The sequence below is a fragment of the Pithys albifrons genome, chromosome 10 (genome assembly GCF_047495875.1).
Source record: "Pithys albifrons albifrons isolate INPA30051 chromosome 10, PitAlb_v1, whole genome shotgun sequence".
Classification (NCBI taxonomy): domain Eukaryota; kingdom Metazoa; phylum Chordata; class Aves; order Passeriformes; family Thamnophilidae; genus Pithys; species Pithys albifrons.
Window position 1 is genome coordinate 6094653 of NC_092467.1, and position 286460 is coordinate 6381112.

Here is a 286460-nt window from a genome sequence, read left to right on the forward strand (position 1 = left end):
AAAAATTAGTGCCTTTATACTAAGAGACGAGCCCCTGGACACAGCCTGTGCTAAGGGGAATAATCAGGGTGAACCTACCCAGTTTATATGGATCATGAACAGGTATGGACTCAGTCCCAGAAATCACTGGGGTGGAGCCCGAAGCAAGCTGAGCCCCTTGGCCCATCTTCCCTGAAAATTCCAGTCACCATGTCGTGATTTAAAGACATTGTGGGATGCGTGCTTCACTCACAGCTGTTTTGTTACAGATTTTTAAAGAACATGTACCTTAAGCACTGGGGACCTCACCAAAATAAAAAAGGGAAATAGAAAACTATACCGTGGTGTACTCGTGGTGGCTGGTAAAGAGGCATTCAGGGCAAAACAGCCCGCAAAACCCCTAAAACTAATGGATTTATTCAAGCCAGTCGTTCTCCTTTCCCTGCAGCACATCTCCTGATGTACCTGAAAGAAAGACTGTGCCAAGTGCATGAAAGATTTATCAGTCTCGCTCAGACGTGCTCCGCAGCCAGCGCCGACAAAGCCCAGCTCAGTGAATGCACCTCCCTCCCGTTCCCGGGAGTTATCCAGGGAAGGGGCCGTGCCGCCCGCGTGCCCCTGTGCCCCAGCGGCATCATCCCGCTTTGTACTTCTTTGGGATGGCTCTCCCGAGCCGCCACTCCCCTTCCCACCGCTTTCCCGGCCGCGCTGAGCGGAGGCACCGCCCGGGGCCCGTTCTGCGCCCCTTAGGGGTGGCCGGGTCGGGGAGGGCGGGGCAGGGGATTGCACTGACGGGGATCCGGCCCGGCTCACCCTGCCGCCTCCCCGCGCTGGTCGGGGCGGGAATACCGGGGCAGGGATAGCAATGATGGGGATCCGGCTCACCCCGCCACCTCCCCGCGCTGTCCCCGGGGCGGGGATGGCGGAGCAGGGATAGCACTAATGGGGAGCCGGCCCGGCTTAGCCCCGCCGCCTCCCCGCGCTGGTCGGGGCGGGAATAGCAGGGCAGGGATAGCAATGATGGGGATCCGGCTCACCCCACCGCCTCCCCGCGCTGGCCGGGGCGGGGATGGCAGGGCAGGGATAGCACTGATGGGGAGAGGGTCCGTCTCAGCCCCCCCGACTCCCCGCGCTACCCCCTGGGCGGGGATGGAGGAGCAGGGGATAGCGCTGATGGGGATCCGGCTCGGCTCATCCCGCCGCCTCCCCGCGCTGCCCCGGGGCGGGGATGGCGGAGCACGGGATAGCGCTGATGGGGATCCGACTCGGCTCATCCCGCCGCCTCCCCGCGCTGGCCGGGGCAGGAATGGCACTGATGGGTTCCGGCTCAACCCCACCACGTCCCCGCGCTGGCCGGGGCGGGGATGGCAGAGCAGGGCACAGCACTGAAGGGAGCCGGCTCAGCCCCGCCGCCTCCCCGCGCTGGCCGGGGCAGGGATGGCGGAGCAGGGTATAACACTGACGGGAGCCCGCTCAGCCCCACCGCCTCCCCGCGCTGTCCGGGGCGGGGATGGTGGAGCAGGGTATAACACTGACGGGAGTCCGCTCAGCCCCACCGCCTCCCCGCGCTGTCCGGGGCGGGCCGGGCGCGGCTCCGCCCACAGTGACGCGGGGGGCGGGCCGGAGGGATGGAGCCGCACTGAGGCGAAGGCGGCCGCGGCGCAGCGCGGGCGGCGGCTCCTCGTCCCCTCCGCAGCCAGCATGGAGGCGGCCCCGGCAGCGGCGGGCGAGCCGGCGGCGTGGGCGGCTGAGCCCTCGGCGGAGCCCGAGCCCGGCGCGGAGGAGCTGGAGACGGGCGGAGCGCTGGACCGCGTCCTGCGGGAGTCGGTGTGCCAGCAGCAGGGCTGGGTCCGCGTCTACGGTGAGGGGCGCCGGGGCGGGGAGCGGCGGAAAACTTCTCGGCCCCAACTTCTTTCTTCCCTCGTTTGCTCCCTGCTGCCCAAGCTCCCGAGGCTCCCGAGCCTCCCCACCCCGCTCCCGGAGCCCCCGGGCCAGCCCACCCCGCGGGGTGCGGGATGCTCCGCTGTTGGGATCCGCGTCCCAGCCTTTGTGTGCCCGGAGCCCCGCGATGCGGGTGCCGGCGGGGCTGAGCGCTCCCGGCTCTAATTAGTGTTAATGAGGTACGAAAGGCCTGGGAGGTGCTGGTACGGTGGGTCCCGTCGCCCCAGACTTACTGGTCTGTGTTGAATTGGCACGTTTGTTATTCATAAAAAGGATGTTAAAAGCTTTCGCAGTGCAGGACGCGGGGTTGTTTCCCCTTCTTTGTCAAACTCTCCCTGGTATGTAACCTTTTAAAATTAACTTGATTTATGTGGCCTGGCCTCTGGTTTGTTTAGGCTCCCAGCTGAAGTGCAGTGGGACTTAATCTCTCCATCAGCACCTAAATAGTGAAAATTCTGTTTTATCTTTTCCTTGTCTCTCCCTCTTGTTTGTCTTGGTAATTTAACGATAATTACTCCCAGGTTTCAGAGTGAAGAGCTCTGCTGGCACTATCTTGTTTTCCCTCCTGTAACAAATTTGATGGTCGAGCCTTGAAAAGGCACCCGGTGTGTTGAGTGCACGTGTTACCTTTGTCTAATATTAGTGTTGTTGCCCCATCCCTGCAAGTGTCCAAGGCCAGGCTGGACAGGGCTTGGAGCAACCTGGGCTGGTGGAAGGTGTCCCTGCCCATGGCAGGGGGGTTGGAATGAGATGACCTTTAAAGTCCCTTCCAACTCAAACCATTCTGTGTTTCCATGATTATGGAGAACCACTCCATAGAAAAGTGTAAGACTACTTTTTATTGATACTTTTTAACACCCTGTCAGGCTCGTGGTTGTCCCCGTGGTCTTTCTCTTCTGCCCTGAATCCCAGTGAGATTCCCCAGGTTTTCCCTGGCCTGTAAAACTAGAAGCAAATGCTCTCTGTTACCCGTGTCATTGATCTGTTACTGGTTGCATTATTCCTGAAACACAAAGATGACATAAATAAGTTATCTGCAAGAACTCTGCTGTGTTTCTTGCCTGATGACAGGTAATTATTGTGAGTACCACCAGCCTGAGCCTTTGCACTATCAAATGAGGAAGATTAGGCTGCAGGTTTTCTGGAGAGCATGGTCTGTTCAAAGACTATTGTGTTTATTTTGGAAGCTTGAAAAGCTGGTGCAGTGGGGCAGGGTTGTCTGTCTGCTTTCTGTCTGGTGCATCAATGAGCAGAGTTATACTTAGCACAGTTAATTGTGATAGAAGTTTAGGATTTTTAGTAGTTTCCACCGTCTCTAGCTTGCTGCTTCTTGCCTGGCTTGCTTTTGTTAATCCCAGCCTAAAGCTGAGACTATAAAATGCAGCTTTCTACAAATGTACCTCTCTGCTGTTGTCATGGGGAGCTCCAAAGAAAGCAGATCGCCCTCGGGTTGTTTGTTTGTTGAAAACACTTTCTAAAGGTAAAATGAGAGTGTACTTAAGAAGAGGATGTCTGGCACCAGCCTATCTGATTGTTACCCAAGGTTGTATCTTCCATGAGTGGAAGCAGGAATGTGGTTTCTAAATTAGCCACAGCGAGGAACGTTGCTTGTTGATAAAGTCATATGTTGTGATGGGTTTGTAGTCTGACACTAACGTGCAGATAAATGGGAAAAAATGCCCTGTGACAGGGCCCAACTAGCTCACAGGCTATAAAAATCAGGGTAGACTTCAAGCATGTAAAAATACATCTCGTAGCCCAAGGACAGTAACTAGTTATTCCTAGTCTGTGTTTAAAAACAGCTCATTATCCCTCTCCCTCATAAAGAATCCGATGTGGTGGTGTCTTCTCTTCTTCCCTAAGAAATTGCAATAGGATTAGCTACTATTTGTTTGTTTCCTCCTGCTTATTAGCCTTTTTTTCTTGCATGAGCACATCTGGAGAAGTTTGCGGACAATGAATCAAGCTGAAACTGTGCCATGTTTGTGCACAGCTAAATATGGGTTACAAACCCATGAGTGACAAGTGTTATTCATAGGATTAAAAGTAAAGCCTTGCACAGTTGTTTGAGGAACCACAGCAGCATAGCGAAAGAAAACAGGAGCAGAAAGCTTAGCCTTATTGTCTGTATTGTCTGATAAACAATGGGAACACTAACACTAATTATTTCACCATGAATGGCTGGGGGAGGGAAGGAATATCGAGCACATGAAAAGTGGAGGAGCATTTTCTAGCACGGCCAGAAATGAAGCTTTTGGTGTCATCACATTTCTTTTCCACTTGTCTTTATGAACGTGGACCACTGTGTTGGGGAGTTGTTCCAAATGAAAGGTGACCATCTGAAAAGTAGCCCAAGTAGTGAAAACATGTATTTTAAAGAAAAAGAGTTCAACAGCCACTTAAGGACAGACAGCTGTTTATTTCTGTGCATCTCTGCTGGGCAGTGGTGTGCCATCCACTTTGTGTCTGTCCAGGGAGGTAATTACTGGCATGAGGGGAGCTGCTCTGGTTGCAGAGCCTGTAAAACTTCGTCTGTAAGCGCAGAGAAAAGAATTCAGCAGTAAAGTCCTGTCATTACTGGTCTCTGTGGCTTGCCAGCAGTATGACAGTGATGTGAATACAGTAGGACTTTACAATGTCTGGGATGTGATTTCAGCGTGACACTGAGGTCTTGTCTGACTTCACTATGAGATCTAAATCACAGTCTGGCTATTTTTGCATTTCCTGCCTTAGCTGCACTAGTTCCAAGGGTGGCTGTTTCATTCTGCATTCTGGAGGTTCGGCAGCTTCTGCTTTAGTGAATTAGCCACGACATTATCATGGAAATACAGTTTTCTTACTGAAGGACAGAGTTTGAAACACAATTAGTCTCCTCTAACCTGATGTTTGAATAGTGGACAGGAGCAGCAGATTTGCTTGTTGGAGTGATAGGTTTAATTGCTCGTAAAACACAAATCACGTGGGTGCTGTTAGATGATGTTTCCATGAACTGGGTTTGACACACAAGTAATGTTTCTGTAAAATATGTATCGACATGTGTTCTGGGTGACAGCTTCCATTCAGACTCGTGGCATCTGTGTAAGGGGGAGGAGGGAAGAGGTCTCTTGCCTGAATTAACGGTATGAATTTTTTTCCTCTGTACAAGAGACTTTTGAAAGCATCCACTTGTGTTTTAAAGTCTTTTTCTCTGCTCTTTGAAACAGGTTTTGGAAGGAGGAGGCAGAGGAATAACTGAATTCACAGCATTTTCAGGGCTAACTGTGAAAACAGAGTAATTACGTTGCCTGGTGTGGCTGACTGAACATCCATGGATTTTGTAGGAATGAATTCTAAAGCCAGCATCAGAGCATTGGTGTTAAATGTTGCATGTGATGGGGGCAGAATCGGTTTTTGCCTGACTTACAGTCAAACTTCTGCAACAGTGGCTGTCAGATTCGTTCTTAATGTGCCTGTTCTAAGCTCACTACAAACCCTCCTGTGCTAAAATTGTAGAAGAGTTGCTGAAACATCACAGGGAAGGGTCTGTTCTTGAATGCTCATCCTGTGAAGAGACATTATTGCTCTGGGGCTTTATCTGGGCTAGGAAATGTCCTTCTCTTTTAGCAGAGGTGCTAAAAGATGATGGTAGTTGTACAAACTCGGGTGCAGATCAGATATGGACATTTTCATCACCTTGTCCTCTAATCCTGAGGGCAGTCTGGAGACATTCCTCGCTGCCGGAATGAACCTCCTCACCCCCCTTTCTCCTGGCAGAAAGAGAAGGCTCTTCAAACACAGGCTAGAAGGGCTCCATGGCTTTTCATGGATATTGATCTGCAGACAGAGCTTTGCTGGCTCTGACTCCAGAAAAAGCCCTAGACCCCGTGCAACCAGATGGAAACATCTCTTGGCTGCTTCAAACCTCAGTTCCAGGCTTTTAAGTATTGGCACTCAGAAAATACCAGGCTCAGTAATGCATGGAGTGTCATATGGAGACTACAAAACAGCTGTGGCTCAGGGACTGAGCAGAGGCATCTCCTAATCATGTGGAATTCAGTTCAAACCCCCAGTTTCTGTGAGTTAGCCATTCCAGCAAAGCCTTGCTCAACTCTTAGAAATCAATGACTCTGACTGTTCTTGAGGGTTTCTGGTTCTTTACAGCTATGGCTTTGTAGGTAGCTTGATACCTACCTTTTTTTTCTTCTTCTTTTCTTCAATTTCTGGCAGTTGTATCTAAAAGCTCAAAGATTATCCATTTCCAAACAAACCTCTCTTTGGATGAGCACCAACAAGCTTTGGTAACCAGGAGCATCTTGTCGTTGTCAGCACATCCTCTCCTCCCAGCCCTGCTCGTTCTGCTGGCTGGCGTTTTCCGAGAAGTCCATGCGGGAATGTTGAGTGTGGGTCCCCACCCTCCCTCCCAGGGTCCCTCCTGCCCCCCGGCTGCCACCTGAGCCCGTGGAGGTCCCACCAGGTGGCGGCATCTCCATTGCGGTGGTGCCGGACCTGCGGGGACGCTGAGGATGCCCGAAACACTCTGGGATATCGTGTCCTCTCCACTTCCAAACCTTATTGCTCGTCCCCGGGAGCGCAGTCACAAAGTAATCTGTAGGCTGTGTAACAGTGGGGAAGTGGGAACAGTGGATTTAATGTAAAAAAGCCCCTGGTGAGTGAGGTGACCTGACAGGTGAGATGGCTGTTACAGAGGGTTTTCCCCTCCTTGAGGTGTGTGCAGATAGTCAGCTGGGCTGGGGTTTGTGTGCTGCTGCATTTCAAGGTGTGTGGAGCTGCAATTCCTTGCAGGAGAACATGTGCTTTAGGAAAGACTTTGCTGCATCTTTATCAGTTCAGAAAAGATACTGAGGAGCTGGAGCGGGTCCAGAGAAGAGCAGCGAGGCTGGAGAAGGGACTGGAGCACAAGTGCTGTGGGGAGAGGCTGAGGGAGCTGGGGGTGTTTAGCCTGGAGAAGAGGAGGCTCAGAGGTGACCTCAGCACTGTCTAGAACTGCCTGAAGGGAAGTTCTGGCCAGGTGGGGGTTGGTCTCTTCTCCCAGGCACTCAGCAATAGGACAAGGGGGCACGATGGGCTCAAGCTCTGCCAGGGGAAATTGAAGTTGGAGAGCAGAAAACAATTCTTTGCAGAGAGAGTGCTCAGGCATTGGAATGGGGTGCCCAGAGAGGGGGTGGATTCCCCATCCCTGGAGGTTTTTCAACTGAGCTTGGCCGTGGCCCTGAGTGCCATGATCTGGAAAAGGGACTGGAGTTGGACCAAGGGTTGGACTTGATGATCTCGGAGATCTTTTCCAACCCAATCGATTTTATGATCTCCTGTTGAGACCCTTGGAAGGCTGGAGATCTGCACGGCGTGTCTGTGCAGCCAGTTGTGTGTTGGACAGCAGAGAAGGTCAGTGTTCACGAGTGATTCTTTCCCTTCTGATCAATAGGATTATTTTTAACTCGCCCAGAAAGGTGGTGCAATAGCAGGCTTGCAAGACAGACCTTGTTGGGCCAGGAAATGTCATTTCCTGTGTATTTGGACAATGCCTGCTGTGGTGATATCTGACCTTATCGTGGCCTTCAGGTACCGTATTAAGGACAAATGCAAAATACCAAAGGCATAAAGCCATTGTTCATTTTGCTGAGTTGATAAGTAACAATGATTTCTAGTTGGAGCCCCACTGGAAAAGGCAGAGTTTAATCAAAAACAAGGTTTTTAAGTGACTGCAGTTGCTACAGATGAAAAACAGCCCAATGTGCTGTGGGCAGAGATGCTGCTTTCCCTTGCCAGTCAGCAGCAGGGAATATCAAAAGATGTGAATGAAGTTGCTCTTACAGGTGATTTTCTCGTGCCTGCTCTATGACAGCTCCTCTGACAGCCCCTTTGGGCTCCAGGGAATTGTTACAAGCACACAGGGGGTGAGTTATGGGCCCTCTGTGCCAGAGCAGCTATTGAATCTCTGCTCATTTTCTTGTGCACTGGCAGTGGTGATTTGGAGTGCAGCTCAGGGCAAGATATGCCCTGTTTTCTTTTTGATTACTTTGCTTCCAAATTTTACTGCAAAATTAGTGCTCTGATGTTAAAACTATTTGCCCTTCCTTTCTTTAAGGAACGCTGATCTTAATTTATGCACAAATGGACTTGAAAATTTTTTTTAGGAGTTTTAAGCTGGACTCTTTCAGCTGGTTGTGTTGTGGCAAATGTTGCCTAGGTTACTAATTTATTAAGTCACTTAAATATTTGGAGGCATCAACAATAGTAGAGTGTGCTGAGGAAAATGAGGATGACATTATTTTAAAACACAGGTTTCCTGACTCCTGTATTTCAGTCACACGATTTATCTCTGGTTGAATATTTTCATGTGGTGCTGCTTCCTATTTTTAAACAATAGGGGAAAAAAAAAAGGAAGATAAAAAGAGCATAACTGTGACCTGTTGACTTATTGTGAGATCATGAATTCCTTTTAACTGGTATTTATAGATTTTTATAAAAAATAGCTGAGATTTCAGCGTTTTCTGCAGTATGTGCCTTTTTAGCCTCAGGGTCAGAAGTTAAGCTCTCATCTGAATTCTTTCGAAACGCTCTGTGAAGACACGTAGTAATCATGGAAATACAAATTGTATCTGCAGGGAAAGTAACCAAGTGAAAAGAAAAATTACTGCGTTTTGGTTTGTAAACTTCTCACAGAGTCCTTTCTGTGCTTTGACAACCCCCTCTCTCAGAAAGCCTTTATAAAAGTGATCAGGAGGGAATAGTGCTTGTTAATTCTCTTTAACGGGGTTTCAAAAGGTCAGAAAATGTAGAAAGGCTCTTCTCCAAGAATCGGGATTATTTTTAATTATAAAGCAAGTTGGAGCAGTGAGAGTAATGACCTCCAGGAAGTGAAGGGGGGTCTTTGCATTAAATAAATGTAAAAGCAGGTCCCGGTTTTAGATCCTTTATTATCTAAAAGGATTTTTTTTTTGAAGTGGGGGTTTATTTGTCTTTTTTTCTTTGTTTCTTTATTTTGTTTGTTTGGTTTTTTTTGTTTTGTTTTGGTTTGTTTGTTTTTTTTTGGCGGGGGGGTGTTTGTTTGGGGATTTTTTTTGGTTACAGCTGAGGATACCCCATTAGAAATTAGCTCTTACACTGCAAGCACTGGCAGGCACTTAGTTCAACACATTAATTCTGCGAACTGTGGGAAAACGACACCCATTTCAGCAGATGTGCGCTGCGTCTGGTGCAGATTTGCATAAGAATGCATATGCTTCTCTCTGAGTTTCTGCCTTGATTAAAACTTGCAGGCACCTTTTCTCTTCCCCGAGTGCCGCGTCTGCATTCTTGGATATTAATGGTTTAATTGAAAATACCCCCGTTTTCTTCTGGGTTAAGCTAATTCAGTTTATTTACGCAGCGCTGCACTGTAGATGCACTTGGTGTTGTTGCTCTGCTTGTCTTCTGGAATTTGTACCCTGGACTGGAGAAGAAAGGATATAGAAAACATGGGAAATGGCAAATGTGTTTGAAAGGGGATGGGGGATTACACGGTGGAGTATCAGGAGCTGGGAGGGGATTGTGTGTATTCAGTCCTGGCTTCCAAGGAGGTGTGGGAATGGAAATGGGTACAGTGGCAAGAGGCAGGGAAGTGTTGAGGAATCTGTGACTAAAAGTGATCTCAGACTTAATCCCTCTCAATCTTAGGCTTTCATGTAACAGTCTGAAAGATTCTGCAGCAGCTCTTCACCTCGGTACTGTTCCCAATCTGGACGGCATGAAAAAACCATGGAAAAATCTTTTATAGATACTGTAGCATTAGGTCTAAGAGTGCTTTACAAACTCTGGTAACAGGGTGTTGAATCAAGGTACTGGGAGAGAGGATGAGAACTTGGATTTGGATGTGAGGTTTGCTACAACGAGGAAGAAACTTAACATAAAATTTCCAGCAAGGAGAGAGAAACTTAATAGAATTTGGCATTTTGTGTCCATTGTATCAATTGGGTTCCCACCACCACCACCATCTAGGGCATCAAGAGATGTTTTGTGTCAGGTCTGTTTTCAGGGGTTTTTTTGGCCTGAAGGAACCAAAAGCAATGTAGCAATATTCCAGGCAAAGCTTAATGCTGGAGAAATGCAGGGCTGGAGCTCTGCTGCCCTTGTTTCCTCTTGGCCATGGCTTTGCGGTGGCCTAGTGGCCAGCAGGGCACTTTTGGGTTGGCCAGCACCCGAGGGAGCATTGAGTCTTGCCAGATGAGTTAGCAGTGCCTACCTGAAGCACCTGTAGTTTTGTCCTTTTATGAGCTGCAAGGTATTCCATGGTGTGGAATCACAGAATCACAGAATTGATTGGGTTGGAAAAGACCTCCGAGATCATCAAGTCCAACCCTTGGTCCAACTCCAATCCCTTTACCAGATCATGGCACTCAGTGCCACGGCCAAGCTCAGCTTAAAAACCTCCAGGGATGGGGAATCCACTCCCTCTCTGGGCAGCCCATTCCAATGCCTGAGCGCTCTCTCTGCAAAGAAGTTTTTTCTGCTCTCCAACTTCAATTTCCCCTGGCAGAGCTTGAGCCCATCGTGTCCCCTTGTCCTATTGCTGAGTGCCTGGGAGAAGAGACCAACCCCCACCTGGCCAGAACTTCCCTTCAGGCAGTTCCAGACAGTGCTGAGGTCACCTCTGAGCCTCCTCTTCTCCAGGCTAAACACCCCCAGCTCCCTCAGCCTCTCCCCACAGCACTTGTGCTCCAGTCCCTTCTCCAGCCTCGTTGCTCTTCTCTGGCCCCGCTCCAGCCCCTCAATCTCTTTCCTCAACTGAGGGGCCCAGAACTGAACACAACACTCAAGGTGTGACCTCCCCAAGGCAGAGTCCAGGGGAAGGGTCACTGCCCTGGGCCTGCTGGCCACGCTGATTTTGATCCAGGCCAGGATCCCATTGGCCTTCTTGGCCACCTGGGCACCCTGTTGGGCAGTTTCACTCACTCACAATTCAGTGCCTTGCTGTGTGAGTGCATCCAGAGCATTAATGTTTTTAGAAGAGAGGGCTGCTTGGAGCTGGGAAGGTGAGGGAATGAGGCACAAGTAGATCAGATAACTTGTCCAAGGACATACAAGAAACTTGGTAACAGAAGCCAGGTCTCCTGAGACACCTACAGTGCTTTGTTTGCATGCTGTGGGTTGCACTGCTTTGTGTTAGGGGTACCCTTAAGCCTGCTGCTTTGCTTGGATCCTCTGTGACTATTAATAATCCTCTCAAATACCCTATTAGCTGTCAGATCTGTAGGTCAGCAGGGCAAGATGCTCTCAGTGGGGAGACTTTCAGTCAGGTGATTGCATCTTACTCCTCTTTTTCTCCTTTGCCCCTCCACTCCCCCCCTCTCCAAAAAAAAGACAAAACCAGAAACCAACAGCAAAACCCAAAGGTAAAGTTCTACTGACCTTCTAAATGTAATGAATTTGTCTCATTGCAGTGATTGCAGGCTGGACTCCTGGTATGAAGGAGTTTGGGTAGCCAGCACTGATTAACTGCTCTTATTTTGTGAGCAGGGCCAGGTGTTTGCCCAAATAATTATTTTCAAGTAGGTAACTCTTCAGTGTAGACTGGGGGAGGAAAATGTATCACAGATGGAGACTGGAAAACCATGGAGCAATGATTGAAGCACCTCAAGCTCCAGCATCCTTTCCATGGCATTTGAGACCTGGTGCCACTGTGTAACACAGGCTGTCTTGGCTTTGCCAACATTTCACTCATCCATTGTAGTTTTCCATGCTAATTGGGTATTTTATCTTAGGAATACAGTGCAGTGCAGGCACTAGGAAAGAACTGGAGGCAAAAAGCTTCCTGTAAAGATGTTTATTTACATTATGAGGTTATACCTCAGGCTGTACTGACAAGCTGCTGCCTTCCCTGGGTTTCCTACTCTTGAGTATGCTGGAACACGTACATCACGCACCAAAAACACAATGTGCTCACACTTGCTAGGAAATCATTAGACTTCCTCATCAAATAATGTTAAGTATTTCCTTTTTTGAGGGATGTTTCTGTAATTATTTCCCGTCTTTTTTGTTTTTTGTTCGGAGTGGTGGGTATCTGGTAGGTATCTTGGAAAATAAGAAATCAGGATAGAAATCAACATCCTTCTAAACCAGGTTTAGGAAGATTTATCTTCTAGATGGCCTAAGTTTATGGGGTCTCTTTCTGTCTGACAGCACTTGCTGAGGATACCAGTGAGGTGTGGGGTGATTGATTATCCTGCTGAATGGATTTCATGGGGTCCTTCCCTAAGTCCTTCCATTAGCTAAGGCCTTGCTCACTCAGGTTTTCTAACAGCCTCAAACTGCCTGGAGATAATGAGTTTTATATCCCATATAGTGAAGTAGCAAAAGAAGTTTTATGATCTTGCCATAAATATTTATGTCAGTTTTCTTTCACATCCCCTTGGCTGGCAACTCCCCTGCTTGAAGAAGGTGCTGTGGTCATTCATGTCATGTTCTGTCAGCAGTGGCAGAGCAGTGAGAGCCGAGGCTGTTTCTAACTCAGCTATCCTCATTTTGATTCCAGTGGTTGCTAATTTCTCAATTTATAACCATTAAGTCATTATAACCATTAAATCAAATTAAGGAAGAAAGCCCCTTTTTTGTCAGCCTAGACAAGCTTTAGAGACGGAAGTTAAACATTTTCTGCTCTAATTTCTTTTTTTTTTTTTTTTGGACTTACTAATAGGGAAGTCAGGAATGTGAAGTAAACAGCCTCTGTTCACCAAAGTGATGAATGTGTAGGAAAAAGGATGATAAGAAGGAAGCAAATATTGTTTTTAATTCCAGACTGGTGCTGGAAATGGGGAATTTGCATGTTGTAAAAGTCAAAATATGTCTGAAACTTTGCTGGAAAAAAATTGGGGAGGAACGAAGTAATAACATTTTAAAACCTAAGTGGTATGAAAAGGCATTAATCTTCCCAATTCTGGCACAACTTGTTCTACATTTTTTTTTGTCAGAACTCATTGCTTTTTCCATGTTAAAAACCAGAAAAGGGATGAAAATACAGAAGTGTCTGAAAATGCAGCGTGGCTGTCAATGATAAATGCATGTCTGGTGTGAGAGCAGCACTCACCTCAATCACTGTGTCTCAGAGTTCTCTGGATCCTGATTTCATCGAGGTGTTTGGCCAGTTATCTCAAATTGTGCATTTTGGTAATTTGAGTTTAATGGCTCTCTTGGCACCTTTAACCTGATCCTTATATATAATGATAATATAATGATACATTTTCAGTTAAGGTATAATTATTACATGTACCAACCAGTGACTGTGAATTATCCAGAACCAGCAAGAGGTTATCTCCTTAGTCCTATGTTTTGACTTACATGTTTTAAAAAATGTTCAAGCTCTGTATGAATGAAGAATTGGAAGTGCAGTAGCTGCTGCTATCCAGAGCCAGGAACTGTTTTCCTTGCAGTGGTCCAAATCCCTTGTCAGTATGGGTTGGAAACCAGACAGCCTGGGACACAGCAAGTGCTCTGATGGGAGTTAAGGCAGTTTCCCATATGAGCAGGTTCCTGTAAACAGGTGCCAAGAATTAAATTGACCTGCTTCTTCCTTGCTGAGAAACTGCTTGCTATGATTAGCTTTGATGTTTCATTAACATTTGGAGGGAAAAAAGGTGAGAGTGGACTGCTGGGCCCTGGTTTTCCCTCTATTCAGGCTGATGACCTTTCATGGCTGGCTCTGCTGGATTATCAGAAGTATCTGCTGGCCAGGCCATGAGATCTCTTGGCTGAGATATCCATCCAGTTGTAGAACACAACCACCACATCTGTTTGCAGATCATTCTCTACCCAGATGGCTCTAAGATAACTGGGGGATGGATCTCACATTAAAGCTGTGGTGGCAGAGGGTGCTGGGGGTGATACCCAACAACAGAAATCTTGGCTGTCAGGACTGCTGTTGTTGTTGGTGGAATTCAAAAGGGTTATCATGAGTTGTCTAAAAAGCATGCAATTAAGTTTCAGACTTAGAGTAGCTTTGCAGGAGACTTACAAAGGAAAAGCTGTGTATTGCTTAGTGTGCTGAAATTTCATCAGTTTACCAGTCAAAAGGTTCTAGCAGGACTTTTGATTTTCATTTATAATAACCACTCAATTCTATAGCTGACACAGGATCCCTCCCTGTTTTGTTTCCAGACTTCATTGATGTGGCTTCTTGGTGACCTACTTTCATCACTTTAAGGTTGCCCTTTTTCATTCCCTTCCAAAAGGAAGTGTCTTCCATGGGAAATGTTGGACTCTCACTAGCCAGGCTTTAATCCTGGGAGAGGAAAACCTGGACCAGACTGAGTGGCCTTCTGTTTACACCCAGGGAAGATGGCACGACTGACTCTTGGGGACTTTCCTTACTAAGCTCTGTTGTTAACCATTCTGAGCCCCTGGAGGAGGGTGTTTGGAGAATTAGGGAAGGAAATGCCTGTATTTCCTTGGAGCTCATTACTCATGCCTGGAATTGGTTAGCCCTGTGACTCTTAAGGGCATTGCATTGGCCTCTTGCCCTTGCAGGGGCCAGCAGTGTGTCATGTGCTTATTACTTAAGCTCTTGCACAGCTGGAGGGAGGAACATCCCAGTCCTTACTCCTTTTGCTCATTCTGGGTATTCTTCCTTTGCGTTGCTCCTGGTGGTTTTTTTCCTGTAGTTTCCACTGCTGGTGGTGATTCAGTTTGAGGCTTAGCTGTATCTCTCTTCAATTACTGGTGCCTTTGCTTTTTATCTGGGGCAAGAGGCATGTGCTTACTTCTTTGTGGGGACACTTAAAAACCAGCTACTGTGATGCAGATGGGTGGATTTCAGCGGGCAAATAACATTAGGCAGGAGGGCTCTGCAGAGGGATCTGGACAGGCTTGAGAGATGGGCTGATTCCAGTGGGATGAAGTTCAACAAGGCCAAGTGCAGGTCCTGCCCTTTGGCCACCCCAACCCCCTGCAGCGCTCCAGGCTGGGCACAGAGTGGCTGGAGAGCAGCCAGGCAGAGGGACCTGGGGGGACTGAGGGACAGGAAGCTCAACAGGAGCCAACAGTGTGCCCAGGTGGCCAAGAAGGCCAATGGGATCCTGGCCTGGATCCAAACTAGCATGACCAGCAGGCCCAGGGCAAGGACCCTTCCCCTGGACTCTGCCTTGGGGAGGCCACACCTTGAGTGTTGTGTTCAGTTCTGGGCCCCTCAGCTGAGGAAAGAGATTGAGGGGCTGGAGCGGGGCCAGAGAAGAGCAACGAGGCTGGAGAAGGGACTGGAGCACAAGTGCTGTGGGGAGAGGCTGAGGGAGCTGGGGGTGTTTAGCCTGGAGAAGAGGAGGCTCAGAGGTGACCTCAGCACTGTCTGGAACTGCCTGAAGGGAAGTTCTGGCCAGGTGGGGGTTGGTCTCTTCTCCCAGGCACTCAGCAATAGGACAAGGGGGCACGATGGGCTCAAGCTCTGCCAGGGCAAATTGAAGTTGGAGAGCAGAAAAAACTTCTTTGCAGAGAGAGCGCTCAGGCATTGGAATGGGCTGCCCAGAGAGGGGGTGGATTCCCCATCCCTGGAGGTTTTTCAACTGAGATTGGCCATGGCCCTGAGTGCCATGATCTGGAAAAGGGACTGGAGTTGGACCAAGGGTTGGACTTGATGATCTTGGAGGTCTTTTCCAACCCAATCGATTCTATGATAATATGAAATGCTGGGTTGGCAGCTGCAATGTGGTGCCAGGCTGAGTTACCCAGTGGTTTGCTGGATACACCAGCTATTTCTCCACCTTTCTTGCCAGCAGGATGCTGGGTGAAAGAGGAGTGGTGCTGTTTTTGTTGGAAGCAAGCTCGGTACAAGAGGCCATGCTAGTCCAGAGGCACAGCATGTGAAAGCTGTTAGTGGTTTGCAGTGTTTTTAGCATGTTCTTTTTCTCTGGTTGAAATCCCCAGCAATGCCAGTGAAACATTGGTGTCTGTGAGGGAATAGGTACTGAGTTTTATACCTTTTTTTTTTTTTAATCTTGCCCTTCATCAGCAGATAGGAAACAATGAATGCAAATCTATTCCCCAACACGTGCAAATGCATTTTGTTGCTTGGAAGCTGAGCGGGAGCTCTGGTGAATTATCAGCATCTGATTCCAGAGCTTTGACAATCTGCAATCTCCTTAATATTCTGACAAGCCACCGTGGGTATTATTCCTCTGTGTTTTTTCCCCTTTTGTATTCTTGAAACACATATTGCAATCTGAGTGCTGTTGGTTTAGGATTAAAAGAGATATTGGCTGGGTCTGTGCTTTGCTCAATTTTCCTTTGACACCAGAGGGGGAAGAGTGGATAGGATGATTCTCCTTCCCCCACGCTACAAATGAAGCCTGAATTAGAAGCAACTTTGAAAATTGAAGAGTTATCTCCTGTTCTGTTCATAATTGTGTCTAATATTATGAATACCAAGGCACATAAATTATTCATGCAAGGAAGAAATCCTCAATAAATTTTCTTGAGGAATCATAGCACTTCCAGGGAAAAAAACTTTATGCCTCTAAAGACTTTAAGCAACTCTGCTCTGGATTCTCTGGCCAGGAGTATTATTCCAGTGACAGCTTATCTTTAGAAATAACTGCAGATTAATTTATGTGTGTCCTTTAAAATGTAGCTTGCTTACCCAGATAGCAATTAGATTCAAGCTAATGGCAATGTGGGGTCTGCGTAGCTCTCCAGCCTAAGGGCTGGCCATTGTTACCATCCAGCTGTTTTCCAAATGATTTATTTCATTTTCCTACTTGGTTTCTTTACCTCACCCCTCAGCTTCACCCTTGCTGCTCACAGTGCAGTGTGGGAAGAACAGCTGCACTTAGCAGTTCCAATAAATGACTTTATTAGAATTGTGTCTGCATTACCCTAATGCCAAAGGTCTTAGTTCATCTTGTAGCCTCCAAAGCACAGTGTCATCATTTCCACACTGCCTGCTTACAGTGGGGAAAGACAGCTCTGACTCAGCCCCTGGATAAATGGGGATACAGGCAACTCTGCTGGGAGATTTGTTCAGGCTTTGTCAGCAACCAGAAATGTCTTTTTCCCCATTTATGGTACACTGAGTGTAACATGCAGGAGACAGACCTGCTTTCAAACAGCTCAGGAATAATCACGAACTGCCTTTCTGTCAGAATGGTATAAAAATGTCCTTAAGCTTGAGGATTTAATGTGGAAATTTAGAGGAACAGCCCAAATGTTTTCCTAGGACACAGCAAAACCAGGGCTTCATCTCAAACCTGCAAATTCCTCAGCATTCCTTGCTGAGAGAGAAAATAAAATGAAAAACCTTCCTCTCTTCAGGTGTTCCAGTGAACAAAAGGGAGTTGCCTTTCACTAGTTGTGGAGTAGCTCACATTTTGCCTGGCAAGATGAACATTCCTTGCTGCTTTTCCCACTTCTTTGAACTTTACAGCAATGGGAGTGACTGCCAAAGGCAATGGTGTTATGTGGAATCTCAGGGGAGAGCAGAGCAGAGCAAGTCTTGGAGGTCAAACTCAACTCCAGGCTCCACCTGGTTACTGCAAGGTCTGCATGAAAAGTCTGGAAGGGGAGGTGGTGCTTTGTGGTGCCTGGGGAGGCTTTGCCTGGGAGGAGGATTCCATTGGAAGTGCTGCCTTTGGGCTTCACTTTGAGGCTTCCCATCCTTTCCTATCTGCTGGGTCAGTGTCAGCTGCTCCTTGCATCTGTCTGGCCTTTGGATGGAGCTTTGGAGGATCACCCCTGGAGCAGCACAGTGCCCAAGTGATGGGACTTCCAAGGGCAGCAGGAAAAAACATTTGCTCATTTTCTCATTTCTTCTATTTTATCTGTAGCTTGTTCTTTTTCCAAATGAGTCGCTGTCTGTGCTACACCCACCAGGGCTCCTAAACACAATTTTATCCCTTTGGGAAGTACAGCCCAAACAGCTTATTAACATCATTCTCCTTTAGTTTGTGAAGAAAGGCTTATAAAGGGAACAATTTGTGTTAGTTGCCTTGTCAACCTCTTTTAACATCAGTGTTTAAAGTATTTTGCTGGAACATCTCCACCTTTTTTGTTAGGAAGTGAATGTTTTTGTTGCTGGTAGGCACAAGGTATGAGCTTCCATGTACCCTTCTCTGTCATGGCTTTTTTTTTCCCTCACTCAAAATCAGTTGTTCCTTTTGAGTAACTTGTATAGTGGCAGAGAAGGTAGAAAAAATGGGGTTTGATTTTATCTTTCCTAAGGTGTACCTTTGTCTTGAAGAAAAGAGAGACTGGTATTTTAAAGCCAAATAATGTATTTTCAAATAGTGTGGTTTAAAGTTTTGGTTGTTTTTTTTTAACTGTTCTACTTTTAACTGGAATTCTGTGGGTGAAGTGCTAGAATAAAACCCAGCAGCAGCTTGATTCTGTGCACCCACTCTGATGGGAAAGCAAAAGGAAAAATACCAAGGAAGCTGGGGGGAAATGGGCAGCAGCCTTAAAGATCCAAAATCTTCCTAATCCCTCCCTAATTCCATCATGTTACTGCACTCTCAGGAGTTCATAGGCAGCCTGAAAGCAGAGGCTGAAGTTCTTCAAGGGAGATTTGACAAATCCACCTGTCAGTGTCCCCAGACAACTGATTTATCATCTCTGACAACTAGAAAATTGCTTTGACTTGTCTGCAGGACAAGTAAAATTTAGTAACAGTGATGGGTTATTTTAAAAATTGTCATGATCATGTAAATCCTGTTATCTCTGTAACCCAACACTAGCAAGGTCTGATCTGTAAAATGACATTAACTTGCTAGGAAAAAAAAAATCTAAGAAAGGCCTTGTATTAACAGATAACTGGACCATCTTCCCCCTCAGTTCATTTTTAAATCCTGTTGCCTTTCAAAGGCTGACACTTCTGTCTCTCAGCCCTATTTCTCTTGTAACAGAATATTGAAGGAGATGTCTTTTAAAGAGAAAAACCAGCATGTAGCTACATCACACCATAAAATACAAAGGGAGAAACTCTGCTTAATCTGACAAAGCATCAGTGTTTAGGCTATAAGCTCATTATGAGGCTTGTGTAGTGGGAGCTGATTTTTTCAAATTAATTTCTATGATTACCATAATAAACATTTAATAATATCTTTCCCTTCCCTCATATCCTCAGCAGCTGAATATTTCAGTAGGTTATCTGGTCGTTCACAGCAGCTTTTATCCCCATCAGCTGTGCATGATCTGTTTACAAGAGTGCTTATAGGTATTTCCAGTTTAATTTCATTTTCCAGGTTGTGCTGCTTCAGCAGTTTGTCTCAGTGCATTTGAGATGTTCCCAGAGAACACCTGGGGAGTATTGAGCCCTTTGAATTTCTAATTTTATTTGGTAGTCAATGCAAAGAAGTTGCATCTTGTCGTATTTAAATCTTTCAAGTGTCTGGAGAATGATTTGCTGGAGCAAACATTCAACACCTCAAACAACAAGGCAGGTGCACTTTGTTTGGTGTGGGTTGTTTGCTGACAATAATAAGTGAAGCCTCGTGTTGTGCTGGTGCTGTGACTGAAAGGTTGGGGGAATCCACAAGTTGGAGTAGGATTTGTTGGGATTAGGGATCTCTGCAGAGCTGCCTCCAGCTCTGGGGTCCCCAGCACAGGAAGGATGTGGAGCTGTTGGAGAGGGATCAGAGCAGGCACCAAGATGATACCAGAAAAAAATTCCTTCCAGAGGGAGTAATCAGGCATTGGAATGGGCTGCCCAGAAGGGGGTGGATTCCCCATCCCTGGAGGTTTTTCAACTGAGACTGGCCGTGGCACTGAGTGCCATGATCTGGTAAAGGGATTGGAGTTGGACCAAGGGTTGGACTTGATGATCTTGGAGGTCTTTTCCAACCCAATCCATTCTATGATTCAGAGGGCTGGAGCAGCTCTGCTGGGAGAAAAGGATGGGAGAGTTGGGATTGTTCAGTGTGGAGAAGAGAAGCTTTGGGGTGACCCAACTGTGGCCTTCCAGTACCTAAAGGGAACTTACAGACAAGATGAGAAGATTGGATATTGGGAAAAAATCCTTCCCTGTGAGGGTGGGCAGGCCCTGACACAGGTGCCCAGAGAAGCTGTGGCTGCCCCATCCCTGGGAGTGTTCAAGGCCAGGTTGGATGGGGCTTGGAGGAACTTGGGACAGTGGAAGGTGTCCCTGCCCATGGCAGGGGTTGGAATGAGATGAGCTTTAAGATCCTTTCCAACCCAAAGCTACTGTTGGTTTCTTGAAGCTGGTGAGGTTTCAGGTTGTCTCACCACGTAGGTTTAGTCTTGCAGCTCAGCATTCTGCTATTGCTTTTCTTCATTCACAGTTCCTGAGAACACTAAAAATGTCAAAAAATACCATACTGATCTAGGCATGGTCATGACATACTTGTACTGGGATCACTGCTTGCATCCCAAACCTTCCTTCCTTACTGGCTCAGTTTTCCCAAACAGTCTCATGTTCAGAGTGTTGTCTGTGATTCCTCCAATGCTTCTGCTTCCTGAGTTCCTTTCCCATCAGTAGCTTTGAATATTTGTCCTCTTGCTCAAGTGTCATTTTGCCTCACTCTCCCCAGCTCTTTGGCAATGAGTAGATCTGAAAGCTGTGTATGGGAAGCCCAGATGGGCATTTGAAATCAAAGTAAAATCTCCCATCAAAATCCTGTCTTAATCATCAGTGCTAGGATGTAAACCTGGTTTTTGTCACCTGTCTCTTCCACCCACAGTTCCCTCTCACCTCCCATCCTTTGCTTGGCCCTGCTTTTTGGGACACCTCTTTTCAAAGCAAGATGGATCAAGTGCAGGAACTAAATTTCCTGACCTAAGAAAACTGCAGAAGGATAATTTAATAGTTGGCAAAACCTCTGGAACACAAAGATAAAATGTATGACATTTCTGCAGTGATTACATCCACTAGCACTGAGGAGAGACAGCCAAGTCTAGATATGCTTTGATTTTTTTTTTTCCTTTTTTGAAGCTACCTGATTGCTGGTAAGTGACAGTAATGTTGCTATTGTGGGGCTTTCTCAGTGACAGCTTGTCAAGAAATTACATACTCCCAGAACTGCACAGTTTTAAAAATGGGGGGGTGGAGGATTCTGTGCAAATGAGGGAGTAAACAAAGGCTTTGGAATTTCAGTCTGATGCAAAGGAACATTTTTATTGAATCATAGAATAGAATCATAGAATGGATTGAGTTGGAAAAGACCTCCGAGATCATCAAGTCCAACCCTTGGTCCAACTCCAGTCCCTTTACCAGATCATGGCACTCAGGGCCACGGCCAAGCTCAGTTGAAAAACCTCCAGGGATGGGGAATCCACCCCCTCTCTGGGCAGCCCATTCCAATGCCTGAGCACTCTCTCTGCAAAGAAGTTTTTTCTGCTCTCCAACTTCAATTTCCCCTGGCAGAGCTTGAGCCCATTGTGCCCCCTTGTCCTATTGCTGAGTGCCTGGGAGAAGAGACCAACCCCCACCTGGCCAGAACTTCCCTTCAGGCAGTTCCAGACAGTGCTGAGGTCACCTCTGAGCCTCCTCTTCTCCAGGCTAAACACCCCCAGCTCCCTCAGCCTCTCCCCACAGCACTTGTGCTCCAGTCCCTTCTCCAGCCTCGTTGCTCTTCTCTGGCCCCGCTCCAGCCCCTCAATCTCTTGCCTCAGCTGAGGGGCCCAGGAAGAATTTTTTTCTGAGAAACTTTTGAAAAAAATGTAGGAATAAACCAGCAGTGCTTAAGCCTGTGAGCTGCTACACACTTTGAGAGTGTTTCAACATCAAGGTGCTACAAGCAGCAAAGATGGGAGATAGGAGGTAAGAGCTCCTCTAATGAAAACACTGATAGGACCAGAAGAAACAGGTTTTGCTGTAAAGATGAAATGCTTCTTGCACTTGCATTTTAAGCAACGTTTTGCTTTTTTCAAAGTGTTTGAGGAAGACAGAGATAAAGCAGGAGACATGCTAATTACACAGAGAAGCTCAGCTCGTTTACTTCTGACATGTCACACCAACCATTGAGTCAGGAGATGTGACGAGAGCAGGTTTAGAAGGTTGTTATGCTAAGCATGAGCTGTTGGTTCGTCTTCCATTTTATTTTAGTTGTAATTTTGAATTGTAAAATCAGTGAAGGCATAAATACATACAAATGTTATGGCCTTTTAAACTTGTCCTGTTGCTAACAGGTGATGTAGGAAGCTGCCACTGCCTATTGACCCTGTCCCCTTAAAATCAATAATAATATGTTTATTTTTCTCCATCTCAAATGTTAAGTTGTTGATTTCAGTGCTTTTGACCTTCATTTCCTGTTGAAATGACATCTCTTTTTTTTTGTCTTCTGCTCGGGTTTGAAGAATTACCATCAGGAAGCAAAATTTTAAGCTGTGCAGCACATATTCATTCCATGCTTTTTCTGTCCTCTGTTTCAACTTGTAATATCTCAGCTTCCTCTTCATTTGCTTCAAATACATCCAAATAAGGGGGTTGTCTCTCCCCTTGCAGGCTCTAAGCCTTTCAAACACTGTATGCTCTTGGTAACACTGATGCTCTTATTCTCAGCAGGCTGAAGTTCCCAGGGTGATGATGCTTAAAGTGAGAAATAGGCAGAGTGTAAAGGAATTACTTTGTTACTGTGCTCAAAGGTTTTTCTCCAGTGGGAAAATAAAACATCCTTTTAGAAGTTCAGCAGGACCTGATCACCAGTGCTGAGGTTTGAAGGTACAGAGTTAGTAAGCAGACTGACAGTGGGAGAGAAGAAAGATGCACAGCATCTGCTATGCCTGAAATTGTACAGATTCCATTCAGCAAGCCTGGTGACTTAGGTTAAATTTTACCATAGTTTTGCATGTTCATTTAAACATTTTAAGTAACTTTTGGCAGCTGCTTTAGTTCATATCCATGTGATTGGTTTCTTCACGTTTTCTTTTTTGCCCTGCAGCCTTGCTGAAATCTGATCCTTTTATTCAGACAGCATCATCAAAATATGCAGGCTCATTAGAAAAATGCCAGGGTTTTAATATCATATTAATATAACTGGTGTGCATCTACTTTTTGTAGCAATGGTATATCCAAGCTTGCCTCTTTGTCTTGTATTTTCTGACGTTTTTCTTTCTCCCAGTGTATTATCAGCTGTGAGAAATGAACCAAGAGCAGGGACCCCTGCACTGTGTTGGAGCTCAAGACTTCAGTGGTGACTTATCTGAAGCCTTGCCTGAGTAATGGCTCTGTCAACATTTGCTGAAGGGGATGAATTTTCCTTCCTTGGTCACAGAGTACGAGGTCCACTTTTCTGTCAACACCTTTGACTCTTTCTTTGCTGGCTCCAAAAAACCCCACCAAGCTTAAGGAACCTTAAGCCAAGTTGGAGTTACAGCACATTTGAATTCTGTCTTAATTTTGACAGTGTTTGGATTATATGAGATGGAAGAGTTTTAGTTGCTCTGTGTCTGCTTGGTATCAGTGGATGACACACACTCTGTATCCCTGTTAATATGCTGAAGAAAAATATTCTTCAAATTAGACTTTGAATGCATTCCCTTCATTTCTTTTTCTTGTGATCTGAGAGATTGGGGTATTTTCTCTCCCACTTTCCTCCTTCTCCCCAAGCTCTTACTGTTTCTAGACAGAGAGAAACAGGATGCATCAAAAGTTTATATTAGTTTTGCATGCAGTGACCTGCCAGACTCTGCATGGTGCTTGGTAGAACAATTCCCTGGAAATTTGGGTGCCCTCTTTTAGGATTGACCCACTACCTCCAAACTGTTCTGGCTCACTGACCTTGAATGGTGTATTTGTACAGCACTTGCTTTTGTGAAGCCAAAGCCAATCTACCAGATCCCCCATTCCCCAGCAAGAGGCTTTCTGTCCCTCTAATTCCCTTATCATAAACACAGCAACTTCAGTTGCCCCTGAATCCCGGCCCATCTGTCTCGGATTTACTAGAGCAGTATCCTGGGTTAAATAACATACCCTTCATTTGGGGAGCAAACATTTATTGTTTTATCTGCAGGAAGAATTGATGAATATTAGTATTTGCAGGGATAGATGGCATTTTATCATGGACTCCAAGCAATAGCCTGTCTGGCTGCACCTGCTGTTTGAGACAAAGTGCAGGGAAAAGTGACTTCCAGGTTGACTTCCAGGCCCAGAGGAGAGCCAGCTCTGCTCTGTCTCTAAAAAGGACATGTTTATAAATTATTTTTTTTCTTAATTTCGAATCATAGAATGGATTGTGTTGGAAAAGACCTCCGAGATCATCAAGTCCAACCCTTGGTCCAACTCCAGTCCCTTTACCAGATCATGGCACTCAGTGCCACGGCCAATCTCAGTTGAAAAACCTCCAGGGATGGGGAATCCACCCCCTCTCTGGGCAGCCCATTCCAATGCCTGAGCACTCTCTCTGGAAAGAATTTTTTTCTGCTCTCCAACTTCATTTTCCCCTGGTAGAGCTTGAGCCCATCGTGCCCCCCTGTCCTATTGCTGAGTGCTGTCTGTTTGAATTTTGAGTCTTATTTTTGTGACTGAATGCCTATCCCAACTCCTTTTCCCATGGGGAATAAGGAACAACCATGTGCTGCAGCTTGGGGACATGGATTTGCTTGGGTGCTGTGCCATTTGATTGGGCATCCTCAGTGATCCAAACCTGCTGCTTTTTAAACCTACCTGGGAGGGAGCTGGACTTCTTTCCAGATTAGAGTCCCTGGTATTTGTGCTGATTTCACAAAGAGTGAAACTTTATTTTCTGCTCTCACTAGCTGATTTTACGAATATTGAGGAGGATATAATTCTCCACAATAATTAGCAGGAATAACCATGAAACCTTTTCTGTAGCTTTCCAGTTCCTTTTCTGCTGGCAGTTTTCCTTGTTGCAGTGCTTTTTGCAATACTTTTATATCCACTTTATTCCTGGCTTGTAGCAACTGCGAGGAATCTTTTAAAGAAGGACAGTTTTAGTGTGTGTGGGTTTGAGAAGTTATGAATTCACAGCCACTTGTACATGCAGGAAAAAATAGCACTTTTTTTCCAGCCTTAATGATTCAATGATTTTTGGGGGAGGGCAGGGAAACATCAGTAATTTCCATGGTCATTTCATGCTGCTGGATCTCTCTGCATCCTCCAGCCTGCACTGGATCCTCTGGTGGGTTTAAGTCTGTAGGTCAGCATTGTAAGTCAGTTTATGCACATGCCCTGGAAAACTTCATTAATAAGAGGCTTCTCATATTTTTCTCTTGATATTTTACTGCTCTCACACTCCCTGGTCCCAGGGGGAGGTGGTTCCCCAAAGATACAGCCAGTCCTGCTAGAAGGGAAGGTACTAACCTGGTTTAGTGCTGGGCAAAGGCTGCTGTGAATTTGTCCCCATTCATTGATTTGCCACTCCCAAAGAAATGAGTAGTCTGTTCTTTGTTGGGTCACCTGTTTAGCAGCCAAAGTGCAGGAATAGAAGGAGAAAGTAGTATGTGTGCTGTCAAAGTAGCTTCTAAACATTTGATTATAGGGTTAGAAAGAAAATCATACAGCAAGAAAACTCAAGTGCAGATTAAACATGAAAATGAGATTCTTCCTCAGCTGCTCTGGCAGCACGTTCTGCTCTCCTTGTGGGGCTTGCTGGCTTTGGGATTTCTTCAGGTTTACAATTCTGTTGCTAAAATTGCAACTAAAAAGTGCAAAATGCAATGGCCTAATACCTGTGCTCTGTCCAGGCTGGGCTTTGAGAGTGTGGTGAGAGTGTTAGGGGCAGGATAGTTCTTTCCTTGTGTTCTCACCTGGAACAAAACCAAGGTGAGAATCTTTGATTTTTCTGCTTAATTTGCACATTACTCATCTATATTGCAGTGTCTGTGGGCCTCAGTCTGGCTGTTTCACAGGGTTTGGGACCTCAGTTGTCCACAGACCTTCCCACCTTCCCTCTCCCTGCCAGTAGGACAAGACCAAGTGTGACAGACACATGACAGCTTTGCTATTCCCTCTTGTGTTTTTTTCCTCCTTTAAACTACCTTCCTTCCTTCCTTTCCCACCACTTCTTTTTAGCATTTTTAGCCACTGTAACGTTCCTGCTATAATTAGCTCTGAGCATGACTGTTGTTATCTTTACAGGGTTTAATTTTTAAAAGACAGACTGGAGGAAGTAATGCTGGTTTGGCTGAAATCCTTTTATTGTTCTGGCTGGTGATCACAACGCAGCAGACTTGTAAAAACTTTATCTGCTTGTCCTCTTCAGGTCCTCAGCCTTGGTTAAGGGTTCTGATGTACCATGTGAGGAGCAATTTAAAATATTATCCACACCCCCTCCCTGCAATGCATGCTCTGGTTTATTTTGATTTAGTCTGGATTTGTATAATTTATCTGGGTCATCAGTGAAAATAAGCTCAGGGTATTATATGCAAAGCAAATCTGATTTTTGACTTGTTCCCTCCTGCAGAAGAGTTCTGTGTTTGTCATTGGGGTTTTTTTCACAGACTGTTCTGAGTTGGAAGGGACCCACAAGGATCATCGAGTCCAACTCTTAAGTCAGTGGCCCACACAGGGGATTGAACCCCTGACCTTGGCATTATTACAACCAGGTTTTAACCAACTGAGCTAAATTTGAAAGATTTGGGCCCAGATGTATGGAGGGAAGGATTTTTTCCTTGCTTTGAAGCATGTGCCAATTAAGGCTGAGCTGGTGAGGTGACTGGGCTGCCACAGCCTGTGCCCTGTTGGCTTGGAGGGCACAGAGATCCCAAGGGATTCTGCTCCATCTCCTTTGCCTGCAGCTGCCCAGGGCTGTTCCTGAACTCTGTCACTGTCACTTTGGGTTTTAATCCATGGCTTCATCAGGGTAACTTTTTACCTCATCCACCCTTTTCCTTTTAGCCTGTGACTGATTTTTTTTCTCCACATTTACTGGTGTGAAATTTAAAAAAATTAAAATTAAACAGGATACAGGAACAGTAACTTTGACTTCACCTTGCACCATCTTGCAAACAAATCAGTGGCTCTGGTCGTGCCCTTCCCAGAACTGGGTGTGGTGGCCGAAATAAAACAGCTCGGGAGTACAAAGAGAACACAGCCCTATTGTTTCGGGCCAGGCAGAAAGATGCCTTCTGAAGGCTAAACTGTGGGCTTAGGTACTTTTTTGGTGCCTTTTTTTCCCTTGTGGGTGTCTTTTTTTCTTTTTTTCCTTTTTTCTTTTTTTCCTTTTTTCTTTTTTCCTTTTTTCTTTTTTCCTTTTTTCTTTTTTCCTTTTTTCCTTTTTTCTTTTTTTCTTTTTTTCTTTTTTCTTTTTTTCTTTTTTTCTTTTTTTCTCTTTTTTTTTCTTTTTTTTCTCTTTTTTCTCTTTTTTCTCTTTTTTCTCTTTTTTCTCTTTTTTCTCTTTTTTCTTTTTTCTTTTTTCTTTTTTCTTTTTTCTTTTTTCTTTTTCTTTTTTATTTTTATTTTTCTTTTTTCTTTTTTTTCTTTTTTCTTTTTTTTCTTTTTTCTTTTTTTTCTTTTTTCTTTTTTCTTTTTTTTTTCTTTTTTCTTTTTTCTTTTTTCTTTTTTTCTTTTTTTCTTTTTCTTTTTTTCTTTTTTCTTTTTTTCCTTTTTCCTTTTTCCTTTTTCCTTTTTCCTTTTTCCTTTTTCCTTTTTCCTTTTTCCTTTTTCCTTTTTCCTTTTTCCTTTTTCCTTTTTCCTTTTTCCTTTTTCCTTTTTCCTTTTTCCTTTTTTTATTTTTCTTTTCCTTTTTTCTTTTTTTATTTTTCTTTTTCTTTTTTCTTTTTTTTTCTTCCTTTTTTTTTTTTTAAAGTAGGGTATCTGTGCTGCTCTTGCCACTTTTTCTCCAGTCTGTATTATTTTATTGATTATCTAAATAAAGTAATTTTACAAGGAGCCTTCAGGGCTGTAATTTGAAGCTCCTTTCGAAGTATCTGCTCCAATTTAATTGAAGAATTTCAGAATTTAGCTTTGAAGTGTTCCTCTGCACTGGGAAGGGATTGCTCTGAAGGAGAACCTCCCTCGACAGTTGCCTCAATATTTTGCCTCAGAGAAATGTTCATATCCCTTTCTCTTCCCCCTCCTCATTGTTTTACACTCATGCTTACAGCTATCTGAAATTTAATTTTTAATTTTTGAGCCAAGATTTTCCTTTTGTGTTTTATGCAGGAGTCAGCCTTGTGCCTTAATTTATGTCTAGATTTAGTGCCTAAGGAGCAAACAGGGCAAGAAGGCTTCCTGCCTAAGTGATGCCATTCTTCTTACTGAATGAACCTGGGTTTATGATCATTTCTTTCCTGGCTGCAGTCCCAGGAGGTTTGTGAGGAGATGCTTGTGCATTCCTGTGTCCTGCTTTGTGGCTTTTACCCATTGATGGGATCTGAAGTGTCTCTGGTGTGAGTGTAGTGGGAACGTTCCTCTTGGAGAAATGCTGAAAGAAGCAGCTGGAGTTGGCCCAAGGATGACTAGTGGAAAGGCTGAGGATTGTGTTCTGCAGGAGGAAAGCCTTAGGGACCGTAGGAGAGTCCCTGGTGGGATCTTGGAGCACTGACCTCCCAAAGAACCCTGGGTGGTGGTGCCAAGAAGGCCAATGGGATCCTGGCCTGGATCCAAACCAGTGTGGCCAGCAGGCCCAGGGCAGTGACCCTTCCCCTGGACTCTGCCTTGGGGAGGCCACACCTTGAGTGTTGTGTTCAGTTCTGGGCCCCTCAGTTGAGGCAAGAGATTGAGGGGCTGGAGCGGGGCCAGAGAAGAGCAACGAGGCTGGAGAAGGGACTGGAGCACAAGTGCTGTGGGGAGAGGCTGAGGGAGCTGGGGGTGTTTAGCCTGGAGAAGAGGAGGCTCAGAGGTGACCTCAGCACTGTCTGGAACTGCCTGAAGGGAAGTTCTGGCCAGGTGGGGGTTGGTCTCTTCTCCCAGGCACTCAGCAATAGGACAAGGGGGCACGATGGGCTCAAGCTCTGCCAGGGACTGAAACTGAAGTTGGAGATCAGAAAAAACTTCTTTGCAGAGAGAGTGCTCAGACATTGGAATGGGCTGCCCAGAGAGGGGGTGGATTCCCCATCCCTGGAGGTTTTTCAGCTGAGCTTGGCCGTGGCACTGAGTGCCATGATCTGGTAAAGGGACTGGAGTTGGACCAAGGGTTGGACTTGATGATCTCGGAGGTCTTTTCCAACCCAATCCATTCTGTGATTCTATGATAAAAGAAAACCCACGCTTAATAAAAGAATAATTTATGATTGTGGCTACTTGTGCCAATATGTGTGGAGATGGTCGTTCTCAGCAACAGAAGGAGTAGTCTTTGTGTTTATGATTTTATTTACTCCAAACACTAATTGACACTTGAGTGTGTTAGAAAGGAAGTGATTTTAGGATGGGTTTTCCCCCTGAAAACACCAGGGAGTGGCGTGTGGGCTCCTTCCTTTGCAAGCACCTGCTGCTCTGTCATTGGGGTCAAGCACAGCCCCAGGTTTGGCATTTCAGCAGTTTTCTGACTGATGTAACTTCACAGAAAGTAACACTTGACAGTGTATGGTAATGTTTTTCTTTAAACTTCTGTTTTTATTTGCAATCAGCATTGCTCACTTAAAAGGTTTCCCTTTAAGATCTGCTGCTACTTCTTTTGTATCCGATCTTTCAAAAGTATTCTCGTGTGGTTTTTCCATCTGCCCCGTGTTTTCCTTTAGAGAAATTCTGATAAAAACAGTTGATTAAAAAAAATTATAATTCAAGTACTCTGCTTTACTGCAAACCTGATGAGAAAAAATTTAGAACATGAACATCTTGTCAGAGCAATCATTTCAGGTTATTGGCTGCAGTGGACTGATGTTTGATCCTTCAGTCTTGTTTGGAAATATAAAACTGGAAATTTTAAAAGCTTCCTCTCTGTTTCAGACTGAAAGCTTAGACTGCATAAAATCCAAGTAGGGTAGAGCAACATGTGCTGGTCAAATGAGAGAAATACTTGACGTCCCTCAGCTCTGGTAACAAAAGGACCATAGTGTGTGGAATCCCTGATGCCAGCTGTGTTGAAAGTTGCTGACTTGGCCTGTGGCTGTTCCCTGCTCAGACAGAATTACACTTTCATAGACACAGGCCAAGCTGTGTGCAGTTTTTTCTTAAAAAAAAAAAGAGAAAAAACAAACATATGCACAAATACAGGCAGAGAAGTATGTCAGAGATGCAAAATAAAAAGCAGGCAGCAGAGCATGTTTGTTTATGAGAGTGTCTTTGTGAGTAATTTTGGTTTTGACTATGGTTTGCCACACCTTCATTTCTTTATCCCTTTTTCCTTTTGCTCATCTTCGCAAGTACTGCAGCTTTCCCTGATTCCTTGAAGAGGAATGTAATAAAATGATACTATTTCTGAGGAATGCAGCATCACATCTCTGACTGTGCAGCCTCCCTTGTGTTTGCTCTTCAAATTCTTGGGCTCTGCTACATGCAAAAAATCCTCCTCTTTAAAGAGCTTTTCCTGTGTGTTGAGTTGCATGTAATGTAGAGCAGCTCCTGCTGGGTGCTTTTTTTCCTTCTCCTTATTATAACAAGGAGAGGTGAGTAATGGAGAAGCATTTCCTTTTTTTTTCTAACCACTGTTAAAACACCAGAACAATCCATAACATGTCCAGGCTGTTATTTGTGAAGATCAGTATGTTGTGCCATAGAGTATTTGTTTAAACAAGGATGAGAGCTTTGCATGGATTTGATGATATCTATAATGGCTACTTGCAAAAGGAGGAGATTGTGATACTCTTTAGTAAAGCTAAATATTTCCCCAAATATTTTCTTTTCTCCAGAATCACGGTCTTTAAGTGTGGGACTGTGATAAAGTGGAATTAACCTGAAGTTGTAGAAAACATTCAGGTATTTTATGTGATTAAGTAAGCTTGACCTGAGACTGTAAATACCTGTTTTACAGTGTCGTTTACACAAGCAACCAGCCAGGAACACATGTTTCTTTGAAAGATGACTCTTTAGGCTACAACAGAATTTTATTAGGGGGCTCTCGGGATCAGTTTGCTCTACAACATGCTTTGTGCTGCAGCAGTAATTCTGCCTTGTGGAGGAGGATGGCTGGTGGGGCTCTGTCAAAGGGCTGGTGGGCTGGGTAATTCCCTGACACATCCTCCTTGCTGCAGGAGAAGCTGCCTTCTGAACTCAGAACCATTTTCACAACAATAAAACTGTTAGAAAGTGCAGGGCTGTGATTTTTGCTTTGCTAATGCAGCTGGGAAACCCTTCGATTTAGAGGCAAGCTGAGAATTTCTATTGCTAATCTGCTGTATAAAGGCAAATTAGAGTTAACTGATGTACTTCTAAATGTGGCCTGTGTGAAATGAAGTTCCTTGTAATGTAATGCTTTTTTTTTTTTTTTAAATAGCACGATTTATTATCCCTTAAGTAGGTAATTCCTCACTACTGAGAACCACATGGCTGCTCTTCCCTTCTGCCATCACCCCTCCCTTGCAGCAGAACGTGCCTTTCAAAATGCCATTGATTGAGTTGGAGCCCCTTGGGGGGCTGTATTTAGACTCACTGTTAATAGATCAGCTCCTTCATGTAATTACCGTGCTCTGACAGAGCAGCTTCTGGAACTCAGTGCACATTATCCCTTTCCATGTGCTGTCTGGGAATCACAGGACAGCCCTTCATGCTTGGTGGGGAGTTTACACCCTTAGAAAATGAAGAAATCGTTTTGTAGCTCCCAACAGACCTTTCAATAAATATTAGCAAGTTTTGTTTGTCCGTGAGATAGAAGGAGAATATTTTCCTGTCTGATTGTGTGTCATGACATCATTGGCTTGATATGACACCTTCTGGAATTGCTGCTCCTGCTGGGATGCACTGGAGTGACAACTCCCATCTGCACTGGGAATGGCCTTCACCAAGCACTGGGAATGGCCTTCACCAAACTTCCTGGCTGAAGGGAAGTTCTGGCCAGGTGGGGGTTGGTCTCTTCTCCCAGGCACTCAGCAATAGGACAAGGGGGTATGATGGGCTCAAGCTCTGCCAGGGGAAATTGAAGTTGGAGATCAGAAAAAACTTCTTTGCAGAGAGAGTGCTCAGGCATTGGAATGGGCTGCCCAGAGAGGGGGTGGATTTCCCATCCCTGGAGGTTTTTCAACTGAGATTGGCCGTGGCACTGAGTGCCATGATCTGGTAAAGGGACTGGAGTTGGACCAAGGGTTGGGCTTGATGATCTTGGAGGTCTTTTCCAACCCAATCCATTCTGTGATTCTATGAAGGATCCTGCAGGAGGCCATACCTGCCTTTGCAGCTGCTCCATTCACATGGCTGGGGACAGGGTTTTTTTCCTGAGGCTCTTTCTATGATTTTAGTTGTGTTCCAGCATTATGGAGCGGGATGAATGAGGCAGTGCAGAGGCAGAGAGAAAGGCTTTGTGGTTTTTATTAGCAACAACTGTGCAAGCAAACTTAATTTGGCATTCTGAAGCCCGCTGGTGGTGTTCCAACTTTACCCCTCAGCTGTTGCTCACTGCATTGCAGAGCACTCTGTAATCTAGCAATTTCTCATTGTCTCCAGCCACTGCCATTTATAAGTGGGACTCAGGTTGCAGAGCAGATTAACTGAGCATTGCCTTTTATTTTTAATTTTAATACAAGCATTTCCTCAAGTCATTGGAAAAATACACCTGGCACTGACTAGGCCTGGAGATATGGGCTTATTAGCTGAGGTGGAAAATACCTATATGGTCTTGTTGCCCTATGATTTTGTAGGAAAGAAACAGTAATATGGACTTGGCTTATGGCACTTCCTATATTTCATCTATTCTCCCACTCCCAATACAACTAGTCTGGTTTTATTCTTTCTTGTCTTCCTCCTCACTCATTTCCTTCTTATGTAGTTCATGGTATTTCTCATCCTGTCTCGTCTGTGTGCTTCCCTTCCTTTTACTGCTCTCCCACTTGCTGATTTTTATATTGAAATTCTTATTCTTTGGGTAGTTGTGTTCTTTAGGATATGTTTTACCTGCACTCTTTTTCAGTCCATGGGAGAATAAGAAAGGTTTGTAGGAGCTGCCACTGAGAGGCCAAGCCTTCTTTTCTCTCTCTGCTAAGGGCAGAATCTCTACTGTGCCCTCACTCAACTTCCAAGTTTGTTCTTTATTTGGGAGGGGAAAAGTGTGGGAGGATTTGTGGGTATCGCTCACCCTACCCCTGCTCCCTAAAACAATCATTTTACATAAAACCACTTTGCACAGATGGTTTTGGCTGGTTATTGACGTGCCAGGGGTTAATTAGCTTTTGAAACCAAGCTTTGGGGGTCCAGAGTTCCTTTTGCCTTGCATGAAAATGGTACCCCAGAGCTATTCTATGCCGGTGGGGGAGGCTTCTCTCTTGGGAACTAAATTTTTGGCTGTGTGTTGCTTCCCCTGGTTGCAGTCCAAGAGCCTGTCAAATGTCTGACTTACCCCCCTCCTAGAAAAACTTGAGCAACTTGGGCATAACATCAGCTGCACCCGGAGGTTTTTCAGCTGAGTGTTGACTCAGTTACACTCGCAGGAAAGCAACAAGTGGTTGGATCAACTCTGCTTCTATAAACAAAGGCAACTGCTGCTCATGCTTCAAGATATTGCTAATTTCTGGTAAAATTAACAGCTCGTAAATGCTGCCCCTGCTCCTTGCTTTTTTCCCTTGCCAGACAAACATTTGAAGATGAGGAAAGAGGGGAAGGTGGTTGGTGGTTCCAGCTTGGTAGCCTCTAATTGCAGTTCAAGCAGAAGCCCAGGTCTACAAGCATGAAGGAGGAGAAAATTCCAAATTTTCATCTGGAATCTGGTGTCAAAATATGATCTGCTTTTTTGGGCTATATATCTCATAGCTTTTTTTTTTTCTGTCACCTACTCTAGAATTACAAGTGTCTGCCCCATGGCTCACCTAAAGATCTCGTTGGGAAAGCTGATGAGGAAGTGTTGTTTGAAACAATTAACAACTGCCCTTCTGTTCTGCTGGAGGGAAAACAATTGCTTCATTAAACTGTGCACTCTGACTTTCACAGAGCCAACGTGTAAATCCATGAGTTTTCAAAGAGGGCAGTTTTGATTCCCATGATGACACGGGACCAAAATGCTCATTTGAGGTTTTACGAGGGAAAACGCTTTCCTTTGCCCATGGATTTCCATGGGCTTTGAGGGTTATTTTGGAGAGCAAATGACAAGTTTCTGGTGTGGTTCTAAAGTCTTGTTTTCCTTACCAATGTGCTCCAGTTTAGGGATTAAGAGGGGGTTTCTAGCAGCTGTCTGCCAGCAGCAAAAGTACCATCTCATTTGCACTCACAGCCATTAAATGTGTCTGGTCTGCGGTGGGGGAAGAGGGAGATCCTGAGAGAGAAAGGCAGGCAGAGACCAGCAGGTTTCAGCTGCTGTTCTCAGGGAGGACCTAAGCAGTCTGGTCTCCCACACTCTAAATTCCTACACTGCAGGTGGAGGGTGGCTCTGCACTGTCCTCTCCTGCACTTTGGCCACCCCAATCCCCTGCAGCGCTCCAGGCTGGGCACAGAGTGGCTGGAGAGCAGCCAGGCAGAGGGACCTGGGGGGAGTGAGGGACAGGAAGCTCAACAGGAGCCAACAGTGTGCCCAGGTGGCCAAGAAGGCCAAGGGGATCCTGGCCTGGATCCAAACCAGCGTGGCCAGCAGGCCCAGGGCAGTGACCCTTCCCTTGGACTCTGCCTTGGGGAGGCCACACCTTGAGTGTTGTGTTCAGTTCTGGGCCCCTCAGTTGAGGAAAGAGATTGAGGGGCTGGAGCGGGGCCAGAGAAGAGCAACGAGGCTGGAGAAGGGACTGGAGCACAAGTGCTGTGGGGAGAGGCTGAGGGAGCTGGGGGTGTTTAGCCTGGAGAAGAGGAGGCTCAGAGGTGACCTCAGCACTGTCTGGAACTGCCTGAAGGGAAGTTCTGTCCAGGTGGGGGTTGGTCTCTTCTCCCAGGCACTCAGCAATAGGACAAGGGGGCACGATGGGCTCAAGCTCTGCCAGGGGAAATTGAAGTTGGAGAGCAGAAAAATATTCTTTGCAGAGAGAGTGCTCAGGGATTGGAATGGGCTGCCCAGAGAGAGGGTGGATTCCCCATCCCTGGAGGTTTTTCAACTGAGATTGGCCGTGGCACTGAGTGCCATGATCTGGTAAAGGGCCTGGAGTTGGACCAAGGGTTGGACTTGATGATCTCGGAGGTCTTTTCCAACCCAACTGATTGTATGATTCTAAGTCCATGGTGCTTTTGGGGGGTTGGTTCTTATTTCCTGCTGGGGCAGTTTTGTAACACACCTAAACCAGTATCACAGCTTGCTGCCACTGGAATTTTTCACCTCTTCTGCTGGTACTGGAGCTCAGTAATCCTGGGATGGAAGGTTAGAGGAATGCTCCAGCACTGAGGAGTGACTTGAATCAGCTGGTGGGATGCACCTTCCTTTTGGAGTGGACAACTGGTGGCCATGAGTGGTCTCAAGGGTGCAGTTCCCTGGAAAGGTGGCAAGCTGGGGAGGCAAAAGGGCTCATACCTCTTGCATTTTCAGTACTTAAGATTTAAGACTTAGGAGAGTGATTTACTATCTTGAGAACTGTTTCCAACAGGTGAGTGGAAGAAAAATTGTCCTGTGTTAAAGAAATGGTTTTTTTATAAAGGCTTGCTTTGGTTGGCTGACCTTTGGTAAAGAAAACCTTTATGTAATAGATTAATATCTGCATCCTCCTCTTGTCATATTGGTACCTGCAATGAACCTATTCTAGACTTCAAGAATTACCAATAGAGCTGCATTGAGTAAATTTGAAATCACCAGGGGGTGACTGAGGGAGAGGGAAATGGATACCTTTGAGTCTCTTCTACCTTGCAGAGCAGCCAAAGGTGCAATTACTGTCAGTTAACTGCACGCTTTGTTATTTATAAAGATAAGGTAGTTCACGAACAGAGGAGTAGCTGTGTTTCATTATTTTACCTTGGCAGTATGCTACAATAAAATAGGAAATTTATTAGCATGCTAATGAATTGTGTACTCTCTCTGCAGTGCACCAGCAAGTGAACTGTGTGAGGAGACACTTGTTCTTTTGTCTTTTTAGCATCTTTTGGCTGGAAATCCCCCTCTAAAACAAGGGGTGCGGGGGAGGCTGAGCTCTGATGTGTTTTCTTTGTACTGGGGCTGACAACAAAATCATTAATCTCCCCTCCCAGCAGAGCCAGTGGCAAGAACTGGGAACAGTCCCGTGGTAACAGCCATCAGAAGTGAGATGGATGTTCTGCAGGTGCAACAGCATTTCCTCCCTTGCTGAACAGAGTTCTAGAAATACACTCCTGTCACTTCTACACACCCCAAGATTATTTTTGTAGAGCGATGCCTTGACCATTTCCAGCTTGTGTAGATCTGTTTACACTGGGCTGGGGACTGCAGAGTCATCTGTAAGAACCATGTGAGGATGTAAAGAGTAACCCAAATGCACATTTCTTGTGTTTTCACCCCATTTAATCTGTTGGAGATACCTCATCGAATTTTAGCTTCCCATCCCCAGTCTCCCTGACTTTCCCCTTCCCTTCTTTCCTCCCTTTCATCTTTGAAACGTGGGGTTTGATTCAGGAGCTGCGATCTCTTAATAGTTCATTTCATTTAGAAGCACCTTAACCTGCAGAATGAGCCACTGGCTGGGGTTCATTTTCCAATGAATTTCCTGTTTGTCTGGGTGCTGGGCTATTCATGAGCAGCAAAGGGAGGCAATTAGGCTGCTGAAAGCTGCTTGTGGCTGAGATGTGCCAGGCTGGCACACAGGGCTGTGTGTCAGCCACAAAGGCTTCCCCCTTTACTGGCAGTGGTGTCGTTTGTGCAGCTCTTTTTCATCTTTCAGTTCAGATTTCCCATCTTCTCAATCTAGTTTCTTGTCCTTTTGTTTTCCTTTTTATTTTTTTTTCATCTGGCTCAAATTGCATCTCAATAGCAATACTTACTATGTCTTTCCTTGCACATTTATGCAGAAAATTGTCTCCCAAGGGAGGGAGGGCAGTGGGAAAAAACAATCTGCAAATTCTTCCTCATCAAAACCTTTTGTTGGCAGAAATTAAAACCACATTCTTTTTTTTTTTTTTTTTGCAGTGCACCTTAAAATACTGGCTAAACTCCATCACAGTTAATTTGTTCATCCAGAATGTTGTATAAGAGGTGAGATACACTTGTCACCATGTAGACTGTATTTTGAGGGGCGCCTTATCCTTGCAGGTGTTGTGTGGAGGTAGAACAGACAATTACAGGCTGTAGCAAACTGCCTGTTTTGTTTTGCCACCACCTGAGCTTCTGATAGGACAAGGGGGGATGGCTTTAGGCTGAAGGAGGGGAGGTTTGGATTGGATATTGGGAAGAAATCCTTCCCTGTGAGGGTGGGCAGGCGCTGGCACAGGTTGCCCAAAGAAGGTGCGCCTGCCCCATCCCTGGAAGTGTCCAAGGTTGGTCAGCGCTTGGAGCAGTCTGGGATAGTGGAAGGTCTTATGGAAGGGTATTGGAACAAGATGAGTGAGCTTTAGGGTCCATTCCAGACTAAACTTTTCTAGGATTCTGTATTGCCCTGCTGGCCCCAACAACTGCTTTGCTAAGGACAGACACGAGATCCCCTCTGCTGACTTGCTCTGTGGAAGGACCTGACTTGTCTTCCCATCCTCTTCCTTTTTCCTTTTCTTTTTTTTTACCACACAGTGTGCAAACACAGGTGAGAGAAGCTGCAGGAAGAAGGGAACTTCTTCCAGAGATCACGTGGGGTGCTCAGGAAGAAAGGGAGACCTAATTTGGGGAAGAATCACAGTATTGATTGGGTTGGAAAAGACCTCCGAGATCATCAAGTCCAACCCTTGGTCCAACTCCAGTCCCTTTACCAGATCATGGCACTCAGTGCCACGGCCAAGCTCACCTTAAAAACCTCCAGGGATGGGGAATCCACCCCCTCTCTGGGCAGCCCATTCCAATGCCTGAGCACTCTCTCTGCAAAGAAGTTTTTTCTGCTCTCCAACTTCAATTTCCCCTGGCAGAGCTTGAGCCCATCGTGCCCCCTTGTCCTATTGCTGAGTGCCTGGGAGAAGAGACCAACCCCCACCTGGCCAGAACTTCCCTTCAGGCAGTTCCAGACAGTGCTGAGGTCACCTCTGAGCCTCCTCTTCTCCAGGCTAAACACCCCCAGCTCCCTCAGCCTCTCCCCACAGCACTTGTGCTCCAGTCCCTTCTCCAGCCTCGTTGCTCTTCCCTGGCCCCGCTCCAGCCCCTCAATCTCTTTCCTGAACTGAGGGACCCAGAACTGAACACAACGCTCAAGGTGTGGCCTCACCAGTGCAGAGTCCAGGGGAAGGGTCAAGAAGCCTGAGGTTTGACAAAGCTGAGATGAAACAGCTCTTGGAAACCTCAGTGAGGACTGTACCACATGTGTGCAGAGCCCACAGCCATGGTGAACTTGACTGTTGAGGGGAGGATGAGCCTCAGCCCTATACTGAGAACTTGGTCAGCTACTGCTGGGAAGTTTAATTTTGTAGGGATCAAAAATCCAGATAAAGTATTGAGCTGTATTTCAGAGAATTCGTGCTGCAGAAAAGTGTGGCTCCGTGTTTGTGACTTGTTTGCAGTGGGTTTTTTTTTGTTCTGTCGAGAGTCATTAGAGACGTTTGGCTTTGATATCTTAGACTGAAGAAGACACTATGTCATTTTATCGGCTCGTTTCTGCAAGTGTATGTGGTTGTCCCCACACACCCCCCTCTTGCCATTAATGTCCTATATCAGTCACTGCAGTGTTAATGCTGCCTGCAGTTAATGATAATTTCCCTGTGTTTTAAGTTTTTCTAAAGCAAAACAAACCAGAGACATGAAACTGCTATTGGCATAAACACAGAAAATAAATATACTCCTGCTCTGAAACAAAGCCTGTCTCTGGAGACAGATTTATAGTGAACTCCTGTGCAGTCCCAGTGCTCTTTTCCTTGGCTATCTTAATTCCTACTTTATGTGCAGAGACATGTGGTACTGAAACGGCTTGAAAAGTTGAATTTTTCATTTGGATGGTTTTTTTCAGATTGGACACAATTTGCAGGAGTGGGAGGTAGGGAATTGGTGATTATCTGTAGAGATGAACTTTAAAGAAATAATATTTTTTTAATAATAGAGTTCTTTGATCTGTGGTGTGTTTGGGGTTTTTTTGTTGGTTAGTTTTTTGTTGTTTTTTTTTCCCAAAGAAAGTCTTTGAATGCAGACTGTGCAAATACTTAGAGAATGATCGCAGCTATTAATGCATCATTGATTCCCTCCATTGACTTGTCCATTAGATCTTTCATCTCTTCTTTTTGACGAGCGTGTATTTCTGTTTCCAGAGCAGCCTCCTGCTGTCCTGGGCCCAGTGGGAAGCCTCTCCTGCTGGCTCTGTCCCTCTGGCAGCCTGGAGACTTGGCATCCAAGGGCACTTCAGCACTGGACTCTTCTTGTCCTCCTGCTGGAGCTGAAGGGCTTGGGGAGCAGATTCCCCATTCCCCATCTGAGCCAGGTCAATCTGTGCTGCCTGAGCAGAGCATGCCCCGATTCCGTGGGGTTGTTGCCAAACCCGTGGCAGGAGCGATGTGAAAGGAATCACAGCGGGGTCCTGGATACTCCCTGCTCTGTGTGCTTTCTTCTGTCCCTCCTTTCCCTTTGCTTAGGCCAGTTGTAATAATGTTTTGTTAGATGGTCACCAGTGATGAGGTTTTTTTGGATAGTAACAGCTGCTCTAAAAAGTTGCTGAATTGCATCTGGTTCAGAGAGTTCTGTGAAACTCTTTTTCTAAGAATACATTTCACTTAATCCCTCCAAAAAACCATAAAAATTAGGAATGATCAGCTGTTCTAGGGTCTGTGTTTCTGAACTTCTGAAACTGCTCTTTGAGCTGAAATGCCTGAGAAACAAAGTGATTTGACTCACTGCTTATATTTAGTATCATTACCTACTGCATTAGGTTCTGTTTTCTCCCCAGCATTAATGTTTTTGCTCAGGAAGGTTAACAGGGAAAACGCCCAGCAGAAGGCATTTTGTGCTTATCAGAGGGCAAATGTGTGGAAAACATCAGGTCACTGTGCTGAGTGTCAGCTTGTTTCTTTTTTTTCTTCTCCTCCTTTTTAAGGGTCCTTAGAAGCAGCTGTATTTAAGGGTGGGGAGAGGATGTCCTTCCTTTTTGGTACAGCCTGTAAAATTAGAGGTGCTACTGGATCCTTAGAACAAATGTGACCTGAAATCACAACACCCTCTTTATGTCTTGGTCCTGAATTGGGTACCATAAATAGGTGAGATCCCAAGCTTAAAATGCATCCTGTGATCCTAACTACCCAAACTACTGGGTTTGAGTACATTTGTAATTGAAACAAAAATTCTAATTGCAGTGTTTATACAGAGCATTGAAAGTATGACTGACCTTACCTGTTTGTTAGGAACAAGCTTTTACTAAGACTTTGCATAAGCAAAGGGGAGGTGCCCAGATTCAAGGAGCTGCTGGTGCAACTTTAGAGTATTAAACCTTGGGAAGAGTGTAAGTTTTAGCTGCAAAGGGAGCCATAAACCTGGAAAATCAGGAAATCACAGGACTCCTTGTGTTTCTGGAGCCGGGTGAGGAGCTGGAATGGGCTTTCACCACAGGAGTGTGTAACAGTGAAAGACTCAAATATTGGAGAAGTGGGGTTGAAAGTGGAAGCAAGTAGAAGAGATTGAGCACAGCTTTGCTGGTCTGCAGCCTGTGTTGCTCTCCCTTCTCCTTATTCCCATCTCTGTGTGTAAGTGTTGGTTTATCCCAGGAAGCCTCTTCAAGGGGTTAACCAACCAGACTTGTCTTTCAACGTGACCTTAAATAGATGCCGTTTTTCTTGCCCTTATGGGGTGTGAGGAGCAGCAGAGCTGCTGTCACATTTTTCCCTTTCTGAAGCACGAGGGGCTGTGATTTCTCATAGCAGCAATGTTCTCTCTCCCTTGCTCCCAAGCAGTCTCATCCTGGGGTTTGTTACTTTTCCTGCATGGAACCCCCTCCCTTCCCAGGCTGAGGAGCCTCTGCTGCCTGAACTAACTGCTCTGTACACTGATAAAAATCTGAGGCGTCTTGCAGTGTCTCCTGAGATTCCCAGTGATAATCCCATCATCCTGCCAAGGAACCCCTGTTAATATTCATGTGGTAATTGTTTCAGTACTTGGCAGAGATGAGGGCGTTAATGTGAAGCCTTCCTTGGCTGATGAGTATTAAAGACGTGATTTATGTTTTGTGCTGTAGCAGCGATTTCATTACACTTGAAGAATTAAATTCTGAATGTCTTTTGGTAAATGTGCACATAGACACTTGGATTGGGCCAGTTGGCTGCTATACTGGACTGCACAAAACTTTCCTCCATAAAACAGACATGGATCTGTTGGTGCAAGTCCAGAGAAGGGCCATGAGGATGATCTGGAGAAGAGACTGGAGCATCTCTCCTGTGAAGAAAGCCTGGCAGAGTTGGGGTTGTTCAGCCTGGAGCAGAGAAGGCTCCGAGGAGACCTTCTAGCACCTCTTGGTACCTAAAGGGGCTACAGAAGAGCTAGGGAGGAATTTTTGCAAGGCCATGGAGTGGTAGGACAAGAGGGAATGGCTTCCAGCTGACAGAGGGCAAGGTTAGATGGGATATTGGGAAGAAATGCTTCCCTGTGAGGTGGGCAGGCCCTGGCACAGGTTCCCAGAGAAACTGTGGCTGCCCCATTTCTGGAAGTGCCCAAGACCAGGTAAGACAAGGCTTGGAGCAATCTGGGATAATGGAAGGTGTCCCTGCCCATGGCAGGGGAGTGGAGCTAAATTATTTTTAAGGTCCCTTCCAACCCAAGCCCAGTCAAGTGAAGGGGAGCAAAGACAGGGGATGGTTCGTCAAACTCTTCTGTGCCAGTAACTTGTTTGTGGTGACATGGAAATGAAGGTTTGGACTGTGTGCAGTTCTTCCATAATGAAGTGTTGCTTTTCAGGCTTGGACAGTGGAACAAGGAGAAGGAGCCCTTTGGCAGAAGGCTGCTGGGCTGGCACACTGTGCTCCCCTGCCTCTCTGCAGCTGGACTTCTCTTATGTGCAGGATTGTTGTGAACCATGTCCAGTGTAGCTGGAAAGATTCCTGTGAACTTTCTCATTCTGAGAGCAGCACTGTTTCTTTTTTGACCCCAACCCCTTGATGTCAGAGCTACCTGAAGGCACAGCAACAGTTTGATTGTACTTTATTTTTGTAAGAATTGGATTTCTTGAAAGACAAGGTGGAAAGAGGAGGGGAGGACTGTGCAATCTGCTGTTGTCTTAGTAGGAGAATAAGAAAAAATGGAGTGTCTTTTAGTAGTCAGCTTTGCAATGTTTGAATAGTTGCAGCACTTTTGGTGCTTCAGTTTAGATGTAATAAAGGTCCTGTATGAGATAAGTGGTCTTGGATAGAAAGATAAATAAAAAGCATGTCTGAAAATGCATAGGATGGCAGCTCTTTCAGAGAGGCATTTCTTACCACCTTGGGGCTAAGGGTTGCCCAGCTGCTGGCTTTCTCCTCCCAGCCTTTACCCCACTGAGCTCGGGCACTGCTTTATTTGTGCTGTAATAGAGATGTCACAGTGCCAGACCAAGAACTGCTCTAGCTCTGGTGTGTTTTCAGAGACAAGCAAGTGTTTCCATTGCTGCAAACCCACCTGCATCTCAGCCTTCCCCAAGTGGCTGGGGAGAAATCCACCTTTGAGCTTGCTTTTTCCAGCTGCTGGACTACTGCAAGCAGATGTGTGTGTGTCCCAGCCAAGGGTGAGAGTGGTCACTGTTTATCTGATCCTTGCAGATGGACCAAAACTTACGTGTCCATCCTTCCTTTTCTTTTCCAAGGGTTCTTGGATGTGGCAGGTCTCCCTGGTAACAGCAGACTTGCCGGCTGGATGGAGCAGATGGGCAGTGTTGGTGTGTGTCTCTCTCCCTTTACACACCAGTGGGACACTCTCCAGAGCCACCCAGCTTGGCACAGTCTGCAGCAGGGCATCTGTGAGTGGGCACAAGTGGCTGCTGCCTTCTCTTTCATGGGCCTTGTTTGCCTTTGTACATCCTGCTTGCCAAGTGCATGGATCTGCTGGGGAGCCAGTGGAGTGGTCAAAGCCATCATCACCTTTCTTTGGCGTGGTCAAAGCCATCATCACCTTTCTTTGGCGTGGTCAAAGCCATCATCACCTTTCTTTGGCGTGGTCAAAGCCATCATCACATTCCCTTGGAGTGTTTTGGGTCAGGGGAGCTTCACCTGCCTGCTCTCTTCTCTGTCAAGAGAGCTTTTCTTGCCAGCAGTGGGGCAAATGGTAGAGCCCTGTGTATGTGTGCAGAAGGGACTGGTGGTGTGTCCTGTGTGCTCAGAGGTGGAGCTGCCCTGAGGTAAATGCCTCAGCATGGTGGGGAAAACCCATTGGAGTGTAAAGGAGCCCAAGGCCAGGTGTGGTGGGGTGGAGATCTCCCAGGACACAAGCAGGCTGTGTGTGAAACACACTTGGGGAGGATGTGTTTGGCTCCTGCTGAATCCCTGCACACAAACACACTCCTGCCAGGCTGAGCTTGTTCCTAGAGATTTCTGAGTTTCACAGAATCACAGGCTATTCTGAATTGCAAGGGACCCACAAGGATCATCGAGTCCAACTCTTAAGTCAGTGGCCCATACAGGGGATCTGGGGACTGGCTTGTGGGGCACCATGTGGCCTGACCCAGCCACAAGCTCAGCATCCCTCTCCTGCTTCTCCATGGCTCCTACCATTGCTCCTTCAAGGTGCAGCAGTTGCAGCTGGTGGTGCCTCTTCTGGGGCTTATTTCTGCATCTGCCTCCCCCTTCTTTGCCTTCTGTCCCTGGAGCGGCTCGAACACTTTTCAAGTCCTTTGCCCGGGCGCTTGGAATGCTTATGGGACACTTCGTCCTGGAAACCCAGAAGACCTCTCCAGAGGAGGAAGCAGCGTCTCCTGTTTGTCTTGAGTTACCCTGTCACAACAATGGCTTCAGAATTTGCCTAATTTAAAAGCTAGTTTTAATCTGATGGGAAGATGCCTGTGTATTTAAAATAGTTATTCCTTGCTGGAGCCACTCCCTTCTTTTGTCCTTCACTGCTGGACTTTTCGGCTTGGCTTAGCTCATGTGCAGGGCTTGTTTACAGCCCAGCTACTGCAGCATGAAGGAGGAAGTCAGTGCCTTTAATCCTGATTGAGTTCCAGGCTTCCTGTGCGTGTGCGATGCACGGTGTGTTCGCTCAGCCTGGTTCCTCCACATGCTCAGCAGCCTCGGCAGCCAAAGCTGCTGGAACTTCAGGGCTGAGATGCAGGCGCCCTCTCTTCTTCCCTCTCCCACCTGCTTTGGGCCTCAGCAGGTTTAGACAACACGGGGAAAAATTCCAGTATGGCAAGCCTGGTGAGGAAGGTGCTGGTGCAGGCAAAGACGTGGAGTGGTGAGTAGGAGAAACGTCTTGCTGATGGGACAGATAACTGCTCCGAGGGGTTGGTTTGGGTGCCTGGGAGGAGAAACATGGGCAGAGAGCTCTTTTCATCTTTCATCTCCAGCCTGCAAATGCCAAAACCTTTGTCCATGGAGAAGATGGTTAACCAAAGGAATGTGTGTTTAGAGTCTGTTCTTTATTCTGCCCTGGGATTTCTGCCTTAGCAGTCTGTCTGAATAGGATCACTCTTAATTTGGGAGGTTTGGGGGGAGTGGGGAGCTTGCAGGAGACAGACACCTCAGGAGGATTTCAACTGTTCTCTCAGTAGTGACAGAGGTTGAGAAGAAAACAATGCTAATGAGCTGTAGGAGAAATTATTTTATTGCCTTTTTCATATTCTTTTGATTCGATGGCAAGGATCTAACTGGATTTCAGCAAGGTTGCGTGGTTACAGAGATTGTCATCAGCTGTGTTGAATATTTTGGATTTTAAAATATTCCAGTAGCAACACCAGCCTTTGCCTGGGGTTTTTGATTTAAATTTATGGTGTTTATCCAGCTCTTAATTGTGCAAATTAGAATAATTATGGAGTGTGATTACATGCATACCGGTGACTGTTTTTAAGAGGCTGTCTCGAATTTCATGGTCTGATTTTATTAGTGTCTTTCTGGTGCAAGTGCCCTTCTTGGTGCTGCTCTTTTGCAGAGCGGACATCACAAACTGCCTCTGCAGGAAACAATTTCTGCAGTGCCATATCTGAGGGAATGAATCTTTAATAGGGCAGAAGGCTCTTCAATGACTTGGGCTAATTAGGAGTGATTAGGTGAGTTATTGGAGACTGAAACCACCTTCCCCAAGCAGGACAACTTCTCTGCTCCAGGCTGTGATAAGGACAGGAGGATACAACCTGAGCCACGTGTGGTAAAGTTTGTGCAAGTGCTAAAATTGTCAATGTATGAACTTTAATGAAAGGTTGTTCTTGGAAATTAAGGCTCTGATGTGAGTTATTGGCTGCTGCCTGTCCCTGCTGAGGCTGCAGCTCTGTCTTTGTGGAGGGGACAGTTCAGGCACAAGCACATCTCTCGGGTAGAAGTTACGGACTGGATGTGCCAGGTATTGCATTGCCTTGGCTGGGAAGATCATCTTGTTGGCAAATTCTAGCCCAGACTTACAGGTCCCTTTTCCCTCACTCAGGACTTCTCAGAAACCATGAATTTCTGCCTCTAGGAAAAACGGAGATATGACTTGAAACAGCGTAATCTCCTTGATCATGTTGTGACAGTTGTGGCATGACAAATGCAGGAAACTGTAGAGGAGATGTCCTTGATCTCTCTGTAAATAGCCTGGGACTTTGGGTAAATTAACCAGTCTTTACAGTAAGAAAGTGAGGGAGATTAAATGTCATGGAATCCCAGAGTGATTTGGGTTGGAAGGGACCTTAAGGATCTGGTTCCAACCCCCTGCCGTGGGCAGGGACACCTTCCACTATCCCATGTTGCTCCAAGTCCTGTCCAACCTGGCCTTGGACACTTCCAGGGATGGGGCAGCTACAGCTTCTCTGGGCAACCTGTGCCAGGGCCTGTCTACCCTCACAGAGAAGAGTTTCTTCCTAATGTCCAATCAAAATACCCTGGGATTAGCTCAGGTGGTTAAAAAACTTGGTTGTAATAATGCCAAGGTCATGGGTTCAATCCCCTGTGTGGGCCATTGACTGAAGAATTGGACTTGATGATCCTTGTGGGTCCCTTCCAACTCAGAATAGTCTGTGATTCTGATTCTAAAAACCTACTCTCTGTCAATCTGAAGCCATTCCCCCTTCTCCTGTCACTCCATTCCCTTATCCAAAGTCTTCTCCAGCTCTCTTGTAGCCCCTTTTACTTCCTTCAGAAATAAGCATTGAATTATTCTAATTGAAATGTTACTTAAAAAAAAAGACAGTTTGAGAATTAACATAGTGAGGTTTTTTATAGGCAAGTCTTAAATTACTAGAGCACACATTTACCTTGCATAGATTTCTTCAGAGAAGTTTTTGCCCATCAATGTTTAAAAGCACAATTCTTTGTTGAGAGGAGCGTGGCCAATAGGGCAAGATGTAAAAAGCCTTGGTTTGATAACTTTCACCATGGTTTCAGAATCCCTGGAGAGCTGTGGTTTGGGCTTTTTTAATTTAAATTTCATTATTTATGCTGTGGGGAGGTGTGTTAAATGTGGGGTTTTTTAATACCTGCAGGATGTTAGGAAGTTGATGGGGGAATGGGATGCAACACAGTTGGTGGGAAGGTGACCCCAGAGCAGGTGAACCCATTGGAAAAAGCACTTGGATAGGGTGTGCTTGAAGCCAGTTGGGTTTCTTCATTTGGGGAATTCTGGTTGAGACCTGGGTTCTGTTATCCCAGCCAGCTGCCCAGGGCTTTGTACTGATCCATGGATAAAAGGACCATTGCAATGAGTGGTCAGGTGGAAAAAGGAATGGCCCAGGAAGGAAAGGTCAGAAAGAAGCATAAAAGACACAGTATTTCTTTTCCAGTGTTTATAGAACAAGGAGCAGCAAGAATACAATTCTACACCTTACTCTGTGTTCTTACATGTAATTTTTGCAGAGAAAATTATGCTGCCAAAGAGGCAAAGAGGCTGCTGAGCATTTTGTGTTTACTGTGTAGAATCTGTGTTTGACTACCACTCTTCTTTATTAACTCTTCTCATGCCATTAAAAAAGAATATTTTCTTTTAATCTTAGTTGCTAAGGAGAGATTTACTTGAAGGAAACCTGAAAGTGATTTCGGGTTTGTGTGGTCCAAATTGATGCATTTGCTCAGCCATGAACAACTCACAGCAGCTTTGGGACATTTCAGGATAAATGAAACAACATCAGTCTTTAGAAGGGACTTCTAAGTGGTGAGATCTGTGTAAGAACAGATGTGGTCAGAGGCTACTTCAGCAGGATTTATATTCCACATACTTCAAGACAGTTGTTTTTTTAATGACCCCTCTATATTGTAATATTTTAATGTAATACTTTTAATGACCCCCCTCCATAATGTCATATTTTAATGTAATACTTTTAATGACCCCTACTAATGTACAGATATGTTTAAGGTTGATTATGGTAGAGAACTTCATCAAGTACTGTTGGAACTGAACATCCTAAGCCTTTGATCTTTATTTAAACTAAAAAAGGTTATAAAATGTCATGGTCAGTCAGCAAATGGCATTTTGCCAGCCTAACAAATGCTGTTGTATTTATCTCTCCTCTCCTGAGATCCCTGTTCCTTTTAAATGCTCTTTAATTGGCCTGTCTCCTGGTGCACAACTGCAGGAGAAAATGCAAAGGGTGTTTTGGAGTTGAGATAAACTGAAACGAGCTTGAGCCGTGCCCTGGATGAAGAGACACATAAACCAACTGAAATTGGTTGTTCTTTCACACCATTGTTTGCCTTAAAAAGTATAAAAATGCCAACTGGGTGGAAAACTCAACGCATTAGAGAACAGCAAAGCAGCAAAATCTGAGAGAGAAGGACTGAGCTCAGCAGTGTGCTTTGTTTTCTAACCCTGTGACACCCATTGTTTGAGCTGCATCACCACAAAATGCTGCATTCCCGTTTACATCAAATAGTGTGGCTCTTAAAGGTGGTACCCCCGAGCTGTCACATCAGAACCCACGGCTGAGGGAGCTTCACTCTTGATTTAATCACCTGAGTGCAGTGACATTTATGCTGCCCGTTCAAGGGAACATGTTTAAAACATATTTACTAACAGAGGCATCTCCTTTAATGACAATCTTGCAGTGGAGGTGGCAGAAATACTCTAAATCTGGTTTGCCTTTAGCAGGGCTACATTCTGCTGTCATGGAGCCATCAGAATTCTTCTCTTTTTTAAAAATTATGTGTCACTGCCTTGTGCATTCATTGTTCTGATGAACCTTCTAGGCAGGCACAGAATGTTGTGTGTTATTTCCTCTGCAGACAGATAATTGCAGGAGGGAGAGGAAATTGAGCTGTGTAAAGTACAAAATCTTAAATAATGTGCATGAGTTCCTTTCTCTGTTTGCTGGGAACTTCATACATCATTTATTTTTTTATTTTCTTCAAATTCTGAAAGCGCTTTAGCCTCTAAAAAGCAAAGTTGGGTTAGTAATTATCACTTTGTCAATAAATCATGTTGTCTCTAAAGATACCTTTTATTAAATGTAACTTTTCTGTTCTTTCCATCTCTGTATCTCCTCTTGATCAAGGGACTGCAAGAGGCCACTTGTTTTGTTCCATCACTTTTCTTTGCGGAGGTAAATCTGCAGTTCACTTTCTGACATGGCAAACCACCAAACAGTGAAAGTTTCTGGGTTCACTTGTCAGTGTATCATGATGCAATTTGTAATCCTGAGGGTTGTTACCCAATAACAGTGAGAGAATTAGTTTTGGAAATGCTGTTTCCAGTCTTAGAGGGGAGACAAAAAATGACATGATAGTTTAGGCAGAAGGAATTTAAACTGAGTTCTGTGAGTACTGAAGGTTAGTTTAGGACTGGAAGTTATAATTAGGCTGGTCAGAAAAAACACAAACATTAATTTCCTGCTTCTGTCTGTAGATTTTAAAGCTTTAAAAGTCCTTGTATGAAACTTTTGTCATCATCAGGTACTTTCTGGGACAATCACAGGCCAGTTCTTCTGTGAGCTAAATTCATCTTTGGCCTGACTAAGTGCTCAAAATAACTATTCTTGTGAAATTGCAGCTTTCTAGCTGTCAGATTTCAGGAGCTCCACATCAGTCCTCACATGTGCATGTTCAGGTAATGGAGCATTAGACCTGTCTGTGTCACAAGAAGCTGCACTGGAATCTCTTTGCTGCTTCTTGACTCCCCCTGCAATCCCTGGAGTTCAGATCTTGAGATAATAAACACGTGTTCCTTCTCTTCCCTTCCCCTTCCTCTCTGTCTGGTTTCCCCTCTTACTCCTGGCTCCACATTTCTGAGCTGGAAATGCACGTTTATTCCTCCTCAGTGAGAAATTGTGTTGTGTGTCACTGCTCTCTTTTGTATTGCTGCAAAAATTCTGCCTCCTTTTCCCTGTAATGTGGTTTGTGGTGATTGGCTTCAGTTCTTTTACTAGGAACCCTTGCATTTAATTGTGTTGCATTTAATAATAGGAAAAGAATGTGAGAGCAGTGATTTCCCTTCCCCCTGGCTTTGGTGGGATTACCCAGAAATTGCCACCTTCTGGTTCATTCAGAAATTCCCTTAATATCTACGTAGTTAAAAATTTAGAGATCTTAATGGTAAAAGAGTTGCAGCTTCTATTTTAATTTTTCCCTTCACTGCCAACTTTAAAAAGAGAAAACATGAATTGGTGTTAGAATAGATATTTTTGGCATTTTTAAATCTATTGAACCGTGATTCGTTTGATAGTCTGGAGTTGTCATTACAAGAAGGACTTTCAAAAATGGATTGAAAGAAGGAGCCCAGGTGGGTGATCTCTTTTGTTCAATTCAGTGATATTCAATCTCTTAAAATACCCATAAATTGAAATGGAATTGAATGGATATGGACTATTCAGCTGTGAAAAGTATGGTGGATACAACAGGAAAGCCTGTGTGATTTAAGCTTGGTAGTTGTTACATGGGAAGAGCAGAGGAGTGGGAAAAGGAACTGAAAAAACCCAGTAGGGCAGAAGAATGAAGGACAAAAATAAAGCCAACTTTTTTCCCCAGTGAATGTGACAAAGATTCTGAATAAGGAATTGATATGCAACCATCTCTATAAATCACTCACTATTTCTGGCAGACTTGCTGTGGACTTGAAATTCCACTGCAGGCTGATTTTATTACCAAAGTCAGTTTAAGAGGCCTCTGTGCCCTCCCACCTTTGCTTTTACAGGTCCCTTGGACAAGCCTCTTGGAACTGAGGAGCTGTAAACCCACAGCCAGCAGAGGGAAAGGTTTTAAACAGCTCAGACCAAAGTGGTCCTCCCACAAGGTCCACTCGTAGCCAGAGATTGCACAGGGTGCCACAGCAGCCTGGTGGGACCTGTGAGTTTGGGATTTATTTGTCTTTGCTTCCACTTCTGTAAATGTTGATTCTTCCTGGGCTTGACAGGCTTGATGATCCTCCTCCTGCCAAACTGACCATTGCAAAGTGCACCTGAATTTCCACCCAAGCCACTAAGACTTGCTAAATTGGGTGTGTGTTCTATGATTCTATGGATATCAGAAAAAAATTCTTTGCAGAGAGAGTGCTCAGGCATTGGAATGGGCTGCCCAGAGAGGGGGTGGATTCCCCATCCCTGGAGGTTTTTCAACTGAGCTTGGCCGTGGCACTGAGTGCCATGATCTGGTAAAGGGACTGGAGTTGGACCAAAGGTTGGACTTGATGATCTCGGAGGTCTTTTCCAACCCAATCCATTCTGTGATTCTGTGATTTGAATGTGGTTTAGTGGTTTGGCAGGAAATGGGAATTTTCATTCACTTGATAATAAAACCAGCCTAGTTTAGGCACACAATGCAAGTTTGCAGAATGGTTTGGGTTTGGGGGGAGAGTGTTGGGAGATCTCGTACCCTGCTCTGTGAGCACACAGTGAATCATGGAATGATTCTGGGAACAGAGCATTCCCCTTCCCAGCTGCTTGGGGAGCATCATCTGTGTGTGGAACAAAGCAAGGAAGAAAACAGAGAGAGAAGAGCTCAGCTCATGCCTTCTGTGCATCAGAAATGCAGCCTGTGATTAACCTTTAGTGACCCAGAAAGGAAAGACTCAAAGTGGAGACTCTCAAGAGAACTTGTTAAAGTAACTCTTTTGCCTAAAGAGTCTATAAGGGTTATTGTGGATATCAACAGTTCAACTTGTAAGTGTAAAAGCAACAGTGTATTTACTGTAGCACAGTAAATAGCATTATTAGCTCTTTTCAAGCACTTTGGTATCAAGAATTTCTTGTTGATCTGTGACAGTCTGAGTCCAGAAGCTGGATGGCAGACGTGCAGCTTCCAAGGGTGATGAGAATGAATGGATCATCCAATCCCAGAATGGTTTGACTTGGAATGGACCCTAAACCTCATCCCATTCCACCCTGGCCATGGTCAGGAACACCTCCCACCAGCCCAGGTTGCTCCAAGCCCTGTCCAACCTGGCCTTGGACACTCCCAGGGATGGGGCAGCCACAGCTTCTCTGGGCACCTGTGCCAGGGCCTGCCCACCCTCGCAGTCAAGAATTTCTTTTTAATATCCAATCCAAACCTACTTTCTATGTGAATATAAATTCAGTGAAGTTACACAAGCTGAGATCTTGCTAGTTTAATAATTAAGTATTCAAAACCTCTGTATTGAAAGTGGTCCCAGACTGTTGCACACTTTCTATTCTGGTTCACTGCATGTGAGAAGTCCCAAAGTAGGTTTGGCAGGTCAGTTAAAACTACTAATAAATGAACTGAAAAATCCCCCAAACCACAACTTATTAAACTCTCAAGGTGATTTGTTAAGGCTTATCTCAAGGATTGTCTTTTTGTATTTAATTGCAGCAAATTATATTCCTTGAGGGGTTTATATTTTAAGAAGGTAAGCCCAGGTTTATCCCTTTTTTCTTTACTCCCCTTTATTCCAGAGTTATAATCAGTTTTCTTCTGTCAGTTTTTCAGACAGTCAGGAAGGTAAAAGAAGGACTTGATATGCTTGACAGCTTTTCAGACAGGAGGAACTTGATTTTGTTTTGATTTCAGTTGTGTGTGTTTATACAAGGAGGTGAGTTTTGGACATCAAGCCAACTGCAAGGTCATAAACCCACAACCACCTCTCCCAGCTCTCAAAATTGTATGTTAATCCTGTGCACCAGCCCCTTTTAGTGTGGAGCTGTTTGTGCCCACTCTACTGTTGGGATGGTGGAGGGCACAGCTGCTCCAAAGCAGGAGCCCCAGGCATGGGTTGGAAAGGGGATTTCTGTGTGTGCTCCACCACCTTTCCTGCTTTTCCACTCCTGAAATGAGCAGGAGCAGCACCAGCTGGATCCCTGTTCCACTCCTTCCCCCTACACCAGGATTGCAGCTGAGGAGAGAGTTGTTCTGGGCTTTGGGATCTTTTCCTTCCATCATTCCTTCCCATTTAACCATCTACTAATGTACAAATATGTTTAAGATTGATTATGGTAGAGAACTTCATCAAGTACTGTTGGAACTGAACATCCGAAGCTTTTGATCTTTATTTAAACCAAAAAGGTTATAAAATGTCATGGTCAGTCAGCAAATGGCTTTTTGCCAGCCTAACAAATGCTGTTGTATTTATCTCTCCTCTCCTGAGATCCCTGCTACTTTTAAATACTCTTTAATTGGCCTGTCTCCTGGTGCACAACTGCAGGAGAAAATGCAAAGGGTGTTTTGGGGTTGAGATAAACTGAAACGAGCTTGAGCCGTGCTTTGGATGGAGAGACACATAAACCAACTGAAATTGGTTGTTCTTTCACACCATTGTTTGCCTTAAAGTATAAAAACTGGATGGAAAACTCAACACATTGAAGAACCTCAAAATTCTCCCAGCTGGTCATGGCAAGGGGACAGCCTATTTTGTGGGAGCCTTGACCAGTTAATCTTTGGCTCTGAGATGAGAAGTGTAGGAGGAGCTTTACTGACCCTAAGACTTGATCTGGGTTTTCATAGTTAAAAACTGGATGCATTAGTGTGGGATAGGAGTAATCAGTATGACCCCAATTTTGGGGGGAGTTTTGCTCTGTCTGTGGCATTCCCATGAGATCTGACATCACATTGTCCTGCTCCATCCTCACTTGGTGTGGAACAGGAAGCCAAGGCCTTGCATGCATCTAATGAGTGCTGTTGGGAATGCTGAATTCTGAGGATTTCCTGGTCTTTTTTTGTTTTTCTGGAAAGAAGAAAACAAAACTTTAATAAGACAAAAACTTAAAATCCTTGTCTGTCTGCCTCTTCCCTTGCCACTCCCCACCACTTCTGCCTCGTGCATGGCCAGCCCGGGGTGGGATGTTTCCAGGCTCCTTTTTGAAGATATTTATAAATAAGTTGAGCTCCATATGTTTGTTTTTCCCCCCTGATTTCTTTACTGTGAGTCATTGTATTTCTGTGTAATTGATCTATGTGTGGCAACTTGCACTGAGGGAGGGAAGTCGCAAATGGGTTTGGCCCGTGCTGTGCAAACATGGAGAAAGGAAATAAAAAAATAGTTTGACAATAACCCTGGTAGTGACAGCTGGGGAGAGAAACTTGTTAAAAAAAATCCAAGTTAGTTTTGACTTGTTTTGGAACAATAAGAATAAATGGGATGCATAACTGTTATGGACTAAAATAGAGCAGGGAATAAGGGGCACAGATTTCTCTCCTCCAGCCTCAGCCTGCCCAGCAAAATTGGGCTTTACTTTTATAAATATCAGCAGATAAGAAGGGTGAAGGCACTTGAAGTCGTGGGTATTTTTAGCAAGGAGGAAAAGCATTTCAGCCGAGTTCCTTCCCATCCGTTACGGTCGTAAATCCGTTACCTTGGTGCTTCAAAACAAATCAGGATTTCAGGTTCAGTGTCCTCAGCACGTAGATTTTTTTTTTTAATTTTTTTTTCCCCCCAACAGAAAAGTGGTGAACTCTCCTTCTTCCTACATGGTTTGGGGAAAAAGGGAATATCTGGCTGGATGTGTGCTGCAGGCCAGGAATATCAGTGGTGGAAAGCAGGGCAGGGGGAGCGAGTAAGGAGATTAGGTTAAGACTGGAGCCTGGACTTAGCAAAAATTAGAAAGGATAATGCTGCATTAACTCACACAGGTCTGGCTTCTGTAGCACAGTGACAGAATAAAATGAGTAATAGTCTAAAAATAAAACCCTGAGTAGAAGAACTTTCTCCTCCTTTTTGCCCTGTGCTTGGGCACCGAGGGTTGGAAACTGTAGAGTGGGGTTTGAATGGCATTTTTCTTCCTCCCCCCCATGCCTTCATTTGAAAAAAAAAATTAAAAATTGTTGAAAAAACGTGTTTGTGTAGCAGTGCCTCAGCCCTGTGGTGCCTGTCTGCCTTGTGTCAGGCTTGGGGCTGTCTGGGGAGCAGAGTGTGCACATACCCAGAGGGTGAGACAAGCTTTGAACTCGCCCCAAGCAGCGAATGTGCCGGATCACGCCGCGATTCCAGCAACAGCCAGAGCGGTCTGGGATCCCACTGGGAAAGTGGTCATGCTGCTCCAAAGGGGGCACAGGCCAAACTGCACATTCATTTGGTTAATTAGGTAAACAATAAATAGGAGAAGGCTGCCTCCTACTCAAACTTCATTGTTTTTTCCTTAAAGTCTGTATTTAGATTTGGCAACCTGATTTATTGCAGTAATTGGTGCATTGTTTAAACAAGGTCACCGATGTGTGTGCCTGTTTATCTCTGCTTAACTGGGTTGCTTATTTGAAGTGGAAATACCTCCAAAAATACTATGCAGAGTTCTTGAAAAGTTGTGTACTCGAGTCCTGAAGCACATGGTCTTTATTAGAAAATAGATGCAATTATTCACATTTGGTTTTGCAGCTTCAAGCCCCGAGGGATTTGTACATAAAACTGGAGATTTGATTACACCCTGATTTTATGTCTCACTGGTATATGAGTGTTTCATATGTGTAAAAACCTTTTTATAAGGCAGAGATTATAACAAGTTTCTAAGTGAAGCCAGACGGGTGCTGTCCTGTCTGTTGGAACTGGAATACACATCCTCATTAATTTAGTCTAACTTTGGTGGTTGCTGGTGTGTTTATAAAACCCCAAGTGCCTTTGTGTTTTATATTTAGAGCAAATACTCGTTGGCAGGTTGGTTTGAGACTGCATGATACAAGTTCAAAGTGGGACTGGATTGTTCACAGCAGTTCTGTGTCGCTCGGTGAGGATGGAGCACAGTTTGCTAACAGTGCTAGTGTGGTCAAGGTAAAAATAGCAAATATCAGCTCATTTTCCTTTTTAATGATGAAGTGAGAAAACAAAAAAAAGGCGTTTCAGAAATGTCAGCTGGAGAGGATTTTGCTCTAAGCAAAACCACGCAGTTCTGGGAAGTTTTGTTTCCTTTTTCTTCCCTGGTTCTGTCAAACCTTTTGGTGAAAGTGTCTTTTTTTTTTTTTTTGGCAAGGAAAGTAATTGAAAATATTTATTTTTTTAAAGAGATTTCTGAACAGTGGCTGGCTGCTGGAAGTGCTGCTTGTGCAGGCTTACAAATGGGATTTTGCATGCTGAGTTTGGGAAGGATTGATCTCAGAAACAGGCAGTTCTGTCATCTGGTAAGGCAGCATTCACACCTAGTGAAACCAAATCAAAGTCAATTTGGAACTTGAAAGAGAAGTGATCTCCAGTACAGTGACACTGAACAAAAAGACACAGAAGGAATGGAGTGCTTGCTGTGGGCATGGCTTGCTGGACGATGGGATTCAGCTGCCACTGCCAGCATTCCTTGGGGTGCCTTTGCTGGCTGGGGACTCTGCCTGGGATGCTTCATGCAGATCCTTTTTCACAATGTCCACTTCTTTCTTTTGCCCTGTATGAGGAACTGTGTGCATGTGTCACAAATTGGTTCCCCAGATGGTCTCTGTAAGAGAAATGATTTTCTTTCCCTCCCTTCCTCTCCATCCAGGCTTGAAGTCATTCTGTGTCTTTCTTTTTTAGGGAGAGACTCTTTTTGTATATATTACCACCAGACATACTTTAATATTAACTTTTGAGGGGTTTAATTCAAAGTCACAGCCCAGGCTTGTGCTAGGATGTACAGTTTCATCTCTGACATCATGTGGTGCATCACAAGCTGTGTCCTACACTGGGCATCTTTAATTATTCTTTAAATTGCAAACACAGGAGGTTTTAGTCAAATGCTCTTTTCTCTCCACAGCCTTGTGCTGTTTTGGTGCCTGCAGGTCCCCTTGTTTCATCTTTTGGCTCTGCACACTGTTAACCAGTTGTGGAAACTCCTCCAGCGCTGGCACAGAGCTCACAGAGGGCTCAGGTTGGCACAAAGAAGGGACATCTTCATTTCAGCACTTGATCACTGTCACTGACATGTGGCTTTTGCACTGAGTCAAGCCTGGTCCTCTCAGACAACCTGTGGAGAGAAAGCTCTCTGGTTAGGAGGTCATTTAAATTTAATAAGTGCTTCTTTTTCCTCCTTTTTTTGTTGATTTTTTTACTGCTTTCCCAATGTGGTGTGCAGTGGTCAGTGCTGGAGTTTTACACAGACCCTCTCTCCAAGCTGGTTCTAAAAATGTTTTGTTTTCAGACTTTGAGATCATGGCATGTTTCATCATTCCTCCGTTTAGATAAGGTTTCATTTTAAACTCCAGATGTCACTGCTTTATTGTCAGTTGGGCTTTAATTTGCTGACATTAACACAACATTCTGGAGGCCTGCAAGGTGGATGTTGGGATAGTTCTCATTTAACTCCAGGAATTTCCCTACCTAAATTCAGAGCCTAAAATAATTCTGGATTTGTAAATTCTTCCTTCTGGTTGGTTGTATGCCCAGGTCCCAGTGCCCATCTCTGCTTTAACACTGACCATGGCTTAGTGGTGCACTTGGCAGTGTTGGGCTTAGGGTGGGATTTGGTCTCAAAGGTCATCACAGCAGAGAGAGTATTTCTGTTACTGGTGGTGTTTCTATGGTAAATGCAAGAATTTAATTATGCACATTACTGAAGCTTGTTCTTTATTTATATACACCATAAGAGTACACTCCCCAGTGATTCTGGAGACTATTTTCAATTAGCTGCTGCTAATTGTTACCTGTTGCTGCTCCTTGGCTTTACAGCAGGATTTCCAGTGTTTGAGAAGCTTGTTTTAAAATACATTTGCAAAGCTAGTATTGTGTGAAGAAGCTGTTGATATAAGGATAGTTTATTCACTCTAAACAAGGACAAAACAAGGCTAACAGAGTTTCTTAATTAAGAAAAATATACAGAATGAAATTATAAACCCAATTCCTGATGTCCTGGATGGAGACAAGAGCTGGTAGGTCTTATTTTTGCAACAGTCTGCACTGAGGATGTGCTCCTTTATAGTTAGATAAAAATAAAGGCTGGAAAGTTCCAATATATACACCTGCTATTGGGGCATAGTTACCAAGACCATTTTTGTGATGTTTATCCATTAAGTTGCTTATAAACTATAACTGTTTTTCCTCTCAGTAGTGTTTGAACTGCAATTGGTTTGATGCACACAGGGCTCACATTGAGCAATAAAACTGTTCTGCTGATACTGCTTTAGATTGCAGCAGTAATGATTTTTTTCCCCCCACTCTCTCCACAAAAATCTCAAATATTTCAATTGGGAGAGGAGTGGGGTGATGGAAAGGTAATTTTGCCTGCTGAAAAACAGTGCTATTAAAAACTGAAATCAGCAGCTTGTGGATGATCCTTCTGAGGGTACCAAGCCCAACCTGTAATCATGAAGAAATGGATATCAGAGTGGGCAAAAGCACTTTTTTATTTTTATAGTTGAAGTTTATATATTTATATAAATATATTGATTTATTTATAGAGTTGCAAAAGTTGTCAAGAGAAGTAGGCCAGTGCAGCTGCCTGTCTGCTGTGGTGAAGTTGGGGATTTCCAGAGGGTTTCCTCCCAGCCTGAGCTCTCAGTGTGTGCCACTGGATCGGTGTTAAGGCCATGAAGGAACCAGACCTGTGGGAGCAGCCATGTCACAGGCCAGGACCAAGGGCTTGCCTTCCTCACAGAATCCCCTAAACCTCTCCAAATTTCTGCGGCAAGTGCCACCACTCAGTCCACATGGATCTCTTTACTGTTATAGAATCATAGAATGGATTGGGTTGGAAAAGACCTCCGAGATCATCAAGTCCAACCCTTGGTCCAACTCCAGGCCCTTTACCAGATCATGGCACTCAGTGCCATGGCCAAGCTCACTTGAAAAACCTCCAGGGATGGGGAATCCACCCCCTCTCTGGGCAGCCCATTCCAATGCCTGAGCACTCTCTCTGCAAAGAAGTTTTTTCTGCTCTCCAACTTCAATTTCCCCTGGCAGAGCTTGAGCCCATCGTGCCCCCTTGTCCTATTGCTGAGTGCCTGGGAGAAGAGACCAACCCCCACCTGGCTACAACATCCTTTCAGGGAGTTGTAGAGAGTGCTGAGGTCACCTCTGAGCCTCCTCTTCTCCAGGCTAAACACCCCCAGCTCCCTCAGCCTCTCCCCACAGCACTTGTGCTCCAGTCCCTTCTCCAGCCTCGTTGCTCTTCTCTGGCCCCGCTCCAGCCCCTCAATCTCTTTCCTCAACTGAGGGGCCCAGAACTGAACACAACACTCAAGGTGTGGCCTCCCCAAGGCAGAGTCCAGGGGAAGGGTCACTGCCCTGGGCCTGCTGGCCACGCTGGTTTTGATCCAGGCCAGGATTCCATTGGCCTTCTTGGCCACCTGGGCACAGTGTTGGCTCCTGTTGAGCTTCCTGTCCCTCAGTCCCCCCAGGTCCCTTTTTGCCTGGCTGCTCTTCAGCCACTTAGGCCTTGCTGTGGTGCAGAGGAGTTGCCAGAGTGTTTACCTTCAGGTCATACATTTATTTATTTGCAGCAGCACATGTTGGTAAAACCCTTGGCTGGTTGGGGTGGCTCGCAGCTGTGTGTGGGCTCCCTCAGCCACTGCCTGAGCTTGGCTGGCTTTTAAATGTATGTTTTTATGACCCTTGAAACTTGGCACGGGCTGTGTTTGGTCGTCAACAACAACAACAAAAGATTGCTCGTGAAATTAAAATCTGGCACCGCCGTTCTGCAGGTTTACCCGCCATGTACTGAAATGGGATTTTCTTGCTAACTTTTCCTGGCGTCCACCCAAAGCCCAGCATCTCATAAATTTATATTATCTCTCTCTGCTCAGTTGATAGGGCTGTAGCAGCTTCTCATGTGGATCATGGAAACAGCATGGAAAAATGAAGCCAGGAGACTTTCACGTGGGGAATTTGTGTCAGCAGAGAAATTGTAGAGGGAATTAAAGAACAGAAATCACAGAATGTGTCAGGTTGGAAGGGCCCACAGTGGCTCACGTGGTCCAACCTCCCTGCTCAAGCAGGGCCATCCATAGCATGTGGCACAGGATTTTGTCCACACAGTTCTGGAATATCTCCAGTGAAGGAGACTCCACACCTCTGTTCCAGTGTGTGGTCACTGCACAGAAAGAAGTTCTTCCTCATGTTCAGGTGGAAATTCCTGTGCATCTGAAAGAGCTTTTCAGTATCTGCCTCAGCAACTGGACCATGGCAAAAGCAGAGCAGTCAGGCTGCATCTCTGCAGCTTTGGCTGTGGTGGAAGGGGAAGGGCTTGGAAACGCAGGGCAGGGATGGTGCAGCAGTTACAGCAGGACTTGGCACTGGAATTCAGAGGAGGAAAATGAGGTGCTCTGTGGCATTTAAATGCACTGGTACCACCATTTAGCTTGTTCACAGAGGCATTTCAGTCTCAGCATAGTGAAAACAGCATATCTTCATTTATCTGGGACAGGTGAGCTTGCAGTGTGCTCACTGGGAGGCTTTCATAGAATCATAGAATGGATTGGGTTGGAAAAGACCTCTGAGATCATCAAGTCCAACCCTTGGTCCAACTCCAGTCCCTTTACCAGATCATGGCACTCAGGGCCACGGCCAAGCTCAGTTGAAAAACCTCCAGGGATGGGGAATCCACCCCCTCTCTGGGCAGCCCATTCCAATGCCTGAGCACTCTCTCTGCAAAGAAGTTTTTTCTGCTCTCCAACTTCAATTTCCCCTGGCAGAGCTTGAGCCCATCGTGCCCCCTTGTCCTATTGCTGAGTGCCTGGGAGAAGAGACCAACCCCCACCTGGCCAGAACTTCCCTTCAGGGAGTTCTAGACACTGATGCCATCTCAAAGCTTGGGACAGGCTCATGTGGCAACTCCGCTCTCTGGAACCTCTATTTGGGCTCAGTAAGTGATCTCTGTGTCCCAGCCATGCCAGTTCCAAGCCACTCTAACCCCAAAGTCACACTTGCTTTTCCAGCCACTTTAAATCCCAAGTGCAACGGTTTAAAAGGTGCTGTTTCACTCATCATCTGCGTAATTTCTTCTAAACATTAATTAACACTAAATATTAAGTGGTCCAGTAAGTCAGGTGCACTGGTCTGCCCTGAGCTGAGGAAAAGTGATATCCACCTGCAGGAAATGTTGCAGGGGGAAACAGATGCATCTTGGTGATAGGAGATGGGAAGGGGATGTTAGGTCATTAATTACTTAGCCTTGCATAAGCAAAACTTAATATTTTGAAAAGTCTCTAATTTAAAGGGAAGGAAAAATCTTTCATGTTCTGTGCTATTTATCTACATGTCAAGTTGGGTCAGTTGTCAAACTTTGGTGGTGATTTTCACTTTACATATTGATTACTCCTCCATGCGCTGTTCCAATGCCCTGAGCACTGGGGGAGTTTTGAATGGGAAAAGAGTTTACGGGGAGCTCGACTGCAAAATCCAGGATCCCTGTTCTCCCTTCTAGTTTCTCAGGGGAGGATGCAGGGTGCAATTTGTTTTGCTTTTCTACAGGTTAAAGCTCTTTTGGTTGCTGGTAGTTGTGGACTTAAGCTGGGACCTTCTCAGAAGTGATGTTTGCAACCTGCTGTCTTTCTGAATTAGAGGAGAGGGCTTGGTTGAAAACCCAAGTGAGGTAGATCATTGTACAGGGTTTATCATGGACTTTTCTGGCTGTGTGGCATTTGGATTTTTTCTTTTTTAACTGTAATCTTTCCCCTTTCTTCCTCGTTGTCAAAATTGAAAAAAAAAAAAAAAGAGAAACTGGGTAAGTTTTTTCTTGGCCTAAAACTAACTTAAAACTCAGCTCAGTCATGGGAGATTGCAGTTGGTATTTTCTTGATGTAAACTATAAACTCAGGTTTTACACATTGTAGTGTCTTTGCTCAAGCACTAGACAGCGTTGAGAGAGTGGCTGAGCATTAAACATTAATTTGTATCATCAGAGACTGCTTGGCAATGATGCGTTTGGGGGTTTTTGTGGTACTGCTTTTTTATATTTTAATTGGCTGGTAGTATTTATTAAACGGCAGATACTCTGAGGAATTGCTGCAGCTCCATGGAGCAGAGCTGGGTAGTTTTTTTGAAAAGCTGAATGGTGGAGAGGGGGCTTCCCTTGCCAAAGATTCATCTTCATGTGCTCTGTGCAAATGTAATGCTGCTTGTGTGCATTTGCTGTGAAATGTTATAAAGTTAACAAAGATTGTTTTCCCAATACAATCCCAGAGCTGAAATACGGCTGCATTCCAACATATCACATCTGCATGTTGTGCATAAATTACTTAAATATCTAGGAGTAGTGAAATATATGCTGTTAAACATGTCAAATGGGATGATTAAGTGACTGGATTGTTAGGAAGAAAATAGTAATTTTCTGAAAAGCTAAATGAATGATTTGGCACAATGAACTGCAAACACTACCAAAAAAAAAACCTTCTGAGGAGAATTTGCTAGCGGAGGATCACATTTTTAGGCAGTTGGTATTAGAAACAGGAGTGAAAATATTCCAGATTTTCTCAAGTTAATTGACAAACTCCTTTCTGCCACTGCCATTATTTTACCTGCTGACAGCTGCGTGGGAGGCTGGTGTGGCTGGGGAGCTCACATCACTAATCCATTGGCAGGCACTGCTGTAAGCTGATTGCTTTGTGATAGTGAGACCATGTAAATGCTTCCCGGGATAAACTGCTGCTCTGGAAAGACTTGGGTTCTCGCCTGAGTGACTGGACTGAGGATCAAGGGGAAAGTTCTGCCACGTGAATTCCTGGCTTGCATGTTCTGTGTACACAAGAAATGCTGGAGCCACTTGAGACCAGTTTTAACTCTGTGGCATTGGATTAGTGTAGACAAAGGGTTTGTTTGGGCATCATCATTGCTACTGATGATGTGTATAAGCAAGAGAGAGACCAGTTTGACTCGAAGCCCAGGCTGAAAGTTTTGAGTTAGCAGTTTAAAAGAATTGTCTTGTTGCTAGACTAAGCAACCTTGTGTGTCAGTGGGTTTATGTTAATAAACATGTAAGCCTTGTAGCCTTTCTAGAAGCACTTTGAGAAAGACCCTTTTGCCCTCTGTGGAGTACACAGGGAAGTCTCAGCTAGGCCAGGCAGCTGGGTAACTTTTCTTTGATCATGAAATGCATTTGTCTGAGCAGTGGTAACATGAAATCAAAAGTGAAATCAGAAGTCAAAAAAGTAAAGAGCCTTCTCACTAATATTCCAACTTAAACTATACTTTGAGTTTGATGTTCCTGAGTCTTTACTTACAGTGTTTATTGAAGCCTTTCTCTGTCTTGTTAGGTCTGTACAGAGCTGTTGTCCAACCCCTGGACACACCAATAAAAATAGTTTTAAGGAGAAGTTAACCCATAACTGGCTTTGCACGTTGCTTTGTGCTGTAACTTGATATGTGGTTAATCTTTCTGTGTGTTCTCTTGCTGAAATGGGTGGTCTGGGGGATTGGTGCAACACCAGCTGCACTAGGAAGGAGATGAAGGCATCTTTCCTTACAGCCAGGCATCCACAGGATGGTGGTGAAAATGGGTGGGAGCAGCCTGGTCACCATCTCTGTCCTAAAGTTCCATTCTGTCCAAAGTGCTTCTGTGCTGAATTCCTGCTCCAGGGTAGTGCTGACACTGCTGGTGTCACATTGTGTGAGTTGAATCACTCCCTGAAGGGAAGTTCTGGCCAGGTGGGGGTTGGTCTCTTCTCCCAGGCACTCAGCAATAGGACAAGGGGGCACGATGGGCTCAAGCTCTGCCAGGGGAAATTGAAGTTGGAGATCAGTAAAAAATTCTTTTCAGGGAGAGTGCTCAGGCATTGGAATGGGCTGCCCAGAGAGGGGATGGATTCCCCATCCCTGGAGGTTTTTAAACTGAGCTTGGCCGTGGCACTGAGTGCCATGATCTGGTAAAGGGCCTGGAGTTGGACCAAGGGTTGGACTTGATGATCTCAGAGGTCTTTTCCAACCCAGTTGATTTTATGATTCCTTGGTCACACCGAGGCCTCTGGTAGGGCAGATAAGTGCTCTCACAATGCTGTTTCACACCATGGTCTGGATGGGTGCTCAGCCTGGCTCTGAAACATCAGCAGGAGTTAGAAATCACCCTGGACATCTCCAGCAAGCAAACCCCAGGAGGATGTCAGCTATGGCACTGCCTGTCTGCCTTTTCTGTTCTCTCCTGCCCTTCTGTGCTCCCAAACCAAAAGTAGATGTTGATGTTGATGTGCTAGTGGAAATTTGTGGAAGCAAAGCTTGCAAAGCTGACCAGAAACCCACCTCACATTCTCAGCTTTCCGTGCTGATTATGGCCTGTGCCATTGGAGTGAACCACATCGTCATCCATCGGATTTATTCATGCTTACCCCTGGAGTTCCATTCAGCCTGCTTTACCAGGCTGCCTAATTCAAAGCATTTGTCCAAAGCCCCACTGCTACAGTAGCAGAAAAAGCTCAACAAGGAAAAGAAGAACTCCTTGCTGGAAGTGGTGGCTGATCCAGTAACAGACCTGGTTACAACTGGGATCCTCAATGCTGCAGTGTTTGCCTCAGTCTTCAGAAATACAGACTCCCAGGCCTCTGTGCTTGGTGAAAGGCATCAAAAAGGAGAAGAGCTCCCAGCAGTGGATAAAGGTCACGTCAGGAGTTACTTTAAAGAACTCAACCCATGTGAGTCCATGGGCCCAGATGGGCTGCACCCAGGGGTGATCAGCAACCCCTGGGATCAAGAAGTAGAAGACAAGAGCCAGCTAACTTTTTCCTGGTGGAGTCTCCGACTCATTTTCACCTTGGGACTACCAGTATCTCTCTGTATTCACTGCCCCTCGTGCTTCCTTGAGAGATCATTGCTCTGGATGGAAATTGCAGCAGTGTTCTGGTTATAGGTACATTTTGTCACTCCAGACTCGTGCTCTGAGCAGCACAACTTCTACAAAGATGAGAGGCAGCATCATTACTTGTTGCAGAATTTGGACTGCAGTGGCTGAGCTGTTCTTGCTCCTGAGGTTATTTGTTGTGACTCCTTAAACATACTCTAGGATTCTATGATATGGTGATTTTAGATAGTTGCTTCTGTTGCTTCTAATTGAAAAGTCTGACTTGCTACCAAATAGAGAAATTATTTTTTGATATGATGGAGGTCTTTGGGTAATGCCATCCCTGTTCTGAGGAGCAGTGATACCATCTTTCAGATACACATTTAAGTAAAGAAGTTTTTGGATCTGCAACTGTCAGGAATGTACTTTGGCTGATGAATGCAGCCAAGCTTAAGGGTGAGATCCCACAGTGGGTCAGTTAAGCTTTTTTGGTCTGCCAGACAAGATTATCATTTTATTTAACCAGAAAAGTAGTTTTCATTGTTACTTTATTGCCAGGGGTCTGTCAGCGTTTCCATTATAAACCCCCTATTTTCAGGGATTTGAGTAGACTCGAGATTTAAGTGTTCTGGTCTAAAACTTGGCAAGGGTGATCTTAATTCACCAGCGGATATTTTCTTTATGAGATTTTAAAACAGTCAGCTGTTTCTTAAATTGTAGCGAAGGCAAGAGGGTTTTTTCCTCTTGGATAAACAGATAGGGCTATTTTTTTCCATCTCATTTATTCCAACTAGATGTATAAAAAATAACTCCCTATTCTGTTGTTTAAAAGAGGAGGGAGGAGGAGGAGAAAAAGGGCTATCTGCCTGCTGCCCTGTTCTGTTTGCTATGCCTCAAAACCTTCCCTCTGGTCTGTGTTTGTGAAGTCCCACCCACCCTCTCAGTCCCTTTTCTCCTCCCCTTTCCTTATTTCCCTTATTTACACTCTCACTGCTTTAAGTTGCGGCGTTTGTTCTCCTTACTCCATTCCTCCCCTGTGCTTTCCTCTCTGGTGCTTCCAGCACTCGATTCTGATGAATCTGCCTGTTTTACCTCTCTCTAAAATGCAACTCTGAGTTATTCTCAAGTGATACAACATACCTGTGGTAAATAGAAGCTTTACTTTATACTTAACTATATATAGTAATGTACTTTGCTACTTAACTGGAGAACATGTGCATGACTCGTAGTTGAGTATTGCAATTTTTTAACCCTTTTCTGAGACTTTGCTGTGTCTCTAGAGCAAAGTACTTTCACATTCCTTTTTTCTTTGTTAACCAGGTCTTTAATGTAGACCGAAAAAAGTGAAGTGTGATTGGTGCAGAACAGCACTGTGGGTTTTCATGGCTGGGCTCTTTTTTTTAGTCATTTCCTGAGAGCTCAGTGCAGAAATGGGACAGTGCAGGAAGCGACAGTGAGCTCAGCAAGGCTTCGTGTGCTGTTAGAAGTCGGTGTGCTATAGGTGAGGGCACATCCTTCTCGTGGAACTGTAGGAATACCTGGTCCTGGGATGGATTCTCAAGGTCTTCAGGAAGAGCCTCTGTCACAGCAGCCAGCGAAGTGTCTGGGGATGTAAAATGGTGAGTGAGGAACTGCAACAAGGAATGTAAGTGAAGTGCTGAAATCCAAGGGGTGCAAAATGAGTGCTTTCAAAAGGCACTATAGTCTCTCTCCTGGGACCTTCAGAAGATCATTGTCAGAACAGGATGCTGGCACAGCTGCCTTGAAGGACTATCACTGGTACCACCAAATGAAGAGTAAGAGGTTGTATAAACAAATGAGCTTTGACTTGGAGAGAGCTGTTGGAGCACACAGGTGGCAGACACATCCTTGGCTTCCCTGGAGGATAAGCAAAAGAGAGGGCTCCTCCAGCCTGAAAGGGCAACGTAACAATCCAAGGCTTGCCCAAAGTTCTGCAGGCGTGGATGCCGCCAGTGCTGATGATCTCCATGAGGACCCGGCGGAGACTCTTCCCCAGGCACAGAGCAGACCATTCCGGGCTCCCTTCAATCGCTCCCTGTCGGAGCCGGTGCCGCACACCGGGAGCAGGAATCCAAGGCCGTTCCTGCCCGCCGTGCGCTCGCTGGATGCGGAGCAGCAGGGATATTCCTTCCGGGGAATCTTCTCCTCTCTCTCAAGTGGCTTTTCAAAGATGATGAGTCGAAAAGGAGAGCCTGGCAGTGAGTCCATGAACGAAGGGAAGACAGAGGATAATCAAGTTGATTTGAGTACAGGTAACAAACTCCTTTTGGTTTTGTTCTGTTTGTGTAACAGGTGAGTGTAGCGAGACGTTGTTGGGACATATGATAGTTGTTTAAACTGTTTTTTAACATGGCTTTATTAACATCCCTGGAGGTTTTTCAACTGAGATTGGCCGTGGCACTGAGTGCCATGATCTGGTAAAGGGACTGGAGTTGGACCAAGGGTTGGACTTGATGGTCTTGGAGGTCTTTTCCAACCCAATTGATTCTGTGATTCTATGATTCTATGACATTGGTGACTCTCTGATGTTCTGTCTTAAGTTAAAAAAAAAAACAACTGAAAAAGGGCCTTTCCTGATAAGGAAGTGGTGTGAGATGTTTTGGTGTGTGCTTAAAAACTTGGAGGTCCCTGAAAACAATCATCACCTGATGGTATAGCAGTAGCATTTCCCCCTTAAGTGCACTCTGTGTGGTGCACACAGTCCTGCAGGCACAGTATCCTCTGTGGTGTTGTGGTGCCCTGATTGAGATATCAAGCCTGTCATTGAAGTGCTAAGGACAGAGAGAAATTAAGCTGTCTTCTAAACAGTGTTCCAAACAGTGGAATGGCTCTAGTTCCTCATACCAGATTCTCCATTTCGTAATCAAGCAGCTGAATCAGTGTCTGCTCTCTGGTGGATGCCAAGGACAGCAGTGTTGCAAAGGTTTAGCCAGCTGGGATTGAGGTCAGCAAGATGCCAGTCTGAGATTTCATTTAAATCTACTCTGCTTATAACAACACTCATAAAGCAGCAGGTAAAAAGGCTGGGGAAAGGGGAGAAATCTGCCTTTTCTTTTCCCAGGCTTTTCTGTAACTTTGTAGTGGGGTGCCCAGCCTGAACCTGGGTAACTGATGGTGCTTGGGAAAAAATCCACAAAGTTTAAATTTGTTATAAAACCAAAAATAAACCTTCCTTCTCCCCAAAACCTCAGCACTTCACAGATTCTTGTATTAAAAGCCTGATAACATCTGGATCCAGTTGAGACTGCTGGACAAGTCATCAGTATTAAAAAAAATTCAGTAATAGTGGTGAAAGAAGAATATACTCTGTCTGCAGGGGTGTTCAGTCTTTCAGTCTCAGTGGAATGTGACTGACAGGCTTGTATTTGCTACTGGAAGCTGTCACGCTGCTTTAAAACAAAAACAAATGGCCCAAAAGAAGAAATAGCTAAGGAGGACTATATCTGTTCAGGCCTAGTTGTGTACAGTCACTGATTTGTTCCTCCAAGACCTTTCCCAACAGGAATTTGGCTTGTTAAATTGTGTGGAACACAAGAAAAAAAAAATTAACAGAACCACTTTTTTTCCTTTTCTGTTGAAGTGTTGGGTTGGGATTTTCTCCTCCTTCTATATTTATTCAGATTAAGAACAAAGGTTTCTATTGCAGGCTCCCATTGCTGTTGAGACCTCCTGGGAAGGTATTCTGTGTGACAGAAGTATTTTGGATCAAAATCTCTTGGTATATGAAGAGCAGAGCACCCTGTAGTTCCTTTTTTTCCTCTGTTCTGGTGCACTTTGATGGTTTTCTCAGTTCCTAAGTATTGCCAGTCACTGGGTTATTGGGATGCTTTGCTTTTAGTAGGGGAAAAAGTAAGCAGAGGAAAAGGATTATTTGTGAGAAGCCACCCCTAGGTAAATACTTCATGTCAGCCATGGCACGATGACTGAGCCTTTTGGCTCTCTCTGACCCTGCCAAAACTGGTTTTGCAAAGAGACTCACAATTCAGGAACTGAGAGAAAGACAATGGGTCTCTAGATTAAAAGTCAAGCTCTCTCGAGGGAGGAAATCATAGCTGGGAAGGTGTTTCGGGAAGTGAAGTCACCCATAAGATCACCTGCAATAGCCAAGTCCTGCTTGAGGTCCTGGGCCAGATCCTGGGCCACTGTCGCAGGAAAACAGAGCTTTTGGTGGGATGGACAGACACCTTCATAGAACCATAGAATTGATTGGGTTGGAAAAGACCTCCAAGATCATCAAGTCCAACCCTTGGTCCAACTCCAGTCCCTTTACCAGATCATGGCACTCAGTGCCATGGCCAATCTCAGCTAAAAAACCTCCAGGGATGGGGAATCCACCCCCTCTCTGGGCAGCCCATTCCAATGCCTGAGCACTCTCTCTGCAAAGAATATTTTTCTGCTCTCCAACTTCAATTTCCCCTGGCAGAGCTTGAGCCCATCGTGCCCCCTTGTCCTATTGCTGAGTGCCTGGGAGAAGAGACCAACCCCCACCTGGCCAGAACTTCCCTTCAGGCAGTTCCAGACAGTGCTGAGGTCACCTCTGAGCCTCCTCTTCTCCAGGCTAAACACCCCCAGCTCCCTCAGCCTCTCCCCACAGCACTTGTGCTCCAGTCCCTTCTCCAGCCTCCTTGCTCTTCTCTGGCCCCGCTCCAGCCCCTCAATCTCTTTCCTCAACTGAGGGGCCCAGAACTGAACACAACACTCAAGGTGTGGCCTCCCCAAGGCAGAGTCCAGGGGAAGGGTCACTGCCCTGGGCCTGCTGGCCATGCTAGTTTGGATCCAGGCCAGGATCCCCTTGGCCTTCTTGGCCACCTGGGCACACTGTTGGCTCTTCGTGGAGTTTCTTTTCAGCCTTTGATGTTTCAAAAGTTCCAGCCTCTAGTTCTTCAAGTAGAGAACAGCCTGTGTTTAAGGGGACTGGTTCACCCTGTGCAGCTTTGTGGGATGTACAACCACAGGACAGCCAAGTGCTTACCACTGGTTTTATTTTTCCTTAAAGAGCTGCCTGGGCCATAATGAGCTGGAGCTGCTGGGCAGAGGCTCCTGCCCCACACAGCACTGTAGGCTGAGACCTGCTAAAACAGTGGTAAAACCTGTGAGCTCTTGGGGTTTAGATCTGAGGTCTGAGGGGGATGGTTTGAAGATAAAAGGGAGGAAAGAAGTGTGCCTTGTCTGTCATGTTCTTCAGCCAGAGTCTAAACACTCAGCAGAGATCAAATCTTGTGTTCTTTCAAATACAATGCAAGTTTAATTCTGGTGGGGGGAGGTCATCAAATTGCCCACTGACTGTTTTGATAGGACTCCTTGGGTAGGCAGAAGGTGTCTTCCCATGCCTACAGTCCTGTTTACTGTTCAAGAAAAAATGCAAGAAAGGGATGTTTTCCATGAAAAGCAGAATTTGGAAATCCTCAGGCAGTGAGGTCTGTGGTAAAAGTGCTCAGGCACTTTACCAGTCACGAGGTGACGTGAGACATGGGGTTCCTCCAAAGTGTGCAAGCAGTTTTACTTGGAAAAGCGTGATTGAGAGTCTCCCAGGAAACATCTGTTGGGGCAGAAATTCTTGTCCCTGTGACCCAAACCCCAGAGGACCTTTCCTGTGTTGTGAAATACACAGTGGGAGAGACGTGCTTTGGAGTTCAACCAAGGGAACCTGGAGGGGAACGTTCTGCCTCCCTTCTGGCCAAGGAGTCAGGTCTTTTACATCCACAAACTCACCTAATTAAAAGTATTTCAGCTTTCCTCTGAAATACCTGGAAATTATCAACTTTTTAAGAGTTTGTCTTCCTTCCAATGCTTGCCTGGCCTCTTTTTTTTTGCTTCATCTCTGCACCAGAATGGCAGAGGAATTCCCTTCTTCAAGAAATGCTCTCTTCACAAAAGAGGGTCTGTTGGTTTTAGGGCAACCTGAAGAGAGAAGTAGGATTTTAAAATTAAAAATAAGATCTGGATAAATATTTTCCAGTCGGTCTCACAGTCTAGGAAGCATGTTCAGACACTGTTTCATTGGTTCTTGGCTCTGGAAATGCCTCCTGGATGGGCTCACTCATCGTCTTAGGCGATGAAAGGATGCTGGACCTCCGGAGAGCTGCCTGCCTGGGCTCTGCCCAGAGCTTGGGATGCAGAGGCTTCCTGGAGCACATGGCAGACTTTCTGCATCCCACTGAGCGTGGGTTTGGGAGGAAAAGGACAGATGGATTGGACAGTCAGCAGGAAGAGCTGAACTGTTTCCCCATGTGCTGTGAGTCTGGGTGGGAATGAAGAGCTTTTGGTGCATTTCTGCTGATTTCTAATCACTCCTAGAGCCAGGAATTGGAACCAGTATTTCCATTGGAATGTGCAAAGCCTGAAGGTAAAAGGTTTTTTACTCACTATTATGTTTTGCAATTTAAGAAACCTCGAAGTGTTTTAATTTCTAGTAAGTGTATCAGGTTGAGGAAGGAGAAGTGTCATTCTGATAAACTTAGTGTGGACGTGCCATGATTTGGGTAGAAACAGAAAAGGAAGGAGCTCTGCAGACAAAGCCTTTGATCCCAGGGTTGTGGGTGAGCAGCTGCACCTGTTCTTATTTCTGAGTATTACAAGATCTTTTAACACTCTGGAGAATGGGTTTGTTAGACAGTTCTCAGATAACATTTATTTCACGGTTGCTTCTTATCTGGACCTCAGGGTGGTGCAAGTTTAATTGTAGATTGATGACAAAATAATCCTTCAGTAGAATCAATTACCTGTATCTTCCCTGGCTATCTCTGGTTTGGTTTGGAGGGGTGAGGGTAAATACTGATTTCTTTTATTTGGTGTGTGTTTGGCTTTCACAATTGCTCCTTGTTCATATTTTTATAAAGACAGTTCTTCAGAATTACTTTCTTCTCTTCATGTGGAATAAAGATACATGTCTTCGGCCTTTTATTTTTGATTTCAAGCTTTCATTCATTTTATGGAGAGTTTTTGTGCCTTGAGTGAGGGAGAATATTTTATATTCTTGCTTTTCCAGATTTGATTTTGGATTTTTTATAATGCACTGAAGTTATTTGAACCCTGTGCTCTTATTAATATCTTTGCACTCTGGGTTTATTAAATTTTATTTCTTCTCTATTTCCATATAAACTTATTTAGAGATTTGTGTTTTCTCATTTATAGCTCAAAGCCAAGGCAGTTCCGTGTTCAGATTCTTTCAACGATTCCCAAAATACAAAGCTGTTTCTTCCTGGCTGAGTAGGAATTCAGTATTTATTATTCATTGGAGCAGCTTTTCTGTATTCATGTTTTTAAAACCACTTTCTCCTTTGAGAAGCCCTTCCACTGACTCATGTTCCTCCACTCCCAAATCTCTTGCGCTCTTAAGTAGTTTATTTTTGGTGGGGTTTTTATTGGTGAACTTTTACACAATTGAGCTTATTCATGTGTTCATTTAAGTGCTGTGTCACAAGGTGTTCAAATTCCTTCGCCTTTAGTGGTCAGAGCAGGTTCAAGATATCTGCCTGTACCTAATCCCTCGTTGCATTAAAATGACAGTAGTTTTTTGTAGTTGTAAGTATGAAAATAATACGTTGCAGTCCAGTATTGCTCTTTATTTTAAACTGTAGTGTGGCTTTGTGGTAGTAAATGCTGCGTACGTGGTATATTGGATATTACAGGGGGTGGGGATGTGCAGGGAACGTTTCTGGCGTTTCACAGCTTGGAGTATCACTTAACCACCCCCCAGTATTTCCCTCGCCTCATTCATCCCAGCCATTGTGATGTTTAATGTGGGCAATAGGCGAATGCTCTTCAGCTGAATGTTTATGAACACAAGATAATGAGCCGTAATATCCGAAGCCAGTAAAATTATGCTTATCTGATTTTAATTACACTTAACAAGTGGTGTCTCTAGGAAGGGAGTTTCAGTTATTTCAGTGGTGAGTGGTGATTTTCATGTGTTTAATCTCCAGAATCCAAAAATTCACATTCAGTGGGATGAATGAGGACATTTATGTTTTTAAGAGCTGTTTTCTGACTCACAGAATCAGAAGTGACTGACAGGGTGTCGTGTTCCAGGTTGCTTTTTGCTGGTTTTGTGGTTGGTATCCGTGGGACCGTCGGGATGTTGTACCTTCTGCTGCTCATGCAGAGGAGTCTGACAGCTGGGGCTTGCAGGAATATTATCTGATTACCTTGATCCTGAGAAATTATTGCACTGGAATTATCTGAGGAGAGGGTAATCATGTCCTAGAGATGACTTGTCCTCCTGTATTTTCTTTGCAGGGGGAGAGGGGTTTGAAGAGATGCAGCTTTCTTAGAGGCAGCCAAGAAGTAAAATACAGAGATTAGGAAAAAAGGCTCCCAGTGAAGTAAAGCTTTGGGGTTTTGGTGGGAGAAGCTTTTCCTTTGATAGCAGGCCAGACAGGGTCAAAAGGAAGTGGCTGGAGGAGGAAAAACAGTCTTTGCTTTCCAAAGGAGAAGCTATGTCTGGAGCAGATGGATTTGGAGTCTTTGGCAAAGCTCTGTATTTCAACTGTTGAGCCTCTGGAGAGAGGACAGGGGCAGGATCTCCGGAGGGCAGCAGGAGATGCTCATGGACCAGGGGTGTTTGTGACATTTTGCACCTGCCCTGCAGCCCAGGAGGGGCCCAGGCTGGTCTTTGGTGCTTCTCTTGAGACTTAGGATGTATGGAAGTAACTGTTAGACTCTTCCCAAAATTCTGTGTTGTTCTTCAAGACAAGGCGTAACCCACAGCTGCCAGAGGGTGCAGAAAGGGGAACTGTACCCAGTGGTTCAGTCAGAATCACAGAGTATTCTGAGTTGGGAGGGACCCACAAGGATCATCGAGTCCAATTCTTCAGTCAATGGCCCACACAGGGGATTGAACCCATGACCTTGGCATTATTACAACCAAGTTTTAACCAACTGAGCTGATCTCAGTTTCCTTGCTAAACATATTTGACACTGGAAATGGGAGCTTTAACTCTTGCAGACATGTACATTTGGGGCCTGTAGTGACAGGGTGAGTTCTGCCGTGGTAAAACTTTCTCCAGGCACAGCTCCCTGGTTTGCATTTCCACAAATTCTGTCCGTAAGGGAACTTGGCCCGAGATGAAAATTGCCTGCATGCTTACAAAACGAGCCCTTCCTGGGCACATTGACCCTTTTTTCCTTAAAATAACAAACCCAGAGGAAAGTATTTGGGTTTTAGGCCTTTGGGTTTTTTCCAAATAACGAATGGTGCTGATTTGTAATGCTAACAGTGTGTGATTTAGGGCTCAAAGCAATGGCATTTGAGAAGTAAACAAGCACGTGCAAGATTATCTCTGTGCCTTTATTTATCCCATTGCTTTGCTATAGAGTTACTTGATGACTTGCTTTAACTAGTTAATTTGTATTATCATTTAGCCTTGTGCTTTCTGTGGTGATACTTTCTCTGTGGTAGTTACTCAAGAGACTCTTTAGAGTCTTCTGATATAAATACTTCATAATCCTGTAAAACATCACTTGTTTAAAGGAAGCTGTTTATGTAAACAATAGGCTAATGCATGAAACTCTTGACATGTTAGCATCGAAACCAACTGTCCCCTGAGTGGTTTTGTTCTTACTCTGAGGAAAGCTGAAGCTCGACATCTGGTCTTCTGTGGGCGAGAGCTTTTTGCAAGTTATGGGGCTGCTTGTTCAAGTGAAGTTAAAAAATATTTCCTGCAGAGAAGGTGACAAAAAAAAATTACTGAAATAGCTCCTTAAAGAAGTTCATGTTTTAGAGAGCAGGCGTTCTCTGTCTTTATTCCTTATGGGGAATAAGCTGGTCATTTTACTGTGTGCATTTGGTGTAGGAGGATCCTTCTCAAAACATGGATATTTGACAGGGGCATGTAGTGATAGGATAAGGTGATATGGCTTTAAAGTGAAAGAAGGCAGGTTTAGTTTCTGTATTCAGAAGAAATTCTTCACTGTGAGGGTGGTGAGGCTCTGGAACAGATCACCCAGAGAAGCTGTGGCTGCCCCATCCCTGGAATTGTCCAAGGCCAGGTTGGACAGGGCTTGGAGCAACCTGGGCTGGTGGAAGGTGTCCCTGCCCGTGGCAGGGTGTTGGAACAAGAAGAGCTTTAAGGTCCACTCCAACTCAAACCATTCTGGGATTCTGTGGTTCTGTGAAAAACCACTTGCCTGAAAACTGCTGCAGAGAGGAGCTGGATGATTGGCAGTGACGTGTGAGAACAGGCAATGAGCAAACCCACTTTGGCAGCTCAAAATGCATCTGTGTCAGCTGTCACCACACATTGCTATTGATGCTGTCTGTAGGCTTGAGATACGGAGATCAGGGCTGTGTGGGGTCTTTTGAATAGTTTCTAGTCTTTGCATGAAGTTTGACTTCTAGTTCTTGAGATTTGTTTATTGTGCAAAGATCCCTGATTCTTTTTGCCTTTCCTTGTCACAGACAAATCGCTCTTTGTAAAAGGTGAAATGCAAGCAAGTACATGGGCAAGCCCAATGGCAAGTTAAAAGCAGACCTGCCTATTAATTTTATGTCTGATTTCAGCTGCTTTTGCATGTTTTATAGGTACTGGAGTGTTTTCCTGCATCCCATACTCTGACCACTCCCGATTAAATCTGAGATTATTGCATACTTCTGTGATGATGGCATGGTCAGTTTTAGCTGCATCTCCCTCATTCCTAAGATGAGATGTTGTAGATTTCCTTCTGCTCATGTCTATGAATTTGCAATCAACTTTCACAGAAAAAATGGCCCTTTTAGCAATTCTCCTCTAACAGTCATTTAGTGACACAGATGCTTTGGCAAAGGGTTTTAACAAATTACTGCAAAATAATCTGCCAAACTTTAAACTCTTGGAGTGTGTCTCCATCTACCTTATCTCTCCCATTAACTCTGGCTGCACTTGTACACGAGAGAGGCTTTGTTGGTGTCAGGGCCCCAGGCAGTGCCACTGACCTGCCTATGAAGGGAAGAAGGTGAACCCTCCAATCCAAACGGCTCCTTTGTAACCGACTGGAGTGTATTGGTGTGTCCTGTATAAACAGCCTCTCTCAGTAACCAGCTCCTCTGCCAGCTTTCTGAAAGAGTGAAGCCTTGCACACCCGATGTACCACCTTGAGTGTTGTGTTCAGTTCTGGGCCCCTCAGTTGAGGAAAGAGATTGAGGGGCTGGAGCGGGGCCAGAGAAGAGCAACGAGGCTGGAGAAGGGACTGGAGCACAAGTGCTGTGGGGAGAGGCTGAGGGAGCTGGGGGTGTTTAGCCTGGAGAAGAGGAGGCTCAGGGAACACCTTACCACTCTCTACAACTCCCTGTAAGGATTTTGTAGCCAGGTGGGGATTGGGTTCTTCTCTCAGTCAACCAACAGTAGGACAAGAGGGCACGGGCTTAAGCTCTGCCAGGGGAGGTTTAGGTTGGATATCAGGAAGAAATTCTTTCCAGAGAGAGTGGTCAGGCATTGGAATGGCCTACTCAAGGAGGCGATGGATTCTCTGACTCCGGAGGTTTTTAAGGTGAGACTGGATGTGGCACTGAGTGCCATTATCTGGTAATCAAAGTGGGGTTGGATTAAGGGTTGACTTGATCTCGGAGGTCTCTTCCAGCCCAACTGATTGTATAATTCTGTGATGCTGCATTTGCAGGCTGTGGTTGTGAGTGTGTGGGGCTCAGCAAGGGGAGGGTTCTGGCTGCAGTGTGGTTAGGGGGAGGTTTCCTGCCACCCAGCCCTCCTGTAGCTTGATAAAATGAGTGTGGTTCAAGCCACTGATGTCTTGAAATGACTGTCCATTCCTTTGCTTAGGTGAGTGATAGTCTTGCAAAAATACGATGATGTTTTGAAAAGGAATGGGAGAGGAAGAGATGAGTGTGCAGTCTGCTGTGACAGAGACAAATCATTGTCTCATTGTTGGCCTTCTTTAACTCCAACTGTGACTTCCACCCCCACTTACATGTGCAAGTGTCATGTGATGATTTGACTCTTCTTTCCAGTGTCTCAGTGTTAGGGGTGACCTCTGTCAGTAAAAGCCTTTTAACCCAGAGGACTTGTCAAGGGCACGGGGCACTTTAGAGGGGTTCAAATACCCTGGCAGTGTGGGAGGTGAGGCCTTTGTGCCTTTGTGGGTTAAGGCATCAAGAGGCTTATATATCTTTTATATTTCTTTTTTATATCTTTTAATACGTAATCTCAAGGAAATGACTGAGATAGTCACCCTGGTTCTTCAGCAAAGTCAGTGTACATAATTAATAATAAGGGAAGAGCAAACCAACATATGTCAGTGAAAGGTGGGGCAAGATTTTCCATCTCCTGGTCCAGCAGAGACAAATCCTGTACATGTCCAAAATCAGTCTGGTGCTCTCCTATAGGCTCATTGGGTGCTGGGGAGCTGAGTCTGCTGTTGGGTCTGCCCAGATCCAGCACAGCACTCTGCTAATGCCTTTTTTCTCCCTCCTAATCCAGATATGGACTGCTGCAGCCACTGTTTTAGCTGTGCTAACAAGGTACTTTTTAGCTGGCATATCCACACCAGCAGGGAGCAGGTTGCCACAAAACCTGCCTGAGGAGCTCATTATAATGACAGTTCATTAGCTCCTGCTTGGATATACTCTATTAGCTGCAAAATGGGATGATTTCTTTCCAGGAAATACATTTTCCTTTCTTTATTGTGGAGTTTCTTCTGAGCTTTCTGTGAATGCTTCATGCTTATAAACAGAAGTGAAGGCCCTTAAATATAATTGTAAAATGCCATTGGGGTTGTCTGGGGGGGGGTTATATGTGTAGAGCAGGAGTTTTGAGTTACTTTGACAGAAGACATGAGTGGCTCAATGTACCAGTTAAGAAATTTGTGTCTGCACAGGAACCAAAACAGTTTCTTGGGTGCATATGTAGCATCTTGTGGAGTCAGGAGCCACCAAAGGCAGGAGTCTAGCTGTGCTGTGCACTGGATGTGTCCAGACTCTGACACCTTCCTACTGTTACTCTGGAAACTATAATTTCCAACATGGCCTTGAAACAGGGTTTTTTTTTGTTTGTCTGCAAAAGGAGACAAAGTCTGCAGATGAGAAAGAAATGCTCCTGTGTGGTATGAACCCAGCTGGGGCACCGACTGTGCTGGATTTTCATGGTTGTGCTTGATGTGGAATCACACGTTCAAATGGATGTTGCTGTATTTATTTTCATTTTAATGGTGGAAATTCCAGGTGGATGTGTTATGTATGTGCTTTGATATATGCACCTAAGGAGACCTATCCTGAGAAATGCAAACTAGAGAATATAAAGGAAGAAAAACAGCCTGAGTCAGACATTTCGAAATTGTCAGGTACAAGAAGGGGAAAAAAGGGACAGCATAGAGGCTCCTCAGACTCCCTCCCTGCCCCCAACAGGCCCAGGCTGAATTAAAACCACATACAGCAATCTCCACTCTAAATAACTTCTGCATGGCTATATAATTTCAAAGAGAAATGCTTTCAGGGTGATGATAGGTTTTGTCTACATCTGTAATGTCTCATTTGTCTTTGGATACCAACCAGCCTTCGCTTTGTTTATTCAGAGCTGAGCAAACATGAAGCTGAATGTACTTTTCAATGATCAATGTAAATCAACGTGAAAAATGGAAATCATTATAAAATATACACACACATATATATTTAGCAAGGCTTGCTAGATTGATTGCTCCTAAACCTGGAGCCTGGCTCCTCTTACGTGCAGAGAATTCACAAAGAGACAGCCATAGCCCAGGGACAGTGAAGTGTGGTCACTGATGGATAAAATAAAATTCAAGCCTGTTTGCATTTTAATGGATTTTAATCACATGGGAGTTTGGGAAAGAAAAAAATGGATTTTTTTTTTTTTTGCTTTTCATCATTGTGTCTGATTGCTTCAGGGCTAACAAAAGTGGTCCCAGGTACTGAGATATCATTTTCAGTTCTTGTGCTGTTGTTGAAAGAGGCTTAGTCAAAGACAAGGGATGTGCACAATCATCATTAGTCATGGAGAGCAGGACAAATAGTGCTGGCCTGTAGATGTGGCAAGGAAAGCAGAGCTTAAAGTTTTTGGCAAACTAAGTAGTAAGGAGGAAATGAACAAGATGCCATGGATGGTTTTTATCACCAGAGATTTACAAAAATAAGTTTGCCATCCGTCAGGGGCCGGGGGTAGGTACCATCCAGCTCTAACCATGTGGAAGCAGCACCATCTGTCTCTAGCAAACTAAAACTCCTGAAAAAAGGGAGTTCCTTAGTCTTTCACTCTTTAGTGCTGCCTCTCATCTGTTTGGCATTCCTGCTGTCTGTGGCATGATGTTCATACGTATTTTAAACCATTTTGCTCTGTGCTGCTGGCAGGGACCAGCCTTGCCTGGTTTACCACCCCTTCCTGCTGTCTCTGCCTCATTCATGCCTTGCTGGCCACTGGTTTCCTCTGACACTCCATTCCCTGTGCCATAATATGGTGAAATGTATCCCTCAACCCCCAGAAATATTTTTTTTTGTTCAGGAACATCATTGCTAAGACAGCTGAACAGGGTATTTGGTGATAATACTGTCACTAAAAAAGGAATAAAAAGAGGTAAGGGGGAAACAGAGCATGTGTAAAACACCAGAGTACTTTATGAAGGGCAGAAAATAGAGAAGCTCAAGCTTTCTGCCCTGTATTTTCTTTTGTTATGTCACTAAGTGGGATGTTTGTGTCTGTTTATACTCTGATTTCGTGTGTGTTTTGAAATCTCATTGTACTCGGTGGTGGAAAATTGGCTGCTTAAGTAAAGGCATGTTAAGGACAGTGCTCTACAGTAGCTGGAAGGAAATGCTTCTCAAATGTATTGTCCAAGTTGGTTCTAGTTTAATAGTCTCTTGGGTATGTGAACTTTCCTTGCCTTCTCCACCCATCTTCTGGCAGCAAACAGAGTTCTCAGCATTTCAGTTTAAAAATAAAATAATTAATAAAAATCTTTCTTGCCCTTCTAAGCTGTTTCCCAATTGGAGTGAAATGTATTTCAGTAATAACTCATAAAATCACTTGTGTTGGTTGATTATTCCCACTGGGGAGGGGAACACCACAAAGCAGCAGCATAAAGCAAATCTCTTCAAAATATTATAATTATTGTATTTATAGAAAGCCTGCCCTCTCCCTTTCCCCCAGTCTGGTTGGATTTACTGTTAGGAGACGTGGTTGCACAGCAGGGCTGCTAATTAGATGTTATCAGGCCTGTTTCTGCAAGGTTGTGACCTATAAATTTCTGGTTAGCGTTGCTGTAGGAAAGACATTTTCTCTCCACTGGTTATTATTTATCCTTGCTGGATTCATTTGTTCTCCTCCTGGGATTTTGGAGAGGAGCACCTGTGGCTTTCTCCTTTGGATAGGAGGGAATTTGGATTCTCTGCGGGAGCTTCATGCTGTCAGTTTGCAGAACACGAGGAACACATGTGGGGACAAGTGCATGTTTGTGCTTAGGCATTAAATGTAAATATAAATTAAAATACAATTTTAAGTATAAATTTACAATATAAAAATTTGACTTGAAAATAGAAATCAGCTAAAAAGCAGCTTAGTGAGTAACAAAAGGTTTGGTCCTCACAAGCTTCATATTTTACAGGTTTTGGGGAGTATTTTGGAGTAACGAGGGAAAAATAAGTAGCTGAGGATTCCATGTTGGGGTGAGCATGTGGAGTTGCCTTTGTTCTTCTCAGCCTGAACTACTGGAAAGAGAAGGAAACATTAAGTAGAGGGAAAACCCAGGTGAAGAGTACCTGAAATACAGCATCCTACCTCCTTATCCTTTTAATTAGCTAGCCCATCCTCAAAGGATGCATTAATCATGCTGTTTGGGGTTTGCAAGAGCATGGGGAACCTGCTGCACCTGCTTTGGTGGAACCTCAGGAGCCTTGATCTCAGCATGGCAAAGATGGCCAGACCAAGCTGGCCTGCAGCAATGTCCTTGTCCTGACAGCACTTGCAATTCTCTGCCCTGGCACTGTTATTTCTTCTCATGTTTCCTCTTTATTTAGAGTCTTTTTAGAATCAGAGGAATTGGAAGGGATTAAAACACTGTGCCCAGGTGGCCAAGAAGGCCAATGGAATCCTGGCCTGGATCCAAACTAGCGTGGCCAGCAGGCCCAGGGCAGTGACCCTTCCCCTGGACTCTGCCTTGGGGAGGCCACACCTTGAGTGTTGTGTTCAGGTCTGGGCCCCTCAGTTCAGGAAAGAGATTGAGGGGCTGGAGTGGGGCCAGAGAAGAGCAACAAGGCTGGAGAAGGGACTGGAGCACAAGTGCTGTGGGGAGAGGCTGAGGGAGCTGGGGGTGTTTAGCCTGGAGAAGAGGAGGCTCAGAGGTGACCTCAGCACTGTCTGGAACTGCCTGAAGGGAAGTTGTGGCCAGGTGGGGGTTGGTCTCTTCTCCCAGGCACTCAGCAATAGGACAAGGGGGCACGATGGGCTCAAGCTCTGCCAGGGGAAATTGAAGTTGGAGAGCAGAAAAAACTTCTTTGCAGAGAGAGTGCTCAGGCATTGGAATGGGCTGCCCAGAGAGGGGGTGGATTCCCCATCCCTGGAGGTTTTTCAAGTGAGCTTGGCCGTGGCACTGAGTGCCATGATCTGGTAAAGGGACTGGAGTTGGACCAAGGGTTGCACTTGATGATCTTGGAGGTCTTTTCCAACCCAATCCATTCTATGATTCTGTAAAACACCATCTTATTCCAACCTCCCTGCCATGGGCTGCAACACCTTCCACTAAACCAGGTTGTTCAGGGCCCCATCCAGACGGGCCTTGGGCACTTCCACACAGCTTTTGTGGGCAGCATCATGCAGAGGAGGGAAGAAAGAAATTATCAACTATATTCTGACATATTGGGACAAAATTTGGCTTGATGTGCTGGTCCTGACATGTGGCAATGAGGAAATCAAAGTGCTCTGAGTCAGGAGGCTCCTGAGCTGTGATCCCAGCCAGCAGCTCAGTGTCCTGCTTTGACCACAGTGCTGGTAACCTCCTTATGCTTAACCCAAGGGGATTGGACTCCCCAAGCCAGCTTTCCCTCCCTAAACCGGGCACAGTAGCTGGGTTAAATCACACAGGGAAACCAACCTCACATAACCTGTAACTGGAGGTTAAAGGGTAGAGCTGATAAAAGAGTATTACAGGTCGTTGCTGTACTGCATTCAATGTGGGGTTCAGATTATTTGCCATAAGACATCTCTTTGCATAAATCTGAATATGGCTCAGGATCCCCATTGCATTTATGTAAGATCCAGTCTCCTTCCTCTAAAGTTTTGTGTCTGAACCATCTTTAAAGGATGAAAAAAGTCCAATAATCCTTTGTATATTAATATTAGTGTTGAATTACTGAGATGCATGAAGACCTTTCAGAAGTGAGGGAGGAAAATGCAATGAGGAACATTCTGGTGCTTTTGTGTAAGGTTTTGTTTTTAAGTAGGTCAAATCAACAAATTGGTGTGTAATAGCTGGTTCCAGGTTCACCTGAAAACATTTTGAAGATGCCAGAAGGAAGCAGAGTGGGTCTGTCTAAATAAGCAGCATGGGGAGTACTGCAGGGCTTCTTTTATATTCTATTTGAATCCCTTGAGGTGGTCCCTTACTAAGTCATTTGTTTTAGGTGGTTAAAATAAGAAAACTAACTTTAGCCTGTAAGCCTGAATGACCTGGTTATTATGCACAAAAATGCACAAGCTTGTCATAGATTTTAGTGTCCTGTGAACTCTCCCTTTGACAAGGGAAGATCAGCTCCCCTCTATGAGACATCAGCAGTGCTCCCAACTCCTATATTCTCTTTTCCCAAAAGTCTCTTGAGACAAATAAACCTCCAAACCTCAAAGAAGCACCTCATTGCCCAATTGTATGTCCAGGTGTGGAGAAACCCTAAAATTGTACAGCAGCAACAGGCCATGCAATGAGCGAGCATTTAGAACATCACAAGAAGGCTTTGTGGGGTTTATTCTTATTATTCTTTATTTTTTCTTTATTCTTTCTCATCATAAACTGTACGACACACAAAGAGAAATGGTTTTGAGATCACCCAGGGTGTGTTTCTGTAGGGTTGGGTTTAAAGGAAGGGGAATTTGGCAATCCTGCCATTGCTGTGAGGAGTTTATGGGCTGAGATCAGTGACAGTGATTGCCTTTCTGGAAGGAAAGCTGCAAAAAATGAAGAAGGAAGAAGGCACAGCCCAGTCTGGACACCTGGTGTTGCAGCAGCTGTGCAAGGGAGATTTAGGGGTTGGTGAGAGCAAGCACTGCACAAAAGACAACAGGGGAAGGGTATAGAGCTGGGTAAGAAAAGGACCATGCATAACTTGAGAAGAAAAACTGCAGATTTTTTTTCCTTCCACAAATAATTAACTTTTCTGCTATTCTCCACTTTCATGAAAGCCTCTCCTTGCTCTGAGGAGAAGTGTCACTTGAGAGACTTCTCAGAACTTGGCAGCTGTGTAATAGGGGCATGTAATCTTTTATAATCCTCTCTACAGGTTTGTAATAACCATTTCTGTTTTGAGATTCCAAAGTGTTTTGTAGGCCAAGTGGGAATTTAACTGCGAGACAAAAATGTGCTTAATATTCAGGAGCAAAGATGAGTGGTCCTGGGCAGGGAACGAGACCTGAATAAGAAGGAAGGGAAACCTGCTTGGCATTGTAGGAAGGGTCACAGCGATGGCTTCGAGCGGCTGCGGGTGATTTGAAATCTTAGGTATCCTGGGAACCAAATTGTTTTCTATCAGGGATAGCAGCTTCTGTTGTGGCGATGTCATGAGGTTGAGGAGGCTGCACAATGAGCCGCTTGTTTGCGGGTGCTCAAGGAGGCTGGGCTGGGCACAGGGCTGGGCACAGAGCACACCTGCGTGTCCTGGGAGGTCCCGCCTTGACTGGGCTGTGATTTCTGATTCCACTCCCTGAGCCACAAGTGATTGAGTGATTGGAAGTTACTGGCCCCCATCCATCTGGGAAAAGGTGCTGCTGTCTCCTGATAGGCACAACCTTCCTGCTGTCTCTCTGAACCTGGCAGGGCACAGACATGAAGACAGCTTGGCTGTAATAATGCCAAGGTCATGGGTTCAATCCCCTGTGTGGGCCATTGACTTAAGAGCTGGACTCGATGATCCTTGTGGGTCCTTCCAACTCAAAATAGTCTGTGATTCTGTGACAGGGACAGAGAGCGAGGCGCAGCTGAGGGAAGTGAGGATCAGTTACCCTTTGGAAGTTTAGCAATCGGCTCTGCAGCACGTAAGAAGCTTAGAGGAGCTCAGCAGTGTTCAAGTTAATTGGTATCGTTAAACTGCTATTAAGAGCTCCCACACCTTTTGCTCAAAGAAGCTGCACAGTGACAGCGAGCTGGTGCAACTTTCCGCTTTCTAATCACAATTACCAGGCCAGTTTGAGCTTTATGCCTACTTTTTGCTTCACCCCTTAGCTCTCATTTTGTAGGACTTTGCAAGAAAGCTGGAGACTGTTGGCACGCTCAGCATCTGCTCGCTAAACTAGTCGTAAGATTTTAAGACTTGTGGTTTCTTTTTTGGAACGACTCCATGGTTTTTCCTTTTGAAAATAGGATCTCGGTGAAACTGCTCACATGGTTGTGGCCTAACTGAATTTGTGCTCTTGAGCTTCTGCAGAGCAGTTGGGTACCGGGGAACAGTGAGCCCTTGTAGCAGATACCAGGGGCTGAGGGTGGCAAACGTGTTAGCACAGGCTTTGGGAAAGGCTGGGGTTGGGAATTGCGTGTGCTACAGGGATGTGAGAGGGGAAATCTTGGCTGATCTCTCCCGTAGTCTCAGCCTTGGTGTGAAAACTCCTGAGCTGTAGATAGGCACAGTGGTGACGCTGCAAGAACAGGGCAGATGTATTGACTCTGCACCAGGGGAAGTTGGCAGAGCTGTGTGGGAGCTCAGCTGGGGCAGCGAGCCTGCTGTACCTCGCTGCTGCCCGCCAGCTCCTGCACAAACAAGTCACATCTCCTAGGGAAGCAACTGAAGGGCTGGGAATGATGTCAGCAAAGAGAGGGGAGGCAGCAAGAGCTCATCCTGCTGGGAGATGCCAGGTTCGTTGAACAGTAGCACTCTGTTTTTTGTCTCCTGCTGGTTGCAAAGGAGACAGCCCTTGGCTGCTGTTAGCTATTCACTCATCTGATGGCTTATTCCTTCCCACATAAAAATTGCTCCTGACATATTTTCTTAATGCAGAAAATCAGTAGGAAATCTAAGAATCTGGCTGGTAGCTCCGGTAGTGGACATTGAGCTTTAAAGGTGCATCTTTATTTCTTGGTGTTGAGGTGGGACTGCTGCACATGAGAAATTGAGAGCAGCGAGGCCACCCTTTTCCCACCCTGTCACAGGCAAAGCTTTCCAGCAGCTGGTGGGGAAAAGCTGTGCCCTTGGCTGTTGGCAGAAGAGAGGTACCATCCTCACTCAGAGGAGGGGGAAATCCTCAAAGCCTTACTCATAAGCATTGAATGGCAGATCCCTTCAGAGTTCCCTTCTCTAAATTTTAAGTAATTCCTTCTTCCAGAGCTGGGCATATGGGAGCACACACACAACAAGCATAAAAATGGCCACAGAGATAATTCTTTGAGGGTACAGGGCATGAAAACTACCTGACTGGACAGTTGTTGCTTTAATCTGTCTGTGGCTCATGAGGTTCTTCACTGGGAGAGCGGAAAACGAGTCCTGAGGCTGTGTCTGATCACTGCCACCCAATAAAAAGCAGTGGAAAGTTAATAAGTTAGATTGGCAAGATTGGCCTGTACTAGAAAAATTAAATATCTTGTGAAGAATGTGTGTTGAAATGCCAAAATATCAGAATCTGAGAAAGTCATGGCACTGGTCATGGCTTCTGCCAGCGTCTAAAATACCATTTTCACCTCCTTAAACCTTTTATGGTTTTATTCTGTGCAGAATGGCTTTTCCAGGTAGCGTTTTGGCTGTAACCGGTTGGCGTGAGAGCTTTGGAGATCTCTGAAACTTGATGGTTTGACTAAGCTTTCTTTACCTCCTACCCATGAGATAGGATTTCCATACAAATATTTGGTTATGGTTGCATGCAGCTGCTGGAGGAGAGAAACTGGATTTAGCTGAACTGAGGGCTGGTCACTGTGTGCGCTGAACTTCGCTGAGTGTGGGTATTAAATGCAACAGGAAGAATTCACACTAGATACTCACCTCTGTAATAACATCCTACATAAATAGCATGCCTCTCATCCCAAAGGATCTGCTCGTGCTCTCTACACTTAAAATACCACCTGCTCCACCACAGAGATCTGTTGCTGACCACAAAAATGTAGGTAACTCTTCACTGAAATTGAGCTGTGCCAGGGAGTGATTTAGAGGGGCAAGTGAGCACTGCCATATCCCACAGCAGCTGGGAGAAGCTTCCTAGAAAACCTGCACTCATTGCCTACTTTGTGGTTTGAAAGAGTGGCAAGATTAATGGTTCTCTTTCTAATGTGTGCTGGTCATATCTCTAAGTGCTTTCTGATTTAGAGAAGAATTAATCAGCCCTGAGAGCATCGTGTTCTCTGTGTCGTGTGAGTCTCTGCATTGCCACACACAGCATGTGCTGAATTTTCCTTATACCATTAGTCATGAGTGTGGTGTATTCTGTGTTGGGGCATTGTGGTGGTTGTCTGGACAAACTTGGAAGAGACACGTCCTTTCTTCTTCCAAGTGAATTTGTGCATCATGATGTTTTTTTCTTTGAACAGTTGTTGTTATAGTGTTTGCCTGCACTGTTCTGATCCTGCTTAGATCAGAGACCTTTGCATATGGCTGGGAGTTGGTTGGAGAAATAAGAAATATAAACAAAAGATATATATATATATATATATATATATATATCAGCATGAGAGAAAGTGGAAGTTGTCTTGATTGTGCTTCCCCAAGCAGACCCTTGGTGGCTGACCTCTGTTCTCATCTGCTCCCTGTAAAAGTTGAGATTGCTCCTCTTTCAGCTGGACCAGGGTTGCTTCAATACCTGTGTCTGTTCCCAGGACAGCAGCACTTGGGTTTTCTTCTCTTCTACATCCTGACCCTGTAGATCTTCATCTGAACATCAGCAGCTGTCTGAAATAGCTGCACATCCACCCACAGCTGTGCCACAGAACTGCTATTGCTGTCTATTTTCACTCACATTAGTGACTTCTTTTGCAGAAATCCTGCCTTGTTGTAAGATGCGGGTTTGAGGGAACAAACGTGTTGAGACTTAATGCATTTCCCTTTCTGCCATGCCCTTCCCTTGAATCCCTTCATGAGCTTTTAGAGATGGTGTAAGTTTAGCAGAAGGACTTGTAATTGCTGTTTGTCTTCGCGGCTACATGTCAATAGTAGGGCTTGTTTCAGCTTCTGCTCAACTGGCTTGATAAAGGTTCAAACTGCTGATGATTCAACCTGGACTGTGTGGTCATGCACAGCTGGATAGGTTGGGGTTCTGACAAGCTCTCAGATGACAGCACTTACCTAAAACACTCCCCTCTGAGTGCTGTCTCTATGGTGAGTACATAAAACACCGTGGAAACACTGACATTGTGCAAGCAGACCTGTTGTCAGAAGGTGTTAGGGCTCCTACTAATCTCTCTTAGGGGGAAAAAAATTCCACCCGGCATACAAACTTGGCCACTGCATTAGTTACTCAGCTGCTTGGCAGCTCCTTGTTGGAAACACTAAGAACAGAATATGGACCCCAATAAAGTCGAGGAAAATTTGGCAAGTACTTCAGTGAGCCCTTGATTTCACCATAGGAAAAGTGGTTAAAAAAAAGCTCAGAGTTGTGCCAGGGGTGCTCTTGTCATCACTGGGATGGAGGGTTATTTCTGTGTTTTTATTGATGGCAAGTAGAGTGCTTTTTGGCAAAGAGACTGAAGGCATGAATTTACTCTAATGTAGTTTTGTTGGCCTGATTTCTGGTAATTCTGTCCTTTTCACCAGCTCTAAGGAGAGAATATGCAGTTCTTCTGGTTGTAGAAGAGCTGTTGGGGACTAAATGACACTGGAACACCCGTCATCTCTTGGAAATCATTTTCTGATTCTACCCATTGTCAGCTTTTTGGAAAGTGTTCTCCGCTCGTGAAAGCATTTGGAATTTTAAGGAAAATAATTGCTGCCTGCTTGCAATGGAAGCTTCAGAAATGTTCCCATCTGATAGCACTGTACTGCTCCCTAAATACTCCTAAACTGCCGTCAGTTCTCATGAAATGTCTTCCCCTGTCTGTGGGGCTCAGCTTGGCACTGGCTCCTGCTTTCCTCGCCCTGCACCACTCAACACTTCTGTTGTTGTGTGGTTATGGCATCACTGTCCCTCTATTTTCCCTTCTTCTCAAAAAATAAGTTCTGTACTTCAAAAATAATAAGGTATAAGTTGTCATCTGGATGGAAGATAGGGAGCTTTGTGGATATTTATAACATGGCTAATGGCATTTCAGAGCCCTGAGGAAAAACAACGTGGTTTCCAGTCTTCAGCGATGTCGGATGTGGCAGCGACGTTCCTCTCAGTTCTGCAGGGATGTACCAAGAAGGGGATTTTTTTCCAAGCTGTTACTTAACAGATATTAGCATTTGAAGGCACATAAGGCCTGACCTTTAATCCTGTGTGTAGACTGGCTGATCTGCTTACTTGAATGCCTCATTGTAATGCTGCAGAATGGAAAGGATTGCATCAGACCCGAGAGAAATCTCCTGTCACCAGAACTTGCCTGTTTAGGTGTGTGGCTGCCTGAGCCCATCTCAGTAACATCTGCAAACTCAGAGCTTGCAGATGCAGCTCCTTGATTTCTCCAGCTCCTCTCTGAAATTGCATTTGTCAGTGAGTGATCACTCATCTCCACAGCTCAAGCCTTGCTGTATGAGCTGATAGAGAGTAGCTCCACATGAAAAAGGACAGTCTTTCCCAATAAGTGCTCCTAGTTACACATAGACTTTTTGCCATTCACTTCCAAAGTGATTCAAACCATGGTGGTTAATTAGTTTTATGGGGCCTTAGTGGAAGAGGTTGGTGGGTTTTATATTACATTCACGTGAAAAGTCGGAGCCAAGAATGTAAAATGAAAACTGAAAATGAAGAGTCCCGGAAAGCAGAACGGGGTTTGTGAAGCGACCAAGTGTAAATGTGATACTGTGCAAAGTCCCAAAGAGTCTCCTGTCTAAACTGGTAACATACTTCAGAATAAATTTTGAAGTCACAGCTGTTGCAAGAGGCTCCAGAGATATCAGCCATGCAGGAGGGCGAGCTGAGAAATAATTTACATAGGTGGGACCGATGCGCCAAAGCTCCACTGCTTTGGTCTTGGCTGCAGTGAGTTTTCTTGGAACACGCATTCAGCATCCATGTGGTCTGCAACATGTGCTTGCAGCATCAGCCTGGGGCAGAGAGAGGGCTGAAGCTGTGGGATCTGACACACCGGAAAACCAGCTTGGGACTGCTCCTCTTTGTTGAAGAGAGCACTTGGTCAGGCTTGTAGGGGTGGTGGGGCTGTGCCCCGACATGTGTTCAAAAGGATACCAATACAAACAGAAAATGTTAATTCTGTGGTGTTCTCTAGTGGTGATTGACAGCTCCAGACACCAGGATGGCATGTCAGTCTGCCAGCAGCCTGTGGAAAGCTGTTCTGACGTAGCCAACCCACTTGGCAACAGAGCCGTGGCTGGCCGGCGCTGCCTGATGACTCAGTTAAGTCCTGGAGTTGTTATTGCAGTGGAAGAAGTCGTTCTGTTCCTTAATTCCTTTGTGCAGCCCTTGGATCAGTTGGATGGTATTATCCTGCCAAGGCCTGTAGTTAGTAGAAATTGTAACACAAAAATCTTTTGGGGCTGGGCAAGTCGTGACTGTAGATTCTGCATTGGAGCTGATGGTCCAGGAGGGTTTTCTTTTGCCATGAGGAAGTCTCCCAGCAGCTCGTAACAGTTTGCTTGGTTATTGCTCAGCACAGCAGCTGGAGGCACTCACTGCCAGCCCACCCCCACGAACAGGACAGGGCATGCACACCTTCAGCCTTTTTTCCCCCTTGGTGATTTATCATGTGCTCAGTTCAGGAAAGATATTGAGGGACTGGAGCGGGGCCAGAGAAGAGTAACAAGGCTGGAGAAGGGACTGGAGCACAAGTGCTGTGGGGAGAGGCTGAGGGAGCTGGGGGTGGTTAGCCTGGAGAAGAGGAGGCTCAGAGGTGACCTCAGCACTGTCTGGAACTACCTGAAGGGAAGTTCTGGCCAGGTGGGGATGGGTCTCTTCTCCCAGGCACTCAGCAATAGGACAAGGGGGCACGATGGGCTCAAGCTCTGCCAGGGGAAATTGAAGTTGGAGAGCAGAAAACAATTCTTTGCAGAGAGAGTGCTCAGGCATTGGAATGGGCTGCCCAGAGAGGGGGTGGATTCCCCATCCCTGGAGGTTTTTCAGCTGAGCTTGGCCGTGGCACTGAGTGCCATGATCTGGTAAAGGGACTGGAGTTGGACCAAGGGTTGGACTTGATGATCTCGGAGGTCTTTTCCAACCCAGTTGATTCTATGATTCAGTACCCAGGAGATGAGATCCCCACAGCTCTGGTGTTCCCATTTCTGTTGCACTCTCGTGCCAGGAGCCCATGGCTTCATCCTTCTCACTCATCTCGCTTCTACAGAGTCAGGGGTAAGGCTCACATGCTGCTCTTTGGGAAACCAAGGTCTGAGTAGCAGCAGTGGTTTTATTTTGCATCTGGTTTGGGTTTTGGTTTGACAACATGATAAATGTGAGTTGCAGTTGTGCCAAAAATCTACCTTGAGGGTTCGTGTCTGTAAAATGGACAAATACATAACTTGTGGGAGAGTTTGTTGTGCTCCAGGAGTTTGCACAAATGCACTTTTGCTTCACAGAGGTTGTGGTGGTTTCCCTTAATCATGTTTACACCTAAACAGAGTTTTGGGCAATTCTGAGAGACACAACGTTGCTCAGCAGTATTGCAAACCGAGTTGTGTTGGACAGGTAACAGTGTGGAGCCTGGTTGTGCATCTCAGTTTCTTTCCTGCAGTGTATTGCACCTGAAATTAAGGGAGCAAAGGTGCACTTCATTATTCAGAGCAGTAGGACCCAAGCAGCCCTCTTCTTCTTCTTGCTTAAAGGTATCAAATTGCTTGTTTCAAGCATTCATGTGATCAAAAAAGTCCTGATGCAACATGAGGGTGATCAAAAGCTATCATCCAAGCTAATCCTCTGGCTCTAAAAGCTGACACATTCCTTTCCACATGGAGACAAAATTGCATGAAAAGAGCACGAAGATTTTGCAGCTCTTATTAATAATGAGGTGGGGTTTGGCACGCACAGGGTCTGCAAGGAGTGAGGTGAGACGGAGAAGTTCCTTCCTCCAAGTTTAATGCTGGAGTTTGGGCTGGCTCTCCCTGGAAGGTGCTGGGTGTTTGAGGATTCGCTGGCCTCTAGTGGTGACGCTGGGGAGAGGATACGAGAAGCAGCGTTTGGCTCTGTGCACGTTGGTATGTGCACTGAAAGGAAAGTCATGTTGCAAAACATTCTGCTTTTGAAGACTCAGTTTGCTCCTGAAATAGTTAAAGGAGGTCCTGTGTTCCTGTGCAGGAGCCCCTTGATTTTTGCAGTGTCTGTTTTAGACCCCTTAGAGGTATTCCAGGGACTTCAGGAATCTACAGGGATTCATGGCTGATCTTGTTATCAACGCAAGCAAAATTGTGTAGAACTGGAGTGCAAGATTAAAATGAAACTGAATCTTACAAAGCAACCAGAACTTAAGCTCAAAGAGATGAATAATAGAAAGGCTTGGGTTGGAAGGGACCTTATAGCTCATCCCAGTCCACCCCCTGCCATGGGCAGGGGCACCTTCCACCATCCCAGGCTGCTCCAAGCCCTGTCCAACCTGACCTTGAACCCTTCAGCGACGGGGCAGCCACAGCTTCTCTGGGCAACCTTTGCCAGGGCCTGCCCACCCTTTGACTTGAAACCAATTGTACAAAATGTCTTGTCATTGTTTTCTAAATTGATATGTTACATACATTGTTTTCTGTCATTAGCATTTCTGTCTCCTGTAAAGACATTTATAAGTTGGCTGCACACCTGATTTCCTAAGGCAGCTTTCTTTGCACCCTGTCCTCTCATAGCACTGGCATTGCACCTTCCTGTTCTGTGGCTTCCTCTGCTTTTGGGCACAGCTGCTTGGCAGTGAAGTCTGTCTGCTGCACTTGTGCCTGTGCTTTCCTTTCCCAGTCTTGGAGAAAACTTAGTAGTGAAAGGCACAGTGTCATATGCAGCTCGAGCCCGAGAGTCTTATGGAAAATTGATTTTAAAACAGATAGTAAGAGATCATCACTGGGATCCAAACAAGTTGGTTTAAGGTTTGGTTTGGTGTCTTGGGGTTTTTAGTTTGGGATTTCTTTTTTTGTTTGAGTTTGTGTCGCTGTATTGGCTGTGGCTAAATGAAAATGCACAATTTCCTTGAGTAGATTCGCCCCCCCCCCCCCCCCCCCAAAAAGATGCTGGTAAGCCCTTCTCAATTAAATGCCAATACCTTTGAATTTTTCCTTCCATTCTTCCAGTCTGCCTTCCTTGATCCCGATCTTCCTTCCCATATCTCTCCATCCTTAGTCTCAAATAATCCTCTTTATTAAGATTTAGAGTACCCCTTTCAACCACAGTTCTGAGAAGGGAGTGGTGGGAAGATTAAGTTTTCATAAGAGCTCTTGGTCTTTTGTTTTCATGATATTTCAGCCTTCAACAAAGACATTTGTATTCATCTCAGATATTGCCATTTTTGTAAGCCATGCTGTGGATAAATAAGTATGCAGAGTGCACCTCAGGTAGTGTTCCACATGGCTGCCTCCCAGGATTCCCATTTTGTCTTTTAAAATGCTGAAACAAGTGCTGGGTGCAGTTTTGGTTCTCAACAGCAAAAGCAGAGAAGCTGATTAATGGCACGTGCTAACGACTCTGGCATTGTGGTTTTCTGTCTGCAGATGTGAAAGGACCACCTACACACAGACTGTCCTGTGGCCAGTCCCCCTACACGGACATGACAACATGGGAGAGGAAATACTGCATCCTGACAGACAGCCAGCTGGTGCTGCTCAACAGGGAGAAGGAGGTGAGAGGGGCTCACACTGCACACTTGAGATTTGCCACTTGGCCTTTGTTGGCACAACGAGAAGGCAGTTTTTTTCATCTCCCTGTTATTTCATTCCTGAATCTATCAAAATATGTGCAAGGGCGGGGAAAAAGGGAATTTAAGAAGAAAATTTTTACTGTGCAGGTGGTAAGGCCCTGGCACAGATTGCCCAGGGAGGTTGTGGGTGCCCCAGCCCTGGCAGTGCTCAAAGCCAGGTGGGATAAAGCCTTGAGCAACCTGGAGGTGTCACTGCCCAAGGCACTGAGGTTGGAAGGGGATGATCTTTCAGGTCCATTCCAGCCCCTCACCATTCCATGATTTCCTGGAAAGGGGAGCTGAGCTATCCTGTGTATGGATGGCAGAGGGCACAGTTATAATCCAGCTGGCCCAGATGCTGGTTGCATGGAAGAGGTGGCAGCAAACTGTGTGCAAACTCCCTCCTGGAGTTTTACAGCCTGTCTGTGAGTCTGCCATTACATCTTCCTGTGTTATTGCTGCTTTTAAAGGTAGTTAAAGGCAGCACAGATCTGTAAACCTGCCTCCTTAATTCAGTGCAGGCATAAAGGTAGGAAAAAATGAAGGCTTTTTTTTTTTTTTGAGTCTAATAACATAGTTTCCTGTGTTTGGAGATGACCTGTATTTTTGTGGGTTCTGTTGGTTCTTTTGAAGCTTCTGTGTATGGATTTTCCAGGCTAAGAGTAGAGACCTATTCCAGGTGTAGCACTAAATATTACTCAGCTGTGCTCAGGTTTATTTACAGTTTATTTTACAATTAAATATTCCCTTGCTTGAGGAGAGTAGGAGGAAATGGTTTAGAGAGGGACTTGAGTTATTAGAAGGGAAACAGCCTCAATGCTAATGCGTGGGAGAGGTGATCAAATGCAGGGAAAATGGAAGGCCCATTTAATGGTATTTGTTTACTGTGTAATTCTTTTTCTGGTCTGACAGGACTGTCACCTAAGTAATTAAAGTATATACTGAAGAAACCTAAGGAGATGTGAGAATCATTCCTAAAACTGTACTGTACCAGCACAGCTGTGCCAAAAGGATGCATCACATTACAGAAATGTAATTGCAAAAAACACTGGCTCATATCACAAGTAATTAACTGAAGGTGGTAATCATGCACTTAGGGGTTCTTAGTTTCTCCTGCCACAGACAAGTGAAAGCATTTTGCTGGAAGTGAGATGAGTCTTTTGCTTACATCCTGAAGGAATAAATGTGGGAAGTCTGAGTATTTAAGGCATTATATACTATGTTTAAATACACTCTGGTTTTCGTCAGAAGCTGGGGTTTAAGTGTAGCAATAACCCCAAGAAATCAAGCAGTAGTGAAAATCTGCAATGTGCTCTCAAAGGAGGCTTCCTGCATGACCACGGTGAGAAACAGCTTGTTTTGGGAAATGCTGAATGCAGATGGGCCAAGCAGACGTGCCTTTGGTGCAGGTGTGACTCCACATGCTGATGATGTGATTTGTTTCAGGTGCTTGTAGCTGGAGTCAGATTTGCCATTCTGATTCTCAGGTAATTTGTGACTACTGTGAAGTGAAAATAAAAAAGGCAACTCCTTGCAGAGTCAGGAGTGCTCTGTAGGAAAATAAAGGGTTGGTTTAGTCTGGCTTCTGAGTCTGTACACAGGGCAGTGTACACACAGTCCCTTACAGGAACACACAGTGGATACAACTGCTAGTTAAGAGAGAGACAAAAACCTGATAGTCTGGATTAACACCTTCTTCTAATTTTTCTGAACTAGAAATATCCCCTTGCAGCTTTCGTGAGAAAAGGAAGGGGAGGCATCACAGTTAAATTTTTCTTGGCAAGTCATTCAGAGTTGAAAGAGGCTCCATGAAATGTGATCTAGAAGTAAGAGTGCACAAAGGCCTAGGGCAGCAGTGGGGAGAGATGCTTGTTAAGAGCATAATGATGGAAAAGTATGTAGGAGGGGAATTATAAAAAGCCCCTGAGTGGGACCACAGGTACAGGGAGCCTCAGCAACAGACCAGCTTAATGAGGAAGAGGGAGCTTACGTAGAGAGGAAAATTGAAGACTGTGTTTGGAGTAGAATTATTGTACAGGTGATGCTGGAGGAGGTGTTTTGTTAAAACAAGGTTATAGGCAAGAGGAGCTGGATGGGTTCTTGCCTACACATGGTAATTGCTGACAGAGTAGGTCAGAATTTCTTTAGACTGCTAAATAGGGTCTTAGAAACAATGTGAGGGACTGAAAGATACCCATTAGTAAATAGGAGAGCATGGAGGGAGAAGGAATTGCTGTTACCAGCAATGGAAGAGGTGACAGCAAACTGTGTGCAAACTCCCTCCTGGAGTTTTACAGCCTGTCTGTGAGTCTGCCATTACATCTTCCTGTGTTCTTGCTGCTTTTAAAGGTAGTTAAAGGCAGCACAGATCTGTAAACCTGCCTCCTGACTTCAGTGCAGGCATAAAGGTGTAGGGAGCCCAGAGGGAGCACTTCCATCATCGCAGGGCTGGCATGAAGGTGAAAGTCTGAAGCATCTCGTTTTATCCTCCCTGCATCTGCTTTGTTACTGCATGGAACAAAAATCCAAGATGATTGGCCAGTGTGAAACTGGAAGGGACAGAAATGTTTGGTTTTATGGTACTTTGTAAAATCACTCTGCAAGTATGTGTCCAAGTCAGAGACACAAACTGCAAACAGACATCTTAATTGTTTCAGGTATAATGCTGTTTGCTTGCTTTCAGTTATGCTGCTAAAATACAGCACTATGAGTGGCACAGATTTTTAAGATGGAACAGTACAGAAATAAAAAGCAAATTAAAAAAAAGTAAAATAAATAAAGTAACAAATAAAAAGTAAAGAAAACTTTTCTCATAGCATCCCATCACTATGGATTTTTTATCAAGGCAGTTTGAATAGAGTATGTGCAGGAGAGTTTTTGTGCTGTTCAAGAACAAGAGTAGGCTGGAAATCAGAGGCATTTTGAAGTACAGCTTGATCCAAAAATATCTGTAATTACTTAGGCAAAAATAGTCTGGCAGTATCTTGTGCAGCGTAGGAAAATATTAATTACTTGACACCTTGTCAACTTTATAAAATGAGAATAGATGAGACTGAAGAATGAACATTTTTAATGAAAGGAAGAGATCAATGCCCAAAAAGTAAGTAGAAAGAAAATGAGTCCCAGCAGAAACATGAGAGACAGTTTAGCAAGTTAGGAGTCCTGAGTGACAGGAGATCTGCACTTACTACAGCATATCCTGGTGTGATAATGTTTAACATCATCTTCCAAGACAAGGAGAACAGGTCTAGGTTGATGCACATAAAGTCAAGTATTTTTAATATGAAGAAGATTTCCCCCTGTCAGGAAGGTGTAGATGTTTCCATCTACTCTGTGAAACATGTTCCGCAGGGAGGGGGCTGTGAGGGTACAGTAGGAGTGTCTGCAAAATCAGTGCTATTTAAACAAGGGTTGGGAATGAGTGTTCTTGAAGGGTGTTTTCTGATAGACACCACCATGCCCAGCACTTGTGTGAGGGATGTGACAAGCAGCTGCATCTGGGTTTCATAGAATCACAGAATGGATTGGGTTGGAAAAGACTTATGAGATCAAGTCCAACTGTTGGTCCAACTCCAGGCCCTTTACCAGATCATGGCACTCAGTGCCACGGCCAATCTCAGTTGAAAAACCTCCAGGGATGGGGAATCCACCCCCTCTCTGGGCAGCCCATTCCAATGCCTGAGCACTCTCTCTGCAAAGAAGTTTTTTCTGCTCTCCAACTTCAATTTCCCCTGGCAGAGCTTGAGCCCATTGTGCCCCCTTGTCCTATTGCTGAGTGCCTGGGAGAAGAGACCAACTCTCACCTGGCCAGAACTTCCCTTCAGGCAGTTCCAGACAGTGCTGAGGTCACCTCTGAGCCTCCTCTTCTCCAGGCTAAACACCCCCAGCTCCCTCAGCCTCTCCCCACAGCACTTGTGCTCCAGTCCCTTCTCCAGCCTTGTTGCTCTTCTCTGGCCCCGCTCCAGCCCCTCAATCTCTTTCCTCAACTGAGGGGCCCAGAACTTGGGCTGCTCTTTGGTTAGTCTTTGTCAGTACCTTGGCTGTGGGCCTGCAGAATGTTTTAGTCTTGTGTTAGTTGGAAATGAAGATGCACAAGTCTTTGCACTGTGTTAGACTCGTCCTTTTTCTTCGCTGCATCCAAACCTCATCTTCCTTCTTGGATTTGGGGGTGGTTTTAATCGAGGGCAAAGGACAGCACAGACCTGCATTGGCTGTGACATGATCTGCTACTCCCTGGTGCTGGTGACAGGGGCCAGCAGCAGGACACCTGGGGTGTGTTTTCCTGCTCTGCCATCTCCTATCACTGACACCAGCAGTGGTACAACAGTGGTGATTCCAAGAGCAAACACTGATGTGTGGAGCCCCAGGGGATGCTCTTCAGAAACACCCACTGCCATTCTCAAAGGACTTGTCACTTTGGGATCTTACAGTAAATACATTTTACCTAAAAATAGTTTCTCAAACCTAAAAGCAGTCATAAGAAGAGATTTGCTTCAGTTCTCAAACAATTTTAATTATATATTTCCCAAAAGCCCATAGAATTGTTTGCTGTCAACATTTTAAAAGTGGATTTCCATGTCAAAATTTTAGCCAACTTCTTTCTGAAGGGAGGTAAAAATTAAACTGCATTATTTAACTGTTTTGCTGACATGATTCTAAACTTTCTATCAGTCCATAAGAGCCTGCAGGTTCTCAAGCTTTTGCCTTGAATCACTCTCTCAAATCTTGAAAAATCTTATCTGCCATGAAAAAACATTTTCCTTGTTTTCTTATACAGAGGCTATCTTAGTTTGCCTTTAAGAGGCATTAAATGCTTGTAAAGCTCTTACTCCTATTTCTTCTGAAATCTCCTCATCATCAAACTTCTAGAAATCCACAATACAGGCTTAAAAAGCATGTTCAGGTGAGGTGGGATGCTGTTCAAGGGCTTAGAGTCCAGCCCTGAATCCATCCTTGTTAAATTGTGAAATTTGTCAGGGGATCATAACCTGTGATGAAAATTGTTAAGATTTGCACCATAATCAGCATTTGCACTGTCCTTTCGTACCTTTTTATCCCAGACTTACACAGCTCAGAGCCCAGCTCTGAACCAGCAGTTTCAGCATGTCAGCTCAGGGTCAGACAATTCCCAGGTTGGTGAAGTCTGAGCAGAGCAAAGAACAGGATAACAAAGCTGGATGGGGCAAAAAATACTGCTGAAAGCCTGAATCACCGTTAGAGTCCTGACTCTGCAAGGCTGTGTCCTTCCCTTCAGTCCTTTGCTGAGCTGCCTGCTGCAAAGTCAGGGGCCAGAGGAGTGTTGGGAAGGTTGCTGATGTCTGCCTTGGTCTTTATGCGGCATTTATTTGTGCACTGCCCTGTGTTTTGGTGCCTCCCAATCCATGGATCCATTTGCCTGACCACAGAGCAGTTTATGCACCTGTTTAACAAGTCCAGCCCCAAAAGATGCAGAGCTGCCAACCAAGCTGATTTTAAATGTTCACAAAGCCGTATTTTTAAGAGCAGGCTGGTTCATGCTAGGTGGTAAATGCTGGTCCTGCAGTCTCTGGAGTTCTTTTTGTCAATACAGACTGACACTATGGGTTTGAAGGAGTTTTACTTTAAAACAACAAAGATTTTAAAGTCAGACTGAAGGGGCTCCACGCCCACCCTCCTGCTCACCCGTGGCACTAAGTCAGCACATCCACAGTGTCCCCATTAGAATCATAGAATCGACTGGGTAGGAAAACACCTCTGAGATCCAACCCTTGGTCCAACTCCAGTCCCTTTACCAGATCATGGCACTCAGTGCCACGGCCAATCTCAGTTGAAAAGCCTCCAGGGATGGGGAATCCACCCCCTCTCTGGGCAGCCCATTCCAATGCCTGAGCACTCTCTCTGCAAAGTTTTTTCTGCTCTCCCACTTAAATTTCCCTTGGCAGAGCTTGAGCCCATCGTGCCCCCTTGTCCTATTGCTGAGTGCTGCTATCAGGGTGGTAGTAGTGCTTTTTTTTGTGTCAGTGGATTAAAAGAACCTTCCTGCCAACCCATGTATGAAAGCACACACAGGTACTGAAGAGATGTGCTTGGAAAAAAAGGGATTGTTCATTCCTCAGAAAAATAATCTAATAGTGGAGAAATCAACCCTGTAGGAACTGTATTGGTCTGGAGCAAGGGGTTAGGTGTAGATGCAACAAGTTCACTGAGAGAGGAGGATCACAGGGTGGTATCTGGATGTTTTTAAGGTGTGCTGAAGCAGGTACTGGTGATAACTGATGTGGAAATGTGGTTTGTAGCATCCCACCAGAAAATGCTCTGAAGGAAATCGGGAGAGGCAGCGGAGCAGAAGAATGTTTAGAAGGCAGCAAGACTAAGTGGAGCCACCAGATAAGAACTGAAAATCTAATATGTGAACTTGATTGAAGGAATGTGGCATAAACTGATAAAATTAGTCTCTGTTTAACTTCCTAATGGGCTTTTGCACAGAGATCGTGCAGCAAAGGAGCTGCTGTAAAAATCTACCAGCAAAGACAATAGTCTGAACAGAATAAGCACTGGGGGTTTGGGAAACTTGTTTTGGAAAATGACAAATAGACCAGTGTAGTAATAAATAGCATTAAAAAAATGACCTTAAGAGAATGCTAAGTGCTTAGAAGTCAGGAAATGCCAGAACTGAGAGCCATTGTAGTGCAGCCCTTTTCTAAAATAGTGCAGTATCTTGTAGATCTTTTACAACCTTCAGTACAAATGAATGATATATTTTTGTTTGCTATTAATACTAATTTTTCAGAGATGATGGAAGATATGAAATGATAAGCAGCACAAGAAATGGGACAGGGGTTTCTACTCCTTTAGCTGCAAGCTGACTGGGACGTATCTATGTGAAAAGAAATTGCCATAGGGCATGTATTGCAGCTGTACTGTTGAAGCCAAAGTCCTCATCAAAAGTGGGCTGAGATGCTTTGGGCCTCCCTTCAGCCCCTGGATGCTGAATCTCCCTCATCTTTGGGTTTCTTCCAGCTGTTGAATAAAAGGGCTTAAGGCAGCCCCACCAGGCTACAGGTTCCAGATTGGTAACAGACCCCAGACTGCTTTAAGGATAAACAGCTCCAAACAACATCGTGGTGACAAATACAGATGAGGAGCACAGTTACCTGAGTGGTTACAGCAGTAACTCAGTGGCACAATTGTCCAGATGGAATCAATTGCAAGTCCAGTAATTCACTATACGGAGCTAAATTATCGTCTGACCATGCAAAGAACCTGCAAAACTGTGGTCAAAACCATGATGATCAGGGGTCTTGGTAGAAAAAGGTTCTTTCCCCAGAGGGTGCTTGGGCACTGGAACAGGCTCCCCAGGGCAGCAGTCACAGCACCAAGGCTGACAGAGCTTGAGGAATGTTTTATGATACTGTCAGGCTCATGGTGTGACTCTTGGGGATGAATCACAGAATCGATTGGGTTGGAAAAGACCTCCGAGATCATCAAGTCCAACCCTTGGTCCAACTCCAGTCCCTTTACCAGATCATGGCACTCAGGGCCACGGACAATCTCAGTTGAAAAACCTCCAGGGATGGGGAATCCACCCCTTCTCTGGGCAGCCCATTCCAATGCCTGAGCACTCTCTCTGCAAAGAAGTTTTTTCTGCTCTCCAACTTCAATTTCCCCTGGCAGAGCTTGAGCCTGTGCCCCCTTGTCCTGTTGCTGAGTGCCTGGGAGAAGAGACCAACCCCCACCTGGCCAGAACTTCCCTTCAGGCAGTTCTAGACAGTGCTGAGGTCACCTCTGAGCCTCCTCTTCTCCAGGCTAAACACCCCCAGCTCCCTCAGCCTCTCCCCACAGCACTTGTGCTCCAGTCCCTTCTCCAGCCTCGTTGCTCTTCTCTGGCCCCGCTCCAGCCCCTCAATCTCTTTCCTGAGCTGAGGGGCCCAGAACTGAACACAACACTCAAGGTGTGGCCTCACCAACGCTGGTGCAGGGCTAAAGGTTGGACTTGATGATCCTTGTGGGTCCCTTGCTGTGATTCTGTGTTTGGAGGATGCTTTCTGCAGCCTGGGGCTGTCTGTGCCACACCAGTAGCCAGCAAGGAGCTGTCGGAAGTTTCATTTTTCCAAAGCTTTGGATGTAGCCATCTGACCTGACTTCCCCACTGTGGGAATGGGCCAGGCTGGGTGTGGCACTGGGGACCCAGGGGCTGCCTCGCTGGTCAAAGGGGTGGGCTGTGTTGGGACTGGATACCCTGGGGCGCAGTTTGCTGCACACCTTGTGCTCCTCCCCCCTGCCCTGCTTTCCCGGGGAGCCTCTGGAATTTCGTGGTAAGGTCAGAAATACCAAACTGCACCCGATGAGTAGAAAATGAAGTTCTCTACCGAGCTGGCAAGCTGACAGCGTGGTCTGGTGGCGAGTTAACAGCTGTTGGCATCGTTTCCCCGCAGGTGCCCACGGAAGGGATGCCGGAGCCGCAGGACCCATCCCGAGGGCGCTGCCTGCGCCGGACGGTCAGTGTGCCCTCCGAGGGCCAGTTCCCCGAGTACCCGGCAGAGGGGGCCGCCCAACTAGGTAAGGACACACACCAGGCACGGGATTAATTGATGGCTGCAAAGTTGTAATCGTGGGGCACGCCGCCCGGGCAGCGCTCTGGAGGGATGGATGGGCACCGCCGCAGGACGGGGAGGTCCTGCAGCTCCTCCAGCCCAGGCTTTGTGTGTAAATGTATGTATGTATGGCCAGACTTCGTGAACAAAGATTTGGGAAGGGCTCTCCCCATGTGCCCTCCCAGCCTGCACAGTGGATTGTGTAGGTGAGGCTCAGCGTGCACAGAACTGGCCCCACCCTTTCAGACCCAAGGTCCATCTGCCATGGCCAAGCAAGCTTGGACAGTGACGGTGAAGTCCTTGGGACTGTCACAGCACCCGGTACTGACCGGGGCTGACCCTGCTGAGCATCCGAGATCTGACAGGATGGGATGGCAGGGAGGCATTTAATGCCAGGGGACGGTCCCACTGAGACTCAAACTCACGACCTGGGGAGTCAGAGTCCAGAGTGCTCTCCTTTATCCCCAGCAAAACGACCTCCAAACATCAGGATTTATCCCACCATCACTGAGATTGTTATGGGATACCAGAGGGGCATGGATGTTGTAGCACACAGAAAGCTTTGTAGCTCTGGTTTTAAACTCACCAGGGGTTTTTAAGTGCTGGATGTGGGTCAGTGCAAAGCAGCTTTTGCAGATGGCTCTAAGTGGTTCCCACTGGTTTGGAACTGGTAGGTGGTTGTGTTTTACCTCACCTCTGGAATTTCCTTTGCTTCGTATTTTCACAACAAGCACCGAGTAACAGGTTTTTCTCTGACTTAGCTCATGCCTGTTCAAGGTGCAGTTCCTAAAAGAACCAACCATCTGCCTGCTGTAGGCTATAATTATCCATGTTGAAATTTAGGGAAAGCTGAAGAACGGGCAGGTACTGAAAATTACAGAAAAAGCTTTATTGCAGTGGTTTCCCAGGTCCAGGTTTGGCCCAGTTCTTTATTCCACCACACCTTTGGTTGCAAAAGGAACATAATTCCAGCTCTTTCCAGAAAAAAAGGAAGAGGCAGCAACCACACACAAGCGAACTCTTCTTTCTCTTCCCAACCTGTGCAAGCAGCTGTCCTTGGCATAGGCTGGTGAGATCTAGGAGCAATTCTTCCTTAATTCAGCTGTGAAAAATGTCATTTCTGGGAGAGAGTGAGCCATGAGGAAAAAAACATGCATCTGTAAACATAAAACAGCCTTGATAACTGCTATCAAAGGTGAAGAACATGTAAGGTATTTTGCATTTCACAGCCTCGGGTGCTTTTTTTCCACAAGAATTTTATTCTGTGAGTGTGTTGCACATTAGTAAGTAAAATCTCACTCTTGTAGATAGATAATTAACACAGTGCAACTGTAGTCCTTACTTATTTGTACTTGCCAATGTCACTATGTAACTTACTTATTTAGGGATGGCATATAGGGCTTTTGGGTTTTGTTGTTTGTTTTTTTTTTTAATTGGATTAGAAGGCTGAAAAGAAACAGGGCAAGTTGAGGATTTAGGAGGGAAAACTGCAAAATCCTTTGGGATGAGTGACATAAATAGACTGGGTGTGTTTGCAGCATTTCAAATGCAGCTCTGAATGGTCACCTTGTTTTGCCATGTGAACAGATATTCCTTCTTGTTTGGTACTAAAATCAGTATTAAACACATTTACACAATGTTACAGGCCAAGTGCTCACTCCAGGTGTGTGGCTAGTCAGGTGAATGAAGAATTGTATTGCAACCAGCCTCCTCTAGGCAATATTATTTGCAGCTCCACAAGCTAGAAGGACCTTTAAAATCTAAGATCTAAATGCTGTCTTCTTCTCTACCATGTGTAAAAACTGTGTAGAAGAATTTCTAGACTTCACTGAGCATCTCAATAGCTGGAAATCCCAGTGTTATGTTTTTAAATGGAACCCTGTAACATTCTTTTTCTTGAATGGCCACAGAGAATGGATGACTCTGCTGTTTGGTATTTGCCTTACTGTATATTTTGCTATGGTTTTAAATGCATGTGGCATCTTGTGGAGTGTTATTTGATGTGTGCCTGACAGGAATATATTAAAAGTACAAGAGTACATGGTCTTCTCCATGTGAGAGCTCCAACTGAAGTGAATACCAGGTGTCACAAAGTGTGTAGCTAAAGCAAGTGAGTCTGCAGTGGGAGGGGGAAAATTGAGCAATGCCCACACTGTGAGGATGGATGAGGGTGAGTGGGAGGGAGGGTTATATATAACCCCTGATTGCAGTGCCCTGGGTAGTTCCCTTGTTTTCACATCCTGGTTAAAAATGGCTCTTGTCACGATTACAGAATTCCTGCTAATGGAGAAAAGTGGGTTGATAGCAAGCAGTGGGAATAGCTTTGTGTCAAGATACTGAGCCAGAGGACACATCAGTGAAGGGAACCATTGAACAGCTTTTTCCAGAGAAAGAAACAGATGGTGGCAGCCAGAATGTATCACAAGCAGTACAGATAACAACTGCACTAAAATAGCTTTGGAATGGACACCCAAAGCTGAAAGGCACAGCAGAGGCAGCTACAATATCAGGCAGAGAAATTGCTTTGGGGAGCTGATAAGAATATCAAGCTCGTCCCAGGGAAGCATGTGGATAACATAAAACTATAGAATCCTGGAATAGATTGGGTTGGAAAAGACCTCCAAGATCATCAAGTCCAACCCTTGGTCCAACTCCAGTCCCTTTACCAGATCATGGCACTCAGTGCCACGGCCAATCTCAGTTGAAAAACCTCCAGGGATGGGGAATCCACCCCCTCTCTGGGCAGCCCATTCCAATGCCTGATTACTGATTACAAACATGGCAATTGCAGGTGTTGCATCTTAGGATGATCCCTGAAATTACTCCTTTCAGGAGAGCTCCTTAGAAATGGCTCTAGTGCAGAGGTGAGGGCATAGCAATGGCATTTGCTTTTTTCTCTAAGTAAGGTTGCCATATCTCTCTTGTGATTAACAGATATATTTATTAAAAATAAATAAAAGGGTGGGAATCAGGGGAAGAGACTCTTTTTCATCTGTAGAAATACAGTTATCACTTGTATGAGAATCTTTTTTTACTGGAGCAACTGGAACAGCACATGTTCTTCAGGGGCTCTGCATACTCAGCAGTAGAACCCATTCTGCAAATTTCTGTGGCATTCTGTAAAGCATTATGCACACATCCTTGTAGCACCATTCCTAGGAAGTGTGTGGGAGAGAAACTACCCACGTTCCAGCTGAGAAATTGAAGGAAAAGACGTGTAACCCTCCAAAGGTCAGCGTGAAGTCAAGTTTGCTTCACCCAAGAGCTGCTGGAGCCGGTCCTGCCGTGTCTCCCATTTTTCACCCTTTGCTGCAGGGTTGGCTCAGCTGTTGGTGAGGCAGCTGCTGAACCACCGTGGTTTACAGTGCTGGGTACTAAGATAGGCACCAATTTCCACATACTTCAGTACAGTAAGCTTTAATTTGTGATGGTTCAGCAGCTGCCGGAAGAGCAGCTGAGCCATCCCTTCTGTGCAGGCAGGAACCACTGTGGTCACCTCGGAGGAGAGCCGGACACAGAGAGGAAACACAGGACAGAAAGGGACTGGTTCAAACACTGCAAACTAATAAGATCATTTTAAGACTAACTCTAGAGGCACTCACCATCTACTACAGGCTTAGGAGCTTGCCCTCTGCTTGCAGGCAGTGGAGAGGTTGTTTGTGATGCTGAAATTCTTAATTCCTGTCTGGAAGGTGCACTGTACACTGAGTTGTGTCAGCAAGCCATCCGTTAAATATATGCCATGAAATTTCCTTGGTACCTAATCCCTCTCATTGTAGTAATACCTCTGTGAGTGAACAGGCACACTCTAAATATGTCATTTACTTGCTAGGATTTCATCTTGGCAGCACTTACTCAGAGGAGCTTCCAAGCTAAAAATGTGGCTGTAATTTCTCCCTAACTCCAGCTTGACAGCCTCTATCCTTCTTCTTTCAAGTGTTATTTTCAATGGGCCAATTCTGTTATGAAGTGTGATGCAGGCCCTGGAGACCAGCACAGAAATGTCAGCAAGAGGAACTCAAGCTGGTCTGTCTCCTTATTGCCTCCATTTCTGCTTCAGATCCTGCTCTTTTTCTAACAGGTGTATTTTTTCCTGGTAGGGAGATTACATCCTTTTAAGGGATCGTTGTTTGTAACAGCATATTGGAATTAACCATTCAGACAGTAAAAGCATGATTCAGATTTCCACCATTCATACTGTTTGACAGGCTAGTAACAGCACTTCCTTTCCCAAAATAACCCTCTTCTCTCTTACTCTGCTTCCTTCTCACCACCTGCTCACAGTAAATGAGAGTTAAGGAGAAGATACACAGCAAAAGTTTGGATTCTGGCAGCTTTGTGGCATTAATAAGACATTTTTTTTGCCTGCATAAGTGAAAATATCAGGAGGGATTTAAAGCAAGGGAACACTTTGGGGTTTGGTCTTTGTTGTTGTTGGGGTTTTTTAATTTTAAACTGTTAGGAAAGAGCATTATCAAGGAGAGAGTTTTTGAGATTGTCTGAGTTTTAGCCAGGCTAGTGTTGATGCTTTTTTTGTATTTTGGTCATGAAGTCATCCAAGAAGAAAACGAAGACTGTTTCACCAGGTGAAACAAGTTAACCCTGTTTTTTCTCAGTCTGAATATGAAGCTCTTGAGAGTGCTGAAAGCAGGTCAGAGGTGAAAATGCTCCTTGCAGATTTTAGTTTTGTCCTCCCCTTGAGTCAGTGGCAGTAAGATTGAAGCACTGATCTGCTTCGATACCAGGCCCAAACTGCATTGCTCCCAGGTGAGCAGTCAGTCAGCTGGGCAGAAATCCTGCCTCCCTATTGTTTGAAAACCCGGAGGCTTGGAAAGGGAATGAGCAACAGAGGATCAGTTAAGCCATGCCTGCTTTCTTTGCTGCCTGGTATGTACCTCTGAGAACAGTTCCTGCAAGCCTCTGCTGAGCCCTCCTGCCTGGGGAGCATTGCTCCAGGAAAACACCCAGCACAGGCTCTTCCTTCAGGTGAAAACTTGGCAGGAGAGAACAGACAGAGGCTGAAAACATTTCTGGGGTGATTTCAGTAAGTGCTGTTTCTAAGACAAAGTTGTTTACAGCTAAAACAATCAAAGCTGAGCCTTGCTTTCTTTGTATTCCAACTGGAATAAGTACTTGTGATGAAAGAATAAATAGATTTACTCCATGTTCACAACATAATTATGATCCTTGTGCACTGAGTTTTAGGATTAATACCTGTAAAGGGTTACTCCTTTTAGAGGAGGGGAGAGGGAAACAGCCATTTGGGAGAAAAAGTGATTGTTTGTGACCTGGTCAATGGAAGAAACTGCAATGCACCAATTTTTACATATTCAGTAAAGATTTGGTTAGAAAATATGCAGGAATTTGACATAATGGAAATCCAGTAACTTCTAACAAAACTATGCTGATGAGAGGTCTGTCCTTCACCTTCCACTGCTCAACTTTGCCTACAAAGAATACCTGTTAGAAAGTAGGGATGAAAAACTGTACTTTACAGCTCCCTGAAATCTCAGCTGTAGGGATGAAGTAATTTTCCCACCAGCACTGTCTGCTTCTTCACTGTGCTGCCATATGCAAAACATCCATCTCCTGTCAACTGTTATCCATGGCAGGGATACAAAACAGGGCTTTGGGTTTAGCCCTCCAATTGTGAGGTGTGTTTAGCAGTATCTCTGGCAGGGAGATGGATTCAGATGTGCTGACTTGCCTTGTTTGCAGCTCCCTGGGTTTGCCCGACCTGGGCTTGCACCAGCGTGTTTGTACGTCCATGTGTTTGTACATCCTCCTCTGTGCAAACCAGGCCTGAAGGATCTGCTGCCTTCATACCTGTTCCCTTCATGGGGTAATTCAGCAACCCCCAGTGAGTGGCTGGGGACTTTTTTTTTCTTTTTGACTTGTGCTTTGTATCAAAAATCTCAATTAAATGTCCCCAGCAGTTGAAAGGTGATACTTTAATGAGGTTGGTACAGAAATCACCGTCCTGCACCTCGTGGTGTTTCCATGGGCTCCAGGGGGTCCTGGACATGTGGAGCCCCATGGCTCCATTCCTGGAGAAGAGGAGGCTCAGAGGTGACCTCAGCACTGTCTAGAACTGCCTGAAGGGAAGTTCTGGCCAGGTGGGGGTTGGTCTCTTCTCCAGGCACTCAGCAATAGGACAAGGGGGCACGATGGGCTCAAGCTCTGCCAGGGAAAATTGAAGTTGGAGAGCAGAAAAAAATTCCTTCCAGAGAGAGTGCTCAGGCATTGGAATGGGCTGCCCAGAGAGGGGGTGGATTCCCCATCCCTGGAGGTTTTTCAAGTGAGATTGGCCGTGGCACTGAGTGCCATGATCTGGTAAAGGGACTGGAGCTGGACCAAGGGTTGGACTTGATGATCTCGGAGGTCTTTTCCAACCCAGTCCATTCTATGATTCTCTGCTTCCCTTCAGCCTGGACCTGGCAGTGCTGCCAAACCCATGTGGGGGAGCCTTTAGTGAGCCAGGATCTGAAGCTTTTGGCTCGTGTAATTACACAAACAAGGGTTTGCTAACGACTCCATCCTTTGCTGCTTCTCTGCCTGGTGCCTTGGGTCACAATCTCCTAGTGCTGTGACTTGGGAATGATTAGTAGGGAGTGTGGTTATGCCAAAATCAATTGACATTCCAAAACTCTTCAGTCTTTAGATGTGTTTTAAAAAACCTCCTGTGAAATGCAGCTGCTCTTGGGCTACTGTGTGGAAAGTGTCCTTCTATCTTCTGCATCCACAAAAGAGGTTAGGAAACTTTGGGAAAAGCCCTGAAGTAATGTGAAATTTGGACAATGTACAGTGCAATTTGCCTGCCTTGGAAGGCTGAAGAGTTTAGGCAACTCTGCTTGAAATTAAAACCAACTCCAGGGAGGTTGGATGTAACAAACAGGATGCCTGGATCTCAGTGACATTCCCCTGGGCAATGGGAGTTATTTGTATACAGAAAATTGCCAAGCTGCTATCTTTCTTCTTCTGTAACACAAGCCAAGCCAAAGGATTTTGTTTGTTCTGAATGCTGCTAAACTTTATTCCCTTGCACACAGATCATCTGTGCTGAGAGCCAAGTTTCATCATGCGGCAAATTTTATCTGTTTAGATCTTAAACCTTTTTAGGGCAGAGATTAACAGGGGTATGAACACATAATCTTAACTTTCTAATATTGACACATAATCCATTAAGGCTTTTTTCCCTTGGAAATGTATTTTACATCCCTGCCCACTACTTGCAGAGCACACAAAAAATCACTTTGGAGATATTAAAATTTTGTGAGATGAGCATCAAGAACACTTTTTAAGGAGAGCATGTTGTGCAATGTAGTGATAATTGCTAAAAACTGGTGGCTCTTGGGCCATCTGGGGCAGCTTGGCTGCCTGTGCTCTAACCAAACCTCAGTTTATTTTGAAGGAAGCTATAATTTTCCTTCTTTTTCTCAAGAACAACAATAAAAAGTTATTTATGAAATTCTTTAGAGGAATCTACCTCAAATCATGCATGAACTCACTGTGGACTGTTCGGTTTCATAGCTTCTCTTTTATAGTTGTTTGATCTTGTGGCAAAAAGTAATTACACTTCAGCCAACCATGTATACTTGCCTTTTTTCCTTCAGTAACAACTGGCTTAACACTTAATGGAAAATTAGCCTTCCCTCCCACAGCCTGAATTTCCTTATCTTGCCTAGAGTTAATTTGAACTGTTGAACTAAATTTAAAAGGACTGATGTAATTAAATCTGGTTCAGGCCTCAGTATGAGTTGCCGATCAGTTTATTGCTTTAGTATAAATTGATACTCAACAGTGCAAATATGAGAAGAGGAGGCTCAGAGGTGACCTCATCACTGTCTAGAACTGCCTGAAGGGAAGTTCTGTCCAGGTGGGGGTTGGTCTCTTCTCCCAGGCACTCAGCAATAGGACAAGGGGGCACGATGGGCTCAAGCTCTGCCAGGGGAAATTGAAGTTGGAGAGCAAAAAAAACTTCTTTGCAGAGAGAGTGCTCAGGCATTGGAATGGGCTGCCCAGAGAGGGGGTGGATTCCCCATCCCTGGAGGTTTTTCAAGTGAGATTGGCCGTGGCCCTGAGTGCCATGATGTGGTAAAGGGACTGGAGTTGGACCAAGGGTTGGACTTGATGATCTCGGAGGTCTTTTCCAACCCAATCCATTCTGTGATTCTGTTCTAAGGGAGGAGCCACAGCACAAGCTTGTAGTGGGTATTTTACTGACCTGCTGCCCTTTTGCCAATGATCTTCTTTCGCAGCACAAGGGGAGAGGAGAGAATTAGACCCATGATTTTTATCTGCAAAATGGACACAAATGTTCCAGCAGCACAGCAGAGAGATAATTTGCTTAAAGGAAAAATAATAAAGCCACAGAGGAAAACTGGGCTATTGAACTCTGCTGGAGTTCATCAGGAACTCTCCTACCAGGCACCTCTGTGGCAAATCCCTGATTCCCAAAAGCAGCCTTGGAGATGGAGAGCACTGTATGTTCTAGCTGTGATTAATGTGCATTAAGATACAACTGGTGTCCAGTAAAGTGCTTTTGGCTACAGGCTAATAATTCTTGATGCATGTTTGAGGCTGCTTTATCTTGTGCATCACCCAGGGAAGAACTGGAGGGGTTTTCTGCTTTGTTTTTTCATCCTGGATGGAACTGCAAATATTTCCTGGAGCTTTCTGTGAGCTGGATGCAGTTTAGGTGAAGATCTGGTAATTGAAAACTCCATTTATCTCACTTGTCCCTTCTCACTGATGGTCTTTTCCTCCGTTCTGTGGCATGGACAGGCTACAACAGTAGCAGGAAAATCTTGATACTTGAGTAGAAGTCATATTATAATATTACCAAGGTTTATTAATAATTTTTATTCAATGCCACAGTCTTTTGGAAGCATCTTTTATTCCTAGACAATGCAAACAGCATTTCAAATTTCTTAATCTGGGTAGATTTCAGAATACTTCCAGGTGCTCATATAACCTGCTTTTTCCCCCTCCCCCCGGCTTAATTGCCTAATTGAGTGCAGGTGTATTTGCTTGAGTTGGACAGACCCATCAGCATTTCAGAACTCTCTTTTTTGAGGTCTATACAGCAAGTTGTCAGACTGAAAAAAATAGATACGAGGACTGAACCTTCCAGCATCACCAAAAATGCCTTCTTTGTGAGAAATAGGCAGATTATGGCCTGATTTCAGAGCTGGATCCAAAGGTAGAAACTTTCTGTTTGAACTTGATTTTAAAACAGAAGATGGCAGATGATGTGAAAGGAAAAAGGAAAATATAGAAACAAAACCTGACAAATGGAGAGGAAAAAAAAGAAACAGAAAACAAGCAAAAAGCCCATAAAATCATTAGAAGTCTTGCAGAGATGTACAGACTGACTTTAATGTCCCAGTCCTTAATCTTTCCATCTTTTCCCTCCTGCCCTGTGGTACACATGGATGTCTGATGTAGCTCCACCCTCGGGAGAGATGCTTTTCTGTGGTGCTGTGGGTGTAGCTGGGCCAGAGCTGTGGAATGAAGTGTGCTGTGTAATTACCAGAGCAGTCATGGGTTTTTTGTGGTGCAGGGGTGATGAGGGAGAGGAGATCTCAGTAGTTTATAAGCTTTTGCTGCTCTTCTGCAAACTCTGGCTCCGCTGTGATCCCAAGACCATTTTCCTTGCTGTTTCCAGTAACTAACAGGGCCTTTCCAAGCAGCAGGTCAAACCAATTAGTCCTTTATAGGGACTGTTAGGGACAGATTTTTGAAGGAGGATGTCTTTTTTTTTTTTTTTTTTGAGCTTATTTTCCAGTGCTACTCTTGGTGCAGTCTCCCTGGGTGTAGTTTAATGATTGGCTTTGGAGGGCATGGAGCACTTACAATTTTCTGTTATTTATTTTGCACTCAGTATTGTTTAAGCACCCATTCAACAAGTTTCTTTCCCAAGGGCTAGGCCGTGCTTTTCCCGTAGATTTTTCACGTGAGCCTTGGCAGGAGGGAGGGAGACCAAAGCTACTGTTTATTCCAGGGGAAACACTGAGAGTGTGGGAAATTGTTGACCTGAGAGAATGTCCAGAAGCTCATCTCAGGTAACCCTGCAAGAAAAGAGGTGGAGCAAAGGACTGAATCAGAGGAGAGTATTATATTGCAATCAAATGGCAAAATTCAAGGAAACTAAAAAGGAATTAGAGAGGATTAGGGAAAAATACAGAAAATTAGGGGGAAAAAAATCATTCTCAAGCAGAAGGTAGGGGAGAGCATGCAGCCCCTTAGGTCTTGGTGAGCAATTTTAGCCTGTTTAGCAACAGGCTGGACAACTTTGCATTCCTCTTGTGTTTGTGTTTGTCTGCTTTGGTCCTCCCTGACTGGCAGGTGGGATCTGCTGGGAATCAAACCACAGACTTTTAAGCTGATCCAACTTGACACACTCTTCTGTCAGGGGCATTATAATGTATAAAGGACAGTGTGATGGCAGCAGTAACCAAACTCTGTGTAGGGTTTGGCTTCTGTGCCTTAAAGAGCTGTAAATATATAAAAAGGCTATGCCTGGCAGTTCAGCTCTCAACACTTCTAAAATAAAAAAAAAAATAAAAAAAAAGAACAAAGCTCAGGAAAATGCATCTGGCATCAAACTTCACCATTTCACTTTCAAAGCTACAGGTCTTTGAATTTAAAGACCAAAAAAAGACGGTGCAGAAAACAAAGCGGGGGAAAGTTCCCTGTTTAGGTCACTCTTGGGGCTTTTTTTGGTGCTGTGTATTTCCTAAGCTGTAGAAGAATTTGAAGTGGGGAAACATCTTCAAACGAAGTGCAGCTTTTCAAACACATTCAGATGTACTACCTGGCCAGGTGGGGGTTGGTCTCTTCTCCCAGGCACTCAGCAATAGGACAAGGGGGCACGATGGGCTCAAGCTCTGCCAGGGGAAATTGAAGGTGGAGAGCAGAAAAAACTTCTTTGCAGAGAAGAGTGCTCAGGCATTGGAATGGGCTGCCCAGAGAGGGGGTGGATTCCCCATCCCTGGAGGTTTTTCAGCTGAGATTGGCCATGGCCTTGAGTGCCATGATCTGGAAAAAGGACTGGAGTTGGACCAAGGATTGGACTTGATGATCTGGGAGGTCTTTTCCAACCCAATCCATTCTATGATTCTACTTCCTCGTCCAGCTGATGTTTCCATCTTGCCTGGCTTCTCGCAGTCCGGACAGTGTTTGCAGTGCTACCACCCTCTTAAGTTTCCCTGGAGCTGTTTTTAGCCTGGGAGGGCCAGCTGCTTGAAATCGCTGCATTTTCCCAGCAGCATCAGGCGGGTTTTCACTTCAGAGGAGTGCCTGCTCCTGCCCACAGCCCTCCCTCGCACCCCACCCGGGCGCTGGCGCTGCCCCAGCTCCCCACGCTCCCCGGGGAAGGAGCGATGGAGCGGCCCCCGCTGCGGGGCGGACCGAGCTGGCTCTGGGCAGGGCGGCTCTAGCGCAGCCCGAGCCGAGGAGCTGAACGGAGTGCCCGGCGCTGCACGGCTCTGGCTTTGCTGCATTCCAGCCCGGCTGAGGCAGCGGAACAGCGTGTGTGCAGAGGCTCCGCTGGCTTTCCGCTCGGCATCCTGGCAGGACCATGCTGGAGGTAGCAGGATTCCCGCAGGATGCAGCGCACAGGTGAGGCAGGTCCCTCCCGGCACCAGCCAGGGGATGGTGTTGCTGCGGCACTTCCCTTGCGGGATGAGGCACTTCCCAGGCGGGATGAGGTAGGAGGCACAGAGATTTAAAGGGACTAGACTCAAAGCAACTAGAAACTTGAAGGGTTTTTATCCATGGTGCAGGCATGTATCAACTCTTCTCTTTGTTGTTTCGGCGTTATATGCAAGTTTTTAAAGAGATGTTTACATGGATTTAATGGGATGAATGGAAAAGTGTCTTATTACCTGAAGGGAAGTTCTGGCCAGGTGGGGGTTGGTCTCTTCTCCCAGGCACTCAGCAATAGGACAAGGGGGCACGATGGGCTCAAGCTCTGCCAGGGGAAATTGAAGTTGGAGAGCAGAAAAACTTCTTTGCAGAGAGAGTGCTCAGGCATTGGAATGGGCTGCCCAGAGAGGGGGTGGATTCCCCATCCCTGGAGGTTTTTCAGCTGAGCTTGGCCGTGGCACTGAGTGCCATGATCTGGTGAAGGGCCTGGAGTTGGACCGAGGGTTGGACTTGATGATCTCGGAGGTCTTTTCCAACCCATTTGATTCTGTGATTCTCTGGTACTTCTCTGCTCGCAAGTACAGAAATGAAATGGTAGTATTCAGGCATCATGTAGTTGCAAAGATGAAAAACAAGGTTTTGTAACAGCTTTCAGAGCTTAAACTCTATTTTATTGCCACTTAAATCATGAGGCTTCTTTTTCTCCTTCACCAAAAGCCTTTACTTACCTCACACGAGTCAGTACATTTTTAAACTACACTGGATTTCTGGCTAAGGCCAGACATGCCCATTCACTGTGGGGATACTTGTCAGTGTTTGTTTACTTGTGGCTGGCATTGCATGATGTCTCCAGCATAGGATATTGCCCGCCTGGCTTCCTGTCCTCCAGCAAGTGATGGTGAATCAAAGGAGCTCAGAGAATCCTACAGGTTGCTCATAAAACCAGGAGGATTTGTTTTCCTGCCTTAGCAATGCCACTTGCTTTTCCAGCAGCTTTTGTCCCAAAATGCATGAAGTGATAGCGAGCTGGAAAGCATTTCAATTTCCTGCCTTTTGATATAGTTAAATATTTTTCAGTAGGTACAAAAGCAATAAAAGTTGTCTAAGGAAACGGGGAATGAAATCTCCTGAGTCAAATGTTTTCTACCTTGGAAACCTTTAATAGGTGCTGATTACGACATCCTCCTTAGTCATTTTCCTCCTTATCCGTAGACAGGGTGAATACTAATTCACTAACTTGGAGAGACTGTTTTTGTTAGCCTGAACCAGTGGGCTTGTTCTGCAGCTGCTTTTGAATTACATGATCAGAAAATGAAAACCTTCTGCCTTAGCTTTTTTTTTTTTTTGACAAACACGTGTTGCTTTGAAAAACAGGCAAACTTTTGGCAAACTGCTCAGAAAAGCTCAAGGCACCACAATGCCCATCCCTTCCAAGTTTCATTGGGGTGATTTTTGGGGTGGTTACCAGGAGGTTCCCTTTAGAATTTCCTGTCTCTTTTGGGGGCTCTTTTCATACAATTAACATGTTAATAGGGTAGTGAAGTAGGAGTACAATACTGAGCAGTTGTGGAAGGCAGACGTGAGCAGCAACTTACATCCCTGCAAATTCTTCATGTTGTGCTCAGCTTTGTCTGGTACTCTGTGGGTGCTCTCAGCTCTTTCTCTCTCTAAAATCCCTGGAGAGGGGGGAAATGGTGTAATTGCAACGAATGCTTGAGGTGACTTGTGTCAGAAAGATCTGTCATGGCTCTTTAAAGCCCATGGGAACAAATCAGCTCCATTTGTGTGTAAGCAGGAGGCAGGAACATTCTGGGACACTGAGCCTTGACCTGCCCCTTGCCATTTGGTGGTAGCTGGGAATAAGTGTAATATTGCAAGTCAGAGAACTCTGGGATGCAGCGAGTTACAGGGCATTGTAAATGGCTCCTTGGCATCAAGAGACAGATTCATTTTCCAGCCTGTAGAGGTACTACCATGTCCAAGCTTTAATTCTCCACGAAAGGAATACTTCCTTTTATCTAGATTTCTTGGCTAATTGGCATCAGACAGCACAAATGTTTCTTAGGAGAGCTGATAATGGTGGGATTTGAAACTGGGCCAATGGCAGAAGGGAAAGCTAATGATCCCCTTCCATTTAATTTTCTGCATATATGGGTGACTGCTCCTGGTAAGGGAGAAGAAAATCTGCACAGGAAGTCAAGAAGCAAATCATGCAACTACAGGCAGTGCTTGTGGTTTCAGCAGTATCACCTCCACATGTGAAATGGTCTGCAGACTTGGAGCATGTATGTTATGGCTTTAATGGGAAGTGGTGCTGAAATTATCGTGGCAACTGCAAAAATGGGGTTGCAAAGTAAATAGGTGGTTCTCTGAGCAGATGGTGGCAGCTCCAGATGGCTGTGGTGAGTCTGTGTAGAACCAGAGAATCATTAAGGTTGGAAAAGATCTCAACAATCATCAAGTCCAGCCATTATTAACCCAGCACCTCTGAGGCCACCACTAAACCATGTCTCGAAATGCCACATCCACATGTTTTTTGAACACTTCCCTGGGCAGCCCATCCCAGTGCTTGACATCCTTATAGTGAAGAAATTGGTACTGATATCCATTCTTCCACAGCTGAGCATTCTGGTCCTGAGGCAGTGGCTGTGCTGTGGTGACACACAACATTGCATTTTCCTCTCCCTGCACCTGCAGTGTGCTCAGCAGGGACTTTAGGAGGGCAGTGTTGGGACATGGACACCTGCCAGAGAAGTGAAACAGCTCCACCAACACATTTGCTCAGAGTCAAGTCCCTGGGCAACCTTCAGAAGTGTCACCAGCCACAAGGATTGACAAATGAAAGTCTGACTCAGAAAAGAGGAGATTGGAAATATTTTTTCTATTTATTTATTAATTTCCCTGCTTGGTTTGGTCCTTTTTTTGGAGTAGGCTTCAGTCAGATTTCCAACCTCAGTTGCACTTGAACTGTGATGGCCAGGTCCTATTTCTAGACTAGAGGCTGTACTTGTCCCCGGATTTGTTTGATTCCAGGGGTAATGGCTACAGAAAAAATGCCAACTGTAAAAAATACAGCATAGTTTTAGTGACAGCTTTTATGTCACTCATTCTCTTAAAGCCCTGGCCTGGTATGTCCTAAGGTCACTCCAAAATGTCAGCTGTATTTTCTGGGGGATTTCTTACCAGAGTGTCCAGGAAGAAGCTTTAAGATATTTCCTCAGTCAGAAATTAAACCCATGTCCACAAGATGGAGGACTTGGTATGTCCTTGTAAAAATCCCCTAAGCTCTGTAGTCTCTTCCCTTGCTGTTTCCTTGCTTCACCACCAAATTTGGTCCCTAATTTGGGAAGAGATTAAAAAACCCTCCATGTTCTGCACTGTATTGTTTGCAAGGCCTTGGGGCTTTGGCAGTTGCCTTATTTTGGTGCTTATGTAGAGATTAATGTAGTCCTCCTATAAACACAGGTGGAACTGAGTAGTGAGAGGGAGGGAGACCTCATGATTCATGGGCAGGGGTAGAGAATCATTGCTGGTCACAACCACTCGTTCTCTGAGCGCTCCTGCTCTTCTGCTGCATTCCTGGTAGGTGCAAGCCACATGTTTTTGGGCTACTTGACACTGAGGGCTTTTTGTTGGTGGTTTTCTGTCTCGTTATCTGTTGTTAGAAGTGCAGGCAACTTTCTTTCTGGTCTGTGCCAGTCAAAGAGAGTTCAACTCCCACCTGGTGGTGTTGGCAAAGCTGCGGTTTCTTGGCATAAAGAGGGAGTGAGCACTGACCTCAGGGTGGAGTAAAGCTCCCTGTTGGCACAGCACCCTCCACCCTGCTCTGCAGGAATCGCTGGTATTTAGGTTGTGCTGAAAACAAGCAAGTTGAACCCGTTGTGGGAGTGCTACGTAAGGCTGTTACCTTGTGCTAAACCTTGTAGGAAGAGGGTAAATAATGCTTAAGTTGATGGGATGGTGTGGCAGTTCCTGTGTGATGTGACCAGAAGCTTGAGGAGTGTCGTGGTCAGTAGATTATCATATACTGATTGTGTGAAATTGCACCCCACAACACATTGAAGCCCCCTGTGATCTGAGATTAGTGCAGCTGGTTAAAACTTGGTTGTAATAATGCCAAGGTCATGGGTTCAATCCCCTATGTGGGCCATTGACTGAAGAGTTGGACTCAATGATCCCTGTGTGTCCCTTCCAACTCAGAATAGTCTGGGATTCTCTGATTCTGTGTGGGTCAGGCATTCTGATGGCACCAGAAGGGTGGAGACTGAATGGTGAGACATTCAGTTCCCTTTCATGTGAAACTGTCTCAAAATCATGGTTCTCTCTTATCCCTGTGATCATGTCTAGTCATAGAAGGCAGAAAGACCCCAAATCAAACACCTCCCAAACCCCAGCCCTCATGAGGAACTGGAGCACAAGTGCTGTGGGGAGAGGCTGAGGGAGCTGGGGGTGTTTAGCCTGGAGAAGAGGAGGCTCAGAGGTGACCTCAGCACTGTCTAGAACTCCCTGAAGGGAAGTTCTGGCCAGGTGGGGGTTGGTCTCTTCTCCCAGGCACTCAGCAATAGGACAAGGGGGCACGATGGGCTCAAGCTCTGCCAGGGGAAATTGAAGTTGGAGAGCAGCAAAAATTTCTTTGCAGAGAGAGTGCTCAGGCATTGGAATGGGCTGCCCAGAGAGGGGGTGGATTCCCCATCCCTAGAGGTTTTTCAACTGAGACTGGCCGTGGCACTGAGTGCCATGATCTGGTAAAGGGACTGGAGTTGGACCAAGGGTTGGACTTGATGATCTGGGAGGTCTTTTCCAACCCAATCCATTCTATGATTCTGTGATTCATGTGTTTGCTTGTTGGATATCTCATCCAAATGAGTCTAAATAACAATCATTCCTGGCTGTTTCTCTGCCCTGTTTGAGCCTCTCTGCCCAAGGAAAAACAGTAGGTCGGGAAGTAATATTAGAGACCAACATGAGTGATGGAAGGATGCCAGCAAAACTGCCTTCATCAATTATTTTCACGAAATACAGCACTTTTGAAGACTTGAGTTGTGCAGACTGTGTGACCTGCAAGGTGAGCAAGAAAAATTCTTGGGGAAAAAGTCATCATGTGAATACCAGCATTGGAAATTAAGCACCCTTTCCATCCTGCTCATTAAATATATAGCTGGGTGTATTCATGCTTTAGTGCAAGATGTGTGTTGACATGAGGCATATGGTTCACAGTCTGGAAAGGCACTCCAGAGTGGATGGCTCTGTAAATAACATCTTGGGCCTAATTTGGAATTAAATTAGCTTAATGTTTTTGGAGTGGTCATTAATAGGTACTTAGAAACTTCCCATCCTGCTAGCAGTGTAACTTAGCCGAGTCCCTGGGCTATGCTGAGGATACCTGAGGTTGGATTGAGTACAAATATGTACTTAAGTTAGTGTGGAAATGGGGAAAAAAACCTCAAAACATGGTTACTATATCAGTCAAATTCTGTAAATCCATCAGTTCTGCCCAACAGAAATATCTGTAATATTATATACTAGAGAACCTCAAGGTTTGTTGTTCTTCTCACCTTCATTTTGAGCCTTTCTGTCCCTATTTATCTTTCCAGGCTGTCAGCAGGCACAGCTTTTGCTGCCCCTGGATTCCTCTCTGCTCCAGAAATTGTTATTTAGGAAATTCTTTGCTCTTCCCCCCCCCGTCTGAGTAACCACTGGGTTAAGGTCTGTGATCTCCGCTGGGCTGGGAATCACAGAATCACAGAATCAGTTGGGTTGGAAAAGACCTCCGAGATCATCAAGTCCAACCCTTGGGCCAACTCCAGTCCCTTTACCAGATCATGGCACTCAGGGCCACGGCCAAGCTCAGCTTAAAAACCTCCAGGGATGGGGAATCCACCCCCTCTCTGGGCAGCCCATTCCAATCCCTGAGCACTCTCTCTGCAAAGAAGTTTTTTCTGCTCTCCAACTTCAATTTCCCCTGGCAGAGCTTGAGCCCATCGTGCCCCCTTGTCCTATCGCTGAGTGCCTGGGAAGGCTGGTGGGTTCACTCTGGAGATGATGGGGACTGTTGCCCTGGGAAGGGACAATACTGCTGTGGTGTGTCTGCAGCTGGGTGAGAGCTGTAGAGAGTGAGTGCTCGAGATCAGTGACTGTGCTAAAATCACTTCATTAAGCAATCTGAAAGGATAAAATACTAGATGATAATGTGTATGTGTGGGCTGTTACTTCATCAGCACGGTTTCACTTTCCACAGAAACATGCACTGACTTCAAGAGACACTTGAATGTCCATCAATTTAATTTTTTTTTCCTCCTGATTAAGAAGGGCTTTCTGTGCACTTTGTCCTGCTCCGCATCTTGACGTCTGACATAAATCTGCTCTTGGTTTACATTGCAGCAGAATGACTCTACTCCTAGCATTGTGTCACAGCACTGCATGCTGGCTGTGCTGAGGTAGCTTCACCCAAAGAAGTTACCCATGTCCCAAAATAATTGTGAATCCCTCCACTGTAATTCCTGACACAGAATGAGTTACTCAGCATTGTCCATTGGGATGCTCTTGAACTAGTTCACAGTGTGGTTGGAAGGCTGTGATACTGTAATGCTGCTTCTTTAAGCAAAATTACTTTTATTATGGATAGGCATTTAAAGTGATTTAATGCAGGAAACAGAGCCTTTTGTATATAGAACTGACATTTTTCGATGTCTGGGAAACTTATTTTCAAGCCAGCTGCTTGTTCCATGCTGTGGCATTGAAAATGGGATTGGGAAGTTCGTCCTGCTTTGTGTTTTGCTGGGGCAAAATGCCTCAAATAACTGTGCTTATTTCCTAAGAGGCAGCTTATAGAGGTGAGGAGTTTTGCCTGACACATGACATTGATCCAGGAGCTGGAGGAACAAATGTTTACTGTTTCTTATTCCTAAATTATCTGTAAAGCATTTTGATAAGAATGACTTGGGTGTACAATATCTAATCTACATTGCTGTGAAGACACCATCTCCTGACTGTAGCAATATCCATCAGTCAGTCTGTCGGAGCCTGTCCCTAGTGCAAGGAAGGCCCATTTTTCCTCCTCTTGTAAGTGCCTCATGCAGAGAACATTAATACATTATGATTTATAATACCACCTTGACTTTTTGCTTACAAAGCATCTTCATCACAAGGCATCTGTGCTCTATTATTTGCATATATTATGAATTATCACTTACTAAAATTCCTTTAGAATAATCTGAGAATTCGTGCTTCTGGGTAGTTGCACTGATCAGGAATGGTAATTTTGAAGTTCACAGGATGGCAAAGCTGCTTAACTTCACAGGTTTCAGACACAGAACTGCAGGAGAGTGACATCTGTGACAACTGCAGGAGCTCAGTCACTGCAGGGAATTACTGGGAAGGGACACACACAAGTTTTAAATTACTCATTTATATAGGAAGTTCCAAAGCAGAAGGGCTTGGTTTAATTTCCAGCCTTGTGGACTCATCTGTTTTTGGAGCTCAGGGGTGAGGGAGATGAACCCAAACACTTTGAAGAAGTTTTCTGGTGTTCTCACCTTTTATTCTGTGCAACTCTTGGTGCTAATTTTGGAAAGCAGTCTCTCAAGGCAGGCATTTGCTACTTCTTGCTCCTGCTTCTTGGTTGTTTTTTTTTAATTACTGCTTTGCTGATCTCTCCTACCTCTCTGTATTTTCATATTTTCCACACTTCCACTTGGTAGAGCAATTTGTGTTTGGATTTGCATTGGTTCAACAAACTCCTACGACTCACATGTAGGTAGGTCCCACAGCATGAAAATAAGTTACTCATGTTTTGAATATTCCTTTCATGCTAATTTGCATTTTATCTCACAGTCTGGCTGTCCTGGAAAATTTGGACAAGACTTTTGGATAGTTTTTGGTAAGCTCTAGAGCACAAAGACCTTGTTTAAAACAAATTTAAGAAGCTGCTCAGAGTGTTTCCTCTGCTGTGAGCAGCACTACGTGCCTCCTGCAGCTGTGGAGCAAGTTCAGTCTCTGGTTTTCTTGCACAGCAAAAGGTTTAAAAATCAAAATCAGTGCTCCAGAGGAGTTTGAAGATATATTTGAAAGGATTGTTTGAAACCAAGTGTTCAAAGGAGGTAACCAGAGAGGCCATTTCTGATAGCAGGGTTTGATAATGGGCTATCAAAGCAATACAAGCATCAGCCAGAGCCCAGTGGCTGGGAGATGAGGCTTGATAAATTCAGCCTTGGAACTAAAGAGCAATTTGCTAAGCTGGAGTGGAGTTAACCATTGGAACAGTTTACCAAGGGATCAGGCACACTCTTCATGTCTTTCAGTGTCTGTTACAATTGCATGTCCCTTTTTCTGGAAGACAGGTCTTTGTTCAACTAGAAATAACGCCATGAATGGATGAAGTCACTGGGTGGTGTTCTAAAGGTATTTCAAGTCAGATTAGATGGATTTGGTGTTTCTAAATGTCAGTGGCTCTTCTACATCTCTCAGTCACTTTAAATCTCCAGGATTTCTACTGGGAGTGTGTTCATGACTTAATTTCTTGCAAGGACTTTTTAATTGATGCTTTTGTTCTGATCTGTATCCCCACCTTAGGACAGTCCATTGCAGACAGGCTTCCTCCATGGTATTGTGAGCTGTTAAACCACACCAAATCAGGATTAATAATAGCAAAGTATTTATGCAAGTTTTCCCCCCTCTATGGGTTGTCCCAGGAATGTTAATGCACAGGAGAGATCTGCTTATCAAAAACTTCAGTGTCCTTCCCATTCCTCGCTGCATCCTCCTGACTGAAGTCTTGGCCACTTCTACCTCTGTGTTTTACAAAGTGTTTAATGCTCCCATATTTTAAAATACTCCAACAAGCCAGTGTCATATTTGATATTTAATACACTTCCCCTGTTCTCATGAATATTATAAAACATTGAAAGAAATTAATAAAGTTAAATTATGATACAAGATGAGGCAGCCAGGGAGGCAAAACAGGATCTGTACATGATTTGTGCTCCTAGAAAGGATGCAAAATTGGTAAACATCTATGGGAAATCAATACTGTGCTTTCTCTAGAACCCTTTGATTTATGGAGTTGATAGTATTGCAATTTAAACCAGTTTTCAGTCAGGTGATTGTGGACACAGTATTTGTTTAGGGAGCTAAAAGTAAAGAGTTGAAATTTTCATTTTATATTGAACAACCAGATAGAACAAAATACAACATTCTAAACCACTCTCTAGAAGTTCTTTAATTCCATTCTTATTGCAAATAGATTTATGTCATCAGTTTGCACAGTCTTAACTCAGAAAGGTTCTACTTGTAGAAGTTGGACAAAATCTGATCCTCCCACACACAGAAGGGGATTTGGTGGAACAGCTCATTTGGGGGGAAAAAAATCATCTGGTTTTGCATAGATGGGAAATAGATATTTCTACTGCTGGATTTTCTGTGATGTGGGAAATGTTTCTGGGGTTTTTATGCCCCTGTCCACGTTGGGGTGGGAGTTTGTGCTTGTTCAGTGTGAACAGGGGGACTGCTCAGCTCAGACTTCCACGCTGCTCTGATACCTCACTCCTGAACTGTCTGTCCCATGTTCCCTCATTAATTGGGAATTCTGTAGCACATCTGCCCTGCTTGGCAGGTGTTTTATGAAAATATCTGTCCTGCACAAACAATACTTGCTACAGTTTGTCTTAGTAATTGGAATTTTCTTCCCTGCTGGGACTTGATAGCTGTTTTTTTTTTCTTCATTTGGTTGGTTGGTATCTAATTTTTTGCTTTGCTGATCTAATGGATTTTTGGTGTTGCAGCTTTAGCTTGGGTTTTAGTCAGTGGTCAGCGAATGCCCTTGTCTGTAATAGGGAGTGGCAACTGTATAAATTATTTAAAATAAAGGCAGGTTCAGAAACTGGTGAACAAAAGGCGGCTGTCTCTTTAAAGAGTGCGGTTTGATCAGAGCATCAGCTCCATCCCCTGAGGACAAAGGCAATTTTGATTTGTGGGGCCCAGGAGTCCCTCACTTACCGGGAGTCGTCTCTGCTCGTGCCTGTGTAAACCTGCAAAACACCCTTTTGTGTAGAATAAATCTCGGGCTGTAAATCCTGTACAATTAAATGTGACCCTTCGTCAAGTTGCAGCGACGAGTCCTCATTGCAGGGCTGTGAGAGCTGTCCAGACAGGGCAGGATTATTTCCCATTTATCTTCTTTTTTTATTTTTTTTTTAATAAATAACCACCCACTGGTGTTGATGACTTCCCTGAGCCCCCCAGACAGCTGCTCTCTGCTCCCCTCTCCCTCCTTTACCCAGCCAGTGGGGCTGCAGCCACTGCTCAGGGCTGAGGAAGAGGAGCAATTCCCTCTCTCCCACTGCTCAGGGCTGAGGAAGAGGAGCAATTCCCTCTCTCCCACTGCTCAGGGCTGAGGAAGAGGAGCAATTCCCTCTCTCCCACTGCTCAGCGCTGAGGAAGAGGAGCAATTCTCTCTCTCCCACTGCTCAGGGCTGAGGAAGAGGAGCAATTCCCTCTCTCCCACTGCTCAGGGCTGAGGAAGAGGAGCAATTCCCTCTCTCCCACTGCTCAGGGCTGAGGAAGAGGAGCAATTCCCTCTCTCCCACTGCTCAGGGCTGAGGAAGAGGAGCAATTCCCTCTCTCCCACTGCTCAGCACTGAGGAAGAGGAGCAATTCCCTCTCTCCCACTGCTCAGCACTGAGGAAGAGGAGCAATTCCCTCTCTCCCACTGCTCAGGGCTGAGGAAGAGGAGCAATTCCCTCTCTCCCACTGCTCAGGGCTGAGGAAGAGGAGCAATTCCCTCTCTCCCACTGCTCAGGGCTGAGGAAGAGGAGCAATTCTCTCTCTCCCACTGCTCAGAGCTGAGGAAGAGGAGCAATTCCCTCTCTCCCGCTGCTCAGCGCTGAGGAAGAGGAGCAATTCCCTCTCTCCCGCTGCTCAGCGCTGAGGAAGAGGAGCAATTCCCTCTCCCGGTTCCTGCAGCCAGCAGCAGTTTCCATTATTGCCGATCAATGCCGCCGCCATGCAGGAGGAGGGGAGAGGGAGGGGTGGGAGCTTCTTATTCAAAGATTGATCAACCTGCCATTGCATGAACAAATTCATTGTAAGGAAGGCTGGGATGCTGGGATAATAGCTGGAGCAGGAAGGGGCTTGTAAACAGGGGAATGCAGGCTCGTCAGTAATGGGGAGGGGATTTAAATTGCCTCTGAGCTTGCTGTTTTTTCTTCCAGCATAAAGCATAATACCTGAGCCTTCAAACAAAGCCAACACTGTGAGGAATGGTAGGGATACATTGGATGTAGCTAGTGAGCTATTGTGCTCACTTATTTTGAGCTTATGCAGCACTGAGACCTATTCCCACTTTTTATTTAAATTGATTCTATAATAACCTGCTACCTCTCGGATTTTAAAGCCTCAGTTTCCCCAGCTCCCTTTTTTTTTTTTTGCCTTCTTTCTGTTCCTGCTTGGACTGAAACCTGACACAAAGGGACAAGAAGTACAGATCCCACTTAGTGCTCCCACCCATGCCTGCTGTGTCAGATGCAGGGTTGAGAGAACAGAGCAGGATCACTCTCTCATGTTGTCAGTGTAGACAATAACTGGAGTACTGGAATCCCAAGACCATCAGCTCCTCCCCGCCCTTCCTAAACTGCTTCGTTCACTTATTGTGTTCTGTATGGAAAAGTTTTCTGGCTGGAGAATAAGTCTTCTTTCTCCTGGGCATGTGGCCGAATGGCTGGATAGCAGCACGGAAGATGAGAAAAGCCTTCTCTCATTTCTCGGTACGGTAGGGTACAAACTGCATTATTGTTTGTTGGTTTTAGCACTTTGCTGGGAAGCCTTTACTACTTTGGTGCTTAATTTCTTCAGTCCTTCAGTTACCTGACCTTATTTCTTTTTAAAAGCTTTGAAGTGGTGTGCAGTTGTTAATTAAACTTGGTTACAGCCTGTTTGACATAGTTACAAACACCCTGGGCAAAGGTTAGGTTGTAAATGGGCACGTGCAGTGCAGCAAATGAGCTGAACTGGACTAAACTATGTTACTTACTGCTGTGTTTTTCTTCTCAGTGCCTCTTGACGAGCTGAGCACTGGGTTCAGCCCACTTCCATTCCTGTCTGTCAGCTTGCCTGACTTCCTTCTGTGTGATGGGAGTAAGATAAATCAAGGGAGACTGCTCCAAGTTTTTCTTCTTAAGAGAAATGAACAGATGCAGTCAGCATAAAAGTTCTCCAATGGTGTCTCAACGCAGGGATGATATTTAAGGTTCAGTCATATCCCTGGGATGTCTAAAGTACACTGGGACTTTTTCTGTGTCCGTAATAATCTTATTGATCAGGGGCAAAATTCTGCCATTGTGAGCAAGAGGTGCTGAGGCTCAGAGCAGCCTTCTGGGCCCTGGAGAGGAACAGGGAGGAGCTGCTGAGCTTTGGTGCATCCAAGAGCCAGTAGCCCCTTGTGAGATGATCCCAAAGGATTGCTGTTTGGAGAATGCCTCTATTCACAGTCCTTTCACAGAAAATAAAACGATTGGTTGGGAAAGCTGTGGCTCAAGGCTGTTGTTTAATAATGAGGACAATAAATATTGATATCACACTAATGTGTGTCTAAGTCATAAGCCTCTAAACAAATTAGGTTGCAGGAACAAGTTACCATGAGTCAGCTGATCAGCGTTAATTGTCTGTGTGCAATCTCTCTGCAGCAAACACAAGGTAATTTGAATTAGCAGGGGCAGTCCAAGATCATTAGGAACTAACGAGGACATCAGCATCTCCAGGTCATGGGCAGCAGCTCCTTGTGTCTGCTTTTGTGCTGGCACAGTTGTCCAGGCAGTTTGTTTGGCTGTGTGTGGAGCCAACCATTAAGGAAGCTTTAGATGCTGCTGCATGAGGAGGTTAAAAAGGAGCAACGCTCCCAAATTTTGCACAGCCACGCACATCACACAGAGGATTTGTTGAGCAGTTTAGGGATGTGCATCTGTTTAATTTCTGACTGGGTTTGCAGAGCTGGAGGATTCGTTCCTCCGCTTCAAAGTGAATGCATCAGTTTAGGAACAGCTGACGTTACTCACTAAGTGCCATGTACAGTTTCCTCTGAACATTCAGCAAAAGGAAATTGTGAGGGTTTGTACTTGAAACCCCCAAATTTTTCTCTCCTATGATATTCATGCTCTTTCTTCCAGCCTCCTCTAGCATCCATCTGCTTTGCATGGTAAGTCTTGTCTTTCAGACTGCCAAGTCATTTAGGAATCAATGACTTAAATGTCTTTTAAATGACTTAAGTGTCATTTAGGTTGCTTGCTATGCACCTTCTGAACTGGGCACTAATTCAATTTTACTTCTTTTATGTACCAGCACAATGCAAGTGTCTAACACCAACAGAATTACCTGTCTGTAAATTAAAGATCTTTTGCAGTTACCTGGATCATCTTCCAAGACTCGCCTGATCGACTCAATCCCTAGTAAAGCACAGTATCTTCCTTTCAAACTCCTGCTAATGGACTGGGAGAGTTTTTGATCATAGTTGGTATCTAGCAGTTGTTTGATGCTGGAGTTCTATAGCCAGTGAGCTTTGCAGGGTTCCCTTTGTGTTTCCCTTTCCAGGCTTGGCAGCTTTTGTGCACTTCAGTGTGCTGTGACTTGGTTGCATTTACTCTGATGTATCTTCCTGTAGCTTTTTTCCCCTGTCTAGTTGCCTTGATAAATGTGAAAAAGCTATTTCTGCAAATATATTATTTTTTTCCTCTAAGTTACACCTTGCAGGATTTGCATAATCAATTCTAGTCAGAGCACAAACTTGGACTTCAGGACTTAAAACAGATCAGGGGGTTTGAGTTTGCTTTTACCTTAAGCTTCTTACATAGGCATTTAATGACATTTTTATGACAGTCTATGAATTAGGCCCAAGTCTGAATTCTCCCCAGGTGGGCAAAATGAAAGGGAGTGCTTACTGCAAGATAAAACATTAGCACTTTTATTTATTTTGATATGAGGCCTCCTGTTTCATTAGGTAATACCCATCTGAAAGATGCTGTTCAGTGTTAATGTTTCTTCCTATTTTTGTTCCTTTTCCCCTAAACCTTCCTACCTGGTGTAGCTGTCCCGCAGAGCTGGGAAGGTTGTTTAGCCTCTCCTTCTCCCACCCAGAGAAAGAGCTGCTCACAGGGAGAATACAAACTTCGAGGCTTGAATTTCAAGTGGCCAGTGCACCCAGAAGTGGGAAGTTTGTGTTAAACCCCAGAGCCATGTGCTGACCACAGGTCACTGAGGCTGCACCGCTGTGGCAGGGAGGGTTGCCTTCAAAGGAGGGCAATCCCCACCACTACTCTCAGTAGTAAATGGCACCTGACTTACACAAACGTGCCTTCTGGCCAACAAAACACACACTGGTGTTGCTGAGGGTAGAGTGTGGTGCAGTAGGATGGGAGAAGAGACCTCTCTGCATTGTACCCTTGGACCGTACCCTCTTCAGAGGCACCTGCCACTGCAGAGTAATTGGCTCAGCTAATTTGGAACTATTACTGTGTAGTAATAGTAAGTAAATACTTATTTGCATAAATATGTATTTACATAAATATTACTGCGTATCACCAATATATGAGGTGATGAAAGTGTCCCATAGGGATGTTTATAACCCATTAATTCAATGATGTAGTGTGAGGTATTTGTTGAAGGTTGAAAAGGGGAAGATCTGCCTTTTTTTTTCCTTTTGCCTTTTTTTTCCCTTCCCAGAAACAGAGTGGCTGAAAAGGGTTTCAGGTTGTTTTGATGGATACAGAATGTGATTTATCTGTAGCCTTGGTCCCTGAGAGTGAGCAATGCAGAAAGCAGTTGTAATTTAATACTAAGGTGATGAGAGGTGCATTGATTTTTACAGCAGGTGAAGATTATGCAAGAGCAGCCTCAAGCATTACCAGTGGAGCAGGGGAGGGAACTGTCTAATTTTTTGCCTGGTGGTGACAGTATAGATTTCTTTTACACGACTCAGCAAAAATCCTGTTCTACGGGTGTCATAGCAAGTTACTTCAGCTTTTGATTTCCAGTTAACATATCCCGACAATTTTGTTTTATCTGGGTCTCCTTTTTCCTAGGGTCTTTTAAGCATGTTTATTTACTCATGTTTTTTACAAGGAGAAGAGAGGGGAAAGGTAGTTTTATTTTTAGTTCATTTCAGGCACCTAGTGAATATTTAAATTTCCCTTCTCCATTTTCTGTGATGGTCTGAGCAAAGAAGAAACTCATTTTACCCATGAAATCTCCGTGTTTTATTTGCACAAAACTTGGACTGCTGCTGGGTTGGGTGGATGTTTGGGGGGAGAGGGAAGGCAAGGGGAGCTACCACATTCCTTGTGGTAGCTTTTCAACTCCGTTCAGTTCCAACTTAAACTCTTTCCCAAACTGCCCCTCCTGCAGAACGTGTTGTTGAAAACAGTGGGGAATTTGGTCTCCTGTTTTCATTTATGACTCAGCAAAGTTAACAGACTGTTTTAAATTACTGGAGCAGCTTTGATGTGATTTCCTGCGCGTGAGAAGCGGGGAAAGCCAAACCTATTACGTGTTACTATTCAATGTAACATAAAAGGTGCTCGCTCTGCCCCCAGTTCCAAGGGAATGTATCACTCCTGTTTGCCCTCATTCCATGGACAGCGGGAATGGCAGGGACAGTCTTTTAAACCGTATGGAACACAGTTCTCTCTGGGCAGAGCAGCACTTACAGGTGCTGCAGAAAATAAGTTTCCTTTGCTTATAGGCAGGGGAGCGGGCTGGTGAGATCAAAGCACATCTTCAGGTAAAACTGGCAGCACCAAAGCACATTTTCAGATCAAACCGGCAGCACTGCAAAGGCTCCTGAGATGCTGGGACTGACTGACTCAAAATCCTTGGGCTGGCGCTGGCCCTGCTCCAAGTGCTTTGTTCCCTAAAGGTGCCCTGCTGGGGACTTACCCTCCAGCTCTGGAACAGGTGATGCCTCCTTAGCGGCAGGAAAAGTGCCTGATGTTCGGCCGGAGGGATCTGCCCCGAGGGGGTCTCGCTCTGCGAGCTCTGGCAGAGCGGGATGCGCTCGGTCGGGGTGAGAAGGGCTCGGGCTTCGTCCTCTCGGTAGCTGTGCCCTGCCCAGTGCCCAGGGGTAGCCACGCTGTGTGATACACCCGCTTGCCCAGTTTAGGAGGCTGTTCTCCCCCTTAGTCCTTTCCCCGAGCTGATTGGGGGGCTCAATGTCAGCCGTTTGGGGGCTTTTAAAAGATAAATATTTGCCGTGGGAGACAGTAATACTGCAGGGTCCAGATTGCTCAGCCTCCACTCCGCTATGCTCCATTTTGTCGGTCTTCAAGCAGCATCCATGGGAGAGACGTATTACAACTCCGCTGAAATCAAAATCCGGCACGCAAAGGCATCGCAAGTAATGTTATCCCCGAAGAAAGCTCCTCTCCTTTTTTTCCTTCGGCTCTTTGGAGGCAAAGGAGGCACAGGCTGCTCCCGTGGCACCAGCTGGCTGTCTCTCTCCATAAACCTCGCTTTTCGCTGCCGCGGAGCAGGATGTACAGCGAAATTTTCGGGAGCGGAGGGAAGCCGGCAGTTGGGCGTCTGTTAATAGCCTGAAAGTAACTAATGAGGATGTGCAGCCGGAGCGATTGATTGAGGAGCTGCAGTCAGTCCTGTGTGCTGCTGCCTCGCTGCCCGCCAGCCCTGGCAGGGATGCCCGGGGGTGGGAGCAGCACCGAGCCATCCCCAGCACCGGGCATGGAAGTTTAAGCCTCATCTGGCTCCTGAAAGGAAAACGGCAGGAGTCAAGATGTCACTGGCTGGAGTCACGGCTTGCTGCTCTTCTTTGCGATTCGGAAGATAACAATGGACTTTCTTCTAGGAAGTGGCTGTTTCCCTCCCCGTGCTGGGGGGTGTTTTGGGATGCTGGATTCCTTGAAGTCTGGCAATTGAGCTGGAGATGGGCAGCACTTGTGATAAAGGTATCTCTATGCATACATATGCATATCTAGCTGGCTATAAAAATGCATTTATGTGTGTTTGTGGAGAGATTTTTAATGCTGTGTATACTTTATTATGCTATTATTCTAGTATTTCTTCTACAAAAAGATACCAACGCTGCTTTTATGAATATTTGTGCTCAGCAGATCAGCCTACATGGATTTAAGATGCCAAAGTCGTGTCTCAGTAAGGTCATACTGCCAGAATGAGGAGAAGTTGACCTATTTCTTTTTTATCTGCAGAGATATATATGTCATATTAACCAGGCACTTTTAAGTCTTCTGCTGGTTGCATGGTTTGAGCAAGTAGTGGGATCACACAGGACCAAACTTTGACCTTTACCAAACTGTGTTCAGCTGGGACTAAAATTGATTGTAATTATGTGTTAATTACTGCATTGCTTACGTAAAAAAATTAAATTTAAGAAATACATTAAAGTTCTCTGAATACTGTCTCTCAAACCGTAACAGAATATTAAGTATCTCCAGGTATTGATCTTTACCAGCAGTTTTTATATTATTTGCCTATAGTCAAGTCAGATTCTCAGCCTTGGATCTGCCAGTGAAAATGCCACTGTAATCTAGTAAGTAAATAAGATACAGAGAAATAGGTTGGTTAATTCATCAGCTTAGTGAAACTTTGCTGAGGAGTCTGTCCTGCAGAGCACAAAACCTGACTATTCCCCACCCCCGGGCATCCATTCCTGACCTCCTTCTTCTTCTCTTCCTCAGAGGTCCCAGCAGAGAGATCTCCTCGCAGACGGAGCATCTCGGGGACCAGCACCTCTGAGAAAACCAACTCCATGGATGTGCCCAACACTTCCCCCTTCCGAGTACCAGTAAGTGTGCTGAGCCTGCCCTGCAAAGCAGGATTTGTCTCCTTGAATGGGAGGGAGGAGATTAAAATGTCACGGTGTAAACCAAACTGGGGAGGGTTGAGGAAAGTTTAGTTAATATTTCCAGTTCACCAAGAGGGTTTTGCTATGAAGTGTTGTGTATTATCAATGAGATTTCTGGTAGATCCCAAACTTGCTGCTTTTCATTGCCTTGATCTAAAGTTGCAGACAGTGAAACATCAGAGTTAATGTGGGCAGCGACCTATATAAATACTTTTGAAGTTGCCTCCAGGGATTGCATTCCATATTCAATCTTGACTAGGAAAGAAGTTCCCTTAGGTTAGTGATAGCATGTTATTTTTCCCTCATGCCAATGAAATACATAGAAAATTGAAATGGCTTTACAGTTTATTCAGAAGCTGATGAAATTTCGGCAGGTGTGTTAATTCTTCTTCACCCCTTTGGGTTTTATCCTGAGTGGATTGACTGAGTCTGCATGAGGGTTTTTCAGCTACAGCCTGGATGTTCTTGCTTGTGTCAGTCTTTGGTCAGTGTATCCGAAAGGACAAAGGTATTTCTGTTATACACTGAGGACAAATGCTTCAAGTTAAAATGAACTGCACAGTCATTTTTAAACAATATTGGTTCAGGTTTAAAATACAAAACTTGGTCATTTCAAATATTTTCGTACCTTTCTTTTGGTAAGTAATCTGCATACTTTAAAACCAGAGGAAAACCAGAAGAAGAATTATCTAGGGAACACTGGCATTTTTAGTGTGTTCTCTGTGGATATGAGAACCATTTCTGGATATGAGAACCATTTCTGCACCTTTGCGTGTATGTCCTTGCTTTGCTTCAGGTAGCACTCATCCATTTTAAGCACACTTTCTAGCTCCTTTTAGATCCAGAACTTGGTTTTTGGATAAATCCTACATCATGTCATTTTAAAAATAAAAGACAGCCAAGGATTTAATGAGAGCTGTTTAAATTATTAAAGGATTAATGTTGGTCAGAGTGCATAGAATCCATGATTTTTAAAGCAGCCTGTGAACTCATGATTTATTGGGATGAGGAAAGGGAGCAGGGATGCAGTGAATGTACTGGGTGTCCTTACTTGGTCCATTTTCCAAGTCATAGAATAATACAAATTGGAAGGGAAGTTCTCTGATCTATCCCCCTCTTCAAAGCTGGAGCTTCAAACCTTACATCAGGGGGCTCAGGGCACTCTCCAGTCAGGTGTAGAAAATCTCCAGGGATCCAGATTGCTCAGCCTTGCTGGACAACCTTCCCTGGTGCTTGACTGTCCTCATTGGGAAGAATATTCCTTTTGGAAAGGCTTCCTTGTCAGAACAAAGCTTAGACTTCTAATTAATGTTTGTTGAAAGCCTATGAATCATGTTTTCCTTTAGTTCAAGTGACTCCTGAAGTAGCAGTTAAAGTAGAATGTATTGCTTGGCCTTGGGAAGGGCACACTCTGAGGGAAATGTTTCCAGTGTGTGTAAGTACCTGGTGGAAGGGAATAAAGGCAACAGAGGCAGGCTCCTTGGACCAGAGCCACAGAGCAGATTGAACTGTAAGAAATTCCAGTTAAACACAACAAACCCCTTTTCCTTACTGGGATAAAACACTGGAACAAGTTGTCTGCAGAGGTGGTGGAATCCCCATCCTTGGAGATACATTCCAAAGCAGACTGGGCACATGGTCCTGAGCATCTTCCTCTGCTTTGAGCAGGGGGTTGAACTAGACAATCTCCAGAGGTGCCTTCCCAGCTCAGCTATTCTGTGTTCTCTGAAAGACCCTCTATCACTTCAGAGACCTGTTTTCTGGATGGTACTTGGGGAAAACAGGGCCTTGTTCTAGTTGTATGTGAAGTTGCTACAAGAATATTCTAATCTGTCAAGTTCTGAGATTTTTATACTGAGCTCATGGTCCACAGAGTTCCAGGAAGATTCTTGAGCTCTGAGAGCTGTCAAAAGTCAGATCTTTTCCTTCATTTGTAAGAAATTCTTTGTTTTCTCTGCCTTCATCTATAAGTAATAGCCCTGGCCTTTAGATGTATACATGCATTGTACTAGGCTTTGTCTGGCAAGTGTAAGCTGTCTATCAGAAGTGTTTGATGACTATCTGTATTGTTTATTTTATATGCCTCTTTTTCTCATTCCTCAGTTTTTGACTTTTTTTTAATGCTGATCCTATCTTTTCAGTCATGTTTTAATGGATCTCTAATTCTTGTCTAATAGTTCTCTGATACTTCTTAGCTCCTGCTCCCTTTCAAAGCAAGGACCTTGCAGAATGTTTCTCCTTTTCCCTGGTGGTGTGTTGGGCTTTTAGGATCTCAAGATTAGCTCAGTTGGTTAAAACTTGGTTGTAATAAAGTCAAGGTCATGGGTTCAATCCCCTGTGTGGGCCATTGACTGAAGAGCTGGACTCGATGATGCTTCTGGGTCCCTTCCAACTCAGAATAGTCTGGGATTCTGGGGTTCTGTGAATCTGTGACTCTGGCAAATAGGCTCAGGAAGCAGCACATGGATGCTTTTCTTGGGCATAAACCAGAGCTAGAAGGTATTTGTGCCACGTGGAGCTGGATTCTGCTGCTTTGTCTGCCTGACCACCTGTGTGCCCAGGAGCATAATGCACCCTCCTGTCCCTCTCATGGGGACGAGGCTTCTGGCTCTGAAGGTTTTGCTCTGAGTAACCCGTTTACACTCTGTTACTGCTTAGCAGGTTGTGGTGCAGGTGAGGGCTGAGCTCACCCTGTTTTAAAACATGCCTACTCGTGATCTGATTAAAAGAGAAGCTGCAATTAGAAGTCAGATTGCTTAAGAATACAGGGGAGCTCAAGCCAAAACTTCTGAAATCAACCACACTGTTAACTTGGTAGATTGGCACACTTCTGATAGGTGGGTGAGAAGGTGGGGGGGAATTGTGTGTCTGCCTTTGACTGATAATAAGAATTTCCCAGCTCTCAGAAGTCAGAAAGGTGACTTGGGCACCTCATGGAATTCTCAAATCAGTGGTCTGAGAAGAGCTCCAAGTCAAGGTGTCTGTAACAGCTTTAAATTTGTGTCTGTGAGGTTGCCTTTATTTGACAGAGATTTATTCTACATATAAAAGAGATTAACAGCAAGAGAACTTGCTGTTTTGTTTTCCCAGACATTGTCACCTACAGTGCAGGTTGGAGGTGCAGAGGCAGCTGCAGGGTAGTGCTGTCTCAGTTGTTCTCTCCATGGCCCTGACTCTGTGCCATACCTCTTCTACTCTTTGCTTGGATTTCTAACAGAAAGCAGCTTAAGGCAGGGGACAGCTTAACCTTCTTCCATCCTGACAGAAAATTATGCTGAGACTTTCATAATAAGTTGCTTTTACAGCTTTTTAAGTTTGCCTCTCGGAACAGCTATTTAAAAGCTGTCTTCTCCATAGGACAGTGGCTTCCAGCATGTTCTGCAAAGGTTTTTTCCTTTCAAACACCAGGCAGTGGTACTCTCTCTGTACAAGGCATCTGTTTTTTTTAATCCTGCTAATTGGCATTGCTTTAGCATCTGGAATTTTGATTCATAACAGCATAATTGCCTTTAAGCAAACATTTCCTTGACGAGACATTTTTTAAGTAGCCTCTTCAGTGGCAGTGGTCAATGAGGGATTTATTTTAAAGGGCTGATGTGTGAACTTAAGGAAATTTGCCTTCCTACCTCCTGCATGTGCACTGGAGGGAAAGATGTATGTTTAAATTTACTCTAGTGTATAGAAAGCAGAATTTCAGTAGTCATACTCTTTGCTAGGACAAACCACTCCACGGACCAGCATGGCCACTTGTTTGTGAGGGTGGGCAGGCCCTGGCACAGGTTGCCCAGAGAAGCTGTGGCTGCCCCACCCCTGGAAGTGTCCAAGGACTGGTTGGATGGGGCTTGGAGCAACCTGGGACAGTGGAAGGTGTCCCTGCCCATGGCAGGGGGGTTGGAACAAGATGATCTTTAAGGTTCCTTCCAACCCAAACCATTCTATGATTCTATGATTTTTTTCTGATTATCTCACTGAGGGGATTAAAGGGGATTGTGCTAATGCTGACACTGCAGAGCACAAGGTGTGCATACAGAGAGAAGAGCTCTTGATGCTTGCCCTTTTTTTTTCTTCCCCATTTCCTCAAATAATTTTATCTATGCTTAAAACATTAGTCTCCATGTAGGAGTTGTGTAAATTGCCATTTGACAGTTCTCAGGTGTTTCATAAATGTGTCTGCTCACATAGAGACAGATGTGTGCTGTAGAGATATATATAGATATAGGAAAAATCATATTTTCAGTAGTGACTACTATTTGACTGAACAAATAGGGAGGCAGAGGGATCTGGCTACAAGTAGCACCATGACACATAGGTGGGCGAGGAACCAGCTTTTGCCTTCCCACGCACACCATGTCCTGGCAGCGTCTCGGGCTCTGAGCATCCCGTTCCCTGCTGTGGCACTGTGGAGCTCCAGTAGCACGGTGGCAGCCTGACACATTCCCTCACTGCTCTGCCATCGGAATTGGAGATTCAGGGTGAATGTGGGGTTAGCCACATCTTCAAACCTCCTGCAGTGGCAGGATGGGGAGGAGTTGCTAAACCGCTCTTCAACCTCATATGGCATTCCCCAGTTTTGGGTTCTTTGGAATAGAGTTGTTATTACAAATAATATGTGATTCATCCATGTCTGCTGGCTAATAAGAAAAAAAAAAAGATGAGAGAGAGGCAAAGAAAGAAGTGCAAATGAGACAGGAAAGCCAAATGCAATCTTTGAAGTAAATAAAACGATTTTCATAGGAACCCTGATGTAGGATATTTGCAGATTGCCTTTCTTGGTCTGTTTCTGGACAGGGGAATGATTGGATCTATAGAAATGCTGTCTGCCTCTCTGCTCTTTAAGAGTACAGCTAAATGGAACAGAAGACAATGCAGCCAGCCCAAGTGAAGGTCAAAGCTTGATGAGATCTCGTGGCTGCCCAGCCTCATCTTTTATGCAGTCAGCAAGATTGTTGCTTCTCCAGAGCACTGCTCTGCTCCTGCCCTGCTGCCAGGACAGGACAAGTCTGAGCTGTGCTGGCCCCGCGACCCCCTGGCATACAAGTGCATGTTTTTAATTCTGCATCAGCGCCAGTGTAGAGATGGAATTGTTGATTTGGATTTTGTGAGGCATCACAGCGTCCTCCTTGAAAAACCGGCTGTGCTCAAATGTGTCCCCTTAATAGAGATGAACGGTTTTCCTTTTGTTTTTCACCTTTTTCTTGCTGTGACAAATTTTTTTGAATCTGGTCTAGTTTTTTATCACTTGCCTGTGATGTGCTGGCTGAGATGTGTTGGCTATTCTGTGAATTTTGTGTCAGAAGATGTAAATGGGTGACTGACTTTCCCCAGCGTGATCACCAAGCTCTCATCCATATCTTTACTCTGGGACAGTGCTGTTCATAGGCTCTATAACCTTCACACTGTCTTGCTGCCAAAGCAGATTTGTTCATTACATCAAACTTTAGTGTTGAGTCAGATGATGGGGATATTCAGGCTGTGACCCTGCCTGGTAGACCTCAACAGCAGGAACATTATTCTTGTGTTTGGTGTAAACCTGACTTTATCCAATTCCTTTTTTTCCTTGTTAGTGTAGGGAACTAAATGTACAGAGCTTTAAACACTGCTCACATTCCAGTTGTCCTTGGCTTAGTAGTATTTAAATATGTACCAACTCATCTATCCTTCTCCTCCATAACATTTAGTCAAGTTATGCAAAGTTTAATTAATGCATCCTCTGCAAATCAGTCCTTCTGGCCTTTTTATTACTTTTCTTGCTCTTGTGCTTTTAATTCCCTTCAATTGATTCTGCAAGTTCTGGAACTAAAGTTCACAGGAATGTGTGCTACCAGTTTCTAATTGCTCCCAGCCCTTTGTGTCATTTCTCTGTCCTCCCTAGCCCTCGCTTCACCTCCTAATTTAATACAGCTCAGTGTAATTAATGTGCTGTTTAACTTTTCTTCCGGATGATTAACAAGGATGTTAAGCAGGAGCAGTCATGCCACTCTCCCCACCACATCCCTCTAGACCCTTTCTTCTACCTTGATACCTTATCACTTGTTGTAATTACTCTTTTTAGGTATTCCTGCAGCCATTCTCAGGTTTGTGTTACGAGCTTTCACAAAGCTCATTTCCATTAATTCTTGTAATTAGTGTGTGTGCCGTGTTATCAGAAAGGCTTCTGAAGTGTTGGCTTGCTGGCTGCGAGCCAGGGGACTGAGGAGCCAGGGTCAGGAAATCATTGCCTGTCCTTCCTGCCAGGCTCAGGTGACCTGTTTCTTATCATATATATTGTCTAGCACCGTTGCTTTGTTGTTCTTCAGGCAGACTTCAGACCTGCACTCCTTAATTTCTGGATAGGGGCTCTTCCCTTCTGCTGCGCCTGATGTGGGCAGCTCCCCCAAGGGCAGCCAGGCTCTACTCCCAGTCCTCCATGCCAAACACTTTGCTGAACTGGGATCTGAAAAGCTCTTGTGGCCCTCCCTGGTTATCAGGTAGTTCTTGCTTCTTCATGAATTTTCCAGTATAATTGCCAGTGACTTGGAAATTTGATTCCTTTAGTACCCTTGACTGCATATCATGCAGAATACACATAATCTTACAGTGCATTTTATTAACAGGTGTATTATCAGTGTGTCCCTGTTACGGTATCCTCTGCATTTCCTTGGCTTTCTTTTTACTGTTCCCAAACTTGTTCATCCTATTCTGCATCCCTCCTGTGGCTGTAGGCTGTTTTTCATTGGAAAGTTGGAATTGTTATCCGGCCAAATCTGCAGTGCTGTCCCATCAGGGGAAAAATATCTTTCCTGATCCTTGCTGTTGATCAGCTTGTGTCCTGAAGCATGATTATTGCTCACTCTTGTTATTTTTAAACCTGACTAATGCAGCTACATATGTTATTCTTCCTTATATAAACACATAATCCTTTTTTAATCTTGCTGAAAAAATTTGTCTGTATAATATCTTGCGGTGGAGAATTGGATGGGCTTGTTTATAGACAGCCTTAGGAGAGGTCTCCTGGCAATCAGGGAAACGTGCTGCCTCTCATGTTAAATTGCCCCTTGGTTTTCTTATGTAACAGGGTGCATGAGGGGCTTAGGTAATTTCCATTCTATTTGTTTTATACATCTATAATCCCTTCTTGCTTCTGTTCCGAAAATAAATAGTTGGTCTTTAAAACATATCATTTGTAAATCCCCCTCTTGTCTGCCTTTAATCAGTTTATACTTCTGGAGTTCTGTTTTGTTCTAGTTCTCTTGCTGAGATGAGAAAATCAGAAGAGTGATACATTAGTGTGAAAGCTATGGCAGATTTACAAAACACCACTTTACTTTTATTGGGCTTTATCCCTTGTTTGTACATTCAGACATTTTTTTATTGTTTTCTGCCTGTGCACAAACCGCCTCTTTGGTGACATAGTGCCAGGTCTTTTGGGTGAGTTGATGGTAGAATGTGACTGTTGTAAGTTGCTGTCTTATTCTGTGTATTGCCTTCAAGGTGTATCTAGAGTTGTTTTCATCTGCTTTTCTACTCTATGAGTAGCTGGGAGACTTTTTGAAGGCAGTCACTGCTAATGTTTTCATATTGAGTGTCACTGGGCTCATAAGCAAACAACTCCACCTCCTTGCTTGTTAGATTGGCCTTGTGTTGTTGTTTTGTAGGAAATAGTTAACTTCTCCATGATTTCTGCTTTTTCCTGGAATATCCTGCTAGTTTTATCTTTCCATTTTGCATCCTGGCCATCCTTCCCTGCTTCTTTGCCTCCCATGGCTTTACAATGTTCCTGGCACAGGAGAGCATTTTCACTTGGCTATGACATTATTTTTTTTCTTGGTAGCTGCTTGTGAGCAACTTGAGAGATGAAATGCTTCATGTCCTCACGCACAGCAGTGGGGAGACAGTTCTGCTGTCATCCACAGTCACTTGAGGGTTATCTTTGTACCCATCCAGTGCTTCCCCTTGGAGAGAATAAGTCTCATCGCTCTGTAAATGAAGTTACCCACCTGGTGTTATTAATAATGCATTGGTGCTCCTCATTGAGAATTAAAGATGTTCAAGATGCATTGCAAGGCTCCAAAAGGCAATGTATTTGTCCCCAGAAAGAGCTAATGTAGGGAGCAGCACTGTGTCTAAGGTGAACCATTTTTATGGCCCATTTTACCCAGGTTTTAGTGCTTTGAAACTTCCAGTAATGCCGTTGTATCAAAGGATAATTTATGTTATGGTTCTGTACAGCCTCATTCATTCATGGCTGAATTAACCTTTCCCTTTCAGAACTGCCAGGACAATCATTATTTATTATGCATGGGCTGTTCTCTCCAGAGTGAGGAATCCTCGTGTCTGTGGGGAGCAGCAGGCACGGAGTAGCTCCTCCTGGGGCTGTCTCTGAATCTGTGGGATGATTCCTGTGCTGCCCTGAGATTAAGGACAAACAGACATTTGGCACTGTTGGAGTGAGAATTTCCTAAAGCCAAAGCTGCCCTCTCCAGCCTTCACCCCTGTGCTGGAAACACTCAGGGTCAGAGTTCCTGTGCTTTCCCTGTGCAGCTATGGAGGGAAGTTCCAACAGCCTGGTGACTTATCCCACCTCCTGTGGAGATTCTTGGCAGAGCAAGAGTTGCTGAACTTCCAAATGAGATGAATAAATCTCAGCGGGATTGAATTATTTTTAGGTGTCCTATCATTGGGATTTCTCACTCCAGTGTTTGATGCTTTTGGGTGAGATGACAAACCTGCCCTGAACCTACTCCATAGAATCATAGAATGGATTGGGTTGGAAAAGACCTCCGAGATCATCAAGTCCAACCCTTGGACAACTCCAGTCCCTTTACCAGATCACGGCACTCAGTGCCAAGTCCAATCTCACACCTGTTTCTGTGTGTGCTTGTGCACCATATCTCACTCTCTCTGGCTGTGTTTTCCATCCCTGTTCCCCTAAACCTGTGGTTTGGAGGGGAATTGTTACTGAGTCTTATCCCACTAAGTGTGAAGCTCAAACCTGTCTCTTGGGGGATTAAGACACAGTTCTTATTCCCTCACTGGTCTCCTTGAAACACCATGTTTACACAGTACTCATCTTTTCAAATTGCATCCTAGGTGATTTATACAACCAAATATCTTTCACTTTTTTATTAAGAGCACAGTCTCATTGTTTCTGGCAGTTTGGGTAATAAATTTGTATCTTTTTGTCTGAGTATGTTGTTTAAGCAGTAAAATTCCCAGTGTTTTTAAGAAAGTTCCATGATGATGCTTAAATCTCAGACACTTCATTACATTTAGGTATAAGAAGCACACAGGAGTCTGATCTGTGTTGAAATAAGTGTTTCAGAGAAATACCTAGGCAATCAGAAAAGCAATAAAGACAGTTTTGTCTTTGTAATGGTAAAAGCTGCATTATAAACATTGGCAGCGATTTCTTCTCTATAGTAGCAAAAGGAAATAAAACTTTCAGTTAGATGGTATTTTTGCTGATAGAAGTTTATTTTTCATCACTACATCCTTTTTTATATCTGCATTCAGTGTTTAAAAGCATTTCCTTTGGCAAATGGAAGTCGGAAAAACTCTGCTTAGTTCTGGCACGTGTGAATTTTTCCCGCTGCTCCCAGGTTGTCCATCTGTAAGCACTGGCCCTGCATGAGCTGCCAGCGAGGTACACAGAGCAAATACTGCAAATGTTTTCAAATTTTCTGAGGCTGACCAGGAAGCACGCCCTTTGTTTGAATTATTTTTATCTTTAAATATGTTCTTACCCTATTTGGTTTTTTGTACTATCAGCTCTGGATAGCCCTGTTCAACCCCACGCAGAGTATTTGTTCCATGAGGGAATAGATTATGTTCAGTTAAACCAAGAACATGTTTCAGTAATGTTAAAGCAATGCCAATTTAAAATTGCACATGTGCACAAAAAATGAATATTCATGGTCCTTCTCTGAGTGGGATTTGGAATGATTTGATAGAAATACTTTTGGACCCCTGCTGGGTTGTGTCAGCTTCGTCTTATTTGCCCTTAAAGAGAGACAAACATGTTATTTCATGTTTGCAATTCGAGTAGCCTGAGAGGTGCTGGACCAAAGCCAAGGGTCCACCAGGTCTGAATCCCTGTGGCTGGATTTGTTGCCTTTTATGCTGAGAGGTCAGAATATATGAAAGTGCCTTTGAAAGTGCTGTACAGCCTCTACTTGAATTCCAGCAGTGGCCCCAAGAGAAGCCCAAGAGCATCTATCGATTACAGGGTTTTTTCAAAGGCACTTTTTCAATACCAGGACCAAGAAAAGTGCAGGGTCATGGGCAGAGCCTCAGTGGCACACACAGCTGAAAATGCTTCTTCCTTTTTGACAGTGCCTTTTTCCCCAGCACACTGTGTACATTTGGGATTTTTTTTTCAATATTCAGATGTCAGACCTTTGGGCTGAAATCATTTGGCAAACAATTGTCATTTGAAGACAGATTTCCTGAAGATTTAGTTTATTTTTTGACCCTAAGTAGATTTTTGAGTTCAGCTTTCCTTCATACCAGTACCATAATTGATATCTGAAGTCACTGATTTCAATTTTTTAAAATTATCAATTCTGGTTAGTGAGACTGTTAAAATTACAAATTACTGTAAGATTTAATGTGCAATATCTAAATTAAAAAGGAAAACCTGGGTGCAATTGTTGACACAATAGAAGCTGATAGTAAAAGACCTCTCTGTACTCTTAAGATCACCAAGAATTAAGAACATGGCATGTAAAGGGGAAATAGGAACAAATACTGATAGTGAAGGATGCTCATTATTAAATGATAATTGTGGGTGTTCTCTTGTATAATCATTGGAATTCAGGAAGTGCCCCTGTGCTGTAAGCAGTGCTGATTATTGCAATTGGAAGCTATCACATCCTGGGACTGTCACTTGCAATCCAGCTCTGCCTTTCTTCCTGCTCAGAGGAATCCCAGCGCAGCCCATTCCGTAATCGGCATCCCCGGGAATCACCTCGGAGACAGCGCAGGGATTGATTGATTGATTACTGGCATCACTTTCCCTGTTTCACTCCTGCAACTTCTCATTCCAGGGCTTCTTCAGTAAACGCCTGAAGGGATCCATCAAGAGGACAAAGAGCCAGTCCAAGCTGGACAGGAACATAAGTTTCCGCCTCCCCTCTCCCAACAATTCCGAGGACAGGTGAGGTTCGAAGCGTCCGCAGAACTGACGTGTGCACTCCCAGGAGGAGAGCAAGGAAGGTGTCCAGCTGGCAGATGGGTGGTTTGTGGGGCTGACACAAGTTAGAGGTTTAGTGTACAACGTTCTGCTGATACAGGTCCTCAAACTTTACTGCTCTGAACAGCTGTCGAAAAGTTTGGGGTAAGCAGATGGACTCCAGTACCTTTTTGTGCATCTGTTTCAGATAAGCTGCAGTCTTCCAATTCCATGATACAAAACCATGGGATTGATCAGCTTTAGAGAAATGTGCCCTGTTACAGGCAGTGCTTGCTTACAGATCAGTGCTGTGGCTGAGTGTGTTGGTGTGAGTGGGTCGGTTCCACCAGCGCTGGCGGAGCCCAGAGATGCACGGTGCAGTTCAGGCACATTAGGGATCCTTGCTAATGATTGCAGTGTTGGTATTTTAATTATTGCAGTGTTACTACAATGAGCAGACGGTCTGTTTTTCAGAAAACTGGAAAACTCAGTGATTGCTGACAATCTCAGTGCTCCATTTGGTGTATCCTTGCTTAGTTTTTGGCTGGCGTGTAAGGCTGGAAATGTGTAAGGCTTTTACACACAGTAAATGTGTAAGGCTTTTACACACAGTAAATGTGTAAGGCTTTTACACACAGTATTTGCTAACTATTTTTAAATCCTCTTGATTGTTTTTATTAAACATTATTCTGGGTTACATTCCACACTAACCCAGCAGGAGAAAACTAGCTGGATGAAAAATAGGTTGCCCCATACTCGAGGCCATGCCAGGCTTCTGTGATTTTACATTGTTTAGTGCATTTTCCCTTCTCCTTTAGCAGAGTTAAGTTCATTAGTTGTATCTGTCATGCTGTGCTGCTTCAATCAATGGTGCTGTCTTCTCCATCTGAAAGGCAGCACCATAAAATCAGGGAGATGTTGGAGGTCTGTTCACATCAGGAGCTACAGAAAACCCTGCTGCTTCCCAGGTGTGACTGTCCATGTGGATGGCCTTGCTCCTGTAGTCCTGGTAATGTCCACCCACTTGGATTTGAGTCAAATTTTCATATAAATCTCTATTTTCAAAATGTTGCAACATGTCTATAAAAGCAACTCAATGAGCTCATGTTAAATAATGCCTCCATGTGATCTAGTACCTGTTATTTTTACTGTTGCTTGTAACCAACTTTGCTTGAATTTTTGTAATGCAGAAATCTCTGTGCCATGAATAATCTGGTTGTCTTTCCTGAACTTGGTGCTCATGCTGGATGCTGCCTTTTGTATTGTCAAGCAAGTGCTGTTCTGGGAAAGCCAGTAAATGTAGTTCTAACTAATTCCTACAGCTTTGGTTTAAAACCTGATGTTACACACAGCAAAGCTGCCTTCTCTTTGAAAGCAGATCTGCCCCCTGTCTCCTTATACTTCCCTGCCAGTGTCAGTATGAATTGCCAGCTAGGCTTGAATGAAATGTGGGTTTTTTCTGATGGCCTGCAAAGCATAAAATCCAGGTGCTCATTCACATGGTGGCATTATTGGATAGCAGCTGACTCTAAATTCACGAGAAGGAATTGCAACTCCCTCACCTGTTCTCCCTGCATTCTGTTGCAGTAAAAACTTTCCTGTCCTACCCTGGTGAGTCAGCCCTTTCCCACTTTAAGCAGGTGGTTCAGGGTGATGTCATGGTGTTGCACAGGTTTTTAGGGCCAGGTTGACTGATAGCATCTGTCTTTTCCTGCTCTGACAAATACAAGAGCCCTGCCTTCAAAGAAAGTATTATACAGCTTTATAAATTAAAATCCTGCAAGGATGAGAAGGAAATAGAGGTTGCTGTCACTGCTTTCTCATGCATTTGAGGTGTTTGGATCCTGTTAAGAAAGTGGAGATGTTTACAGATAAATCTCTCTAAAATTCTGGAATAAGGAAGATTATTTATCCTGGTGCACGTCAAGATTTGGGATACTGTAACATTTCATGCCATGCTGAGTGGGGACAGAGGGTGGATGCTGGTCTGTTCAGCATTGATTCAAAATAGAAAGGAGTCAGGAATGCTGGAGGGAGCAGTGATGGAGATGAGTTGCAGATTTTTCATAATCAGATTTTCTGGTTTGGCAGAAAGCAATTGGCCAACCTACATCTTCTGGCTTTTAACTCTATTTTAGAGTGTCTGGGTTAGTGAATGGGGAGTGGAGAGAGCTGTGGTGCCCCTCCAGAAGCACAGATCAGCATCTGGGTGTCCTGTAGAAATCCGCAGCCTCTCAGTCTGTATTTCACGTCCCTTCTCTGAGGTTCAGGCTGTTTGCTGAGTGGTCTGTTGTACTTGAAAATGTGTGTTTTGTCTTTACGAGGCACAGATGTGGAAAGACTCAGAGTCTGTTGGGTTGTGACCCATGCCAGGTGTGAATGAGGCTTTTCAGGTGTGTGGCCAGTGCAGCACCTCACCAGGTTGCCAAGAGCTCTCTCCATGAGGTGACCTGGCACCATGTCACTGCAGCATCTTTCACAGCTTTCCCAGCCTGTTTCCTGTTGCACCCTTTGAGCTTTTCAACTCACATGTTCATCTTTAATGTTTGTCATTATTAATTGGTTACATACTAACGAGTTTGTTACGTATTAATGAGTCTCCTTAATATATAAAACACGTAAAAAGCACAAAAAACAATACTTAAGAAAAACGACATTTGAAAGGAGAGCCCAAATTTGTACTTTGAGTTTGTGGCCAGGAATTTGAGAGCTCTTCCACGAGGACCAACAGTTTTGTTTACGGTGAGAGAACGAAGATGGTTGTGACTGGCTGCATATGGTCTGGGCGACACAGCAAAGCCCTGCAGACAGCTGGGAGGGTTTGGCCCTGTTGGGATTTACTGCCACGTGGGAATCCTCCTGCCTTACTGACAGTCATTTTATGGCATTATCAGCCAGCGGCAGCGCAGCATCCGCTGTGTGCTGGTCGGCATGGGCTGGGGCAGGTTGCAGGGAAGCAGGTAACCAGGTAACCAACCATGGCTCTGGGGTTCATGGTGAAACGGTACCAATCCTCCAGCAGCAGCTTCTTCTACTTTCGGTAAGTCCTCGCTCCTCCCTCCGCGTCTCCGCGGTGAGAAAATAGCGCAGATCGGGGAAATAATACAAGCAAAACTTGCCGTGGTTTCCAAGTTCGTTCTATTTTAATGCCGGTGTTTGAAAACGGGTGGGGGATTTTCACCCTGATTTAGATGTCAGGATAGAAACCTGTGTTACACAAGGCATTATTAAGACTTGACTCACTCTGAGCTTGCATTCATTCAGCGTATCTGTTGCTATCAGCACACTGGAGGATGGGGAAAGGGGAGGAGTGGTTTGTTTCCGGAGAGACGCCTCTCTCCTGATTTGGTGAACATACTTCGTTCAGTCTGAGGTTTTTTTCAGTCCTCATGCAGTTGTTTGGTTTTCAGTGAAAACTGAGCAAGATCCCAGTGTCTGTAACAAACCTTTGGTGCTGGGGTGCCTTGACCCTCTAATAAAAACATATTCTTAATGGCAGATGCTTTGCTGCAAAGCCTGAGCATCTCCATGTAGCATTAACCTATAGTTTAGCAGTGAAACAAAACTGAATCAGTTAAGCTGCTCTGGTCCATCACAACAAACCAGTTGGAAACGTTAATAGCAGGGACCAGGTGACAGAGGAGTGAGGAGGACTCTCCTGCTGGGAAAGGCAGCCTGAGAGTTGTCTGTTGGACAAGCTGTGATCCACAGGGAGAGCAGGCAGGCAAGGAAGGGCTTTGCAAATCCAGGATTCAAACAATGAGGCTTTGGGTAGGACCTTGAGAGAAAAGGCCAGCGTTCAACGACACCTGAGCAGAACTTTCAGCTAAGTAAGTTACCCCAAGTTTCTGATTTTTGAAAAAAAAAAAAATTTAATAATGAAACTGGTTAGACTTGTAGGATTGTTGACCAAGTAATAGGATGTTCAGCTAATTGGCAGTTGGAAAACGAAGCGGGGTGTGGTGCCTACAAAATGAGCGCTTGGACAGGGAAACCTAATGCTGCAGCACTGGCAGAGCACAGGTGTTGTACTGCAGGTGATGCTGGAGAAGGTACGGTCCCGTTCGGCAGGGCTGGAATGGCAGCAGAAAGTCTATGGCATTCCAGCCCAGGCTCTCTCCTGCGACTTTGCAGAGTGGCTGAGTATTGAATTTGCCTTTCTGATCTGGGGGAGTGTCTCTAAATACACGGGGATTGTGCTGGGGTTATTTGAAGCGTGCAGACCTGCAGCTTCGTGCAGGACTTGGCTCTAGCAGGATGCTTGGGCTCAGTTCTTCCCTTTCATGCCAGTTTAGGAAAGGAAAGTTCATTTTTAAATGTTTAGCTTTTTTAGCTTTTGGATTATTCATGTCCACAGGCTTGTTTTGCAAGCAATATATGCTCTCCCTGGTAAGCTCAGTAATTGGAAGTCTTTTGTGCCTTGTAGGTTGGCTTTTAAATAGGTCAAAATCAGCAGGAGAGCTTCATAACCAGAGCAATTAGGATTTAACCCTTTATCCTACGTGCCTTATAGACAGTGGAATATAATAGAAGTTGGCTAAGAGACTGCTGTGTGCCATGGGTGGCCACTGAAAGCCAGAGGTTTTTAGTTTCCAGCTTACAACCGAGATCTTCCTGTCGTGGAAAATTACTGAATTATGGTGTGCAAAGAGAGAGGGTCAGCTCGGGACTGGGCCAGCAAGACAGACTTGTTTGAGAGCTCTTTTTCAGTAGCAGTCACAGGTCAGTGGCTTGGGGCATTGTCTGGGCTGTGATTTAGAAAAAAATTATGTAGTTCTGAAGACCAGTACCCCAAAACATATGAAAAGAGGTGAGAAGTTTTAAAAAAGTTGCCTGACATCCTCCTCCTCCTCCTCTGCCTGTTTTTCCTCTTGGAAAGAAATGGTAGAGAATACCTGTGTAAGAATTACTTGTTGCTTTGCTAACTATTTGCTCTGAACTCCCATGTAGCTCCTCTGTAATCTCTGTTGTAGATCGAAAAAGCAGCAGGATAAAAAAGTTGATCACGGGAGGTTAATTGTAATTTAAAACAGGATTTGTGTTGTTAATGGAGGTGTTTAACAGAAACAGATTTGTACAAACAACCCTTCCCCCACCTTTTGCATGTGTGATCTTCCTGTTTACAGTAATCTGCTTCCCTGGGATTACCTCTCTCCTGACAGAGACTGAGCAATACTCATTTTACCAGTAGCTTCCAACCCAATACAGGAGGGACCCTGTGAATCCAGCCCCTTTGCTGGACATTGGGAAATACATTCATGGCATCTGTGCCAAAGGGGAAGTCAGCAAGCAATTTTCTTTCCTTGTTACTGCTTCAGCATATCAGATGAGGCTTTAAAGCTGCAGAGAACTATCATTTCTGTATAATTGTTGCCCATATTGATTGGGATGCTGCTGATTTAGGCACAAGTCAATGATTTGCCTTGCAGATCTATCAATAGATGAAATCTATACCGTGGTGCTTACAAATGCATGTACTAAATGCATGTGGTTGCATCTAACCAACGGCTTTATGACTTTGCTCTGATGTTTATGGAAGATAAAGTGTCAATTCCGAGCCACTTAATCAGTTTATTGAGCTGTTTTAAATACAGTAACTTCAAGGGATTGTTCAAATCTGGACCCTGAGTCAACAAAACTACCAGTGCTCCAGATGCTCTGCAACAACCCCAGATGCTCACAGCTGACTAGTCAGCAGAGCATGGAGCAGGAGAGATGCTACTGCCAGGTGTAACTTCCAAGATGGGATGCAGAGACACGGAGTGTAGTCACTGTGTGTACCTGTCCTTGCCCCTGCCCTGTCCCCAGAGGCAGTTTGGAGGCTGTGAGAAACAGTCTCAACCTTGTGGGTTTTCAATCAAAGTTTATTACATGGTAGAAGCAATTCAGCACGCTGGGTGCGAGCAAAGCATTTGCCACCATCACACCTCGAACACAGTGTAATTCTTGCATTTATTCAGCTACTACATATTCATTTTACTCATGCATAAACATTCTAGGTGCATTGTTAAGCAGTTTAACATATGGTTCTTATAATACTACAGCTAAGTCACTTTTACAACCCCCGTGATAACCCCACCATAAATTCTGTTCCCCTTAGATGCAGGAAAGATTTAACTCTTGAACTTTCTTGTTACAATTCATGTGGTCCTTGACAAAGTTATAGAAGGTAAAGTGATTTAACACTATCCCGTTTATCTCTCCATGTGGGTGTAAGTTGAAATTTTTGTTTAATTGGCTGGCCATATCACAGACTATTCTGAGTTGGAAGGGACCCACAAGGATCTTCGAGTCCAGCTCTTAAGTCAGTGGCCCACACAGGGGATTGAACCCATGACCTTGGCATTATTACAGCCAAGTTTTAACCAACTGAGCTGTGTTTCTTTTCATGTCACAATAGGAGCCCCAGTAACCCATTCCTTTTTGCCAACACGAATCACATTCATACTTCTCACAAGGCTTTCTTGGCTGATATCTTGCTCTCTCACTAGGGCTTTAATGACCAGATCTCATCAAATTCATAGTAACGCATGAGGAGGAAGGAACTCCTCTCTCTGGAAAGGTCACCTTTGCCATGTCTCCCCTCGCCTGCTGCCTCTCCCAGTTGCCAGCCCCCCCTAATCTCCTCAGGGGAGGCTGTGTCATGGCAACCTGGAGCTGGGGCCTCTCCTGGGAGCCTCTCCATGCCCCCGTGGGGCAGGTGGGCGCGCAGCCGCCGAGGGCAGAGCTCTCTGCACTGGCTGCTCTCCTTGCCCTGGCGTATCTGCCTGGCAGGATGTTCCTCTGAAATCCGTAACCTGAGGCTTGCGGAAGAACTCCTCTTGGATTTGTTTTGTGCCTTTCTTCCTCTCCCGGCAGGATTTGTTGTCTGAGATGTAGCCCAGAGAAGGAAGTTGGAAGGGAAGGGCTGTGGCACCGCTATGATTTGGGGATGCACTGCTAGGTGGCTCTACAATTGTTTCATGTAGGTCTGCTTGCCCTGTCTTGCTCCAAGCGCAGCCTCTGCTGAACTGGGATTTGCAAAATCTCTTTTTCTTTCTCCTTTCTTCGGTAATTATCCCTCTTTCCCTCCTCTTCCCCCTCTTTGTGACCACTCCATGCTTTCCTTCGCTGACCAGGAGCTGGCTGCAGGCTCCCAACACCCACGTACTTTGGAAGGGCTGGAATTGCTGAGAGTTTGGGGCAGGGACAGAAGCCAAGTGACCTCAGCAGTGCTTTCTTGAGAGGAGAAATTAGAGAGGATCTTGCAGAGATGACATTAAAGTGGTGTATTGTGGTGTGTTTATTTTAGGCTTGCCCTACCTCAACTGCAGCAAGTGCTCAATTATACATGGCTGAGGTTTTCGGTTTGCGTTGGTTCGGCTGCTGCTGGAACCTGTTAGAACAAAGCACAGCCTTGTACCAGGGCTGCTGCTTTGCATCTGAAATCAGTGTCTTTGGAATATTCCTCCCTTCAAAGGGTTTTGCTGGCTGCACTTAGGTCATTCAATATATTAAAAGGGAACAAAGTTCTCCCTTACCGTGTAATAAATCTTACCGTGTGTGGATCTGCTTGAATACCTTCGGCGTTTCATTCTGCACAAAGGAGCAGTCAGGTGAACTCTGCTTGTTGCATTACATGTACCCTTTGTGGTACCCAAGGTTTTGTTAAGATGCCTTTTTCAAATGTTTGGATTTTTTTCCTTTGTTTCCCTACAGAACTGCTCACAGGTAGGAGAATTTTGATAAGGATACTGATCATGAGGATTTTTTTTATATAAAATATGTAAAGGACATGTACAAAACCTACTTATTTTTCAAAATTAAGGAAGCTGCTAGAGGTAGCTGTGTTTTCACTCCTCCATAGATAACATTTTTTAGAACATTTTCCATTTGATACTGAGTCTTGGTCTAGGAATTGAATAAAAGAGGAAATAGTGTGAGGGTGGACACAGGAGCACCACCTTTCTCTGTGTCATGTGTAGAGAGCTGATGCCTCTGCTTTCACAGCTGTTCCTTGTGCTCAGTCACATGTTCTGTATGGGCAGCCACATTTATGGATACACTCTCACGGATCACTCATTATAGGGACATCAACATCTTAACAAAATCTAGACCTGCCAGGTAAACAGCTCCTTTTCTGTTAAGCTGAGAGCTCTTCCTCCTTGTTGGTCAGCCATGAAGGCTTTGACTGAATTGGAGCCACAGGAAAAATAAGATGTGTCTGTACATGGCGTTTACCCTGAGATGCAAGTTGTGCTTCAAGTATTATATAACTTTATTGCAGAAGCTTCTAGTTCAGGTGTCAGTTTGGAACCAGAAGGAGCAAAGGTGAAATCATGTCCCCTGTAAACTGGGCATGTTTTGCAGCACTATTTGACACTGTGCTCAAATGTTGTATTAAATCAAACTGTGAGGGTGCAGACAGCATTATAACATTGCTGTTGTTTGCCAAAAGCTGTGACATAGTGGAGGGATGGATATGTCTTTGAGAAGTGTTCAGGAACTGGTGGGGACAAAGAGAAGGCTGCCTTGATAAAGAGGTACTGTGAATTTGGGAGATGCCAGCTCTGGTGGAGGTCAGGGATGTACAGGACAGTCAGCTGAAAAGGAGAAGCAGCATGTGTTAGCAAGGAGACATTAAAATAGAATGGAGGTATCCAGAAAATGGGAAATGGTTCAAACTGGAAGAAGCATGAAGAATAAAATGCTAAATGTCAATGTAGATGCCTGACTTGAGCATTGTGAAGTGGGAAAAAATTTGCGTATTTGACTTTATTGTAAGGGTTATGTATGTTAAAAACCAAATGTATTGTGTGGGGGGGTCATGTGCTCTAATGAGTAGCTCTCATTCTGCATTGGTTACAGATTTGGGGGTCCATGTGCTTTTTGCCACTAATACACAGTGTTTGTCTACTGATCTAGCCAGTAATAAAATATTTTCAGTAATATATCCAAAGCTGTCTGTGGCTTTTCTTCAGATTTCAGCAGCTCTGAACTTTCTGTTTTGCTGCTGTTCTTTCACTGACAGCTCGGCTGCTACAATTTCTAGGTCAGTGGGAATGGACTTCCTAGGCATGTGTAGCTGGATATTCCCTCGGGAGTCTGGGGTTACTGGCCTAATGTTATTTTCATAAGGTTTGCAGACTAATTGTAGAAGTTGTTCTGAATAAGCACCAACAAGCTGCAGTTTTGTCTGGGATCTTGCCAGCTCTTTTGGCAATTGTGAGAAGAGTGATGTTTCCTTTCCTTCTTGTCCTGCAGACCACGTGAGCTGCCCAAGCTGAAGGAGTCCCGTTCCCATGAGTCTTTACTGAACCACGCCAACACCATCGAGACTCTGGATTTTGCAGCAGAAGAAGCAGTCTATGTCAAACCACTCCACAGCAGCATCCTTGGACGAGACTTCTGCTTTGAGGTGAGGAACACACTCCACAAACACACAGCTGTCACTCACCCTGAGCCCTCGGAGAGAACACTTGGGGACTTGGGAACTGGAAAACAGATCATCAGCTGCTGCTGTGCTCTGGTGTGGGTGGGGGCTGTTGAACCAGCATGTGATTATGAAGTCCTTGAGGCTAATGGCATCAATCACTCAACAGAGAGGAATCTTTTTCAATTACCACGTCTTCTGATTGAAAAATCTCTTTAATTGAATAAATACCTAAGCATGTGTGGTTTGCATGCAAATGTACACTTGGCACATGCAATACAATGAACATGCCATACAATGAACATGCAATAGTCTGTACATGAGCTGTGTGTTCACATCCAAATTCACCTGAAAATTAAATTTAGAAAATTACTGGAACCGAGAAATGGACTTTCCAGTCAGAGCCCCTTCCATTAGCTCAGCCCATTCTCCAGCTGCCAGAGGAGAAGCTCAGTAGCCAAGGACGTGTCCATGGCACAGTGGAACAGGATCCAAAGGTCCCTGTGCTGTTTCAGCAGAGACTGCAGGCTGTGGCTCCGAGCTCTGCTCCACGAACAGCCCTGCCCTTGCAGCTCCTGTGTGTGTTTGGATGCAGCTGGGGCTGCCATCACCTGCCCTGGCAGGGCTGGGTGACTCTCTGTCTTCAGCAGGATTAGTCAGATGGGGCTGAACTTCTGCAACAAAGATCTGTTTACAGCCTGGAAAATTCTGGCAGTAAACCAGCATATCAGGCTCTGCTCCCTCGAGATGCATCCAGGAACTGTTCTTGTTTGCTTCGGCCTCATTCTTCTGGTTGGAAGCACTTTGCAGCTTGCTTAGGTTTGGGGAGCTGGGTGGAAAATGCTGGCAACAGCTTAGCTCTGATGCTGCAGCCTCACACTGCTTTGTAATTGTGTGCACAAATGAATGGAAAGAGCAAATGAGGCTTGTCAGGCCACGTAACAGTGGAAGAAACTGAGGTAGTTCCCTCCTGTTCCCTCCATCAGCAATGAGTGTCAGGGCTGGAGCAGAGCACAACTCCCTCAGTTGTTTTTAGACTTGCTGCCTGTGTGGACTCTTGGAAATAGTGTATTTTTACTGAAGTCATAATTTCCAGTCTGTTTTGCCTTATATTAATGCATTGTTCGTTCTGTCTGTCTTTACACTTAGTACCCAAATCATCTGCCTCTGGGCCTTAACTGGGAAAACAGCAAGCTTTGAATGGCTAAGGATCAATTAACAACTGCTTTAAAAAAAACCAAATTAGCTGGTTCATTAAAGCTTTGTTTAAGAGTCTTTAAGATGAGCCTCTGCTGCTCCTCATATGTTTGTTTATATAAATTCAAGCTGACTTTTATTTTGCTCCCTGCATTTTGTGGGCCTTTTAAGCTCTCTCCCTTTCAGGCTGCTGTACTGTTTACCTGCCTTTTTCTTATTTACTTTGTTACTCAAGCATGGCTTATCTCCTTCCTTGCTTTTTGCAGCCTCTTACATGTCCCCCAGGCTTGCCTGGACTAAGCCTGTCATTTACTTGTTCCAGGTAACCTACTCCAAGGGCAGTAAATGCTTCAGTTGTTCCTCTGCAGCAGAGAGGGACTGGTGGATGGAAAACATACGCCGAATATCGCAGCCGATGAAGGTAATAGGAACTGCGGAAATAAGATTAGTGGGGGAATGGAGGTGGTATGATTGGATTTTAGTCCGGTGTACCAGAGCTTCCCACGGATGCATCCTCAATTAATTCAGTCTGGGGAGCCGTCAGCTCATCCGTGTGTCTAAAGCTGCCGTGTGCTATTCCAGGGAGTGCAGTAGGTCAAACCTTTAATGAGGAAATAGTCCTGATCCCTGCCCCAGGGCCTGCCTGGCATCCTGCACCCTGGGTTGCTGGTACCAGGCACCAGGGAAGGATGGGGCATGGCTTCCTAAGGGGCAGGTTCTACTGTAGGGGCACAGTTCGGGGAAGGAAAAAAAAAACCCAACCCCCCAAAACAAAAACAAACAAAAAAACAAAGTAAAAGGAATTGGAGCCAGAGTGAGAAGGGGAATCTGATAACTCACTCCATCCCACGTTCCAGAGAGAGGCAAACAGTGCTCTGGGAGTTACAAGAGTGAACAAGGCAGCCTGCCACACCAGTCCAGCAGCTCCTGAGGGGCTCCTGTGCAGTGTTTGTTTTCTAAAGCATTTCAAATACTGCTTTTGAAGAAGAAAAATGTTCCAGTCCCCACCCTTGACATACAAAATACATCCCTTTTTCTTCAGTTTTAGAAAACATCCAGTTTTCTAGAGATTCTGATTCTCTCTGGATCAGAGAATCTGATTCTGAATTCTGGCTCTGTTCTTACCTTGAGCACAACAAGCAGCCCTTTGCCGCTGTTTTAGAAGACAAAATATTCAACTTTCAGGGGCTTGGGATGAAAACTGAGCTCTTTCTTCTGCACAGGACAACTGCCGTCGAGCTGAGAACGTGCTGCGCCTCTGGATCATTGAGGCCAAGGACCTGACCCCCAAGAAGAAATACTTCTGTGAGCTGTGCCTTGATGACACTCTCTTTGCCCGCACCACCAGCAAAGCAAAAGCAGACAACATATTCTGGGGAGAGCACTTTGAGTTCTACACTCTCCCACACGTTCAGAGCATCACAGTTCACATCTACAAGGATGTGGAGAAGAAAAAGAAAAAGGACAAGAACAATTACATAGGGCTGGTTAACATTCCCACAGCCAGCGTGACGGGCCGCCAGTTTGTGGAGAAATGGTACCCGGTCAGCACACCCACAGCCAACAAAGGGAAGGCAGGGGGGCCTTCCATTCGCATCAAGTCCCGTTACCAGACCATCACCATCTTGCCCATGGAGCAATACAAAGAATTTGGGGAGTATGTTACCAGCAACTACGCCCTGCTGTGCTCCGTGCTGGAACCCGTGATCAGCGTCAAGAACAAGGAGGAGATGGCTTGTGCCTTGGTGCACATTCTTCAGAGCACTGGGAGAGCCAAGGTAAGCACAGGTGACTCCTGTTGGAGTGACTCTGGCTACTGATGGGTGATTTCAGGTGGAAACTGGGGAGCCCATCACCATTAGCAACAGCAGAAGGTGCTGTGTACAAAGTGTAAGCATGTATGTAACTTTGTGTTGTTCTAAAAAATCAGGGCCTACACCTGAGTGTTCAGGAAGCTTTCCTGCATTTCTAAAATCAGAACATAGATTAAGAGATAAATTAGCAAGAGATTGATAAACTGGAGAATTCTCCAAATAGCATCTCCTCTAAATAAGCCTGTGATACAATAAGCAGTGGGTGCCACCGCTGAGTCAGCAAATCAATACCAGCATCGATCTGGGCAGTGTTTGAACAGCCACTTGGAAAATCTATACAGAGGTAATGGTGATCCCCCCTGCCCAAAGGATGTTAGGATTTCTGGGTACATGCTGGTTTCTTCAAATACATTGTGGGAGAGTATCCTGCAGGTCCTGGGAAACTCTGAGAAGCATTAAGAGGCATTGATTTATGTGGATGCCCTTCCAGCTGGGTGTGTGAGCAGTACCAAGCTGCACTCAGCTTCTTCCAGTGAAGCCCAGCCAAGCACAAGGCAGGGGTGGGGATGTGGGAGGGTGGCCATAAGCAACATCCAAGGGACAGCCTCGTCTGAGTGTTCCAGAAAGGTCATTTTCTGTTTGCATAATCACATGCCCCTCGACATACATCTTGGGAAGGCTGGTGCTCTGTGACAGGAGAGTGTGTGATAGGAGCTCATTCCTGAAGTTGTGTGATGAGAGAAGCTGGTAGCTGGGATTGTGTTGAAATCCTGCTGGAAAACAGGCTACGGATTCCTGCAGTGCTGCCTGTTATAGCTTTGCATTCCTGGTGTGTGAAGGTTTGAACCTCTATCTATGGGAAGCACTGAGTGACTCAGGCTGCCATAACCTAAAGCTCCAAAGTGATGCATTTCCAGTTGTTGATGGGGATACAGCTGGATGTTCCCAGTTTGCACCAGGTGGAAAGAATTCTCTCAGATTTTGTTGAAAAGAAACAGCAATAATGGATTGAAAACCAAGAGCACTAAATGTCCTTGACTCACACAAAGTTATCACTTCTGGAAATAAGTATTACTGCAGAATTAGACCCTGCATCAAGAGCTTATTCTCTGTATCAAGGCTTGCTGATGGTTCCTGCCTGAGCAATTGAATACAGTTCAAATTCAGCCATATAGATCCAAAGCAAGTATGATAACTTTTTTCTCCCCCAAACCCTGAACCACTTTGGGTTTGTGAATTTAATTTATTATGCCATTTGTCTTGAGTTTCACCAAACTGTAAGAACTTGTGCCTTGCTTACAATCTGGATTTTTAAGTCCAAATTTGTATGAAATATTCCATATAAAAATACAGATATAATAGCAGTTTCTTTCAGCAGACAAAGCCACAGATAAACAAACTGGTGAGGGGTTCTGCTCAGGAGCTAAATCAAAAGACAAGCTTAGCTATAAAGGTTTTCTTTTAGAGGCTTCTGCTCCTCCCTTTATAATTCGTGATCTGTATCATTTTATAAGTGTAATAAATGCAAAAGGAGCTCTGGCTATTTCCTCAGCCCTTATTTCATGTACCAGCTGCACCCCTTTTCCCAAGCTGAGCAATTATTTCAGTAATCCTGTGGCTCCTCTGTTTATCCTTCCTTCTGTACTTCTGCAGTTAGGCTGGCACAGCTCAACCTGGTTAAAGCAACCTTTGCTAATTGACCTTTTTCTTCAGGACTTCTTGACGGATTTGGTGATGGCTGAGGTGGATCGTTGTGGGGAACACGATGTGTTGATCTTCAGGGAGAACACACTTGCCACCAAAGCCATTGAGGAGTACCTCAAGTTGGTAGGACAGAAGTACCTTCAGGATGCACTAGGTAAGAGGGTTCCTGTCTGTCCCAGAGTCTGTCTGCACTGCAGGGCCTGGCCCTGAGCTGGCTGCAGCATGGCTGAGGCCTCCTGCAGCTGGGAATGTGGGATGGGAAGGAGCTGCCTCAGTGCTCAGCACAGGTGTCTGATACCCAGATAACAAATGTGCTCTAGTCTTGCTCTCAATGCTTTTCCTCCACATGGAGGAGGGTCCCCTTAGGTCCCTGCAGGAGCAGCACCCAAGGCAAGGCAAGCTTGATTTGGCATAGCTGAGTCCCTCTTAAAGCTTGTATTACCGTGTTTCATCTGTCTGGGTAACTTTTCTCTGGTGTGATAAAAGGGTATAACACTGCAGTTGCTTTGTGGACAGTGCTGATTGTTCCATCTGATATACAAATAGGCTTAAAAAAGGGATTATTGTACACAGTCCCTAGAGAAACAAGGGCAGGGATTGAGGCTGCAGGGCTGCTGAGCATCCCAGGGCAGGAGATCGAGATGTGCTCTGTCTGGGGGGCCTCTGGCCTGTGTTTATCCCAAATGCTCATTATTCACTGCCTCATTAGTACTGCCTGGCCAACCTGTGATCTCCTACTCTATTCCTTCCACAGGGTCTTAATGTCCACAGTTATGTGCTGGGGTGGATTCTGGTAATTGTATTATTGTCCCACTTCCACCAAAAGCTTCTGCTGTAGTCACGAGGCACTGCCTTGGGAATTCCTGTCCACACAACTTAAGCAGGAGCTCTCTTTTCCACAGAAACCCTCAGGCAGCTTCTACCAACTCCACACAATCTTTGCTGCCCACAATTGCACAAGGAGCCACCCATGTCCCCGTTGTTTCTGGGATGAAGAAAGCTTTGGAAATTGATACGAGGGAAACAAGATCAGGCCAAAACCAAGTCCCACACCACATCCTTTCAGAAAAACCAAAGGAAGAAGCCAAGCAGCTTGGTTTCCCAGCAGTCTCGCTTGTCCTCAGCAATCCCAGACGCTGGCAAGGCATCAGGGAGATAGCTGGCTAAATTAGTGCTCCAAGGGTCAGCATAGGCAGGGCTGTGATTACATCCAGTTTGGCCATTTCTGAAGTGTAATGAGCCTGTTCTGGTGCTCTTGCTCTCCTGGGTGGAACCACTGAGCAGCAGTTGAAAAAAGGGAATAGGCTCTTGCCTGGTATGGGCAAACGAGCAAGTGGTGCTTTGTGCTGTGCTTCCCAGCAGGCTGAACCTTCAGCTGGGAGACCACTCCATTACTGCTGACTGCCAGCTCTTAATGTGCAGTAATTGCATAAAAATATTTCAACATTAATGACTTCTAATACATCATTTAGAGCTGAGTGGTAAGATGGTAAATCACAGACAGGAGAGATGGACAATCCCCCTAAGGTTGTCCAGGCTGTCTACAGCTCAGGGCAAACATTGCTCATGACAATATCCCCCTCTAATCTTTGTCAAGTTTTAAATGTCATTTTGCTCAGCTGCATGTTCTGTGAAAGGATTAATGAGACTACACTTGGTGTTAGCAATGCAACACGTCTGTAAGGGCATCTTATATGTGATTAAGGCAGGGCCTTGTGGGCCACAAAGAGTAAGTTTCAAATGTGCTTAAGGAAAAAAAGGCACTATCCAGTACACAACAGTTCAAACAGAATTGGCTCAACAAAAGTGATGCTGAAGGGTTTTGCAAAGAAGTGATCAGCTGAAATTTTTTAGACCCCATCACAAAAAAAAAAAGCTTAAGAAAATGTGGTGTCTATTTTGCTTGTAACAACAGTGCTGTGTTGAGATTTGGGGAGGGGTGGGAGGTTTTTAAGGGGTTTTAGGAAAACAAAGATTTAGGACAAACCCCTTTTGCACAAACAAGCCCTCTGGCATTTGCTCAGAGCCAGCGAGATCATCTGAGGAGATGAACTTGAAAGACTTTGAATCATTAAATCAATGAATAAAGAATATTTCTTAGTGAATACCAACAGTTTGAAAACCACTTGAAATGCCTGCTTGTAGAGGAGGGAAACTAGTGAGTAGTTCATTCCAGTATGTTAGACAAAGGCAGCTTCATCTGGTTGGTATGTGTGCAGCTTCTGTTGTGGTGATGTAAGGGAAGAGTGACAGAAATGCCAGGGACTTGGAAAGCTGCAGGCTACAAAAATGCTGTAAGGTGTTGATATAAGAGGTTGAGAAAATTAGCAGCATCTAGAGCTAGAGCTCGGGTATAACTCCTATTCAAGAGCAAGGTGACACTTTTTAACATTAAAAAAATGGCATGTTTAGAAATAATATAAATACATATCATTGCCAAGTGCATTTCCTGGGGAAGTTATGAAGACAAATAACACAGAGCTTCATTTCTAAGACTGGGGATAAATTTTACAGTTGGTAGCACAGTTTGAATACAAAGTCAAATCCTCCTCCTTAGGCCATAAGTGAAGTGTCTGCAGGGTTGCTAAGCAAAGCCATCCTGTTTTTGCACTTGTGCCCGGGGACAGTGAGGGCACAGGAGGCTGAAGCGTCAGAGCTGGCCGTGCTCTGCTGGGACAGGGCTGGGAGGAGTCATGTCCCCAACATCTGGTGTCTGGTGCCACAGACACCGGGAGCAGGACAGGCCAGGGGAAGACATAATCAGGATTTAAAGGTGTGTCAAGTAGGCTTTTCCTCTCTAACTATGCTGGTTTCTCATCCTCTTCCTTTTTTCCAGGGGAGTTTATCAAGGCTGTGTATGAGTCAGATGAAAACTGCGAAGCAGATCCCAGCAGGTGCTCACAGAGTGAATTGGCAGATCATCAGTGCAACCTGAAAATGTGTTGTGAGCTGGTCTTCTGCAAGATTATCAACTCCTACTGGTAAGGCATCTTCCCTCCCCTTCTCCCTGTTTGCTCAGAGGGTCCCTTTTCCTCCCCTGATGGTGAGAGAACAGCAGTGGTACAGGGAAGCACAGACCCATCCATCTTCCCAGCCTCTCTTCTCCTCCTTTCCTCCACCTTCCTCCACATGACACCGTGTTGCAGGTGGAATTTGTGCCCAGATTGAAGGGTCCCAGCCCACACACCACGGCCAAGGGAACACATACTCAGTGTGACTGGATAAGGAGGGAATAAAGTGAGGGGATAACAGCTTAGCTTGAACTTGGCTTAAAAAGCTGCAAGTTTTGATGTGTAGAGAAAACTTTTAGTCCCTTCAGATGTGTGAAATTGAACAGGAAATCACAGGGAGGAAGCGTTGGCAGAGAGATTAATAGAAATCTCTGTTTCTGAGTAGCAGTGAAAGAAGAGGGGCCTTTCTGCTTCAGGATGAAGCACAGGCACAGTATTGAGAGCTTAACAAGCGAGGTAAAACTATCAGTTATGGAGAGGGGTTCAGTTTGTTTTCAATATTTCAACACCCTGTTTGCTCCAGGGTAGCAATGGCTAAGTAGTTCTTAGCTTGCAAATCAGCATGTCTGGAAATGGCTTCACTTAACTCATATGAACAAGGGATGCTTTAAAGACTACTTAAATATCACCAGATTAAATGGGGATCTATGAATAGATGCCTAATGACATTAGCCAGCCTAGAGAGAGAAAAAGGGGAGGTAAAAAAAGAGCTGGTGAAGTTTTCTCACAGATAATTATTGCAGGTGACTGGTCACCAGTTCAACTTCTTGCATCTCGTTGCCAGTGCGATTTTATTCCCTGGTTTCTTGTCTTGCAGCGTGTTCCCTCGTGAGCTGAAGGAGGTGTTTGCATCTTGGAAGCAGCAGTGCCTGAACAGGGGCAAGCAGGACATCAGTGAGCGGCTGATCAGTGCCTCTCTCTTCCTCCGCTTCCTGTGCCCTGCCATCATGTCCCCCAGCCTCTTCAACCTCATGCAGGAGTACCCTGACGACCAGACCTCTCGCACGCTCACCCTCATTGCTAAAGTCATCCAGAATCTCGCCAATTTTGCCAAGTAGGTGGTGGCAAAGAGCCTGAACTCTGGTGCCTGAACTCCTAGTGGTGCTTGCAGGCAGCTGATTCTCTGGCAGACTGAACCAGTTTAGAAAAGGAGGAAACTTCTCACTTGGATGTGACCGCTGTTCCCCTTGAGCCACCCCAGATAAATTCTCCTTTTCACATGCTAATTGGAGCTGTGTTGAGTTCTGTGGAGGGGACACGGTATAAAACCAAGAAGAGTCATGCATTAGCATGTCAGTGTGTGCTGGTTCAAAAGGAAGGAAACCTGTTCCCACCAAGCATCATGATTTTCCTCCTTTCTTCTTCCAGAATTCCCAGTTGAATGCTACAAAGGGCATGACACATCTCTTACAGCAGAGGAGATGCAGAGGAAGGGGAGGAGAGGAAGTGTGTCTGTGGGAGGGAGAGGAGAGAGATGTGTTGAGCCCTTGAATGTAATACGAACAGTGAATTAGTAGTATTTAAATAAGTACAAGAAAGCAGAAATTGTCCATGGAGTTTTTTCCTCCAAGGCTTAAAAATCTCCAGATTTTCGGCATCTCCAGATTTAGGAGTCAAAATCTTCATATTTCAAAATGTTTTTTCAAAAATACTCCAACTCCTCAGAAAGGCAGGTCTAAAATGAAGTGTTTAAGTAACTGCAAGTACTTGTGGTCTGTATTTGGTGTGGTTATTCACCGGGTTTCCCCCCACCTCCTTTCCCTGCAGGTTTGGTATCAAGGAAGAGTACATGGCCTTCATGAATGAATTTTTGGAGCATGAGTGGGGAGGAATGCAGCGTTTTCTGAGGGAGCTCTCCAACCCAGATACCATCTCGAACATGCCTGGATACGACGGCTACATCGACCTGGGCAGGGAGCTCTCAGTGCTGCATTCCCTCCTGTGGGAGGTTGTGTCCCAGCTTGATAAGGTAAAGCCTTTTGGAGGCCTGGGAGGGTGAATCTAGGGATGTATCATAGCTACAGTAAACACTAGGAAATATCAGGGGAGCAGCTGAAGGTAACAGCTTTGGAAGGGAGTGTTTGATGGTGGTATTGCACAACTGCTCCTTCTGTTTTCAGATCAGGGCCAGGAGTGGGGCATGTGAAGTGGCTGGGCTTGGGCAGCACTGCAAACATTTTGCAGAGCCTTTAGGAAGGTTGGGTGGTGAAGGCAGCACCTAAAAGTAGACCTGGAATTCCCTCAGCAGCCAGTCCTTTCTCATAAGTGAGCTGGGAAAAAGGGAGGGTGTTTGGATGGACAATGGCACTGTTGCAGTGCCCTTTTGGTGCTGAGGGATTGTTGCAGTGCCCTTTGGTTTTGCTGTGCATCAGGCCCTCCCCCAGCTCTGATGGAGCAATATGTTGACCCTGCAGAACTGTTCCTATCAGAGACCTGGTCCAGAGCCTGCTGAGATGGTCTCATTTCCATAGTCTTTGATTTGGGCACTCAAGAGGGTGCCATGGAAAAACCTGGATCCACTCCTGAGTGTCATCCTGTAACAAAGCAAGGTGCTTTGTGCTGTGGGTTGTGCTGAGGTCCAGGTGCAGTGTCCAGGTTCTGTTCTGATCCCAAAAGGCACCACCACCAATAAACATTGTTTCCATTTAGCTACAGAAGAGAGAAAGGCATGGTTTTGCTCTTCCTTAGCTATGTGGCTTTGCAGGATCCAAAATCATTAAAACCGTAATAGCAAAAGTAGTTGATAAGGCCCAGAAAAGCTGAGCTGTGAGTCTTTTTCTTTTTTTCCAAGTGCTTGGAACTGTTCCATATTTCAGCTTTCAGATGTGCATTATTTTGTCCATATTCCATTTATATTATTCTTTCTTTTGAAACTGGAGAGATGAGGTGAATGGCAATGCACTCAGTATGTTTATTGCATTAAGGTTTGCCAAAATGGTTATTTGTTGGGTATCTATTTTTTCACAGTACATTATTTAAAAGAGAAAACAAAAAACTCATCTTGTTTTATCAGAGTAAATTGAAATGTCCTTGACTCAAAAAGACAATCTATATATTAATCTTGGTTTGATAACAAGTTGTGATCTTGTTTTTCCATTTCCCTCATACATGCACACAGTCCACATTCCAAATGTATGGATCTGCATTGCCCTTTCTGGAGGTTAGATGGATGGATCTATCCTAGCAGGCCCTTGGGAGCTGGTGCAGGGGTTTGCTAAAAAGAGAATTAAGGGGTAGAGTTACATGCAATACAGCTTTACTGTAGGCAATGGCTGGGAAATGATGAGAGAAGTCACCTCAGAGATTTTAATAGCTACAGATGAAGGGCTGTATGGAAGTGTCTGTAAAGATACCCTTGTCTGGAACCCAACTGGCCAAATACCTGCTTACAGGGAAAATAAGGCTATCTTTGGGAAGAACATTGCTTTTGTAGCAGAATTTTAATTTTTTTATACATCTGCAGCACCTTCACCTTATTCCTGCAGTTCCAAGAGCCTGAAGATGCCCTGTAGCTGATATCCCAGCAGTGACCCAAAGGGGTGAGAAAGCCAGAGCCTGGAGGAGCAGCCTTGCTTGCTCAAGGCCAACTGCACTCACCCCAGGCCTGGCCAGCACTGAGATAACGTGTAACTGAAGCCACACATTTAATCCCATGCTGATGGGATGATACTGGGATGAGGATCTTTGGTGCTCTCATGCAGTTATTTTTCACGTTTAGGTAGGGAAGAACGGCCTCACTGTTGATAACAGTGAGCCAGGAGATGATGGCATCGGGGCAGGATGCTGAAAGCAAAAGCCTTATGAGATGAAAATCTCCCCTTTCCCCATCACCCTCAACCCCTGCAATCCTCTCACGATCCCCTGGAATGCTGCATCCCCTTGTCTGTTGGCATGATTTCCTTTACCACACGACACCCTCTGCCTGGAAATTTCCCCCCACTGGCTGAATCTGTAGCCTTTGAATGCCCTTCAGTGAGCAGATGCCGTAGTTTTCACTTTGACCTCACCCACCCTGGCCTTAGTGTGCTTTGCATGATAGTTTTGCATTGGAATGGCAATAGTTTTGTTTTATTGAGCATGGTTTTTATTTTTGGGGGTCAATCCTAATTTCTTTTCTATTTCCTTTTCTTTCCTCAATGTCTGCTGCACCCCGTTTCGTCTCCTCCATCCATCTGGTCGCCGTCGTTGCGCTGCTCCATAACACTGCACACAACCACCCACCCTCCTTCCTTCCACCTCCATCCCTCCGCCTCTGTGCATCGTTATCCAAAAAAACCCTGGCGGATGTCGTGGTGCTTGTATCCAATTAGGGTGAAAATTCCTTCCTACAGGCAACTGTGGCAAAACTGGGACCCCTCCCTCGTATCCTTGCGGATATCACAAAGTCCATGACCAACCCCACACCCACGCAGCAGCAGCTGAAGCGTTTCACTGAGCACAGCTCCAGCCCAAACGTCACTGGAAGTCTCTCCTCGGGACTTCAGAAGATAACTGAGGACCCCACTGATGGGTATGTCCCAGCCAGGGCTTGAGGGCAAGTGTGGGGTCCATAGAATCATAGAATGGTTGGGTTGGAAAAGACCTCTGAGATCATCAAGCCCAACCCATGGTCCAACTCCAGTCCCTTTACCAGATCATGGCACTCAGTGCCATGGCCAATCTCACTTGAAAAACCTCCAGGGATGGGGAATCCACCCCCTCTCTGGGCAGCCCATTCCAATGCCTGAGCACTCTCTCTGCAAAGAATTTTTTTCTGCTCTCCAACTTCAATTTCCCCTGGCAGAGCTTGAGCCCATTGTGCCCCCTTGTCCTATTGCTGAGTGCCTGGGAGAAGAGACCAACCCCCACCTGGCCAGAACTTCCCTTCAGGCAGTTCCAGACAGTGCTGAGGTCATCTCTGAGCCTCCTCTTCTCCAGGCTAAACACCCCCAGCTCCCTCAGCCTCTCCCCACAGCACTTGTGCTCCAGTCCCTTCTCCAGCCTCGTTGCTCTTCTCTGGCCCCGCTCCAGCCCCTCAATCTCTTGCCTCAACTGAGGGGCCCAGAACTGAACACAACACTCAAGGTGTGGCCTCCCCAAGGCAGAGTCCAGGGGAAGGGTCACTGCCCTGGACCTGCTGGCCATGCTAGTTTGGATCCAGGCCAGGATCCCATTGGCCTTCTTGGCCACCTGGGCACACTGTTGGCTCATGTTGTTAAACCTGTGAGGAGTTGCAACGAGATGGTCTTCAAAGGCCCCTTTCAACCCACACCATTCTATGGTTCTGTGATTCTAAGAGTTGGGTGCTTCATCACCTGGACTGGCTGCCCAGCCCAGCTGTGGAACAGGGAGCTTGGGCCTTTCTCGGGGGAATGCACAGTCCCACTAAGGTGCGCACAAGGTGGCACTGGGGACCTGAAGCTTTGGACTTCCCCAGGACTCAACCACATCTCTGGGAGTCAGTGACTTGAGCTGCTCAAACCAATTTTAGGATTTACTGCCAGCTTGGGTGTGCAGATGCACAGTCAGCCACAGTGTTTCCTTCTGGCCATCAGGCTGCTTATTTACTGCTGATGGTTAAACAAAGCTGTAGGTGAAACTTCTTACTTATGGAACAGCAAAACTAGTCCCTGCTGTGTTTAGTGCAGCATTTCCTGCCCTGTAACAGCTGTTAATCCAGAGCTGTGACATGGCAGAACTTCAGAGCTTGGCTACTGCAGTCTGAGTAGTTTCTGTGCTGTCAGCTACAGGGGCCAGTTTTGTCACATGAAATTCTCTGTCCTCTGAGCTTACATCCAGATCTACAGGAGCCTCTTCACACAACTCCTGCTTAACTCTCAGACCTCCATAATATGTGGAGTTACAGAATCATTGAGGTTGGAAAAGCCCTCTAAGATTATCAAGTCCAGCTGTTAACCCAGAACTTCCAAGGCCACTGCTAACCCATGTCACCAAGTGCCACATCTACACACCTTTAAAGTCCCTCCCAGGAATGGTGACTCCACCACTGCCCTGGGCAGCTGTGCCAGAACTTGACAACCCTTTGGGTGAAGAATTTTTCCTAATACCCAATTTAAACTTTTCCTGGCACACCTTGAGGCTATTTTCACTTGTCCTACCACTTGCTGCATAATGCTGGCAAAGGGTTAAATGGGATCTGAAGTCTGCTGGAGACAGAAGTGGCCAAGGGGGGAGGATTTGATAGAAAGGGTTTGGATTTCACCTCTGAAAAAAAAAAAGAAAGATGAAGCACTTCTTGAATCACACACAATTCTCTGAGATAAATGGTAATTAAGGGAGAGCGTGTTCTGACTTGCACACAAAATGCTCATAAAAGGAAGTCTGGTTCCTTGAAGCTTTCGCTGGGGGGAGGTTAAATGAGGTAGAAAGACTTGTCTGGGACAGATCTCTTGGGGTCTTGGCTGCTCAAAAATTAACCAAATTCCTTTCCACTCCACAGTGACATAAATAGACTGAAGTCTCCAACCCAGGAAAATGTAGATGGACATTTTAGGGGCAAGACCTTACTGCTGGTTCAGCAGGCATCCACCCAGAGCATGTCATGCTCAGATAAGGATGAAAAGGTAAGTGTCTTGCCCAATGGACGTAGCATCTCCCTCATGGACCTCCAGGACCCTCACACGGCTCACGGTGACACTGGTTCCATGATGCACGACGTGCCTTTGCGCCTGGCCGGCAGCCAGCTCTCCGTCACCCAGGTGGCCACCATCAAACAGCTGTGGGACACTCAGAGCACCCCCCAGAGCGCTCCCCAGGTCCGGAGGCCTCTGCACCCGGCTTGGAACCAACAGGGCAGCCTCCGGCCTCTCTCATTCCAGAACCCGGTTTACCAGCTCAACAACCCCAGCCCGCCCATGGCCAAGGCCTCCGTGGACTCCAGTCCAGAGAACCTGAGCACTGCCAGCTCCCGCAGCCGGAGCAATAGCGAGGACTTCAAGCCCAGCGGGCGCAGCAACAGCAGCCTGGAGGACTCTGCCAAGCGCAGCTCGCAGAGCGAGGACTCGTCCCGGCGTGCCGGCGGCACCGACAAGCACGTGCCGATGGTGCTGCCACGGCAGAACAGCAGCAGCCAGGCACAGATCCGCAAGATGGACCAAACCGTGCTGGGCACCAGGGCCAAGACGCTGCACACGCTGACACACAGCCCTTCCCTGCGCAGCACGGGCAGCATGTCCGCGGCGTCGGGCGCCATGGGCACCGAGCCCATCCAGAACGGGAACCGCTCCCGGCATCAGTCCTCATCCTCCAGGGAGAGCCCCGTGCCCAAGGTGCGGGCGATTCAGCGGCAGCAGACGCAGCAGGTAAGGAAAGCCTGTCCCCAGGACCCTCTGCTTTGGTGTTCAGCCCATGCTCTGTGACATTCCACGCTTCCTGACCTGGGAGCTGAGCTGAATCAAGAGCAGCAACACTGCTGCCAGTGGCCAGTGGCAAGTGTAAGGACTAGTCATAGAATCATAGAATCAGTTGAGTTGGAAAAGACCTCCGAGATCATCAAGTCCAACCCTTGGTCCAACTCCAGTCCCTTTACCAGATCATGGGCCAATCTCAGTTGAAAAACCTCCAGGGATGGGGAATCCACCCCCTCTCTGGGCAGCCCATTCCAATGCCTGAGCACTCTCTCTGCAAAGAATTTTTTTCTGCTCTCCAACTTAACTTCCCCCTGGCAGAGCTTGAGCCCGTGCCCCCTTGTCCTGTTGCTGAGTGCCTAGTCGTGCTTGCCAGTCTCACAAGTTCAGCAAACCAGCTTCTCTTTTACACTGGGATGCCCTTGTACTACATTCAAAAAGAGCTGTTTTCCATTTACTAAGGTAGCAGCAAGCCTGCTGAAAGAAACAGAACTGGAAAATTTCCCTGAATTAAAAGAAAAAACCAAAAACAAAACAAAAACCCAGGAGCAGCTTTGTTCCAAATGGAAGTTCAGATTGGCACGTGAGACTGTGTTTGCCCTGTGGTGCTAATTTAAAAGCAGAGCTGCCTGAAAACAGGGAAATGAACAAAGATAAAACATCACAGAATAAACTGCTGCCAAAATAACAAATAAGCACGGTTGTCTAAAGCGTGGGGAAATCCATATTTCACCATGATGAAACAATCTCTTGCTGGTCCTCAAAAAAGTGCTGCTTTTTCTCTTTAATCAGACTGAACTATGAATAATGCAGATATTTTGTGGAAAGGAGTGTTTATATCTACCAGCTTCTAATGTGCTTTATCAGTTGCTCACAAGCACCTCTAAATCAAGGTTTTCCTGTCAGAAAACCAACATTTCTTTCTTTTTTTTTTAATATAATCCTGTTGCAATTTACTGTGTATTAAAATCTTTTCCTAAATTAGTTAAATTTTAAAGAGAAAGTATTTAAATGCTTGGCACTTCAGTGAAGGTGAAAAGCTTGCTGTGCAGGGCAGAGGTTTTGCAGGGGGAAGGCTTTGGGCTCTGAGGTGAATGTGGCAGAGCAACCTCTGCCCAAAGTTTTCCCAGTGTCCCTGTTGGCAGAGCGTTCTTGGCAAACTGCTGAATGCTGCAGTGAAAGGTGGGAAATCTGGATGGTGCCTGGGAACCCAGGAGCAATCAGGGCTTCAGAAGTACTTTGATACCTGAAATTCATTGAAGTACAAGACCAGAGATGCTGAATCACAAAGCAAAGCTTTAATATGCCAAGTTAGTAATACCCGAAAAAGCAATTGTGTATTATTTGAAGTGGGTGTGTTTGTGTCCTCCTGCAGAGTGTTTTATATCTGGGCACAGAGGTGTGGATAGGTGTTTATGGAATGCAACCAGGCCTTGTGTAGTGGTGGTAGGACATCTTTAGGCCATTAACAAGAATAAATTTGAAAGGGATGTGCATGCACTTATTTTCCCACTCTACTTTCTATACTAATTGTTTCCATTTGATTCATTAGAGTACTTGCTCCTGCTTTGCTGAGAGAAATCAGTTTGTTCTTTCCTTCCCCACACCCGTGAACAACATCTCAAAGTGTTGCCAAATCAAGTGGCCAACATTTTTTTTGAGGCAAATTCCATTGCATCCTTTTAATTGCAAATCTTGGTGTGGAATTCTGTTCTTATTTAAAAAAAGAGAATGAGAAAAGAGAAGTCGGGCATGTTCTTTCTGGGCATGTTCTTTCTAGGCATGTTTTGTGGGCGTTATAATTGTTAGACTCTGTTCTCTACAAGTCCTATTTGTTTCTGAATATAGAGCTGAGCCCTTTGTTTGCTGGGAGAGGTCACTTTTTGCCTTCCATTTCCATTTAGGAGGTAGGTGGGAACAGAAATGTCAGTGTGTTCCTTTGGAAGAGAGGGAAAGAAGGGAATTAATACATGGTCCTAGCAGGCTGACTCTTTTTTCCCCTTTATTAGAGTATAACTCATAACCCATTAGCATGTGAAGTGCTTGCCATATGCTTACCCTTTGTTGGCTTTCAGAGTTTGGCTGCTGGAAATAATCTGTCCTAAACTTGCAAGGTTGTTTGGCCAGGTTTTCTGATGCACAGCACACTGGAACACAGCTGGGGATAGACTACTTTATACTCACATTTCTGCTGTCTTAGTCCTCCATAGCTCCAGTAAATGCTCATCCATCGATGTTCCAGATTTCTCCAAATATTCCCTGAGCCAAAATATTTACCTCTGGGAAGAGCCTGTTGGTGGCAGAGCCACGCACAGTTCATGGTCTCCCTTGTTGTGGCTGCCTGACAGTAAATGCCATCCAAAAAAAACTGATTTAAGGAGCTTTGCATGGCTGCCACATTACACCTAAAAGGCTCTTGGCCTTTTTGCCTTCTAGGGCAAAGGCCTCTGCCTAAATCCAGGGATTTTTGCCTAATTCCTACATCTTTCCTTTGCCTTTACACCCATCTTTGCTGCAGCTTCTCCCACTGCTGGAGTGTCCATGACTGCTCAGGACAGCTGAGCCATGGCAGCAGGTGCAGCACTTGCCAGCCCTGGACAGGAATCATAGAATTGATTGGGTTGGAAAAGACCTCCAAGATCATCAAGTCCAACCCTTGGTCCAACTCCAGTCCCTTTACCAGATCATGGCACTCAGTGCCACGGCCAATCTCACTTGAAAAACCTCCAGGGATGGGGAATCCACCCCCTCTCTGGGCAGCCCATTCCAATGCCTGAGCACTCTCTCTGCAAAGAATTTTTTTCTGCTCTCCAACTTCAATTTCCCCTGGCAGAGCTTGAGCCCATTGTGCCCCCTTGTCCTATTGCTGAGTGCCTGGGAGAAGAGACCAACCCCCACCTGGACAGAACTTCCCTTCAGGCAGTTCCAGACAGTGCTGAGGTTACCTCTGAGCCTCCTCTTCTCCAGGCTAAACACCCCCAGCTCCCTCAGCCTCTCCCCACAGCACTTGTGCTCCAGTCCCTTCTCCAGCCTTGTTGCTTTTCTCTGGACACAACAGGAGGCTGGCACAATCCCTGACTCCTAAAGAAACTGTTCCTCCTACAGGGAGAGCCCCTGGCTGAAACTAGGATTTCAGAACCCCCAGCCAGGGAGCGTGTTGCTCCACACTGGGCCAGGCAGGGAGCTGAAGAGCTGCCCGAGCACAAAAAGAAGCTGCAGCTGGGGGGGAAGTTGATCTTTTCACATTTCTCAAAATCTTAAGACAGTGTTGCTCTTTCAGGGGTAATTATGCTAATTCCTGCGCTTATAAACTTGTCTTTGTCCATGAAAACTGCCTGGAATTTGCAGCAAGCCATGTTTTCCCCAGCCAGGCGGAGAGTTCCTTGTTTGTTTTCTTGGTTCCCTTTTCAGATTCCCGTAAAGAGTAGAGGGAGCCTCCAAAGAGGTTGGGCAATTCTCCCAGCCAGCACTGCTGGCCCTGGCTGGGCACAGGTGCTACAAAGGGCCATCCAAACCTGACAGGCACTGCTGGGACTGTGTCACACCTCTCTGCCACGTTAAAGCTGTCCCAGATCCAAGCTGTACAGTCCCATGCTCTGCTGTAGCCTGTCCCAGCCTGGCTGAGGAAGTTGCTCCCAAGTTCAGCTCCTCAGTAGTCCAGGGAAACCAACCTCCCCTACCTGTGAGCAAAGCTTTGTCACTCAGTTTCCTCTGTGGGAGACAGGGCAGGGTGAGAAAGGCTGCAAAGAGGAGAGGTGGATGTGAGCAGGATTGGGAAACAAGAACTTTTGCAAAGAGAAACTCACTTAGAGGGGAAGAAAAGCTTCTCAAGTGCATTGGTTTTAGAGGGATTCGGGTAGGTACTGCATGTCCAAAGTCAAGGAAAGATGGTGTATCCTGGCAGGAATCCTTTGAGACTGACAGATTCATGGGCATCTTTCTCCTCCAAATGCACTGACTCTTAGAGCTGGTTTTAAGAATGCTTACAGGTGTCTCTGCCCCAGGTGCAGTCGCCTGTGGACTCTGCCACGTTGTCACCAGTGGAGAGGACAGCGGCGTGGGTGTTCAACAATGGGCAGTATGAGGAGGCAAAGAAGGACACAGCACAAAGCCTGGATGATGTCAAGCACGCTGAGAAGGTAATTATATTCTGTGTGCAGCCTACTCAGGTGCCAGCGAGTCCTGTGCACCCACAGCCCAGCTCAGATGGGCTTTCAGGCCCTGCTGTCGCAGCGTCACGTGTTCACACACAGGTGGTACTGGCAGAACTCCTGCTGTACATGCTGCCACACATTCCTGCATCCAGCCTCCCATAGCACAGATTACAGGCTGCAGCATGTCAGATGGGAGCAGACTGACAGAGCTGAGCTTGTACATCACAGCCTGGTAGCTGGCACCTAGTGCATCATGAGTCACGCTGCTTGAGTGTATTACATCCTGCTCAAGTCATTAGTTTTTATTATTTTTTATTTATACACTACAGCTACAACATTCTGCCATTCTTCTATGCTTGCAAAACATTTTAGTGGTCATTAACTCTGTAAAAAAGTCAGGATTGTTAACCTGACTGACAATAGCTTAGGACATGCTTAGTGACTGTACAGGGCTCTGTAAATGCAACTCAGCCTTCATCAGTAGTTGCAGTAAAATTTTGTCTTGGGATTCCCCTGAGGCAAATGTCTGTCACTGAGGTAGTGCCATGTTTCTGGGCTGCATGGAAATCTTCATGATCCTTTTTTTAAAGCATATGTTTTTCCAGAAGTAGATCCCATTTTTCCAAGTACAGTTACATCCATATGCTGCTGTGGGGATGGAGTTGTATAAGAGGGTTTGGTGTTTTGAGAAGACAAGGAGTGAGAAGAAGAACATTCAATGGACAAAACAGTAGGAACATAAGATTGTTAAGAAAGGTGAATGAACCCAGTACAAAGGAATATGTTGAGATTCATGGCACTGTTGCAGACCTGACTGTCCACAGAGACAAAAAGCAGAAGAGCAGAAGCTCAGCCAAGTAACCTGGCAGGCTCTGCTCTGCAGTGACTGGTTTGCTCTGACTGTACCTGAGGTTTCATGCCCTGGTTAGGTCCTGAAGAGTGACTTATTTGGGTCCTGCATGGGTCTGGTTTGTAAGTTTGCCCAGAGGGATCCTACATGCTCCTTCTCTGTGGTTGCCCCATATTTGCTTGTCATTTCCTTTACTTCAATAAACTTTTCATTTAAAAAGCCCTCTGAAGAGCGGCTGAGCATTGTAAGAATCTGATCGCTTTTTTCCCTTTGCATCTGATTTATAGAATCATAGAATGAGTTGGGTTGGAAGAGACCTCTGAGATCATCAAGTCCCACCCTTAAACCAACCACAGTTTGATTACCAGATCATGGCACTCAGTGCCACGTCCAGTCTCACCTTAAAAACCTCCAGGGTCAGAGAATCCACCACCTTCCTGGGCAGGCCATTGCAATGCCTGACCACTCTCTCTGTAAAGAACTTCTTCCTGATATCCAACCTAAACCTCCCCTGGCAGAGCTTAAGCCCATGCCCCCTTGTCCTGCTGTTGGTTGCCTGAGAGAAGAGACCAACCCCCACCTGGCTACAACATCCTTTCAGGGAGTTGTAGAGAGTGCTGAGGTCTCCCTTGATCCTCCTCTTCTCCAGGCTAAACACCCCCAGCTCCCTCAGCCTCTCCCCACAGCACTTGTGCTCCAGTCCCTTCTCCAGCCTCGTTGCTCTTCTCTGGCCCCGCTCCAGCCCCTCAATCTCTTTCCTCAACTGAGGGGCCCAGAACTGAACACAACACTCAAGGTGTGGCCTCCCCAAGGCAGAGTCCAGGGGAAGGGTCACTGCCCTGGGGCTTGGCCATGCTATTTTTGATCCAGGCCAGGATTCCATTGGCCTTCTTGGCCACCTGGGCACATTACTGGCTCATGTTCAGCCTCCTGTCAATCCAAACTCCCAGGTCCCTCTGCCTGGCTGCTCTCCAGCCACTCTGTGCCCAACCTGGAGCGCTGCAGGGGGTTGGGGTGGCCAAAGGGCAGGACCTGCACTTGGCCTTGTTAAACCTCATCCCATTGGAATCAGCCCATCTCTCCAGCCTATCAAGGTCCCCCTGCAGAGCCCTCCTTTCTTCCAGCAGGTCAACACTCCCTCCCAACTTGGTGTCATCTGCAAACTTGCTAATGATGGACTCAATCCCCTCATCTAAATAACGTCACATCTTATAAACCTCCGTTCCCCCCGCAGTACGAGCAGGAGATCGCGAAGCTGAAGGAGCGCCTGCGCGTGTCCAGCCGCCGGCTGGAGGAGTACGAGCGGCGGCTCCTGGTGCAGGAGCAGCAGATGCAGAAGCTCCTGCTGGAGTACAAGTCCAGACTGGAAGACAGTGAGGAGAGACTGCGCAGGCAGCAGGAGGAGAAGGACAGCCAGATGAAGAGCATCATCAGCAGGTGAGGCTTCGGGAGGTTTGGGACTGGGTAGGACAAGCAGCACCCCTGTGCCGTGTGTTCTCCCCATCCCACCTTAGAGGTAAAGAAATGGAGATGCAGATGTGGAAACTTGCCTCATTGTCAGGAGAGTGAATTAGGAATTTTTAACCCTGGTTTCTGTTGTATAGGTGTATTCCTTTGTTTGGAATCTGTAGTTGAGATCAGTTTTTCAGAATGGTTGCATTTTTGGCAATGTCCATTCTGCGAATAACAAGGTTGGGCAATTGGGAGTCAGATGGAGAGATAAGCTTTCCTGAGAGCAGCAGAATTCCCTGGCAGAGCCAGAACAAGCAGAGAAGCCAAATCAACAAGCCACAGTACCTGAAACACTTGGGAATGGTATTAAACCATCCTAATTTGTCCCTCTCTTTGCTCATCAGACTCATGGCTGTTGAAGAGGAGCTGAAAAAGGATCATGCAGAGATGCAAGCTGTCATTGATGCAAAGCAGAAAATTATTGATGCACAGGTAGGTAAGGAGCTCGGGATATCCAAGAACCTCTGTGTAGAACCCCTTATTCTCCCTCTCTCTTGCCCCAGCATTGTTCCCTATTTCCCAAGCCGGGTTGGCCCATGGTGTCACTTTGCCTTCTGGGAGAGAATTGGGTTGTTTAATACACCCCTGTCTGACCTGGGCTTTGAGGCAGCCTGGCAACAAATCCCAGGACTCATCCCTTCTCCAAAACCTTTGCTACTTTGTGAGATCCCAAGGGAGTAAAGGAACAGCAGTGCATTGTGGAGACGATGTCCCAAGTGTGGGCCTGGGACCTCTCACCCCACCATAGTTCAGCTGCCATGTGCATGCATCTCAGCTGTGCCAGCCCCAAGCATGGCTTTGGACAGTGGAGTCCAGGAGAGAGAATGCTGCAATGGAGCATTGTCCTGGGAATGCCATCTGTGGCATTTCATCCCAGCAGCCCTGGGGAAATGCCCATTTTCCACAGCCCTGCAGTGCCTGCCCTGGTCACCCCAGGGCAGCTGTGGGGAAGGGGATCCAGCGGGCACTGCATGTGGGTGTATCCTATGGGGTCATTCCAGCTTTTCCTCTGTGTCTGTGCTGATCCCACAACAGACCCTGGGGCTGGTTTGTATCTGCCTGCCGTGTTACATTTGTGATATTTCCATTTGGAGGATCTTTTTCCTGCTTCTGGGCTCTTCAGTAGTTCCAGCTGGAAACTTTCCTTAATAATTTTTTCAGGAATAACCCAAGTTATTTCAGAAAGTTGCTTCCCTACACCAAGAGTGGTGGTGGGGGGAGCTTCTCTTGAACATGGTTAAAGATGGCACTGGGGTATTGGAAATGTTTGAACTCACATGGAACTGGAGGAAAATATAAAGCAGCAAAAAAGCTCTGTTTTAAAAAGCCTGGTAACACAGACTTAGATCAGATTTTTTTTTGAAAGATATGAACGTGCTGGGCAGTTTTTTTGGAGTCGGCATCTCTCTGTTCCACACATGGGATGGCAGCTCATCCAGACAGCAGGCTGAGTTCTGAAGGGACTGACATGTTTTTCATCTGCCTCCAGGAGGTGGAAGGGGCACTGAGCAAACACAAGAAGTGAGTTTTGGAGGGGAGGACTTGAGAGTTTGTGACTGAGTAAGAAACTTGCCCTTCCCTTTGTTAGCTGTCTGTGCCAGGAGGCTCCAGCCTCGGTGTTGGTTACGGACTAGCATGGACCAGTCTGATCCCAGTGTCACCAGCTGTCAGAGGGGCCACTGCTGACTTGTGAGGCCTTCAAACCCTCAGTGCTGGAAAGGTGCTTCTTGATCAGACTTCATCTGATGGTGCAGCATTTTATCACCTGCTGTGGAAACTGGTGAAAAAAACAGGAGCACAACAGCAGCATTAATGACTCCTCTTTTAACTTGACTCTTTTGTTTTGGACAAGCAAGGTGACCATCAAATCTTAACTGCTTCACTGTCAGACAGGGCATGGGGCAAGTGTAGTTGTTATTGCCCTCCCTCCGGTGCCTGAGCAGAGGAGGAAACTGGTGAAAGATTCAGAACAGACTTGCCAGAGAAGCCCAGGTGTTTGCTGGCTTCTGTAGCAATCCCTTGAAGCTGTGCTCGGAAGATTTTGTTTAGTCTGTGATTCCTTCAGTGGCTAGAAAAGGAAAGGTTTTATTAATGTGAGATTCATGGAGTGGAGCTGGAACACGGCTCATCACACCTGGCTGAAGAGTTAGAGGCTGCCAGGAGCAGCACTAACCCGGGATTTTGTGCTTAGTGGCACTGGCACAGGACACAAGCTGGTCCCCTGGCTCTGGGCAGTGCCCTTGGGTGGTTCCAGAGCCTGGCTCTGGGTCTCCAAGCAGGGGATAGGTCTGGCTAAACTGTCTCCTTGGAGCAGCGGAGCTGCAAAGAGTCCTGGCCCAGTTGCTATTGCAAGTGACGTCTCCGCTGTGTTAAATTACAGGTCATAAATGGGGATGAGATAATTCCAACAGGCAAGTAAACCCACTCAGTTCTCTAGCTGAGCAGTACCCAGTCCTGGCCCAGCGCACTGCCCTCCTACCCATTCCAGCTCCTCCCGCTCCCTGTGCCCAATCCCAGCGTGTCAGGGATGTGTCTGGGAGATCTAATTTTCCTTTCAGTGAGAAGATGCCTCTACTCACCAAGCTCACACTTTTCAGATTGATTTTCCAAGTGTAGATTTCCAGCTGTTTTGCAGACCAGCTCAGTGAGAGCTCAGCAGTGCCAGAAAACAACCAGCCTTTCATTCTGAGATCTTCACAAAGATTTTTCAGATGTTTGTGTCAGAAAAATTTTCAGAAAAATTTTCAGAAAGTAATTTTGATTTTAAATTACATATTCCAGGTGAAATTTAGTTGAAGTAGGAGCTTTGTCTTGCTGAGGAACACATTCCTGCTGAGGCACTTGTGTTCTGCAGGGTTCATTTCAGCATGGGAGGAAAGGCTGTAACTCTGTGTTCTCCCTGCTCCCATCAGTTGGATTGTGATGAGGGCTGGGGCAGGCCTTGTGCCTCCTCATCTGTTTATTTACACAGAGCTTGGTCTCTTCAGGGCTGTAACAGAAGCAGGACTTAAATTCTGCTTTGTTTTTGCACTTACCCCAGTGGGGGAGCCTGCTGAGAAAAGCAAACATTGCTGATTAGTGCTGTACCACACATTGATGTGCTGGGATCTGAATCCCAAGGGGCTGTGGTAGCACGTGGGTCTCCTGAGCACTGTGTCTGAACTATTCCTTGATGTTTATGCCTTCCAGGCATTCTTTTTCCCTCCACTTTGTTTCTCAATGGGCTGGACTGGGAAGAGTTCCTGCACACAGCTTGTTTCAGTCAAGTAAATTAGACATTTTCCCTCCTCAAAGAACAAGAGCCATTCAGTTGGTAGCATGGAGAGCACAGTTACTTCCCTGCTGTCTAGTGCCACTTTCTGTGGCTGTGTTAATATTATTATTACTTTTTTGGGAAAGATGAAAATTGTCATTTCTGATTATGCCGCCAGCTCTTTGGCTGGTCCCTCCAGTGCTGTATTCCACTGCACACACCCCCCTGTCAGCAGGCTGGGTCTGGGTTGTATAAACTTAGCACACATCCTTGAGCTGTCTGCTGAAAGTGGAGGCTGGCACCTTCTGTGCCAGGAGAATCTAACGGGGCACACGGATTGGTGGAGTCGGGGAGCCCCCTGAGCTGGAATGGGTGTAGGAGCAGCGTGTTCCGTGTTTGTTCTTTGTGTTCTGTCGATGGCATCTCCCCCCACCCACACTGCCCTGTCCCCCTCCCCTCCAGTAACCCCTGAGCGTTAGCTTGTGGCTGCTGCTTCTCTGTGTTGCTGTCGCACTGTCACCGCAGGCTGCCGTTACCCGCTTTTTTTTTTGTTATTATTTATTTATTTCAAGCATCCCATGAGTTTACTCTGAGCACACTCCATCCAAAACACAGAAATGATGGCCGGTAGGCACCACTTGTTTTCTCTGCCAGAGGAAACCCCCACCACTTTTATTTTCTGCTGCCTGTTTCTGTTTTTCCGACGTCCTTTTAAAAAACTATTTTTAAATTGGCTGTCGTCGTTATTAACACCAACACCTCCCCTGTGGCAAAGTCCTGCTGGCTGGGTGGAGCCTCCATGGCTGGATCAACCCACCGATGTCACCGGGACTCGCTGTCGCCTTCCATCGTGCCAAAAGTCCAGGAGGGCCGGAGCGGAGCCCGTGGCACCGCCGGAAAACAGAAAGAGGCAGACACAGCCCATGTCACCAGGGAATGCTGGCCCAGCCGGCCCTGCCTGGAGCCACCAGGCTGGTGCAGGAGCAGCTCTGACGGGGTGGGGTGTGTGTTGCAGGAGAAGCGGATCGTGTTCCTGGACTCTGCCAACACGCGGCTGATGAGCGCCCTGACGCAGGTGAAGGAGCGCTACACCATGCACGTCCGGAATGGCAACCCTCCCAAGCTTTCCATCACGGAGAATGGTGAATTCAAGAACAGCAGCTTCTGATCCACCCCGGTGCTGCCCACCAGCTCCATGGAAGAACACGATGGAGCAGACTCGAGGCCCCTCCCCGTCACTGATTGTTGTACATAGCTCTGTACATTGGAAATTGTATTGTTTAAAAACTGTACTGTTTGAAGATGGTTCTAAAATTATTCTAAAGCTGTTTTAAGATTGTATTTAAAGAAATTGTATTTAAAATCGTTTTAAGATAGTATTGTACATTTAATAAAGTATTGTACATTTTTCAGTTTAATAAAATGGCAAAACCAACTCTGAAGGGTGGGTTTTAATTCCCCACTCAGGGCCAGGAGAACCAGGCTCCTTCCAGATCACTGTGTAAATAGAGGGAGCTCTTGGGTCATGTACAGAAAATGCCAATGTAAAATACCAAAAGGAAGTGAATACTGTAGATTTTTTTAATTATTGCTATTTTTTTTATTATTGTTGTGTTTTTCTGTTGTTGAAAGCACTGCAGTCCTGGGAGGAGGAAGAGGGGAGTGTGTGTGTGTGTGCTGTGGGTGAGAGAGGTGAGCAGTGGTTACCTGAGGCAGCAGCTGGCTGGTGGAAGGACATGAGTGGAGTGAAACGAATTCCATCGGAAAACTCATTGCCTGGGTTTATTCCCCTCTTCCCCAGCGGGTCTTTAACTGAATGCAGACTTGACAGCAAACATTTTAGCAAGAAAACTGACTCTTGCTGTATCCTGTACCTACTTTCAATAGGACTCTGGATAAAATAGCCTTTCTGACTGTTTTGACAAGGTACAAAGTGGCAGCAGCAAACTGGTTTCCCTGGATTTGCACAGCCAGGCTTCCTGTCAGACAGAGGGAATCCACAGCATTTCCTGCTAGGATTCTTTCCTTTTTATGCCGGTTCTAATGCAGTTTTATATTTTCTGTTTGGAGAACTACAGACCTGTAAATACTTTTTTAACAGTTTCTAGCCAGTGCCCACAGTACACACTGTGCAGCAGCACCTGGAATAATTCCCTCTCTGCACTCCATCGGGAACAGCCAGGTTAGTGCTCTTGGGAAAGGGCTAATCAAAGGGTGCCCGCGCCCAGCACAGGAGATTCCATATGCAAAATTCCCTTTTTCTAGAGGATTTCTGTATTTTATTGCTTGGTCATTATTTCAGCCACTTATTTAGCCAGTCTAGTTCCAGTAAAAGGTGTGAAAAGACCTTCCATTTTCACTGAAATTTTCCTTTCTCTGGATACTTTAAAGAGATTTTTCTTTTGTTCTGTACTCAGCAGTTTTTCTTAAGGACTTTTGACTGAGCTTTTGCCTCCAATTCCTTTCAGCTGCATTTCATAGAAGGATTCTTACAGGCTGTATGTGAATGGAATAGCATTCCAAAGTGACCTTCTCCTGGGAGACAGTGACATTCACAACCTGTAACAGATGAACATTAAATGGCTTGGTATTGTCAATTCTCATGATTTCATCAAATGCCAGAATGTTTAATCTGAGAGGGCTTTTTAAAAGCCCCACACTCTGGAGTCAGGTAATAACCTGGAAGTGAAGATTTACATGCTCTGCTGTTAATTTCTAGCCCCCAAACTCGCAGTGAACAAACTTAGTGCGGCAGCAGTCGAAATTTGGAGTTACAGAAATGTGCTGATAACAGTGAGTGTGATTAACCATTCACACATATTGTGGAGAGCAGAAAAGTTGAATTGGAGACAAAAGCTTGAGAGGTGCCTGTGTGTGGGATGTGTCATGAAAAATGCAGGAGTTTCTACGCCGGTTTCTTGCACATGAATTATTGGCAATACTGAGACGCAAATTTGGTGTCTGCTGGCAGGTTTGCTTGTTTTTTGGAACTGAATTAACCTCAGCTGTGTGGTTAATGCAGGTGGTGGCTGCAGTGTGGAATTGCTGTGCTGATGGTTGTGTCAGGGTACTGGAGTTAACATGATCACCAGTGTGGTCCGTGACTGACTGTGCATCAGTGCAGGATGTGGGTCAGTCCTAGCAAGGCCTTCCAGAGCTCACTAGTTCTGCAGCCAGTTGGGGTTGGTGTTTCATGCTGAGTTCTTTAAGGTCAAAGCTATTCTGGCTGCTTGGCTGTGACTTGGTGCTGAATGCCGAGGAGCAGCCCTGGCTTGTTCGGGGTCAGCACTGGCCCACCTGGGGTCATGCTCTGCATTTGCTCAGCAGTGATTACTTTTCAATACTTCACAAACTGTCTTCCAGCTCTAGGTCCTTGCTGACCTCTGATATTTTCTTCCTCAAACTGTGCCTTTTAGTTCCTCCTTCCTTCTCCCTTCACATACCGTGGCTGTAGCAGAGTCTGTGTTGACCTGTCGTGTGAGTGGCTCTTTGACAGAAAACCTTTGCAACCCCCTTTTTGTTGAGTATTTCTGTGGGACCTGCATCTTCCCACAGCCATGTATGGAATTGCACAGCTGCAGCATGGGAAATGTGTTCCCAAAAGTAGGCTTTTGGGATGGGCATGGCATTGCTGGCTTGTTGCAGAGTGCAGACAGGGGGATGTGCTGCGACTGAGGAGAGAGCAGCCAATCTGCAGGGGCAGAATAAGGCAGAAGCAGATGTGTCGTTCTGGGAATGTTAGTCTGGCATTAACTGGGGAAATGCCTTTCACCAGAGCTCCCCAGTGCAGAGGTGGATGGCTGAGCCATGTGGTTTGATGCTTGAAGGCTCTGAGGTGCTTTGGTTTCTGCAGGGAAATGTAACGGGCAGCATTTCAGCCTGGATTTTTAGAGGGGAAATGATTCCTGCCCCAAGATCCATCTGTTTTGGTGGGGTCTTCAGTAGTGCATCATTCTCACTGTGTACCTTCACCTGTATCTTTCTCAAGCTTGTAGGAAAAAGTAGCAACTCTTTCAGAGTACTGACCCTGAGATGAGCTCAGTTGGTTAAAACTTGGTTGGTTGTAATAATGCCAAGGTCATGGGTTCAATCCCCTGTATGGGTCATTGACTTAAGAGCTGGACTCCTGTGGGTCCCTTCCAACTCAGAATAGTCTGGGATTCTGTGTGTGATTGTCCTCACAGCTCAGTGCTGGGCTGGTTGCTTCTCTCCTATTCCAGTTTCTCCCCTAAAGTGCAAAGTGTTCTCCTCCAGCTCCTGCTGCCGAGGAGACACTGCCTGCTAACCCCGGAGGGGTGAGTGTTGCAGACTCAGTGCTGCAAGGCTAGAACTGATCAGCTGCAGCACAAAACACTCTGCTCCTGGCGCCTGTCTCTCCTAGTTTGTTACCGAGCAGCTTTCCAGAGAAATTTTCAGCCGCCTCAAGCTGACAATATGTGAAAATGCCAGTTCCAATTTTGTCCAGACTGATAAAATCCAAGTGGCACTAAACCACGTGTCTGCTGGGGAGCAGGAGCCCTGCCTGGGCCTGATCACCTTTGGGTTTGGACTCGGAGCCAGTGGGTTCTGCAGCGGAGAGGGAGGAGATGGTGTGATGTGTGATGGGGAGCGTGGCAGGCGCTGGGTTTGGGTTCTCACTCTGAGCAAAGGCATCAGGCTGTGTCTGATGCTGTGCAAGGAACTGCTGCTCCCAGCTGGGAATAGAGCAAGGAGAGCAGGAAAAAGGGAATAGCACGTAGGAGGAAGGAATAGTCGTGTATTCCTCAGACTGCACAGGAAAGTCGCCCCATCCTGGCATTTCTGTCAGTGCTGGCCATGTTTGTACTTTTCCAGGAGGATTCTTCCCAAACCTCAAAGCCACTCCGGAGTCTGAGTGCTCAGGGAAACTGAGCAGCCTCTTGTGTGTGGTATCTGCAGAGTGTGTGAGAGGTGGCCAGAGTGACAGGAGACAGGCACTGGGAGGACAGAGGGAGCACATCCTGTAAATCCCTGTTCTTTGCATCTCTAGGAATTCAGACCTTTCTCTTTTTAAGGGAGATAGATTGCACATCCAGGAATTACCAGCTGTTTTTTCCCTGCTGTATCAGAAATGGGCAGCTATGCATAAAAGCACAGATTTTTACAGCTACACATTTTGCCACATTCCTCTCCAGTGGCATAACTCAGGCAGGGGATCTATGTGAGACTGGAAAGAGATGTATTTTCTACTTAGAGAATATGAGGTGTATCCACTAATCAATTCTTTATCCATCTTATAAACCCTCCAAGAAATGAGATTTTTTTTTATGTTCCATTGCTTTGGGTTGGCTTAGATTGTTTTTATTTCCCATGATATATTAATTTCATGTTTTAATGCTTGCTTAAACCCATCAGCCTTTGACTTGAAGTCCATCAATTTGACAGCCATGCCCGTGGAACGTGTCAGCAATACCTACCTGTGTGTATGAATTCTGTTTGTGTTCTGCAAAAATGTCTGTGTTGTTCCTGGAGAACAATTCCTGTCTGGGCTGAACCACGAAATGTATTTCCATCCATGATTGCCTTGGTCAGCCACAGGTATCCAGCTGAGTCTGCCAGAGGAAAAAGGGTTAAATTCAGGCCAATGTTTTTAGGTGTTTCCTTCTCCACAGTAAGTTAACTCCCAGGGGAGTGAGCATGTCCTTACAGATCATGCCTGCCAGGGATCCTGCCTGTAAAAATAGACTTTCTGTCTCAAGGGCCTTAATAAGAGTGTTACTACACAGAACTGTTTTACAGTGATAGCTCTAAATAATTTATTTTTTATTTCAACAAAGTACACCTTAAAAAGGAATAAACTTGTTTTTCAAGCTGTATTTTTATGCTCATAGCACTGGACCGACTGGTCTCTGAGATCCATTTCTGCATTTCTTTGCCTGGGTTTGTTCTAAAGAAGATTTATTTTTGTTCTGTGAATAATTTTTGAAGGTTCTTGTAATATGTACAGATATAGATACATTTGAGGACTTTTATTGATATTCCTACAAAGAATACAAATAAACTTTAACTTTAAACAGTTTGGACTCGGTAAACTTATGCTGATTTAAAATTCTGCTCTTCCTGCACTCAATTTGCTCTTAAAAGTGTGGAGGGTGATGGGGAAGAATTGCTGACAGTGTAATGTAAGGTTGGGACAGAGCAGCTCCCACCTGGAGCTGCCTGAGCAGTCCAAGGGCTCTGGGAGCAAGTGGAGCAGCAGGATTAATTCCCACCTCCTGCTGCTGTGGGTGTGTGAGGTGCTGGGATGTCCTGCACAGGTTCCACGGCTGCATCCTGAGTTCTGCCTCCCTGTGCCTGCGACCTCAGCGCTTCCCGAAGCTGGGAAGGATCTGGCGTTGTGGAGTGAGAGAGCGACAAGCTGTGGACAGACGGAGAATTGCTCTCTGCTTCTTCTAGCCATGGGGGTTTTTTGAGTAAGTGTCGAAAAGAGAGTTCCCTTGAATTAATTAACGTGTTTATTTCCCTCACGCCAACCCAGTGAATGTGACCAGCCCTGTTTTCCTGTTCGGTCCGTTCCCAGATTACAGGTTCTCACCCAGCAGCCCAAAGCTGCAGGGTTGGTTGTAATAATGCCAAGGTCATGGGTTCAATCCCCTGTGTAGGCCATTGACTTAAGAGTTGGACTCGATGATCCCTGTGGGTCCCTTCCAACTCAGAATAGTCTGTGAAATAAAATATACTTAGTGCCTGAAAAGACTTGCAGAGGGATGTTATTTACAGGTTCACATAAAACTCTGGATTCTAAGCAATTTACATTTATTATTCATACATTTATTATTGTTGTTATTATTCATACATTTATTATTCATAGTTCATGTGTTAAGTTTTGTATATAATGAGTGGGAAAACCTTTCACAGTGAACTTATGAGTGTAAAATCTGTACTCAGGGGCATGTTTGGTGAAAAGTCTCTCTATTTTCCTTTCACACCATTATTCTTTTCTCCATAGCTTTGGAGCCTGCAGGGAATGCACGAGGCAAACGTGTGGAGCCTCCCTTGGCCCTGCACTGTGTGCTCTGCTCCAGCCCCTGCACAAATGCCAGTGAGGATGGCACTGGGATAATACAGTTAAAACTGAGGGAAGTCTGGGATTTTCTGTCCCAGCTCAGGTGTTTTATCCTGCAGAGTGCATTGAAATTCCCTTTACTCCACTGTATAAAACTGAATTTGCAAACTCTTCTCCCATTTCCACCCATTCTGGACAGAGCACACAGGGCACTAGTGGGATCCTGTCCTTGTCACTCTTGCAGTTCACTTTGGAAATTCCTTGGGAGAAGCTCCCCTCCAAGAGTCCTCCTGCCCAAAGGATGCAAGTGTCAAACTTTGAATGACTTCTGGGTTGCAAAAATTTGTGCTGCTGCTTATATTCGTTAGCAGATGGAATAGCAATTTGCTTATGCTGAGATATGAGTGTCATGAGAAGGGAGCCCTTGGTCTTGCTAGGACCCATCTCACATTGCTGCCCCTCACCTTTCTCCTGGTCCCACAGATTAAATATCCTCATGTCTCCAGAAGATGTATTAAATTCCTGCTTTTTGCTGTGAGAGGTAGATCAGATATCCTGGTTGTAGGCATGAAACGTGGCTATCTGTCAGCTCTGCCTGCAGCCAGTATGGATACCTTGTCCTGCCTCAGCTCCATCCTGCTGATGCGACTGGAAACACGAGTTCTGTGGGCCTGACCCCACTTTTCAGTAGAAGACCAGCCTTGGCTGAAAGGAAATTATTACCAATATTGCAGACTCCATGGTGGCTGCCAGGGCAGGGCATTCAGGGTGGATGTTCCCAACACCCTCCAAGCTTTTCCAGCTTTCACCCTACAGTGTGACCCAAAGGGCTGTTGTATTAGAACCAGGGAGAGAAGGACCATGAGGGACAAATCCCCCGTGCTGGCCCCAGGAGGGAAGGACGATACAGTGGTGACAGAATCTAATGCAGAGAGAAATGTGATCTGCACAGAGATGGGGACATTTCCCATCCCCTTTTCTGCACTGTCCAGGCTTCTCTTGGCAGCAGGATGCAGATGGTGGGAGCAGTTCCTGCTCTGCTTGGCAAGGAGCAGCAAGTCCTGCATGCAGTGAGGGAGAAGGAGTTACAGCTGAGCTGCAGAATGCAGTTGGTTATTCACCCCTTTCCCTTTGCTCCTCTCATGTGAGTCAGACAACATGACCCCACCTCAAACTCAATTTATGGATTATTCCTGACAGAGGGGCTGTTCTGCTGTTTTCCTCTGCTCTGCTTAGAGGGCAAGGCTTGCCCTGTCCTGGCAGGGCCCTGGGCTGTGACTCCCTGCACGTTCCACAACTGTGCAGAACATCCTTCTGCAAAGCCAGCAGCTCTCCATGAGGATGAGTTATCCTCACCAGGGATACTAACTGGGAATGGCTTTCTGAGGGCCTTGGAAAGGTGCTAGGTGGATTTCAGTTCTTACCAGTCAGAGAATTTGTTTTGGCCTCCAGATGCCTCAAATGTATGTCCTTTTTCCCTGGACCTCAGGTGTGGATCTGTAGCCGGTGTTTCACTGTTCAAAGCTTTGCTCTCCAGTAATACCTCTGTGTGCATTAGTTCCCTCAGCACTTTCAAAGGACTCTTTCCAGGACTCAGGAGTTCCCTGGTGGGAAGGCAGTGAACAAGGAGGGCTGGCTTCCCTTTTCCTCAGTACCAGAAGGCACTACAAAATTTTGGTTTATATTGTTGGATGGTTTTTAGGATCAGAAACAACTGAAGAACTTGGACCTGTGGTTGACTCATAACTGGGATTAAGTGGAGCACCACCTTTCAGATTTTTCTCCATCACTGGGAAACTGGGAGCTGCCTGTCATGCCAGGATCTGTGCTCTGCTGGGGAGCATTTAGCAAGTCATTGCTACAGCAAGCAATAAGGCTAAAAAATCAGATAAAATACTTAGCATCTCCTCTGGGGTTGACAGAAGGGCAGAGAGATTGCTGCTCCCTCAGTTACATATTTTTTGTCATGAGTTTTGGTTTTTGTTTGTTTGTTGTTGTTTTTTTCTTGAAAGAAATACTCTCCCTGTGGGCAGATTCCAGACTGTGGCTTTGGCAAAACAGGGAGCTTAAAACGGAAAGTCCATCTGCCCCAACTGCTGACTTGACAACTGTGCTGATGGAAGGAGCTGTGTGCCCAAAGGGAAGGATGGGAAGGCCCAAGGAGGCCATGTCCTCAGTGCTGCTCACAGGTCCCCACTGCCTGCTCAGTGATGCTCTGTTCATCTCTGCCTCTCTGCTGGTGGGCTTACAGCAGCTGGGGAGTCTTCCTGAGGGACCAGACAGGTGATGACTTATCACAGTCTTATCACAGACTGAGTTGGAAGGGACCCACGAGGATCATCAAGTCCACCTCTTAAGTCAATGGCCCACACAGGGGATTGAACCCCTGACCTTGGCATTATTAAAACCAAGTTTTAACCAACTGAGCTAATCTCAGGGTCACCACTGTCCTCTGGAGAGTTAGCATCATATCCCTGGTTACTGCTCCCACCTGGATGCAGAGCATTTCCTGTCCCAGTCAGGGGCAGAGGCTTAGTGATCCCAGAGACCAGAAATCCTGAGTAAAAAGAACCATAGAATCACAGAATCAGAGAATTGATTGGTGGTCTCAGACAGGACTGCAGTTAGCAGGGATGGGCTAAGGCTTTCAGGAAAGACGAGCATTTTACTGACAGCAATTCCAAGCAGATTGAATTGCAAATGTTACCCTCGAACCAGTTTGCTGATAAGGCTTGTAGCTCTCCCAGCACCTGCACAAGTGTATTTGCCCAAGATACTCCACATACTTGTTTTTTATGCCGATAAGGGAGCAGTGGTTAAAGAAACACTTGTAGCAATGAGTGTGTTCGTGTCATGCATGCACAGGATCTATTTATCAAATCCATTCCAGACTCACTCTAGTAGAGGCCCCTCAGATAGCTGTGACCCTTAGAAGCCAAAAAATGCAGCAGGAATGTGAGAAATGAGGAAAAACTGGGCACCAGCATGGTATGTACTCACCCACCACTCATACAGGTATTGTAGAGACTAAAACGAAATTAAAAACTTGAAAATTCCCTGCAGAGCCCTGACAATGGAAATGCCAATCCCCACATGGAGGAACTACAGGTAGGTTGAAATAATAACAGCAGACTCCTGACTCACCACATTTTCTCCTTTCCCAAAGGGAAGGCAGCCAGCTTGTCACTAACTGGGCTGGGGCCAATTGTAAGTTAAGCAGATTCCATGCTGTTGGGCTCCCCCCCACATTCTCTATCAGCTGATACAAGACCTTTCCGACAAGCCCACCAGGAGGGGCTCTTTATGATGACACACCTTGGATCCAAGTCAACTGCAAATGCTGTACTGGAAGGTATGAAACTGTCACTGGCAAGACAAAAGTTTCAAACTGTTTAATTGCACCCTGCTTTGTGTCTGTGGGGTCAGCAGCCAAAGTACCAGCTTGTGGTGCCCTGAACACTGAGGGACAATAAAACCCCTTTTACCTTATGCCAAGTAGTGCAGTGGATATATCCAGTGCGAAAGCTCCTTTCACTGTTTAGGGTTAGGAAAAAGCCATTTATTTACCCAATCTGGAAGGGTGTGTATTGTTGGGGAGCATGGACATCACACACATACCCAGTGAGAGAGAATAAATCTGTGCCAGCATAGTCCTGCACCTGGGGAAACTGCAGGGAAAGGGGTGAATCCAGGAGAGCTGCTCAGAGACAAACCACCAGGGAAATGCCTGACCAAGTCTAAGTCTCCAGAACCAGCCAAATATTTGGATCGTAAAGGCAGTTAAATCCATCTTAAATGAGATGTTTGGGTATCCTTGACTCAAGGCCAAGCTCCCTCCCAAGGGGCCAAATGTGCCAAAGCAGCTCACTGCTGACCCACAGCATTGCACCATCCCTGCCCTGGGCTGAGGGTAGAGCAGCAGCTGTGCTGCCCACCAGAGCTGGGGGACACAACACAGACAGGGCTGGGATGCTGCCACCCAGCTCCTCTGAGCAGAGCCTGCAACCTCCATCCAGGGGCCCAGCAGTGGCTGCTGAGGTGGTTTTAGTAGTCCTGAATGGGACTTGAAAAGCCACCGTCAGGACTATTAACAGTACATCCAATGGGATGAAGTTCAACAAGGCCAAGTGCAGGCCCTGCCCTTTGGCCACACCAACCCCCTGCAGTGCTCCAGGCTGGGCACAGAATGGCTGGAGAGCAGCCAAGCAGAAAGGGACCTGGGGGGACTGAGGGACAGGAAGTTCAACAGGAGCCAACACTGTGCCCAGGTGGCCAAGAAGGCCAATGGGATCCTGGCCTGGATCCAAAGTAGCGTGGCCAGCAGGCCCAGGGCAGTGACCCTATCCCTGGACTCTGCCTTGGGGAGGCCACACCTTGAGTGTTGTGTTCAGTTCTGGGCCCCTCAGTTGAGGCAAGAGATTGAGGGGCTGGAGCGGGGCCAGAGAAGAGCAACGAGGCTGGAGAAGGGACTGGAGCACAAGTGCTGTGGGGAGAGGCTGAGGGAGCTGGGGGTGTTCAGCCTGGAGAAGAGGAGGCTCAGAGGTGACCTCAGCACTGTCTGGAACTGCCTGAAGGGAAGTTCTGTCCAGGTGGGGGTTGGTCTCTTCTCCCAGGCACTCAGCAATAGGACAAGGGGGCACAATGGCTCAAGTTCTGCCAGGGGAAATTGAAGTTGGAGAGCAGAAAAAACTTCTTTGCAGAGAGAGTGCTCAGGCATTGGAATGGGCTGCCCAGAGAGGGGGTGGATTCCCCATCCCTGGAGGTTTTTCAACTGAGCTTGGCCGTGGCACTGAGTGCCATGATCTGGTAAAGGGACTGGAGTTGGACCAAGGGTTGGACTTGAGGATCTCGGAGGTCTTTTCCAGCCCAATCCATTCTATGATTCTGTGATCCTGGCGGTGGCAGAAACTGAGTCCAGGAGGCAATAAGTGGTAGAAGCCAGGCCCTTATTCCCTGGAACACCCCTCAAAACTCATCCCAGGCAGAAAAAGGCTGGAAGACCAAGAAGAACTCTGGTGGAAGTTGCTGCAGTTCAGAACTTGCTGTGTCCCATTTCTCCTGTGCCTGCCAACACTGGGATCTTCCACTCCAGTTGCTTCTGCAGATCACACCCCAAACAGACCTGGCCCCCTTCCATGCCACTCTTATTTGCATTCCCTGAAATGAAAGCTTTAACAATTTTTATATTTGCATACACCTTTTGGATGCTTTTGAGCTGATGGAGTAATTTTAAAGGTCAGGCTGAGTGGTGAAGTGCAGGGAATGTGAATTGATTTGTATTTGAAGCAGAAGAAATCACTCTGGGCTGAGTATTGTCCTGGTACACATCTAAGTGCACCAGCATCGTGAAGGGCTTCACACTGAATGCTGCAGTGGTCCAGAAATTTAAAAAAAAAAAAAAAAAAGCTGTTTTTCAGCTAATTTTCAGTCCTGTCTTCCCTCTCCCATGTTGTAATTTCAGAAGAAACAGCACAGTCTCAGTCACTGTATTCTTCAGATACCAGGTAATGCAGGCAGGAGATTGGGATCATATAACCACATAAGAGTTTGGGTGCTTCTCTTCCTTAACTCTTGGGCCTGCAAAATAGGGCTGGAAATCTTGTAAAGACTGAAATATCTTCTTTTATCTCTGATCTCAAACTAGAGTGTAGATGTAGAACTGCTCAGAGTAAACTCAGCTTAATTATTTTTTCAGCTACTAAAATCGTTTCTCAGTGACAGTATTTCTGTGGGGACAGCGCTGGTTTCCTCCCCTGCTCAGTTCATGCTTTAGAGTGTCTGTTTTCAAAGATGACTGTCCATGCAATGTCAAAGGAGTCACCACCACCTCTGCTGGCATGTGCAAAGTGGCAGTGGCAGCACTTCCATCCCCTCCAGCCACACTCTTCCTGCTGCCCGGGATCCCATTATCTCTGCCCAGACATTCCTTGTGTTTCCCTGCCACGTTCCTGCCCTGCAGGCCCTGCCACAGCAATTCTCCCCAACAGTGCAGCCTTCAGGTGCAACCTCAGTGCCTCTGGTAATTATGTTTGAAGGTTAATGTTTCATGAAAATATCAAAGAATTTCTGCCCCTCAGCTCACAGCTGACTTTAGAGGGTTTTTTTTCTCATTTGTTGTGGTCTAACAGTTGCCTCCTTGGCAGCTGGATGCTTCTTTCTATCCAGGGTTTAATCTACCTGATAGGACTTAAATGAAATATGAACTGAGGGTGTGGTAGTTTATTGGAAGGTGAGGGGCTCTGAAAAGCTTTTTTTCTCCCTGAAATTTCTCCCGAGTGTTAAAGCAATATTTGGAGCTGTGTCATCAGGCTGTATTTGGCTACAGATTTAATTAAAGGCCAGAAAAAAGGTGCTTGTTCTAGTGAGTAAATGGCAAAACCCAAAGCCTCCCTGACCTGGATACTTCCCTTTCTCCTGTAAGTAAAATCATAATAGTGCTTTACTCGATGCATTTTACAAATTGTTGCTGCATATAAAACAAGTTTTATCTGGGATGAGCTGAGAAATTAAATAGCTGCTATAAAACATTGTGAAATTCTGGTTTTACAAGTTAGATTTGGCGTGGGAGAAGCAGAGGTGGCTGATTTTTTTTTTCATGTTGTTTGTGGACCATTTTCAAGCCTTAATTGATGAATGTGGTATCGTTTGATAGCTAAACATATCAAACAAGTTTTGTGGTGAAAATGTTACTAAAATGAAAATAAATATGGGCTTCTCTACATAGGTGAGAGAGAACACACAAGGGAATGCTTGAAGTGAATAGTTTTGGAAGCTTTTCAGACTGGAAAAACCCCACAGCTTTGCTTACACGCAGCACACATTGGTTTATTTAAAATACATTTCAGCCTTTGCATATGTTTTGGACTGTTTAGCTGAATACAAGGCACTGCATCTAATTATAATCTAAAAATTCACAGACAAATGCTACGGGCTCAACACTTTGAAATGTAAATAGAACCACAGCAATGATAGTGATATGGGGGTAATAAAGAGGTAAAAATGTGACACGCCTTCCAAAAAGTTAAGAAAGAGCACCTGGGGCAGGTAGGCAGGACCAGAACAGTGATGAGAAATAGAATAAAGGGCTCTAAGGTTTTACAGAGGACTTGAGTCTGTCTGATACAGAACCTGCTCCCCAGAGAGTCACAAAACGTGTAGTTTCAGTGCCACCCCGAAGCACATTGTGTGTGGCTGATGGGGATACTGAGCTTGGGGGTGGGGAGGTGGTATCTGCCTGACCCTCACTTGTCACAATTTGTGCCTTGGAGCCTGAGAGTTGCTGATGTGTATTTGAGCATTAATTAGGTCAGACGTGAACTATTTAGTTATTGGCCAACCAACAGAGCTGGCTTTGAATTTCTTGAGGTCCCTGCCACTCAAATTGCAAACTTCATTTGGAGAGCCATTCTATTCTTCAAAACTTGGCCTGAAAAGCATCTCTGATTCTAAAAGTTAGTTGCAAGCATTATGTCAACAAGTGGTGCCTCACCAGAGAAATATAAAAAGTGGTTGAAAAGCAGGAATAGGGGTTAGAAAAGTTTTCTGTCTTAATCACTCCCCAAATCACTGCAGAGAGGTCGTGGTGCTGAGCCCAGCCAGCTGGTTATTTGGAAGATGCTGTGTGAAATGTTCAAAATTTGCAAATCCCAAGGAGAATCACAGAATCATAGAATGAATTGGGCTGGAAAAGACCTCTGAGATCATCAAGTCCAACCCTTGGTCCAACTCCAGTCCCTTTACCAGATCATGGCACTCAGTGCCATGGCCAAGCTCACTTGAAAAACCTCCAGGGATGGGGAATCCACCCCCTCTCTGGGCAGCCCATTCCAATGCCTGAGCACTCTCTCTGCAAAGAAGTTTTTTCTGCTCTCCAACTTCAATTTCCGCTGGCAGAGCTTGAGCCCATCGTGCCCCCTTGTCCTATTGCTGAGTGCCTGGGAGAAGAGACCAACCCCCACCTGGACAGAACTTCCCTTCAGGCAGTTCCAGACAGTGCTGAGGTCACCTCTGAGCCTCCTCTTCTCCAGGCTAAACACCCCCAGCTCCCTCAGCCTCTCCCCACAGCACTTGTGCTCCAGTCCCTTCTCCAGCCTCGTTGCTCTTCTCTGGCCCCGCTCCAGCCCCTCAATCTCTTGCCTCAACTGAGGGGCCCAGAACTGAACACAACACTCAAGGTGTGGCCTCCCCAAGCAGAGTACAGGGGAAGGGTCACTGCCCTGGGCCTGCTGGCCATGCTAGTTTTGATGGTGATGGCTGGCATTTATAATCTCAGAAAAACGATGCCACAGAAGCACGCCCATGACCTGGGACAGCTCAAGCTGTAGGACAGTGGTGCCCACGCAGAGCCCTTGGGTGCCACAGCCCAACAGACCCGTGTGCGGTGCCCGGTGCCCAGAGCAGGGGCACAGGGATGCTGTGGGAACCTTCTCATGGCCGCAGGGATGCTCTGGGAACCTCCTCATGGGCCACAGGGGTGCTCTGGGAACCTCCTCACGGCCACAGGGTGGAGCTGAAAGCCTTTTTGTTGGTGCCGCTCCTTTCGTAACTTGGCTTTCGCAGAGCAAGGCTGTGACTCGGGCTGTTTACAGCGCTCTTTGGAGCGCTCGCTATCCCGGTGACCTCATTCCGCTGGAAGTGGAGTGCAGTGGATGCGTTTGGGGTGGGGGAGCCCCAACAGTGCGCGGTTGTTCGGACCGACACGTCAGACACAGCCGACACTTGGGATGGATTTGTAGCGCGGTCGGTCGTGCGAGATCATAATTGTCTTTATGTGCCCGTAATAAAGGCTCTGACCTGAATAAGCGAAGGGAAAACACAGCTGAAAGAAACGTACAGGGGTGAGGGATGTGTGTGTGAAAGAATAAGTTTTCTTTATGTCTCAGTTCGACTTTTCTGCTTGAAATGCTTTCGAGTGACAGCACCGGATCCATAAAGGACAAGATGGGAGCTTGGATCAGGACAGACGTAGGGAAAATAGGGCTTGTTTTGAAAGCAAATTCCAAGCAGATGGGCAGGGCAGCGGGAGGGCGAGCGCAGTTGTTCAGATCACTTGGTGCTCATTACTTGTTCTTTGTCCCGTCCTGCTCGGTTGGGCTCCAGTTCCCTGTTTTCCACCTGCAACCAGACTCCCTTATCTCATTGATTCCTCCTCTCAGTGTTTTGCCAACTGCCCTCTTTTCCCACAGCTGGCTCGGAGCAGAGCCCTGTCTCCTGACTGCTGGCCATTTGTGGGTGGCTATTTAAGAGCTTTCTGCCCTGCCTGCTCCTCTTAATGCCCAGCCAAGGTGGCACCGTGGGCTGTGTCTCTGTTTTGTGCACCACCTTGACAAGCAGCTTGTAACACCAGTGAGCTGAATCATAGAATCGATTGGGTTGGAAAAGACCTCAGAGATCCTCAAGTCCAACCCTTGATCCAACTCCAGTCCATTCACCAGATCATGGCACTCAGTGCCACGGCCAAGCTCAGTGTTGTTCAGGCCATGACAAGACATTCACATTGCCAACAGCTGTGACCAATTAAGACCTTTTCCTCTGCTTGTTATTGCTCTTCTGAGGCCTTCAGCCACCTCTATGTGTAGGCAGCAGAGATTGTGCCCTGGCCCACTCCAGGTGAGATCCATGAAGTGATTTAAAGTGCAGGTGACAATGGTTAGGGCTCCTTCATCCAGCTTTGTCCAAAGCAGAGAGAGTGCTCACAGGATTTCTTTTGTGGGTTCAGCTGTGGGGTGGGAACTCCCTGCTGGCAGATGCTGATGGACACCTGTGAGGCAGAGCATCTTCAGCCAGCAGTGCTAGACGAGATGTCTGTCACTGTCCTCAGGAGACTGGACAGCTCACCTGGCAGAAAAGCTCTTCCTGGTGGCTACGTTCTGGTAGGAAGCTCTGCTGACACAGCTCTGCTGTACAGGTACAACTGTGGTGTGGGAATATCCCTTGTTTTCACTTTTGAAGTCCTTTAGAACATTTTCAGGATGTCTGAAGTTTTCCTCCTAACCAGCAGCTCCCTGACAGACCCCATTACCAGTCTCTCCTCTGCTCCTCATTTATTCTCTTCTTTGTAAACCCAGGTTAGAATCACCACACATGTTGCTCCCTGACTACTGGAGGCCTCTGGCTCCCCCTGGCACCACACAGTAAACAAATCAGACATTCCTGGGGTTGGTCCCTATTCCCCTTGCACTTTTCGTGCTCTTCCCTGAGTCACTGCTGATGTAATTAGAGTAGAGCAACATGATGTATCATTAGACTATGACATCAAATGCAAGTGTGATACAGCTTATTGATTGAAACTGAGTGAGGGATCTTCTGATACTGTAAATGTGCTGGGATGTGAGGGTGGTGAAGTGACTGTAATCTTTGCATCTATTCCCTGCCCAGGGTGATGGTGAAAAGGGATAATTATTACACTTGTTAATAATTTAGGAAGCTAAGCAACAGCACCTGGAAATTAGGTGTCAGTTTTGCAGGATTTACACAGAATGAAAAAGGACGAAAAATAGGTCAGGCACAGTTATACTTTTGTCATTTTGGAGAGGGGAAGGAAGTATTTTTAGCAAGAAGAAAATGCTTTCTCTGCCTGGCTCTGCAGCACAAGTAGGTGCCTGTAAGAGATGAGGCTTCTCCCAATGATGGCTCTGGGCTGATGCTCTCTCAAGCACTGACAAGACTTGGTCAGTGCGTCCCTGTACTGTCAGTCTGTCTGTGAGGATTTCCAGAGGAATCTTCATTTTCTCCTTTTGGCCCAGAGGGATTTTAATTCCCTCTAACACAGGCAGTTTGGGCTGATACAGTTGCATGGGCTGGGACAGACACGGCTGGAGTGCTGCACTCTGTGCTGTCCATTCTGCTGTAGCTTTGATTACTGAACTATTTCTCTCAGTTTTTAATTCCCCCCTCTCCCCTCAGGCTGACAGTGTGCATCATTGGTGTTTAAAATTTCTGTCAGCAGAGCAGTTATATTGTTTATATCTATGAACACTATTAGAAATGTGAAGCTGAGTTGTGACACAGGGAGTGTACGTTTGGCATCTCTCAGCAGTGATCATGTTAAAAAGCAGATCTTCAATTTGTAAAAACTTGTCATTACAGTTCTAGCTAAGGAAAGATTGCTTTTAAAATTAGACATCTTTAAATCACACTACTCAATTACTTTTCAGTACACAGCAGTACAATATGGATATAGCAACCAACTAATTGCTCTGCCTTATCTGCAATTTTTTTCCTGAATAGATCAAGGACCTTTTCAACTGTTCTTTTAGTGCTTTGTGGGGCTGTTGTGGTCAAACCATGTGTTACCAAATCACTTACTACTAAAACAGAAGCCATGTGCCTTCCTCACTCTGCATTCATCTCTCTACCAGCAGCACATTCATCTCTGGAAAAGTCATTGTGGGAACACCTTACATGTTTTTATGGATGTCAGGTGTTGATGAGTCACTTTTTTTTCCCCTTCAATCCCAAAACATCCCAGCAATGTGATGTTTGTATCTATTTAGGTGCATGGAGGGTGAATATTACTCCAGACAAGGCTGGTGCAGGCAGTGGTTCTAGTGTAGTAAGTTTTTATTCTTTGCATAAAAAGAGGGTGGCACAGTGGCTGTAACCAGAGAGCTCAAATGCAAATGGAGTGTGGAGACAGCAAGTTTAGAAGGTGGGCCAGCTCCTATCATCTTTCCTTTAGAGGCCACAGGATATTTTTCCTGGGGTCAAAGAGCACCAGGTTTTTTTCCTCAATCCCTTTTCCTAAACCAGTGCAATCCATAACTGCATCAGGAGTTAATTTCCCAGGCACTGAGAAACCTGAGTCACTTTATATTTCATAGTTGAGTTTATCATATCACTTCATATTTCAGAAAGATATGATAGTCATATTTCTAAAAAACCCCCTATTTTTTCCAGCAGCTCTGGGGTATGAGCTGGTAAAAGCTGCTGTATTTCCACAGCTGAAATGTGCTTTTTCAGCCTCAGTGTTGAGCAGCAGGAAGTGTTTTACGTGCTAGAAACCTCAGTTTTCCATGGAAGCTGGTGGGCAGGATTCCTGCTGGATGCTTTCCAACACCCGTGTGTTTACAATGATAGAGATCTTAGGCTTGCTTTTATTTTTTTAACCACGCTGTTATTTCACCACTGTTGTATGGAATTTATTGTTCTGAGATGCCTTTTTTTTTTTTAAGTTGCTAGAAAGTGAGTTGTGAGTGCAACTTTTACAGCTTCTCTGCTCAGAAGGATGTACCAGAATAACTCTCTATCCAGAAATATCACTATTCTCAACTGGCCCTGTGAAGGAACACCCAGTATTGACTGTGGAACTATGAACATTATTTATATGTTTTATTACAGGAACCAAGCCATTAATTCTTCCAGGGAATATGAATCTTATCTCAATAAAGCCTCATTTTAGCATTAGGTCAACCTCACTCCTTAGGTTAACGTTGAGTGCCAGCAGTGTTTACATAATATATAAATACACTGGTACCTTCAATAATTCGGTGTATTACTTCCTGAATGCATTATAGGCTCTTAAGCACTTAATCAAATTCCTTAGGATTATCTTCTGCATGGCCTTCTGCAGGCAGGTTTGTGTAGCAATCTGATCATCTTTATCTGGGGAGTGCTTTTAACCTGAGCACGTGTGGGACTGTTTGTTCTGCTCTCACAAATCCCGGGGAGGTGCATCTGCTCTTGGGAGCACAGACTGCCACGTGCCCACATTTGAAAGGGAATTAGGGCTTCTTTTGTTCTAAAGTAGACCCCAGGAATATTGTTATACTCTGGATATATTTGCTCTCCATGCCATTGCAGTAGCTGCATTTCTGTTCATTCCTGTTTATTTATTTACATGGTTATTAAGTTTGGTTTCTTTTTCTAACTCTTTAGGATGCCCAAGACAAAGGGCTTTCTCCCATAAATAGAGCATCTTTTGACTATGTTTGGGACTTAAATGCCTTTCCAGTGTGTAGTGACTGCAGTGCATTACTGCACATTGCTGGCTGTTGGCAGGAGTGACACTGAACCCTTGTGATCCTTCTTTTCCACTTGTTACCTTTTTTTGCTGATTCCATTGCAAATAAAGCTTCTTCCCTTTGTTCAGCTCCATTCTTACATTCTGGTATGTGGTTTTAGTCAGAAACACTGTCTTCCTCTTAGTTCCTGTTAGACATTCCTGATTGTCCAGCTTGCTATTGCAGTAACAATTTCTCCTGGTGTCTGTGTGGCAGGATCAGACCCAACAATTTATGTGGCACTTTAAACATCTCTGGCAACTTGAACCTGTTGAATTAAGATAGATGGAAAAAGTGAGTAGGTGTGAGATATGAATGTGTAAGGAGCCTGAATGTATGCTTTTAAAATTCCACAATAGCTTCTATAAATGAGAAAATCAGATGAGAAAATTGCCCATTTTAAAGTCTCATTACTCCTGGATAACACATTTTATCAAATTCTCTGGCCTGTGATATTTTTGAGGTGTCAGACTTCTCTCTGTCTCACAAAGGGCATGCAGCCAACAGCTCAGACATCTCGTGATGAGGAGGTGACTGGAACACCTCAGGCTGGATAAACAAATGTGCTCTGTTCACGTGTTTTAAGATGTAAAAAATTGCAGCAAATAATTAAGACAAATTGTCCCTTTCACCTCACATTGGTGAACTGATAATTCCTCTGTACAAACACTGACTTTTTTGGGGCTATGCAACTTTCATCTGTAATTATTTTTATCTCGTGTAAGGAACGGGTCCAGATTGGAGTGCAGGGCAAACACTGAACTAGCCAATAAATACCCTTTTCTGTGACTCAAAAATCCAGTTTGTTCCTTGAGCAGGAGCACATCCTCTAAGGCGTTTGTAATTGCAGTTGCACAGCAGAGTTAGAGGGGCTAATACCACACAGCTGGGTTAAAGCCATTGTATTACCAGGCAGATTTAAGATCATCTGAAGGCCTAATCTTGTTGTGTTGTGATTGTGTGTTTCCTTCCTCGCTGCTTTGTTTCATCTAACTTTTGTTTAAAACATTTAGAGTTTATTAAAAAAAAAAGGCAACTAAGGAATCTTTGAGCTTTTAAGACAGATTGCCCACTGTCAGGAGCCACAAGCGCCACCTGCCATTGTGATTTTGGGCCAAGCTGTCATGGACAAACTCCAGGGAAGATCACTTGTGGATCAGGTTTAGAGGAGCTTTGATGTTTTGCTGTTCTTATAGATTCCAGCTCTGTAAATCAAAACTTTGTGAAGCTTTTATTTGGCTTTAAAAATACAGGAGAAATGAGATAAAGGAACTTCTTGTTACTATTATTCATGGCTGCATTTTTCTCTATAATAAACAAGCAATCACTGAAATGTGGGTTAACCCAAACTGGGAATTCCCAGGAGTGACTCACATAGTACAAAATCCACTCCATACCCTTCCCTCTAAGTTAAACACGGTGTAGTCACAGCTGTGTGGGTTCTACAAAAACTGAATGGACTCTGGGAACATTTTAGGAGTCAGTTGTCTCTGAAACCTGCTGTAGGTGAAGCACAATAACCTGTGTGAGGGCTCAGAGATAAAGCCAGCAGGAAATTCATAGAATCGACTGGGTTGGAAAAGACCTCTGAGATCATCAAGTCCAACCCTTGGTCCAACTCCAGTCCCTTTACCAGATCATGGCACTCAGGGCCACGGCCAATCTCTGTTGAAAAACCTCCAGGGATGGGGAATCCACCCCCTCTCTGGGCAGCCCATTCCAATGCCTGAGCACTCTCTCTGCAAAGAAGTTTTTTCTGCTCTCCAACTTCAATTTCCCCTGGCAGAGCTTGAGCCCATCGTGCCCCCTTGTCCTATTGCTGAGTGCCTGGGAGAAGAGACCAACCCCACCTGGCTAGAACTTCCCTTCAGGGAATTCTAGACAGTGCTGAGGTCACCTCTGAGCCTCCTCTTCTCCAGGCTAAACACCCCCAGCTCCCTCAGCCTCTCCCCACAGCACTTGTACTCCAGTCCCTTTCCCAGCCTTGTTGCTCTTCTCTGGACCCTCCAAAATTGGCACTGTTGGCTGTGTTGCAATCGGAGCAGGCAGGGGCACGAGAGCTGTGAGCTTATCAGTACAGCTGCAAGGGGGATGAGTTCTTGCTGCTGCATGACTTGAGAATATTCATATTCCTCTTTCCTGGCACCACTTTGTGAAAATGTTGGAAAATGTTGTAGCTTCACGAAACTAAAGCTGGGGAAGCCCTCAAAGGTGTGTACTACCTCTTTGGTTTTGGTAACACCTGAACAAGAATGCAGAGGTTGGCAGGTAGACCCGGGGATCAGCTCAGTTGGTTAAAACGTGGTTGTAATAATGCCAAGGTCATGGGTTCAATCCCCTGTGTGGGCCATTGACTAAAGAGTTGGACTTGATGGTCCTTGTGGGTCCCTTCCAACTCAGAATAGTCTGTGATTCTGGTTTTTTTGTGGTTTCTGTGGTTTTTTGTGTGGCACAGCTGGCTGCACACCATGTCAAGGACAGGGCTGAGCCTGCAGGGAGGCCCAGCTGCCCCCCAGAGCTGTGCTCACACATCAGCAGCAAAGCCTTGGAGCTCTCCCACACCAGCACAGTTTTAGCCCCAGCCTGGGCTGTCCTTCCTGTGCCAGTCCTGAGCAGGGTCACGCTGCTGCCACATCCCAGCCTGGATCCCTTGCCAGTGAGTGCAGGTGGTTCCCACTTCCACATGCAAAGGTGCCGTGTGGGAAGTAGAGTTCAGCAGGAGTAATCCTAACCCCAAGAACCTCTAATAATACAGGATAAAGCCAAGCAGCTGTAAAGCTGTTTGGCTGTAGAAGGATTTTCCAAGTGTCAGGGGAGCCCTGCAAAGGGCACAGCTGTGTGGACAGCTGGGAATTACCCTTGTTTCTCCTACAACATGGGAAAGGGCAGGGAGGGAAAAGGGCTTGGCTGGAGCACTGCTGCATTCTGCAGATCCCTTGGGGCCACTGCAGCTACAACAACTTTAATTTGCTCCTTAGGTCCCATCTGCTGTCTGGGACATGAGGAATCAAGTGATCATGGAGAGGGGATGGAGCAGACAGCACGGCAGGGCTGAGTGATGGGTGTCTAGACAAGCACTCCGAGCCGCCCCTGGACTTTGTGTGCTCTAATTCTGCTCAGCAGCAAAGGCTCTGCCATGCCAAAGGGTTCTGAGGTGGAAAATTCTTCCTCAATGCCCAGCCTGCTCCTCTGAGTGGAGAGCACAGGGAGGCTGAGGAGGCAGCATGATGGGCTGCCCATGGAAATGCAGTTGCATCAGATTTGGAGCACTCTAAATCCAATGGTCTCTTGAACAAGCTCAAAAACTATCAACATTTATGGAATTGGAAAATGAATTGAGTTAGCAGAGTGATGATCTGTGAGATGGGTTTGTTGTTTGGAGTCCAAGTACCGCCTGCGTTTATTTTCTGGCAAATGTTATACATTGTCATGGATAATCCTTCAGCCTTAATTGGAGTGTTTCAAGTGTGTCTGCCTCCCTTATTTGTACCACTGAATCTCTAGCTGAAAATCAAACTGATAAAAAACAACATGTTGGTGATGGCTTAGAGAGTGAACAGCAAATGATGATGTGCATTGTCCACATGTGCTTTCCAGAAGTGCCACAATACAGACCATCAGCTGCCATCTATGTGGATTCCCTGTTCCAAACTTAAATGAAATGGATTAAAATAAACCACTTTCACTATCTTGCTCTGCTATATTGATCAATACAAAAGCTGCAATTATCAATAACAATTTTCCCATGGGAAATCTATTTGTACACTCAGTATTCATCAGAATAATTGTATTAATGACAGCTTATTGAGAAAATAATTTAGAGTTTATGCACATATTTGAGTCATTTCCAAAAGAATTAATGGAGAGGAAGATTCCTTCTAATTAAGATTCTGGCTTCCTAAAATTATCTAGCCTTCCCTGTCCCACTTGGAGGAACTTATTTCAGACAGTCTTCTGCTCTAATATGCAAGTTTTGTCTCTTGGTCAGAGATGCTTCATAACCTGATCACTCCTGATACTGTTCCCAATGCATCTTTGAAGAGTTCTGTATTTTTCTTTCCCACACAGTTATATAGAAACGTGTAGTGAATTTAAAATGTGCATGCACTGAGTCGTCTGTATACATAAAATCCATAAGCTCAGAGTATATTTCTTGATTGTATGTTTGGTGAAACAGGCAGTCAGAGACCTGTATTTCACTTAGCACAGTTTTTACTGAAGCCACTTCTTCAGGATTATTTTAAAGGCTGTATTTCAAAGCTCTTACCTAAGTAATAAAGCATTAGCTGTTTGTCACAGTTACCAGTCTCACTGGGATGCTTCAGTTCTGAGAATAAAAGGCCTGAACGCAGCTGTGTTGGAAACAGCACTGTGAGTTTTTCAAAGACCTTCACCTGCAGAACTGGCATTTCTGTGACCTCTGAAGTCTGGCTCTTAATTACGGAGTTCAGCTCAAGGTTTCTCATGTGTTCTTAAAGGTTTTTAACAATACAGGATTGTGCTTCTGTTTTGTTCCTCCTGTTGCACTGTTACACAGGGCTTCTGGAGAACAGAATCCCCAGGAGGGGAAGGTCTGACCTGCACAATGACAATCAATATCCTGACAGTCAGCTGAGGCCCCAAGTGCCCTGTGTGACTTGCTGTTGCTGATGGGGCTGGAACCTCAGGTTTCCCACCCAGACAAAATGTTACTCACTTCATTCAAACACCACATCACACCCCAAAGCCACCAATATGGGTAAAGCAAAAGGGGTTTATTTATATGCTTGTGGGTTTTTTTCCTAGTATGAAGAATGGCTTTTATAGGAATCACTAAATGGTGTTGAGAAATAAGGTTTAAAATTCCTGCTGATGTTTCAAGGAGCATCGTGTGATGCCCATGCTGCACCAATGCCAAGTTCTGCTTAACATAAGATTCTGTGTGAAAACATTGTGACTTGTCTAGTGGACTAAGCCTGCCAGCCTAGAGAAAACAGATATTGCTGATCCAGTTGGTGTCATTGGGTGAGCTCAGTGGGGTGGGTGACACCGAGGGGCAGCTCCGTGTTTCCCAAGTGAGGAGCCAGATGGAACATGCTGCTAGTCAGGGAGAGCATTAGGCAAAGAGACATGACAGTGCCTGTAATGCCAGGATATCCCTGCTCAGGAAGAGGGACTCGCTGGGCACTGAGCTGACAGCCCGACCTGGCAAATGGGATGTTTCCTGACATGCTTTCTCAGGATACAAAAAAAAAGCTTCAATGTAAAGAGACAGGAGCAGAGCTTTTTCAAGAAGTCTCCTGAATCTCAGTGTCAGTGATTTTTTTTCCTATCTTCTCTTACTCTTCAGTAAGGTCCAGGGTTGGTTTTTCTTCTGATCAAATAGAAGGGAAAAGGGAGCAAAAATAAGAATTAAAAATCCTGTGGAAAGTACCTCGATGTTGTAAGTGGAGAGGAAAGGCTTTTGCAAGCTGTCTCCCAGTTCTAAGACTCCTCCTAACAAACAATCTTTCTTTGCAAATTCAGGATATTTGAGAGCTCTGCGGATGTTGCAGGGAATGGTGAGGAAAACAGCAGTGCTGTTCAGCAGGATTCTTTTGCACCTTTTAATTGCCTAACATAGTGGGGATTGCAGCCCCTGCTGCTCAGGGAAGCGGCGCCTCCACATCCAGAGTTTCTTCTCCCTTTGCCTGGCTGTGTGTGGGAGGGGGGATTAGTGCACGGCCAGATGGGAGGGAGCTCACCAAGAACAGCGTCTCACTGAGCGCTGCTGCAGCAGTGCTGGAGACAGCCAAGGGAGCAGGGAATGATGGAGGAGGGGACAGCACTCCAGTGACACTTCATGGAAGTGATGCCGAAGTCCCCCGAGGGGACTAGGGAATGAGGACATGAAGGCTGTGACCCCTCCACATGCCTCACAGACCCCAAATGGAGAGGCATTTTAAGTAATTCATCAATGTGCACTCCAGAATTTTTTTCCCTACTTCATGGGATTTTCCATGGGACAAGAAGGAGAAGGATGTTAGTTACTAAATAGGAAACTGAAATGAAGGTTGGTTGTTTCATATTTCTTCTGTAAATCAGCAGGTTGGATCATAGCTTTGTATTCATAATATAGTAAAGTGAGGAATCACAGAATCAGACTATTCTGAGTTGGAAGGGACCCACAAGGATCATCGAGTCCAACTCTTAAGTCAATGGCCCACACAGGGGATTGAACCCATGACCTTGGCATTATCACAACCAAGTTTTAACCAACTGAGCTAATCTCAGGGTAATACTTTTACCTACATTGATCCTCCTCACTGTGTACCAAGAGCCTGGAAACTCCTAAAATGAAAGGTAGTGGAGGAGTGAGTGGTAGGGGAGGGGTTGTATGGGAGCAAGCCAGGACTTCATACTCTCCCTGTTTCCTTTATCCAAGATCAAATCCTCTTGTACATTTGTGAGGCAGCTGCAGACTTATCGACCTCCCATTCAATCAGTGACCCATCAGTACTGCTGGGTTTGAGAGCTGCCCTTAAATCAGCATTTAATCAGCATTCATCCTCCTGCCCAGAACTTCCACAGTTCCCTCTAGAAAAACCCTGACACCCAAAGCAGCCCCAGCTTTTCATCTATGGGAGGAAATCTCAGTGACAGAATTCCTCAGATTGTCTCAGAGAAGCCCCACTGAATGCTGGTGTATCCTCTGGGAGCTGTGGGAATCACGGACAGCTTTCCCCAGGCAGGCAGTTTTTCCAGCCAGCTCCCTGGCTGCATGGGCTTTCTCTGAGACACTACATGGGAGCTATGCAGAAGAGATATTATGGTCCTCTGCCAATTAATTTTTCCTGGTGTGTTTCCATGGGCCTGAAGAGCAGAAAACATGTGAGGAAGGAGGAGGGAAGATCTGACCCTGTGTATTTTCCTGAAAAGCTTGCTCTGTTCCACACAGCTGCTGCTGGTTCTCTCCCTTTATATCTTCCCTACTAACAAGAGAAGTATAATAAAGCTAATTAATTTTTTTCCCTGTGAATGATTTTTGAGCTATTATGCATGTTCTTTTATTGTTTTGAGAGTGTTGCCTGGTTTATCACACAGTGACATTTTTATTCCCTTTATTCTCACAGGTCAGTAGACCAGCTAGTAAGTCAAATTGCCCTCATTCTATTCTGCTGCTTTCAAAAGATAAGAGCTGGAAACTGGGCAATAACTTCTCAGTGTAGTTCTGTAAGCATCCATCCAACCTGCTGCCTTTTCTCATGGCTCATTGTGCAGCAATGGGTCTAAATCCCTCTCTCCAGTTACTTTATAGAAAGAAACCAACAGAAGAAATTGATTAAATTGAAATGGAAAAGCCTTGGAAGATGTTTTCTACCTGTCTGAATCCAAACTGTAGGCAAAACTCAAATGGGATTAGAGGATACAGTGGAGAAACAGAAGACCTTTTTTCTCATGATCCTTTCTTAATGTTCTTTTTCCAAATACACAAGAACATAAATTTCACAGATGCACGTGCTTATTCCATCTGCCTCAAAACAAAATTGGTACAGTCTGACTTATTAATAATATGTTTTAAACAGCTGGTCATGAAAAGAAACCCCCAGAAATACTAAAACCAAGGCAAAATGAACCTCAACTTTATGCAAAATAGATAAAGGAGAGAAGTTTCTCCAGTGGCTAATCAGTTTATGCTGTGAAACATCACTGACACTAATGCTTGCAGTTTTCCTCCCTGCCAGCATGTTGCTATTGTACATGTACATGTCTAATCATTAAAAAAATCTTATAGGCCCTTTGTTTTCTTTGCTGAACTATTTGTTCTCTAGCACAAGATCCCAGAGCCAAAGTACATTGCATTAATATGCACCTAAAGAGAGTAGAAACTGTCACTGTCTGCAAATGGATGTACCTACAAGTGCGTTGGCCTCCTGGTTTCACTGCATGATAGTGATAATGCAGATAAGAAATTGGTCTCTTATATTCATCTGTAGAACAAAGAGCTAAACATATTATTTTTAGTTTATCCTGTTTTACAGTCTTCTCTTGTGTTCTTTTAGAGTCTTCTTCCTAATCCTCTTTTATTTATTGAGATAGATAGATAGATAGATAGATAGATAGATAGATAGATAGATAGATAGATAGATAGATAATATTAAGCCAGAATCCAAAAGGCAAAATAGTATTTAAGGTAAAAATCTGTTGTGGAAAATATTATCATATTTTCTGTCTTTTCATATGCTCTGGTTACATTGTGCTACCATCCTATTCGATTTTTAGTGGGATATGCCCATAATTGACTAAACTTCTTAAAACTGCTTCCACCACTAAATGTACATTTCATCAGATATCTATTACCACGCGAAACCCACGTGAGCTGCTGCTGATTCAAACAGAGGGCCAAGAATTTAAGAGGGATGAAGATTCCTCCCAGGGAAAAGGTGCCAGGACACAAAGGGATTGCTGCTTTAAGAGTGTTAATGAAGGTGCATCATTGGCACCTGAGAGCCCAAGGGGGCAACCTTTCATCTTGGCACAAAGCTCAATTGTACCTTGCCACCAGTGGGGCTGGGAAATTGCCATTTTCCAGCCCAGAATTGAAGAGGGACGAAGATTCCTCCCAGGCAAAAGGTGCCAGGACAGAAAGGACTTGCTGCTTTTTGAATGTTACCAAATTCAGTTTGTTTGGATTGTATGCAGAAGAGAGAGTGGGCCTTTGGAAGGACCACTGGGAAGTTCTCTTATTTCTGACCCCAGTGCAATGTGTGGCTCTTCAATATTACCTTTTCTAGTGAAAACTGAGTATGTCTAGACATAAGTAAGACAGAAAGCGTAGCAAAACAATGTAGCTTATTCACACTTCTCCTCCAGGGAGAGAGAACACAACAATGAATTGGTCCAATGTTAGTTGTTGTTTATAAAGTGCTCAAAAATGTTCAGATTGTTGGCAAATTGATGTCATAAAGTGTGGTATAGAGTAAAATACCCCAATACTGCATTATGTTAGAATAACCAGTGTCAAAGTATTTTCTCTTGCATCTCTCAGAGGATAGTTTATAGTGAATGTCTAAGTTTTTAAGGTCTAATCATGTTCCCCTGAGTCTCAGGCATGTGTTTTTTCTGATGTTACATAACACAGCAGTAGCTGGAGAGGACTCTAAAGGACCAGCTTAGATTTTAACAGTGTTGAATGTTAACTTCTAATGTTTCTATCTTTTTAAAATTTTCCACATATTTATATAAAGTATTAAACACAAACTAAGGGCCAGAAACTCTAGAAATTAGTGTCACGGATTGGGCTCCTTGTCCTCCATTGAGAAGTAAAAGAAAACTCTGGAAACCGAGATTTCATCCTCTCACTTCAGTAAGTGTCTGGTTTAGCTTTGTAAGACTCACATTTCAATATTTAAGTGAATCTTTTATTATGCCCCAGGATCTCAATGGGAAAGGATGATTTGGAAATGAGAATTATCTTACAGATGTCAGGTTTGGCCACAGAATCAATCGGACTGCAGTAAAACCTGAAGGGAACACCAGCTAAAATACACCCATTGTACTTTTGGAATTTGCTTGCTGAGTGTACTTTGAAGCCTTTCCAGAGTATACAGGAAAAATCTCTTCAAAATTTCAAAAGTTCAGTAACTGTCTCCAGCTGAGTCACATTTATAAACACTGGGCCCTTCAAGTGCTCCATGTCAGATGATTTTTCTCAAGATACAGGCCTTGCTTCCATACACACCAACTTCTTATTTAATTTAAAATATACTTATTGGTTGGTTTTTTGGATTTTTTTAATTTATCAGAACCTATTCTGATGAAAGCTAAAATGATTTTTCAGTGTATTATAAGGATGTGAAAATGTCATGATTATCTTTACTATTTAAAATGAAAATTTGAAAAGTCTCTACATTCCCCATAATATTTATATTGGTAGGAAAACTGTTTCACAGCTTAAGCCAGAATTTGGCTCTAGAAACCTGGATTAATTCTATCCATGGGTTTCTCAGTTCTAGTAGAGAATATTGAAACCTTATGTAGATGTTTTTCTAAATGCTGTATTTTTCTTTTAATGTATGTGATCTTGAACAGTGTTTGTTGAGTCCTAAAACTCAGCATTTTCTGGATATCCTGACTCTGTAACTGAACTTGACCATTCTGATAATGGCCCACATACACAGGAAAAAAAGCAATTCATGGACTACCTGAGGCATTATCTTTTTTGTTCACTTGAAAATGAGTAACTGCATTATAACTTCTTAATTTTCATGGAAGCAGGTACAGAGCATGGTAGTTATTCCATCTAAGTCCAGCTTCCAACAAACCCCTTTGGTACAAACCAGCCTCTAAGATTACTGAGCAAGACAAACAGACCACAGCAGATGATGCTTTGCTGCTCTGCTTATGCCAAAGTATTCCCAGGGCAATTAGATAAATTATTCTGAAAATGCTGGCCATAAAACAATATAGTTTCTCTATTTTAGCAATGTAAGTGATGGTATTTATTAAATCTAAAGCTGAACTGCCTGACCCTTCACATCCTTCATAGCAAAGCCCTCCAGTAATGCATGGCAAGGCCTTTAGCGGAGCTGCACCTATTTAGCTGCACCAGCAGACATTATACTCTTAGATTTTCAACCAAGGATTATTAGCTGTGGGTAAAAAAAGCCACTGTCAATTTGCTTTGTTCATTACTTCTGAAAATACTTCACAGTGTTTTACAAACAGTGTGAAAAGTTCTGACTTCCCATCTCTGCAAGCAGCAACAATGACAGTGGCAGGGGATAGAGGCAGAAAAAAACCCAGCCAAAGGAGCAAAGATGGAACCTGAGATTAGCTCAGTTGGTTAAAACTTGGTTGTAATGATGCCAAGGTCATGGGTTCAATCCCCTGTGTGGGCCATTGACTTAAGAGTTGGACCTGATGATCCTTGTGGATCCCTTCCAACTCAGAATAGTCTGGGATTCTGTGAAAAGCATTTACCAAGTCCAGTGGCTTCCTTTGAAGCTCAGGGGAATGATGAAATCCGTAATTTCTTCTATACAGAAGAAAGAAACAGTCTAAGAAAATAAAATAAAGTTTGATGAAACTCCTAGAGAAGGGGTGAGGTAGTTTTTCAGTATGACTATTCCCATTTCATCAGAACTCTCCTGTGACAAGTATCCAGATTCTCAGTGCATCCCGAATACCTTCCAAGGATTTCAAGGCTCCCAGCAAACACTGAGTTGGACAATGACTGACCATTCTGTGCCTACAGAAGGTGATGGATGCAAAGTGCCTCCCTGATTAATGTGACCCACATGAGGAACAGGCAGGCTGCAGTCTTGCCCAGAAGGCAGGAGCAGAGGATCTGTGAAGCTGCTCTTCTCTGGTTCTCCTCATGCAGAGAAGAGAGCGAGCCATGGCTCTGTCCTTCCCTTTCCTCCGTGTTTGGACAAGGAGAGGTAAGTAGAAAGCTCATCTCAAAGGAGTACAACTGGCAAGGCTTCCCACAGTGCAAATAAAGAATTCTAGGAAGTTTCTTTCTTTTTAAAGCAAAATGTTTCCTGATTTCCCCATATAACATTACCTCTCAATGATAATTTGGCTGATTAACTGAATGGTACTAGTTTAATCTGCTCCCAATTTATTACACTCCATGAAACTACATGGAATCTATGGGTACAATGTTTCCTGTTGTACAGTCAGATGTAAAGATTCCTGGAAACTTTGATTTTGCATCTCACCAGTAACATTTCTAACCACAGAAACAATGGAGTGCCAAGGGGGTTGTGGGTTTGGTTTTTCAGCTTTTTCCAGTTGTTAAGTATTTTGCTCAAAAATAGAAAAATACTTTTTCTCTTCTCCATATAGCTGTTTAATCACTGCTTGAGGTTGAAAAAAGTGTTTTGGAGCAGATGGCAAGAACATAGGATTTAAGCAGGGGACAGATGTAACCATATTAGGGAGCCTGGAAGATAAATCTCTCGAAATCTTGTGGCAGACGTGATCATTACTTTGTTTACACAGATGAAATATTACTAGTTTCAATTAACAGTTGCTGTTGTCCATATTTGGGATCTTTCCCCTTCAGATGGTGATTAAAACCTGTTGTAAATAATCATGTTTGTGCCGCTTCCATACTGTGCATAAATCACGTTGGCATCCCAGCATCTCCACTCTGTATGGAAAATGTGTAGATGGATATTTATACCATAGAAAAATGCTGTTTGTTTCCTTTGAAGCAGTTTACAAGGAAGGTTTCTAGTGACATGCTGTCCCCTGAGATGTCCCAGGGAAGCAGAAAGGGAAGGACATTTGCGTTCAGCCTCTGTGCTCTGCCTCCGGGTCCTTCCTCGGTGCCATCGCAGTGTCCCTGTCGCCAACGGCTCTATCACTGAGCACGTTTCTGCCTTCCCTGCATCTGGAGCGTGGGAAGGCAGCACAGCAAAGAACAGCTTCTCTTCCTGTGGAAAACTCTGCAGGCTGTGTGAGAGACAGCGAGGAAATACCTGTGCAGCTTCCTCGTGGCTGCGGCGTGGGGAGAGCCTTGGCTGGCCTCAGGAGAACAGGGGTTTGCAGCTGCAAAGAGGAAGTCCTCTTAAAGCACGTGTGTGTGTGCACGCCCACTTACATGTGATACAGACACTTCCAGGTATGCTTGGGTGAGTTCAGAAGCTCCTACTTGGACGCTTTACTCTTTTGCAAGTCGAGATTTCAAAAATCAGACTGCTGTTATGTTGTAATTCCAATTCATCCCCTCATTATTGTTGGAACTGGGAAACAAGTAGAGGTGTAAACCTGAGGCGTTCTAGTGTTAATCACAACACCTTTGGGAGCAAATATGAGCACATCAGTTCAATGCAGTGACTGAGAGGAGCTGTGAAACAGCCATCCATTATTCAGTACAGCATTCTTGGTAGTGTTTTCCTCCTCCAGCTGTAAACTCGAGGTAAGTAGGGTGTCAGTGTCTATTTGAACCAGATTTCTCTGGTACAGACCTTATCCATTAAAACCATAGAATCATAGAATTGATTGGGCTGGAAAAGACCTCCGAGATCATCAAGTCCAACCCTTGGTCCAATTCCAGTCCCTTTACCAGATCATGGCACTCAGTGCCATGGCCAATCTCAGTTGAAAACCCTCCAGGGATGGGGAATCCACCCCCTCTCTGGGCAGCCCATTCCAATACCTGAGCACTCTCTCTGGAAAAAATTTTTTTCTGCTCTCCAACTTCAATTTCTCCTGGCAGAGCTTGAGCCCGTGCCCCCTTGTCCTATTGCTGAGTGCCTGGGAGAAGAGACCAACCCCCACCTGGCCAGAACTTCCCTTCAGGGAGTTCCAGACAGTGCTGAGGTCACCTCTGAGCCTCCTCTTCTCCAGGCTAAACACCCCCAGCTCCCTCAGCCTCTCCCCACAGCACTTATGCTCCAGTCCCTTCCCCAGCCTTGTTGCTCTTGTCTGGCCCCGCTCCAGCTCCTCAATCTCTTTCCTGAACTGAGGGGCCCAGAACTTCTGATGCTTAGTTTCAAGTTTTGACTGAAGCTGATATATATTTTTATACATTAAGCATAAACATCCTCCAAAAGGAAGGAGGAGGATGGTGACTTTTACAGCAATGTTTTGTTTTTCCAGTTCTGACTCTTATTTGCCCCTTTAACAAAGGCAAGGACACCACAGAGAATCAAAAAAGTAGGAATATGAAGGTGTTAATGTCACAGACTATGCACCTCACTAGAACCTGGTTATTAATTGCATCATTGATTTTAATTGCACTGCATTTATAAAGTCAGACCTGTGTAGGTAAGCACTCCAAAATCAGGAAATAACAGAATTAAGGTAGCAGGTGTTGTTACAGTAAAATCAAAAGTGAGCAATTCAGATCTATAGAAAACCCTGTGAGACTGAGCTATCAGCCAGAAGCAGCATGGATCTCAGCTGCTGCTGGCTGGTAGGGAGGAGGTTACTCCCCAAGAATTCACATAGTAGGAATTCACAGGACTCTGCAGGGTGAAAACAGCCAGGATGAAATAATATAAACATGGGACTTGTGAGAGATAGGCTTTAACCAATTGAAGTATCTGGCGTGGTGGTGTGTTAACTCTATTAGCCAATAAACTGTAGTCCTAACCTGATATAAGCTGTGTGCTATGTGTAATAAAAGGTCTTCACTATAAACTTCATAAGCTTGTTGGTGAAGTCCTTTCACTCCGACGAAAATTGTTTACTTCAGGCAGGTACCACAACTGTGTTGCAACCTTGAGAAATGATTACACAGTTTCAACAGAAAATTATACCATTTTCTTCTCATAAATTGACAAGTAAATTTAGCAATGTTTTACATTTCTTTAACACTTCTCACCCTCATGTACTGTGTGAATTAAGTACAGTCAGGCTCACAGGATAACTTAGTCAAAGAGCAAGAATAGAAAATAGAACTTCCAGATTATATAAATAACATATTTTCTACTGTATTCTCATTCCTTAGGGAACTGTGTGCTTTAGCAGATTTCCAGTTGGGGTATCTCATCTCAAACTGATTTTAACTAATGACTTTTTATGATAACTGTTTCTAGATTCAGACAATGAAAGAAGAACTTTACTTAGTGCCAAGCAATTAGTAATTAATGAAGTGCTAACTAGGTGCCAAAATGTAAGCCCTACTCTTTCAAATCATTTGTTACCAAAACTAGACTAAAAAGTATCTTTAATGAAGTATTTAGGAAACTTGGCTGAAAGACAGTGAAATTAATCTGATTTTATATTAATGTAAAGCTTTAATCCCTGAGATTTGTAGGTAGGCAGCATGATATGTCCACTCATAATAAAGCACTATTTCTTTTTTTTTCTTAAAATGTGTAGAATACTTTGGATTATAATCCACACAAGCAAAGCTGATTACATTAAACTTATTTTCATGAGAAATTTTTTAGGCTAAAATGTTTATGCTGCCTTCTGTTAATGACAGAGTACAATAAACTGTACTCTGCTGGCATTTTTATAGTCTTAGAATTGACACCAGCCAGTGTCCTGGATTGCAATCTCAACATTTCATTACAGCTGCTCCTGCAAACATGTCACAGTTTGTTATGGAAGCATCCATGTTCAGTGTTGCCTAATGGAAACCTGGTTTTCATCTGTGAAATTAAAAACATGTGGATCAATTTCCTCCTCTCAGTTTGTGAGGTTGCAAGCTGTTGGTTTCTAAAGAAAACATTATATCCTCTGTAGTTCAAGGGGGTTATATACAGTGAACTTGCTACACTCTTGCAGAGATCATAGAATCATAGGGTTGGAAAAGACCTCCAAGATCATCAAGTCCAACCCTTGGTCCAACTCCAGTCCCTTTACCAGATCATGGCACTCAGGGCCACGGCCAAGCTCAGTTGAAAAGCCTCCAGGGATGGGGAATCCACCCCCTCTCTGGGCAGCCCATTCCAATGCCTGAGTACTCTCTCTGCAAAGAATTTCTTCCTGATGCAGGTTGTTGGGCAGTGAATAACCATTGCTAATAAAATGTGGGATAAGTATGTCTGAAAAACATCTTCTCAGATCCATAGTTAATAATTATTCAGAAGGATTCTGCAGGCTGGCCAGACAAATACCATTCCTACATTTGCTCTCTCGGGTAAAAGTGGTGATGGCAAGTGTGGTGTGCTGTGGGCTGGAAGATTTCCAGCTGCTTTCCCTCAGAGCCGTTCCCATGACCGTGTTGGTCCAGGCTTGGCCTCTGCACCCATTCCCTCGCAGGCTGCCAGTCTCAAGGGACAGGGGTTTCCTGCCACTCTTGACAGCAGCTTTCTTCATCATAACCAACTATTTTGCTGTATGTTTTCATCTAGTCATTTCCTTCCTTTTTGGTGCTTCCTGTGATTTGAATATTTAACAGCACAGCTGCAACATTCAACTCATAATGTGTTTTAAGTGGAATGTGTAGTGTAATAGGGGAAATCCTTACCTATAAAACAGTAAGGAACATCAGCTATGTGTGTAGGGTTGGCACCTGAGTATTGGAAGGGGGTTCCTTGGAAAAGATTATGGAATCATAGGTGAAAAGCAGCCAAACATGGGGCTATAGTGTAAAACTTGAGTGGAACTGGGTATTTTGGTTTCACAGGCCAATGTACGCTCTCCTCCCTGCTCATTCTTTAAAACTTTCTTATATGAAATGATGGCAAGACAGACAGTATTTTCTGGTTTTCTTCATTTAATCTCTTGATGTGTTGCATGTATGGCGTTGATCATACACTGAGGAGAGATTTCTAGTGAAGCACTGCCTTGGATGTCGGTGCATTTCTTAAACTATTGCCTTTGTTTTAGACCCCTCTGCAATGTCTGCCAGGAATTTTCTCCTCCAGTATCCACTGTATTCTACTGATGACTATTCATCAACATAGAATGTCTTCCTACACGCTGGGTCACTGCAAGTATCTTCACAATCCACCCCACAATTGTGAGTAACTCTGTGCTCTCTACAAATGTTATCTCCTGATGTACAACCCTTTTTCTACATTTACAACAAAACAAAAACCACCTTACTCTTGTTTCTTTTCACCATGATTATGAATGATTACACATTCTCCCCTTCAATCTCTGTTAGTTTTTGGTCCTGGACAGTGGATTTTTCTCACTGTGCAGTTTTTCTGTAAGCACTTGGTAAAAGGATTGTAAAATGTCTTTGAAAATTTGTCACCTAAGCCATATATACACCCCTTAATTAATGCTGAGAAGCTTGTTTTATGAGATAAAGTAGATTGTCTCCTGCTCTAGTGAGGAAGAATATCTTACAAAAATAATTCCCATTGCTTCCCCCTTCTGAGGTGTTTTTACTATATATATATATTTTTTTTGTCTCTCATTCCTCGATCTTGGAGCTCTTTTCCAACCTTAGCAATTCTATGATTCTATATTTTCTTATTTTGCTGTTATGGATTGTTGTGTTTCCATATCTGGTGAAACATTCTTTCCATCCCCTGACTCACCTGTTGAAATCCTTGCAGCAGGATGGCATTTGGCATTTTCTTTTCACTTATCCTGGTTCAGAATGAGTTTGACGCTATGCCAGATAAAAAAAAAAACAACAAGATGAAACAATGTTCTCTTTCTAGGCACAAAGCTTTATTAAAATTGGGCAAGTGGCACTGTACCTAAAAGTAATGCTTTTCAGCTTTATTGTCACACTTGTGTCTGCAGTTTCTCAAATCCTTCCTGCCTTATTTTCCTGTCATGGTTTAAAAGCTGGGACCATCTTTCCATCCTGCTGGACTTGGTTAATCTGGATCCTGGTTCCTCTACTGTCACCAGTCTGCAGGTCTGTTAAAACCCAGGCACGGGGCATAGCAGGTGGCTCTGTATTTCATCAAAACCACAGAGCAGGTGCCCTTGGGTTGGATGGCAGCGATGGGTTACCAGGTGTACAAATTACTAACTCCATCTCCCACGGATGTGAAGGAAGCACTGACTATCCTAACTCCATGCCAGTATGAAAATATGTCAGTTCACTACTTAATGAGATCAGGTATTGCTTTCAAAGCATTCTGAATGCGTATAAATGGTAGCTATTAATTACTGTAATAACTGGCTGGGGCTGGAGCCTGCCTGGCGGGGAGTGGATGGGAAGGTGGCAGTGCCAAGTCCTGTCTCCATGGCAGCAGCAGTGCTAACTCTGGCGACTTTAGGGCAGTTCTTGCAAAACTTTGTGGTTTTCTGAGGGCTTTCACTACTCCAGAAATGATGTGCACATGTGGAAGCCCTTGTAGGCTGGTCATTCCCCAACAGCTGTGGGAGCAGAGCAAAATCTTGAGATTCATTGCACTGCATTCATAGAATCACAGAATCATAGAATGGATTGGGTTGGAAATGACCTCAGAGATCATCAAGTCCAACCCTTGGTCCAACTCCAGTCCCTTTACCAGATCATGGCACTCAGTGCCACGGCCAAGCTCAGTTGAAAAACCTCCAGGGATGGGGAATCCACCCCCTCTCTGGGCAGCCCATTCCAATGCCTGAGCACTCTCTCTGGAAAGAATTTTTTTCTGCTCTCCAACTTCAATTTCTCCTGGCAGAGCTTGAGCCCATCGTGCCCCCTTGTCCTATTGCTGAGTGCCTGGGAGAAGAGACCAACCAACCCCCACGGAGTTCTTAGCAATAGAATAGTTTCTATTTTTGGGGACAGTCCCTTTCCTAATGGGAGCAGCACCTCACGGAGAGCTGTTTGCCTGTCGGTACCTCAATTCCTGTGCAGCAGAGCAGGAGCTGCTGAGGGAGCTGGGGGGGCTCATCTTGGGGAAAAGGAGGCTCAGGGGGGACCTTCTCCCTCTCCACAGCTCCCTGACAGGAGGGCGGATCGGGCTCTGCTCCAGGGCACAGGGGCAGGACAAGAGGACACAACCTCAAGCTGTGCCAGGGGAGGTTCAGGTTGGATATTAGGAGGAATTTCTTCACAGAAAGAGCGAAGATGTAAATGTAAATCAACTTTGTGGCAGAGCCCTGGTGCAGCTGCCTAAGGAGGGCTGGAATGTCCCTCTCCCGAGACATCCCAAACCCACCTGCTCCAGGTGATCCTGCCTCGGCAGCGGGGTTGGACTGGATGGTCACCAGTTCTTGCAACCCTACCAATTTGGGGATTCTACGATTAGACATTCTCCCGGGCTGCCCAGGGAGGCGGTGGAGTCTCCGCCTTTTGGAGGTGTTTAGGCAAACACCGGGCGTGGCACTCCGTGCCGCGGTGCGTGTTGGGTGGCAGGTTGCCCCGCTCGAACTATCCCGCAGGTTTTTTTTTCTCTGCGGTTCTGTGAGGGCGGGAGACTCCCAACCCCCGGTCCCACCTCCCTCCCTCAGGGCCGGCTGAGGGGGGCGGGCAGTGCTGGGGCGGCGCATGCGCAGGACCCTCGCGGCACCGCGCGGGGGCGGGCCCGGCGGGGAGGGGGGAGGCTCGGCGCGCGCATGCGCGGGAGGCGCGGGCGCCCCCCCAGCCCCGAGCGTGTGAGAGTGTGTGTGAGTGTGTGAGTGTGTGAGTGACCGACAGACCGAGCGACCGACAGGCAGACAGACACACACAGCGGGGCCGCCCCGCATCCCGCACCCCGCCCTCAGACAGCCCCGCACCGCAGGTGAGCCGCGCTGGCGCCGTGGGCAAGGGGAGGAGGACGAGGAAGAGGAGGGGGGAGCCGGCGCCCGCCTCCGCGGGGCTCATTGTCCGGCCGCTCAGAGGAGGAGGAGGAGGAGGGAGGAAAGGAGGTTCACCCCGGCTCGCACGCCGGGCCCTGCAGGGCTGTCGCCGGCAGGGGATTGGAGGCGCTCCGTCCCCTCCCAGATCCGGGGAGGGTCCCGGCCCCCCCGGGGCTCCGCCGCCCACCTGCCGCCCGCCCCGCGCTCGGGGGCGGCGGGGAAGGGGCGCCCACCCCGCCGGGGGTGCGGGGCTGTGCCCGGGCTGTGCGGGGCTCCCGTGTGACGGAGCCGAGCGGGGCCAGGTGTGCAGCGCCGGCACCTGCGGGAGCGGCCGCGGGGCGGGCTTGGCCCGGACACCCCGGTGCGGGCAGGGGAGTCCCCGGACCGCGGGTGGGTGCGAGGGGTGGGCACGGCCGGGGGGAGGCCGGGCAGGGCCGGGGCGGAGCGGGGGCTGTGGCGGGGAGATACCGCTATCCATCCGTCCTGTCCTAGGGATGGGCCCCAGGGACCGGGACACGATGGGCAGGGCAAAGGGACCGTGACACGAGGGACAGGGCAGGGCAAAGGAACGGTGACATGAAAGGCAGGGCAGAGACAAGGAACAGGACAGCACACAGGGATGACACACGGGACAGGGTAGCACACAGGGATGGTGACAAGGGATGGGGCAGCACACAAGCATGGTGACACAGGGGACAGGGCAGGACACAGAGATGGTGACACGAGGGATGGAGCAGGACACAGGGATGGTGACACAGGGGACAGGGCAGGACACAGAGATGGTGACACGAGGGATGGAGCAGCACACAGGGATGGTGACCCAGGGGACAGGGCAGGACACAGAGATGGTGACACGAGGGATGGAGCAGCACACAGGGATGGTGACCCAGGGGACAGGGCAGGACAAGGATAGTGACATGGGGGACAGGGCAGCACACAGGGATGGTGACACACGGGACAGGGCAGGGCTGTGGGTGTGAGCAGGGTATTGACATCACTTTTATTTAAACCAGGGTTATTTCAGAACCCCGAGTTACTTTGCAGCAGATGTTGAATCTGCTTTAGAGGGTGGACAAATAAATGGCCTTTATTTGACATGGGGGGAGGGGGGTTGGCATTATTTCTTTTCTGGCAGCAGATACTGGAAAAGCAATTTTATAGATACATTTAAAATCGTGATGAGTGGTGGTGACAGGTAATAGTTTAGAGTAACTTGTCTCTCTGTGTTTGATACAGGCCTGGTGAAATTCTATGGGTGTGCTCATCTATTTGAGAGCTGCCTGTACTGACACTTTTTGAGGGATCATTACACTGAAGGAAAGGTGCCTTTGCACAGGTCTTCTTCCTGCTCCACCCCTTTTGCCGTGCTGAATTAAGGGGCTTTGCCATCACAGGTAGCTGGGAGACATGGAGACTGTTTCATTTCCAGTGGGATAGGTGGATAACCAGGCTTCAGATGTTTTATAGGCCTCTGGCTTCTAAGTTTTTCTCAAGACTGGAAAATACAGGCTACATGATGATTATTTTCTTTTTTTTTCTTATCACTGCTTGCCTGTGCAGCTGACTTCATTTTAGTTGTGTTATGGTGGTGTTTATTTCTAAGCAAATTGGGTTTAACTTTGTGTTCATGTCAAACAATGGTTTAGGACTTTTTGATATATAGACGTATTCTGTTTTTTCCTCCTTGTGCATAATTATATTTCATGAACTTCAACTCACCAGGTATTTGGTTTAAAACTTTATTAGGTCTCAGCAGGCCATTAGAAATAATAAGGTGGAAACTACTTACCACTGATACTTTTGTATCCTTTTCATGCAAATAGTTTATTTTTTGACCTTCTTAACTTCAGATACAAAACAGTGAGGAGTAGAAAAAGACATTGTTTCTCTTGATAAACATTTTGTCATGTATTATTGTAAGGTGATTCCTGATAATTGAGCCAGAGGACTTCTAAAGACACCTCTGCATGAGCTCTACTGGCTTGGCCCTGCTTTTGTAAGTTGATACGATCCACATGGGTGCCAAAACAGCTGGATTGAGTTGGCACCATCAAGTACCAGAGGTTAACATCGTACAGAAACTGGTAATTGCTTGTGATCTTCTCTAGCAGTGCTTCTGGTTACTCTGCAGAACGTTTCTGGGCAATGTGAATTTCAGTGTTTGTTTGTGTTTATTTGTTTGGTGTTTGTTTAGAGGAACTCTCTTGCAGAAGCAGAATTGTTGCTGCTTTGCACAGCTCTGCACACCCTTCCCTCCTGTGGGCTGTCTGCAGTCCTGCTCAGGAGCTGGGTCACTGCAATTGCGAGGGTGCCCTCTGGTGACATCTGTGTTTGGAGCCTGTGCTGCGTGTAAAGGAACACTCCGGCTCGTCTGGAATTCAATATTCCTGTCAGCACGGCTGGGGGTGTGTCCTGCTCTGAAATGCTGGTGGGGCACGGCTGAGGTGGGGACAGTCACTTGCGGATTCATGTGGAGGATGTACAGCAGTCACTTGGTGTCTGTGAGCCCCCTTGTGAAATATTTTACCTTGGAATTTATTTTGCTGGATTTTGATGAGAAAGGTTTCATTTCTCAGTCTAATTGAGACAAAACCTCCACAAAAACCCTCTTCATGAGGTTGTCCTCTTTACTCCTCAGTGGGTTTTGGGTTTTTTTCTATAGAATTTTTTTTCCTGTAGAAATGTTTTTTTTTCCTGCACAGTTTTTGAGAGATCTTTTTCTTCCCTGCACTTTTATCTTTCCTGGTAACTGTAGATTAGAAATGCCAGTGTTCAGATATTTTATTGATCTTGATGCTGCTCAGCACTAACAAACAAGAATGAAGATACTGGCCTAACTTTAGCTACTCGTGTGAACTTTGATTACAGAAAGCTAATGCAGTCACGGTGTTCTAATCTGCTGCTTGATGTGTCTTTGATTATTAGAAGATTTGAATTGACAAGTCACACCTCCATTTTAATCAGTTTGTTCCACTATTTTTTTCATTGAGATTAGGGGTTAATCTTTTCCTTTATATTTGCTTGAAGCTGAGTCATTTGGACTCCTCCTTTCATTCAGTAAGTAAAGCTGAGTTGAAAATGTCCTTTAGGGGTGGAGAGTGTAATTGATCACATTTTGTCAAAGTATAAGACATTAAAGGCATTGTATATTTGTTTCCAGTGTTGGTTTAGAAAAGATACTTAGAAATGCATTTTCAAAATAATGAGAACCTTTCTGTTAATAACCTGTATATTTAAATACCTGGAACTACTGCAGTAGAAAACATCTCAATATAAGTGTGTGTGGCATATTTATTGCATGAACAGAAGCTTTGTGGGCTTCATGTTTTGTCTGCTTATGAATTAATCACCTTAAAAGACTGCTGGAAGTGTGTCTTAATATTGGGTGTTTTAAGTAAATGTCCTGTCCCCCAGAACATAGAATTATAGAATCATAGAATGGATTGGGTTGGAAAATACCTCTGAGATCATCAAGTCCAACCCTTGGTCCAACTCCAGTCCCTTTACCAGATCATGGCACTCAGGGCCACGGCCAAGCTCAGTTGTAAAACCTCCAGGGATGGGGAATCCACCCCCTCTCTGGGCAGGCCATTCCAATGCCTGAGCACTCTCTCTGCAAAGAATTTCTTTCTGATCTCCAACTTCAATTTCCCCTGGCAGAGCTTGAGCCCGTGCCCCCTCGTTCTATTGCTGACTGTCATGTGACTGCAACTCCTTTTTCCTTTATAAAGATCATTAAAGGCCTTGTAGGATTCCAGGGAAAATGGCACTGTAGTCCTTATGAGCAGACTGATCTCACCTGGGGCTCTGCCCAGCAGGAAGGGCCCATCCCAAGTGGGAGCTGGAGCAAGGCAGGTGTTGGAGGGCTCCCAACACTGCTTTGGGCAGGCAGGGGGGAGCTGTGTGAGGAGGAGAAGAAGGAGGGGGTGGCCCAAAGTCATAAAAGGGGAGGTTATACCCTGCAGCTTGGTGTGTGGTGAACATTGGAGGTGCTGCTGTGACTCAGAGGTCAGAATGGCATAAATGATGGTCATTGAACCCACTTGTGGCTGAGAGAGGCTGTTTTCTGTGTTTCACTTTATAGCAGAGTTTGTCTAGAAAAAGGGACCTGTTCACTGAATTTATGGTACAGCAAATAAAATACTGAGAAATCTAGTGAGTCACCATGAAGTATTTTAAAATACAATGCTCTTGATGTGCATGGAAGGTTGATGTTTGCTCTCTGGACTTGCTGTGTGCAGCTCTAGTGCACTGTAGCGGTCTTTTAAATCCTCCCTGTGGTCTTCTGCATGGGTTGCAAAGTGTCATCTGGCACACGTGGTGTCTTCCTTGAACCCATGGAGATCCCCTGAGAATGCTCAGAGTCTTTCCATCCTGGAGTTTATTGCCAGGATAACCTTTTCCATGTCTGTTTGTCCAAGTTCTGTGCAGAGCAGTGACAGCCTCCATGGTCAATGTGTGCTTTTCTGTAAGGGTGGGATTCCCTTTCCCCTCTCCTGTTGTTGTCTTGCAGTCCTGACTCCAAGAATGACAGTTCAGGTGAAGCTGGGAGAAGGAGCAGCTGTGTGCCCTGCAGGCCCTGGAGGCTTTGCCCTTATTTCCTTATTCAGGTGTGTTGTGGCTCCTTGACTGGATCAAGTACCTCAGCAAGTGAAGGTTTCTTGTCCCAGGAACCCCCTGGCTGTGCTGCACTGCACTGCTTTGCCTGGCACTGAGGAGCTGCTTGGTGAGAATATCCAGAAATGCTTGTCAGCCTCTGGTGTGCATGGTCTTTGTGATTTAAAAACCTGCTTACTTCTCAGTGGTTAAGAGCTTCTGTTTAAGACTAACATGGTGATTGATTTGATGCCAAATTTGGAAGACCAACACATCCATTGCTTCTTGATGGTCAAGTGGAAACCCTCCCCTTTTTTCTCTCAGAGGCAGATACTGCTTGCAGTCTTCTGTGGTAGGATTAATCCTGATTCCAACTCTTTAGCAATAATTATTTATTCTGGGTTTTTTTGAGTCATAGGACTTGTGGCCTGTTCTCCATGCCTGTTGCAGGATTTAATTTTTGTGTAGACATACACATGCATTCCATAGGCAAAGGAAGCTTAAGGTTTCATGTGAACAGGGAGAGCCATGAGCCTGCCCTGTTTCCTCTGGTCTGTCTGGGGAGACTGGGAGTCTCTCCCACGTATTGCAAGTGTGACCACAACAGTTCATGTAGCTCATCAACATGTAGTTGAGATTTGAACAGGGATTGGAACAAGCTGGCTGAAGTTCAATCCAGATAAAATATGCATGATGATGTGGATGTCATTATCAGCCTTCCTAATTGAAGGACTGCATTTGCCATTCAGGAGAAGTGTTAGTGCCCTCTGGTGACTCACATTTATTAGCTGTTCTTAGCAATCACATCGAAGCAGTAAAATCAGTTTTTTAAATCTTTGACTGAAGATTGAGACCTCTGCACCTGATCAGAGCTGGAAAATTTAGCTGGAGGTTTTCTGCCCTTCCTCCATTGCATTTAGATTGTACTGTAGTTCCTAGTGCAGGTAAGGATGTGTAAGGAGGAGAGCTGGGGTCAGTTAAGGCATTGAAAACAGCATGCGCAGCTCTGAGCAGAGCTGCCAGGGAAGGCAGTCTGATTGTTGAGCTTGCTGTGAGGTCCTCTGCCAAAAAGTAGTTGGTCCAAATTAGTAATTCTTGGAGCTCGTGAGTCTCCTCCCTTATGCTCCTTGTCCTGTGGAGCTGTTGGCCGCCCAGGGACGGAGGTGCTCAGAGAAGGAACACAGAACAGGAGTTGAGAGGAGAAGCTTGAGATGCACTGTCTCAATTTTGAAGTAATTGGGAGGCAAAATGTGTGCAAAAGGTTTTGCTGTCTCTGGAGCAGTTTCAGTGGCACCTGTGCTCTGGGATATGTGTGTGTCACCTCTTTTTCTCTTTAGTGGATTTGCTGTATCACAGCAATCCATGTCTGAAGTGACCCAGGCCTGGCTATCAGTGCTCTGGCCATTGAATGATAGAATCGATTGGGTTGGAAAAGACCTCCAAGATCATCAAGTCCAACCCTTGGTCCAACTCCAGTCCCTTTACCAGATCATGGCACTCAGGGCCACGGCCAAGCTCAGTTGAAAAACCTCCAGGGATGGGGAATCCACCCCCTCTCTGGGCAGCCCATTCCAATGCCTGAGCACTCTCTCTGCAAAGAAGTTTTTTCTGGTCTCCAACTTCAATTTCCCCTGGCAGAGCTTGAGCCCATCGTGCCCCCTTGTCCTATTGCTGAGTGCCTGGGAGAAGAGACCAACCCCCTCCTGGCCAGAACTTCCCTTCAGGCAGTTCCAGACAGTGCTGAGGTCACCTCTGAGCCTCCTCTTCTCCAGGCTAAACACCCCCAGCTCCCTCAGCCTCTCCCCACAGCACTTGTGCTCCAGTCCCTTCTCCAGCCTCGTTGCTCTTCTCTGGCCCCGCTCCAGCCCCTCAATCTCTTGCCTCAACTGAGGGGCCCAGAACTGAACACAACACTCAAGGTGTGGCCTCCCCAATTCAGAGTCCAGGGGAAGGGTCACTGCTCTGGGCCTGCTGTGTGTGTCACCTCTTTTTCTCTTTAGTGGATTTGTTGTATCACAACAATCAATGTCTGAAGTGGCCCAGGCCTGGCTATCAGTGCTCTGGCCATTGCTGTAGTAGTGTGGCATTAAAAGCTGTTAGATTTGTGCCTCCCTCATTATTCATTAAGGGACGTCTTTGAAACTGCAATCTGCTCTCATTGAAATGGGCTCAGATTGATTGTGCTGGGGAAGAAGGATATTGATCTTTTTCAGAAGTTGAAGAGTATTTCTTAGCTAATAGTATCCTAGACAAAACTGGCAGAGATCCTGAAAAAGTGATCTTAATGCAGCTTGTATATTGGATTCCTTTTATCACATTATTAATATGTCTCAGATTTGGGGTAATTGTCTAGACTGTAGTATTATATTTTCATTTAGATTTAGAATTGGTGGTGTCATGTCACAGAGTGACTGTACTTAGGGTAATAAGTGAACAAACAGGATTGGTACAAAGCACATTTTCTCCTGTGATACATCGTTTTCAGGTTAAGGTGGAGGCAGGCAGAAGGCTCCAGTGAAAAGATGAAGGTCTCAATTTACTATGTTTTTCTTTATAAACTTCATATCTCAATTTGTATTTGAGGAAGTGGATCTGTGACTTCTTAGTTTCATGTAAAACTCAAGTTTATAAGCTCTTTGAAAATGGTGTTTCTAGTCCACTTGTTTTGTTGCCAGGTTTTTTGTTTAATATTCTACTCCCCATAAGTTCTATTACTTGCTTGATAACTTTGGGGTCCTTCACAGTTGTAACTAATTTAAATTAGTTCCTAATTGAATTCGGTTGTGACGCCACAGGCACTGGGGCAGTTTATTTGCTGACTGCTCACTTCTCACATTGGCAGAAGTAGCAGGAGTGAAAACTCCATCAGGGAACTTACCCAGATAAGAAATTAAGCTTTTTTTAGCTTTTTTTTTTCTATTCTTGTTTTGTTTTTCAGTTTAATAGTTATTCTTCATCCCTAGAAAATCTTGTGCTAATGTCTTGGCAGAGAAAAGAATGGAAAAAAGCATGAGGGATGGAGAAGACCAGAAGAATAAAATCAGGGCTCCCATAAACGTGCTGAAATCAATCAGTTAATCCTTTGCTTATAGCTGAGCTTGTGAAGTGCTAACTGCTGGTTATCTTGAATCCTTAGCTGGGTTTGCAGGGCTGGGAACTTGAGAAAAACTTCAGTATTTTATGCAGAAAAAGTTGGGGTACTCCAGGATCCTTGTGGCATTTCTGGTAATTCCTTTTGCATGGAGCTCAACTCTGCCATCCTTGTGCCGGTGTAGTGAGCTGGGAGAGATGGTGGTGTTACTGGAGTCTTGGTAATAGAGCTGATTGAGCCCAGAAGTCTATGAAGTAATTCAGGGATTCCAAAAACATCTGCAGTTCTGGGCCCCTCAGTGCAGGAAAGAGATTGAGGGGCTGGAGCAGGGCCAGAGAAGAGCAACGAGGCTGGAGAAGGGACTGGAGCACAAGTGCTGTGGGGAGAGGCTGAGGGAGCTGGGGGTGTTTAACCTGGAGAAGAGGAGGCTCAGAGGTGACCTCAGCACTGTCTGGAACTGCCTGAAGGGAAGTTCTGGCCAGGTGGGGGTTGGTCTCTTCTCCCAGGCACTCAGCAATAGGACAAGGGGGCACGATGGGCTCAAGCTCTGCCAGGGGAAATTGAAGTTGGAGATGAGAAAAAAATTCCTTGCAGAGAGAGTGCTCAGGCATTGGAATGGGCTGCCCAGAGAGAGGGTGGATTCCCCATCCCTGGAGGTTTTTCAACTGAGCTTGGCCGTGGCCCTGAGTGCCATGATCTGGTAAAGGGACTGGAGTTGGACCAAGGGCTGGACTTGATGATCTCGGAGATCTTTTCCAGCCCAATCCATTCTATGACTCTATGCAGTCAGCAGCTGTGAGGACTCAGAATGCTGGTGGCATTGCACATTTCTTACCTGTATGTTGTGGATTTGGAAATGCCTGTAAGTTGTACAAAGTGCTAAAGAGGTGAGAGATGAAAAGGCCCAAAGTTTTGTGCTGCTCTCTCTCCCATTTCTGCATCACTGGTTTGTGCTGTTGCTAATTAGTAACTTTAATATCACGCAGTGTATTGATAATGCCCATGGTTGAGTGGGTGACTCATAATGGTTGTATTTCCTCTCTACTCTGGCCCGTAATTAACTTGTTCCGTGTGGTTAAAGGGCACCTGCAAGTGCTGCTGTTGCTGGCAGGGCCAGACCACTCTGCCAACAGCCTTGGCTTTGATTACCAGCCACTTTTCCCACGTGCTTTATTGGTCAGACTACATGAATAGTAGCAGCTATCTCATTTATTTTTAGAGTATGAGTCACCTACTTTTAGGTTGACCAGTTTATTTGGGTGTTACTCATCAGCCTTCTCTGGTAAGTACCTTTAAATAATTTCAATGCTATTGTTGATCAAACTTCTCTGGGAATATGCCAGCAGGCATTTTGGAAAAGAATAATGTATGGGAATAGAATCTATGAAGTTTAGTTCTTCAGTGAAGTTGAAGTGATCTGCAAGTATCTTTTGGAGTTCAGAGTGCAAAATTCCTTCAGGATTAGCAAGATTTCTGCTTAGCTGCACACTAGCCCTGTGCTTCCAGGAGTCATGGCAGTGATGGAGAGTGAGCAGCATAAACCTTGGTGTTTGTTTGGGCAGACAACACCTGGGCCTTGAAGGTCTGCCTTAAGGTAGGATGAGGATAAACATTATCCAGGTGTAAGGCTTTGTTTTTATTACGTTTTAATGTGCTGGACACAAATGGCATCAGGTGTGTGTTTTTTTAGGAAACTGTTTTCCATTTATATATAGGATGATAGCAAATGTTCCTTTATAGGAACCTTTTTTTTTCTTTGAAAAGATCCTTTGCTTGTTTGCCCTATTGATACATAATTTCTTACAATCCTCCTTTGGGATTTTTTTCCCTTCCCTGGTGTGAGCCTGTTTTGGATTTGTTTTGAGCAGATTTTGCCAGGTAACTTTGATAATAGATTTTGGTGTTCCTACTGATATGCCTCACTGGAAGTGCTCTCCTCCTTAATAGTGGACACAAACTTTCTTTCTGGGTAATCTGTGGCATTTCCAGTCATGGTAATAGATAATTTTTAACCGTGCTTTAAGCAAGTACCTGTTGTGTTACATTGGACAAGGCCTTTGTTACAAATGTGCTGAGGTGGGAGTACCAAATCCAGTAGCAGAATGAACTGGGATTCTTTGGTTAGTTCTTGTGCCCCTGTGAAACTAGTTATGCTGGTAAAGATTGTTATATTTGTGGAAGTTGCTCAGCTTTACTGCCAATATCTATTAAAGTGATCAAAGTGTCCACCCAGAATAATTTTAAAGGAGTTTGGAGGGAAAGTGACATTACCAAATTTAGACAGGAGATGAAACAAAAGGGCAAGCTTGGTAAGTTTTCACTTGAGGTGGGGCCAGAGGGACAGTGTTTTATAAAGCTGAAGCCATATTAAAGCAATATGAAGTGGAAAAAACTACTTTTGAGGTAGAGTATTTCTTTCCTTTTGAGGAATGGCAGCTCAGCAGAGAGTGCTTTAGGACCTGCTTGTGGGTGGCTTCCTCAATGGCTGCATGCAGTGGCTTGCCCTTGGACTTAATTAACTTGCTGGCTTTTTTCTCTTAATGTGGATAAGGGTCTGTGTGATGACAGAACTTGAACTGTATTTCATGCTGTGACTTGCCTTTAATACTTGTTAGAGTCAATCTTGACTCTTTTTTGAAGCTGTCTTAGTGGTGGGAAGGCTTCAATTAGGACCCAGTTCATGTCTCAGATAAGGTAATTTAATTTAACTTCCAAGAAGTATTTCTATAGCTGGGTATAAGCTGCTATTCAGGGACTTGGGTTTGTTAAGGAGAGATGTCTAAATTTCTCTTACAACCCAGCAATTGGAACTGCTTTGATTTCTTCTTTTTGGTCACAAATCTGTATGACGGGGGGGGGAGGAGTATCCATGTATTTATTGTTACACAATCCCAAATTATTATTATATGTACAGTGGAAAGCTTTGAAGTATTTAAGGTGATATTATGTGAGGGCTTAGCAAATAAGCAAAATGGCTATGAATTCTTCAACAAGTTCAGACTAAAAAAAAGGTATATGTGCCATTGATTTGAGGCTGGTATGGTTTTGTTGAAGAATAATTCTTGATCTGAATTTTATAACTTATAAGACAGTAAAGACATTAATTGAAAGGGTATTGCTGAGGCCAAAAAGCCTTTTATAAAGGATAGCTTTGGAAAATGTGAAATCTCTTGTGCAGATCCATATGGTGGTGTAATTCAGAGATGTGTCGTGTTTGTTTTAGGCTGTTAGACAGGCACAGACATCTACTTGGCTGCTGTTAAGTGATACTGCTAAAAAGGGAAGATTGTTTGGTTAATAATGCAAGGAGCTGATGTGAAAGGTGACTTGCTAAGCTGCTGTGCCCACCAAACTTCGGTTAAATCTCTCATTTCTAAACAAAGGTATATTGTAGAACAGTTTAGAGCTTTATTTCAGCTGTATCCACTTTTTTTTTTTAAAGCTACATTTTCTTTTCATGGCCAAGGAAAAAAATCCATGATTTTACAGACTTTTTCTTCCTCTCTTTCCGTGAAATGACAGTCTTAAGTGAAAAACAGAATCAGGCAATAGGGGAAGTGGAATTAAAGGGCATGGACAGACGTGAGATCTCTGCAGGGAACAGGAAAAGAGGTTTCCCTTGTGCCTTGGAATGTGCTGGAGTTCTGTGTTGCTTTCAGGTGTCACATTTCTGTGTGCCTGGTACTGAATTGTCGCTGGTATCATCTTCATTTTGCTTGGAGTGAGGAGGGAGGGAAGATGAGGAGAAGTGATGGGTTCAGCCACTGAACTTTTCGTTGCTGGGCTCTTTCTCTGGTCTCATCTTTCCCTATTGCATTCCAGGTCATTAATGGAATTGGATATCTTTTTTTCCCAGAGCAGCAGGGCATGTTTCTGCGATCTTATCACTAGACTTGCTGATCGCTATTTCTTTGTGGCTTTGTCTGTGTTATGGTTCTCCTAAAGTTGGTGGAAGTGCTTTGCTTACCAGGAAAAATTGCTGTCTTTTGGAATTCATAATTAGCACGGGCTCTAATGCCGAGGAGCCTGATGATTTTTAATGTAACAGTCTTCAAAGTCAGGGAGCACATCTTGGGGAGAAAAAGGGATCTTGCCTGAGTTGGAGATGCCATTTGTGAATAGAATCATAGAATGGATTGGGTTGGAAAAGACCTCCGAGATCATCAAGTCCAACCCTTGGTCCAGCTCCAGTCCCTTTACCAGATCATGGCACTCAGTGCCATGGCCAATCTCACTTGAAAAACCTCCAGGGATGGGGAATCCACCCCCTCTCTGGGCAGGCCATAAATTGTGGGGTTTTGGGGGGCTGGGCTGAGCAGAGTGAATTGATGTTCAATTTGCTTCACTCAGCAGTGAGGAGCTGGTTTGTGCAGCAGCCTCTGGTGCAGCAGCTCTGCTGGCTTTGTCACATTGCTGGGGTTTGTCAGCCACACACAGCTAACCTGGAAAACCCTACTCTCTTGTGAAGAAACTGGGTTTTTTTTTATCAGAAAGACTCTATAAATCCCTGTGTGAATATTGCGTTTGAATTGGTACCTGCGGTTGCTGGTTTTGCTGAGGTGGCTTTTCTCTGTTTTGGAGGCAGTGAATGATGAATTTGTACAGGTCATTAAAATAGCTTTGCTTTTAAGTGATAAAGCTGTTTCAAAAGTATCACCTGCCAAAACATACTAACCATGTTGTGGCTGGTGATTTCAGCAGTATTTCAACAATGAGGTACTAGGAGTACCCTGTTTATGATGTGGCTCTTGTTTATGTTTAAATAACAGCATGGCCAGCAGGAACCTCCCCTACTTGGCAAGCTGAATATGAAACTAAAAGATTAAAGTGTTTTCAAACTGCAGCCAAGGTACTGACCTTCTCAGCCACTCTTTCAGCAGGTAAGAGGCAACTCACTTCCTGGTGGCACAGAACAGGGAAATGAGTTACTAATCCATGTTTTGGTTTCTTTTAGTTCACTCATATGGATGATCTTGGCTTTGAGACAGTACTGAAAGATCTTAATTTAGTTTTAATATATATATTTTTTTAATTGGGTTCCCTGTCCAACTCTCCCAGTTCAATTTGTTTCCCTGCACAGCCTTCTCTTCACTGGGTCTTTTTTGTTGCTTTGAGCAAGGCTCTCCCTCCTTGGTGTGCAGTGGCCACTTATATTTCTTACTGACAGATTTCCTTGTACCTCCAGGACAAGGACAGTTTAATGTCAGTAATGACGAAACAGGATCAAATCCTTGTCCAAACTGTAACTTAGGCTATTCATTCCAAATACTTGGAAAATACTCCTTTCAGTTGTCTCTATTAGTCATGGCCTTTTTTTCATGGTTTTTCTCCTACTCAAGGTGAATCTTGCATGGCAGCAAAAATGCTCATCTTAGCCAACTGTCTCCTTGTTTGTGTGGCTGAATTTTTATTTTTTAAATTTTTATTCAATTTATTTTTTATATTTTTAACTATAACTCAGAAGGCAGCACTACAGGGCATGGCAGTGTCTCAAAGACGTGTTGTATTTTCATTTAGATGAGGTGAAGGATTGGCTTTCACTGATTTGTCCAGAATGACTAAATAGCCATTGCTTAAACCTAAACCAGTGCTGCTGATTATCCTGGGCCAGAAGATCCCCTCTCTGTAAAAGGGGAAAAGAAAGACTTGTGTGCAAAATGTAGGGCAGAATTGCTGTAAGGATTTCTGCCAGAAGTTGCCAGGAACAGAACAACTTGCCTGGTTAGTGTTGGAAGCCCTGAGAGTCTTTGCTTTAGTTCCAGTTCTGGTTTCACAGAATCGCAGACTATTCTGAGTTGGAAGGGACCCACAAGGATCATCGAGTCCAACTCTTAAGTCAATGGCCCACACAGGGGATTGAACCCATGACCTTGGCATTATTACAGCCAAGTTTTAACCAACTGAGCTGATCTCGGGGCCCCTGAGCTGTTTCACTGTGATGGTTTTGGTGATCCTAGAAAAGAAGGCAAAGCATTTTCCAATCATGGATCAGAGATTCTGGCCATTGGTACCTACTGAAGTAGCAGTTCATAGGGGATTTTTTTGGAAGGTGCCAGTCTGAGCTCTTTAGAGATGCAGTTAACACATCACTGAATGGTCACTTGGTAATGGGCTTTATATTACCAGTTGTGATAACCTGCCATCTCATGCTGTGGACTTGCTTGCATTATACTATTCTGGATTTACTTTTTATCCATTAAAAGAGTAACACAAAGGTGAATGTAATTCTCTTTTTAGCTACATGAACCGTTAAATGGCATGACTTCCTTAAGAAGAAATAACATCATAGAATCAGTTGGGTTGGAAGAGAGCTCTGAGATCATCAAGTCCAACCCTTGAGCCAACCCCACCTTGACTGCTAGATCATGGCACTCAGTGCCACATCCAGTCTCATCTTAAAAGTCTCCAGGGTTGGAGAATCCACCCCCTCTCTGGGCAGGCCATTCCAGTGCCTGAGCACTCTCTCTGCAAAGAATTTATTCCTGATATCCAACCTAAACCTCCCCTGGCAGAGCTTGAGCCCATTGTGCCCCCTTGTCCTATTGCTGAGTGCCTGGGAGAAGAGACCAACCCCCACCTGGATAGAACTTCCCTTCAGGCAGTTCCAGACAGTGCTGAGGTCACCTCTGAGCCTCCTCTTCTCCAGGCTAAACACCCCCAGCTCCCTCAGCCTCTCCCCACAGCACTTGTGCTCCAGTCCCTTCTCCAGCCTCCTTGCTCTTCTCTGGCCCCGCTCCAGCCCCTCAATCTCTTGCCTGAACTGAGGGGCCCAGAACTGAACACAACACTCAAGGTGTGGCCTCCCCAAGGCAGAGTCCAGGGGAAGGGTCACTGCCCTGGGCTTGCTGGTCACGCTAGTTTGGATCCAGGCCAGGATCCCATTGGCCTTCTTGGCCACCTGGGCACAGTGTTGGCTCCTGTTGAGCTTCCTGTCAATCCAAACCCCCAGGTTGTTTTACATTCAAACCCCCATTCTCCTCCAAATCTCTGTCAAAACCATATAGTGCACAGGCTGCCTCTGTCACTGCCCTTGGACCAGCTTGCACAAATCTACACTTAAATCAGTTTTTAATGTCTGCATTCATTGATTTGGCAGAAATGGACACAGCTGCATTTCATAAGCTTAAGGATATGTTTGAGTGATAATTATCCAGTCTTTGACTGAATAGCTCAAATATCCAAATAGTTGGGTAGGATATCACTTGTGAACATACCGTGCTGAGTTCATAGTGCTGGAATAATCGTAGAAATCCTGCTTGACAGACTGGATCGAAGGCATGTCATTAATCTTCCCCTGCAGTTTGTCTTTGTCCCTGTTTTGTAACATGAATTTGAGGCTTGCCCTTAATACCATTAGAAGTATATTGGTGTTTTTGCATAGTTGGTTCCTGTTCTTTGCCAGCTGTGCTCTTCAGATTAATGCTTGTGCTTCGTCTCAGTGTCTTTTTGATGTCTTCTGGAAAGCATTGTATTCTGTATCAGTTGTACAAACTCTGTAGATATTTATTATGTCATCCCTTTCATCAATAATGTAGATAGATGGCTGAGAAATGGCTCCAGCAGGACTCTCATTTATATTGTCCATTTACCTGAAATCACATTTGGATTTTGCTGGTGATCTGACTGTTGTTGTTAGTGCATAAAGCAGTAAGGTGTGTTTGCCAGAATTTCAGGCTTTTGAATAAATTTGTGTCTACCCAGGGTAGCTGAAGAGACAAGATTGCTCTGTAGTTTACTGTACATTTCTGTAACAAGAAAAGAGTCTGATCCCATCTTTAAAATATCCTCCATGTACTCTCTGTGATGTCAATTGAAACAAACATGTCTCCAGTTTCAGACACTTTAAGTAGGTCACTGACATCTGGTTGGGCCATCTGACAAATCCTCTGAATTTATCTGACTGTTCTTGAACACTGAAACAAGGTTCTAGCATTCATCCAGTTTGTTGGAGTTGTATCTCAGTTAACTTGGATTTAGTAATTTTCTTATGTTTTATTAGGCAGATACTGTGGTGATCAGCAGTTGCTGACTGATCTTGGGTGAATAAAAATATTTAATATTAAAATATGAGTATTTGGATCTTTATCTGCTAGCTCATTAGTTGCCTGATTTACTGAAGTTAGAAATGTGGGAAGGATATGGATGCTCAGATGGATAATTCACTGGTTTGTGTATTGTTGTAGCAGTTGGATCCTCTGGGCCTGACACACTTTGATGAATGAATGCAGGGATGGTGACACAGAAGATCCAACTCTTCCCCAAATGCCTGTTGTAGTTTCCCATGACAGTCACACCAAACACTGGGAATTCATGGGCTGAGAGGGTTTTTTCCAGGGCAGTGACCCTTCCCCTGTACTCTGCCTTGGTGAGGCCACACCTTGAGTGTTGTGTTCAGTTCTGGGCCCCTCAGTTGAGGAAAGAGATTGAGGGGCTGGAGCGGGGCCAGAGAAGAGCAACGAGGCTGGAGAAGGGACTGGAGCACAAGTGCTGTGGGGAGAGGCTGAGGGAGCTGGGGGTGTTTAGCCTGGAGAAGAGGAGGCTCAGAGGTGACCTCAGCACTGTCTGGAACTGCCTGAAGGGAAGTTCTGGCCAGGTGGGGGTTGGTCTCTTCTCCCAGGCACTCAGCAATAGGACAAGGGGGCACGATGGGCTCAAGCTCTGCCAGGGGAAATTGAAGTTGGAGATGAGAAAAAACTTCTTTGCAGAGAGAGTGCTCAGGCATTGGAATGGGCTGCCCAGAGAGGGGGTGGATTCCCCATCCCTGGAGGTTTTTCAAGTGAGCTTGGCCATGGCCCTGAGTGCCATGATCTGGTAAAGGGACTGGAGTTGGACCAAGGGTTGGACTTGATGATCTTGAAGGTCTTTTCCAGCCCAATCCATTCTGTGATTCTGTGATTTCTATAGCAACGGTGCATATTGATGTGTGATGTTCAGAAAAGAATGATTGTTCCTGAATATGTTGCCATCACAGGTGTTATTGATAAAGACTATACTTGCCTCTCTGAAAGCTGCTTTTCAAACCAGACTAAGATTCTGTGTGTGGTTCAAGAAGGATCCTCATCGTCTGTAAATGGCTTTACAAAAATTACAGTTGAATGTTCTCTCAACAGTATTTTCTTCCTGAATGAGAAAGTCAGGTGTTCAATAGGGAAGGAGTTTTGCCTTCTTTTCCCTAAATGCCAATCTTTTTTTCCTATTTTGCCTTTAGCAACTGTTCAGTTGAGGTCAGTGCAATGGGTACTAAGACTTTAATTCTGTGGATTTGGAGGCTGTTACTCAGCAACAGTTGGTACCTCGTCATCTCTGGCATGTTAAAAACCTGTCCTAGGGTGGTTTGATCGTCTTGGTTGTTATTTGGCTGTTCACAGTTTTGACTTTAGCACTTAATGCCTACAGATGATAGTTTGGTGAGTTGTCTGGATATTTGAGTTTTCTTTACATCCCTGTGTCATGTGTAGGTTTACATGGAATGTTCAATCTGGATCCTCAGACTCAGTTTTTGTTGTTGTATTTTTTTACATGTGCTCTTGGTGTGTGAGTCGTGGTGACTGTTGGTGTCAGAGTTCCTGTAGCCAGCTGGCAGTAACAAAGCTCATGCTGTCAGTTGTCATCTCTTGTTTGGGAACTTACAAGTGTGCAGTTGCACATAAAATTTTATTTAAATATATTTCCCAAATTTTTTTCCTTTTTCTGTTCTGAGAGAAGGCATGCCACCTGCATGGGGGCATTTATGGGTTGTTATAGTCTGTCTGCTGCTGGAATTGTTGGCATGGCTTTATATAAAAGAAGTAAAAAGATAAAAAAATTAAGAATGTAGAAGGCACCTCCTAGAGACTTTTCACAGTGACTGTATTGTGATATTTTTGCTGACGCTCAGTCTTAATAATTGATTGTGATATTTTTGCTGATGCACAGCCTTAATGGTTCTTCCCTATTTGTGTGTTGTTTGCATTTTCCACAAACAGAATGAAAATGTAGATCAAAGTACCTCTGAAAAGAACATTTGGATCCTGAAGTCCAAGCCAGCAGCATTCAGTGCTCTGGTGTTCCATGCTCCTCCTAAGTGTGATTTTCCTGTTCAGACTGTTGTCCACAGATTTGTTCTTCCTTTATTAATTCCACTGATGTGGTGCCTGCACATCTAAGCCATAATAAAAATAATTTGCAAATTGAGCATCAGTTAATCAAGAGGACATTAATCATTTACTGCTCCTCTTGTTTGCAAACAAAACTGAGCTACGTGGCCACGTGGTGGAGGTCTTGGAAAAGCCAGTTGGGGAAGGTTATCATCTTATAGAACTGCTTAATTAATTAAAAATATCTGCTTCTAGTTTAAATATTATTTGTTTTCTTTGCCCTCTTTTTGCTTCTTATTCTTGAAAACAGAAGTCAGGAGCTCCTGTCTTTCATAAATGTCTCTAGGTTGTGGTTTCTCCTGTTTTGTGTCTTTGGGGTGAGGGGGGATCCTCCTCTGGCTCCTGACTGAGCAAACCTGGATTTCTTCTTCAGGTGTTCAAAGAAATGTTGCTGAGACAGGCTAAAATTTGGGTAAACTTGAATTCTGGAGGGGAGACTGAGCAGAGTAAAACCTTAGAATCATAGAATAGAATCATAGAATGGATTGGGTTGGAAAAGACCTCCGAGATCATCAAGTCCAACCCTTGGTCCAACTCCAGTCCCTTTACCAGATCATGGCACTCAGGGCCACAGCCAATCTCAGTTGAAAAACCTCCAGGGATGGGGAATCCACCCCCTCTCTGGGCAGCCCATTCCAATGCCTGAGCACTCTCTCTGCAAAGAAGTTTTTTCTGCTCTCCAGCTTCAATTTCCCCTGGCAGAGCTTGAGCCCATTGTGCCCCCTTGTCCTCTTGCTGAGTGCCTGGGAGAAGAGACCAACCCCCACCTGGCCAGAACTTCCCTTCACATTGTGCTTTTGATGTGCTTTCTGTGCTAAAATACTTTGGTTTCCTAATGCTTACTGTTGTGGCATATGGGAATAAAAACAAACCATGTATCACAACTTCAGAGGTTCGGTCTCTTCAGACAGCAATTGTAAAGTAAGAGCCAAATCCAAAGGAATAAAACTTTTCTTTTGTGCCTTGTCCTTTCTAAAGAAGCACAGAACAGGGGCTTGTTGGTGATCTCTGAGGAAAGAAGTGCTGGAGACCTGATAATTTGTAAGCAGTTGGTGAGCTCAGACTCAGAATCACAGACTGTTCTAAGTTGGAAGGGACCCTCAAGGATCATCGAGTCCAACTCTTAAGTCAGTGGCCCACAGAGGGGATTGAACCCATGACCTTGGCATTATTACTCCTTCAGATTTTGTGCAGTTATCTGCACTCATATTTTGTCTTTTACCACTGAAACTGCTTTTGTTAGCACAAAGCCAACCTCTTACAACCTCGGGCTAAACTCCAGCAGCACGTACACATGTGCACATTTTTGGCTTGCTCCATTTGTTGCCTGCAATGATGCTTTTGTTTGGTTCCTGCCTGTGCTGTGGGAGGCCCGGGGCTGCCCCTGCCTGCAGCTGTGTGTGCTGCTGGAACCTGTTCCCTTGTGCTGCAGAGTCTCCCAGGGAATTCCTGGCCCTGAGTCAGTCCACCCAGGAACAGCTGCTTTGGAGGGTGGAAGTTGGACCAGTCAGGACTCTCCCTCTTTGTGAGTAACTCATCTGGAAAACTCCCTTTTGAGCTGGACCTCTTGATTGTTTCTGCAAGTTGTTCACAAACTCAGCTAATGGTTTGATTTTTGTAATAGGATTTGGTGAATGAGCAGCTTGTGTCCTAAGAAGGATATTCTGGATTTTGGTTTGTTTTTTTTTCTTTATCTCATCTGAGGAAATGGGAGCTACAAGTTGTACCAGTTCTTGAGATTAAAAAGGAGAGCACTGGGTACTGGAGCACATGGAGAAGAGGACTTGATAGCTGGAAACTGAGTAAGATATGAATGAGACAAAACTTTACCATGTTTTACTTTAGTGTTCCCTCTCTTTCCCCTGCTACCCCCAAGGTCAGGGAATGAGGTGCATAAAAATAGCAGTAAGATCTTGTTGTTCAGAAATGAGCAAGTACATGACAGTGAAAGTTCTGTGTGTGTGGATAGTGTCTTCTTAAAGAATTGAGTTGTCCAGGTAAAGCTTTTTCTAAAGTAAGAGAAGAAAACGTTAAATGAACACGTTTAAATGAAGCTTCTCTTCTTTTTTTTTTTTTTTTAAGTTCAGTGTCAAACCTGATAAAAGACTCTTTCTTCTCTTTCTTGTTGTTCTGTGGATTCTAACTTCATCTGTCCTGGAGCTTAACCAGCTGATGCTGCAGTGACTGTTGTGCAGCAGCTGCTTAGGGAAGGAATGTGTGTGTGACACAGTGAGCTGTGTGAGTACAGAAGTGCTTTGAGTTTGCAGCAGGACTCATGAAAGCAGTGAAAGCAGGAGTGTGTGTTACTGGGTCAGCTGTGCCGCTGGGGCAGGCACTGTGGGACATCATTCCTCTCAGGATGGAGTCTGGGATCAGCTTAGGCAGCTGTGGGGGTTTTGCTGCTACTGGTGCTCTCTGGAAACTGTTAAGAATCTGGTTGTTGTATTCCGATTTTGAGCATAAATTTTAGGCTGGTGAAAGGACTTGAGCACAAGTGCTGTGGGGAGAGGCTGAAGGAGCTGGGGGTGTTTAGCCTGGAGAAGAGGAGGCTCAGAGGTGACCTCAGCACTGTCTGGAACTGCCTGAAGGGAAGTTCTGGCCAGGTGGGGGTTGGTCTCTTCTCCCAGGCACTCAGCAATAGGACAAGGGGGCACGATGGGCTCAAGCTCTGCCAGGGGAAATTGAAGCTGGAGAGCAGAAAAAACTTCTTTGCAGAGAGAGTGCTCAGTCATTGGAATGGGCTGCCCAGAGAGGGGGTGGATTCCCCATCCCTGGAGGTTTTTCAACTGAGATTGGCCCTGAGTGCCATGATCTGGTAAAGGAACTGGAGTTGAACCAAGGGTTGGACTTGATGATCTCGGAGGTCTCTTCCAACCCAGTCTATTCTGTGATTCTCTGACTTAATTCATAGTCCTGATTTGTCCTCCTAATATTTAATTTGTGGCAAGTGTATCCTCATGCAGATGTCAGTTTGGCAGCAGAAGCAGGCTGAGGTCTCCTGTTTTCCACTTCTGCAGTGGTGTCTTCAGAGAACCTGCAAGCTCTTCTCTGTGTGCATTTCATTGAAAAAAGTTTTGGAAGCCTGGGGACCAGCACTGCATAGAGTACAGCATCAGTGTCTGTGTGGAAATGTTTTGCAGGTAGTGTTGGTCCATAACTAATGCAAACATCTCTTGAGGCTACTTCCTGCTTACAGCATTGGTGGCATCAGTTCCAGCTGAAATTCACAGCAGAAATTCTACAACAATCAGCTCCAAGAGCCCTTTAATGATTGACTCTATGTTTTTATTCTTATTTCCATCAGATAGCTTTATTTGACCTGTATTATATTGCTTTCCTGTATTGCCAAATGTTTTATCGTTCTAATATTTGTGCTGGTGTTGCATATTTAATAACTGTGAGTAATCTCTTCCTTCTCTGACATTGTGCTTCTCTATCTGGTTTTGTTATGTCTCTACCCAATGTGTGTCTTCTATTGGTGTCTTTTATCTCAGTCTTCACTAGTGGAAATTTATCCAATGCTTTGCCAAGATTCACGTGCCTGGAGAGTCGTTGTGTGTGTGATTTTTGTGTCTGGTATTTTATTACTTTCAGTGATAAATTTCCTGCAGGAGGATGGGGTTATATGCAGTTGCTTGGGCTTTTATTTCATCTCTTTTGTGGTAATTTCTATTTTTATCAGTTTTGCTGTCTTGTATTACCTCCTAATACTACCCTGCTTACTGAAAACTGAATTAAAACATGGTTTTAGGTGACTTTCATTTTTTCTTATAATGCAATAACTTGGTTGGGTTTCTGTCTTGGTGGCTTGAGTGTAAAACTGAAGGATACAGTTTGGAAGATGTAGTTTGGTTTCAGGGGGAAAATCTTCTTTCATAATTGTATGAACATTCTTAGTGCTCTTGTGTTCCTGGGTAATTTTCTGCTTCATTTGGGGAGTTTTTATATTTTGGTTTTATTTGTTTTGGTGTGGAGTGTATGGTTTGTAATTTTTTAATATGTTTGCTGTCTTAGTTTTTTTGGTTGTGTGGTTTTTTTGTTTTTTTGGTTTTTTTTCGCTGTTGTTTCAGCTTTTGCCTCTTAGTAAGTTTTCTTCCAGTCTTTAGATGCTTCCACAAGGAGCTCAGGTTATGTCTGGAACTGATTTTTTGGGCCCTACTGTTCTTTGGTCCCCAAAGTCTTTGGTAGTGGCTCTGCATTTGTCCATCATGATCCATGCAAGGCACTTCTGTTTTCTTAATAAGGATCTGTGATGAAAACAAATGACACTTTGTACTGCCATGAATAAGAACAGAGGATATTGGTCATCATAACCCTTGAGCTATTCGTAAAAGTGCACTGTGGCTGTTTCCTCAGAGCTTTTGAACTGTTCTGAAAAGGCAGTTTTAAATGTAACTTTAAGGTCATCTTTTAAAATGCTGTTTGTACAGTGTATTTTTGGGACAGTGTTTGACCCAAGCTGAGTCAAGCACATTTGCTGTGGAAGGGGATCAGGTGTGGGTGTTTTGTTAGACACTTGTGAGAGTCCAGTACTGCCTGGCCAGGTGCTTTTAGACATTCCACACTTGGGGGTGTAATGTTTGATACTAAATTAAAAATTTCATAGAATTATAGAATCAATTGGGTTGGAAAAGACCTCCAAGATCATCAAGTCCAACCCTTGGTCCAACTCCACTCCCTTTACCAGATCATGGCACTCAGTGCCACAGCCAAGCTCAGTTGAAAAACCTCCAGGGATGGGGAATCCACCCCCTCTTTGGGCAGCCCATTCCAATGCCTGAGCACTCTCTCTGCAAAGAAGTTTTCAGGTAGTTCTAGACAGTGCTGAGGTCACCTCTGAGCCTCCTCTTCTCCAGGCTAAACACCCCCAGCTCCCTCAGCCTCTCCCCACAGCACTTGTGCTCCAGTCCCTTCTTCAGCCTCGTTGCTCTTCTCTGGCCCCGCTCCAGCCCCTCAATCTCTTTCCTCAACTGAGGGGCCCAGAACTGAACACAACACTCAAGGTGTGACCTCCCCAAGGCAGAGTCCAGGGGAAGGGTCACTGCCCTGGGCCTGCTGGCCACGCTAGTTTGGATCCGGGCCAGGATCCCATTGGCCTTCTTGGCCACCTTGAACACATTTGAATACAGTTGATGTTACAGAGGATTTCTGATTTAGCACTGTGATACAAAATACACTGAAATCACCATATAAATAGAAGTTCAGCTTAGCAAAATGCAGCAATTGCAGTAAGCATTGAAACCTTGAGCAGCGTGATGGCCATGCCTGGTCCCAGTGTCCTCACTGTCACGATGCTGGCTGTCCCCAGTCACCAGGAGCAACACGTGGGCTGGAGCCAACTCAAGCTCTCCGAAATTCCTTTGTTGCTCACTTTGGTACTCTGGGCAGAGCCACATATTCACTCACTCCCCCGTGGTGCCCTGGCTAACTCTGGGAGACAGTCACTGTTTTAATGAACTCGGGAGCAGCATTTACAGCACTGGTTGATTCACTCAGCTCTGATACAGTCAGTTGATCTGCTGCACTGACAGAGCTGTTTATCTAAGACAAAGGGCACCCTCTGGTCCCCTTTGTGCTGAGATTAAATCAGCTGTGCTCACCCACACCCTGTGGGCCTGCCCTTGCTCATCCTCACCCAGCTGATCTGTGGGTCAGTCCTTGAAAGGGAATGATCATCAAACATAGTCTGGGGTGAAATTGCAGAAAAACTCACTGAAGACAGCAGACCCTGCTTATCTGTGCTGGCTTTGGCTGGGATAAAGTTAATTTTCTCCGCAGTATTTGGTGTGGGGCTGTGTTTTGGATTTGTGCTGAGGGCGGTGTCAATACCACAAGGGTGTTTTGGTTATTGCTGAGCAGTTGCTTTCACAGTCAAGGTCTTTTCTTCTGCTCCTCACCCCACCAACAAGCAGGCTGGGAGTGCACAGCAGCTTGGGCCAAGAGGATATAGCTGGGACAGCTGACCCCAACAGGGACATTTCGGGCACAGGTACGATGAGGAAGGCAGGAGGGGGGTGTTGGGGATGTTTGTTTTCCCAAGTCACTGGCAGAAAGGGACCTGGGGGTACTGATTGACAGGAGGCTCAACATGAGCCAACAGTGTGCCCAGGTGGCCAAGAAGGCCAAGGGGATCCTGTCCTGGAGCAAAACTAGCGTGGCCAGCAGGCCCAGGGCAGGGACCCTTCTCCTGGACTCTGCCTTGGGAGGCCACACCTTGAGTGTTGTGTTCAGTTCTGGGCCCCTCAGTTGAGGCAAGAGATTGAGGGGCTGGAGCGGGGCCAGAGAAGAGCAACGAGGCTGGAGAAGGGGCTGGAGCACAAATGCTGTGGGGAGAGGCTGAGGGAGCTGGGGGTGTTTAGCCTGGAGAAGAGGAGGCTCAGAGGTGACCTCAGCACTGTCTGGAACTCCCTGAAGGAAGTTCTGGCCAGGTGGGGGTTGGTCTCTTCTCCCAGGCACTCAGCAATAGGACAAGGGGGCACGATGGGCTCAAGCTCTGCCAGGGGAAATTGAAGTTGGAGATGAGAAAAAACTTCTTTGCAGAGAGAGTGCTCAGGCATTGGAATGGGCTGCCCAGAGAGGGGATGGATTCCCCATCCCTGGAGGTTTTTCAAGTGAGCTTGGCCGTGGCACTGAGTGCCATGATCTGGTAAAGGGACTGGAGTTGGACCAAGGGTTGGACTTGATGATCTTGGAGGTCTTTTCCAACCCAATCCATTCTATGATTCTGTGATTCCACAGCATGGAGCTGGGCTTTCCTGGAGATGGCTGAACACCTGCCTGCCCGTGGAAGATGTGAATGAATTCCCTGCCTTGCTTTGCTTTGTTTGAGCACACAGCTTTGGCTTTCTCTGCTGAGCTGTCTCACCTCAGCCCACGCCTTTTCTCACTTGTACTCTGCTGGTTGTCTCCCCATCCTGCTGTGGGGGAGTGAGTGTGTGGCTGCGTGGGGCTGAGTTGCTGGCTGGGGTTACACCACAACAATGCTCAAGATATTTTCATTCTTTGGGTATGAGGAATCTTTTGTATCAATCCTTTTAGTTTGCTTTTCACTGTACAGTATGCATGGCATGAAGAGGTAGGAAGATAATGTGTCCTAGGGTTCAGGTTGGCATAAATGCCTGCTTAAGTATTTTGTGTATCATATAAAACACTTTCAATTCCACGTGTAATGCATTTCTGAGCACAGAGGCATTTGTTAAATTGGAGAGGAGAGGCAGACTGGAAGTTCAAATTACTCAGTGTAATTCAGTTTTGGTAATTGGATATACAGGGTAGGCAGTGAAAGCTGTGACTCAGTGTTGCAGTGTGGCCACAGTCATTCCACATAGCCGGCTGTGTTACCCTGAGCTGCTCTGCTCTTCATCACTTCCTGATAATGATGTTGGCTATTTATTTTGGTGTTGAGCAGAAGAGAGTAGTATAGGAAGCAAATGAACAGCGTGAGGATTTTTTTCAATAATTGTCTTCAGTGATGTACTGGCCAGAACTGTTGTTGCTGTGACTTTTCGTTTGTTATGGGAGTAGTAATGTACTTTTGAAAGCTGCATCGGCCATGAGAACATTTCAAATGCTGCAAATCCTGGCACTCTAAAGGTGATGAATGCTAGTTTAGAGCAGTTCAGTACTTATTCAGATCCCTACTGTATCCCCACAAAGTGGGGAAAAGTATGAATGCATCCAGACATACAGTTGTAATGCAGCAATGAGCACCAAATTAACATTGCATGGGCAACTTTGTTAGGACACAGCCTGAGGGCACATGTTCTATTTTGTAATCTCAGTTTCCTTTCCATGCAGGGTTTTTCTAAGTAGTTTTCTACTTATTTAAGAAAAAAAAAAGAAAAAAATGCAATGTTTTGTGTGCCTTGTGGAAGTCTCTCCTTTCCTTTGCATGGTGGCCAGTTTCAGCCTTACTTGACTAAGGGACAGAGTTCTCTGAGTTCCCATCACAGCAACCAGGTACAAAAGGAATACCTGGATCAGTGTGCAGCACTTCTGTACCCCCCAGGCAGATCCTCCAAGGTAGAAAGTGTGTTAGGAAATGTGGGGGAAGTTCCTATGGGGACCTGGGGGTTTGTGAGACTGATCATTTACAAAACTGGGCTTCAACACTTGCTTATAGAAGAATTAGTTTGCTGTTGTTTGTCTGAAGCTGCTTTGCTGACTCCACAGGGCTTCTTTGATAGGCATCATTTCTTATAAATAGCACAGTCCAAATTCCTCCACCAAAAAACCCCTAAAAAACACCCAAACCCCCAAACTTCAGGTTTTGCTTTTGCTTGCACAGAAACACTTCCCCAATTCTCTCCCACTTGTTGCCTCCCATTAATGTGGGGAAGGGGAACAACTGAAGCCTGTGTGAGCCAAGGGTCAAATACATAACATTTAGTTTAAGGTTGGCTTTGTATGATACAGTTATGGGTCAGATAATATGAGGAAATTGTATAAAGTGTCCATTTTCCTTAAAAAAGTTTTTAAAAATTACAAATGTTTAAAGGTAGTGGTTCTTAGCGGGGAAGATTACTCTGGGACAAGTGTACTGGTTTGAACATGTTGAGGGCCTGAGACTGGTTTTGAAGATGTGATACCTCTGTCCTCAACTGTGACTACATAAATGAGTTAGTTTTCTTTCCATGCTTTTCTGTTCAGCAAATGAGAAGGCTGTAGGAGAGGGGCTTTGGGGAGCTGTGCATTTGGCAATATTCCACTTGAGACAGTGTGGAGGGTAATTCAGATCATAAAATCGATTGGGTTGGAAAAGACCTCCGAGCTCATCAAGTCCAACGCTTGGTCCAATTCCAGTCCCTTTACCAGATCATGGCACTCAGTGCCACGGCCAATCTCAGTTGAAAAACCTCCAGGGATGGGGAATCCACCCCCTCTCTGGGCACGATGGGAAAGGACAGGACAGCAGTGACACTCCCAGATATTTTTCCCTTTGTCTGACCTGTCAGTATAATCCCATCCAACGTTTAAGTGCAGTTAAGTGCATTTTTAGTGGAGGAGTCAGTCTTGATGAAAGCACATGGGCTGGGAGTATTATAATGTGTAAGTGAAATGCAGTGTCATCTGTCCTGTGAACGAGACAGTCCTGCCAGTTTTCCCAAAACTAGAAAGGGTGGCATGTGGATGGCTGCTCTGAATTGCAGGACAGCTCAGATGGGACTGTTAATGCTCAAAATTTCAGTGGAATGCTGAATTCAGTGGAAGCTGTGGTGTTAGACTGAAATATGCCACATGGCTGTCTTTCATTACCTTCCTTTGTGCATTGCATTCCTACAGAGACACTTCAAAATTTCTGCTTTTTTGAGGATATTATTTAAATATTGTGGTTTCTTGCCTTCTGAGCCTGTCTGTCTGACATACTTGGTTTAGGTCACTTGGAGATGCAGCTTTTCAGATTATTTCATTTAATTCCACAGAGGCCTTAAGTATGAGCTGCTGCAATGCTGTTTTCTCATGTGGCATTACCCAGCTACCTGTCACTTCCCTTCCCCATTTATTTGCAGCTCATGTAATAGTGAAGTTAAACTACAAATCTAAAGTGAGTTCCATAAATAACAACAACTTTGGAGACAGTCACACCTGTGACAGACACAGAGCTATGGAAGCTGATTTATAGCTGTTTTCACACTAGAGGGCACCAAGAGCTCATTAAATTTAAGCATGAAACAATTTTTACTCTCTGTAGCACTTTGGGTTTGGGTAGTCTTATTGTTTTTGTAGTGGATGCCAAAGGTTTCCATTTCTTTCCAACATTCTCTCTGAAGAAATGAAAAGGAATAGTGTTCTTGAAAGGATGCATTAAAATTTAGTGTCTGGTTTTCCATTGTGTGTTTTTATGTTTGTTTTGGGTGGTTTTACTAAGCAATATTTTGGGTGATTGTAGAGAAAAGTATAAACTCGACTTGTATTCTTTAATTGCTTTTAATATGGTAATTTTCACTTGAAGCTGGTGAAGAGACATGTAAAATAGGAAATTATTGGATAACACCTTATTAAAGTTATCTACTAGAGTTAACATCTGGAATAAGCTTTTAAAAGTTGCTAATAAAAAGAGGAGCATCTTCTGTGAACTGATGTTGCAGACCTAACTTTGTTAGAGCTACTTCATCAATTTACATATTGATTCCTGGTATATAGAAAATAGTAGGAGAACGAATATGACACTTTGATACTGCCAGTAAGTGATGGATCTCAATGGAACCTTCAGTTGTTCATGTTGGGTTTAAGTAGGTAATATTAAAAATGTATGTTAGAATTTAAAGTCTGGACCTCAAAGTGGTATAGCCGTTTTGGAAACCCTTTATTTTTGTTAAGGATTTTAGACAGTGAATCTTGGTTAAAACACGTGAATGAAGTGGTTTCTGATGACTCTCTGCTCCCTGTAGGAATGGTTATTCGGTTGCCTTGGAGATGATGATGCTGCTGTCGATGTAGGGCCGGAGATTGATGGTGTGGGCAGGATGGACCTGATGAACGGACAGCCCAGCAGTGTCAACATTGCAGCTACTGCTTCAGAGGTAAGCACTGCACACCTCACTCAGTGGGCAATTAATATTTCATTTTAAATGCACTAAAATCGTAGAATCACAGAATGGATTGGGTTGGAAAGGCCTCCGAGATCATCAAGTCCAACCCTTGGTCCAACTCCAGTCCCTTTACCAGATCATGGCACTCAGTGCCACGGCCAAGCTCACTTGAAAAACCTCCAGGAATGGGGAATCCACCCTCTCTCTGGGCAGCCCATTCCAATGCCTGAGCACTCTCTCTGAAAAGAAGTTTTTTCTGCTCTCCAACTTCAATTTCCGCTGGCAGAGCTTGAGCCCATCGTGCCCCCTTGTCCTATTGCTGAGTGCCTGGGAGAAGAGACCAACCCCCACCTGGCCAGAACTTCCCTTCAGGGAGTTCCAGACAGTGCTGAGGTCACCTCTGAGCCTCCTCTTCTCCAGGCTAAACACCCCCAGCTCCCTCAGCCTCTCCCCACAGCACTTGTGCTCCAGCCCCTTCTCCAGCCTCGTTGCTCTTCTCTGGCCCCGCTCCAGCCCCTCAATCTCTTGCCTCAACTGAGGGGCCCAGAACTGAACACAACACTCAAGGTGTGGCCTCCCCAAGGCAGAGTCCAGGGGAAGGGTCACTGCCCTGGGCCTGCTGGCCACACTAGTTTGGATCCAGGCCAGGATCCCATTGGCCTTCTTGGCCACCTGGGCACACTGTTGGCTCCTGTTGAGCTTCCTGTCAATGTAAGTTTTTCTTTTCACACGCCTTGTCCAGCAGTTTAATTTTCGTGTGTTGGTTTTGTACCCCCAGTTTGGAGGTTAAGAATGTAAAGTTCTGATCTTGGTGTAGAGCATGAGGTAGAATTTACAGCCTTGCCATAGCCAAACTGCCTTTTTTGTGTTCTCTTCTATCACATCTAGACAGGAAATCTTTTCAAGTTTTTACAAGAATAGATGCTCTTAGCACCATAAGATGGGCTGACAAGGCCTGAAATAATGTTCTTTTCTTTGACAGGTATTTGTGTGTGTGTTGAGGGACAGTCTGACACAGTAACACTGGAATAAAGTTGTTCCCTTTATCTCTTGAACTATATTCTCGCATAGGAATGGCCCACTCCTGCCCACCAAGGCTTCTGCCCTCTGGAAATGGACAACTTGGAGTGTGTGTATCATCCAGGCAATGGAATTGGCCTCATCTGCTGATGCCTCTTGTTTTGAAGTTAATAGAGTCTTCCACTTGTCATTTGTTTGTTAAGCAAAAGAAAGTTTGGGCTGAAGTCAAACACAACAAAGTCAGTAGTCCTGACTAAAATTGCTGCCTTCATTGGACCTTAACTAAGATGTTTGGTTTATTTATGTATTTACACACAAATTTTGATGGCAGATACATGTGCCATGTGCTTGCATATTTGTGTGGATCTACAAACATGGTGAGAGGAGAATTGGAGTCTTGTCTTATCGAAAGAACTCAAATCATCTCCAGCATCATTTCACAAATTCTGTCAATATCTGACTGAGACAGTTGGCATCAGTCTCCAAGACCATTGTTTGGTATTATACAAATTCTTTTACTTCCCTTATTATTGTTTTATGAATCATTGACCACTTTTTGGCCCACACCTGAAAAATTTTCTTGGAGGAAAGTTACATTTTTCCTCAGCAAAATAGCCTGATGATAAAACTGAGTAAAATCTATTTTGGCAAAGTTACATGAATTTGCTTTTAGCAAGGGATATTGTTTTCCCCCATTTTGACCAAGCAGGAGGGAGGACTTGCAACTGAAATGTTTAAGTACACTGAAAATGCCCGACTGGTTTGGAGGTTTTGGTGCTGTTTTCAAAGGCAGGGTTTCTGTCAGAATCTAACTAAAACAGGGCATGATTATTAAATGAGTGTTTTCTTTATTTGTCCTTATTAAAGAAGTGCTTAAAAGTGGACAGGAGTTTATTTCAACTAGTTGAATTCTCAAGGACCCTTATCCACAGTCTTGAAAACAGTGAAATGACACAGACTGTCAGAAAGTGCCTTCACTGTGGTGGCCAAAGGGCACCCAAACAATCCCACTGTGCCCCCCTGAGAGTGTTGTCCAAATGCTTCCTGAGCTCTGCCAGCCTTGGGGCCGTGCCCACCATCTTGGGGAGCTGTTCCGGTGCCCACCACCCTCTGGGGGAAGAACCTTTTCCTGATATCCATCCCAGCCCTACCCTGACACAACTCCAACCATTCCCTGGGGAATTAATGAACAGAATTCATGTTCACACCTCTGTACTTAGAGGAAGGGATTGCTCATATCTCAGATGTAATCCTTTCATGTGAAAACCATCTATGAAACCATGTTAATTTTATCAAACCATATTTGTGTTTTGCAGGGAACCAAAATCTCTGTAGATAAATAGGTATAGATTAATATCCAAGGATCTGGTGTTTTCTGCAAATGGAAACGACTGTAATTTAAAAAAAAACACTAAAATTCTTTATTCTAAATGTCTTCAACAGAAACACATGTAGCTCCATGTAATTTTTTAAAGTTTTCATGGTTTTAAGAGAAACAGGATGAGATGGATACTGTTCTTTGATGTTAACTATTGCTTTGGGAATTCCTTGTATTTATCCTGACCATAGTGTTATTTTTTCTATTTGAAATTCAATGACTGTGTTGTTGTTGTTCTTATTAACTTTCCTGTCAACAAAATTGGAATTTAATTATGTTTTGAAATGTAACTGTTGTGTTTTTGAGGAAGCCCTTTGAAATAATAGACTCACAGAGTATTTTGTGTTGGAAGGGACCTTGAAGATCATCTCATTCCACCCCCTGCCACGGGCAGGGACACCTTCCACTATCCCAGGTTGCTCCAAGCCCTGTCCAACCTGGCCTTGGACACTTCCAGGGATGTGGCAGCCACAGCTTCTCTGGGCAACCTATGCCAGGGCCTGCCCACTCTTATAGGAAAGAATTTCTTCTTAATATCCAATCTAACTGTGCCCTCCACACTCTAGAAGGAGATCCAGGGAAATCCAGAGGGCAGTTTGAGAGTCTGTGATTTTAGCAATCTGTCAGAAGTGTCCTGTGCCTAACTTTTCATTGGTAATTGACCCAACAGAAAAATTCCATGAACCACGATGTTTGAACCAAAAATTTGTCTTTGAGAGTGTAAAAAAAGACAAAAAAGGAGAGGACCAAAATACCCTCAGTGTTTTTGTTTGTTTCTACAGAAGAGTAGCAGCTCTGAGTCCTTGAGTGACAAAGGTTCAGCTGAACTGAAGAAGAGCTTTGATGCCGTGGTGTTTGATGTTCTAAAGGTCACACCAGAGGAATATGCGGTGAGCAACTCCAGTAATTTTTATTACTGTGTGTGAATCTTCTTGGTAGCTTTTCCTCTTCTTCTCCATTTCTGTATATTTTTTGCTTTCTTTCTGTCATCTCTGGGTTTTAAAAACAGATGCTGTGCTTTAGTTCTTCATTGTCTGTATTCTGTTTAATGGTAAGTAATCCCTTTGGGCTCTGCTGGTCAGGTATTTTTCACACTCTTGCAGGTAGCACAGACCAGAGATTGTTAAATCCAGTGAAATTCTGACATGCATAGTTTAGTTGCAAGACTGTACTTTTTTTTCTGGAGATGTTTTAATTTTTAACTCTGTTAATTCTTACTCTAGGGAGTGTTTTCTTTTGTTGAGTATATGGAAAAATGAGATGTTTAACCAAAACATTGTGTGATATTTTTATTTTGACCCTACTTGCAGATGGCCCCTCTTAAGGGATTCAGGTGCATTACTAGTAAGATTGCTAAAAACCTATTGCTCTTACTGCATTTATAATTAAAGTGATGATATCCATGAGGAGTTCCTGGAGAGATTATCAATATGTGGAAACACATCTCACAAAATACTCCCATTAAGTTTGTTCTGGTTTGTAACTGTTAATAACTATTTCAGTTAATTATTAATGGCTAAATTGATTTTAATGAGCACACTGGAAATTTAAAGCAGCTGCATTATGAAGTGGTACTCAAACATTAAATTCTTCTTGGAGAGTTAATGGGATTTGTTCCTGCCTGAGGCTCAAGTCCTGTGGTTTGGGCCTCTTCCTTTTTTCACAGAATCACAGACTAGTCTGAGTTGGAAGGGACCCACAAGGATCTTCCTTGCCCTGTTGTCAGGAGCAGCTGGGCAATGCATCACCTGCTTTCCATGGGGGCTGGCCATGCTCTCAGGTTTATCTTATGATTTCTCTACATAAAAGAAATCTAACTGCTTAGGGAATTTGGAACTAGGGGCATGAATTCCAGTGGAATTACGCACTTGGGCCAGAATGAGTGTGTTGAATGCTCTGCTATTTGGCCAGTGCTGGCTGCTGTGGGGCAGCAGAGCAGGTCAGGCAGTGTCTGGAATTGCTGTCGCTCACTTGGACAGCAAAATACACCAAGGTGCTTTGTCTTGTCTCACACTGCATAATCCTTCTGCTCTGCTGTCTAATCCTTCATCTCCCATATACATAAACCTTCTACTTTGGGTGTTTTAAATGTTGCCCACTTAAATCTTAAATCGTAGTTTAAATCTTGGCTAGATAAAAATCTGTATTCAAATCCAGTGTCTTTACTGTTTCCATATTATGTCTCAGAGTGAGTAGAGTTCCACTCACAAACAAGAGACTTTTAATTGAGAATTTCACATTACAGTTTTGAGGCTATGTCTGTATTTTTGATTTATAGTACCTGGTATAATTCTGTTGTTTTCTCAGTTCCCCAAAGAAACATCTTTACTGTTAACCTTTTTCCTTTTAATGTATCTAGTTCTTCACAACAGGTTTCATTTACTGTAAATGGATATGAAATATCTTACAGAATTCTGAACATTTGAGCAAAACCATCAGAGTTCAGCCCTTTGGCAAGGAAATGATTAATTTCATTTCTTTTTCAGTACTTCTTTACACAGCTGCTCTTCTGTGTTAATGTTTGTTTCCTCAGGCAGGTTTATCTGCTTTTCCAGCAGCACTTGCTTGCTTTGAGTGCTGTCTTTTTCTGATCATTCTTGCTGAAGGTTGTAGAAATAAGTACATTGGCCAAAAACTTTGGTTCCTTGAAGGAAAAGTACTTTTGACCCCTATGCTTGTTTATTTTATTGGCCATTTCCTTACACTTTCTGGGTTTAGTCCTGCCATAACAGAGAAGTATAAAATCTGGATTTCAGTGTTAATGTGAGGACTACCAGAGTGGTGTGAAGTGTGGCCAAGCTCTTGAGGCCACCAGCACTGGTGAACATGCAGAGCTGTGTTAGTGAGGTTTCCTTGGAGCAGTGGGTATGTACCTCTGGCACTGGACATGGATGTGCTTCCAGTTGCTTTTCCAAAGTATGGGAAAGCTTCTGGTATAGTGACAGCTCTTGTAAAATGGATGCAGTGCAGACTACAGACATCTGTCACTAGTGAAGGCTGAATGAATACTGTTTAAGGAAATACAATTTGTTTTAAAGTGGTAAAGTGATGAAATAATTTGTGGGCTGGCTAAGTAAGTACCTTGTTCATTGGAAAGATAATGTGATAAAGGCAGTAACACAGCAATATAAGCAGGTTGCTGCACAGGAGTTAGTTAGACAGCTGTCTAATTAATGGTTAGGAAACCTTGGCTGGCACAGAGGAGAATTCCAGTGCATGAGGCAGTGTAAAGGTGAGAGTGGAACTGATCAAGGCAACATGAGCATTGTGAAGTCCCATCCTGCACCTTGCGTGATAATGTTGCTTTTTGACCAAGTCACTGTGTACAGATGGACAAGTAAAGTTATGCTGGAGGAAGAGGAGTAATGATCTGAGAGTTTGAGATACACTGGAAATAAGATCCGTGCCAGTGCTTTCAGTACCAATGAGACACACACATGTCTTTTTGGTTCCCACTGACTTAAAGACATTATTAGTATTTCAATACTCCATCTGTTTAGTCAGTTAGTGGGCAAGAGACAAGTTGGACAACAAGAGCTATCACTTGTAATCCTGTATTTTCAAGAAGCTGCTTACCAAGCCAAAGAGAAACCTGAGTGCAGATATTTTGGGTGATTTTATTTCCATATTCCCCCCTTTGGCAGTCACCTAACACTATCCTGAGCATTAGCTGTCCTGGAGTGCTGTTCTGTGTAATGCTCCTTTGTCCCACATGAACTTCCTGGCAAAGGTCTGCCAGCCCTGCAAGAGCTCCAGTTTGAACAGTAATGCAAATTCTTGTTGTAATATTGGTATATTAATTACACTGTTGTTACCAGCTGAGTGATTTGAATCCTTTCTAAGGTTGAAGGCTGCTTTAGAAAGGGCCAAGCTGCAGGGAATGGGTGAGATGTTCCGGCACAGCTGCTGCTGCTGCAGATTTACACTTTGCTTTACCACCTTGCAGCTTGCAATGAGTTCCCAGGGGCTGTACTGAATCCCTGCATGTTGCATAGATTTTGGGCACAAATAATCCCATTCAATGAACACAGAATCATAGAATCGATTGGGTTGGAAAAGAGCTCCGAGATCATCAAGTCCAACCGTTGGTCCAACTCCAGTCCCTTTACCAGATCATGGCACTCAGTGCCACGGCCAATCTCAGTTGAAAAACCTCCAGGGATGGGGAGTCCACCCCCTCTCTGGGCACCCCATTCCAATGCCTGAGCACTCTCTCTGCAAAGAAGTTTTTTCTCATCTCCAACTTCAATTTCCCCTGGCAGAGCTTGAGCCCATCGTGCCCCCTTGTCCTATTGCTGAGTGCCTGGGAGAAGAGACCAACCCCCACCTGGCCAGAACTTCCCTTCAGGAGTTCTAGACAGTGCTGAGGTCACCTCTGAGCCTCCTCTTCTCCAGGCTAAACACCCCCAGCTCCCTCAGCCTCTCCCCACAGCACTTGTGCTCCAGTCCCTTCTCCAGCCTGGTTGCTCTTCTCTGGCCCCGCTCCAGCCCCTCAATCTCTTGCCTCAACTGAGGGGCCCAGAACTGAACACAACACTCAAGGTGTGGCCTCCCCAAGGCAGAGTCCAGGGGAGGGGTCACTGCCCTGGGCCTGCTGGCCATGCTAGTTTTGATCCAGGACAGGATCCCATGAAGTAAATGAAGTAGGACACATTTGTTTTCTGCCGAGAATTCTCCACACAGCTTTGTAGCTGTAATTATTGAGGTCCCCTCTGATGTCAGTACCTGCTTTTAGGCTGTCACTGCCCAGCTCTCTGCTGGCCAGGGTGGCCCAGCGGGGTCTGCCCCTTGTGTGTGCTCAGGGTGGTCACAGTGAATGCTCCCCATTCTCAGCCAGGGCAGAACTGTGGTTTGCAGCACACAGGGCACAATTTGTGGGGCAGGGATATGTTAGTGCTGCAGTGGCAGTGGGAGGCTGAGGCTGGAGGTGAAAAGGAAAATGCTTGGGGACATGAGCTCCAAATTAAGGTGCTGGGGAACCTCAGGTTGAAGAAATATTTATTTTTTGCTTTACAGTAAATTCTTTTTTCTTAGACAGCTACTGTTTAATTATCTGACTGTTTATTACTTTTTGACTCACTTTTCCATTTTATACTTGAGCTTAGCCACGGTGGTGTAAATATTTGAGGTAGAATTAAGGGAAGCACAGCTGTATAAATCCATTGCGCTTTTTTTTTCCACCAAGTTATCTAAGAAGGATTCTTTATTCTTCGCCCTGGTCTCTGGAAGTGCTGTGGAGTAAGGCCATGCTGAGATGGATGTGTATTTCTTCCTTTTTGATTCCAGCTAAGCTTTGTCAAATGGTTGTTGGAAGAAGACCCTGCTTATTTTGGAAACAATACACAAATAGAGTTTATTTTAAAAGCATTCAGTCGAAACAAGTTTTTCTCAGAGATGTTCTTTAGGACAGTTAAATATCAGGTTACCTATATCCTGTTAGCTTTACTTTGCAGAATATGAGAGAAAGTGAGTTCCCAATGAGAGCAACTTAATTGTAGCGTGTGGAGGAGCTATTGATGATAAAATTTTGGAGTGGGTGTTGTGGGAACACAAGGAGAGTTTGAGCACAGGGACTTGAATCCCCCAGTGTTCCTTCTGGACAGCAGAATTATTCTCCTGCTGATGCTGTGCTTTAACAGAGGCTTAGCTATTTTTTCACTGAGGAAAAGTATCCTGGCAGCCCAGAGAGACAGTGCTAAGCCAAGTTGGAAGGCTTAAGTATAATTCCTTCTAAAAATTCAGATTAAGGAACAATTTATGAAGTGCTGCTTGAACCAGCATGGCTTCAAGGAAAATCAGGTGATGGCAGTATTCTTCAATAACCAAAATGCAGACATTTGATTTTTCTATTTTTTTTTCATCCCAAACAGAAGCTTAGTTTTTCTTTTTACACTGAGGGTCTCTGTCTGGGAGCTGTGGGAAGTGCACTGTCCTTAGGGTAGGTGCATGGCAGGAAAACTTGTGGTGGCCTGACAGAAAGAGTTCATGCTTGAGAAGGTGTAGGGACTAGAAAGGTGGGATCATAGCCCAGATCCAATGGGGACTTTGATGCAGGAGTGTGGAGAGGAGCTTAACACAGGGGTCTGAACTGGAACTAGAAGTTCTTAAGTTACAGGGTTTTGTGGTAGGAGCCTAATCCAGGTGTGCTCAAAAAAAAGAGAAAAAGAACCAGGAAATACTTGAAAATTTCATTTAATTGAGCTTCTCCATGTTCCTCAAAGAAGCAGGACACAGAGAAGTAGCTCTTGGTTGTCTGAATGTAAAATTTCTGACCCGACGGGTCTCCCCAAGGGAGGGGTAAAATCTCTTTATGTGAAGCTGTGTGGTAATAATTTCAGCATTTTCAAGTACTTTAATTGTTAATGAGTCCAAATTCTCAACACCCACAAGAGGTAAAATATGTTTAAATTTGGCTGGTGGACTGTCCCCAGGCAAGGTGTTCTGTGCATGCAGAACTCCCCTGGCTGCAGGGGTGGGGAGGAACCTGCCAACTGCTGTTCCAGTGTGTTAATTGCAAAATGGTCATTTACTGGTTTTAAAGGATCTCTTGCAGAGCTTTTCAAGTGGTTGAGAATTGGGAAATGTATTAGTTATATATTAAAAACATACGTCTTCTAATGGTATTCTACAGCTCTTATCTGGGATTTAAGGCAAAGACTCACAAGTTCCATTTGGCTCACTCTGCCTTGGCAGTGAAGAAATACTTGAATATATAAATGAACTTGATGGACATATCACTTCTGCAAGGACAGAAAGGATCAAGTTTCATTATCTGCATAATCAGAATGGTTACTAAAAAGATAAGGAAGGACAAGTTCACAGCTTAGTATTGCACATGTAATTATTTTTATTTTTTTTGAATCTGTGCAGCTGCCAATCCAAGAGCAGAGCAGTTATGGTTGGCGTGGCTCATGTAGCAAGTAGATGTGAACACTTACAATTTTTGGTTTGAATATTAAAGCTTTAAACCACATTTGGGAGAGGGAAGCTCTCCAGGAATTTGTATTGGCTGGGCTGAGAAGCTGGAGTGAGAAAAGTTAGTGCATTGTATCTCTTTCACTGCAGAAACCAAACCAGTGGTTTTGTCTGTTGGGGTTTAAATTCCCCTTGAGCTGGTCAAGGTACAAGTTCTTTTGTTGCTCTTAGACTTGAGCAATGGCATATAACATAAAAATCATAAATTCTTTTTGAAGTTTTGTAATTTCAAGTGCTATTAATTAGACTGCCAGCCTCTCAGCTTCCTTTTTTTTTCACTTAGTAGTGAGGGAACACCTTTTAAAAGGTAAAAATTCTGTTGTTACATTTACAAAGATGATCAAGTTAATGTTTCAAAAAGTCTGTTTTATCAGAGGTATTTTTAAAGCTTAATGTGAGTTATGATGTCATATTTATGTAAAGTGAAATGGCTTTTTACCCATCAGCTTCAATATTCAGCCCTCAGTGCCTTGATTCTTTTGAATTATGAGCAATTTATTAAGCACTTGGAACTCTTAATGGAAATTTCAAGCTCTTTATAAAAGGAGCATCAGTAAGGGATGTTTCTTGAACAAGTGCTAATGTGACACAGTGTTACTTAAAATTCTGTTAAAAGCAGAAACAAATCAACCAAACAGGCAAAAAAAATCAGCCTAATATCAAGGTGAAGCTAAAATAAGTTCCTCTGTTAAAACTTAACAAGTTTTTTTGTTCTCAGACTTTTAAAAATATTTTAATGTACTGAATAGCAGTTTCAAATACTTTTAGTAATGACCATTAATCTTGAACCTTGACATCTGTGTGGTTTTACAATGTTGAAAAGCCCTTTTTAGTATCCCCATCTGAAATGCATGCATGTATTTTGATACAGGAATTCTGGTGTGAAGTCCTAATAATACTTTTTGTTTCATAAATACTTGGTATTGAGCCTGCCCTAAAGCAATAATTTGTTTAGGAGTTGCTACTGAAGCAAACAATAGTCAGATTTAGCTAAGGTGGCTCAGGCTGATGAAGAGGGCAGACTCTGTAGGGCTGGGGAGAAATACATTTATTTTCAAGCCTTCTTTATTCTCTGTGAACAATGAATCAGGTTCCTGGCTCCTTTCTATTGTACTTTTATTGTAATCCTGTTTTAGTGAGGAGGATTTGCAGTGAAATGTTAATAACCATTGAAATGCCTGTGTTTTTTGTAAGGATCTTTTAATATATCCTACATTTGAATTTTATTGAAGTGCCCATTCTTCTCGTTCCACCTTCCCAACCCCAAGCAATTTTCCTGTTAATTTCCTGTATTGAACAGCACAGTGATACATCCAATCAGCCACATACTGAAAATAATACATTTCTGAGAAAGCCTGATACTCCTGAGCAGGAAAATGGGAGGTGGGAGACTGAGTTCTGTGGCTGGTGCCTCAGGGAGTGGGTTCTTCACTGTGGAAATCAAAAGGAAGTGTCAACTCTTGCCAGAATGTGGCTCTCCAGCCACTCTTCTTCCCCAGCCTGTTGGGCTACCTGGGGTGGTTGTGCTTCAAGGGCAGGACCTGGCACTGCTCTTGTTGAACCTCACCGTCAGTCCAGCCTCTCCAAATCCTGTGCAGAGGGAGTGTCGACCTGCTGGAAGGCAGGAGGGCTCTGCAGAGGGACCTGGATAGACTGGAGGGATGGGCTGATTCCAATGGGATGCAGTTCAACAAGGCCAAGTGCAGGTCCTGCCCTTTGGTCCCACCAACCCCCTACAGTGCTCCAGGCTGGGCACAGAGTGGCTGGAGAGCAGCCAGGCAGGGAGGGACCTGGGGGGACTGAGGGACAGGAAGCTCAACAGGAGCCACCAGTGTGCCCAGGTGGCCAAGAAGGCCAATGGGATCCTGGCCTGGATCCAAACTAGCGTGGCCAGCAGGCCCAGGGCAGTGACCCTTCCCCTGGATATTTGTGATGCCCAACTTGGATGGCACTGGTATTTCTGTGCTACTTGTGTGCTCTTGAAAAGAAATGATCTTTTTATTTTGCTCCATAGGCTGTCAGGAATCCAAGTTGTACCAGATTAAATAAGTTTAAAATAAGGCTCTGTGAATATATTTCAAAATGCACAACCTGGTCTTTGACTTTATGCTTTTCAAAATCATCCCAGAATGAAAATGTACTGACTGGCCCTGACTGGCTGTCTTTAATGCTAACTCTTGCTGAGCAACTGAAGAATTACTTTGCTCAGTTAACCAATTATGGTTCAAGTATTGATTGACAAGTTTTAGGGCTGTTTTGATAGAATTGTGTAGCACCTGGACTGACATTCAGAGTTTGAAGAGAAACTGCCCTTGAGCAACTGAAGTCAGTTCCTTGTCTTTTTGGGCAGCCCCTTCTGTAGTGTTCCTGAGTTGAAGCTCTGACTTTCATGTGTATCTGCAGGGTGATGCTCCTGGGGATAATTTCTCGTAATCTGTTTATTGTTTGTTTATGTAAATGAATTGGGAGCACTTTATCCCCTGGGTTTGCAGAATGGCCCTGTGGTAGGAGCTGAAACTTCTGAAATTAGCAACAAAATGAAAGCCAAATAAGAAAAGGAAACAGAACAAATGCAGTTATTAATCAGCACAGCACCTTAATGGAATGCAGGATTAATTTTCATCTTAACTTACAATTTTTAAAATTTTTGTTCCAGGGTCAAATAACACTAATGGATGTGCCTGTATTTAAAGCAATTCAGCCAGAGGTAAGTATTGCATTGGCTTTGTTTTCAAATTTAAATGAAAAAAGTTGTGCCAGAGTATAAATTCTGGAATTGCACAGTGTGTATCTATAAGTCTTGCTTTCTGCCCCAGTTAATATGGCTCTGAGGCAGATGGATTTTAACACTGAATATCTGGAGCTCATAGTTTGTTTGGGGAATAATATTGGTATTCAAATTTTCAGGTAGTGCTGGGGATGAAATCTGGAGTTTAGTGTTTCTGAATGATAAACATCCTGATTTGATCATTCTGATTGTGGGAGCAGACCCAGGTTTTGTGAAATGGCAAGAGTGTCACCAGCGTTGGGTCTGCGAGGACACGGACTCTGCAAATCCCAATGCCCCTAACAGTGATCTGTTACGCTGGGTCTGCAAGGATGTGGACTCTGCAAACCCCTGATGCCTGAAAAGTCTGTAAAAAAAGACCCCAAACCAAATTTTGGTAGGAGATAAGTTAAAGGGTAGTGACTTTAATGAGCACCCAGGAATACATTGACATGTGTGTGGACAAGCTTTAATTTCCATGGCTTTTATAATGTGACCCATCCAATCATCATTTTACACATCTCCAGTTCAACCTTTTTCCCACCCCCGTCCCACCCCTGTTCCACCCCCTCAGAATTTGAGTGTGGGATTGGTGAGACCTCCTCTTCATCAGTCCTCCTCTTCCAGAGGCTCCTGGAGTTCTTCCAGTGTTCTAACTTCTGGGTCACTCTGCCCTGTGTTTATGTCTCCTTTTAATATTCTTCAACCTTCTATCTTGAACAAAAGACTAAACAGCTGAAGGAATTTGAGCTCTCTGTTCTGGGATGGGGTAGCGATAGAAAGACATTGAACTCGAGCTGCTGGAAATATTAACACACTAGAACTACTTTGCTACAGCTCCTGTGTTCCTAAAATCTATAAAATGTGAAAATCAAAACTCAAAAGCCCTTCTTGCATCACCCCAGTGCCCCTAACATTGACATATTAACATCTGTAGTGTAATAAAAAGTACATCACAAACGTGTCTTCCCTTTTGTATTTTCCCTTAGGCATCCCCAATCCAAGTTTCTTCTTCCCACAATCCTCTAGGGTTTGTTTCCCGCCATTTCTCCCCATTGGTTAAAGTTTTGTATCCTCATTGGTTCTTATCCCTGTTCTCTGATTGGTTGTTATCCTTGCTCTGTCATTGGTTGTTTTAACATTCCACCCCTTTACTCTATTGGTCTGTTTTCGATCCCTTATTTGCATACTCCCTGTCCAATGGGAACCCTCGTACCACCCACCCTTCCAGAACCTTCCCTGCCCGAGGCTGTATAAATGAGACGGTCCGATAAGCTTTGCTTCCTTTGCCCCCAAATCTCCTGGTCTCCGGTCACCCTCTGGGGGCTCAGGCAGGCTTGGTGCAGACAGAGCCTTTCCCACCTCTGGGGAGAAACCCTCAGAGCGATTCCATCCACCAAAATGTTATCATGATTCCAGTTTCAGCTGCTGGTACCCCTTTAATACTTCATCCTGTCCTATGTTTCCATGACTGGTTCATAGCCTATTTGGAAAAACAAAAATGGTTGAAATGGCATCTTAACATTCAAGATGTGTGTGATTTGTGGGTGTATCAGGGTAACGTATGGATGGTTTGTGTTCTGTGGTTTGTTTTGATGTAATGCATATTCCTTTCAGGTTTCAGCTGACTTGAACTGACTTTCATGTTTTCAGTATCTTCACAGTGACTGTAATAAATGATGGGGTTTGTCTTTATTTCTCTACCATTAGTGTTTTCCTGTGGGCATTGCACTTCTGAGGGTTTATTTTTCAGTTTATTGTCACTTTCCCAGTCTCTCTCAGCTCACCAGCCACCTTCAGTCTGTCACAAGCCATTTCATTGGTACCAGGCTTTGTAGTGGTGCTCTTGGGACACACCGAGCAATATTTTGCTTTGAGTGGAGAAATCTGCTCAATCTCTTGGTTCTGATTATTGATTTCATCATTTCTGTACCTCCAAATTGTTTTGAAAGCTGCTGTTTGATCTGTACTTGAAAGTGGTGTCATGACTCAGCTGTTACACGATTTTAGCAGGCCTTGTGGATTCGTGGTGTTTTTTGGTTGGTTTTGTTGGTTTAATCTTTCAAAGAGCTTCCCATTTGATCTGATTTGAACCTACATCACAGCAGGGCTTAAGATTAGAAAAAATAATACACAAACACAGATATGAGTAAAATATTTAAAAGAGTCAGATGAAAGGGAAAAATGCTTTAAAGTTGTGGAAAAGAGCTTGAAAAAAAGGAGATCCTATTAGAAGTTCAGGATAAACATATTCTGCCAATTAAGAGCACTCTAAGGATATCCAGGAAAACCATGAGAGTGTGAATATGTCTAGAAAGTAATTATAAGAAATGTATTGCATGAGAAAAATTGATGTGATGTCTTCACTGGAAAATACCCATGAGGAAGAGCGGCTGTTTTGACTCTTCTCCAGTGTTTACACAAAAGCAGCTGAAGGCTCTGACAGACTGCAGGTATCACTTGTCCATCAGGGCTCTGATGTGTCTCTATATTGTGTTAGTCCCCCAAGGAAAGGGCCATGAGGATCAACTCTCAGGTCAGGAGAAGCTCGACACAATTAAATTGCTTTTCTCCTGCTTTGCAGAAGGGAAGATCAGACATGGAAGACTTTCTTTGCCTGAAGGCATCTCGACAGCAGGTTAATGGAGTGTTGTAGATTTGAGCTTCCTTCAGGTTTCCACCAGGCTGTGCCACCTCCATGTCTTGATTCAGCCTGTGAATGTGTCTCTGTCCCCTGACGTGTTCATTCAGGCATTGTGGAATTTGTAATTAGGAAACAGAGCAGGATCTGCCAGCACTGATATCAGATTTCACAGCTCTCTCTGCATGCCCAGTGGGAGATGGGGAGCAACATTTTCCTCACTGTGCTGAGATTTGAAAACAGGGTGTTTTATTACCAATTGTTGTAATTCAGCAGCAGATCTCTGTTATACAGGCTGTGTATCTCTCTTTGCTTCCCAGACTCTCTAGAATGGTATCTGAATGGAAATTTTTAGCTTTTAAATGTGTGTTCATTACCTTTCCCACATAAGGGTTCTGTAAGATGTACTCCAAGATGCTTAATTTTTAAAATTACTGGAGATTACTTTCCTTTGCACTGTGTGAGCAGCACTTTCTGATACCTTTTAGTATTCTCTAAATTTCTGTATTGCATCTTTTTAATTGTATTACATTTTTTTCTTAATTATTATAAGTGTCTTTTTTTTAATTAAAGCAATGTCAGAGCTTCCTCTTGTTTATCTTGGACAAAAACTGAAACTGAATAACACTTTCCAGGGCAATATATAGTAAATAACACACTCACAGCACACACTGCTGTAGCCTTTGCCTCTGTCTGTAGCAAATAAATGAAATTATTTGTCTGTATTCAAATTTGTTTCCCATACTGTGGGTTCAGGTGTGTGCTCCAGTTCCTACACACCACCCACTACAACTCACCATCTTATGCTTGGTGAAAAAAAAACAGCCAGGGAGCTTAAAGTTGGCCACAGGACTCAGGATTAAGGAACAGCGGATCCCTCTCCATTTGGAATGTCCCAGAAGCAGGGCCTGGACATGGCTTGGATGTTACAGAGTGACATCATCCTCTGCCTGAGCTGTAAGCAACCTCTGTCTCTCCAAGGGATTCTGGAAGCCATCTTTCTGCATCCCCCAAAATGCCTGCAAGATGCTTCTGAGGAAAGAAATGAGTAGGAATGACTGTTTATTTGTTAAGGAATAATTAGTGGTTGCACTGTAAGGAATTAAGGTAATAAAGAACACCACACCTCTCTGACATAAACTTCTGTCTGTATGAAAGTTGCTGATTGGCATTTTAATTTTTAGGAAGTAAAAAACCAAGATGGGAGTTCCCCCAGTCAATCTTAAGATTTCCATCCATTTTCTGGGAATGACAAGTGCTGTGTTGTTTTATTCTCTCTTTCTTGCAGTGGTTGTGGCTTTCCAGAGAGCAGTGACTGTAAAGCAGAAATGAGTCCTAGACTTGTTTAACTGTGCTGCTGGTAGTTGTGTTAACATGAACTAAGGGCCAGGTGTCCCCTTGCAGATGCTTCTATTGGAACATCTGATCGCTTATTTTACATGATTTAATTCATCTTCCAAAATTATTTGCCCATATGTACTCACATTGAAAGTCTGTACTAGGTTATTGTCTTTAACATCTTCATCCCCTCTTCTTCACTAGGCCAGGCAGTGAAAAAAACCTCATTTACTGAATAGTCTTAATCTCTAAGCTAAGGAGTAGTTCCACTATTAATCCTTGTTTTTTCTCTCCTCTTTTTCACACTTTCACTTTGACTCATATAAAGGTTTTAGTAAGAAACACAATTTCTGTCATGTAGCACATGTCATAATCTAAGTGTTCCTGTAGTATTTTGTTACTGTGTGTTCAAAAAGGAATGAAACCCAAAATCAGTTATGAGGCAAGTTCAGGTTTTTATTCTTGGTCCTAAATCCTTGTTTCCACCTCATTTGAAATGTATCACCTAAAATAAGAAATGGGTGGTTGTAGTGATGTAGTTCCTGTGTGTGACTAAGGAAATAATCCTTGTGAAAACTCCAGGTTTGAAACTTGTAGTGGAAGAAGTGAAGTGCTATAAGAAGACCAAGAAACGTTCCTGAAACAGAGTCATGGAATAGGCAGCACAGATTCACATTTAAAGCAGGATTTCCTATGGTAACAATGAACCTTCTAGTAAGAGGTGAATTAGCAAAGTTTCTAATTCATTCTAAAAATCCAGTAAATCGAAACAATTCAGAAATTGCACTTGTGGAATATCAATTTGCAAAAGGAATCAGAACAATATTACTGTATTATTTCAATGTATCATTGCTCTGCTAAGTTATTTTGAAAGTGAAGAGATTTGTGTCTCTACATGCTTTTGGCTCTGGACATGTGTTATGCACTAAATTAAAGAAGTGAATTTTCATCCTTGTTCTCCCAGGAGCTGGCAAGCTGTGGCTGGAATAAAAAAGAGAAATATAATTCTGCACCGAATGCTGTTGCTTTCACCAGAAGGTTCAATCATGTGAGTTATTTTTTCCAGTGTTATTACATGTACACGTTTGTAAAAGTCTGTGGGATTAAGTGTTCTGGCACATCACTTGTATTTGGGATCACAGCTGACTACTGGGAAACTTAAGGAACTCCTTATAGCAGATACTTTTTATCTACAGGATGTGTAGAAAGACCAAACAAGTACTGAAGAAATGGCTGTGATTCTGTTTTAAATAACAGTAATTGATGAAAAGTGCCTATTTTCCCAGTAAGTGCTGGCTGTCCTTTATAGGAAGACAGAATCATTAATTACAGGTTAAAGGCTTAGCAGGATTTCTGGAGTAGTAATTAGGTGTAATTTCTCTCTGTCTTTTGCTTCACAGAGATGTTTTTGTCCCTAGAAACAGAAGCCTGGAGTCAGTATTGTTACCTTTTTAAGGTGATTCTAGGGAAACTTTAAAAATTCCAAACAATTTCTCTGTACAAAAGTTGCTCTTTAACTTTCTACTTGGCATAATTCAAGGTAATTTTTTGGCAGGATTTTTTCAAGATTTTCAGGTATTGTGTTTTGAGGTTTATGGTTTTCCTACTTAACAATTTTTCTGTATAAAATCAGGTTTTACAAGAAGAACAGAATTTTATCTTTCTCCACAATTAAAACTGTAGGACTCAAGCTCTGTAGTTGACCAACCAAGTTTCAAAACTGTCCTGCTTTTTAAGTAATGCTGTATTTTCTCTTTCAGATGAAGTAATTCTGTTACTCTCATCTCCCCTCTTGTAAATGTTTAATAGTGTCTCAAACTTACAAGCTCTCTTCCAGACCTAACTCTGTACTCAGTCTCAGACTCACAGACATCTTTGTTAATCATCTGAATCTCAGACCAAACCAACCTTTTCAGGGTTTTCTTCCTATCAGTTCTTGTGTGTTCCCTCACTTTTCATTATACTTGTTATATGCCCAGATCCTGTTGCTTCTCATAAAAGCACAGAGAAAATTTCTTCACCTTCTAATGACTGAAATCCTTGTCTGGGCATGAGTTTTGGACCTGATTTTCCACTTGACCAAAGGGAAAATGTTACACTGCAAACTTCTTGTGACCACACTTTACATTTAAATGTGGGCAGGTTGAGGATTTGGGAGGTTTCTTGCGATTCTTTGTTGTTGTTGTTCTTACATATAGTTGAAATTTTCTTGATATGGCTTTTCAACTTGCTCCTGTTAGATTGCATAGACTGGTGTAAAAACACTGATACTTTTGGTGTTATTCTCACTGATATGGCACTGATTCCCACATTTGCTGGCTTGCTTATTCCTCATGCAAGTTTTCTCTTCAAAGGGGTGTTTAGTTTTGCTGAATGCTCTGGGATGTTTTTGTACAGGGCCATGTTGGGCAGTTGCCTCACCAAGGGCCTCACTTGTCAGCTGTTACTGTGTAGGGTACCAAAGAACTACAGGAACTGCCTGAGCAGAAAATCAACTCTAGACATACCAAAGAATTGCTAAAATGTGCTCAGCAGCCAGAAGGAAGGAGGAGAAAACTTACCATGGGAATAAGGACTTCCACAAAGGCTGTGCCAGCCTTAATTCTGGCACCAGGGAGGGCTGTGAGTCTTATTTGTGTGTAGGAGGGGAAAGGGACAAGTATTATTTCTGCTCCACTTACCTGAGGGTTCCAAACCTTAGTCCTAAATTAAATAATCAGGAACATGACCACAACTTCTGGCTTTCTCAGCAGGAACACATTTCATCAAACTTCTGTGAACCTTTGAAATTGGATTTAAATTATGCATTATTCATCTGTCTCTCTTTTTCCCCCCAAACTTGCCAAAAGAAAACTATGAGCAGCTCTCGCTTTTTAAGTAAAGAGAATATTAAATCACTAACAGCTCCTTCACAGCAAATTGATCTGCTGGTGGTGTTTTGGAAGCAGCAGTGATTCTGTGCAGCTGATTGCAGCCCACTGAGGGTAAAGTGTGGGATTTGCTGCATTAGTTATGTGATAATTATCTGTGGTGCCTGTAAAACAGATCCAGTTCAGGGAAGAGACATCACTTGAATCATTCCATGCCAGGACTCTCTTATTCTTGGTAAATACATGTGGTGCTCTGTAGATCTACACATTTACTGTTAAGTATTGTTTACAAATATGTAATTTCTTAATTTTTTAAACTCTGATTTCTGCCTTTTTCAGCTTCATTCTGCAAGTGAGTTGTACATACACTTGCACACTGCTGCTGGTAAATCTGTCAGAATGCACAACTGCCAAATTTACTGACTAGGTCAATGTTCTACCTTTTGAAAATAAGTATTTATCATATGTTTCAAACAGACACACTCTGTCTGGGGTGACAGTTTAGGTAAAGGTAACTATTGCTCTCTTGGTTGTCAGATTATCTCTGTTGAAAACCTCTTTCCTGAGGTTTTTATTTAAGTGGGAATGGCACTGCACTGCCACAGAGCTTAAAATGTTAGAGAAACTTGTCTTCTAGATTCAAATACACTGGAACAATTTTAAAGCCAGAGATCCCACTTGTGTGTTTTACCAACTCTGTGTTTGTGGGGGTTTTGGGGTATTTTTAAACCCAAATGCAACATTATGTGTATGAGAAGTTTGTCCTGAATGTTGTAGTTTTGCTGAATTGCAGAGGGTTTAACTGGGGTTATCAGAAATTAAGAAATGGAAAGGTGAAGAGGTTACTGTGCATGGAAGATGCTTTGAAGATAAATCAAGAAACTATTAAAGAGATATTCTCAGTTTTGCCTATCTCCTAATTAGCACAGAAAGCAAAGTTTGGGAAGCAACAAGTATGAACTTAAAAGCACCAGTTTAACAAAATTAGTACTTTAGATAAGGCAAACATAAGATAATTTAAAAAGCTTAAGATGTGATTCAAGAACAGATATGTTGTAAAGTTAAGCCTGTTTTTCTATGTTGATCTGAATAAGGAAGAATATAAATACACATTTATCTGCCAAGGGTTTAAATGCAGTTTTGAACTGTTACCAAAGGCTGTGAGTCACCCAGCTGGCTGATATTGGTACAGTAACATTGAAATGCAGCCAGAGAGGATTTGCAACAAAATAACCACAATATATGGAATGAGTGCATGTGATTTACATGAAGTATTAACAGCAATGTGTGTTCAAACTATTTCAATATTTGGAATACATTAGATTATGTTGCTGTCTAAAGATCTTGTTAATAGGCAAGATCAGCCAAATCCCAGTGTCTGTGTTGGTAAAAACACATCAAAGCAGAGTGAAAGTGGTTGAAATGGGAGTGATTCAGTGTGTTTAACTCTGTATCTCCTCCTAACTCTGTCACTGAAGGGACTGGCTGGCTCTGAGCTTTGAAGGAAATTCTGCATTTTGTTCTGGTTTGGGTTTGTTTCTTCCTGCAAGAGCTTGGAAGTGTTTGAGGTCTGGTGTGGCTGGGTTGGGACAGAAGCCAGGCTCCCTTGGATGAGCAAGAGCACTTGTGTGGCACTGCCCCTGTGGTGCCAGTGAACTTGCAGAGAAGTCAAGACCAACAGGATAAATTGGCTTTTTCATCCTTATGAAAATGCCTGAGTGTTGCTCTGTGTTCTGAGCGAGTGTTTCACAGCCTGGGCTATCAAAGCATCCCCCTGTTACCTGGGCACTAACCTCACATCAAAGAGATGTGGAATTTTAAAGCATCTGTTGTCTGTACCTGATTCTTTATGATACAAAAATCTATGTTAAAATTTTAAATTCCCTTGATCTTCAAAGGGAAAGCATCTCCTGAGAAACTCGTTGGGTCAGTCAAGGGGGAAAAATTCTTTTTCTCAAGCAGAGCATCAAACTGACGTTAAACTTCTTCTGGCAGAGTTTTGAAGTACTGTCAAAGACTTCATATATTCAGTACTTCTGTATTTTATAGTATATTGTTCATGTGGAACTGTATTTCTTTTGTGAGGACAACACAGTTTATCTGGAGTTACTTTGCTTAAAGAAAGAAAAAGAGGAAAGAAAATGAACAAAAAAGAAAGGAAACAGAAACCTGAGCTCTGTGGTTCAATCTTTCCTGGCTAATACAGCCTGAGACAGAGCAAAGGAAAGTGCTTGTTATGCAAGATGTTTGTGGGGATTTTTTGTGGGTTTCCTTGTCATTCTTCCGTTTTTCAGTTCCAAAGGGCTGTTGTGTTTTAACATCCCAGTTCTCATCATATCTCTGTAACTTCACTGCAGGTGTGATACTTTTGGAGGTGTGGATGTCCTCTTGCTGTTCTGTATAAAGAGCTGTCATACTGGACAAAGTGAAACAGGATATTTCAATTTTTTAATTGTAATTTTGGGCAGGAACCTGAACACATACACAGTGTCAGTCTGCAGGGAGTACTTCAGCATCACTTAAAAATCAAAGCAACATGACAGGGTGGAAGTGTTTGTGTATGGAAAGGTGCATTTCTTCACACACCATTTTCAGTAGTTTTGTGAACTCCAGTATAAACTGTACTGAATACTGTATCTTGGTGATAATTCTTTTTTTTTCCTAACTCATAGTGAGTAGATAAATAAAAGCTGCAGAATTTGTTGCTCTCCTAATTCTTTGCCTCTGTGTTATTGCAGTTATGAAGGTGTTTAATTTTTTATCATTCTTTTGGGGGACAAAGTCAGGGGGGAGCAGAGAAGAGAAAATATTAGAATTTTAGACATGTTAACAAAACAGGTTTAAAATGTAGCTTTTCTGAGGCATTCCTGTAAGTACAAAATGCAGCAACCATCCCTTGTACCACCCTGAACAGCAGGGATTTTACACCACACTGAAGTTAATCCTATAAAACCTTCCCAAGAGTGGTGCTGTGCTGTAAATTGGCAGGTAATTGGCATAGCCAGAAATAAGAGTATAAACTAGGTTATAGCAGGGACTTCTATCTCATATTCCACTTTTCTTCAGGATTATTGATTTTTGGAAGTGTTGGAGACATCAATGAACTGTAGTTGAAGCTGTTCAATTTGTCTGAGAGTTGGATAGTGCAGCTCTGGAGTTGTGGAAAAGCAAAACCAATGGATAAAACTCAGTTTTGGTGTTTATATTCCTTTTATCTTAATACATTTTCTTCATTGTTTTATTATCCTGGGAGAGCATTGTTTGAAGTTTGAGAGTCTTGCTGTTTGGTTTCCATCTGGGAGATCTCACCCTCAAGCTTAGCCTGAAATTGAGGCTGTTTGTATGGATTGTACTTTTATAAAAATAAATAAAACTCTGTTGAAACTGTATTTTTTAAAAGGCAGTTTTTCTTCTCCTTAGGTAAGCTTCTGGGTTGTTAGAGAGATTCTGCATGCACAGACTTTGAAAATACGAGCTGAGGTTTTGAGCCACTACATTAAAACTGCCAAGGTAAGAATTTGGCTGGGGAAGGGGTGGGTGTGTGATTAAAGGTTTCATACCTGAGTTGATCAGTTCAGAAATACACATGGGGGAATATTTATCTGATACCTCATTCAGCTTAACTAAGGCAATGCAAAGTTGCTTTATTTCACATATTGTTTATTAGATAATATAATTTACCAGCTGTGATTTCTGGTGTTGGTTCAGCCAAAATGTTGTGTGTAGCATCAGTTCAAACAGCAGCACTCAGAACAGAAATGGTTTGTTTGCTTTTACCAGTGGAAGCAAAGGGTGGTTTATCTCTTAGTCCAATTGTGGTATGAACAACACCAATTTAATAAATATGGTTTCAAAAATACACTTGAATTCCAAAAGCATTTTGGAGCTCTCAATCCTTCCTAAAACCTTTCGGATGGACCCTCCTAATAAAAGGGTCAGCAGATCTTGAGTGATGTGTAGAAGTGCCAGAGTCCTGGGCATTCAAACAGAGAGAAACTTCTTCACTGGAGTGAGAAGAGGGGGATGATTTTTCAAGTTTTTGTCGGAAGGTGAGTGCCTGTTCCTACAGCTGAGTGCTGTGACCACCCTGACTTACCTGCCCCCAAAAATGTACAACTTATGTTAATTAATTATCATGGAATCATAGAATGGATTGGGTTGGAAAAGCCCTCCGAGATCATCAAGTCCAACCTTGGTCCAACTCCAGTCCCTTTACCAGATCATGGCACTCAGTGCCATGGCCAAGCTCAGTTGAAAAACCTCCAGGGATGGGGAATCCACCCCCTCTCTGGGCAGCCCATTCCAATGCCTGAGCACTCTCTCTGCAAAGAAGTTTTTCTCATCTCCAACTTCCATTTCCCCTGGCAGAGCTTGAGCCTGTTCCCCCTTGTCCTATTGCTGACTGTATTCAAATGCATTCCTTGTCTTGTTTTTAATGGAATACTATTTTACGACATTTGACTATAAATTTTGCCAAAGCAGGCTAATTTTGTAAGATTCCACAGGCTTTGCTCAGTAATGGTGCTGTGATCATAAACTGTTAATGATCCCTCTTAAATATCCTTCAACATCTGATGAGTTAATGTAGCTTCATCTCACGTATTTTGAAAAATCATTTGTATTTCACTTGAAATACAAACATACACAAATTTGCATTGTGATCCATGTCCCTCCATAGGAGGGGGAGGTTCCCCTGTGTGGTCACAGTGCAGAACAGACCTGGGGAGCCAGGTGGGCTCAGGTCTGGTTCATACTGGGATGGAACTGGCCAGTGCTGGGTGTCGCAGGCTCAGCTTTGGGCTCAGGACATGCCCGACCCCACTGTGGATTACAGACAGCAGTGTCTGCTGGAATGCTGGTGTGCTCTGACAATTAGGTAATTGGCTTACCTGTGAGGGGTAAAAATCACAGTAAGAAAAGGCAAGAAACTTGTAATTTGCTTTCTGTTTTTTTTATCTTGGCTTGGTTTACATACAGCTGCTGACATGAAGCTCCTGCAGTTCGTGCTGTTGGAAGGGTTTTCTGTGTACTCCAAAGCTGTTATCAGAGCAGCACAGTGCTGGAGGTCACACTAATGAACTTGTCCTCAGAGAAGCTGTAAATCCACCCACAGTGCATTCTTTGTGCTGACATCTATTGTATAGCTCACAGTCCTCTGATGGTGTCTCATCCATATTGCGTTATGCATGGACTAATTGGACCTAAGAGTTGCATTCCTTCCCAATTCCCAGACTGTCCTGGGGGTGATGACTTCTGTTTCAATGCTGGCAGCAGCTGGGAAAGCCCTTTTTTTTTCCTTTTTTAATCAGCTACACTGTCCTTTAGGGACAATGAACTTTACCTTGTGTGAGGATTTTAAGCTCAAGCTCTGCCAGGGGAAATTTAAGTTGGAGATCAAAAAAAACTTCTTTGCAGAGAGTGTGCTCAGGCATTGGAATGGGCTGCCCAGAGAGGGGGTGGATTCCCCATCCCTTGGAGGTTTTTAACCTGAGCTTGGCCGTGGCACTGAGTGCCATGATCTGGTAAAGGGACTGGACTGTGATCTGTGTGTGAGTAAAAAGGGTCATTGTGTAAGTGGAGGGACAAACTCCAGCAGGACTGCTTGGAAGAGCAGTAGGACTGTGGTATAGGACAAATATCCACCTCCTTCCACCTTGCCCCACAAAATATTGATTACCCTTTACACATGGTTACCAAAGAATCCTCCCAAAAGACGATGAGTGGAGGGAAGCCCTTCATCAGTAGTGTGGGCAGACTCCCACTGCCAGTGGGATTGTGGGGTTCTGAGCACTCAGACTGGAATTGCTGCTACAGTGCCATGAAAAGAGCCATTTCTGAGCAATGCCTGTGAGGACTTCATTCTCTAAAAGGCTGTAAGAGAGGATTGTTTACCCTGCTCCAAAGCTGTTATCCAGAAAGCCATCCCAGTGCTATCCCTTTCATCCTTCCAAACAGAAGGTCTCCTTTGAGCTTCATTTGTTCAGTATCATGTTTGTCCAGCTTCTTTTGTCCTTTTATCTCATGAAAAGCCTCTCTAAGCAAGGAAACTTGGGCAAGTTGAGTTTCAAGCAGGAAAAGAGACTTGAACCATTTTTGGGTAAAAAGTGTTCCTTATTTTATCTAACTGGAATCCTAACCTACCTTGGTGACTGTTCCAGATGGATCAAACAGGATTTGCAGTACAGTGATTGAGTATCCATTTCTCTGTATCAGTCTGTTTGTTAAACCCTCAGTTTGTGTGCCCTCCACCAGAAATGCCTGAATGTAGTTTGGATGTTTGGGAACAACTGTTGTTGCAGAATTGGTTCAGAAAACAGCATTTTCTTCCAGACCATTTTTAAGTTGTTGTGACAGGACCAACTGGCCAAGGCAGGTCAGTGGTTTTGGAGACAGAGGGAAAGGAAAAGGGAGGGAAATTCCAAATATGTCAGAAAATGCACTTAACAGTATTTTGTAGAGAGTTTCAAAGAAAATTCCTTTACCCTGATGTTTTCTTTGCTCAGTTTTTATGGAGTTGTTGCTTTCCATTAGTTGTCATATCCCAAAAATTGTTGTTCATGAGAGAAGTAATCCAGGCACGTGGCTTTTGTAATTTACCTCCTTGATTTCACCCTGCAACAATATTTTTGGGTGCTTTCCTGCAGCCTTGGTAGCTGCAAAAACTCAAGGTACTGCCATGATTACATCATTCAGTGCTGGGTTACCCTTTCTGGCATGTTAATTTTTAAAATACTGTTGAATGCTATGAAAGGAATTTGTTGGGTTTGAATGTCAGAAAATTTCTGGCACTTCTAATATATTACTCAAGATGTTTTGTCTATATAGGTATTTTTAAGGGTTCTCTCTGGGCCATGAAACAGGTAGTACAGTCTAATTCAAAGCCATGTAGATGCAATAATAAAAAATTAGGAGGTGCCATAGAAGTGGTGTGGATGCAGAGCAGTTCACTGCAGCTCTTTGCTTCAGAACATGCGAGATTGCCTCATTTTTATATTATTTATTCCCTGGTCATTATTGACAGCCCTTGGAATATTGTTTGGTTTTATTACCTGTATCTTTCTGTCCTCAGAAACTGTATGAGCTGAACAATCTGCACGCTCTCATGGCAGTGGTGTCAGGCCTGCAGAGTGCCCCAATCTTCAGGCTGACCAAGACCTGGGCGGTGAGTGGAGAACAGGGGGGTTAATTTATCCTTGGGAAAACACAGCACCCTGTTTTCAAGGATGCAATAATTCTTACAGTTTTAATTTTATTCTACTGTGTACATAATGCTGCTCATTCCTCTGAAGTCTATGGTTTCCTCTTGAATCTTTTTTTCCCATTCTGGCATAGAAATATTTTCCTTTGAAAAACAGTTCCCTGCAGATTCTGCTAAATGCAGAGGCTTCTAATTTGGCCAGGAGCTGTTTTGTATTTAGTTGCTGGAAAATTCTGAATGCCAAAGTGGGTCATACTTTAATCGTTTAAGGGTTTATGCTGTTGGAATTTTTCTTTTGCTATGGAGAGCAGATGTTCAGAAACTCCTGATTCATAAAGAGATTTATTGCCATAAAGAGATTTATTGTTTCTCCAACTGATAACTAAATTAGCACTTTTCCTCAGAGTTTTGAGAATTATTTTCATAGTTGTAACTGCATTTCTGCAATTGTGGAAGAACAGTGTTCTTTGGAAACAGTTTTATTTGACATCTGTTTTTTGACTGACATTAATATAATTTTTATATAGTTGTATCCTTGATAAGAAGAATACCAGGCATTACTTTTGGTCATTGATGCCTCAGAGCTTAGAAAATAGGCCTTGATTCAGCCATACATTGTGAAGTTTTCCAGCTGTTTCAGATGAACTGTGACATGAAGTGTGACAGAAACAATCAGGTGACTGAAATACTCCTGTACAGGGATACATATAAAGAGATCATTTAAAAAACCTGAAAACTTCACTGAAGACATGTCAGTGCATCCTTGAATGTTACAAATAGTAAAGTTTTTCTAGTGTGTTGTGGTCTGACAACTGCGTGATAATGTTGCTCAGTTGGTAAATGTTACCAAAAGTGAATGTGATTCTCTCCTGCCAAGATACTCATCTAAAATTCTGGACACGTTTTGCAAAGGCACAGTTAAGACAGACATTGCTTCCAAATACCAAAAATCTCTCCAAGGAAATGTTAATGAAATTAACACTTCAAAATGGTCTCAAGGAGAGCTTTTTTTTAAATCTCTTTTTGTACATAACCCAAAGTAAACGTCACTATAACCATACACCAGTAACAGCCATATTAGCACCATGGTGATGCCATTCAGAACTGGGAGTCCCCAGTTGGTTTTCCTGCTTGGTTATGCACAGGTTTGCCTTTAGGAGGATTATTTGTTTGCTGTTGGCATCTGTATCAGTGTTTAAAGTTGGCCCCTCTTCCAAACTCTGAAATTCCAGGTAACTTTTCCCCCATTTCTGCAGGTGTTTGATTCCTCATCCAATCCCAAGTGAGTCTGTGCTTTTCATCATCTTACATAAATAAGCCTTTGCAAATTCAAGCTCCCAGCACTGATTTAGTTACTCTTCTCCTGGAGGGTCAGTTTATAAATTCTACAAGTATTTCTAAGCCTTTGGCTTTCTGTATATTCAAAGCAAGAAAAGGCACATCAAACTGTTATTTGAGTCACCAAATCATTTGAGTAACTTATACAGTAACTCTCCAAAACCTTCAACAAGGAAGGATTTCTTCTCTGTTTCTGAGATGGTTTGGAGCATCCCTCAATCAACTGGACTGACAAAGTTAGGAAAATAGCTGCAAGTCTATTCATCCCCTGGAAAAAAAAAAGGCCACCTTATATGGTTGGAATCTAGAGCTGAAAGGAGCCATTAAATACTTGCTTGGTAATCTAATGTTCCTAAAAAAGATGAAATTCATGTCTTCTGACGGTATGTCTGAATTTGCCTGAAGTTTGTCTTGCTCATTGCCTGCACACACTCTGAGCTCTGGAGAATAATAAACACTGCTTTTAATGTGGGATTTGCCCCATTCAAAACTGGAAAAGAGTGTTCATAGAAGAGAATATTCAGCTTCTCTCCATTTACTCTAAAGGAATTGTAGGTGACCAGCAAGGATTTGGCAGTGCAGGTAAGTAATCATTAAAATCTGAGGTGAGGCGAGTCCTGCCCCACTCTGGCAGCACCCTGAAACCTCCTTGTGCTTTTTCGCATTTCAGTGAGGTTGTAATCAGGGTTGGCACAATATAACTGGAAAGCAAACAGCTCTTTAGAAGGCTCCAAATCCTTTCCTGCTGCCATAAACTGTCAGCCTTACCTTGTGTTGTCTCTGCATATGTACATCTCTATCCTGTTCTTTGCATCCTTTGAGCCCAAGAGACAGAGGAGGAAAAATTAGTTTAAAAAAGAAGCAGCTCCAAAACTGAAGAACTAATAACTGGGTCCTTCTTTGTGCTCCCAGAAGCACCTTTAACGTGCTTGGCTTCTCTGCATTTTCTCCTTTAGTGCAGGAAGTGGGGCATGGTGGGAATTGCCCTGGGAGCACAAGGGGAAGTCATACAGGGTCAGTATGTTAGGAGAGGATCCAAAGAGCCTGAAATGATGCATCAGACGTGAAAGAGAGGGTGCAAAGCACCATGTTTTGAGGAAAATACAATTAATTTCATCCATGTTTGAATTCAGGCCATTACTATATCTGTTAGTCTTATCTTCCTATCTGCAAAACCACAAAAGGCCTCCAGACACCAAATGAGGGCAGAATATTTCAGGATATTATTAAAGGCAAGCTAATCTAGGCTGATTAAACTGGAACCATCTTTGAGGAGATGAATTTCAAAAGATAAATGTCATCTTCTGGTGCTTGGAAAGAAGTCATGGCTGCCTGCTGCTTCCCCCACCTGGAACTGGCAGATGTGTGGAGTTCTAATGAGCAGGAGATGCTCTTTATCCAAATATTGGACCCCAAGCTAAAGATGTAATTTAATTGCTGCAAGGTCAGAGATCAGTATGTTTTGGGAAACAATTCAGTTTCCACAGGTGTTTTTCTCCTGAAAGCCACTGTTTAGTTTGGTGTGTGTTCTGTGTCCTCAGGAAGAGCTGGATATAGGAAAAGTGAGTAAAAAGAACAAGTTATTTCAGCAGTGAATTTACTTCACTTCTCTCAGGTTCATGTAGGCTGACCTTGAACTGAAAGAGAAAAATTGTAGTGTAATATTTGCACTATAGGGGAAAAATTGTGCCTTGGACAAGAACACTGAATCTTCTGCCCAAATATTCAGTGGGAACATCTTAGACCCCTTGCTAAATTCTGACTCTGAGTTGAAATGAAGCCTTCAAAGTGGTTTTGCAGCAGCAGCTCAGCAAGATGTTTTAAAAATAACTTACTCCCCCAGTCCTACAAAGAGAGCCTAGTTGCTGTTAATTCTGTCAGAGGAACGGGCTGGGGACAGAAGGAATGGAAAGGGAAGGAGGTCCATGACTTTTCAGCAGAAATCCAAGGTATAGCAAATAAAACACACTGTGAAGAAAATTAACTCTATCCCATCCAAAAGCAGCACACTTATAGATAATTGGTGAATAAATTACTGTTGATGTGGACAGCACATGAAATTGTGATGTGTCTTAGCTAGATCAGTCTTCATATATATAAACTTTTATATATGTGTGTATATACATATATGGTCTTTGTAATAACTTATCATCCTTGTGGGTCCCTTCCAACTCAGAATACTCTGTGATTCTGTGATTATTTCAGAAGGATCCTTCAGGGCAGCAATGTTTTACCTGGTCAATTTTTAGAAGTATTTTTAAATTTAACAGCCGAAATAACTGCTTGTCTATGGAAACTCTCCAAGTGCTCATCCTTAAGGAGTAAATGGTGTAATTTTGAGGCAATTGCATTTAAAAACAAACACCAAGCCAATAAAACAGCAATGGGAAGGTTGAAATCTCTGCGTATAAAGGTGAAAGAGAAATCACAGTGATCAAACTCAAGCTCCTCTGGTTTTCCCTTCTCTCCTTTCCCCAGTTACTGAGTCGGAAGGACAAAGCCACCTTTGACAAGCTGGAGTATGTTATGAGTAAAGAAGATAATTACAAAAGGCTTCGAGACTATATCAGCAGCTTGAAGATGACTCCTTGTATTCCCTATTTAGGTAAGTTGAACCATATTTCTCCAGTAATTATACAAACTAAACATCATCTTCTTTTAAGCATTTATGAAACTGTTCTAATACTTCCTTAAAGAATCCATGACCCCAGTGGATACTCTGGATGTGGCAAGACAGAACTTCAGCAAGAAAATACCTGTTAAACCTCACAAACACTTCAGGTTTTACACACAGTATCAGTTTTCTAGAAAATTATTTTCCCATGTGTTGTACAAATACACTGATTGACTTCTGGAGAAGTACTTAGATTGTTACCCCTCCTAGTGCTCTGACAGCTAAACACTTGACTGTTACAATAATGAGGGCTTCTAATTTATGACATGCTATAAATCACCAGCCTCTGAGATAAATAAACACAGATCTTGGGGTTTGGAACATGCTAAAATCTGGAGATATTGCTGCCTTTAGTTACACCAGGGTGGCAAGAGAAACTGTGTTATGACTGGCCCAGCTTAATGGAATCATTTTTAGTAAATTACATTCCTGTGTATCTAAAAACTAGATAAATGTGTTTAATATTGTTTTGCTTGCCAAGCTAATCTAGTGTTATGTAAACTAAACTGAGGCATTAAAGACATTAAAGTGGGCTTTTTATATTGTAGCTTTTGTTGGATGCCACAAGATGTTGGTAGTCACATAAAATTAAGGAAATGTTTATCCAATCTTTGGTGTTGCAGATATGAGTTGCACCTGAATTCAAGATTATCTCTTGTGGTCACTGACACCTCTTAAATTGCAGTGTCTTTGTTCCTGAAGTTTGATACTTCCTTTACTCAGATTAATTGATGGAATTAATCTCAAGATTAATTGGTGGAATTTTACGTGCTTTATAGTTAAATAGAAAAAAAATCGGTTTTTGTGTGGAACCAAGAGTAATTTTAGTGTCCTATAGTGTTCCTCATTCAGGGGCTGAATTAAAAGAGACAGAAAAGAAGCCAAGTATGATGCAATGTGATTGAACATGTAGTTTTCCCATCCTGTGTGCACCTACAGCATATACATATGGTACATGGTTCTGAAATGCTTGTAGCCTATTTACCCTCATGCCAGGATTTTGTCAGGCTCACATTGTTTTCCTGCTGATTATAAAAGTCCCAAGCCAAATGCTGGGAAAGAGTTTTCTAAGTTTGGTTCAGTTACAGATGTTTTCCTCACTGCAACAGAAGCTTCTTGTCTAACTCCTGCATTAGAACATGCTTTGGGCTTGACTTGATAGTTTCACTTGAAACTTATTATTTCTTTCTATTTAGAAAGAAAGAAATGCTCTTTGCTGTGACCTGCTGGAGTTAAAGGATGTGTTGTGACCTGGTTTCATGTGATATCACTTCTTACCAGTGACATGAAGAATGTCCTCAAGCCTTTTTTAATTCTCCAAAGGAACAGTAAATGTCCACTGGTGCACTCCCTCTAAAATTAATTTTGTAGGGTTGAAATAAGTGGCGAAAAGAGAAAAATTGCCTTGAAACTACAGTCTTGATAAACCTTTATCCATCTCAGAGTATTGATGTTTGAGTCCAAGTTTTCTCATTTAATCTAAGCTTTCATTTCCAGTAAGACCTGTAGGTAGATTTGTTATTTCTCAAGTTTCCTTCCCAAGGCATTTTTTTCTAATGGAAGAATCATATGGAACAGAAGAAGCTGAAGTTGCTTGGTTTAGTTACTGTTTTAAGCTTATCAGCTCTAGGATACAACTCCTGGAAGGAACACTTCTGCTGTAAAATCCTGCACAGGAGCAGTGCTGCTCCTGGTTTAAAATGTGTAAAAAAGCCTCCCTAAAAGTCTGCAGTTGGAATTGGTGATCATGGCATGTGGTCAGGAGGGGAATTCTGCTCCAGGTCCCTTTCCCCACAGGGTAAAAGGAGGAGTGGGGATTTCTCCACATCAACAACTCTTGTGCTCCCCCAAAATGCTCTTTAGGAGAGTGCAGAGCATCAGACCTGTCACACAGACACTTTGCCATTGCAAATCCCCTCTGCAGAAATAATTGGCACTGGCCAAGGAGGCCCCTCTTTGGAAGGTGAGTTTGTAAAAGAATTTCAGCTGCATTGTCAGGGGTCGCTGTTTTACCCTTCTGAGGATATTTAATTTACCCTCATGCAACCAACTATCAAATGTGGGTGTAGAGAGTTTTTTTTCATGGCCATTGTAAGATAAAACTTAAATCCTTTTTTGCTTTAGTTTTTGCAATGGAAATGGAGCCACGGGAGTATAGATTGTTGTCTTAAGACCACAGCTCACCTGCTGTGGGCAGGATAAAGATGTCCTTCCACACTTAACTGGGCAGGGGAGAGAAATAAAAATGTCTTAGCACAGAGTTCTGATTAATCTGAGGTTACACAGTGAAACAACTGAGCCGTATCTTGAGAAATAAGATTTTTATTTAACTAAGCAGTACTACCTTGTGAAATATTTTCTCAGAGCTGTCTTTGAGGAGTTATATCCAGAAACACAAAAGCTGAAAACAGGTTATTAAGTATTCATCTGAGGAATATTCAGCTACTTCAGTGACAGTGCCTGCAATGGGTTTTGAAAATAAATGTGAAAACTGTGTTTCAGGTTTAGTACAAGTTAAACTTTCTGGTTAGATTTGGACAGGTGGTACAGGCTCTGTCCTTCACAGACAACTTTTGGATGTCCAGGGCAAAAAGCTTGAGGGATGCTACAGCCTCTTTTGAAATTCTTCTCTAAAGAAAATGTGAGAGAAAACATTGAACTCTTGGAGTCATTTGCCCTGATTAGAAAGTTCAGCCCCAAAGCTGCAAACTGATAGAGTTACAAGCATTTGGAAGTGAATTTCTGTACAGAGCATGAACCAACCTGAAAAAGAGATGCTGTGCTTTCCCTCCTTGTAATCTTAAACTGGCAACCTAATTAAGTCTTTCCTTTCAGAGCACAGCATTTGTACAGTCCGAGATCTCTGGGTGTATTTTGTAATAATGTTTAGTTAACGTTTTCCTGCAGCTTTAAACTGGGGAAGACTCACTTTTTACATGTCTAATATATAAGATTTAATTAAAAGGCTGAGTGCAAGCTAATTTTACTTTGGGGTTTCTGCAAAGTACACCTTTCACTGACTGCACTGAATAAACAAACACTGTTTTTGTAGCAGGCAAGAGATTCTTGGGGTAAAATAAGCTCTCTGCCAAGGAGAGGAAATCTGCTGGTTGAATGAACTAAAGCTGTCAGAAGTGTTCATTAAAGGAACATTTTGGAGGGCATTTTCAGCTTTTAAGTTTACCTGAACTGCTCTTCTATCCACCTACCATAGGAAAAAAGGACAGGCTACAGACAGTCTGAATTTTAAGCATTTGCAATTAAAAAGCATTTTATAGGACACTCAATCAATGAGGTCTTGTATGATATTTGTAACAAACAAATATTCCTTACATGAAGAACAATTTCAAAATTGTAATAGTAAGCATTTGTGTCAGTTAAAATTCTTGGAATTTGGGGATGGAATATACTGGGACTGATTCCCCACCACCACCAACCCCAATTAAATATTAGGGAAACTTGTTGGCTTTGATCTCTTGACCAAAGATTTAATTACAGCCCTTTCAGCCATATATCATCAATGAAGCTTTATCTGCTCCAGAGAGCGTGTTCTGAAAGCAGGAGGCTGTTTCCTCTTCTCTGAATTACACATGAAGCTTTGCAAAGCAACTGATACCAACTAATTTAACATAACAATAATAGGAGATTATTCTTTTGGCTGTTTGGGCTTCTTATTTGAAATAGGGGCATAGTTTCTTAAAATCCTGAAGGCACAAATGAGGTGCTAAACAGATACACTGGTTACAGTTCAGAACAGCATATTTAGTTTTATGTAACATAAAATTAAATTAGGCAACCTGTGTGACTAAATACAGTTATTAAATAATTTCATATAACAGCAAGAAAGCTTTAGGTTTGAGATCCTGGTGCCTAAAGCAAATGTTTTGTTGTATCGAATTTTGGAAGTGTTTTCTAATTAATTTCTTAAATTACATATTAATTCCAGTCGAAATCTGATATCTAGAAGATAAAATTTAATTTAGGCAGTGTGAAAAGTTGTGTATATGTAGGGAAAGGGAAATGTGTGTGCTGTAAGAGCAGCCCGAATTTGGGATGACAGGGAGAACACACTCAGAGGTGCTTTCTAACCTTTGTTTTACTGTGACAGCAGAAAGCTGTGTTGGAGGGAAACTTGTAATGCTCAGAGACCTGGTCCTTAGTTTTAATATCAGGGCTCTCATTTTGCCACTGAAGTTCAAACTATCAAGAAATACTTTTGTTTAATGAGGATGTTTGAATATGGAGGTTGGAAGTAAAAAAAGTACCCAGGTGTTTGGTCAAGTTTATCAATAATGTCATAAAATCAGTTTCCTTACGTTAGGAATGTTTTGCCCAAGTGTTTTACAGGAGGTGGTAGGACTTGTAGTTTGTAGCTCTGTAGGGAATTCCTTCAGGAATTTTATATTTTATCTTTAATTTGCAACTTCATTTTGAAATAATTATTTGTTGCAAAAATCTCTCTGCTGGCAAAGCTAAAATGTCTCCAATTTGTGGTGTAGCTCCTTGGAGTAAGTATCAAACAGTAATGTGAAGTGAGATTCATTGCAAATAATACCCACATTTTTAAATAAATTGTTAAATAACTAATCAACTTTCACATTAAAGCAAGACAATGTAATTTCACATATTTACATTTCAGGGTTGAGCTAACCTGAAAGAGCATAAGCTTTTTGAAGTGGAAAAGCTTATATCTTGTCATATATCTGGAATTTTTTGACCAGCTTTAGCGACTGTTTATACAAAGTATGTTGGTCTTGAACAAAAGATAAATATGCTTTGCAAGCACAAACATCTGCTTTTGTGAATGTGTGTTTGAAAAAAACACAGTCTGTCACAGTAGAGAAGGGCTCTAAAAAAAGAGAGGGGAACACAACAGGGAAAAGAAAACAGGAAAACTGTAGACCTGCTTATTGCAGGGGCAGATTGTGCAAAATAATGATTAAAAAGTAATACTTTATTTTTCTGGAACTCAAGCACTGGGAAGTTTATACAGGCTCACTTGAGCACCATGGGGTTTTCTGCTCAGTCTATAGGTCTGATCATCATCTGAACTGCTTTCAAGGAGTAGGAGCCTCCACGGTACTCGGCCCAGAAAATCCCATCCTGGTACTTGCTCCTGTAGTGGCCTCCCCGGTACCACACCCCGTTGAGGTTGGAGTGGGCACAGGCGTTGTACCACCAGCCGCCTTTGTGGAAGTGGGCACAGTTTCCTGTGGGACAGAGGGAAAGGGGTGAACCTCAGCGTTCAACAGGAGAAATGGACACTGCTAAATCACTGCTAAATGTTTTTGTGTTGTGGCTTATTCTGAGGGAGCTTGGAAGTGTTTCATAGAATCACAGAATCGATTGGGTTGGAAAAGACCTCCGAGATCATCAAGTCCAACCCTTGGTCCAACTCCAGTCCCTTTACCAGATCATGGCACTCAGGGCCACGGCCAATCTCACTTGAAAAACCTCCAGGGATGGGGAATCCATCTCCTCTCTGGGCAGCCCATTCCAGTGCCTGATTACTCTCTCTGGAAAGAAGTTTTTTCTGATCTCCAACTTCAATTTCCCCTGGCAGAGCTTGAGCCCATCGTGCCCCCTTGTCCTATTGCTGAGTGCCTGGGAGAAGAGACCAACCCCCACCTGGCCAGAACTTCCCTTCAGGCAGTTCCAGACAGTGCTGAGGTCACCTCTGAGCCTCCTCTTCTCCAGGCTAAACACCCCCAGCTCCCTCAGCCTCTCCCCACAGCACTTGTGCTCCAGTCCCTTCTCCAGCCTCGTTGCTCTTCTCTGGACCTGCTCCAGCCCCTTAATATCTTTGTGGTCACTTCAGTTGCTGCTTCTACTTAAATTATAAATCCTGTTGTGGCAGCAGCCATTGGTGCAGGGGGGATTTTTGACACTGTATTTAATGTGACAGGAGATGACTCTTCTCAGACTCCCAGCACTGCTTTTCCATGAGCTAACATCCAAGGAACTCAGATTATGCACTGTTTAGAAATACTTCAAGGCAAGCAGTGTGAGTTGATACAGCCCCAAGCAGCACGTGGGGCCAGGGCTCCACAAAGACTTGCTTGTAACTTGTGTTTTTACTGTTACAGGCTTGTCTAAGAGTTTACAGGATTTGTCCAGCTTTATGGTTATTGACAGCTGAGGGAAAGCAGTTGAAGTATTACAGTCCCCAACCTTACCTTTACTGCTAAGGGGAAAGCTGGAGGAGATGAGCAAAGGAGTGTGCTTTAAGGAGGACAGAACCAAGTGATGTGCCCCTTTCTCAAGTATTGCTCCATGACTGAGCCTCCGCACACTTGCAGTTCCTTTCATGCTGTCCAGAGGCTTTAGTTCCTGGTGATTATTGCTGTGTGGGAGCAGCACTACTTGGAGGGCACCTGGACAGGGATTCTGACTGCAGAGTCACATGCGGCTGGTGAGGATGTCATTGAGCTAAACAAAGTTACTGAAGTGTGTTGTCAGTGAGGGTGATAGAGTTGGGGTTTCTGAGAGGTGCAGGGGCTGGAAGGGAGCCCTGCATTGATCTGCATCATCATCAGTTTGGAGCATCTTTCAGCAGAGTTGTTCTGTCAGAATTTACACACTTCTTTGGGTGCTCTATTGAATTTTTAAAGGTGCTGTAGCTAACGGAATGGATGTTCCTGACTTTTCCCATCCCTCCCGGTTTCCTTACCTGAATACATATCCCTGTCTCTGTCCAGTGTAGTGAATTGCTTCCCGTTGTGCCATATCATGGAGTCCCCGGCGTTGCCCTGGTACGTGCCCAGGCGCAGCCGGTAGAACTCGCTCTCGGGCTCCAGGCGGAAGCTGCTGTACTCTGCGTACACCTTCTTGTTGCTCCAGTCCTCTAACTCAATCAACAGTCTGTAATTATCCTGGTTGCTGAGCATGTAGATGTTCTCTAGTCCCAGCCAGTACTCCCCATCAATGTTTCCAAATCCTTTCTGTAGGAGAGATCAGAAGGGGGTGTTTGGCTTAGTTTTTTCTTGTTTCTCAAAATACTCATCAGCAGGAGTGTTACAAACCAGTGGGGCCTTTAAGCTGCTGAATGACTGCTCAACACATGCATTAAGTGCTGTGGTTTGTTGCACTGAACTGCTAAGCTGCACGAGATGGTAAAGGTGGCAAAATACCTGTGCTCTGATCTCTCCTCTTAAGATAAAGGGAGTGAGAAGAGGGAAACTGAAACTGTATTTCTCGATGAAGCTCAGGGGATCTGTAAGAATGGATGAATAAAGGAATTTTAGGGCTGTATTTCCAGGTTGAAAAAGGTACTTAGGGATCAACCATCTCAGAGTTCAAGGCAAATAACTTCTTGTTGTCTTTGTATTGCACCTGATGGTGCTTTTTACTGTGAATTCAATCCTACAGTTTATCTGTGCTCTTTACTGGATTTATTGGAAATGAAACATAAAAACATCTTTCCTTTCAAATCACAGACTGCCAGTGCAGCAGATGGGGAGTGATATTTCCTGTCTGCTCTTTCCTCTGCCCAAGTACCAGTGTTGTTCATGTCTGCTCTCCATTATGATCAAATCTCTATGGTTGCTTTATCAGGCACTCCATACCTGCCTTGTAACATTTTATAATGTTTAACAGCTCCCAAACCAACCAAACCTGAGAAGTAAGGACTTTAATCACTAAACCAATAGTTATTCAATGATTTATTTTTTGATTGAATAGTTTATATATTCATTATTGATTTAATGATTGATACTTGAAGCATTAAATTCCAAGAATGCAAGAAGTGAAAATCCTCAGGCTAATTTTTATTGTTTCCTTTATATATATGATACTATTTTTAAATTACTGGTGGAGTTAAATGTGGCTCAGTTCTTCCCACAGGTACAATGCATGTGGCAGTTGTGAAACCACTTCAAGTGAGCACAGCATCATAAGGAAAAACTGTGTCCTGTATATATGAATTCAGGACATTATTATTTCAAAAACCCAACTAAATGGATTTTCAAATTTCCTGTTCAGTGTGCAGTTACTCCAAAGCAGCATCCATTGCCCACTCTGCCTGCTGGTGCATAATATCACAGGAACACACAGGAATGTGTTTGCCTTCACCAGCTTGACATCTTCAGATGTATAACCTAAATTTACATGTGGAAATTATTTCCTTTAATTCATTATTAGGACCACTTTTAAGTTGAGACCCTGATCCTGCAAATCCATTAATGTGTTTAAGTGAATAATTCCACTGACTGAGTTTGCTTATTCATAAGGGAGACAATTAAGCTTTATAAGTACTTACTGTAGCTCTCATTGTGTTAATTTAAATCATATGTTTAGTGAGAGCTTTGTAATAAATGACTTCCTAGTCCCTGTCTAGAACAACATGTGTCTCCCAGTGGTTGTGCATCACAAACAGAGGCTTTTTCAGACGAGATGGGGCATACCAAGTTAACTATTCCTTGAGGGAAATAGGCCATTCCCACTGAAATGTTTGCCCTGAGGTGTGACCGCTCTTTCCAGTTCTGTTTCTTCACCCCCTGACTTTCTGCATTCTGTAATTTACCTTGTAACTGTCCCAGTTCCTGAAAAAGTTGACAGATCCATCTGTCCTCTTCTGAATGACTGCCCATCCTCCAGGGTCCAGGCTGTTCTCACACCAGAGCTGCATTGGCTCGTTGCTGTTCTCAGGTTTGATCATGTAAATCCCACTGTTGGAATGTCCAGCGTCCTTGGCTTGTTGGCAGTCTTTGAATGGACCTTTTGGATAAGGAATACAGTGAACACCCAAGCCTGGCTGTGCAGTGCCCATTGGTCAGGAATGGTTTATAATGGAAAGTCAGGAATTTAGTGAAGGTATAAAGCTCCCATGGAAAACAGTGCAAAAAGTTACTGTCTAAATTAATTGTGTCTATGTAAATCAACATGTAAAAAAAGTTACATGTCAGTAGATTTGTATTTTCAGGAACTGTCAGTATCCTCACTCTTTATATATTTTTGAACTAAAACTTGATTTTGGTAAACAAATAATAGACTTTGTTTACCAACACACTTTTTTTTTGTCTACTCTGTCAAAAATTTTTGCTCTTGCTCTTGATGTTGAAGCACTTGGTAATTTTTATTAATTATTTTCTCCTTTTTTACAAAAGGTAGACATCAGTGCACTTCATTATCATAGAATAGAATCATAGAATGGATTGGGTTGGAAAAGACCTCCGAGATCATCAAGTCCAACCCTTGGTCCAGCTCCAGTCCCTTTACCAGATCATGGCACTCAGTGCCACGGCCAATCTCAGTTTATTATTTCCTGGTGCATCAATTTGAAACTGTTGGAAGTTAAAAACAAAACAAACTTCAGGATACCCAACCAAACCAAACTTCTGAATACTTAAGTAGTTTGAGAGCTGTTCTAAGAAATACTTGCCAGAGTCTACAGACATGGAATTTAGTCAAAGAGAGTTCTTACACTCACTCTTTTTTGCCTTTATGTACTTACCCAGTTCTAGGATCAGACTGTTAACTGTGGATAGGAATCATTTTAAGTTTCCTGTCTCATCCTGGTGTGATACATGTAGATGGGTACTGATGAAGAAAATAAGCAATGGAAAAGGATTTCTAAGCAGCTAAAAGGACTCACATGCTGGTTTTTGGTGCTGTGGTTCTACAAAAATGCTGTTGCTGTTGTCAGTGCTGCTTGAAAGCTCTATTTTAGTCCCTGCAAATTGTGGTTTTACAAATACTACTTAGAGAAGAGCATCTGGTCATTCTGTAAGCAGGAGGCAGCTTGCATATCTCTAAAAACTTGGCCTTTCATTTTTTGGTAATATTTTTATTTTCTTGTTTTTAGAAAATAATTTGTTTGTCTATCATGATTTCAGTTGGTTTAGAGAGACTGGTTATTTACTAATGAAAAGCAAAGTGTGTTCTATGACTGGCTAATGGTGGATGCCCTAAATGTGCTTGAAAACTCAGTACATCTGAAAATAAATTACCTGCGGCTTTCCCCTCCTCCTAGAAGGCTCATTTTCTCAAACACCCTTGGAAATTCAGAGAACTCATCAGTCACAGGAGCAGCTCATGTGCAAAGCAGCATAGAAGGCAGTTGGTGAGGTTATTCTTTAATCAAAAGTAGAGGTGGAGGGAAAGTGACCTTCACTACAGGTTGAGGTTGTGTGACAAAAGCAAGTTAAAAATGGCATTTTTCTTAGATTTTTCAAGTAGTAGTTGCCAGCTGGACAAATGTGTAATTCACAAGAAATACCTAAAGCATTTCCTATTAATTAGAGTGTATAAAGCTTGTGTGTCTAATGGAGAGAACTTGGAGCTCCTTCTGTGACAGAACTGCCAGGCATGTCAGACACTGAGCTGTCCCTGTCAGTCCCGCTGAATGTCAGGATTTGGGGTGGCTTTGCCATTCCTCCAGTGGAATCAGTAGCAGTTTAGGAAAGAAATCCTATAGATCTGGTATACAAGTGCTTTTTCTCATGGTCACAATTAGCATTTCCACGTAGACTGGGAATATTACAGAGTCTGTTCATGGGATAGATAATTCCCTGGGCTAAGCTGAGTCTCACTTTCCTTGAACATCTAAAGGAAATTTGGGTGCTCTGTAACTCAACAGGGATGCTGTTCCAGAAATATTATTGTAAAACAATTATTGCCTTAGAAAAAGTGTAAATAGGCAAGTCTTAATTTTTCGTGGTATTAATTGAACATTAAGAAGAGCTTAGTTAGATCTGCTGGGTGTTATCTAATGTGATTTCTACCAGAGGAGGAATTGAGGGTTCATTTTAGCATGAGAGACCTAAGCAGATGTTGGGAGTGATTTTAAATAGTTTTCAGGGAGACATAATTGTACCAGGCTGTTTATATAATCCACTTGGATCACTTCTGAAGTTGTAGCTGGCATTAAGTAAACAGGATACAACTTGTCTGCTCTGATGATGCTCAGGTTTGTCTGTGTGTTTATCATAAATTAATGTTGTGCTGGAGGTGTCAGACTTCTGCTCTTCATGTGAGGGAATCCAACATACCCCATAATTTTTGGTGTATAGCCTTGAACCTTTTTGGAGAAGTAAATTCTTTGTTATGGATAATTGTTTCAAGTTCACAGCATAAGAGCTGATTTTTTTCAGTGGAAATGCTGAGATTTGTGAAGCAAAGATTGTGGGAGATTCTCCCCAGTGCTGGTGTAGGTGGAGGCTCTGACTAATGAAAAAAGCATAATTTTGTGTTTAAGATCTTACAGATTGTATAGATTAGCTATGTAAGGAATAAGCATCTTGTGACATCCAGTCTTTTATAGCAGTGTGTTCACTAAGTCACTGAGACAGTTACAAGTCAGAAATACTCTGAGGAGATGAGCTGTTAAATATTTCACTTCTAAAACTGTGGTTTAGATGTATGATTTAGTGCAGATGATATTCTGTGGTAAATTAAATGTGGTAGAGAAGGAAAGGGATTAAATATTTTAAGTGGAAAGCTTAATAACTTGGTGGCTTAATAACTTTGAGAGGCCAAATGTTCTCTTGAGCAGATGGTGTAAGGGGCTGTGCTTGTGTAAGCTTCATGTAGAGGATTTTTGGGGGCAATAGTAGGGGGAAAGGCCAAAATAAAATTGGATTATGAATATATTTAACTAAGTTATATTGTTAACTGAGAGGTATTAGCAGCAGAATGAGGAGGGGTGTATAATTTTCAAGTACTTTGTTCACTTCTGCAAGAATATTGACAAAAGTTTTGAGGGCACTGGTTATTATTAAAATTAAGGCAGTTGTAACAAATATAATTGACAGGGAAGTTGTCCTTCCTCAGTTTTTAGTGCAATATTTGTGCAAATTAACCAAACTACCCAAAAGTAGAACTTTGTCCTTCTGTTCCTCATATATTTTGAGTTTTACTCTCTACCCACAGTGTTAAGATGTAAATTGGCCCTTCTGTTGTGTGCAAGTATTTTTTAGGGGCTTTCTCCTCCTGATGAAGTTGTACCTACCTGTTTGTCCAGGTGTTTATTCTGACATAAATCTTTAACAGGCCAGTTTCTAATTAGGGCTGTTTGACATCCTTATACTTTATAATTAGTAATTATCTTTTAAAGTCGGCCTTCTGTGATATAGTTTTGGTTCTGTGCAACATTCCATCTGCTTACCTTGATTTTTTAAAATCAGAGGTAATAATTGGGCTTAATAATTGCAATTCAGAAGCTTTAGTTTTGATGACTGATGCTCTGCCATCTGTAGGAATTTTCACTCCACCTCTTCTCGAGGTACTGCAAGAAACACCTGAACTTCCAACTCAAGAAAACAGTCCTAAAGGAAGTTGGATGGCATTAAAATAAGCTTTCTAAGATTTCTTTGTGTTCCCCTGCAAAAGTGGATTCAAACTCTGAACTTTAGGGTTAAAGAGTTAGTTAAAAGCAGGGTAGATAATTCAGGGGATAACACTCCTCATTTTGTATGTGAGAAGATGTGCATTGAGAGAGAAAAAGATGCATTTGGAGCAAAACCTTGAAGTGAGGGTTTGCTGGGAAGGAGGAAGTTGGGTTTTTTTAGAATTATACTTGTGCTGTCTGACCAGACACCAATGTAGGGCTTTGGTATGAGCTGTTTCCTTTGTGCCATGATGTGCAATTGAAATTCCCATGACATCTGGCATTTCACTTGGACTCATGCCTGAATTTTCTGCAGACCTTGAATAAAAATAGTTGTTCTTTACATGAGCAGCTGGTTGGTTGTAATGCTGCAGAAGGGTCACAAATACATATTTGGCTCCATCTTGGGAACCAAACTGAACTTTGAACTCTGACTAAAGGCAATTTGAAAGAAAAAAAAACACCAACAAAAAACCAAACAGCCCAAACCCAAAACACCCCAATTAAACCCTTTTGCTGGTTAACAGAAGCCAAGAGCAAGCACTTGGATGGATGTCTCAGGAAACTTGTTTTTCTGAATCCTTGAATTATTTTTAATTACAATTCTGTCAAAATTTTAATAAACTGAGAAACATGATTTCAGGGCAGCTCAGAGATAGTTAATTATCTTGTCACTAATTTTGATTTCTAGTGATAAATTAATTTATATACTGACCTGAAGAATGCAATACATGAAGATGTGATAGTCTCCTGAATATATTTTCATAATATTTATAGTGCTAGTTTAACTTGCCATCCCCTACTGACATCAAATTACTGGGAATGTAGTAACTGATTTTAAACTTTCAAAGCTGAGTGCATCTAATTGGATCCAGCCTTGATTCAATTATCTTTTCAAACATTG

General features: G+C 44.5%; 3 protein-coding genes across 15 annotated transcripts in view; 2 read left to right on the forward strand and 1 right to left on the reverse strand.

The window, feature by feature from the left end:
- The first annotated feature begins 1614 nt into the window (after positions 1-1614).
- RASAL2 (RAS protein activator like 2) lies at positions 1615-181580 on the forward strand. 9 transcript variants are annotated; one of them, XM_071564740.1, is made up of 19 exons: positions 43968-44210; positions 91880-92007; positions 100479-100602; positions 129977-130083; positions 141168-141277; positions 150536-150689; positions 152224-152322; positions 153125-153679; positions 155429-155573; positions 158256-158400; positions 159248-159484; positions 160198-160399; positions 162741-162940; positions 164870-165731; positions 169781-169915; positions 172015-172217; positions 172637-172724; positions 174673-174703; positions 176561-181580. In XM_071564740.1, the coding sequence occupies exons 1-19, from the start codon at positions 44162-44164 to the stop codon at positions 176689-176691; spliced, it is 3705 nt and encodes a 1234-aa protein (XP_071420841.1). In that variant the 5' UTR covers positions 43968-44161; the 3' UTR covers positions 176692-181580. The 9 variants fall into 9 exon arrangements, with proteins under 9 accessions (XP_071420839.1, XP_071420840.1, XP_071420841.1 ...); XM_071564734.1 differs by lacking the exon at positions 43968-44210 and adding an exon at positions 65386-66245; XM_071564736.1 differs by lacking the exon at positions 43968-44210 and adding an exon at positions 65386-66245 and having other exon boundaries at positions 162762-162940.
- A 32854-nt stretch (positions 181581-214434) lies between these two features.
- RALGPS2 (Ral GEF with PH domain and SH3 binding motif 2) overlaps positions 214435-286460 on the forward strand; it is a 116168-nt gene continuing 44142 nt past the window's right edge. For 2 of the 5 annotated variants that reach the window (XM_071564606.1, XM_071564610.1), the window contains exons 1-8: positions 214435-214619; positions 242892-243023; positions 246213-246320; positions 255062-255112; positions 260116-260199; positions 265442-265531; positions 269091-269183; positions 273036-273162. In XM_071564606.1, coding sequence (XP_071420707.1) covers positions 242967-243023; positions 246213-246320; positions 255062-255112; positions 260116-260199; positions 265442-265531; positions 269091-269183; positions 273036-273162 — 610 coding nt within the window. In that variant the 5' untranslated portion in view covers positions 214435-214619; positions 242892-242966. Of the gene's footprint in view, positions 214620-214985; positions 215068-227133; positions 227245-234221; positions 234303-242891; positions 243024-246212; positions 246321-255061; positions 255113-260115; positions 260200-265441; positions 265532-269090; positions 269184-273035; positions 273163-286460 lie in introns of those variants that run through there. The other 3 variants (XM_071564608.1, XM_071564607.1, XM_071564609.1) reach the window with 3 other exon arrangements.
- The window catches only part of ANGPTL1 (angiopoietin like 1), a 17218-nt gene continuing 8742 nt past the window's right edge, over positions 277985-286460 (reverse strand). Inside the window, exons 3-5 of the mRNA XM_071565170.1 lie at positions 281753-281946; positions 279902-280172; positions 277985-278441 (exon numbers count right to left, since the gene is read on the reverse strand). Coding sequence (XP_071421271.1) covers positions 278254-278441; positions 279902-280172; positions 281753-281946 — 653 coding nt within the window. The 3' untranslated portion in view covers positions 277985-278253. The remainder of the gene's footprint in view (positions 278442-279901; positions 280173-281752; positions 281947-286460) is intronic.

What these genes read in the sequence shown, in the direction of transcription:
- RASAL2 (XM_071564734.1), top strand. Translation starts at nt 65,651, where the DNA reads ATGAGTGCTTTCAAAAGGCACTATAGTCTCTCTCCTGGGACCTTCAGA. An exon ending in CCCAACAATTCCGAGGACAG is followed by an intron (nt 141,278 to 150,535) that starts GTGAGGTTCGAA and finishes CTTGTCCTGCAG; the next exon opens with ACCACGTGAGCTGCCCAAGC. An exon ending in ATGAAGAGCATCATCAGCAG is followed by an intron (nt 172,218 to 172,636) that starts GTGAGGCTTCGG and finishes TTTGCTCATCAG; the next exon opens with ACTCATGGCTGTTGAAGAGG.